Here is a 284,872-nt window from a genome sequence, read left to right on the forward strand (position 1 = left end):
GCTTTATTTTTTTAAATTAAATTAATATTTGTCTTATATGTTAAGGCTAATCATATTTTTCTTATATTAACTATGTCTATCACCTACTTAACTTAATATTTTCGTGTCTATCATCCTTAATTTCATTATATACATAACTCAGAAATTCTCAAAATCAATTTTTTTACCTTTACTACTATCTTCTAGTGTATGCTTATTATTGTATCTCATTTAAATATTATTAAATTTATCATGAAATAACTATAGTAATTAAAATAAATTTAAAAATTAACATGTAATTTTAAATCTATTGTTCAAATAAAAAAACAGGAATGAAAAAATGTTATTGCAAAAAAAGTTAATAAAGAGAACATAAAACTATAATCAATATAACTATTAAAAGATTAAAAAAATTATATTGATTTTATTTTTTTATCCAAACCTTACTATTTTTATTATTTTTTTCATTAACTCTTTTAATTTTTGATTTTTTTTTAAATTCAGAAAATTCTTTCGGATCTTATCATTCTATAAAGTCCTTTCAAATTTTTTTAAATTCTTATAATATAAATCTATAAAAATTCAAACTATTATAAATATTGTAAAAAAAAAGTTATAACATTTCTACATTTTTTTTTTCTGGGGACCTTTACCCCTTTATCTAAAAGAAAATGCCATCTTGAAAGATTTTAACGGATTCTAAGTAAAATTGTTTGGTAACATGTGATCATTTTAACTGAAAAAGAAAAAGATCAGAAAATTCCCATTAGGTCCCATACTACTCCTTCTGGCCCAAGACAAAGCAAAGCCATTTTCACAAAAACAAAATCTACTATTCTTCCTGCGATAGCCTCGCCTCGCCTCGCAATTCCTGCAATTCCCTCACCCGTCTCAGATTCTCTCTCCTCCGCCGCGTGCCGTCCCCTCCGCCGCCGCAAGATCTCTGCAGCGTTTCCGCGGGATTTCTCTAGGGTTTTCTGATCGTTCCTCTCCTTCTCCCACGACGTCGTTTTTCAATTGCGGTCACTCTGTGTAGCGTCCACGAGCCGCCATGGCTCCCGGGCGTCGACGCGGAGCGAACAAGGCGAAGGCCAATGGCCACTTGAGTTTGGGCGATCTTGTGCTCGCTAAGGTCAAGGGCTTCCCCGCTTGGCCTGCTAAGGTCTCACTCTCTTCCTTCTACTTTTCTTCTTCTTTCTCTCCAATATTATTATGATTTTGCGTTTTGTTTTTTTTTGCGATGCATATCTCATATCACTGCTGATTTTTTAATGGTTCAGCATGGCTTTCATGTCCTTTTTTCCCGTTAGTTTGTGAAATTGCTCAGATGAGGGATTTTACATTGTTTAATGTGATATGTTGGTCATCCACCTAGTAATATGGCCAGTATAGTGAATATAAGTAGGGGCAACCCTCGTCAATACCCTAGCTTTTAGGGTTAAGTTATGCCGGAAGTCAAATTCTAAGATGGTACTAGAGTCCGGTTGGGTCTATAGAAATACCTGTTATTATACCTCCTATAGATGTCCAGCCTTGCAAATTTCATGCTCGAGGGATATGACTAAAGTGAGGGACAACCCTCATCATAGGTTAGCTTTTGAGATTGAGTTAGGCTCAAACTCAATTTCTAGGATATGATTTACTTTGCTTTTAGTTTACAGGTTATTTACCCTAGTGTTGTTAGTATTCTTGGTAAATTTGATCTGTTGTTGCTTTTGTATGATGTCTATTTCTGCATTGTTATAAGGTTTTCAACTTATGGTGCTTGGTTGAACTTTCAGTTATTATTAGTACTGAGGATGTTGATTTTGTTGCATCTTTCTATTCAGATAAGCAGGCCTGAAGATTGGGAGAAAGTCCCTGATCCGAAGAAATATTTTGTTCAATTCTTTGGTACAAAAGAAATGTAATCCTCTCTCACCTGATTTCTCTTGTAACTAATTAGCAGCTAAAAAGTATGTGAACGGATAGTTTGTCATGTAATGATTGTAATCTGATGAATGGTGATGAGTTCTATTGGAATGCCTTTAATAAAGGAACTTTTATGTGAATTAGTAAAGAGGAACACCCTTAAGCTGTCAAGTTTGTAGTATAATTTGAAATTTTGAATGTGAAAAAAAATGATAAAAGTGTCATATGTGAAATTCTGGAAGTAATACCCTGTCACGTGCTGTCTCACTAATTATTGTGTGAGCTTCTATTTTGAGCCTTTGGTTTTTGATTAATACTTGACACATCAACTGATAAAAAGTTACATTGAACTTAAAAAGTACAGACTAGATGTGTGTAGTGCATTTTAGTGTGTGAAGAACAGTGATGGTACAGATTATATCATGAGGAATAATTGTGGTTTCATTTCAAGATAAATGAGGCTAGGTGTCTAATTGGTGAATATAAATAGTTATTTCCATTAATTACTCGTAGTGTATAATTGACTTTGCTATCTATGGAGGACTAACTTATCTAAAAGATTAAGTTGTTAGGTGGAGCTCGAAGAAAGGATTTGTATCTCTTATACACCCACCTTGACAAGGTCCCTTTGGCTTAAAGAATGGATAATACATGTGCCCATTTTTTTGTGCTAAAATTCAAATTCAATTGAAAAAATGGGACCGGCAAGGATGTGTCATGTTATTCCTAATTACTTGGTCTAGAAGTTGAGGCTATAATGTGGTGTCAAAGACCAACTATCTCGAAAGGTTAAGCTGTTAGGTGGAGGCATAGGGATGATTTTAATATTTTACATCTGTAACATATAAGTTTCCTAGATTGTGGGTTATAAGAGAAAGAGAGAAAGTTTTAATGTGGCTGAAGATATTATTGTGTGTGTGTGTGTCTAAATTTGCTTTAAATGTGAGGACATTCTGTCATGATCCCTGCAGTTGGGGTTGTAGAGATGATTTGATTACTGGAGAAAGGATTAAATCGTTTATTCCTCAAAATTTTAGTTTTAAGTCGTGTAATAGATAAACCGCCTGTGGTATTTATGATTCAGAATTTAATTGTCTCTTTTCCTTGTATTGAGTTTTAAGGGATGGAGGGGTTGGATCCTGTCTAGGCTCCCCTACTACCTTCCATGGTCCTTGAGTGTATCCAAAAAGAAGAGGACAGAGAAGTCATATATGATATTCCCAATGAATTAGACGATCAGTATATGGAATTGAATCTTTTCAAGTAATGAGAAAATCAAATTCGGGGATTTAGTTGGATGTTATAGTGGAATATACTGCTTGAAATATCAATTCCTCTCCCACAAAAAAGTGGTTTTAGTGTTTTTAGCTATGGTTTTTGAGCTTTTTTGTAGTTGTATAGACCTTCCAACATCTATGTCTGCAAATATTAGCAAACTTGTTGATGATGGACAAGTGATTTGAGTGACTTTTAAGTGTGGGATGGATCTTTTGACAATGTATCCTTCTTATAAAGGTCTTGAACAACTCTTTTAAGCTATTGTATATCTTCTGTTGGTTGTTTTTCTTGTCTTTGGTTGTTCTGTAAGGATATTTTGTCCTTTGCTCAGCTGCCATCCTTGCTATTTTTTAATTTTTTTGAAGTAAAAGATAATAAGATTTTGTACTTTACATTATACTACAATTTTAGTACTTTCTTCCATATAGTCCCCAAATTAAAAAAATTAACACTTGTGTTTTTTGTCCTTCTTATTTATTCTTTTACATTACAATATGTTGAAAGTCCTGCATTTTATTTTCTTACAACTGTACCTATGTTATGTTCTTTTCCTCTGCAGAGCTTTTGTTGCCCCAGCAGATATTCAGGCATTTACCGGTGAGGCTAAAAATAAGTTGTCTGCTCGTCTTCAAGGCAAGACAAAGTACTTTGCCCAAGCTGTGAAGGAAATATCTGCAGCATTTGATGTGATGCAGAAACAGAAGGCTAGTGGTTTGGCAGATGACACCGATGATTCTCATATTGGTTCAGAGGCTCCTTCTAATGATGGGGTAGTAGGTAACCAAAAGGATGCTGCTGATGCTGTGGTATCAAATATAGAAAAAAATAATATTGATATGGATAATGTTTGCTCTAATTTGGAGCACTATACACAGAGAATAGGAGAAAATGACAGCCAAGATGAAAAGCTCTCTGTATCTAACCATCCAAATGAAAGTTCTTCTGTTTCATCACCCATGATAAAAAACAAATTAGCCATTGGTTCAGAGACAAAGAAGAATGCTAACAAATCTAGTTTTAAAGGTGCTAGTAATGTTAATGATTTTGGCCAAGATGATAATGGGCATAGTGATTTAACCAATGGAACTAAGCCAAGAAAGCTTGATAATGGCTCAAGGAAAAAAAGTGAAGCTGCAGGTGGTAGTAATAGAAATGGTGGATCATCTACTGGAAAATTTATGAAGGAGGGAAATTGTACTGGCCGTGGTGATCTTTCTAGGTCTGGAGAGACATTGAAAGCTGGGAAGAAAAGGAAAAATACATTTTCTGTTAAATTAGATTCTCCGGATACTCTTAAATCAAGCGATAATGGTACTACTGGGGAAAAAGATAGCAACCTGATGAAAGTGAAAACAAGTCATGAGGTAAAAAATGAGCTGCAGGAGATCTCATTTGATTCTGAGGATGCTGATGGTAAAAGTTCTAGTATGAGGAAGAAGACCCAACTTCATGCAAAGCATAATGTAGGAGGAGCAAATGAATCTTTACATGCTACCAAGAAGTTGAAGCGTATGGATGCCAAAGATGATTCAACTTTAGGGTATACTTCAAAGGTTCTGAAAAGAGCTTCGCCTGGCTCTACTGTTATTGAAGACAAACCATTTAAAAAATTAGAATCTAAGAAGTCTACACCAAATTTGAAAACAGAAAAAAGCTTGCCATCAAGGAGTCAAACTGGGGGTGCAGGTTCTGATGATTTTGTCCATGAGTTGCTACCTGGAACTAAACATCATAGCCAGGTTCAGCAAATTATGCCTGATTCTGCCGGCATTGCTTCTGATGAAAAGAACGAAAGAAGTTCTCTTAGACCAAAAGGTGATACAAATAATGTTGTGATAAAACAACTAGAGAGGAAACGTAGAGCTGTTTGCCTTTTTGATGACGATGACGACGATGAACCTAAAACTCCTGTTCACGGAGGAGCTGCAAAAAATATGAAATCGTCTTCTGTTTCAGAGTTCAAGAAGAGCAACAATGTACACTCAGAGAAGTCTGATGTTGTTCAGATGGCTCAAAAAAATTCTAGTGAACTTGAGGACACCCATCTGAAAGAGCCATCTTCTCAATTACATGATGACCATTTGTCTATTCAGCAGCCCCTAAAAGAGAAAGATGACGAAGTAATTCCTGTGCATGTTCCTCACAGTCCTGAAAAATTAGATTCGAAGCAGTTTCCCTCCAATGTAGCAAAATTAAGCTCTGTCTCTCCACTAAAATCACCTCTGTTGGTACCTGCAACTAAGTCAAATGCTGAGCGGAATAAAGCTTCGAAACTGTCGCTTAAAATTTCCAGTAATGCTACTCAAAAGAGAGCAGATCACGGGCCTTCAAAGTCTTCACATAACCTTAGCTCTTCTCAGAATCAAGTTGTGACTCATAAAAAGAAGCTTGCATTGTCTGCAGAAATTTTTAAAACTACTCCGGAAACATTGCCTCAGGCAGTTGAAGTTTTTGCTTCAACAGTTGGTTCTAAGGTTCCTGATGCTCTACATGTTGATAGGTACACATGCTTTTGGTTTTTTCGTGTTTATTTTGGATTTATTTACCGATTCTTCTCCCTTTTTATTTTCTTCATTGTATTACAGATTGGAGGTGGGCACAGAAGAGAAAAATAGTATATATACTGGTTCTGGGACTCCTGAATCTGCTAAAACTATGAAGCATCTTATTGCGGCTGCCCTGGCGAAAAGGAAACAAGCTCATTCGCAATGTCTTCCTTCTGGCTTTCCCAATGTTCAGGATGGGACTCCTAGCCCCTCCGCAGTTCAGCCATATCTGCCTGTCTCGAGCAATTTTGTGCAGGCAGATATACAGGGAGTTTATGAGCACACAACATTGGCTTCTCCACCAACTAAAGAGCTTCACTCTTCTTCTCGTAATCAACTTGATGCTGATGACATTGAGGAGAGGAGAGTTGGTTCAGTGCAAAGGGGTCTAGGAGGCTCGCTGAGTGGTGGTACTGAGGCTGCTGTTGCTCGTGAAGCTTTTGAAGGAATGATAGAAACATTGTCAAGGACCAAGGAAAGCATTGGCCGTGCAACTCGTCTTGCCATTGATTGTGCCAAGTATGGCATTGCCAACGAGGTCTGCTCCATCATATTTTTTCTAGTTTTAAAATTATGAATCAGACAATGACTTTCCCCCAAATTATTTTCCTATCTGTATGAGAGGATGGAATTGCTATCGAAAAATTTAACGGCTATTATAGCATACAAAAATGTGTTCAGTATTTAGTTTCATGAGAATACTTTGTGTGATTCGTTCGGAAGTTTTTATGAGTTGAGTTGGAAGTGTGAAGGTTGGTATCCCTGAAATGAACACTGTCAGTTTAATTTGAAGAGAAAGCTCAACCCGTGGATAAGTTCATGACTCATGAGGCTAAGCCTCCAGTCCATTGATAATAAAGGTCTTGGAACATTATTTTGTGTATTATTAATATGTTCAAAATTTTAGTTTAACTACTTCTACCATCAGTTTACTTTAATGCTTAGTGTGTTAATTTCTTGCATATATGATTGTGATAGATAACTTTCGTCGTGTAGAAAATCTTGTAGTTGGAACATCAAGGATCTATGGAAGATAAGGGATGTATCTTTTTTGTTTAATTTATATATGTTAGTGACCATTTATTGGAATGTGAATATATTTTTTTAATGTTATACTTTTGCTACTGATTTTTGGCAGTTCTGTTATTTTGATGATTAATATACCTATAGTAGATTTATTCCCTAGTCCTTTTTGTTCAGGTTGTTGAACTTCTCATCCGAAAGCTGGAAACTGAAACTAGTTTTCATCGCAAAGTAGATTTGTTTTTTCTTGTTGATTCCATCACCCAGTGCTCACATAATCAAAAAGGTTGGTGGAGATATTAGAGAATCCTTTACTATTAGCATCTATTATCGCTGTTTTTGCTTTCCCCTCTCTTCCCTTCCAAAATTTGTTAGTACTTTAGGTAGTCTTCTCTTAGTGGCATTGATAAAATGTAGAGGACATTTTTAGGCATTGCAGGAGCCTCCTACATTCCTACTGTTCAGGCAGCGTTGCCACGTCTTCTTGGTGCTGCTGCTCCCCCTGGAGCAAGTGCCCGTGAAAATCGTCGTCAGTGTCTCAAGGTCAGCTCTCTCTCTCTCTCCCCCCCTCTCTGAGTTAATATTTAATATTTAATGACAACAAAAGAAATTGCATTGAGAGGCAAGCAGCAGAGTAGAACTAGGGGGAGGATAAGACAGCATCCAATAAGGTAGACAACCCATGGAGATAGTAGATCTCCTTTCATTCATGACTCAACAAGATATTTTGGCTGACTATTCACTGGAAACAAGAGGCAATCAGAATTCGACCTTGCTGTCTAGCATGATTGTGTCCAGTAATTCTGTTCTATGAAGCACTTTATCTAAGATACTCTTAATCAAAAGCTTCTGAAAATCCAGCCATGAGGTCCCCTTTCCTCAGATTGTTCGCTATTTGATTATATTGTATGAATGCCAATTACTTGACTTTGGCTAGAATCTTTGTTTAGTGAAATGGGGTTTGTTTAAGTAACTGGATGATGTTGTTTTACTTTTCGTAAGGAAATATATGTTAGGTGGATATCAGATTTGTTTCATTGTTTGGTTTTCTATTTTGGGTGGATTGTAGGTTTTGAGGCTGTGGCTTGAGAGGAAAATTTTTCCTGAATCAGTTCTTCGCCATTACATGGATGATATTGGAGTTTCAAATGATGATATGACAGTTAGCTTTTCTCTCAGACGTCCATCTCGAGCAGAGCGATCTGTGGACGACCCAATTAGAGAAATGGAAGGCATGCTTGTTGATGAGTATGGAAGGTGTGATATTTATTCTGTCAATTTTTTTTACTGCTGCTTGTATTAAATTTTTTTTGTCATATTTGTGCAATTAGCATATTTATCCTTACTTTTATAATTACTGAATCCCGAATGTGCTTGATGGAAGGGTGCAGTCATAACCAAGATAGTTTGTAATAAGAGTTAGAAAATTGAAAAATACACAAAATGCAAAAAAGAAACGCATCAATTATTTTGGTTTAAGTGATGTTAATGCTCTCATATTGTTTGAGGAGAGTTTAGCGAATTTAAATCCTGGTTGAGAAATTTCCAAGTTAATACTTAAGTTTACATAAATTTAAACTGATTTCAAATCATATTTAGTTACAAATTGGTTTTATACTTGCTTTTGTGTGTTGTATAATTTTTTTTGGTGAATCTTGTTTGAAATTTAAATAAAATAGAGTGAAAGATACTTCAAAACTATTGATTAAGTAAAATTGTCGTATAGTATGATGTTATCTTTATAACTAATTTGCCTTTAAATACTGATCATATAAGAACTAAGCAAGCATGGAAGGTTATAAATCCGTGCCAGGCAAAAAGTTATGTATCTTTGAAAACTTAAATTATGTAGTGGTGAACGTTTTTGCATATTCTAGTGTTAACAAGCTTCTGGTAAACACAACTTATTGATTTATGTCAACCTATTATACTCATGTTACGCATGAACAATATCCATGTTAAAATTGTTGTTAACAAATATTTAGACATGAATAGGAGAAAATAATTGATAGAATTCACACATTTTCTGAATTTCATGATGCCACAATACATAAAAAAATTTATATTGGCCTTGCTATTATTCAATGTGAGATGAATCTTGTAAGCTGGATCAGGGATTGGTATCATATAATACGGAAATTCTAAATCTAGTTTTTTTTTTTGCTTAATTGCACGTTTTACCCCCAACTTTTAAAAAACTTGTGAATTTTACCCTCTGTCATTTTACCCCTAACATAATTGCACTTTTTACCCCACAACTTTTTTTATTTTTTTGCCAAATTTTGGCACCCAAATTTTTTTGGTGAATTTTACCCCTAACTTTTTTTACTTTTTTGGCAAATTTTACCGCCAACTTTTAAGCTTATTAGTGGATAAATGGCGGAAGGTAAAATTCGCAAGTTTCTTAAAAAGTTGGCGGTAAAAAATGCAGTTAAACCTTGTTTTTTAAATTGGTGATGGCTTTCATTTGTGGATTTTAGTTTGCTAGATTTGATTAACTAGATAAAGCTTTACTGTTTATTTGTTTTCTGTTTTCTTGGCATTCTATTTGCTTTAAAAAGTAATTTCTATTTCTGATTCATGTTATATTCCTGGATATTGTGTACCAGTAATGCTACATTTCAGCTGCCTGGGTTTTTATCTTCACATGCATTTGAAGAAGATGAAGATGAATATGAAGATGCTATACCAATCAATTCGTGTAAGGAAACATGTGATGCGTCTCCAGCAGATCCCCCACATACCCTTGGAGAATCAGAAACTTCTACTGTTACCCCAAATGACAAGCGCCATTGTATCTTAAAGGATGTGGATGGTGAGCTGGAGATGGAAGATGTTTCAGGTCACCCAAAGGATGAAAGACCCATATTTTTTGACAGTTATGATGAAATTGATTTGCAACATCAGGACTCAGATAGGAATTTAGATCCAACTTCAAACATTTCAGAAGAGATGTCAGCTACTCCAGAGGGTTCTCCTCCTATGCCACTTGATTCACCTCCCCCACCCCCACCTTTGCCTTCATCACCTCCGCCACCTCCTCCTCCATTATCTCCATCTCCCCCCCCACCTCCCCCACCCCCAATGTTGCAACCCCCGTTTCCTCCTTTACCACCTTCAGCCCCTCAGGTGTCATTGGTTCCTCAATCGTCTGGACCAGCTCGGCCACTTCTCTCCCAGTCATTAATGCCACCTCAGTCATCACATCAGTCTTCCCCACAGTTGGGTTATCAGCAGAGTGTACCTCATGACTTTAGTGGCACTACTAATGTAAGACTGTTTTTGATATCACTTGTTTGCCGGGATTTGTTTGAATTGCTGATTTCGACAAATGCAGTCATCTGTGCAGGGTAACCAAATAGTTCCAATGGTTGGGAATTCTTTTCCCGGAGGTCACAATAATGCAGTTGTCAAGAATGAAGTATTTCCACAGCCAACTGCTTATGCTCCAACCGCAGGCTGCAGCTCCCAGGAACCTTCTGGTTTTAACCCTTCAAGGCAATTAGAATACGGACAGAATGACATGTACCTAAATGCTCAAGTTCCTCAACCTAACCATCAATTTCAGCAGGGTAATCCCCCATTTGCTCAGAGGCACGCACATCCTGCCCCACCCCAAAATCCACCAAATCTATACTCATATTCAAATCCTACAGTTCAGCAGCATCTTCCACATTCATTCCATCCTCCCTTCCCTTTACCATCCCTTCCAGATGGCCGAAGACAATTTGTTGCTGATGAGCAATGGAGAGTGTCATCAAGTGAATTTAAAACAAACAATCAACATGGTGTATGGAGAGGGAGAAATCCTTCTTCATGTCCTGGTCCACCCTATGGGCAAGAAGGTATGTGAATCTATTTGGCTCCATTCCAAATGTTTATTATATTAAATTAGAATCTGGCTTCTTTTAGGCTTTTTCTTATGTTTATATCATTCCCGAGGTTTGTTCACAGCTTCTTATAGAGGTTCTAATCCATCTATTTACTTTTTAACTATACATTTTGTAATTTTTTAATTGTTGATACAGGTGAAAGCTTTGTAGTTTAAATATTTTGTATTTTATTTTGTTTCTTAGAACAAACTAAATGTTGTATTTAAACATTGTTTTGGTTATGGTGATGAAGGCCATTTTCGGCCGTCACTTGAAAGGCCGCCAGTAAGCACTGTAGGTTTTCAGCGACCAATTTCAGGCAACCTACCTGTTGCTCCAATAGCAGGTGAGTTTTGCTAATCTTTTCACTGCTAGACGTCAATCTTTGTCATACGTTCATTCATGGATGATATATATGTGTGTGTGTGTGTGTGTGCGCTTTACCCCGTTTGCACTTCTACTTGTTAAGAAACTAAATTTAAAATACATTTTTGCCCCTTTCAGGACATGGTGTACCTCAGATGATGCCCTGTAGGCCAGACATTCCTGCTGTTAATAGTTGGAGACCCACTTGAAGTTGATTTGAGTCTTCTTATTAGTAGTAGGTAAACTTCTTTGTGTTTGGGAGGATTGTTTCCTGCAATAATGGCTGAACCAAAAGTTACAATAGGTGATTGTTCAATGATTTTTGGTTTCTGTGTCTCATTGACAAGAGTGCCGACACCCCAATACTAAATAAAGAAATTGTTAAATAAAAATGTAAACACAGACAATTTACGTTGGGAAAGTAAAAAATGCAATAGTTTCTTTATTTTGTACTTAGGAGTAGAATTATTTATCGTTAAATGAAGTTCTGTGCCTCTGAAGTCTCACCTAAATTTGTGGTGTTAGGAAGTCTTGGCTGTGCATTAAAAAATTGGCCAACTACTGAATAGATATTTTGGGTTTACCATCTTTGGGAAATTCTTCCAAGTGTTTGTGTATTTGAACAGCTTTGATACTTATGTATCTATGGCTCTGGAGGAGAATGAAAACTTTTTATTTAGCTTATTCTCCTTGTTATTTCTTTTATTTTTCCTTCTTTCTAGTAAACTTGTCTAACAAAAAGAGCAAATGACAGCTAAATATAGTACTTGACAACACGGCATGATTGAAATATCAGGGGATAAAGCCCTGTGAACATTTTTTCTTCTTCTAAAAAGTAAATTATGACTTCATATTAGAAAGTTTCCCCTTCATCTGCAAAACTGGTGGATAAGAACATTGGTGATTGAGTTCATGATTGTTGGGAACCTGTTTCATGGAATTTTTCAAACTCCAGGCATGCATATGTTAATTCTTTACATGGTTTAGGGTATTCTACTTGCATGTTTAATCTGGAAAGAAATGTATTTGAGGTTCCTTTCTTTCTTAATATTGATATGTTTTTACTGCTTGCTATCTTTCAGTGGTGTTGCTGGTGGATCAACATGCAAGGTTAAATTGTGTCTCAAAGTTAGATTCGCCTGTGTAGTACATACAACTTACCCATGAAGAAAATTTTGAAAACTTGTGGAGGCTTTTGACAGGAATGTGTATATTGTAATTTTTCCTGACAATGTATCCCAGGAACATTTGCTTCCAAGTTTAGGCCCATGTTTTTGACTTGGTTAGTTTATCTGTTTCCCATCCCTTGTAATTATTACATTATATCTATATAGAAATCCGTTTCAAGGACTCAATTTTAACTAAAATAAATGAATGTTAATTTTTTTCTTTTAGACTTTTTTTGTTCTACATTTTATTTTCCCATGGTTTTTTGTATTTTCTTGATAAATAATAGCATGCTTCATGACTCAAATACCTACAAGTTATTAGCAATGATTATTTCAGCCATAGTATCTAAAGTTTTATTAAAAGTTTGGGAATGGTCTAATTTTCTTTTGCATTGTTGTGCGGCAACTTTTATTAGTGTTTTTACCCCTTTTACCTTGAGGAATAAGGCTGTTTTTATGGTGTTTAGTTTTCAATGCAATTTTGAGTTTCCCTCTGGTATATGTTGAGTTGCACATTTTTTGAAGTTGTGACTCTTAAGTTCAATGATTCTTTAGTATTTGTGTTTCAGGATATCCTATGCTCTTGATCTTTTTTTCCTTCCTCCTTGACATTTTTTTCCCATTTTCTTGAAAGGAAGTATGGATTAGTAGAATGCTGACAAGGGACATTAGTTTTGGACATGATGCTTCATAGGAATTTTGGATTTGGGAGAAACATAATTGAGAAATTCAGTTGCATGGTTGCTGAAACGTACCTGCCTGTGAACATTCCAGGATTGAAGTGGCCAAGCTAGGCTTACTTGATAATAAATGTTCATAAAAAATTCATGCAGCTAGAACTTTACATGAATTAGAATGGATGTGAATGATATACTGAATAAAAAAAGTGCATCATCTGAAACAATTCTGCAATGTTCTCAATTGCGAGCAGTGTTGCTTGAGTTTCAATCCTTTTGCCTGATTGTATAATGAGTAGATGGATTAGAAGGCTTTTGAATATCATGTACTTTTTAAATGCTGCTTCATTTCCTGATGTCAACAAATAAGTGATGTTCATTGCATTTCCCATTGAAGATTTTTTTTTTAAATTGTGTTTGAGGAAAAAAAAAAACACAAGTAGCTTCTGAAAATATATTTGAGGGCAACTTCATAAGCTATTTATGCATTTATTTTGACACAAGAGAATACATGAGCAGTTTTACAATAATTAGAAAGAAATACCATTAGACTCATTTTATTTGTGAATTCATATAATCTCTTCTACAGTTTTTGAGAAGCTCAAGCACTTGAATCTTTGCCTTGATACTATGGAGTTCCTGTGATTTTTAGCATAAACTACAGCTTAAATTTATGGTGTTCAGCTTGCTTGGTTGTTGTTATGATCTCTCTTTTCACGTTCTAACCCTGTTTTTCCCCCTTTTGATTGCAATTTTGGGGCACAATGGATTAGTGTGTAAGAATTTAAAGTTTGGTAATGAATTAACCCCCACCTGTTCTTGACATAAAATTAAGCTGCACTGTTTTTCTTCACCCCTTGCTTTTCAGTTAGATTTATAAAGTCGGTCCCAATGTTAGCATTTCATGGAGTATACCTTATTTCAATGTTGATGGCTTGTGATGTAGTTTTTATTTAATCCACTCTATGGGTCCAAGTGCATATGATGATTTGTTGTATGTTAAGTGATAACCTTTCAATATTATTGAAGAGGAATTCTGAATATCTTGGCGATTTCAGGTTTTGGCAAAGCCAAAGAAGATGATGATCATTTTCTCATGTTTTGAATGTGATAACTGAACACAAGATTACAGTCCAACATACAAAGACTGCTGATTATTGAGGTAATATTGTCGTGGAATTTCAGAACAGACAATGCTTTAGTTATGTTTTCTTCAATTATTATGCTAGGGCATCTATAGTTCTAATGGATATTAATTCTTTATACTAGTTTAACATTTATTGTACATTACAATGTCTAGGTTTGTTCCTTTCTCATGTAATGCATGCATCTCTCCATGCAATTTGACTTCATAGTTTTTCTGAATTCTAACAAAAGAAAGTTTAAATGGTATAGTTTTGTCATTAGGTGCCTAAATCTTCTCTGATTTATGGCTTTAGTTTCCATCTACCTATTTTGCCATATGATTATATATTTATGGATGATTATATTTAAAATGACTTGCCATGAAAGCTAAGGCATAAGTAGGTGTCTTGTCATCTGTAAGGCATAATTTGTTGTCATAGGTATCTAGTCATGTGTTTTACATCCTTGCTCATTGCGATGTTAAAGTGCTGCCTTTCCAACTCAAGGTTGGAGGGGTGGTTCAATATGTTTTGTGAATAGAAGTCTTCAACTTCACTCAGGAATGCTTGAGGATTGGAAAGTAACAATTGTATATGAAATGATTTGATTCTGATAGAGTGGAACCGAGGGATAAGTAGTCCCATGTCCCATACAGATAACACAGATGGCAATCTTAAACGATAAAGATAGTCACTAAATTCCTGAAAACCCGTGTTGTGGGAACTTATTTCTGTAACACATAATTATTGTCTAGATAACTAGTTCGTCTAATCTGAGTGTTACCAAATTGTGTGTTGGACTCAAAATAAGCATCAAAATCTTTTCATTAGCAGAATTGAATTAACGGTGAAATTTTGCTCACCAGCCTTGCTGTGTGGCATCATCACCGATATATATATATATTTATATATAACAAAGTGGAAATGTGGGGATAAGGTGTTAATGCTTCGAACCATAAATTGAAATCCAGTTAATGTGGGGCTCTGAACGCCGAATTTTTTTGTGCATAATTCTTAGAATAGTTTCCAGGGAAGTATTAGTATAAATATTTCTATTTTTACTTAATAAATTAAAAATAGCCATCGGTCGTTATTGAAATTTAACATTAGGTATGTTTAAGTAGTAGCAAGATGTGCACTTTAGGTGATAAAAAAGTTCATGCAACGTTGGAGTCTCAACTTGAGGTGATCATTTAAGAGAAATAACGGATGAAATTAAAGTCCCGTTACTTTGTCGGGGGTTAGATTTTCACAAGTATGAGGAAATTATAGATATCCTTTAAAGTTGCACATTAGACTGTAGATATATCTTTTTAAGATTATACTTTATAATTTAAAATTGGTTGATTAATGTATTAGTATGTTCATTTTTAGTGAGATAATAATTTTCATTGAACAAATGTGTGTATAGGTGGGCTAAGTTTATAATATTATGAGATATCGGTGTAATTTATATCATTAAAATAGTAGATAGTTTAATACTTATTTCATTTCTTATTTTAGGGATGTAGATTCGAAATTAGCATGTGTAAGGCTCACTTTCGGTCATTATTTTGAAAGCCTCTACAGAAAATGCATGTCCAACGGGATGGTCTGAAATTCGTACCACAGAAAAGAGGACCAATGGATGAATAATGGAATAACAACTATCAAGTTTAGACTCAACATTGTTGAGAGGGTTTACTATTTAGGTAGGTTTTATTTGTATCTGCAAAATCTTCAAAGATGAAGCAAACCAAATTTGCGGAACAAATGTGTATATGGGAGCTAGGACTCCTTAACAAGGAGTGGTGGACCTTATGACAAAAAGTGTACGGTAAAATTTATCCACGTTTAAATTTCTGAATAGTTTGTACACACAAGGGTGCGGTAAGGATTTTTTTTTTTTATACATCAGAAAGGAAAATCAACAGCAAAACAGACTATCCAGAGTATTTATTTTAATGGTTTAATTACTCATTTAGTTCTTATAATTTTTAAATTTATCTCTTTTAGTTCCTATAGTTAATAAGTGAATATTTTAGTTAGAAGTTTAATAAGTGAATTTTTTTACACCCTGAAGTTTACATTTTAATTCTCAAAAGGTCCTCGTTAATTTTTTTTTAATTCCTTTAGTTAAAGAATTTTAACGGTACAGAATTAAAATGTAAATTTCAGGATCTGAAAAAATTCACTTATTAACGGTTGAAACTAAAAGAGATAAGTTTGAAAATTATAGAAACTAAATGAATAATTAAATCTTTTTTAATTTTAATTATCACGCAAATGATTATTTTTTTTAAATTGTGTAGTCAATGTAAGTCTAAGAAATATAATGTATCTTATTTTACAAACTTTAGTATTGCTGTCAATAGAATTCTTTGTTTACAAAATATTATATCAGTGTTTACAAAATATTATATGATCAAGGACATGTTGGGATAAGTTTATAAAGAAGCACTTTTAAGAATAGAAAAAAAATGAATGAATTTTTTTCATAAGTTAAAAGTAACTTATGCATTAATTGAAAATCATTTTTTTAGAAGTTACATGAGATAATTTTTACAAATTATTTTATGTATAAATTAATTTTAATTTATATAAAAATTCATATTATTCTTCTTATTTTCTTTTTTTGGAAGTGCTTAGGAAGAAATTAATCCAAATAAGTAAATTTTGAATTTTAACGCTTGTAGAGTAGAAAAATTGAGCAACATACAGACTTGTTATATTTAACAACCTATTGATTGGTGATTCTACAGCTTTTCCAAAGCTTAAGTTAGAAACATCAAATGAACAATGTTTTTTTTAATAGATGTGGCAGCTTTTATTTTAGTCATAAAAATTTCAGTTAACTGATATTATAAACCTATTGCAATGAAATTGTTGCAGCTCATCTTCAGCAACGATTTGGTGATTTATTTATACTTACTTGTCTGTATGGTTATTGCAACCATGTAAAGTTCAGCCACTTGAACATTAAAACAAATCGGGCAGAAAACTTCCAGAAGTTATCTCTGGTTAGGTATTTCTAAGGTAACATTTTTGGCCATGTTACTTGCCAAAAAGATATATCTAAACAATTTTTGGGGTTATAGTCGAGTCCCTGCTTAAGATTAGTAATGTACTACTTTCGTTACTATAAGAAATAAATGATAATATTTTTCCTCACTAAATATAAGAAATATGTGACTACTTTTAAATATATTTAATTGCCAATTTTTTTATACTCTCATTGTAAAGTCTATTAATGAGTAAGCCATACTCATCAGAAGAAAAAGTTATCCTTAAAAAAAATAAGTGAATAATATTACATTTAAATTTTATTCTAAAATTACTTATAAAAATAAATGAAATAAGTAATTTTGGAATAAAATTTGAATGTGATAAAATTTTATCCAATCTCAAATATCGGAAGAAAAAAAACTTATTCATATTAATAAAGTTAATCACATTTAATTGTATCAATCTTAATTATTTTTTTCTAACTTATTTTTTATTGGAATTTGCTGTAAAAAAATAAAAGAGTTATTTGTAACTAAAATCTCAATTAAATGGATATTTTAGAGATAATTATATTAAATAAGATAAATTTAGTTAAAAAATTTCTTATATTTAAAAAAAGAGGAAGTATTAATTAGAATTAACAAACTTAACTATTTTTATTGTTATTGAATCATGTATTTGTTTCTTATATGTTGAGAGATAGTAATATTTTCTGACATTCTTTTACCTCGAAAACACCCTATTGGTGTGGCAGCAAAAGATCCATGAACCTTACAGAAGGGATCAAAATTGGTCTGATAACTAACTACATATACTGATCAAGTTCAGTTGGAATCCTTTTTTCGACCATCAAAGATAAGTTCGAAGTGCTTGCAACTGAAATGGTCTTTAAATCTGGTTTCAAACTCCAACTAGAGGTTTGCTCAATGGATGATTTTGATGTTGTAAACATGACACCATGTTTATTGCCACTGTGCTTAAACCACATAATTCCATTAAGCTGTCAATGCAATTCGGCTACCAGATTTCTGCCTCTGAGCTAGTCCATTTGCTGATCTTGGTGAAAATGAAAAGCCACCATTACAATTATTATCCTGCTTCAAGAGCAATTCTGGAATACGCTGAAGCTTAGCTTCAGATTTATAACTCCTCCGGATAAGTGTACCATTCCATTTATCTGAGTCACTTTTCCTGGCTTCTCTTGCTGCCATAATATCATCCAAAGTTCCGTTAGCCAAACTATGAGATTTTTTGTGACGACTAAGATTTTGAGGGGACATTGGTGATTTCCGGTAGAATAATGAACCATTTTCTGAACATTTTAAAGCCCTTTATTCGTACTCCACCATGTTAAAGAGTTCAGATACAGATTTCTTCATTGTTGGTTTTGTTCTTAGTGACTTCGCAAACAGCTCATGGCTGGGGAGAGAGCTTCTGCTCGGAGGACTTCCTTCTCAGGGATTGGAATGATTCAAGCAGTTCACAGCTTGCATTATCAGCTGGATTGTGGTCTGTGTTATCATGTCAAGGGATAATGTTCATGGTCATCAGTGATTTAAATGTTCAATAAAATGAATCCAGTATGTTGAATTTAATAGAGACAAAGCACAATGAAGCTAATACTCAAATTTATGTGGCTGGATTTTGTTCATATTAAAGAAAATTGTACCGAAGTTTTCATGTGAATCCGGATATAACTTTTTCAATAATGTGTCCCCTTGGCATACAGGATATAACTTTCGAATTAATCAATACTACCTAGCTAACTAAAAATGTTAAGATTAAATTTGGGAGATATAAGATGGATTGGACGGTAAAAAGCCCATTCATCTTTTTTATGTCTGCAACCTACGATTTCCCAAAGAGAAATTTACCAAGTGGTAAAATTATTGCATAGAAAGAGGATGCAGAATTTGTTCATATGTCACAGAAAGTGAAAAGAAAGAAATAAAAAAAAAAATACCTCAACACCATACTTGATTGCGATGCCAGCTAACTTGTCCAATTTGGAAATTGGATGCTGAATGTAGCCTAGCGTTGGAGGGGATGAAGCAGGAGATGACATCATCATATGGATATGATTATAATCATACATAGTGCGTGTTTGGATCTGCATTGTGTTTCCGTAGAGATTCACGTCCAAATAATTTAAAATTTAAGCTATTATGCTCTTTTCACTGACATTTCCATCCAAAATCTCCTAAAATTTGAATCAACAATGCAAATCTTGCGCGAAATTTGCAAACAAAAAGGAATCAGATGTTGATTGAGAACGGAGCAATGATGCATGCAGTCATAATCTTGCAGTTGGGGATCTATCTGATCTAAAAAAATTCTGTGTTCTTTTAGTCAGAAAAAGAAACCAAGATTTCTTTCAAAATTAGTCAAAAGCCTTAACTAAGCTTTATTTTTTTTTATATAAATTTACATCATAACTAAAAATAAATTATTAATTATTAGAACTATAAGTCAGATTGCAATCAAAACATTTAAAACTAGATATTTTTCCAAATGCATATTTGGCATTACTTTGTGAAAAAGAGGTTTTGGTGGATTATGTAGTATGTATAGCTGCTGATATTCATCCTTACCAATAAAAAACAACCTACTCTATTTAAGGCCTTTCAAACTTTAGATCACGTTGCTAAAGCAAAGTTAGAAAAACGGTAGTCAAAATGTACCTACAGCATGTCATTACTCAAATTTATGTTTTTTTTAACAAAAGCAAATGAAATGTATACCACAGAAATGCATGATATAAATGCATTCCAGTTCTGCAGTGCTATGGATCTATTCTACTACACCACGTGAGTTATAGTATTAACGAGGATTATAGTTTAATAACGCCGCAATTAAATAACTACTCATTTGATTTTAAAATTTAGAAATAATTGAGAATTTGTGTTTTGATTTACTTGAACGGACAAAGAACCCAATTAAACGAACCTTCTAAATCCCTTCTTATTATATGATTAACATCTAGTTTTCCTAATCTAGTTTATCCTGATCCCTTGAGTGATAACCCTTTGTTTCTCGTTATGAATCCTGTGGTATACAAAAATAGCAATAAGCTCAAAAAATCTCCAAAGAAACATACAATCTTCCCTATCCTTATATGGTTAATGAATTAGAACAAACGCAGAAGTGACTCCCTAAGGATAAAGATAGGGATACCCGTTGAAAACTCGTTCAAACAACATTCCTAGGCATGAACGCAAAAATAACTCCTTTGTTGCTTTTGAGAAAACGACTGCTATGTTCAACGAAACGATTTTGCAGACACAGCCTAAAACCTTGATTATCCAATTACAAGGCTTAGATTACTTATCCATTTCCAAACTAGATTAAATAAAACATTAAGCGCATATTCAACAACTTAATTCATGTAAAAAGGGATTCAGAAAAGGGAATCAACTACAATAAAATTAAGAAAATGGATATGATAACAGTCAGTTGGAGATTTTGTTGTTTAATTTTCTGAAACCTATGGTGTATAAATTACAATATTAAAATCATACAGCACATACCTTCACAATAGCCATGCTTATTCCTTTATTAATTTTTTTCATTAGCCGTGTTGGTAGAGGACTTTACATATTGTACCCCAAAAAAAAGAGGACTTTACACATACCTTAATTATTGTTTCCATCGTTAATTCGTCTAATATGAAAAGTTTACCAAATTGTGTTGGACTTGGGATAAGCATAAAATTCTTTTTTATTAGCAGCATTGAAACAAATTAGATATTGACCCACTTGTTACGCAGGTTAAAAATGTTATAATTTTTTTTAAAATAAATTATATAAGTAGGATATTTATATATATTTTGATTTAAAAGGAATATATGATTTAAAAGTAAAGTTAAAAAATTGGTAATCAAAATGAACAACGTTTGATTGCTCTAGATCTGTATTTTAACAAAAGCAAATGAATTGTACCACAACACTGGAATGCTTGATAAGAAAATTTTCCAGTGGCACCTATCAGTTCTGCAGTGTTATGGATCTACTACACAACTTGAATACTACACCACCACGTGAAAACACTGTGACTAATCAAGATCTTGATCTTTGTCTTCACTATCCTCTGGATGATCTCCATCTTGATCTTCTTCATCTTCATCACCATCTGAATCTTCTTCACCCTGCATCTCATCATCACTTTTTCCTTTGCCACCAGCTTTTCCTAATAGGGAAGAGCAAGATAAGCAGTTAGTACAGACAGAAAAGGGTTATGAGAGAAGTATGTGCAAAGAACAAAAGTTCATTGAAAAAGGTGCATGCAACTGGAGAATTTAAAATCAGAGGAAAATGACCAAGGGGACTAAGCAATGATCAAAGGAGAAGAAAAGAAAGAAAATAAATGAACTTATGAGAGTTGTAGAGGAAGCAAAGACTTCTACAGGATATATGCAATTGAGATCAGAAGGATCATCAATCTTAACACTAACTAGGGCAACAACTTTAATGACAATTTTCTCTATCAGCATCAAGGAAATGGAATGTGTAGTTTTCTGGATTTGGTACTTGTGATTCAAGATATGAAATATATTAATGCATAACTCAAAATAATCATGTGTAACAAGGAAAAAAAATACCGGAGGAAGATTTTATTATATTGTAGTATTGTACATGAAAATAGTTGATTGCCATTGGCTCATCTCTGATTGTTTATTCAAGAATAGCTCAAATGAACTTCTATTCGTAAAAAAAAAAAAAAAACCAATTGTGGGTTTCATAGATTTTTCAACAAATATAAGTAAATTTAATTGAGGTCAATGTGTAGGACGATGTACCATATTCGCTGAAGAGAACTTCACCCGAACACAGTCCCTTCTCAATTTTAACTAGTTGAAGAGTCATCCTGGGTCCAACCTCTTGCAGTTTGACAGCACTTTTTGTAGAAGCACGATTAACTCTACCAATATCACTGGACAAAGTAACTGTTGCTGCTTCTTCATCAGCTTCACTTTCAGATCCATAGCCAGCTCTTACAAATCACAAGTGAAACAATAAGGAGAAGGGAGGAAAACAGCGTGATTAATAATTTTGTATAGGTAACACAATTTTAGTTCATTTCTGAACTACTTTGTTCTTTATCTGAGAGCTGCTTCTCACGTACAAGTAAAATACAAGAGTTCAGGAAATATTTCAGTAGAGGAAAAAAACTTCGAAAACCATTTGGCAAATTTATGTAGACAACAGTTTCAAAGGTTAATCTTGGGTTCTATACTGAGTAGTTGAGAAAAGAAAAGAATATAAAAAATGCTTCTGGTATTCTTTTTCCCATTAAGCTTTCTGGTCATTGATTATTATTTATGCCTCATAACATACATAAACATTTAGCACCTGGCAAAGAGGAAGTTCTTCAGATCCTAAATTCATAAGCAAATGTACCTTCCTCTCCAGGAAAAACTTATTTTTTAATCTCCCAGTTAAAATATAATATCCGTACACTCACAGGAACAAAGACTTACACAAAAAAAACAAAACGAAAAACTGATAGCGAGTTGAATAGATTTCTGTATGTTACATATCTAAATACTCTAAAATATCATGTCTACCTATTTAAAGATGGATAATATGGGTGCCATGCAAAGGTCAATTGGATCATACCAGCTCTCTTTCAGTTCATCATTCAAAAAGGGAAAAAAAATGAAAACTTGAATGAATAAGCAAGTATCATCTTACTTTGTGACAAAATCACTCACGTCTTGAAGATTCCTTAGATCAGGAACCTGATGGCTCTGCACAAGTTTTCTTATTCTGCGTGAAACGCCTACAGGTTGTAATCTTATGGAATAATGCCGAAAATCAATGAGCTTAGTGTCTTTGTTGTAATTAAGCAACACAATTCTTTGGCAAGTGGAGAGCTTAACCTGAAATAACAAGTTGTGACATTAAGAGATGAAGGACTTGGATTGTCAAGTAAGTCATTGTTGTGTATGTGTCCCTATAAACTCACAGTTTTGACATCAATTGTTGGAAAAATATTCTGAAACATGTTAGTTGTAAGCTGTAGAGGTGGATCTCCACTTACAAATCCAGAAAGCACAATCTGCCAAGAAAACATGGAGACATAAATGTTGGATAAATAACAAAAGCATACAACTTAACAATTAACAGTTACTAAGTAAGCAATTACTTATTTTAGTACCAAAGTTTCAACTGGTTGCAAAAGTTGTATATTCCCCTATATAAATACTACCAGTCTACCATTAGCAGTTAAGCCATACAAGAAATTGACAATAACATGAGAATGGACTTCACAAAGACATAAAACCAATTCATGTTCAGTGCAATAACCATTAGCAGCAAACAAACTAAGAGGTCTTGACTATCTCATCAGTCCTTAACTTAATAAGGATTATAGGTAAAAACATAATGAACAATCCCTTTCTCACATTCCGTTCGCATACTCTAGTTTAGTGATGATAACAGGGTGAATGGCATTTGAAAAGCAAATAGTATCATGAAAAGTTATCAGTTGTGAGATTCCATTTAATTGTCTAAAGTTTAAGATGCTGCAATGCTTCAGTTGCATGTGACTGAGTACAAGGAAATACTTTACCAAAGCAGAATTTTTAAACAGATCCTTAGGGCATCGAGGATGCAATTGAGATCGAGCAATGTCAGCGGCCAATGAGTATTCATGTATCTTAAACGTAAGAGTGGGCCCTTGAGGGGTAGTTGCAACCCTCAAGTAAGATGAAGTAGCAGTTTTTGACAATATGAAGAAATGCGTGACACCCATAGGTCCAGCAACATTCAGAAAGTCCCTCAGATTATTCCGTTTCTTTTCCTGAAAAAAAGAAGACATAAGAGAATACAGTCAATGTTAAGACACATAATCTCACTCGAGATGGATCTAAGGGCATCTTTTGGTACAAGGCCACAAGTATTCTCTATACAGGAGAGAATCCTAATCATGCTAAGCAGGAAAAAATACTATGAGCTACAAACTCAAAGATTCAAACTCAAGACTGATTAAGCTGGAATAACCCTGCGTTAGTTGTTCTACTCGCTCAGAGTGGTGAATCACAGGAATTTTTTTTTCCTGTTGCAGGCACATAACTAAAAAACAAATTAGCACTAAAACAATATATATATATATATATATGATTCACTTTAAAGTTCATTCAAACATGAATAACAAAAATAAAGAAGAAGAGAGGAATATTAAACTAACCCTAAGGCTGAGAGCAGTGTATGGAAGCATCAACTTTCTGAGGTCCATCTGAAGCTGTTTGAGAGGAGCCGGCAACTTGCCTCGCGAAAACACGAAACTTTTGGGGATTTTCTTTCCCGTAATAGGATCAACGCTGGGTTGCTCTTGCGGTTGCTTCGGCTTTTTTATGACAACGGGTCTTCTGAACCCTTGTTTTTTCTTCCTCTGTTTCATTCACAGAAACGATAATTGAAATTAGACAACGCAGAGGAAGTGTTCGTCACTCACTCAACAGAAAAGGAGAGAGAGAGAGAGAGCTTACCATTGTTTGGGTTTGGGGGCGGGGAGACTTTTTTCGCTGCCGCCGAAAGGGTTTAAGCCTCGATGAGCACTGGGCAAGGGCTTAGAAGTTAGAACTACAAGAGGTGGTAATAGAATTGCTTACTTATAAATAAATAAATCTTCAATTTTGTTAGTGATCATTCAAAAAAAAAAAAAATTGGTCAGAGAGATGCGATAATAATACTATTCAATAGTGAAGAGGGTGGGATTTATTATAAAAAAAATAATAGTGATAAAGGTTAAAATAGGCCCACCCAACAATATTTTACTTAGATAGGATTTACCTATTTGAAAAGTTTAAGCCTCAATTTTTTTATGGGATTTAAGGTTTAAATTTAGTCTATTACTTTTAATTTATCTTTAACCTTTCGTGTTAAAGCTTTTAAATAAGGCTGGCATATTTTTAAATAGACTAATTAACTGATAGATCATTAAAAAATATATAAAATAAATTATAAACCATGAAAATTAAAATCACTAGTAGTTAAGATAAGAGACATTGATGAATATAAATAAGCTAAAGTTTACAAGAGTTAAGTTTAATTTATTTAAATCATATAGGTCTATCATCAAATACGTGGATGAACTACAATAAGATTATTTTAGGTCTTATTTAACTCAAATATAATTATCTCTAATAAAACATAATTGTGATCTAGATTAAAAAAATATAAGTCTATTTTTAAGATTTCATTTGACCTTAATGATAACTTAATTAAAAGTTAATTTTACAATAAAACCTCTATTAAGTTCATATAGGCTTAGGTACGTTAATAAGATTAATGTTTAAATAAAAATGATTTTAATATAATTATAATACTAACAATTTTTATTTATATTAACTTAAATAATACAACCTATGAGACCTAAAATATTTTTTGAATGATCTTAAACCTGATCATTTTAACCAAATAAATCTTTACAAAACTCTTGGCCTGATATATTATTTAAAGAAGTTTGGCTTAATGTAGACCTAAGGTAAGTTAGGCTACAAGTTGTTTGGCTTATTTGAAGATGGAGTACCATAATAAATTACAACTTTAAATTTGTTAAAATATTTTTAAAATTGTGGACTGTTAAATATTTTTTAAAGTTGAATGAAAGTATATTATTATGAATTTTTTTATGTATTATTAGTGTACATTTTTTTATACTTTTAATCAATTAGAAATTATTCTAAATATGACTTTTAAATTAATTATTATAAAATTCAATAAAAATTAGCATGCATGTGACAATTTATAATTGAATCACAATATGAAAAATATTCACACTAACTATGCATTCTATTTGAACTTTTTTATTATTTATGGATGTTAATATATTTTTACTTATTTTATGAAGGAATTTTTTTTTTCATGTAATAGCATGACTTTTATGAATGTTCCTTCTTCTATTTCGATTCTCTTTATGGCCATGTAAGCTGTATTGTTTACCCTTGTGGTTTCTAATTGATTTGGTTGCGTGGCTTTTGCCTACTTCCATTTAGCAATTCTTTTTTGTGTATATTAAAGATATTCTTTATTTGATAATTAAAATTTAAACTATTTCTTAAGCCTAAAAATAATCAGAGTAAACATTTCTTAATAATTATTTTATATACACAATCAAGATTTCCACCTATGATAAAATTATAATGTCAAACAACACTGATAAGTAAAAGCTCTTACACGAATATTTTTTTAATTTAGTTTTAAATCGTTGAGTAGAGATAGTAAGGGCTGATGGGTATCAATCCCTATGAATACCTATAAAAATTACTACTATATGTTTTTTGTGCTCAAAATATTGAATAAGCGCTTTTGCAGTACAACATATGCAGCATAAAATTGAATTTTAATATAATAGTAACGTGGCAATTACAATTTTACATTGACATAATATAACTCTCTTTACAGTAGTGAAGTTTGTTATACTTCCTCGCATTTTTTTAGCCCAACAGCAAGGAGTCAATTTGATCCCATAGGCTTCTCCACAGTAATGAATGTAAAGCATGGATATGTAATCTGCTACAAAATTGCATTTGAGGCAACAAACCTACAAAATTACATATTTCAATCAGAAAATCAAGCCATTCAGATCACCTTAAACCAATTATCTTAATTACATAAGAAGAATCATGATCCTATGCTTGAGGTGCTTGGTAAGCCTTGCATGCATTAGTTAACCCGAAAATTAATGTAGCCAAGGAGGATCAACTGAAAATCATATAACTAACCCTCTGATAACGAGTTCCTGACTGTTGAAGCTACTATTTCTAATTTACTAAATAATTTATCTCGTTTAGTTAATAGCCACTATTTTTCTTCCCTCATTTTTCTTTTCTTCTACAAATTCGATCTTATTCTTTTGTATTTTTGTCTCCAGCTCATAAAGTAAACCAGACGGACGGGGAGGTGCTCTGCTGGCATTTTCAGCTTCTCACACTCAATCTCGTGACAATTACAAAACTGTACAGACAATTAAATGATACATGTATAACTACAAGTGATATTCAAAGATATAATGGTTATGTCATCCTGAATCAGGAGGAGAACACTATTTACCATGTTGTATTACAACTCTATCCAAGGTAGCGGAGCAAGACTCCATCATTCCCCAATACAAATCCCTTCTTCTCATCAATGAACCTGCAGCAATTAGACCATTTACCACAAGATTTTACCAATAGAAGTTTTATAACCTTCAAAATAACATTAACTAATTCTCATAACTCCTGTATACTCTGTCATGGACAATTTGTCATCTCATTCTTTTTTAAATAACATAACACATAACAGTTTGCTTCGAGTTAACTGCATCCATGGTAAAATTTAAAAGAATTATCATAAAGACAGATGGAAAATATAAATACAAGACATATTGGCAACATAAGGAGCCTGGCGGGGAGCTCTTCCAAGTAATTTATGCTTTTATAGTATAGACAGATAAATAAGTATAATTATAAAAGTGAGGCTTAGTAATAGTTAGACTGACTTCACTGAGTATAAATTCGCAGCAATGTTGTCGGCAGCTTTGTCACGGATCCATGACTTGCCACCATTAGTAGTTCTCAAGAGAATACCACTTCCTCCTGCTGCCCAAGCCTCATCCTGTATGCATAATTTAGCAATTTATATATATATAAGAATGGTTTCTGCATTGTGCTCTGTTTTCAAAATTAATAAATATTGCAAAAACTGAAGAGGCAATATTCGAATGTTCTTTCTTTTTTTCCTTTTCTTTTTCCTTTTTCTTTTGGAACCTGTGACTAGACTGTTACGTGCAAGAATTGGTTACTTAATAAAGCAACTCTTTGCATGGAGGAACAGTTTACCGTTGAACGATATCCAACATCAAGAATGCCAAAACCCCGGCTTTGAACAGGAACCTCCTCAAATTCTTCAGTTAACTGAAACAATAATATATAATTTTCTTATTTATAAAGAAGGGAAGCAGAAATCTACAGCAAGCAAAGATTGCAACAAAGCTGATTATTTTTTATCAAGAGATTTTAATTCATCACTTTAGAAATTTATCATATTCAGTATAGTAATGACAAAGAAAAATGGTTCAAGCACTTGTGCACTTTCTTAGAAAGGGTTTTCGTTCTTATAATCCTCTTTAACTTCTCCCTACTTCAACAAGATGTAACTCAAACATTTTGGGCTAGTTGAATTGGGAATACAGATTAATATGATAAATTTAGAATATGTTTGGTTCAGCTTATTTTCCGAAATTAATCCATTTCCAGTCATGCACTTAGTGTTATGTGACAACACAAGGAAAGTGAATGCAAGTAAAAATGTAAGATGTTTGATCAAAGACAGAAGTTTCCTCGTTCATATACGAGGTAATGGAGAGTAAGTAAAGCAATCTGTGAATGTATAACATAAAGATGGAAATGTCCCACTGAAGAAGGGTGACAAAATTCAAAGCTAATTTAAGACTTAAGAAAATACTTAAAAGATTATCCAGAATAACGTTGGTAAGGATTGAAATGGGAGACTGTCAGTCTCACATTCATAAACTAGAATGACATTCTCAAAATTGCTTACCCCTTTGCCCTTGCTGAGATAAAGACCACCTCCACGAACAAGAAGCCACAGACCACCATCAGCTCTCCATCCCATGTTCTGGATTCTTCTGGCAACTGCTCTATTATGTGGCTGCCAGAATGGCTGGAAATAAAATAAAATAATGATTACGAAACACTATGCAAGAAGGCATACCAAAAGTATAAGTACCAGGCAAATAGAAGCAAAAGCAAATGCCATCACAAAGCAAAACTCTCACCTGACCAGGCTCCCAGGTTAAGTAGAAGTTTCCCCGACTTGAGACTGCAACATACCTTCCATCTGGAGAGCGATTGACAGTATTGAAAGTTCCAGTGTAGTAGCTTGCACCACTAATACCACTAGAAACTGTTCTGAAGAAGCAACAAAGATAGATAAATGCCTTGACCTTGCCATATAAAAACTGAAAATATCTAGCAATTTACATAATATGAAAGATGCCCAAATGAATGAGTTTTTGAAGCATATAATCAAAGAAGTCAACCTTCTTCATGAATAACATCATTGACACTCGTCCTGTAGCAAAAGTCTTCGAGCAAAGCGATAACATTTCAATATTATTATCGGTTCACTTACTAATTTGAAAAAATAGCACTACTCCATCCATCCATGCATGCTGCATTATTGGAAACTCACCTGTTAAGAGTAGCTGACACAGTTTCCTGGACAGCAGCCCTCCAGTTGTAACCTCTGTTTGCAGTAACATATATTGCACCTTCGTCGGTCACCATCTCCGCACTCTTCTCACCGGTCGCCTTTATGTACACCTGCAATACATTCCATTGATTTCAGTACAAATTTCGCAATTGTAAAAGCAAATTAAGGAATAAACAAAGACATTAACTATGGCTTATGCATAACCAACCATATCCCCTGGAAGTTCAGCACTGAGAGGTATCCTCTCCCAACTGTCTCCGGCATCGGAAGTGTACAACAGAATCGAAGGTTTTCCGACAATCCACCCTTCCTTCCCTTTGAAGCTGATAGAATTGAATCGATAGTTGAAATCTTCGTCTTCAGCAGAAGGAATCGAACGCGGAGCCCAAGTGTTTCCTCCATCTTTCGTCTCCAGAATGGTTTGCCTCGTCCCGAGAAGAAAACCTAAAATGCAAATACCGTTCATTCATTTCATTCAAACAGAGAGAAACGCATCTGAGAGGAGATTGGGAATTTACGATACCGTGGTTGGGGTCGTCGGGGACAAAAGCGATGTCGAGAAGCACGACGCCGGGGTCGATAGGGAGGTACACTCTCTCCCACTCCGAAAGCGCGTCTTCAGAACGCGCCGTTAACTGAGGGAGCGAGACCGAGAGTGCGGCGGTTTCGGCGATGAAGCGTCTTCTGCTGCTTCTGGAGAAATCGTCTTCAGAAGAAGAGGCTTTGACAATGAGGCTTCGGTTTCGAGAGAAGGTTCGCGTGGAAGGTAGAGAAGGCCTGAACAAGGTGGTTGAGTCGGAGAAGGTGAGCCGCAGAGTCGCCATTGGAAGCCGCTTTGTTTCTCTCTCTTTGCCTTATCCTAACGGCTTCGCGGGTGATTTCAGATCACTTCATAATTCACTGAGTGGAATCAGTGGATCATATGCTTCCAAGTGCCAACCTTGTTTTTCTTTATATATATATTTCTTGCAGCCACTACTTAACTGCACTAATGCCACTCACTTTTCTTTTTCTTCTCTTTTCCGTAAATACATTTTTTTTAACCAAACTTTAATTCTTTATTTGGATTAGGTTGGACAACCCAATGATGTTTTTAAAAGTAGTATTTTTAAGATCTGTTTTATAACTACTCTTTCAAATGAGATCCAAAAAGAAAGGCAATCACGATCTCTTGTTTAAGTATTGACATTTACTCGTAACAATATGTGTGGTATGAAATATATACTTACAATATTCATAAAACATTGTATTGGTATTATAAAGATAAATCATAAACGTGTAATCAATTTAAGTAGTATGCAATTAGTGTATTATAAACACAAATTTGTAACTTGTTTAACAACTTAGATCCGTAAAATATAACATTAGCAGTATGCAATTATTATTTTGTTTACTTTAGGATTTTTTATATTAGTGTATAATTAGTACTTTGTTATATGTTTATTATACATGCTAGTTTGATTGGATTTTGGTGGGATTCATAATTTCAAACTCAATACTTAACCCAAATTTAATTGGATTCATTATTAAAATAAATTTAATACAATTCAATCACTCAATCAAACCACAAAAATATAATTCAATTGGACGAGTTCATGAGTTGAATGTAATTCGCTTACACCCCTACTAAAAATGAATATTAAGCGAGGAATGGATACAAGGATCACATGAATTTCATGTGAATCCCATGAGTTGAATACAATTCTTTCATCATGAGTTGAATGCAATTCGCTTACACCCCTACTAAAATAAAATTAGTAAAAGATGAAAGATGAGATTCACATGAATTACAAACTAGATTTAATTTTTTTTATAAGTAAGAATTCAATTTGTGTCATAAATTTTATAACAATTCATGTATACAACTCAATCAATTAAGCTAAATTTTATTGATAAAATGAAATGCAATCAAGATTAGGGTAGATTTATAATTGGTTCAAATCTCTATGTAGATAAATTTTATCAAGTTAAGCTTGACTCCATCCGTTCAAATCTTTCCAAAGATAAATTGCATTGAGTTTAAGATAAATTTTTTAGGTGATAATATTATCAAGAATAATGTTATATAGTTTTTTTTTATAAATAATAGTGTTACATAAAAGGAAGTTTTTGGCACAAAAGTGTAATGGAATTTGATTGACGAATAGGGTAGGATTTAAGTAGTTTTATGAAGGAAAAAAAATTGTTTAAAAGCATGGGCACTGTACTGGTTTTTCAAAAATTAAGGGGTTAGTGTTGGAATAAAAAAAAGTAAAAGGCATTTGTGTAATTTTATGAAATCTCGAAGGTAGTTAGTATATTTATTCTTTATTTTTTTTATTAAGAAGTTGACAATTTCAATGTAAATTTTTTAAAACTTTAATTCTTTAGATAATCTAGATCATCTCTTTCCAAAGTCTATTTTTATTGTAACTTGCATTTCACCTGAGTGATTTCACCAATCAAGAAATGTCTTTATTCAACACATCTTTAACTAAGTAAAACAAAAGTAGTGGGTGGAGGTGGGGAGAAGGATCCCCTTGCCCCACTCTCCTTTTGCAAGAAAGAAATCCAATTGAGCAACCATTCACAAAGAATGATAACTTGACAAACTTAAGTATAACTAGCACTCAATTATAAAATTTGGAGCCAAAATCAAAAGTCAAGAGAACCTTTAGAGGGATTTGTTGATCAATAGTGTCATAAAAGGATTTTTTAATCTCAAATTTTAAAGTCAAGTTACCTCCTAAAGTCTTGTTGTCAAACATGTTAATTGACCTCTAAAGTAGTGTAAATACAACCAACAATTTGCATTCCTTTGATGAAATTTTGTTGTTGCTAAAAAGAATCTTTGGAGCGAAAAGAGATAATCTATTAGCAAGGAACTTGGTGATAATTTTGAATGGAAATTTAGCCAATGCAATTGGCTTAAATCTTTCAATCTTGTTAACACCTTAGGAATGAAATTTCAAGAGTACTTGGATGATGTTGCACTCGATCAAAATGTCAAAGGTAAAGGCGAGAGAGACATACATGCATATGTTTAATCCTCACAATTTTTTTGTTACTTCTTCCAATGTAGGTGAAGGATAAAATAAAGAGAGAATGAACTTTGGAGACAAAGAAGAAGTCTAAAGTATTTGAAGAATCAAAGTTTTAAACAACATTGAAGTCAATAACAGAACCGTCAACTTCCAAAATAACACATGAAGTTGTGAGAGAAAGGGGGCCAAGACCTACACCTACATTGTTGGATCCGTCTTTGAAGTGGTATCACAATAAAAAAAATGAAAAATAAATATTAAAAGGATATAAGAGAAAATAAACTACATTATATAAAATAGTATTGAAAAAATAATGCTATATATATTTTAATCATGTGAGCAAAGTATGATAACAATGCTTTAGAATTAGAATAATAAATGAATAAAGGACATGTCTCCTATAGAAAAGTGGACAATTGATCCAATCTAAGAGAGAAGTCTATCTTTTTCATTCTATTCCCCACATGGTATTCCTTTTGATTTTCATGGGTAATAAACCACTATTCATTCAATAGGATGAAAGAGTGCAAAAAACTTTTCGTGTGGAACTAATCTAGAACCGGTGGGCATAATTCCTTTTTAATTGCACTAATGTCGAAACAAAATGCTCACATTCAGCACCCTAGATAGTGTGTGCATAGGTACATACCAAATGTGTGCAATGTCAAGAAGAGAGGGGGGAAATGGCAATTGAGGAAGAGATAGAGGGAGAAATATGTCTATGTTTGATAAGATAATGATAATAGCTTAAAGAATTGCAAGGATTAAAAACTAGATATTGTTCAAGAAATTTTTGGATATTGCTTAATTAAATCTTAAAACTTATTCAAGCACACACAAACATATATCTCAAGAAAAGTTGTAATGAACACAATATTTTCACTCCCATAAATCATTATAGTATTATTCGAGCATTAAATTTTCCTAACAAGTTAATACATAAAGGGAGCGAGATAAGAGGATATAAAAGATAAACATATATTAAGATAAATTATGCAAATTATTGTAGTATTATTTAAGCTTCAGATTTTTATAACAAGTTATTCATAAGGGGGGATAGATAGGAAGAAATGAAACAAAAGTACATGATAATATAAATTATGTAAATATTTTTTAATCACCAATTAATTAAGGTTGATATTCCTGTTTCTCTTTTTCATTCCAGTTGAGCTCTCCCCTATCTCCCTTAGCCTTCTTTTTAGTCCACTGACTCCATACTTTTTCACTTGGACATTAGTTAGCCCATTCTCTAAGGCTCTCACTAGATTCTCAAAATATGTCTTACTGACATTGGTAAGTTTCATTAACTTCAATCGGAAATCATCAAATGTATTTTTTGGCTCACTAGCATGAAGAAACTCGCTCAATTCCTTGTCTGTGCAATAACAAAGCGTTTCCAAAACAGTTTTAGCCTCGCGTTGTGAGTACCCAAGAAATTCTATTTTAGCTTGTTCGCTTTTAGGAAGATAGAATCTATATGTATAGATCCATTTGAGCACTCTTATACATTCAATCACTTGTTGCCACGCCGCCTCTATGAACTCAAAATCATCTTCTGACCTTTGATATAACATACTCAATCGCTTTGTATGCCCACCATTCATCAGGTGCTTTAAATGATTAAGTGCATCTTTTCTTATCAAATTTGTTCTAGTCCAAGACTCAAAATAATGAGTGCAATCATCCAAATAATCACTCACCATATTTCTCTTCACTTCCTTCTTGTAAATATCCTTGTAAGGAAAATGGATGCAGTTATAACAACAATTGGACCATTTGCGAAGACATAACCAGCAAAACTGGAACCCACACATGCACTCCATATGCACATACCCATCAATTTTCTCAATAGGTTTCTTGCACTTAGGACATGGTTTGGTATTAGCAAGAATCCAAGCAGAATTCTCAGAGGATTCATAATCATTCTTCATGATCCAGTGTTTCGCGATTTCACAATCCACAGGGCTATGAGCTTCTTCCCCACAACTCCAACAAAAGGAGTGATAACAAAGACAAGTAACATCTGAATTGGATCTCACACCATCTGCTTCATAACTCACAGCATACCCACAATCTGGGGCAGGACACCACTTTACCTTCTTGTTGTTTTCCACATAAGATCGAAACAAAAACTGATCATACTTGTTCCGCTGTGACTCACTTGCAAGTTCACGAATCATGTCTCCACCCACAGCTGCATCACAAAAGGGTTTAGGGCACCTAAGTTTCAAGCACTTATTAGGGCCGTCGTTGATGCTTGTATCCACATACTTCTTCCAACAATCAATGCAATATAGATGATCACAACTAGCTGATCTAACCTTATCGCATAAAACAACATCGAGACATATCTCACAAGTGAGGGTTTTTGAGTTGGGAAAACCTACCCGAGGCTTATGCTGCTTTAGTAACCCTACGGCTTTGCGAACTCTTTCTTCATCATCGAACCATACTTCCTGCACTTTGAGCACACTCCACTCGTGGTGGACGAGCAAAAGACAAGAAAACACTATTGATATCAATAAAACACATGAAACCTGTTTAATGTCTGCATCTTGATGTCGCTTGATGTCGGATTCACTCAAAACGGTGTAGTGTTGTTGCTCCTTGGATGTAATCTTATGATCGATAGAATTCATCTCAACTCCCTTGATCCAATCATCCTCATGAGTTGTCTCGTCCTCCTTCTCCATGCTTGGAAGATTCAAAGCATCATAATGATAACATCATCCAAGCATAATGTGGAGTCCATAAAGGGAAGCAATGGATCCAAAGGATCACTGAGGGGGGAGAAATGAAAGATCAGACTCACACTTAGGGTTTCAAAACTAATTGTAATCGGCAGACAATTGGGATTAGGGCAATTTTTTTTAATTTAAATAAGTTAAGTCGGGTCGGGTCAATCAATTTGAATCTTTTTATATTATATATGTTTTATTGGGTTTAAGATAAGTCCCATACATGTCAATATTATTAAGAGTAATGCTATATAGAAGGAAGAATATTTTAAGAAAATGTAAAAAAAAAAATAGTTGACCAATAGGATGGAAGTAGTTTTATGCGGAATAGGAAAACTATATCTTGATAAGCGCAATAATAGAATGTCACGCCAATCGATACAAGTATTATTTTGTACTATAATTCAATAAGTTCTCTTACATACTTTATAGAAACAACTTACAACTTATACATAAATATATTGACCCAATTTTATTTTCTATTATATAAAAACAACTTTTTTATAAGTTGTCACATGATAAACATGTATTTAATATGTTGTTAAATTGACGACCCTTGAAGTTAATTTACCATACTTTATCAAGATTATTTTTACAAAATCAACAAATAATTTTCTAAAATTTGAGAGACTAAAAAGTAGAAGAGCTATCTCTAAGGATTGTGTATTTTCTCTAGGAATTAGTTTCATTATTTTTGACTAGGAGGATACCTTTGAATCCAATCCCAAATGTAAAACAAAAATATTCTTGAAGATTAATTTAAAAGCTTAGTTTAAATGCTCATTTAGTTTTTAGCTCAATATAATTGATTTTGAACTATATATTAAATATGAAATATGTATTTGAATTTAATAAACAACTTGGTTTTGTCATTAAAAATTAAAATTTTTATAACTTAAAATGTTGAACATGTCAACATGATCCCTTGCTAATGAAGCATGCATGGAAATTTTGATGGAGACAAAGCCAGAAAGAAAATATAAGCATATGCAAGACTCTATCTATGAGATTACACAAGAGGTGGGGGGCTATATTGTTGAGAGCGAATTCCTATCAAATATGAAGCCTTTGGATACAAGTTATGCCTTGGAATTAAAGAGAATTTTGAATAAGCTTTGTCTACAAATAAAGAAACTATAAGTAATGTAACTAGAAAACTTATGGAGAGTTCCATCTTGACTCACGATAAACGCCGGTTTCAATTTATATTAGCTCATGAGGCTCAATTTGAGAGATATTATTAAAATAAAATAATGATAACATTTTCCAAATTATAAAGCAAAATTAAAACATTTACTTTTGAAAATATAATGTAAGCGAAAAACTAACTCATGACAAACAATTATGTTGATCACAAGCTAATTAGATAAACTATTATCAGTATATAAGTACTAATGTTCACCAAAAAAAACATAAGTACTAATAAAAAAATAAAAAGGTAATATGAATTAAATTTTTTTCAAAAGCTAAAAATAATTATGCATACATATAAGTTGAAATAAGCTTTTGGATAAGTTAAATAAACTTGAAGCTTTGATACTATTTTTATTTTAATTATAAAACTGTATTTATTTTTATTTCATTTTTTATTTCCAAAAAGATATATACAAATAACAGATGTATTTTCACTATTTCTTATAAATTTATTTAAAATTTAAAAATAAAATAAAAAATAAAACAAAACAAATTGAAAGTTTTCTTATTTCCTCATTTTAAAAAAATTATATATTGAATGCGTCAATGGAGATTACTTTACTTACCAGCTAGGATTAAATTTGAAATTGAAACTATGGTTGAGTTCCCATCCTAGCTAGCTAGGTTTTGAAGTACATAAATGAAAATGTACCAGTTTATTTAAATTTATTTGTTGAAATAAATGATTATTTTAATAAAATAAGTAATTTCTATTTTTTAGTATATTTGTTTAAATTTTTTTGCTTAAAAAAAACAGTTTACTGTTTATTTTGAAAAAAAAATCCCACCTTCTTCTTAAAAAATATTTTTTTAAATTTTTTTTAAAGTATAAACAAACTCACTAAATATATAAATCTAAAATCACTTATGTTACTTTTAATGTAATTAAATATTTATCGTGCAATTTATAAAGATGAAACTTTAATTTTAAATAAAAAACAACATAAAAACAAATAAAGAATATCTTAGCAAAATGAAACTTTAATTCCGATGAAGTAAAACACTTAAAAATTCGAAGTTTTATTTAATTATGAAACCAGTTTCCATGCATATCAATTTAACTGTATTAATTATTAATCTAAATTAACATAGGAAAGAAAGTAAAAATAAATCCAAGAACCTACGAATTCTCCCCGTAATCAATGAACAAAGCCCCATACCTTCCCCTAATTTTAAGAAGTAAAGCAAGGATTAGTAAAATGGAGGCCTTGCAAGTTAGTATAAAATTCAATTCACAGTGAGTTTCCAAAAAAAAAAAAAAAAAGATTCGTAACATTCGTAAAGTTGGCTGCAAAGCAAGTGTCATGTGTTCCTTCATTCATATATATGCCTTCACAAGTCTTTCATCAAGACACCCAAAAGCCTAAAATAATGATCCTATTTCTGCTCAGTCTCATGGTTGCGAGAATAAATATTTTGGAAGGAATTGCTATGGGCTCCAGTAACGTTTCTTATTGACCCCTACAATTTCTCAAAAGTTCAAGATTACCCCTCTTTGTAAAGTATTATGATGTTTCTTTTACAACAGAACAGATGTGATTTTTTTTCACAACTCAAATATATGATGGAATCATGATTTTATTGTACAAAAAATTTATCATTTTGTGTGGTGAAGATTCGATAGTGTCTTTTTAAGAGAAAAACGTACAACAGAACTTTATCATGTTTCTATCTATAGTGTTAAAATGATATAAATTTGGACTTTTTTTGAAAGAAAAAAAGAAAAGATTTTATTTAAAATAGTTTTGTATTTCTTTATCTTTATAAAAACAAAAAAATTATCTCATATCTTTTATTTTAAGAAAAGTCGACAAAGATAATTCACAATTAATCACATGACTAATTACAATAACTAATCACATGATATGATCTTGATCTATAGCAATAGAATATTATTATTATTTTATGGACAACTTTCATATTTATAAAATAATACTCTCCTTTTTTATATTAATTATATTCTTGGTGCTAGTAAATAATATAATAATATTCTACTAAATATTTATTTGATTAAATTAAATTCTCTAATTCAATTATCAAATAAATTATTTTCTTTTACAAAGATTGAAACACTCGTTTGTATGTAATCGTGTATATTTAATACTAAATTGATACTAAATTAATCATAATTAATTTAGTAATCAAGGTAGCCACTAACAACACTCTTTAATGTCTTGATTGTATGAAGTAATATTTTTTACCTTTAAAAAATCGATAAAAGAATAATGTAATATTTTCTTCCATCATCTACAGCTCAAGGTTAACGTTAGACTATAGTATTATTGTCAAACTCTAATAAGCTAACACGTTTAATTAATTAATGACTCAATAAACTATTTTCTTCTTTCATTCAATATTGTCCTAGCCAAGGTCTTAATTATCACATAGTTCAAACTCATTACCAAAAGTTGATGATTCCTTCTTGATTAATCATTACTTTTACTAGTATTTAATCATATCCAAGATTCATTCAACTAGTATCCTAAGGTATTAGGTGCATGAAATTAAAATATAATAAATAACTTGTTAATTATTATGATAATCTCATATCAAAAGAAACTATTATATTTCTTTTTGAGAACTTCCTATTGACATATTAAGATAATAATAATTGTTAAGAATTCTCAATTGAGTCAATGATGACATTCACAAGCACATCATCTATGTATATAATTTAATAAACGAGATGTATTAATCTTTATCTAAAAAATAAAGATCATGACATATATATTGATTTATTAGGATTATAGATATAATATTCACAATATTCCTACGATCAAATAATTTATATTAAAATTATAAGAGAGACTTATTTCTCATTCATAATCTTTATCATGATAATACATCTTTAATTTTAATCCAAAACTTTATCAAATTAACTATTTTATCAAACAGTATAAAAATGATAAAGAAATAAGAATATTTTATTATTAAAATTAAAATTAATTACATGCTATATTACATCTTAGACATACATTATTATTTTCAACCGTTACTACTTTCCTTGGTAATGCGATGATCTTGTTTTGTTTTGGAAATAAAGGTGTCATGTAGAATATTTAATTTAGAGAAGCCGTGATGAAAGTGAAATGCCCATAAAAGTTATATGGAACAGGCACATGTGTTGTTCACAAGTAAATGGAACAACACCAAGAGAAGCACGAGGGATCAGGTTTGAATGATATAATGAGGGGAGTTATTTTTTTCTTCTTTCTGCTCTTCGGTTTCTCAAGGGATGAAATCTCACCTTACAATATTATTACTTGTTGCCTCCTTATAATCCAAGGGGCCACAGTGGCTATTGGAGAGAGCCGGAGAGAAAATGATAATAAATATATTCAAATAAAAAATAGAATATATAATAATATGATGTAAAAATAACAAAGTATATTAGTATTTGTTTAAATTCCTGATATAAGTTGTAGGAGATTTGTGATGCGAGTCATTCATTCAGTGAAAGAAAGCTCATAGTCCCACTACTCTACTTGCAGTGCTACTACAATACAATCATGGCAAATGATGGTACAGTGTCTGAAACAAAGTGTACCCATGACGTATTCCTTAGTTTTAGGAGAGATGATACCCATCACACTTTTACTTGTAAACTCTATGATTCTTTGTGCCGGAAGGGAATTATCACCTTCATGGACAATGAGGAGCTCAAAGTTGGAGATCAAATTGGTCATAAGCTTCTAAAAGCCATTGAAGAATCAAGGATCTCGATTGTTGTTTTGTCTGAAAATTATGCAGCCTCTTCATGGTGCCTTGATGAACTTGTGAAGATCCACGAGTGTATGAAGGCAAAAAACCTGCTCGTTTGGCCCATCTTCTACAAAGTGGATCCCTCAGATGTGAGGCACCAGAATGGAAGTTATGGTGAGGCCATGACTGAGCATGAAACACGGTTTGGGAAAGACTCAGAGAAGGTGCACAAATGGAGGTTAACCTTGACTGACATGACCAACTTGAAAGGAGAACATGTGCAAGAAGGGTAGGCAAATGCTAAATATATATACATGTTATTTTTTCTATTTGCTATTAGAGTTGTGAAATATTTTCTACTTGTTAGTTTTAAGGCCAAGGAAAGGATGATTGTTCTTATTGCCATTTGTGGCGTGCCTTGGGCATTATATACACTTTTCCTTATCATCTTTTTTATGCTTTAAATCTCATGTGAAGTACCTAAATCTTTCACCACTGGACCGAATATGGGTTACTTTTCTTCATCATCTTAACACAAATAAATGTGAAACACGGAATGGAGGCTTAAGGCTTTTATTATATAATTGTGCAATATATGTAAATTATTTATCTCCTTTGTTAAGCTTTCACAACTTTTAACTTCAGTATACTTCTGAATCTCCTGATAATAGTCTGATAACAATATGTACATCTTCTGGTTAGTATAGTTTTTTCTCCTTCCTATGTCTAATGATTAATTGGGTGATTACAGACCCACAAATTTTATTTCTAGATCCTTTTTTTAGATTTTTATTATTTGAACATGGTATACATTTATCTTTATTTCTCCATTAATTTTTACCTTTTTGGTATGTGTACACAAATCTCAGAAGTACTTCAATAAATCAAACGCACGACAAATGTTATCCTAAAACTGTGGTACAAAAACCTTGGCTTATTCCCCAAGTTGCATTAGTTCAGGATAATTAATTTGCCGATTATTTTCGACGAAAGAAATCATGATTAATAAAAAGAGAGTATAATTTGGCAAAATGAATTTGGGGCCTAATTTAAAGACTAGAGCATTGTTTTTCCAGGAGGGACGAATCCAAGTTTATCGATGATCTTGTTAGCAGGATTTTCATTAAGGTGTCTCCTAAAGATTTATCTAGGAATGAGCATATAGTTGGATGGGAGTATCGAGTTGAAGAATTAAAGTCACTTCTAGAACTTGAGTCTCATAATATCACTAATTGTCTGCTAGGGATTCATGGAACCGGTGGAATTGGCAAAACCACACTTGTCAAAGCTTTGTATGACTCCATTTACAAACAATTTCAGGGTTCGTGTTTTCTCTCCAACTTTAGAGAAAATTCAAGTCAAATTCAGGGCATAAAACATCTGCAAGAAGGGCATCTATCAGAGATACTTGAGGGAAGCAAAATCCTGTTGAAAAATATTGAAAAAGGAATAGGAACAATAACAAGTAGACTTCGTCTCAAAAGAGTTGTTATAGTTGTCGATGATGTTGATGACATTGAAGAGTTAAAAAAGTTGGCTGAGGAACTTGATCGGTTTGGTCCTGGGAGCAGGATCATCATAACAACGAGAAATAAATATTTGCTAGATGTTGGTCAGGTCGAAAAAAAATATGAAGTGAAGATGCTAAACGACCAAGAGTCTTTGGAGCTCTTTTGCCAGAGTGCCTTTAGAAAGAGTTGTCCTGAAACAAACTATGAAGACCTGTCCAATCGTGCAATAAGGTGTTGCAAAGGCCTTCCATTGGCCTTAAAAGTACTAGGTTCTCATATGGTTGGAAAAGATTTGGGTGGATGGAAGGATGCATTGGATAGATATGGAAAGAGTCAACATGAAGGTGTTCAAAAAGTTCTAAGAATAAGCTATGATAGCTTGCCCTTCAATGAGAAGAATATTTTTCTTGACATTGCATGCTTCTTCAACGGATGGAAATTGGAATATGTAAAAAGTGTACTGGATGCATGTGACTTCAGCTCAGGTGATGGTATTACAACATTAGTTAATAAATCACTTTTAACTGTTGACAACGAGTGCTTGGGGATGCATGACCTAATACAAGAAATGGGTAGAGAGATTGTTAAGGAGGAAGCAGGTGATGTAGTTGGTGAATGCAGCAGATTATGGCATCATGAAGATGTTTTTCAAGTACTAGTTAATGATACTGTAAGAATGTCATCAACTTTCTTTCTTGATTTTTATCATCCTTAAACATTTTAGTTTGTCTTAAATTATGAATACTTAATTAAATTACTTATAATTGCTTTGAAGGGAAGTAGCAAAATTCAGGGAATAATGCTTGATCCCCCTCTAAGAGAAGAAATTGAATGTACTGATATTGTATTTAAGAAGATGAAGAATCTTAGGATTCTCATTGTTCGCCAAACAATATTTTCATGTGAGCCTTGTTATCTCCCAAATAACTTAAGGGTACTAGAATGGACAGAGTACCCTTCACAGTCTTTCCCGTCAGATTTTTATCCCAGTAAACTTGTGAGGTTCAATTTATCTGGAAGCAATCTACTCGTACTGGAAAATCCATTTCAGGTACAATTGCTTATTGTTTTTCATGTTTTATAAAATTGTTTAGATTGCTTGACCTTATCACATAACTGATCTTAATTTTTTTCACCTCAATTTGTATGCAATGTTGCACTTTTCATATCTCGTTCTTTTTTTTTAGTTTTAATTATCTTAACATTTGAAACAACTGCATATAAAAAAATTATATCGTGCTAATTACCTTCATCTGAAAACAATTTACATAATTTTGATGTACTGCTGTTAATTAATTTCTTTATGCATGTTTTGCAGAGATTTGAGCATTTGACTTACATGGAAATCTCCCATTGTCGTACGGTTGTTGAATTTCCTGATGTCTCTCGGGCCAAGAATTTAAGAGAATTAAGACTTGATAGATGCCAGAAACTGGTTAGCATTCATAAATCAGTTGGACGTCTTGCTAACCTTGTTTTTCTAAGTGCTACACACTGCAATCAACTCCAAAGTTTTGTTCCAACAATCTATTTGCCATCTCTCGAATACCTTTCCTTTGGCTATTGCTCAAGACTCGCACACTTCCCAGAGATTGAGAGAACAATGGATAAGCCATTAAGGATTCAAATGTTATATACAGCTATCCAGGAGCTTCCAGAATCCATTAAGAAACTTACTGGGCTTAACTATCTTCACATTGAAGGTTGTAAGGGACTCCAACATTTACCAAGTAGCTTATTTGTGTTGCCAAATTTTGTCACATTAAGAATTGGAGGTTGTTATCTACTTCGAGAGTCATTTAGAAGGTTCGAAGGAAGCCATTCAGCTTGCCCAAAACTAGAGACATTACACTTCGGTATGGCTGATCTATCAGACGAAGATATTCACGCGATTATTTACAATTTTCCAAACTTGAAACACTTAGATGTATCGTTCAACCATTTTGTGTCTCTCCCAGCACACATTAAACAATCTACTAAGTTGACAAGTCTTGACGTGAGTTATTGTGATAAGCTTCAAGAAATTCCAGAACTTCCATCAACTGTTCAGAAAGTATATGCAAGCGAATGCAACTCCTTAACTCCCGAAACATCAAACATCTTATGGTCTCAGGTTAACTAGCACCACTTTTGCTGATATATATTTACATAACAAATAAATATTCTTTAATTAAAAAAGATAAAATTAATATCTTAGTCATTGAGAAATGCTTTCCAGTGTAGTTCCACAATTTCATTCCCGTTCCTTCCTCTCATTTTATTTCACTCTTAACAAAAGAAAATAACAAAGTATCCATACTATATAGAACATAAACAGTTTACAATAGATAATTATAATTGTGTTTCTTGTTTGTGGGATGTGTCACAGGTGCGTAAAGAGATTAGGGGATTAGAAGTGAGGATGCCGAAAAGGGAGATTCCAGAATGGTTCGACTATGTTAATGAGGGAGGGTATCCAGTTTTCAAGGCTCGTGGGAAGTTCCCTGCAGTTGCTTTAGCGTTTGTATTCGGGGACGTGAAGGCCCTTCCTTATCTCTCGTCGATGGGAGTTCACTTGCACTTGTTCATTGAGGGTGAACACAGACTGTGCGATAGATTCATAGTGGTCAAGAATCAAGCGTTGTTGTGTGACATACGAGTTTTGTTCAGTTTCGAGAAGTGGGAGGATGTAGGTGTTGGAATTGGTAATGATTGGAAGACCATACAGGTTTTCTGTGAAACAGGCTGCAACTCTCTACGTTCATGGGGAGTTTATGTGTACAGGCATGAGACTAACATGGAGGATATCCAATTCTTGAGTCAACATTCTATTTCCTCTTTGGTGAGGAGTCTTCACGAAGAACGTAAGAAATCAGACCAAAGTTTGAAAGGGCGAGAGATGTTTCATTTGCAAATGAGAAATAATGAAGAGATGTTTTATTGCATGCATAAGCAAAGAAGGCGAGAGTTGCTGCTAATCTCAGAAAAAACATCAAGGAGGGCTATGGCTCCAAGAGAGGGGGAAGGTAGTTCAGGGTTGAACATCGATGACAAGGAGGACAAGGAGGCTGATTCAATGTTGGAGTTGTTAGCAGAGATTACAAGTGATGATGGAGAAGAGACTCAAGAAGCTGGTCCTTCAAGCGAACAACGATATGAAGGACTTCTGGATGAAGATTCAAGATCAGCATGCAGGTCTGGAAAAAAGCTCAGAAGATGTTGAGGATGCTTATGATTTAAATCTTAACATTCCTCAACCTGACACTCACACTGCTGACCCCACTTGCTTAGCAATATTGTCAATTTTAAAGAAATTGCTCTGCTTCTGCCTATTCTCACTTTTTGTCAAGTTCCCTCTCTAAGATATGTTATCTGCTTCGCTACCTATTCAGTTACCACATCATCTGTTACTTTAGTGAAAATATAAACCTATAGATGTCATCAATCAACTCTCTTTTCTTGATTTTTTTTCTCATTACATTGTAGTCCATGCTAAACTGAGAATAATGATAGATGCCCCTGAAGTAAAAATAATTCTTTGGATTGATTGAAGATGAAAAATCTTAGAATTCCAATTGTTCGGAAAACAGCCGTTTTATCTCAGCCAAAATATCTTCGAAATCAATTAACACTGCTTGAATGGAACTGTTGCCCTTCACAAGCTTTCCCAGAAAGTTTTTTTATTCTAAAAGAAAATTGTGTCATTTGATTTACGCGGAAGTCCTCTCCCATTGAAAAGGCCATTTCAGGTAGAATTGGTATTTTGTTAATACTTGCATGAATTTAAAAGATGGCACTTCAGGTATACGGTTATTAAATTAATTGGTTTTTGTTTTGTGAAGATTTGAGCATTTGACTTACTTGAATGTCTCCTATTGTTTACTTGACAAGTCTTGATGTGAGCTGTTGTGTGGAGCGTTCAGAAAGTTAATACAAAACTCGGCAATCCTTTAACTTCGAAGATAGTAAGGATGTTATGTTATGGTCTCGTATTTACACTATGTAGTATAGGTGGACAGCATAACGAACTGGAAACTTTATCAAATGACAGAAAGGAAAAAAAATGGCTTATAGACTTACATCGATGATTAGTGTTATTCTGGTGTCCACATTTAGCACAAACTAGGCCTGCCATAACATGTTAACATACACCCATTGGAGAGGGTTTATGTAGCTTCTTGGTGGACAATATTCAGTTTAAAATCTTTCTGTTACAAAAAGTATACTTGCATGTTGGCATTTCAAGCATGCTTGAGAGTAACCTAAAATTTGCTTGAATGAGTGCATATGAAAATATGAAAGATATACTTAATGCTTTTATGTCCTATGCGCCCATTAATATATGAACAAATTAACAGATTGGGAGTTAACATGCACGGCTTCCATTTAAAGAAGCTCTTGAACAAGTTACTATGATTCCTAGATGATGGGACCATCGGAACAAAGGATGGATCCCAGTTTTCATGGTTGGTGGGAAGTTCTCTGCCATTGTGTTTGGGTAAGTGAATGTTGAGGCTGATTCCTTTACGGATGCTTGGCAAGGAATTGGTCTGCACTTGTTCATTGAGGGTGAACATGTACATATATATAGCTGATGGCTCTTTCAATTTTTTTTTTTATTTTGCTGAATCCTTCAATTTGTTTAGGACAATGTATTCTGACACTAAAAAAGGCGAGCCATTACTCTATTGTTTTGAGTTTTATGAAATTCTCTGTTCTTTTAGTTTAGGGCGTATTTTTCTGGCACTAATGTGTCAATTTTATTGTTCTTATTTATTTTTATATTTTGTTTCTAAGTTTTGTGATAGTTTCCCACTTTTCCAATTGAATATATGTGATCCAAAATATCATATATGTATTAAATATTTTACATAAAAACATAGTAATATATAAATTATTGTGATAAAAACTACAATTTAGTTAACTATTTTTTTAATATAAATTTATTTAGATTATAATTTTTCTACTTGCATAATTATTGAGAGGATGCCGAAAATGAAGATTCCAGGATGGTTCGACTATATTAATGAGGGAGGGTTTCCGATTTTCGAGGCTCGAGGGAAGTTCCCTGCGGTTGCTTTAGCGTTTGTGTTCGGGATAGAAGGAAAAAAAAAAGTGAAATTTGGCCAAGGTTGGATATGAAAGGTATTAAAATATTTATTTATAAAAGTATATCAATTTATAAAATAATGTTATATACAAAATTATTAAAATAGTTATTTAAAACAATAATTTTTAGATATAAAAAATTATTAAATAAATTATTTATTAAATAATTTTTTATAAAATTAACAAAAATACGGATTGACAATTTGTATGAATTATACATATTATGAATATGTAAGAATCATTAGGATTGACAATCTTTATGGTCATATTGATTTCAATTTCACATGTTTGAAGTAAATAAAGTTAAAATAAAAACGTATATAGGAGAAGAGACATGAGGAGAAAGTGAAGGAGGAGAAGAGGGGCGATGAGAAAAGGCAAAAATGTTGGATGGGAGCATAGATAGGCCATGTATATCAATTTTTAAATAGAGGACAAAAATGAAAATTTACAAGTAATATTAGGTATAAAAGAAAAGTTAATGATGGGAGTAGGAAGAATATCCAAAATTTGGTTGAAATAAGATTAAGCCTAATTCATGTATTGGGTCAGCCCAATCCAAAATGCTGGATCAATCTAAATCATAAAAAGTTGACAAAATTTAACACCAAGAATTTCTTTTCATGAGATACAACCAACATTTCTCTAATAAAATTGTTAAAATTCTTATTAACAAACATTAAAATATCTTTTATGAAATATTTACTCCTCTATATATATATATATATATATATATATATATATATATATATATATATATATATATATATATATATATATATATATATATATATATAGTTTTAAGTATATATAAGTTGGAGAGTAAAAAGTTACAAAAACAAAAATCAAAAAAATCAAAGACAGATAGATATCATAAATTTATAATAATTCATGCATTTATAACAACTTACGTTTCATATTTAATTAAAAGTTAGATATTCTAATTCATAGATACACATGGAATGTATTTTTTTCAATGTTACCTAAAAAAAATTTAGAATCGTTTCATCTCGGAAGCATGACTAGATGAATTGTGCAAGAAAAAAAATTAATATTAAATTATATTCCAAATTTAGGTTTGTAAATTGAAAAAATTAATTAGCAACTAATTGTAAATCTGTCACCTGTCACAACTGTCGACATAAAAGCTTTAAAAGTAGTCAGGCCCAGACCTGCCAACCACTAGGCGATCCATATATTCACTTAATGTTTGTAGGTAAAAATATGATAAATAAATAAATAAAAACTCACATAAAAAATAAAGGATATGTTAATTGTCATTAAGACTACTTTTCTGTCAAATTAGTAAGTTTCATATACCCCACGTGTCTGTCTATGAATAGGGTCACGGGTTTTTTCATTTTGAAAGTAGTTAACATTATTCATAATATATATTTTAACTTTTTTTATATTTATGTTGAGTTAAATAAAATTTTACGAATATGTATTCATATATAATTTTATATCTACTTTATAAAAACCATCAATTTTGGGTGCCTTTTTATTCTTGTCATTACAAAATGACAATCAAAAGGTAAAGTTTATGTAATGAGAGGAACAAAAAGGAATTCATAAATGAAACATGAACCCAAAGGGATAATTTTTAAGTGTAGGAAAATAAAAGGTAAAATTTGTCGAGTTACAAAAATGAGTATTTTTTTTTTCAATAATAAATGAATGAGTAGTTACGTGACAATGGATTTAATAAAAAAAAATTGTAGAGTTACAAATATAAATATCTGTATTTCACATTTAAATTTTATATTTATAATATATAGAGGAAATATTACATGAAAATGATCATTTTATGTGAGAATGATTAATCTTAACTGTTATAGTAAAATGAAAGATTAAGATTAAAATATTTTATATTCAAATTAAAGTTTCATCTAATTATAAATTTTTCATACAATTTACCAAACAAAAATCTTCATACAATTTACGAAACAAAAGAAATCAAATATCTGAAAGATTTTTTATTTTTTTTTATAAATCTTATGAAAATTTTATGATTAAATAAAATTTTAATTTTAATTTTAACCTTTCATTATTATTCATTTTCATTCTCACAAAAAGATAATCACTCCTATATAATATCTTTTATATATGTGTGTGTAATTTACTAATTTAACATTTGTCAAGATTTTTAATTTTTTCATTTCTCATTTTTTTTTTAAAACAATCATGAAGTTTAAGAGACACAAATTAAATATAAACATCTCTCTCGTAACAAGAATGTGAGTCTTAATTGATCATGTTACACAGATTAGTCCTTTTTATTAAACTCATGTAATGATTCAAATATGAAATATGATACAGGAGATACGATAATATTTATATTATAATTGTAAGAATTAATTTGTCAATATTTTTTATGTATGAAGAATAATATAAAAAAATTAATTGAAAAATAGTGTCAAATATAAAATCAAAATTTTAATTTAACGTTTTATAGCGTGGAATTGAGCTTTTCAATATTCTTGGCTGATGAACTTAATGCGAATAAACAAAGAAAATCTCTTTGCATCGGTGATTATTAGACCTTATAACAATATCTTACCGATGTCAAACCAGTATAACCTTCCCTTCTATAGTCTAGTTTTTCTTCTTCTTCTTCTTTTTCTTTTTTTTGCAAAGCATTCTGAATCTATGTCAACTAATCCAAATTTCAATATTTTGGGGGACAATTATATTTTAAACACTTTGTATATATTTAAGCGAATTTAACTCTCCAGATGTGATAGAAGCCAAGTAGTTAGACGTGTTTAAAAGGATATATGTGCTACCTATAATTATTGCCTACAGCAGCACCTATTTTCCCACCATTGTATTATAATTCAAATAATATTATATTTAACAAATGCACGAGGCTAAAGAAAATAGGACAAATAAACTTTATGCACGATCAACGGTTCAAACTGATGCGGCATATCTCGAGCTTCATAGAGGCGCATCACGATATCACCGCCCTTCAAGTATGTATATATTATATAGTTTACATGGGCACGTTCAAACGTGAGAACCTCTTCGTACTTCCGAATGTCTCATATCATTTGTCCTATGTCAACCCGAACGTGATGGCTACCACCTATTCACCAAACCGTTTCTTTTCTCTTTTCTTGTTATATATATAAGAATTTAGAATGCAATGCATGCATAAGGGAAACCTTAGCTTGTATAACTTTATATTATATGGTCACATTTTTCTGATTCCCTGAGGCTGCAAATTTATTAACCATCGTGAACATGAAGAACCTGAACATCTCTTTGTGCATGCTTCTCGTAGCTCTTGTGCGGTTAGGGGGAAGTGCACCCTCTGGCTTCAACTATGGTGATGCTCTTGATAAGAGTTTGATGTTCTTTGAAGCACAGAGGTCTGGTAAGTTACCACTGCCGCAGCGAGTCAAATGGCGTGGTGATTCTGGTCTCCAAGATGGATTTCAACAAGGAGTGAGTCCCCATGATAATTCTTTGGTGATTCAAAGAATTGTAGTGTTAAGTCATGTTTGGATAAACTTCTTTGTAAATTCGTGTGGAGAAGAAAAAGAAGATAAAATGAATTTACCTTCTCGCACAAGCTAAAATCAACTTATGTGTCTCAAATTTTGGAGAAGTTAGAAGAGAAAACTTCTTCGAAATTAAATGTATAAGTTGATTTTAGCTTAAGAAACTCAATTCACTTTATGTTTTCATTCTCTTTTCTTAGTGGTTATAGAGAAGTTTAACCAAATTGTATCTTAGTTTAACTTCGACCATCCATGAATTTTGTGTGTTTTCATTTTTGTTGTTGTGTGATGTCATGCAGGTAGACCTGGTGGGTGGGTACTATGATGCAGGAGATCATGTGAAATTTGGGTTGCCAATGGCCTACAGTGTCACAATGCTTGCATGGGGGGCCATTGAGTTCAACAAGGAAATCGCTGACTTGAACCAAATGGGACAGGCATTATGGGCAATTAAATGGGGAACTGACTACTTTATCAAAGCTCACACTCAGCCTAATGTTCTTTGGGGACAGGTAAGCAAGTGCAACAGACAGGGATTTTGAGTTCTTTTGGTCTGTTCACCAATTTTCATCTGCCTAAGTTAATGATTGCAGTACCTATACACAAGTTTCCTAATTAAGACCATATTAAGTTTTTCATTATTATTTGACAACATTGCCTTTATTTATCATTATTACTCTACTTCAAATATATATGTATCATTTGGTTTGACAATTTACTTTCATGTGAGGAGATCAATAAACTTCTCAATAAGTATATATAGTAGAAGAAAATAAGAAGATAAAATGAATTAAATTTCTCCGGGAAGTTAAAACTAACTTATATACACCTCAATTTTTATAAAAGTTTTCTCATGTAACTTCTTCAAAAATTGAGGTGTGTATGTTAATTTTAACTTATGAAAGAAGTTTGATTTATTGAAAAGGTTATCCTAACAAAACCAGACTTAACCATACATGGCTCTTCAAAAGTATTATTACTCTGGTTGAACGTTAAGCATGCTTATGGTAATGTAAGATATTTCTTTTCTATGAGAAATTTCAGGTGGGAGATGGAGTTTCTGATCATTACTGCTGGGAGCGTGCTGAAGACATGACAACTTCAAGAGGTGCCTACAAAATTGATGAACAACACCCTGGCTCAGATCTGGCAGGTGAAACTGCAGCTGCATTGGCTGCTGCAGCTATAGCTTTCAGGCCCTACAACTCTTCTTACTCTAATCTCCTGCTAGTTCATGCAAAACAGGTGAGCACTCACACTGACTGTTTAAAAATCCTTCATAGCGCTTGAAAGGAATAATAAATGACATTGAAAGGGAAATTGAGTTTGAGTGAAATATTTAAAAATGAGGACTACAACTCTCAAAACACAACATGGTATTCAATTATCTGATTGATTAATATTAAGTAACTATGTAGTTAACTTGTTATTGGTGTTGTTTTATCTGTTGCAGCTCTTCACATTTGCAGATAGGTTCAGAGGTCTCTATGATGACTCCATATCAAGTGCTCAGCAATTCTATACTTCTTCCGGTTACTCGGTGAGTATACATTGCTCTATTCTGCCTTCACTTTCATTAGTATCCAATCAGGTCTAACTCGGTTGCTCTGCCGGTGTAGGATGAATTGTTGTGGGCTGCCACTTGGCTGCACCAAGCAACCGGTGATGAATACTACATAAAGTATGTAGTGGACAATGCTATGTATATGGGAGGAACTGGCTGGGCAGTAAAAGAGTTTTCTTGGGACAACAAATATGCTGGTGTGCAGATCCTCCTATCAAAGGTAATTATTTATGACAACATTTTTTTCCATGCTTCCTAACCACTTAATTTAAATTCATTTCATGTTCTGAAAGTATAATAGCTATATTTGGAGATATTTTTTGTTCATGACAAAACCATATAGCATCATTTGATCCACGTACCAGTCCCCAGATGAGAAAGGACTTTCTTTGTTGTCATTGTGAATCCATGATTTTGTGTATATGGAAATCAAATGTGCTATTACTTTTATCCTCACCAAAGAATCATACAATGAATGGTTCAATGCAATTTGCAGGTGTTACTAGAAGGAAAGGCTGGTGCTTACGCTGCCACACTAAAGCAATACCAGGCCAAGGCAGAATATTTTACCTGCGCTTGCTTGCAAAAGAATGATGGTTACAATGTCCAAAAAACACCAGGTTAGATGCTGATGTAGAACATTAATTTAACAACCACTTGACCTCATTCTTAAATGGATTTAAAAAAACATAGATGGAAAAACATAATCATTTCATTATATTTCTGCTGACCAGGTGGCTTACTATACGTGCGTGATTGGAACAACATGCAGTATGTTTCTTCTGCTGCATTCCTTTTAGCTGTTTACTCTAATTACCTATCAGCAACAAAATCACAGCTCAACTGTCCAGATGGACAAACTCAGCCTCAGGAGCTCCTCAATTTTGTCAAGTCACAGGTATCTGTTGGAATCTGATTTTTCCCTAGTTGACCATGTGTCGTGGTTGGACAAAACTTAGATACGATTATTTAAGTGTTTTTGGTATTGTTCTCTAATCAAAACTAGAAGTTTACATTGGTATTGTACGTAAACACATAAGGAAATACATGTATGTTTTGTCAGTCATGGTTTAATGTGAGATTTAATTAGTATACTAAATCGCAGGCTGACTATATCCTTGGTAAAAACCCTGCGGATGTGAGCTACTTGGTAGGATATGGAGCAAAATATCCTCTTCATGTTCACCACAGAGGTGCTTCCATTGCTTCAATCTTTGCTCTACACTATGAGGTTGGCTGCACCCAAGGATTTGAGACGTGGTATAACCGTGCTGAGCCAAATCCTAATGTCATCTGCGGTGGCCTCGTGGGTGGTCCAGATAAAAATGATGACTTCTCTGATGAAAGATCCAATTATGAACAAACTGAGCCTACAATTTCAGGTTCTGCTCCTCTTGTAGGCATCTTCGCTAAACTGCAGAGTTTGTATGGTAATCATAATATAGGTGAAGGTGAGGGATAACCACCATCCTAAGCTAATCTGCTCTGTTGTCTTCCACTTCCACTATGAAGCCTCAATCATATATATTTTTCTCCTGTCACACAGGTTACAACCATAATGAATCACCAGTGCCCCAGCAAAAAACACCAAGTGAGTCCTAGATATGATTTTTCACATTTACTCAGCAGCTAATAGTGTTTGTTTTCACATGTTGTTGCATAACTGACATTATTTCTGACTTTCCAAACATGCATATAGTAAAATAAACTAGCACAAGGTCAAAAAAAGAGTTTAGAAAATTTGTGCTCATGCAGCCTTTGCACCAACATCTATTGGATTGACAGGTACAAATCCAGGGAAAGCAACAGTGTCCAAGACATCATCAGAATCAGAAGGTGATATCTAAATCTAGCCATCGTTGCTTTCCAAATTAATTTTGCAAGCACTGGCTGAAGAATGGTAAGGTTGTGTTGCAGGTGCCGCAGTTGAATTCCTTCACTCGATAAGTAGCTCATGGACTGTTGGAGGTGCAACTTATTACCGTCACAGGGTGATAATCAAGAACACTTCTTCAAAGCCAATCTCAGATCTTAAGTTGGTGATTAAGGATCTCTCAGGGTCTTTATGGGGTCTCTCTCCAACAGAAGAAAAGGACACCTATGAACTTCCTCAATGGCACAAGGTCTTGAATCCTGGCTCCGAAAGTATATTTGTATATGTTCAAGGCGGACCCCAGGCTAAAGTCTCGATTAAAAGCTTACATTGATCATTTGTAGTGGCCACATTCACTTTTTCAACTCGTACGTCTAATTTGTTTGACAGCTAAACTTCTGTCACTCCATGATTGTAATTTTGTAATATCAATTTGGCAACCCAGTCCATCCATACCTTTCTTGTCCACACTTAAGTTGTAATATCGATTTCTCAAAGTTCCCTATTTATTTGATCCTACAAACAATCTAACATATGAAAATGCCATTTGTGAAATTAAATGAAAAGGTCGTATAACTTGATTGCCAGGGAAAAGGTTTCCAACGAGGAACCCCGAAAATGTAGTTTTCATTACGAAACGAGAGAATCTGGGAAAGAAATACACGAGTTGAAAGTTATTTAAGAGCTTGTTCGATGGTATTTGTGTTCTGGGAGGCATTGTTACGGTACAATGATTTTTTCCAGCAGACGATGACACTTACAACCACAAGAACTGCAGAGTTCAAACAATCTACCACCATAACTTAATTACACAACACTTCTACGATAATATTGAGTTTTCATGCTTAGCAAATTTGCAGTAGCAAGCTCATGTGCAAGGGTGATTGGAAATGGAAAAAGGGACGGGGGACAAGATCAATTTCTATGTCACAACTCACAAGGTTCTTACCACAGGATAAAGGGCACACGGGAATACAGTTTTATTGCGAGTGTACATCTCAAATAAGCATAGATCAATGTAAAGATTCTCTTACATTCATAATCATATGGCCTGCACTTCTGAGTACATTGCAAAAAGAAATATTTAAAAGTCTGCCGGAAACACTGAAAAATAGCCTACAAAAAGCAAAGTAAATGCTCAAAGTGGATCCTGCACTGTCTTGTTGGGAAGAAGGTAGGAGCCGCAGAATTTGAGGATGGCTACAGTGAAACAAAAATATCTCCATTGCTATGCTAATTCCGGTGACACTAGCTTTTGTGGGGTAGCTACCACTTAATGCTGGTCCTTGGGAATGTTAAGATCTTTAAATATTGGACTGTCAACTCCAACACCCATAGCATTCAGACCATTGTCAACATATAGAACAGTACCAGTGATAGCAGATGCCAAAGGTGATGCTAAGAAGGCAGCTGTGTAGCCCACCTCCTCTGCAAGACAAAATATCAACTCAGTGGTGCAAATAATCACAGATTGAAAATGGAACCTGTACATTACAAGGAATAATTCTGATGAAAATGTTACCTGCTAATACTTCTTTCTGTAGAGGTGCATTGGCTGATGAGTAATCAATCATCATATCAATAAATCCAATAGCTTTTGCAGCTCGACTTCTCAGTGGACCTAGGGTGAAAATACATTGTGTCAACACATTAATCAAAAGAATTAAATTACTAACATGCGAACAGCAGACATTGAAGGAAAATTGTTAACTTCACATAGATGGAATTGTAATCAGTAGGGGAGAGAACTACGAAATAGCACAAAAACTCATAATCTAAATGGAACTACAAGGTGTCACTTCATTCTACTGTAGGGAGGACTTAATTCATGCCAATTGTACACACAGTATTGATATAACATGATAAAATGGCATTCAATCATTTGGTATCATTTTGGGGGCAGTCAAGGATGCAGTTGGCATAGAGCCAGCATTTAATATAACAGACGGTAAGATGATTGGGTGAAAATTCAAACAAACTCCAAATATAGGTGCCTGAATGAACAGCTAATTACTAATACTAAATAAAACGGATGGTCCTAGCATTTGTATAAAAAATTCAAGATATCCAGAGTAATTGATAAAATCTTGCACCTTCATGGCATAAAAGATTAAACTTTTCAGACTATGCCCATTTTGTGCAAAATGTCACCGACAAAGCAAGACAAACATCAGTCCCTACTGCCATGTCTTCCACATTAAGAAACCATAGCAAGACAAGGAAAATAGACATTCATTAATTTGGAAAAGAGAGAGAGGTCGCCAATACCAGCGGATATAGTATTGACTCTAATTTTGCGCTTTCTTCCTGCTTCAAAAGCAAGAACCTGAAAAGGCATGACATATGATGTAATTTAAAAGAGAGAGAAGTAAAAATGAAGCACGTCTAAGTCAGTATGTAATCTGGTGAGTTTTTTTTTGGTGGTGTGGGTAGGAGTTGAAGCTTACTCGTGTATCACTCTCCAGTGCAGCTTTTGCAGAACTCATACCACCACCATATCTGTATCATTATTTAGATCATGAATATTGTCAGTCTAAATTTATGAAACATAGAATTATAAGGACTTTCTATGCATAACCAACATACCCAGGAATGATCCTTTCTGAAGCAATGTATGTCAGAGATATTGAAGATCCACCTAAAAACAAATCATAAAAGTAAAAGATAAAATGATAGGTGGAAGTATGAAGTAATATAATGGAAACCCGGTAATAAGATAAGAGGCATGCCTGGGTTCAAGATTGGAAGAAAATGCTTGAGTAAAGAAACATATGAGTAACTAGATGCAGATATTGCAGCAAGATACCCATTCCGAGATGTCTCCAACAATGGTTTGGTCACCTACATCAGAGTTAAATTCTTATTAAAACCAGATACCAAATGCATAAAGGAACTTCAATGCTTATTATTAATGTATTTATCGTACCTCTGGTCCATTGGCAAGTGAGTGCACAAGGATATCTATACTGCCAAAGTCTTCCTTAACAGATTCAGCAACTTCCTGAAAAGCAAAGCAACCAACAATAAATATAACAAAGCTAACTAAAGCACTCGGGCAGGAGTCCGGCCAGTTTGCAACACAGTTCATATTATTCATTAACACCACTAGGCTTAATACTTCGGCTCCCAGAAAAAAAAGCACACTTTTTTTTTTTGGGGAAGGCAGAAAGTATATAATATTATTAATAAGAAACATTAGTACCAGAAGTACTAAATTAAAATTACAACAGCAGCTATGCTGCCAGCCTCCCAAAAAACATGGATAAACCCATCACAAAGCCCCACCAACAGCTAAAGACCCATGTTAACCAAAGGCCTCCATAAGGTCGGAAGACCAATGGGTAAAAGGAATATTAAAATCTTTATCCCTAGCTTTGTACCAGGACCAAGCTAAGAATAAGGCATCATCCATCACTTTGGAAGATACAAAAGGAATACCCTGAAAAATCAGTAAATTCCTATGCTTCCAAATAGCAAAAGTTAAGGCAATCCACCACCCACCCCATCTAGATTGGTTTCTCCCTACAACAAAACCTTCGCAAAATAACCTGAAGTGACTTCGCAAAAAAAAAGCACACTTAATTACCCAAATGAAAAGACACCAGTGAAGAATCATCTCTCTTACTGGAGAATAGAAAAGTAATGTAGTTTTAGGCTTGGTCAGGCAAAAAGATTGGGAGGGGGGGAATATACCCCCAGCTTGGTCACTAAAGTAAAGGCTACAAAAGTCCACCGAAATCAATCTTCAGCACTTTTAAAAAAAAAAACACCCTTTAGTAGAAAATAACCAAACATAATTTTCAGCACTAAAGTCCAGCTTTTTCCCATAAGTAGTAATAATTCAACATTTTTATCCAAGACAGCCAAAATATCATTTTAAACCATGTAAAATTTAGCATATATACCTGAACCGTCCATTTAGATGATCCGGCATAGCGCTTGTTTGTTTTTATCTATATAATTGTCCAAAAAAAAAAAATCAGCATGAGGATATAAGTTCTGACATGCAAAAAGAAATTAGGCATCTCGTGTTTACATCTTCAGGCACATCATCGGGATTGTCAAAAACTGCATCCAATGGATAAACTTTGGTAATCTCCATCATCGAGCCATCTGGTAATCTGGAAATTATAGTTTCTTATTAGCAAAGCATCACATAGTCAAACAAACAAAATCAGCAGCAGTATTTAATGTCATACATGCGTGATATGTCAAACTTTCCACGCCGTAGGCTGGACTCAAAAATATTCAGGGCCTATAGAAATGGTTCACAGTTAGTAAATGTATCAGCACAAAAGGACTGGAAAAAACATATGCACTGGAGGGGGGAGGTGTTGTTCCAAAAGTCAGCAGACAGAACCTCGTGAATTCGTATATCAACTGATAGATACCCATTTTTTATCCAAAATAAACAAATAACTTACAGGTACCCATGTGCCAACAAGGATCTCAGCTCCTGCTGCAGCAAGAGCTTTTGCAATTGCCCATCCATATCCATTGTCATCAGCAACACCAGCAATAAAAGCCCTTTTACCTACATATATTGCTATTTTCAGTAAAGCAATATTTGTTTTCATACTCTATGACAGAAAAATCCATATCTATGAAAAGATAACCAATCAAATTACAAAATTCAATCAGAAGAGTCACTTAGTTTTGCTGCAATTATCAACAAAAAACAGATAAATCTGAATATTAGCTTGTTATTCATGTATTGAATTATTGAACAATTATATAAACGGGCCTTGGTTGCAAAGGCCAACATTCAATAGTTTTTTACAGCAAAGTGAGCACCATCTTTCCAGTGGCGGAGAGGAAACATGTTTGATTCTTCATGTTGACTTGTATACCAATTCAGGGCTCAGTATACTTTGAAATAATTGTAGTAAATAGGCAATGAGAAGGTTAGTTGTCAGAAATTTAAAATTTCTCCTAAACTGTAGTTAGACATCAATGAGACATGTGCAAATAAAAAGTAATATTAACAAGGAGCATCAGAGAAAATGAACAATACCTTTCAGATCAATTGACAATCCTGAGTCTGCACTTTGTGCACTGAACTCAAACAAGGCCTTTGTGTCACTTTTAACAGATTTTATGGACGATGAAGTGAAGCCCCGCCTGAAAGGTTGCACTGATGCAATATGACATGCACTTGCAAGTTTATTCCACGATCCAATCTTGGACTTGCCGCCAAGAACCACGGCACCAGCATCTGCAATCTTTTGTGATGCAGGAATGCATGATCTTGACATTGCAAATTGCATGCCAGAAAATGATGTTGCTGCCATCTTCAACGTGTGCAGTATGGCAGAAGGGACCCTAAATCTACATAAGGAAACTAGCATCAATACCTTAAAAACACTATAGATTAGACTTTACTGATTTCTTATTTTTCAGTTCCAATACTTAAACGTTAAACGTGACATAGAGAAACAGGAAGTTCCAGTTACCAACGGTTTGATTACAGGTATAGTTTAGACAATTGAGGATGTCCAAGTGATCATTCAATTAAATGCATCATAAAATTCAATTTTTTTCACCAAGCGGTTAGAACTGAAATTAACACATAAGTGGTAATTGAACCACAACAATGAAGCTAGGTCCAGTACACATTGCAGCAAAAAGCACCTCGAATCCGTGAAAAGAACAAAACTTTAGCTCATATTCCACCGATCAAGAAAAACACAGCAACATTCTTATGCGCAGTGAAGAAATCTACATTTCCCACTAAAACCCCACAAACATGTTGGCACGAAAGTCCAGTAATTGAACAAGTAGAGGACATAAAAGGGAGAAGGGGAAGGTGGGGGTTACCTGATAGTGATAAAAGAGCCAATGTGAGGAGTGGAAAAGAAAGCAAAGGGCTTTTTTAGTTGTAGCGGCTGCAGGTTGCTAAGACTTTGGAATTGTCGAAAGCAAAGCACAAACTCACACGTACTATTAATCTGTTAAGATTTCTCGAAATCTTAGTCCAATTCGTATATTAAAGGATGATGGGATGATAAATTATTTTTTTAAAAAAATAAAAATATATAGATTTAATCTTTTAATATATAAAAAATATAATTAATTAATTTTATTATTATACTGTAACAAAAGTAAGCAACAACAACCAAGACAAACGAAAGGATAATTTAAAAACAACAAACATGAATCAAAACGGAAATAGGAGAATAATGAGATAAGAGTAATGTTCAAACTCTTAAGTAATACGAGAACTCCTACCGGATACTGAAGTCGCTGTTCAGGAACAACATGACCCATCTATGTTCCATTGGGTCGTTGACTAAAATTTTATTTCTTGTGATGACATCGCAACAGTTAGTACCTAAAAATTATTAAATTATAATAATATGATAAAATTATATATTAAAATGATTGAATTAAACGTGTTTATATGGTAATTTTTATTAATTTAAATTTATTTTACTGATAAAAATAGATTGTAGGCTATTTCTAATTTTAGTTTTAATTAATTTTAAATCTCTTGTGTTTTTTATTGATTGATCGTTACATTTCTAACTTTCAATCATTACAGTTATTCATATAATATTCTTACTATTCATTTTATATTATGTCTTGAAATATTTTTAATTATGTCTTGTCAAAAAAATATTTTAATAATAACTTAAATAAAGTAAAAATATCATACTAGACATCATATCTTTTTTTTTTTGGAGATGATTCTTATAAAATAGTCCTATCAAAAATAATAATTAATTAATTTTTATTTATAATCTTGAATACATAATTTGTAAGATTATATTGAGTTATGAGAAGAAAAAAAGATAATAGGTGAGAAGAGAAATAAATAAGAAATATAGTGAAAAATAAAATTGCTTGATTAAAATAAAAAAAAATAGGTGAGATATATTTAAATTAAAGTTAATTGGTAGGTAAGAAAAGAAAAAAATGAATATTAGTATTAGTTTAAGATATATTATTCTATTATAAAAAAGTAAAAAACGTTGGAAAAAAAAAAAGGCGCGCATGGTGTATCCTTTCTATGCAGTGCAGTGCATTTATGCACCTCTCCGCTCGGTTTAGTGAAGGGCGAACAGTGTCATTTTTTCTTCACACTTTCTATGCAGTGGAGTGCATTTATGAACTTGAATTTCAAATCTTTCATTTTTTTTATCAACCCTCGTCATCGCGTTATTTTTAAGATTTCTTATATTTTTTATTCTAATAATAAATTTTATTTGTACATCTTAAATCATTTTTTATTTTCATAAGGAATCTATCTTTTAATATTTATTTATAAATTATTTTAAAACAATGAAAAATATTTAATTATATATTTTTTAATTTTAAAAAAATTTATAACAGAAATATAAAATTTATTAATAATTAAAATATTTATTTATTAATATAATTTAAACTTATCATAATACATAAAATTGATTGAAAAAATACAAAAATCGACATTAAGCAACAAAAATTAAATTTCATCAATATTGTGATCAAAACATTTTCAAATATATTTCACCAAGTCTGCATGAAGTTATTGATTAACTCCTCTTGTATGCATATAATGTCTTGTTTGCAAGTATCCTACAAAGTCAGGATGAACACCATGAGATACGTCAATGTTTGAAATTTTTTATCAATATGATCGTAATCAACATCAATGTTACCATTGTATCTATTTCATTCATCTTTAACAATCATGTGATCCAATATAATGTACGTCGAGATTATATTTTTCATGATACCCATGTGTCAATTACACGATGGACCACATATAATTACAAAATGAGGTTTGAGCACACCAAATGCTCTCTCCACATCCTTTCTTGTTGTTTTTTTACATTTTGGAGATATTTTCTCTCCCTGGGGCATTAGGATAGTCTTCACTAATGTGGCTCAATCCGAATAAATGGCATCCACAAGATAGTACCCCATATTGCATGTGGTTTCATTAACTGTAAATAGTACTGAAGGAGCTCGACCTTGTATAACATCATTAAAAATGGGAGATTAATTTAACACATTAATATCATTCTTTGAACTTGCAACTTTGAAATAGGCATGTCAAATCCATAAGTCTCGTGATGCGACAGCCTTAAGTATTATTGTGGGTTTTGGATTATCACCTCTATGAAATTGTCCTTACCATGCAATTGGATAATTTTTCCATTTCCAATACATACAGTATGGTCGAAAAAATTGACCCGTTGGTGTAATGTCCAAAAAAATAAATTAAAACACTACATTACAGTAACAATAAAAAAATGGACAAAACCCATATTTCTCTTATTTTTTTCCCTCCTCACCCACCTCCTCCGCCCCTTCATATCCTTTTTTCGTCTTTTCTCGCTTCTCTTCCCCTCCCCTTTCATCGTCCTCCTTCTCTATTCTTTCTTCCCCCCTCACCCCCACCTCCTCCACCCCTTCTCTTTTTCCCTTCCCCCTCCCTCTTCCTCCTCTGTCCCTTTCTTCCCCCCACCTCTTTTGCCCCTCTCTTCGCTACAACCATTAGAGATGTAGATCTAGCCTCCATGATTGTCGCTGACCTCTACCGATTTGGCCTTTGTCCCTCTTTTGCATTTTTTTATTTGTTTAAAATTATGTTGTTATGTTATTGCATTGGATTGTGGTATGTTGTTAGCATTAATTGTTCTTCTTTGTTTCTTCTTTTTCTTTTTCCTTTACCCAAGAGTAATGGTTAAGACCCAGGAGAGGCACTAAAAAATGATTTTTTTTTTCAAATGTAGATCTCCAATGTTCTTCTATAATAACCAATTCTCCAACATCATGATCTTGAGGGGGTCTCCAATAGTTAGGTCTCTAAAGAATAAATCTTCATCTTAAGATCTCTCTCCAAGATCTGCTATTGGAGATGACCTTATATACTCTTGAATCCTGCCAAATCATTTATGTGTTGTTCCATCCTCTCCCTTATCTTTTGATCAACCAAACCAGTGCTAAGATTAAGATCATCGTGGACTATTTGGTTAAGGAACACAAATCATTATTACTTATGTAATTGGTGTAGACATCATACTTTCATTATGCTAATCAGTGTAATGGTTAAAATATCATTTATTTTAAGGACTTATAAAAAGTTTTGAAGATATCACATGTTAAAATTGTACCACATAATATGATGGTCACTTGACTTTTTTCGCTAAACACATAAATAGTTAACAAATATGAAATGTTACATAATAGTAGCGATCAATTTTAACTTTAAAAAAAATGAAAATCAAAGAATTTATTTATAAGGACAAAAATCAAAACTCATTATTAATTTTATCAAGACTACAAATATATTTAAGTTTATAATAAAATTAATCATATATAAAAATAGTAGAAATGAAATTTAATAAATCTTTTAATTTTAATGAGAGAATATTTTTTAATAAAAAATGACGGTCGTTTTCATAAATATAATAGTCAAAATTTCCCCCCAATGTAAGGGCAATATTGACCAGTTCAAATAATTATAATTAAAAAGGTAACTTTGCTGTTGATTTATTTATTTTACATAAATAAACAATTTTGGAATGAAATGAATTTTAATATATGTTAAAATAGACATATGTTCTATTGTCAAAGATATTTTTATCTATCTTTAAAATTGTGTACCGTAATATCTATTACAACAATATTATTTTAATTTTTTTAATAACACGGCACAATGTTATCTGATGAAAATAATATTGCACGATATTCGTGATTTTTGTATTAGATATATCTTAAAATATGTATTTAAAAAATAAAATATATACAAAAGTCCTGTGTATATTGGGTTGTTTTTGTGTTCATTACCCTTTCACTCTCTTACTCAAATCATATCATATTGATTGAAGGGGAAAAACACAAATATTCATCACCATATGTTATACCTTATATATGATTTTTTATTTTAATATGTTTACATATACATGTCAATGTTTAAAGAAAATTAAAATATTTTAAAGTAAAATCAACCCTGTGTGTCATGTTTTATATATTTTTATATGGTTTAAATTTAGCAAAGGAGACAACAAAGCAAATACTTTTTATGCCCATAAAACAAATCATTCAACAAATGTTGCCACTTATTTTTGTGAAAAATGTTAATTCACGTGTATTAGATTATATATAGGCTTTAATTTTGATTCTTCTATTTTGATTAATATGTAATTTTAGTTATTTTTTTAAATAGAAATATTTAATCATTATATTTTAAAAAATTTACGATTTTAATATCCATATTTCAAAATAAAAGCATTTTATTTTTAAAAATTTACAATTTTCTTCTTTATATTTTTTTTAAGATAGTAATGTTGATACAATCTTTTAATTTTATTTTGAAATAGAAAAATAAAATCACAAATTTTTTAAATAAAAATTGTATTTAAGCTTTATATATATTACTTAGTGAGTTAAGTCTAACTTTCAAATGAGTAATCGAATCTTGGACCTACTTGTGAAATTAAATAAGAGTACAACTAATATGCTAAGTTAATCTCTTAATGTATTTGTAAGACCAAAAATATACTTATCTTTATTTTGTTATGCTATTATTATTTATTCTGAAAATAATACTCTTGTTATTTATATCGATTCATATAATTCAAATAGTGACTCACGTTTAAACAATAATACTTTGACCTGATATCCTTGTCAAGTGATTACCGGTTTGGGTTTTAAATATTATTTCTAAATATTTTGGAAAGCTAAAATTAATCTTTACACATCTTATTTTAATAAACTTGACCATCAAACATATTGAAATAATTGTCACACAATCTTATAAAAACACAAGACATTTTTACAAGTTGAAAAAAATTATATGAACTTTTAAATATTATTTTTGGCACAAAATTTGTTTATTTTAACTTTACTTTGGTATACGCAAAAAATATTTTATGTATTAATTCAATTTTTTAAAATCTAAATGTAAATAATACAGTAAAATTATATGATTTTTTTCTCTCTTCATAAATTATCCATAATCATTAATAAAGACAATTAGCATTTGACACACACACACACACATATATATATATATATATATATATATATATATATATCTTAATCCTAAATTATCCTTTAACATATATAGCGGTTTTCATTTACTATTAATAATGATAATTACCCCATTTAATATACACATTTCTTATTCCTAAATGACCCTCTAATATATCTAATTATTTTTATTTTTTTCCATGAATCTTCAAGTTTCAAGATGTAATTACTATCACTTTCCTTAAAACTACTACTACTTTCTTTAATTATTTTTTCTTTTTCTTTTCTAAAAATAAAGATAGAGGCACAGAGAGTGCCTTTTTTTTCAGCTAGTAATTATAATAACTACATTGATTAAGAGTGTTTTTAGGTATCATTCTTCAATAAATAATGCTTTTATGGATTTTCCTTAACATCTTGTATCTTTCTATCAATCATTTTCAATATATTTTAGTATAACTTGAATTTAAATTTCTGTAAATAGTGTTTTAGGTATCATTCTTCAACATATAAACTATATGTTTTTTCATGCCTCCACTTTCCTCTACTCTTCCTCACATCCACTTGACTATTAGATATATCCCCATATACTTATGCTTTTAACAAACTGTAAAATCCATAAACTAATTTCAATACATGCAAATTATTTATTATAAATCTAAAATATATTTTATATGTTTAAAAATATTTATTCATTACATAATTAATTATAATATAATTTATATATTTAGAAGTATTTGTTTATTATAAAAATTTAGTTGTATAAATAAACATTTATTTTGTCGAATGCATAAAGTAAAATACTAGTAAAAAACAAAAATTGTATCCCAATATAAATTATTTATAATCAATTTAAAATATACTTTATTTGTTGGAAACTATTTATTTATTACAAAGTTTTACTATTAATATAATTATATGTTCAAAAAAATTTATTTATTAATTTTTAAACTATAATATAATTTATATATTTAAAAGGTTTTTGCTTATTATAAATTTTAGTTGTGTAAAATAAATATTTATTATGTGTATACACAAACTAAAATACTAGCTAATTTTAATAGCCATTGATGCAAAACACAATAATAATTTAAATTAAATAAACCAGGTTTTGAATATTGATGGTAAAACTCAACACTACTTTCATTACACTAACATGAATAAAATCTCATAGATGATTAGAAAAAACATAGTTGAAAAGAAGACAAATCCTTATAAAATAAATATCCATTTTTTATAGAAATGATTAGTTATCTTTTTTATTACTATTTTATTAATTATCTAAAATAACAAAAATTTTTCTTTTAAAATTAAATTTATAATATTATAATCTATAATGTATAATATAATAAAAAAGAATTCAACGGCAGCAAAAGGCACAGACAACGGCACAAGGTGAGGTGGAAAAAAAAAATCTAAACCCTTTAGGCCTTACGCAGCAAAAGGCCCAAAACCCTAACCAGAAAGAGGCGCGCGTAGTATATAATCACAGCAGCCGCGAGCTCTCAAACACACTCTGCTGTTTTCCAAAACCCTAATTTCTCGAAAGGTAGGGTTTTGCAGAGCCTCGTCCTCCTCTCACGGTTTCTTCTTTTTATCTTCTCACCTTTCTTCTTCCACTGCTCTAATCTAAGATGGGCAAGTCAAGCAAGAAATCAGCTCTCAAGGTATGTGTTTGTTATAATCCTTTTGTGAATTTCTTTTCTCATTGAATAGTTTTCGTCTCTCAGCTTTGTCTTTGGTACTGTGTCTAACTTTTCTCACATTTTGCCTTTTGTTTTCTTTTTGTTGAAGGTCGACGCTGTTCCAGCTGTGGTTCCGCCATCCAAGTCTGCCAAGAAGGGTATTGGAAATTTCCTCTATTTCGCAGTTATGCCGTCGTGTTTTGTTTTGTTTTGTCTTTTTAGATTATTTAATATTTATATTATGAATGCTTTGTTTTATAGGTTGTAGTAATTGGCATGTTTAGTTTTCAGTTGGGAGGCGCTGACATCGGAAATCTGAGCAAGCCCTTTTTTGTTTGGTTTTCAGTCTGTTTCTGTTGTATACTAAGTTTTTCTTCAATTTTGTCTCGAAGCTCAGTTTGCAATGTAAAATAAGAACTGGTTGTTGTTTTTGTTAATTCTGTTTGCATAATGAATTTCATTCATGCAACCTTAAATCCAAACATGCACCTTTTATTCTCTGTGACTGTCTGATTTTTATTTTTATTTTTTTTTTCTATCGTGTGTTCTAGTTATCTTTTTTTTGTGCGATTAGGGTAAAGCCTTGCTAGTACTGTTAACTGGTTACTCAAATGCGATAAATTGAGATTTTGGACTTTTTTTATAGATTTTTTGTGCTTTTGTTAATGATTGTTTCCTCTTGCTGTTTTGATCTTTATGCAGGAGGCAAGAGACAAGCTCAAGATGAAATTGAGAAGCAATTGAGTGCCAAAAAACAGAAGATAAATGAGGTTGCTCAGAAACAAAAGGAGGCAAAGGTGCAAAAGAAGGAAAGTAGTTCAGATGATTCTTCTTCAGAATCTGAAGATGAGGTATTGCACAAGTATATTCATGGTTAATTGCATATTAAAAAATCATGAATTTCGTGTGATCATTTTGTTTATTGTTACTTGTTGCATCTTACTATGCTTTTCTTTTATGGGCTCAGAAACCTGCACCCAAATCTGCTGTTCTTTCAAAAAAGATACCTGCTAAGAATGGTGCTGCCCCTCCAAAGAAAGGCAAGCTCGCCTCCAGTTCTTCTGAAGATGACTCCTCTGATGAGGATGGTGTGCGTGCAAAGAAGCCACAGAAAATGGTTGCTGAGAAACAAAAGAATGGAGCAACTGTGCAAAAGAAAAAGGTGGAAAGTAGTTCAGATGATTCTTCTTCAGAATCTGAAGCTGAGGTATTGCACAGGTCTAATAATGGTTGAATTTATAAAGCTTGAATTTCATGTCAGCATGTCAATAATTTTGTTGTTAATATGTCTCATCATACTTCTCTTTGTTGGACTCAGAAACCTGCAGTAAAAGCTACTGTACCTTCAAAAAAGACACCTACTAAAAATGGCAATTTAAGTACCCCAGCAAAGAAAGGCAAGGCAGCTAGCAGCTCCAGTTCTTCTGATTCATCTGAAGATGACTCTTCTGATGAGGATGAAGTGGCTACAAAAAAGCAAACAAAAGAAGTGAAAGTGCAAAAGGGTAAGGAGGAAAGTAGTTCAGATGATTCTTCATCCGAATCTGAAGATGAGGTATTCTACATGACTATATTTATGGTTGAATTCATTAAAATGCTAAATTTTATGCCAGTTTTCATTTTCATTCTGTTATTATTGGTGTTCTTCTCATGGTTTACTTTTTTTTGTCTCAGAAACCCGCAGCAAAAGTTGCTGTTCCTCCAAAAAATCAATCTGCCAAAAATGGTACTCTAAGTACTCCAGCTGAGAAAGGCAAGCCAGCTGCCAGTTCAAGCTCATCTGAATCATCTGATGATGACTCTGATGAGGATGAAGTGAGTAAAACACCTTTTGTAACATTGTTGGAAATAGTGAAAATTTCCAGGTCCATTGAGGATGTGTTATTTTTTGCTGTAATACTCACAATGCCTTGTTTTTCAGGCTCCAAAATCCAAGGTGGCCCCTGCAGCAGGCAAGAATGTACCTGCTTCTACAAAGATAACTCAGCCAAGTGAAAGCTCTGAGTCTGATTCTGATAGCAGCTCTGATGAGGACAAAGTAAGATTTTTTATTTTTCACGTAACACCACCATGCCATATATCTTTTCTAATATCAAAGTAAGAAGAAACCACCTACATGTATATCTTTTTTAATTCACTGTATAATGTCATCTTATTGTGTACTTTTTTTATATCAGAATAAGAAAAAACCTGCAACTGCTAAGCTGCCTGCATTGTCAGTTGCTCCAGCTTTGAAAGTGGAAAGCTCAGATGATGAATCAAGTGAAAGCTCTGATGAAGACAATGTAAGTAGTGGGTTATATAGGGTGTAAAGGATAATGATAATTGTTGTTTTTTAAAAGAATTTTGGAATGAGATGTTTTTATTCATATATTTGGATCTATATAGGATGCAAAACCCGCCGTAACTGATGTGTCAAAGCCTTCTGCTCTTGCAAAGAAGAAGGTTGACAGCTCTGATTCTGATGATAGCAGCTCTGATGAAGATAAGGTAAAATTTCTAGCTGTTTTTCCCTAAAAAATTGAGTTTCCTTGGTTAAGTTTATATTTATCTTGGAGCCAAAAGTCAATTGCACTTATCTTGCTAAATTGAGAATGATGCTTCCTATCCTCAATTATATTTACATTTATTTGTAGCATATAATTGTTGTACAGTTATTTTTTTGTTTTTTTCCTGAATCTTACAAGTGCCATCAAACTACAGAAGTTGTATATTGAAATATAAATTGAATCCCACTCATTGAAATTCTTTTTGTTTTGTTCAATTGATGATCAACAGGGGAAGATGGATATTGATGATGATAGTTCTGATGAAAGTGAAGAGCCACAAAAGAAAAAGGTATGAAGTCTTCAGAGATTGGTTGAACAAGTTTGACCTGTTTTGTCATTTAATTTAATTTTTTCATTTGTCATATTTTCAATGCTGTTTCATTCTTATTTATTTTTCTAAGGCTGGTGCCTCAAATCTTTGAAAACCTATTTTTAAATACTTGAGATTGATAGTCATGATTATGATGGACTTGATATTTTCCTACTATGATAACACTGGAAAGCAACTGCTGTTCAACTAAGCTGAGTAAATTTGTAAAGTGAGAAAATGAGGATTTATCCGCTGTTGATTTGCAGTGACTTAGGTTTATAAGATATTTTAATCCAAATTAATGGTGGATGGGTCTTCACTTTCTCACTGTACAATACAAGTCACTTTTTAAGTGTAGCCAGATCCTAAGCTGGAGGAGGTCTTGTATATTGCAAAGTCACTGCTTTTGAGCCAAGTTTTAATTTTTTCCTTTTTCCCTGCAGACTGTGAAAAATCCAAAAGAAAGCAGTGATAGTTCCGAAGAAGACAGTGAGGATGAAAGTGAGGAGGAACCCTCCAAAACTCCTCAGAAAAGAGTAAGCACATCTTTAGCTTGAAAGTTCTTTTTGTTTAATCTTGTATTTCATGTGGTAATATAATTTACTACTTGCAAAACAGGACAGGGATGTGGAGATGGTTGATGCTGCCTCGTCTGGAAAGAAAGCGGTAGATGACTGCTATCCTCTTTTGTTTCCTTTCCTGCTTTTATTACCAGTGGTATGATGTTATATCTTTGATAATTTGCAGCCTAAGACCCCAGTTACACCCAAAGAAGAAACTGGCGCTTCAAAGACACTATTTGTTGGGAACTTGCCATTTAGTGTTGAACGAGCTGACGTGTATGCGTTTTTTTTTTTTAATTTATGCTTGCATATTTCAGTTATTAATGAATAAAAATTATTTTATTTTAAATTGTCCAGGGAAGATTTCTTCAAGGATGCTGGAGAAGTTGTTGATGTTCGATTTGCTACAGATGATACTGGGAAGTTTAAAGGATTTGGACATGTTGAGTTTGCAACAGCAGCGGCTGCTCAAAAGGTTAGTTTTTGCTACCTTATTGGTTGGATGTTTTGTAGTGATGTTCAGGTCATTAATTGTAATTTTTTGCTATATGCCTATGTTACTACATCTTTAGCTCTGTTATGCTTCTTCTGCCCTTGCTTTGTGTATATGTATATCAAATTTATTTGAGCTGATAATCCATTATTTCTAATTGTAGGCCCTTGGATTGAATGGACAACAATTGTTTAATCGTGAACTCCGACTTGATTTAGCTCGGGAAAGGGGTGCATATACCCCCAACAGCAGGTAATTCTTGTATCGAAGTTTTTATATTATCTTCTTCCATGCCTCACCCTATTAATAATTTTTTCTCTTGTTATTAATAATTGTAGCAACTGGAACAACTCATCCCAGAAAAGTGGAAGAGGCCAGTCTCAAACAGTATTTGTAAGGGGTTTCGATACATCCCTTGGAGAAGATGAGGTAATTTTATCTCTATTCCATCTTACTGTTAGATTGAGTTTCTATAAACATCCCTTGTGTGTTTCTGTGCCTTAATTTGTGTTAGCCGTAAATAAGGTTGATCGTGTTCTTTCAGATACGAGGGAGTTTGCAAGAACATTTTGGATCTTGTGGGGACATTACCAGGGTGTCGATTCCTAAAGATTATGAGTCTGGTGCTGTCAAGGGGTAAGTTCTCTGTATTTTTCTTTTGAAAATCCCATCTGCATGCAGCTGTTTGTTACAACATAATGTGCGCTTGAAAGCTCAACTTCTTGCTTCCACACACATGCTTGTGTTATTTGTCATATTCATCCTCCTTAGATTGTTCCTGTTTAAATGGTTTTAAGGAATGCATTTAACATATCAATCTGACTTTTGGTAATATGTACAGGTTTGCTTACGTAGACTTCAGTGACGTTGATAGCATGGGCAAAGCTCTAGAACTCCATGAAACTGAACTTGGAGGTTATACCTTAACAGTGGATGAAGCCAAACCTAGAGATAATCAGGGTTCTGGTGGTAGAGGTGCCGGTGGAAGGAGTGGTGGCGGTCGATTTGGTGGTAGGAGTGGTGGTGGTGGTGGTGGTCGATTTGGTGGAAGAGGTGGTGGCGGTCGATTTGGTGGAAGTGGTGGTGGTGGTCGATTTGGTGGAAGTGGTGGTGGCCGATTTGGTGGAAGAGGTGGCGGTGGAAGGGGTCGTGGAAATAGACCCAACCTTGCTGCGGAAGGCACAGGTATAAGTCGTTTATGTTAAGATAGTAAACAATCTTGTGACGAGAAAGTATAATTCGACTTTTTTTTCCTAACTATTTAATCCTTTTGATTATTCAGGGAAAAAGACCAAATTTGCTGATGACGAGTAGGGTGGCAAGTCTTGCAGATACTTAAAAATTTAATATTTATTTTCTAAACTTTCCTGTAGTGTTGGCTCCCCAGTTTTGTTTTGGTAATCCGTAATTGTTAGTATGAATTCGTAGAAATTCTGTTATATGGTTGATGATACATTGTTTTATCGCATGAATTATTATAATATAATATTTGTGGCTCTCTTCAGAATTGCGGTTCACTAGTACTTTCTTAAATCAAATCCTATTTGTATTTAGCGGATGTAGATAGTTGCCAGAAAAAAATTGAAGGAAAATGAAACTGCCTCACTTAGTTGCTGTTTTTGAGAGAACGCATACTGTAACTTCCTTTTTTATTATTATCTTTGAAAATGGTCGTTACTTTGAAAATGTAACTTTTTATTATTATTCTGGAACGACATATTAAATGAAAATGTTCTGAAAATGATTTCGTTAAATTTTGAGAAATTTTGGATCACATTTTCTATATTTTTTAACACTGACAATATATGGTTTTCCTCGCATAATTTTTACTCAGATTCATTTTGGTCTATTTTGGTATTTCCTTCAAATATTTAATGGTGGTGATAATTTTAAGATATTAATTAATTTTAGGCGCAATTGAAGCATGGCCTCAATCTCATTCCTACTTTGTTGTAAAACTGAAGCCATTGCCGTGAATGTGTTTCTAAAACATGCCACATGTTATGTGCAAGATGTTTTATTATTTATTTTTTAGATTCTTATAGTTTTAGACTACTTAATGTGTCATGCATGGTTCTAAACTTGTCACATTACCGCATCCAGATGCTACTTTTGAGTTGAGTACCCATCGCAGTTGTGATTTTGAAAAATAACTTACACACCTTTGTCCAAAAGGTCACAGTTATATTTTGTCACTTCATTGTGAATGCCAAAAAAAGTGTGAAGTGTGATATAAGAGGGTTTTAGAATTGGATAATGTTATGCCCTCACTATTTTTTTAATGGGTGTATTGATAACTAACATTATAAATATTTTTTAAAAAATTAATGAACTTCTTTGTGTTGTTTGTTTTAAGGATATTATAATAAATTATGATTTAATTTTGAAATAATCATTTATTTTTTTTCTCTCTTCTCTATTAACATTAAATTTTGGTAAAATTGTATTTTTGGTCCTTCAATTTGTCTTCAATTTTAATTTGACGAAATTTGTCCTCTTATTTTATCTAATTACGTAATTGGTCTCCTAGTCATGGTCATGTTTTGATCGTCAATGAGAACACATTTCATCTTTCATGGATTTGATATCTAAAAATTGCGTTATTGGATCATTCCATCTTTCATGGATTCGATATCTAAAAATTGCGTTATTGGATAAAATATGAGGATAAAATTCGTCAATAATTTTAAAGGGGGACCAAAATCAAAATTAGAGATAAAATGAGGAACTAAAAATATAATTTTGTCTTAAATTTTCAAACACTTTTCTTTCTCCTCTCTTAAAGATTAAATTATCAATCATTTCTTCTCTCATAAACAATAATTAAATTATATTATATATTTATTTAAAAATAATAAGAATGTCTGATTAAAATTTATTTAAAAAATAATAATATTTGTTCTATTTAAATGAATGAAAAAATAATTTTTAAATTCTTTTATAGTAAATAATAATAATAATAATAATAAATTACGTTGTTTTTGTATTTTTTCAACCAAATTGTTTCTCTCTGCAAGTCATGATTTAAGAATGTTTTTGTAATGCTAACAAAACATTTATTTTTTATTACTTTGTTTAAAAAAAGGTAAATTCTCTTTATTTTTTCTTACAATCATTATTTCTTTATATTCAATTGTATGATTATTGTTTATTATATAAAAAATAAATTTTCATATTAATTAAATTTATTTTTGCTCAATATGTTCCTGAAGTTATAAAAAATACTATAAATTAAAATATACACTTATTTTTATAATACATTTTTCATAATACATTTATATAATGATGAGAAATGTGAATGTCTATAAATTTAATACTGATATAGATGAGAGAGGAGAAATAAATGATTATTTTAAAATTAAATATTAAATTACTATAATATCCTTAAATTAAATTTACTAATGCAAATGAGTTTATTGAATTTTTTTTCTTCAAATATTTATGCTGTTGGTGGCTAATGTACTCATGAACAAAAAATACGTGCATTAGCATTTCCCTTTAGAATTGTATAAGATAAAATGTGTTACATGACTTACATCTCATTAAACTAATATACACATTCTTCATCAAGCATTTTTTAGTTTAAGTTGGCATGGCCATGGCCATTTAAAAAAAATCTACATCAAGGCAAATTTCCTCCATAATGTATGTTTACATAATCACGCAACCATTACCGCCCGTTCCTCTACTTCCTTATGGGTCACCGTTCCCACCAAAGTGTGAAGTACCCAATTCTTGAATAATTAATCTTTGTTATTGAATAAATTCTAAATAATAAGATAATTACGACTTGATTGTAATCAACTGATTTAATATTTACTAAAATTTATTAGATAACAACGATTAAAATTATTTATTATTGAAATAGAAAAAATTTAAACCTATCTAATATAATTTTTTTGTCTTGGGTCAAAGATTATGTGTCCTCAATTCCAGAGACAAATCTTACCTGTGATACGCGATTACCGATAATCTAAGAAAATTTTACATACGAAAAAATTTAAGAGTTCTCTAGTTAAATAAATTATTCTCTCCCATGTGAATGAAACATGATCTTAGGCTGTTAGTCCACTGATCCTATGGATTGAAAACTAATTAATATAGATGTGCGATGTATTTTTTTTCTTCAGGGAAGTATGATATAATTTTTTTTGAATAAAAAGTATGATATAATTCTAATTATTAAACAAATGAAAGTTATATCTTAGAAAGAATTTATATGTGGCATAACAAGAAAGTATGCTGTCGGAGGTATGGTCCAAATTGGGCCTAAATTGGGCCTGAGATGGACCTGAAACAACAGCATTGTAAGACATGAAACCTACGACACACGAGGGACAAGGCAAGGGGGAACAGTGGAACACCGCACCCGTTGTTGCGATGCTAAGCTTTGCACTGACACAACATCTTTCTCTTCTTCGAAGTTGTATTGTATCTGTTCACGACGCTCTTCTCGCACATTCTTTCGCTCCTCTCTCTTTTACCGTCTCTGTACTTGCTTTCTCTCTGACTTTACCTCGCTCGCTTTTCACATCTAATAAGGTTCGCTTCTTCTCCTTCCCTTCCTAGTTAATGGATTCATATATCTTCCACCTTCGGATTGCACAATTAATTCCGTGACACAGGGAATTTTTCAATCATTTACCGTTTTATTCCACCGAGGTGTTTTTTTTTTTTTAAATTCTTATTTATTTATTGGTAGTATTTTGAGTTGTTGATTCGTTGGCGCTGCAGTGGCGAGCTTCACGTGGATTTCGTGCCTTGTCTCTTGTATTGAAACATTATTTTTTGTTTTGTTTATGTGTTATGATTGCTATATTGTATTCAGATCATTCTTCATAACTGTTGGCAATCCTAGACAGCATTTTTATAAGGTTTCCCTGTCTTTCTCTCTCTCTCTTTGTTCTATGAAAACAGGGGTATGCTGGTTTGGTTTCTATTTCCACCGAAACATAACGTGGATACAAGATAGTTGGCTTTTATTTTTTTATACATGATAACGTTGTTGCTTATGACTTATTTTCATTTTCAAATTGCCAGCGTTTACTTTGCATGGTTGTGCTTCTTATTCTGTTAGCATGTGCATACGAACTGTAATAGTCTCTTTTCTCTTGCAATTTAAAGCATTACCTATTTAATGAGTGGCAGATTACTAAGGTCTTGTTTGGATAAACTTCTCCATAAACACATACAGGAGAAGAAAATAACAAGTTAAAATAAAATGGGCTTCTTCCAAAATCAACTTATGCACTTCATTTTTATAAAAGCTAAAATGCATAGGTTCATTTTAGCTTATGGAGAAGGTTAATTCATTTCACCTTCCTATTTTCTCCTTCTATAAGTGCTTATGGAGAAGTTTATCCAAACAAGGCCTAAGAGTTGGATTTTATCTTGTTGTCTTGTTGACTTAGAATTTGGCAGCTCTAATTTTGAAGAGGGAGTGGGTTGGCCTTAAAAGCACAATATATCATTTCTAGTTATATTAAACTTAACGAATGCAAGCATTGAGAAAAAATGTTTCACTCTCTAACTAGTCGTATGTAGAAAAAGTAGAATATTAAGTGGCTAAAAATTGTAAATTTAGTTTGCCATTTTCCTGGGTTTTATTTTACTTAATGAACATGTATGCTCTCAGCACTCAGCAGTACCTTGACTTGCATGCAAGTCAGGATGTTTTACATGAACATAACTTTTCTATGAACTATTTGTATGAGTCAAAATATTTTTCAATAATGCCATTTCTCAATGTATTAGAGTCTTAATATAATAAACTGAATATTCATTATTTTTAGTTTTAGCGTTGTTAGATAGTGGCCATGGCGCCACCATAGCAGAATGGCTTGGCAGATTTTTTGCCCACTGCCATAGGCAATTTGTGAAGGAAGGCCTGCCATAGCGGTGCCATAAGGCGTAATGGCGTGTTTATATGGTGGAATTTCGTCCTTCTGCCATTTTCCGCCATCAACCATTGATAACACTGATTACTTTTGGTTCCATTCTTTATGTTCAAATGTTCAACATTTTTTTTTTGTCTTAACAGAATTCTATTTAATGCTATGTGTGTGAATTGCTTACCCAGACTTTAATTACAGTCGATCATTAAAACTATTGAACTATGAACCTTGGATTATGATGATGAATTATCTATTGGATGGGAATTCTTCTGCAGCACAGTAAGAGTTGAAGAAAGACAGTAATTTCAATGTACTTGAGGAGAATACAATGCAGAGATCGGACATGGGCTTTGGTGTTGCAGCCATCGAAATACTTCTTTAGGCCAAGATTCTCTGATCAACGATATTTTCAATCTTTGTCCCCTAAGACCACTGTGGAAGAATATGCTTCACATGGAAGGATCATCAGAAAACATCTTTTAGGCTTAGATTTATGTAGGCATACTTCATCTAGAAATAGTTTCACTGTTCCGGACCGAAGGCCTAGTTTATGTCTTAACAGTACTCAGTTACGTGCCTATAGTTCTGAAAGTGATGGAAGAAATGCAAGTGAGGATAAACATGTAAATGTTAATGATGGAGCTAACTTTGATAAAGGACAGAAACAACAAGAGAAGTTTGGGAAAGATGTCAAGTACAGCAATGCACATGCACGACTTGGAGAACAGGAACAAGAGGAATGGCTTAATAATGAGAAGCTTTCTATAGAAAGTAAAAGGAGAGAATCACCATTTTTGACAACAAGGGATAAGTTTAAAAAAGAGTTTATGAGAAGAATTATTCCTTGGGAGAAGATAAACATTTCCTGGGACACATTTCCTTATCACATTCAGTAATTACTTATTGTTCCTTTTCAATTTAATGTCTTCTCTTATCTGAAATTTATTGTGGAACTGTTTGTATGTTTTTTTCTGTAGTGAGAATACCAAAAATCTTCTGGTGGAATGTGCTGCTTCCCATTTGAGACATAATAAGCTTGCTTCATCTTTTGGCAGTCGCCTCACATCTTCAAGTGGGAGAATATTGCTTCAGAGCATTCCTGGTCTGTCATTTATTTCGTAATTTTTGTCCTTGTTATTCTGTTTAATTTTTAATGTTTGTTTTGGATGCCATTTCTCTAACATTTATGCCTCATAAGTTTATTATAGTTTTTGTCTTAAGTCTGAATGTTGATGTTGTCCTTTTATCTTTAGGAACTGAGCTGTATCGTGAGAGATTGGTTAGGGCTCTTGCACAAGATTTACAAGTTCCTCTGTTAGTGCTTGATAACAGCATTCTTGCTCCTTATGTAAGTTCTGCAAAATAATAGACATTATAAGTTATTCAACGGTTTGTCAGTATAATAGCAGTGGTGCTAGAAAGAAAATATTTACATTAGTTGAATTGTCATGCAGGATATTGATGATGATTTATCATCAGATTACGAGTCTGACGAGGATAATGCAGAGTCTGGGGAGGAGGGTTCTTTGGAATCAGAGAATGAGGATGATAATGATGCTACAAATGAAGAAGAGTGGGCTAGCAGTACCGAGACCAAGTCAGATGCAAGTGATAATGAAGATGCAATAGCGGCTGCTGAAGCACACCTTAAGAAGGTTAAAGCAGCTGTTATTCGGAAACTTGTTCCTTACAATGTTGGAGAATTTGAAAAGGTGTCTATGTATAGTTGACTGTTGTTTTATAGTAATAGGGTGTTTTCTTTTATGTCTTGGCTATGATAAAATGAAGTATCTGGTAACTGTGGAAACTTTCAATTAGTGCACAGAACATAACTAAGTCGATGAATATTTAAAAAGTGGTATTCTAATGCTAGTGTTACCGCAAATCTATTTGTTCATTATTTTGAAAATTCACAGTGATTCTAGTTATGTGTTATTCTATCACTAGCAAAGATTATTTATATTTCCTTTTAATGTAAGCAATCTGCTATTTATGCTGATAAGTAATAGGAAATCATTGTAGCATTGTGCACATCAAATGATGAAACAAATTTGTAAAATGACTAGATTGAAAACCAGTAGATAATAATTTTTGAGGATGGGCAAGTTTGTTGGTGCTATTGTTGCATTATACTTAAGTAGGAATGTATGGGTTGAAATTGATTTTTGACAATTTAGTGAGGACAATCTTATCCAATAAATGTCACGATGGATTTTCAGTAGTTATCTTAATTGAAATTCTTGTGTTAGTCATCTCTTAAGAATTATTAATATACAGGATTATAAATAAATTTCTTAGTTTGAACTCATTCAGTTACTTAAGATAGTTTTATATCTCATCCATTCCCAAAACTTTTGACAGATAGTGTCTGGTGAATCTGAGAATTCTGAGTCATCTAAGTCTAATGATGCCAAATCTTCTGATCAATCTGGATGCCAGCTAAGAAAAGGTAACATGTTCATCTAGCTGGAACTGTGATCATACATATGAACCTGCCAAATGACTAATCTTCTAAGTTATTTGCTTTCATTTTCTCATTTGTATTAGTATTCATGTAAATATCTATATTACTGCTTTGTTATGTTTTTCTTAGGTGACCGTGTGAAGTACATTGGGCCATCTGTTAAAGTTAGAGACGAGGATAGGTAATAAACTGATTCCCCCTTTTTCCCCTTCTCCCTAATATAGATGTGCTTACTTTGTGGTTCATCATCTCCTACATAATTGCATTTTTTTATGTGAAACATTCATTTAATTTATTGAATAAAGCATGCCTTGTATGATTTCGAGCTAAGTGGACACGAACTTGCTTATCTGTGTTGCTGTGGCTGCAAACATGACTGATTTTGATAAATCATCGTTGAAGATGCAAACTGGTGGACAATTTGATGATGAGAACAACAAAAGCAGTAGAAAATGAATAGAATTATTGCTTCATTTTTAATTTTTTTTTTCCAAATAAAAGAAGAAATCTTGTTACAGAGTCATGATATTAATGCAACTGAGGGATGAGAAATATCTTTGTCATAGAACCTAAAGAAAATAAATAGCCGAAGAGGCTATGTGATAAACATGTTTACTATTTGCATATCAGAAGATGAAGTTCCTTTGCAACAGAGCAGAGCTAGAGCACCATAGAAAATGCATATGCACAACCTGGTCCGTAAAATAGAAAATGCGCATGCACAACTTGGTCCATAAAATATGTTATGACAATTAAGCAAAGTGACCCCTTGTTAATGCAGGCATTTATACACCAGAGAACTGCATAAATGATGCACTGCCAGATTCATAAGTGATGCTTTCATGGATTCCTGATGACCTCTTGCGATTTTATTTTTGAGGGACTCAAACTGAGAACTGAATCTGATTCTTAATTCCATTGTCCCCCCACCTTCATTCATTAAAGGACGTTAAATACGGCACAAATAATGACAATTATTATGTGCAAGGTTTTGATGTGATTATTGTATTGTTTGTGCTTTTCATGCTTGTGGCTATGTTGTGGCAATATACGAGGTTGTAATAGTAGCACTATTGGTAATTATAGAGGAAGTGGTGATACTGTTGGATAAGGGTAAACTTGACTTAATTAAATCCCAAATCTTGTGATTTGGATTCTTAAATCTGAAGAGTGTAATGGGAAAGTGGAAACAACTTCCCATGAACTTTCATTTATTGATTCTTTCCAATATAAGATTTATAAGAACATGTTATCTTGGAATTTAATGATCCCGTGATTCACTGAAGTCCTTCAGAGAACTGAAAATAGAAGTTCTTCATTTATGCATTTTTTTTCTCTGTTGGACGTCTTTTGTTTTTGTCTGTTTATCTTGTGGCGGAATTATATATGCCAATATTTGGTGAGCATTTCTTTTTTCATGACATTTTTTTCTTTAAATAATGTTTTACTTTTTTACGGTAGTAGGTTCAAGACTATCCACTTAAGTGTGTTTGATGCTAGTTCTCAGCTAGTGGGTGCAAGTCATGTAATTTTTAACTTTTGTATATTAGGCGTTTGCATAATATGTAATTAGGCACTTGTAATTTTTATGAATGTCTTAAGACATAGTGCCCAAGTAATTGTGAATCCCATGTTCTGTCCAAAAATAATATTTTGAAGCCTTTGTGCAGAAACTTGAAATGTTATATAGTTTGGAATAAAGGCACTATAAGAACAATTAGCAAGTTGTCAAATATTTTGAGAAGTGTGGTTCTAAGAGAGTTGCCTCGGCTGTTTCTTGTACAACCATTGTATCATCCCCATTGGACTTTGAACTAGCACTCACCTGACATTGGCATATATAATTTTATCACAGGATCATACTGGGGAAGATACCGATATCTGATGGTACAACTAATGCTTATACTATTATACATGGCAGGTGGGTTGGTAAGTCATCCCTATGTGTAGAAGTCAAACTGTAAAATAAATGCCTCTCACATTTCGGCATTTTCTTGAAACCCATTTAAAAAAAAAATGCAAATATAGATGATAACACATAATATAAAGTGGCTTGCATTTAATTTGAGCTTTCACCTGGGGTGCGACCTGACCTGGAAAAGCATGCATGGTCATCCTACAAGGAATACTACAGTCCTATAATCAGTTTTTACTTTTTAGGACGTAGAATGTAAAGTGTTGTAACTTGTAAATCCTAGTTACAGTGATTTGGTGTACAGATATTAGGTTTGAGTATTGTACAATTACTCCCGATAATTTTCATTGATCATAGTGAATTTCCTCTCTGTTCTGACAATGGACGTAAGCCTAATAGTTTGCTGTAGGTTGAACCATGATAAATTTTGTATCTTTTTCTCTTCTTCCTATTCTCTATGTGTGCCCATGGTTACAGTTAAGGATGTGGCAGACAGTAGCTGACCATGTGAATGCAATGTAAATGTCAATATTGACATTCACTTTAGCTCTCTGCTTTTCATTTTTCGGGTTTGCGAAAGGTTTCTGCCTTTTATTTCTATCTGATGATTACCTAATAATTTTTTTCTTGGGTTGTCTATTTGATTTTCCTTATGTGATCAATGTGAGAACATAATGTGAGTTCCTTAGTGAAATGAAGCATGGAATTGGAGTCATGATGGGTGTATGGATTAGGAATAGTTGAATGTATTTGTATTGGGATTTTATTCTTAATTGGTTAGCAGTGTATTTGTCCTTTCACAACACCATTTTTGAGATTTGCAGGAGAAGGAAGGAGGCTAAGGTATTGTGAGTTGTGCTCTCTACGAGGGTATGCAGTGCATTAGATTTGAGTTAAATGCAAGTTCAGGCAGTGATTTCCTCCGTAAATCTTCTTGGGGATCGGATAGTTTTGCTGGCCTCTTGTGGGTTTATCTGATTATGTTCATGGCCTTTTGAGGAGTTTCTTTTTCAGATATGCAGAGGGACTTTATTTCTATTTTTCCATGTTTCTATTTACTGAGGAGGATTCCTGATTGGCTGATCCTTCTACATTGCCATAGAATTTGGGTTTGGGCCTAACTCAACCCTACAAAACCGGCTTGTAAAGTGAGGGTTGCGCCCCACTTATATACTCTTTTTGGGCTCTATCTTTTATAAACATTTTTGCAACCTGTAATACCAACAAAACTCCTGATGTTTTCAACATTTGTACATCATGTAATAGCATCTGTGGGATAGTTTGATTATTCATTTTTGTATTAGGTAAAAAGGCATAATCAATGGCATGCATTTGACATGTATCTTTGACCATGTAATAACCGGATAAAGTGAACCTGATTTTTTAAATTTACATTCTTTTCATTAATTTCAGAGAGATTGGTATGCTATGCTACATGTTTCTTGATCTTTCTTTTTTATTTTTTCCCCATTTTTTGGTCTTAACATCTTCAATTCTTGAGGATTCCTTATCCTGTTATATTTGTTTCTTTGTATTCTATCTTGATGAATTTTTTGGTTATTAAAACAAAATCAAAAGTTCAGAGAATGAAATGTGTTGCCTTAAAGATGTAGTGTGGCTTTCCTTGTGCATGTTGCAAAATTGCAATATTCATAAATTTTGATATTGTATGTTGTGTGTCTGGACATCTGATATATTTTTTGGGGGGCTAAATTATGTATTTGGTCCCTCAAAATATTAGGATTTGTTGATTTCCCTATTTGGTCTCATTTTAAATAAGTTGTTATTTGGTCTATGAACAGAGAAGTTTTCATTCCCATGTAGTCCTTTTGCTAAGTCTCTGTTTATTTTGTCCATTAAGTGACAATGTGACTTTTAAAAATGAGGGACTAAATGAGAAACTCATGATATTTTGAGGTATTAAATAATTAATTTATCCTATTTTCCACATGTATTTTGTATAATTGTATTGTCCTTTTCTGGTCATTGATTTTTATGTCTGATACTGAGGTGTACTATTGTATGTCTAACATTCATTTTTGCACTATCTCATGATGTGCTTAAAATTATGCCTTGATTTTCCTTTAGTTCTTCAAAATATTTTATATTGATATACGCAACAAATTAGGTGCAAGTGAGGATTATATGTTTCAAAGATATGCTTATAGCTTGCAGGTTGTTCTTTTTTGCAAATTTAACCAAATGTGGATTTATTGCAGGCCTTTAACTAAAGGTCAGAGAGGAGAGGTATATGAGGTTAATGGAGATCGAGTTGCTGTCATCTTGGATATTAATGAAGATAGGGTCAATGAGGGCGAGGTGGAGAACCTTAATGAGGATCATACAAAACCCCCAATTTATTGGATACATGGTAAAGTTTTCTTATTCAAAATATAGAAAATGACAATCATCTAAATCTTAAAGCTAGCTCCCTTGTATTTTCTATGTTTAGTTGATTCTTAAGAGATGCTTTTTATGTTTCCAAATTTTAGCCAAACTATCAATTTTGCTCTGCATTTGGTTCTCCCTTATATCTTCAACTGAATTTCCATTATTCATAAACAATTATCATGGTCAGAATTGGACCTCCTTATTTCCTCATTACTCTTGCATATCTGCTCTATCTGTTTCTCCAATTACTCCTCTCTTGAGTCCATCCTTGTCGATGACATCCATCTGGTCAAACCAATTGTTGGACTCAAGAAATGAATGCACACTGATTTCTGAATGAAAATAGAAATGGTATAGTTTTTAGCTCAGATCTGAGTATGAACACAGGGTTTCCCTCTAACAAGTAATAAGGAGTTTCCTCCTTTGAAGTAGAAAGAATAACAATCTTACACCTTAGCTCATTGTTATAAGTCTGCAACACAACTTTTATATCATTATAACTGTCATATCGTAACCTGTAACAGCCGAATCCAAAATTAATATAAAAATAACTGCCTAATAACTTCCTAATACAGAATTATAACCGCTCAAATCAGTTTTTTTTAATCAACAAATGTTAGTTGTTAGTTTTGTTAGAATGTTATTGGGAGTGATTTGAACCCGTGACTTCCTAATACGGAATTATAACCCCCTTCTCCTTTTAACCACCAAGGCATCCTTATAACTCCCTCCTCAAATCAGATTGACCTATCATCTTGTAAGAAAATATAAGATATTGGCTACAATTGAAAAGGTCCTATTGATAAATCTTTCATTTATCCAAGATCTAGGTATAGGTGGAAAAATGGGATGAGTAGATTTTTCTAGTCAAGCCATAAGGTTACCTTGATCTTTGTCAAATATATATGATTCAGAGTTTGATGATTTTATAAACTAATTATCAGAGGTTGATGTAGTAGTTTATGTTCTAGGACTTAAAGAAAGTTTTTATAATAATACTTGAGAGCTGTAGCAACTTTGATATAAGCATGTGAACTTGAGCCCCCTTTTGGATATGAAAATATTTTAGTTCTGTTGCCGATAAACAACTAAGACTTTTTTATTTGCAAACAGTTAAGGACATTGAGAATGATCTTGATGCTCAATCACATGATTGCTACATAGCAGTGGAGGCTTTATGTGAGGTATAGTGCTCTGGTGTTCAATTTTTTGAAATTTCATAATAAGATAACTACAATCTTGTTTTACTGATTAGTGAACCTGACTGTTGCTTTTGCAGGTTTTGCATCGCAAACAACCTCTTATTGTCTATTTTCCGGACAGTTCACAATGGTTACATAAAGCTGTTCCTAAGTCACACCGAAATGAGTTTTTTCATAAGGTTGAAGAGATGTTTGACCGGTTATCTGGCCCTATAGTGTTCATTTGTGGGCAAAACAAAATTCAGTCAGGATCAAAGGAGAAAGAAGAATTCGTAAGCTTCAATTGTTATTTTTGGTCATGAAGTAATAAGTTCTAAATGTTCGTTCGTGACTGAAATGCATTTACTTCAATTGTGCAACTCTTAACATTTTATTTTGACTTTTATCCTTTATCACATGTGATGTTTGGCAGACAATGATACTTCCGAACTTTGGACGTGTTGCTAAGCTGGTAATGCTTTCTTTCTTTCTACAAATTTCTGCATGCCCTTAAACATTCTATTGTTAACTGTCTGTGAGTTCAAAATTTCAAATTATGCTGCTGTCGAATAACTACTATCCATTCTTTTCTTTTTGGATCCCAATGAACTATAGTATGTTGCTAAAATGTAATGTTTCTGAATTTATTCATGATTGAAATTGGTGTCAGCTTTAACCTCCTCCCAAATGCACATCCTTTCTTTTCTTCCAAATATTGCCTTTAAAGAGTTCAGACAACTTTTACTTTTTATGCATATTTTGTTACCTTTGTTGATAATACATGTAGGATGCTGTTTGGGTCTCTTATAGACTGACTAAAGATAAAGATGGTAAATTTGAGAATTTCATTGGAATGTTATATTTTTTGTTTTTAATATAACATCTGCTTCAATGTCATGAAATTGCTTTCATGTTCATGTGCATTTGACTTTCCTTCTGCTATGATAATTTGTAAGCCATCATTCTTGTTATTCTATTTGTGAAAATATAGATCTTATGGGGACTTTTATAGGGACTATGCAATTTATGTTTTAGTGAACTGTGAACCTTTTAATTTCTATTTTGGAGTGCATTAGATCTGGTTGAAATCTTCCCTTTAGCCATTTTTTCTTTAAGAGATATATACATGATTGATACCTTGCTTATTTGCAACTTATAAGTTATTGAAAACCATTAGGCTTCATGCGCATGCTTTTGTTTCATTATTTATATGATAAGACAGCTATTTCAGTTAGATATACGATGATTTTTCTGTGGCTATATGCTACCATTGTAAATATTACCAGCATTTTTTCTTTTTCAATTTTCTTGTAACTTGTAAGATTTGTTATGGCCAATTCTATGGTGCCTAAGTGCACTTGTAATATGCCCTGGTGTCTGATTTATCATCTGTTGAGTTGAATATGGATGCTGAAACAAGTAGTCAATATATGCTAACAGGGCAGGTTCGTGCACTTGGGGCATTACGGAAATCACCAAATGATTTTTTTTATGGTTTCATCTTTGAATTCTTTTTGATAACTGTTTACAGCCTCTTTCTCTGAAGCATTTAACTGAGGGAATTAAAGGGGACAAGACATCAGAAGATGATGAAATTAACAAGCTCTTCTCCAATGTTTTGAGTATACTTCCACCTAAGGTAATTGTTTTGCAATTTTGATTATGCATCCACCTAAAGTAATCATGATGAATCACTTAAGGTAATTATTTTGTCTACGCTACTACAAAGTACTATGACTACTACTACTACTACAAGGATTCTGACACTTGTCAAACACCACTCTTAAGTTTGAAACATTTAAAATTTTAAACATCTCAGTACACTACACCACTACTGTAGGAACAATAATGAAAGAACATTAAAATGCCAATATTCAAGTCTTACAGAAGATATTTTTATTCATTACTAGTCAGACATATATAAGGAATATTATCATAATAGAAAGGTAAATGGCTTATGCATGTTTTATACATATGTTTCTACACATGATTTTTTATAGTTAATATATTTTTCCTCATCTTTTCTTCATAGGCTTAGTAAATTTGGATGTTCATATTGGTGACCATTTCTGTTATGAATTTCCCCCCTTCTTCTAAGCATGATAGTTACATCTTTCTCAAAGGCATACGTTGGAAACCCTATAATTCTTTATGGAGTCAAAGCAGAAATGCTATATTGGTTTTACTGTTGATTAGCTATATGGATCCTTTTAAGGTTTTCTGTTGAGGATTATAAAGCACCTAACTTTGTATATAATTTGATGAAAATGATTCTAGTTGTTTCACTAGTTTGTCTATTAATTTGCTTTCTGTTCTGCACATCTATTATTATCCTTGTTTATACCATTTTTTCATCTGGATTTCTGTATGACACTTTGCAGGATGAGAATCTGCTGGCAACATTCAAGAAACAACTTGAGGAAGATAAGAAAATTGTGACTTCACGTAGTAATTTGAATGCATTACGGAAGGTAATTCTCTGGTTTCTGAACCATTATTTTACCCTGCTGATGATTTATCGTTGATGATATATACAAATGTTATCAAATTGAGATTCAAATCGTGAATTGCCAAGCTAATTTTTGAATTGTGAATCATAGTTTGTATCAATTGTAAGATTCTGAGACAACACAAGTAACTTCAAATATATTATATATCATAGAAATGATATGAAGTGTTCAATGTAAAAGAAAATAGCCATAAGTCTCATAAAGCAAAATTATTATTTATATATGAGTTTGTGAAGCCTCTATTTTAGAAGAATGGAAACTAAGCAATGAAATAGCCAAGTAGAGTGCATGCATTATGAGTGAGTGACAAATAAAGTAGTGATGCATTTTACACCATCAGTATCAATAATTTATAGCTGGATTTTCATGTTGCAGGTTCTCGAAGAACATCAGCTATCCTGCATGGACCTTTTGCTTGTAAATACTGATAGCATCATTTTGACAAAGCATAGTAAGTTCCACTCATTCTCTTTATTATGTTCTAGTTTTTTCTTTATCAATCGTTTTATTTGTATGATTTCTTCATCCATAATGCATTTCCCTTTTTGGATTGACATAATTTTAGTCATCCATAATGAATTTCCTCTTTTTAGAACACATATCTGAAATTGAGTAATGCCACAAACAGATCTTAAATTGAGAAACTACAAAATGTTTGAATGCTGATTTATTGGTTTAAATTCTAGGAAGCACTTAGACTTGTTTCTGCATTATTTGATTTAAGTGTTAGTAATGCATTTAATTGGTTGGCTGATGATGATTACAAAAAGGGAAAAAGAGAATTATTAGCTTATTTTAAGTTTTCTTATTGTTTTTATCTTGTATGAATTTTATCTCTTTTAATGCTAATATGCTTCTAATGGTTTCTACTGTACAACTTGCGCTTTTTCTTTTATTAATAAAAAATATTATTAGAAAGGAAGGGAGTACAAGGTGGGAGCATAAGTAATCCCCTTAAAGAATGAGGGGTGGGGATAAGGGTGAACAATTTGCATCAGCCGAATAGAGCCTTGCAATTTCATTGCAATGTAAACCTTGGAAGAACATTGTGGCTGTAATCAGGGTAAAAATATAATTTGCACTCTAACATCATGGTCTAACCATGTCGATGTTGAGAATAGTTTTTTGAGTTACATTTTTTATTTTCTTTATTTAAAAGGTTACAATAGAACATGCAAATTAGTAACTTAATATTATGAAGGGGTCTTGCTAATAAGTTCCTTAAGGGAGCTTGTTAAGCATTAAAAAATTGAAAGTATTTAATGAGTATAACATTAATGTATTGGGAACTTAAAAAACTTTATTTTTCATCTAATACTTTCCGTCTCTGAATCCTTAACAAATGTTCCAATGGCATTTGTTAGTCGTTAGATTTGCTATGTCATGGTTTTGTACATCATGTGCTTTTGTTTTCAGAAGCTGAAAAAGTGGTAGGCTGGGCAAAAAATCATTACTTGTCATCATGCTTGCTTCCTTCTATTAAAGGAGAAAGATTGTACCTACCTCGTGAAAGGTATAAATATAAATCCTATTATTCTATAATATATATGTGATTGGGTAGAATTTTAAGGTTCACTTGTTCTTTGTTTGTAGTCTGGAAATTGCAGTCTCAAGATTGAAGGGCCAGGAAACTATGTCACGGAAGCCTTCTCAAAGCCTCAAGGCATGTTTTTTTTTTTTTTTTGTGTTGCTATAAGTGATATTTATTGATAATTAAAATATTATTATGCATGTGATTAGTGTGCGGAGGGTATTTGTGTCCTCTGGACTATATTCTACTACACTGAACTATTGGCTTAATGCACTTAACATACATAAACCTGCACCCACAAAGGGTAAAATTTCTTAACAATTTTAAATTCAGGGCCTTTTTTTTGTCTTAGGTTGATTTTGTTCATATGAATATTGTAACAGAACCTTGCAAAGGATGAGTTTGAGAGCAATTTCATTTCAGCTGTAGTACCTCCTGGTGAAATTGGGGTGAAATTTGATGACATAGGTGCTCTTGAAGATGTGAAAAAGGCACTTAATGAACTCGTTATTCTTCCAATGAGAAGGCCAGAGCTTTTCTCTCGTGGAAATCTGTTGCGGGTAATGATTGTTGTTTCTCGTATGCATTCTCACTGTATCCAAATTTATTTTGTTCTGTTCCTTACATGTGTGTGTAACTAATTTGAAGAAACTTTTTCCAGCCCTGTAAAGGAATTTTACTTTTTGGTCCTCCTGGCACTGGGAAAACCCTTCTGGCCAAGGCACTTGCAACTGAAGCTGGTGCAAATTTTATCAGCATAACTGGTTCGACCCTTACTTCAAAGGTAATCTTTATTCTTGGACATTTTTCTCTTTCAGTTGATAATGCTCTTGCAACTAAAAAAATTTGGTGGTTTGTCTATGCAAATTTTGTTTGCATCTAACTTGCAACATATGCATGATATCCTTGATCCCCCAAACAATGATATCAATCAAATATTCTACACAACTTCCGCCTATATCTCATAAACTCTCAACAATTTGTATTAATCTTACTATATATCTCTCCTCAAAAAGAAAAAAAAAGACCTTAGAGGGTGTTTTGGACTTCCAAATGGATTTATCAAGTATACATTTAATGATTAAGAGAATAGGTTAGAAACTTAAACAAAGAACTTGCAAGAAAACACACCAAGAGAACCTGAAGTGCAAGTACTTCAATCTGGATTGGAGGATAGATAAATAGAATTAAGTAAAAACATATGGCTTTAGAATTCACTAGTTTTTCTAAAATCAAGTTCCTTGAAGTTTTTTTGCCCATTTATTTTTCTTATATAAATTGTTTCAGTCGTTTAAAGGTGTATTATTTTCTTCTTTTGCATGTGATATCTTATATATATTTGTTTTTTTTCCTGATACAGTGGTTCGGAGATGCTGAAAAACTAACCAAAGCTCTTTTCTCATTTGCCAGCAAGCTTGCTCCTGTCATTGTATTTGTCGATGAGGTGAGCGTCTGAATGCATAACTTTTGCCATTCATTTTGCTTTTTAAAACATTCATGGTATACTTGAAAATAATGTATTTTATTTCTGGTACATTGGAATTTGCAATCTTTTCAATAAATATTTCTACTTTTTAGTTTTGTATGTATAAGAAAAATTGCAGTCTAAGAAGTTCAATAACTACTTCAAGTGGACCTTTAATGACTAACCATGTCTCTTCTCTGTGACAACTCTCTGCTCTTGAATTGGTTAGTTGAAATGGAAAGAGAAAGTATGTTGCCCACAAAATCTAGGACTTCTTTTAATGTCACATTTATAAGACCATTCAATGCATAGCAAGAAAATCAAGATGTTTTCTGTACCCTCTTGATTAGGCCATGAATTGAATGCTTCTAGAAGACTAATGAATTCAGATTTCAGTCTCATGATTTTGGTTGTCCTTCTGGTCTTTTCTTCCCCAAAGGCTGAAGAGTAAAAGTATGCTTTAGGATTTTAAAATTCATTATTTCTCCTTGTTGTGTAATACTTTTTTTCTCTAGTTAATTTGTATTTTAGTCAATGGCAAACATCTTTTTCCACTTTCCAGGACTGTGCCCTCAAAAGTAAAAAAAAAACAAATGTCTAAGAAATACGTTTAAAATGTGCCATCAAGTCTACTTTATCAGTTTATCTGAGTCAATCACGGCTTGGAAACTTGGTTTCTGACTAGAATCTGTATTGTAGGTTGACAGTTTGCTTGGTGCTCGAGGTGGTGCTTTTGAGCATGAGGCCACTAGAAGAATGAGGAACGAGTTTATGGCAGCTTGGGATGGATTGAGGTCAAAAGAAAACCAAAGAATCCTTATTCTAGGTGCAACAAACCGGCCATTTGACCTTGATGATGCTGTTATTCGTCGCTTACCAAGAAGGTAAACTTTAAGAGTCCTCTTTGAAAGTTATTGTTATTGGTTGAAGGGTCATATCCATCATCACGTTTTTGAATTATGATTGTCCCATGTTCTGTCTGATTTTTATACAGTTATATATTTTTTAATAGAGTTTACTCCACTAAGTAAAGTGTATTGGTTTTTACTTTGTGTTAGTTGTCAACTGCAAGCTTTCAGTTAACTGTCAGTGAGCTGTCAGTCTGTTAGGGTTCTAACTCTAGTTAGTTAGTAACTGTCAAGGTTAGGTTTCTGTTAGTCACTCTATATATAGAGTTGATGCAGACCGTTGTAACTTGGCTTGACAATTTTTCTGATCAATGAAATCAGTTTTACACTTTCTCTCAAATTCTATTACCTTTTATCCTCTTTTTGTCTTTTGCCTGTGCTTCAGCACTCGTTACTTTTTAGGGTGGATATATGAAGAGTTGATAGGATTGGGTGGAAGTTAACAATATGTTTTGTCACTGTTATCCTTGACTACTATGCTATTGTTGAATCATATTGTCAAGAATCAACTATCCCAAAGGCCAAAAGCTTAAGCTATAACGGGAGGCTCACAAATAGATTCATATACTTATAATGTCACTAGTTTAATAAACTATTAAAAATTTATACCGCAATAAATACCTTGATAGTGTAGATGGTAGAACTTTACTTAAATTCCAAGTTGACATTTACAATAGGGAAGTATTTGATAAATACTGGCTATTTTTTTGCTAACTAAGCTTTGCGTTGGCTTTATATTTCTCTAGGATATATGTTGATTTACCGGATGCTGAAAACCGAATGAAGATTTTAAGAATCTTTCTTGCACAAGAAAATTTGAATTTTGATTTTCAGTTTGACAAACTTGCAAACTTCACTGATGGATACTCTGGCAGTGATTTGAAGGTAAATATTGTCAAGTGCAACTGAATAGAAACCGTTATATGTTAGGCACCACTATGCTGTATCACATTAGGAATTTGAGGGATCAAAGGGAAAATAAGGTAGATGGCTGAGAATGGCACCTTATTTCCTGTTTTATCCCTCACATTCCTCTTACATTATAATTACCATGCTTTTTTAAGCTGCAATATATAACATTCCATGTGTAAACATCTCAAGTCATGTATCTAATGGTGCTTCATGTTTACATTTGCAGAACCTCTGTATTGCTGCGGCATATAGACCTGTTCAAGAACTCTTAGAGGAAGAAAAGAAGGTATCGGGATCATAAATTTGATCTTTCTTAATTGATGAATGTGCAATGAACATGTGTAACTCAGTTTATGTAGCAATTTCTGTGATTTATGCACTATCCTTTTTAAATTTTCACAAGAACAAAAATGCACATTTGGTGCACAACGGTGATATTTGGCAACTTACATCCCCATTAATGGAAAATATTTTAATAAAGGAAAATGAAGAAATATCTAATATAAACAAAATGTTCCTGTATTGCAACTGTGTTTCATCAGATCTGGATGCTGTAAAAACTCCAGGAAAATATTTTATTGAATAACTATTCCAACAATTTATGTATGAAGCTGTTGATAATGCATGCCGTAACTTTAGCTGTAACTCACTGAGGAAACATCTTATGCCTATGAGGAGAAGTTTGGTATCGGGGTAAAAATGGGTGTGGAAACTTCATGGATCAGTAAAGTTGGTTAATTCTTTTTGTGCTTTAGCATAAGGTAATGGCTCTAATTTTGGCTTAGTCTAACACTTAAAATTCAGACCCAAATAATTACTATTGAAGCCACTATACTAAAAAAGTTTACATTTCTTACTACTTTTGATATGAAAATGGGAAAAATGTACTTGTAGCTGCTGAAGTATTGAATGTTCTTGTGTGTAAAATTCAACTTATCTATTAATATAAAATGAATACCTTAATCAATATGGTTATATGCATGTTGAGGAAAGTAACCACTGAGAAAGAAAAAAATGTGTTATGATACATAAGCTTTAATTATTTGGTGAAAAGCAACAATAACTTACAAATAAACGGTTGTGGGCATTGGCTGTAGAGTAACTGACAAGTTTAGTTTTCTATGGATGATAGAGGTAACTTTAGATTATTATTCCTTGAGATGCCCACCTTCCCGAGTACAAAATAGTATTTTCCATCCTAATGGGTTATTTTCTCTGTTTATCTTATCTATTGGTTGCAAATTTGCAATGCAATGCTTCTAATATCAAATGTTGGTTTGTTTTGTTCCTGAATCCTATTTTAAACAAATTAAAGCTTTGCTTACTTTTATATGTACTTTTAAAATTAAAAGAAAATTTATTTTTTTCAAATGGTTTCGAAATGTGGATTCTCTTCTTTCCATGTGGCATCATTGTGAGTAGTTGAATTTGTAGGTGCATTGTTTTAACCAATTCTATATCAGTACTTTAATTTGATTTGTTTGCCTTCTCACATGGTATCTCCACTGGTTTGCACAGAGAGCCAGTAATGATACAACTTCGGTACTAAGGCCTCTTAATTTGGATGATTTTATTCAGGCAAAATCCAAGGTACATAATATTTTATTTGTTCATTTTGTATTGTTATGTTTCTATGTGAAGTGCAAGTACTTTTAATGTGTATTAGTAGACTAGTTTTAAATGAATCTCTCGTTTTTTATGCATTTGTTGCGTCTATTTTATCCAAGCTTCTTAGTTTCCTGATTAATAAAATTTACTGTGTGCTCGTTTGAAACTTTTTTAAGCTTATATTTTTGTCTGCAGTCTTTCTCTTTGAAGCACCATTAATTTTTAAAATGTGTAGGTGGGTCCATCAGTTGCGTATGATGCAACAAGCATGAATGAGTTGAGGAAGTGGAACGAAATGTACGGAGAAGGAGGTAGTAGAACAAAAGCGCCATTTGGATTTGGGACCTGATTTTGATGGTTTCATCACTAACTTATCACCAATGCTTCTTAGCAAAACAATTTACCGGACGTGGCAAAGAGCTCTAGATAGATATCACCTTATACTTTTCATCGGCTTCTGCTTTTGCCAAATCATTCGGTGTCCTCATTTGGTATAATTTTCGGTACAAGCATTCTTCCCAAATTTATTCATACGAATTGGTTCTGTTTAGGAGGAGCCTGTGTTTCAAGCTCCATTTTGAGCTGATATAAGAGTAATTCAGTTTAATGTGTTGTAATGAAATGTAGGTAGCCTCTAATTTTGTCTAGGGAATCTTATATGTTTTAACAATATGGGTAATTTCCCCAATTATATTATTTTTTTCAGCAGTGTTTAATAATTAAATATCATCTCATGTATTGTTTTAACAAAAATGATCTGCTATGCGCCTGTGTAATTGGTTAAAGTGCCTCACTCAATTATTGCATTCATGCTAATGGGATTCTAAGAATATCAGATTTTTGTTTAAAAAATTTCATTGAAATCGTTAAGTTCACTTTACCCAGTGGGATCATTCTATATTCCAGATACAATGAAATAAAATGAATTACGATTGTATTTGATAAAGATACAAGTATCTTAAACATATATTTTTTGTTGTCAAAATAGAAGAGAAAACGCATCAAATTCGTGACATTTGTTATATCTAGTGCTCCCCAATAAGTCGAACCTGGATGATAATCTGATTATTTGGTAAATGACCATTGGTGCTTTTAACAGAGTTGAATTAAATTGTCTGAATTAATTGACGCAAGAAACTCCCATTTGGATATTCTAAAGTAATCAGTGGTACCTGTGTCCAAGTGTGTTGCCTTCACCAAACATTGAGATTTGAGACGAGGGCGGGTACAACTTAAAATTTTAATATTCTAATTTCAAAATTTTACAACACCACAAGTATCCTATTCAACAAACTGAACTAAACTCCATAAAATAAATCCATTTGATAAAATAACTGTTAAACAATGACAACAATTTATAGAGAGCGTACTAAGGCAATTCCTCTTGCATCTACTTTAAAATTAAATTAACATGAATATGCCTTTTGGAAACATTTTGTATCTGCTGAATTGTCAAAATACTAAAGAAAGTATTTTTTAAAATGTAAACTGAAAACACGAATAAAGGGGAAAGTTATGTATACCGATAAATATAATTGACAAATTGATGATTTTAAACTAATAGCTTGAATTTTTCACCTCGTATCCATACTAAAACAGCTATATATAGTTTACTTAAAAAAATACATTTCGGCCATTGAAGCCGGCAAAATCAGCCACCTGCCAAAATAATATCCAAGAATCAAAACGACATACGCCAGCCTATGCTATTTTTTCCCCACTCAACCAAATTGGAAATAAAAATAAGCAAACCAAATAAAGGGGAAAGTTATGTACACACGATAAATATACATAAAAGAAAATGACCATTCAAATCTGAATTTACAAAACGGTGTTTATGTGTAGTGCTTTAAGTAATGAAGTAGCCATCTGTTTAACCAACACTTGTCCATCTCTCCGTTCCCCTATCAAGTTTTGAAGTTTTTCAGGTAGATCATTCTCCACAATCAACTTCTTGGGCTGAGGGTGATGCTCATAAACGGCCTGCAAGAACAATTTTAAAGAGTTACGCAGTAAGGGCTAGCACATCGTTCAAACACAAGCATATTGCATTCATAGCATACATATTTTATACCGAGCCACGTGAACATGACATCGAGACAATCATGTTCCATTCTATCTATAGAAATAAGAGGATTTGGATGAAACTGTCTACTCAGCCCACGCATTTAGTATTTATACCAAGCACATTATTAATACTAGAGATAATGCGCTTTGAAATTATCCACGTGTATAATGAATCATGACTAATAAATTCTAACACTATCCACATGTCCACATGTTGGAGAAGGATCAACTATTCTATCTACAAATCTTCCATCAGGATCAAATAATAAAAGTGTTTGCCCTTGTTACCCGACATTTACAAATGAAACATTTGCACCTTTGAATTTTATATGATAAAAGTATCTAGAATTCAAAGACAGGAGACATTTTCTCACATTAGAATAAATGTGAAGAGAAACCAATTTGTCAAATGAAGCTCCAGTAGACTTACTGTTTCATTGTATGTATCACTATATTACTATCTGAAGTTTTAGATGATTTAAAACTTTTTCAAGTATGTAAAATCCTGTACGCCATACTTGTGTGATCGTCATATTTAGAAAAATGTTCAAGTTCCACAGGTAAAATCCTGTACGCCAGTTTGTTCATCTTAATTTTCATTTCTAGTTTTGACATCTCTTGACTAGGCAACACGTAGCCTGGTTAACCAATATATGCATCCGTACCTTTATTAGCCTGAGTAAATTAAGACGAGCTATAGCATCCTGATGATCTAGCCTTGCAATGAGAAGTGGTGTTAATCCATTAACAGCCAATGTGGTATTGATCCTTGCAGATTTTCTGCATAGTTATATGATGACACCAATTAAAAAAATTCCAGGAGAAACGAAACTCAGAATAATAGCATTTGGATATATAAGTACAAAATGATATTCTAATTACTGCAGCAGCACCAAACATCACATAACAAAAAAGTCCGGGTACTTCTGGCAAGAGAGCATTATAATGTATCTGGTTTTCTAATATTTTCTTTCCCTAGGAAGATACCTTCCTCACTTATAATCTCTTTCTTTAAAAGAATATTTTATAAAAAGGAGGAAGTTGACTAGGAAGAACCAAAAACTCAAGCCAAAATTAACCCCTCCTCAACATCACTTAGACAGTCGAACTCTACAACAATAACAATAAAAGTCTTATTCCACTAAATGACGCCAGCTACATGGATTGCACAGTGTCATTGGACTAGACTAAAGACAATTCTCGAGGATATTATTAGACAATTGAACTCCACACAATGTATACTAAAATAAATCGGCATTATTCCTTTTGCATCCAAGGGCAGTATCCAAAATTCTTATTGATAAATTTCAACTTTTCCTTATTAGTGCAGTAATGGCAGCAATAATAAATAACGAAGTTGCAGTCAATAAAGCAGGGGTCATCAGAACATCAAATTATCCAATGTAAAGGTTTTCATTGGTGGAAATGACCCAGAGGCTTTTGCTCTTGCATCTCTCTATAATTACAGTAATTCATATTCACTTTAAGATGACCGGTAACCAAGTTACTTAGGACTCTCTTGCCTCTCAGCCTATCCACTATCCATTCAACCAACCTGATAGAATGTCTAGGGCACACACCTTGAACCAATTGTGCTTTTATCTTATAATTCCCATATAACTATTTGGCCTAGAAGGGTGGGGCAATGAATGGAAAAATAAGAAGCTGAGCAGCATTCCCAATGCCCTATTATATCTTATTTTTCCCATATAATTACATGCTACTAAGTATAGAATTAATGTAGCTCCTAATGCATCAGGCCCTGCATATAACCCAGAGGCTACTTTGGCAGAATCCCTAATTCTTTCTCTGACATCCATCTAATATAGGTGAAATCTTGTTCATCCTACACCTATTCCACTTCACAAGAGGAAAAGGGACTTTGGTGCAGTAACACTTTGTTTATGTCCTATCCATGCAAGACTAATTTATCAAATAGTTAAAGCATTCAAGGAAACAGAATCAAATACTTAAAAAATGGGACAAATGAAGAGAAAGGAATTAGAATACTATACGTGATGATTTTCAAGAATGGCTCCAATATGTGTACAAAATGTTGCTCTGGACAGCCCTGGAAGAACTTCACAAGCTTCTGAACTGCATCCTTTTTCAGCAGTGCTTGTTCAACCTTCCTATTATCATTGTCGTGGGCTAAACAAACAGCAATAGAGTCTAGTGCTGTCACAGACCAAAGCTCATCCTCAAGAAGATTCAAATAGACATCCAAACCGCCATGAGCCCTTAATTGCTCCCTTGAATTGCGAGATGCATGAGCCATGTCACATAGCAGAGGCAATGCATATTGTTTCAAGGGAGAATTTGATGTGATGAATTGCATCAAATGGGGAATGATTCCATTTTCAGCTGCTTGTTCTTGTCTCCTCTTATTTATCTTGCATAAATTGAATAGTGCGTTCAAGACCTATAGAAAGAGAAATGAAAGATGAGGCTCAACCAAAGCCCGGTTTAGAAGGCTGACGAAGCAAGACAAAGAAAGGACAACAAAAATTACAGATAATTACACAAATCTAGAAAATCAAAAGCAATAGTGAAATGGAATTGAAAAAGTTTGTCCAAAAGCCCACAATATATTTAATAATAAGGTAACTACATAACATGCTAGACTCGGTACTTTCTACACCAACTTTTTTGTTTTGTTCATGCTTCATAGTAAAAGAACATAGCAGTTACTACAAGACCCGTGCAAAATTTATTTGATTTTAATGCAAACAAAAGTTGAGAAAGCTTGGTGCAAAATGTTAGGAGAAATATAAGTATGCTTTATATAACTCAATTTGGATAACAGAAAGGTCAGCAAGACGCACCTCGTGATGTATCTCTGATACAAGAGATCCTTCTTTCAGTTCAAGATTTGGTATCAAGTATTTTATTGCTTCAGCACGCTGAAGATTTTCTAAGCAATTTGGATCGGTTGACAGATGATTAATACACTTCAGTATCTAGAATATATGACAATACATAAATGGTCAGAAACTAAAGTAGTAGGATATAAGCTAAACTATCAAAAGATGTTGTGTCACACCTTCAACAAAATAGGAGGCTCCACCCTATTAAACATCTGGAAAAGACGACTGAGCAAGCTTTGGCTACACATATAAGATTTCACAGTGGTGTCTGCCTGTGCAAACTCAAGAAGAAGATCTGCCACTTTCTCCAGATACTCTCTGGCAACTTCTGCATTCAGCGATGAAACCATGTGGGAAAGTAGTCCAGACGAAGTAGCACTACCTGGTCTAGCATTTAGAACACCTGAACCAGACAGTACACCTGAAGCTGTCTGTGATGCAATCCCAGATGTGGAAGCAGCTCCTTCACTGGAACCCAAAGCCCCTAATTTCTTGGGAGTGACTTTATGAGAAACTCTAGCACTAGAGTCAAAATTTCCATTTTCCCTTCCACGTTGAGAAACATCTGCACAACCACAAATACTGTGCCATTCATAAAGAAACACAAATGACAACCAAACCAAACGAAGATAAAAAAAGTTAAAGTTATAAAAATAACAGAACAAAACAGGGATTTTATAATCAGCTAAAGCTTTGAAGTCATGTTGACTATAGAATATTGTAGGAATAATATAGGGCAGAACTAGAACTCAACATGCATTAAGAAACTAAGAATGAAAAAACTTTTTAAATAGCAACAATATATAACCTGAACCCTCACAGTTGACAATAATTTACCAGTGAGAATATATTCAAGTTACCAGATTCTAATATATAATTAGTCCAATTAATAAAATTATGAAAACTAAAAGCAACAAAGCATTCAAGCTTGTTGAACACTTTCAATAGAAGTTTGGAATCCAACGCATCTTAGCTAATAAGACAACAAGAAATAACATATTCTTGTAAATGTAACAGTTATGAGAATGAGTATGCCCAGCAAGGTTGAAGGACCTTCTGATGACAGGTTTTAAGAGATTTGAAAAGAAACAATTTCTACAACAAAAAAAAACAATTATGAAAAGTTTAAATTAAATTTTAATAATTGTTTATAGTATTTGTAAATTTCTGTTATTTGTGTGTTAAAATATATTGGTAAAAAAAAAAGATCCTTATTACCTGCAAATTCTGCCATCAAAAAGTCTAGTTCACCATTTGTTTTCTTTTCAGTGGCATGTAACAAAGGGAGTACACTTTCATGTCTTTCTAATCCTGAAAACTGACGCACATACTCAAGCTGTCCAGAAAAGCGGCCAGATGGGGGCTCTTTATCCAACAAGCTAAGAAGAGGCCTAACTTGCTCTTGGTGCGTAGCTCCTGTTACTGATAACCCATTTGATGATGGTTCTGTAGATTTTGGAAGCCTATCAGTTGATGTCCGGTTAGTAGAAATACATGGCTGTCTGGATTCAACATCTGCTCGAGAAGGATCAGTTTTCCAACGATCCATATTCCCTCGCTCTTTCAATGCACTTGCCGAAGATTCTCTGGATGTTTGGGTCGAACTCTTTTCATCAGCTGTCGCATTGCTTGATTGGGGTCTATCAACATCCACAGGGTAGTTAGCATCTGATCTTCGAGGATTGGATGATGAAGGTTCTAAGTGATGATCAGGTACTGCATGTCTCACTTTAGGGGGTTCTTGCTGATCTACTGAAGATAACACTGTCTCATTCTGATTGATAGAAGGATGATTGGGATCCAAGATACCAGATCGTGGGCGTTGAGCTGAACCATCAACTGAAAATCCATCCCCAGCAGAGCTAGAAGCTAGTCGAGTTGACTCGTTTAAGCTATAAAGAGTATTTATAAGCCTGAGAAGTATTCCATTCTTAGCAGCTATTCGGCAAAAATCATTTCTAGGAGTTGACTGCTGAAGCTTAAATACCTGCCACATGCCATCAATAGCCAGATGAACCATCTCCCTGTGATAGAGGTTTTGTAGTCAGCTTTTGTTGAACAAATTTTGAGAATAAAAAGTAGAAGCATATGTACATACAGGGTAGAAGAAGCAAATAGAAAAACAATTTTTTTGCTCATATCAAAAGGAACCACAACACATGCGGTATAAGAATTTATTCCAGGCCTCACTCCCAAATAACTCAAGGGCAGAGGGTGTATGTGTCATATAAGAAGTATTATGGCCATGTATTCCTAGCGAATGTGGGGTATCTTAACAGTAAGTAATCCATCATAGAGATGCAAATATTATTTAAAAGATCTATGAAAGACCCAAGACATCAAATCAGAATCTGCAGCTTAGTGAATTTGAAGAAAGATGAACCCAAAAGGCTTATGCTGTTAGGTGCAAGCCAGGAAATGGATTTTTACATGTAAGAAAAACCCTCACACAAAGGTCCTCAGGCCCGAAGCACGGTGAAAGCACATGTTCATAATGTTCTGAAATTTTTAGGTAGAATGGGGCCAGAGAAGCTCAAATATTGGCATTGCATTGCAAACTATAATACAGTGTAAAGTGTTACTACTTCTGTATTAAGCACAATTCACAAACAACTAACCTGTACTTGGCATAATCAGCCTCAAGAAATCCCACTAAAACAGGTATTCCGCGGCAAGCTATAAACATTTGTAATGTTAAAGAACTGCATCAAGTAATAACAATCAATTCTATGCTTTATTTTCAAAATATGGAATCCAGGTAAAAGTAACAACAAATAAAATACATTCCAGACCTTGACTGACAAAGCTGCTGTAAAAAATAAGCCGCTTCCATACGAATCTCTCGAGGACGATCAGGTACTGCAAAGCTTGTGACTGCAGGAATCTGCCATTAAATTTTGCATTATATATAGCCAAACAAAGATGTTTGAGGATGCTCAACAATTCAATTAAGGTGCTCATGTTTCAGTGTTTTGTTACTCATTTGTTACTAAATTCTAAATGGCATAAAAACTTGGGTCATCCAAACTCTAATGTTTTGCCTCATATAATTGAAAGATATTTCTTCTCACTCCTTTAGTTGTTCTGTGTGCAAATTTGTGAAAAACAATCTCTCTTCTCATGTTCATTGTGCTGACAAATGTTTCAATATTATTCATAGTGATATTTGGGGGGTCTCTTACACACACACACACACACACATATATTAAATAATCCTTTAATCTAACAGTGCAATAGCAAAATTATAATTTCTTATCCACTAAACTATGATTTTAGCATATTTGTGAAATTCTTCATTATTTTAAAAAGGTAATAACACAGTGGAACCAGCATTGCATTGTACAACAATTTGTTTATCTAGAAAGGGTTGGCTTGGGGTGTATTAGAGTAAGTCTAATAGGGTGTTGAACCCACATCCTACATTGCTTTGGGTAATCAATTGGTCATGCCCCGTGGCTTGGCCTCCTCTCAACAAACACAAACCCTGGCGCTTCATGGCACTGGGCTATGTTAGTTAGTAAGAGGAGTGCTAGGAACACACTCTCTTTGATAGGTTAAAATTTATTGAAAACTACAAAATCAGGAGAGAATCATTAAATATGAAGTGAGAATCACAAAATTGTCATTTTCAACAAATTTCAACCAATAAGAAAAGAGAGTGTGTTTCTAGCATTTCTCCAGATAGTAATAGTACTCAGTGGGACCAACAATTAACTGAATGAGCCTCCCCAACATCAATTAGACAAATTTTAATATAGAATTCAACCCAATTAATCAGGGAAAGAGAAAGGGAGATTAGAGGAGCATGAAAGATACATAGTACTTACCAATCCAACAAGACATGCATTTTCTAGAAAATCAGTGTTGTCCTTAACTATTTGATTTATAAGTTGAAGCACGGAACATATGACCTGGAATAACAATTATATTTATATTAAAATGTCTTCTTCCAAGTTACTAAATGATCAGTATCCCTATCAATAATGGAAAATCAAATGAAGTACCAAGAAGAACAACATACATGTGTTTTGGGAACTTCTAGCAAATCTGTTAGAGGAAGTAAGCCATGCTGGGTAACAAAAACAATCTTCTGCTCTGGACGCTGGTGAAATATACCAATAAGTTTCTGACATGCAGAAACAATCACGTCTTCTGATTCCTCTGGTTTTAATGAACTGACTAGTTTGCTGAACTCAACAGCCTATAACATGTGGTAAATACATCACAAATGCAAAACATACAAAGCATTGGTAAACCAATTTCAAAAACTTTCAGGAGGGAGGAGTTATAAGGTTGGCTTGGTGGTTTAAGAGAGAAAGGGGGAGGGAGAGGTCGTGGGTTCGAATCCCTCCCACTAACAAAAACTAACAACTGATATTTGCAGATAAAAAAAATCAGCAGGGAAGCAACTTTCACGTGCAGAGGAAGGTTGTTAAACATCTGAGGCTAAAATGAAGGATAACAGATATAAGGTCAACATAAAATTAAACAAAAGTTGCACATCAAAGAAACAGGTGGCTCTTAGAAGTTAGAACATTTTTTGATGTACTTGAACATTAAAAGAACTTTTTTTACACCAAAGATATGATCAATGTAACTATGTTTCACAAAATGACCCTGTAGAAAACCAAACTCATGGTTTATGCACAGCAGAAATTCATATGAAATGAAGAGGGCAAACAAAGAGCATATCCAAGAAATTACTTCAATACCAAAGCTGTAATATACAAGGTTTACAAACATGAGCCAATTTTGAAGAATGAATGTTTTCTACCTTACATTCTACAAAGTTATGCTAATGTCAAACAACAATCTACGACAACACACAATAACATTCCAAACCTAAAATGTAAACCAAGAGAAAAATATGAGATGTCAAAAAATGAATAGAACAAACCACATTATGCAAGGGAGGAATAAGTTATACAGAGTAAAGAAGAAAAACCCTTGGTACCTGCAAAGGAAAAAGGTTCTCTCCAGGAAGTTTTTCGTCGAAGACCTGATAAAAGAGATAATAAAGAGTAAAAAAAATAACAACACAGGATTTTAATAGAAAAGGCTTAAATATCCAAACTGATTGACCTACCAAACCATCTATATCAATCACCTCATCTTTTAGAACGCCTATCATCACTCGGTGCAAAAGATTCCCACCATTGTTTGCCTGTCCAATTTCAGTTTCCTTCTCCCATTGCTTTCGAGCAATTGTAGCTCTCAACTCTTTAGCCAGGTCATTTTTCCCACCATCAATTGCCGATGCATAACCTTTAGTCATATGTGAAGTGGATGTAGATGTGGACGCTTCTGCTACAACCTCTCCAGGTTGTTTATCCAATGGATGAAATAAATCATCCAAGTAGGCATCTCCTGGCGGGTCACTAAATCTACTCAGCTCATTCCCTTCCACAGTGGTTGGCATCTTCATTGCCTTCAGATGGCAATTAGACAATTGTATGAGATTTCATCTTTAAAATAAAAAGAAAAAACATATTCTCTTGATAAATTATAGCATCAACTATTAAAAGTAAGACAAGGAAGCCTTAAGGAATCTTAGCTGACTTGATCTCTTCTCATGTACTGAGAACTCTTATAAATACTGTTCAAAACCACTTAATGATTTTCTAATTTATGTGACACCCTCCTCAGATAATTCCAAACCCGAATTTTCAAATGTAACAGAAGTACAAAGCAGAAATGGAAGTTTGTCCAACCCTATTATATATAAAGATTAGAAATTATTTTTCTATGGTGAAAAAATTAAAAGGGGAAGAAAGTAAAATAAAAAGAAAGTGCATGACAGAAACTCATCTAAGGGGAAGGCCAACAGAGACCTAGTAGTAGAAATGGATTAAAAGGAAGATAGTCTAATTAGAATGGGAAGATAAAAGCTAAAAAACACTTCAGGAGAAACAATTAAGATGGAGCAAACTCTAAATGGATTTATTGAAAATTTGGTTTTCAGAAGTGCCCAATGTGTCGCTTGATTTGCATAACCAACCTCAGTTAATGGAGCAAGAATTGGCTTTTTAAATAAAAAGTATATGTATGTATATATAATAAAAAGAAAAGGCAATATAATACATGAACTCTACAATAAATAAATAAAAAATCAATAGCAACTAAGTAATTGCTCCAAAAATGTTTCAAACAACCAATAATAATATGATATACCTTAAGGAAATCATTATCTTGACCTCTTGGCCCAAAAGCAAATGATTTGTTGCCATTGTTTACAGAATTGTCTTTTCCTCCAAACTTGTTAGCCATTCCTCTTGATTGTGGAGATCCAACTTCTCCATTCTTCACAACTTCATGAAGATCTTTAGCGTTAGAAATTTCATGATTGCCAGTAGACTCGGAATTAACCACTTCTCTGTTAGAACCAGCTTGTAGAAATGACTTCTCACGAATGGCTAAGGTAAGAACCTGATCCGGTGGAACATCATCTGCAGCATTGTCTTCATGAGCTTTGCTGCCATCAGCAGCCACACTTGTATGCTCTTTTGCAGACTCCTACAAAATACAAACTAAAGTTAGGACCATGATAAAAATATAATCTAATTGCTCCCACTATGTAGATTCATCATTCACGGTTACCAGTTTCGATTCATAAAATTATTAACTTAAAGTAGAAAAGATAGAATAGTATATTCTGACAGCTTCCCATCAACACTAACCTCTTTCTCCACAGAAGAGTTTTCATAAGCACTCTTATGATAACCACCAGAAACTTCTGCATCTGCAGAATCATCTTCAATATTTCTGCAAGAAGAGTTTTCATAAGCATTCTTTGTTCAAATAAAAAGCTAACAATTATAGAGCTAAAAGTAAATGACACTTCAACAAAATTCAGACAACAACAAAAAAATCAACCAATAAAAAATCAAGGAAGGAGTATTGCCCATAAAAACACCAGATGAATAAGGAGGTAAATTCTAATTGCCATTATCCAAGCCAACAATAAAAAGAGACACGGAAAAGCATAGGTTCCTTTCCTCATTAGTTATTATGACTTCTATAAACACACGCACACAACAACAACAACAACAACAATAATAATAATTATTGCTTAAAAGGATGATACACAGATCTCCTCGTCAGTGTCCTGCAAGTTGAAGAAGGAAATAAAATCTTACGCAATCTACCTTAGTGTTCCACTATGACGAAGAGAAGACTGCAGGGCACGTCTAAAGTTTTGAATCCAGGGGTGAGACAACAGAGTTTTAGCATCAGGTCTTTGTCTAGCATCCTGACATGTGCAACAAAATGGCACATAAAACAAGTTTTAGTTGCGAGTTTGATTTGATACAAATACAAGTTTGGATCAATACAAGTATCCATCTTGCCTGTCCTACAATGGTAGAGATGTAAAACTACATGGAGACAAGAACGATAGCATCACTTCAATCTTGAGAACAAATATACAAACAAAAAATGTAGTACTACCTCTGTTCCTTTTTAATTGTTGGATTTTTGGAGAATTTTTGTTTCTATTTATCTGCCATTTGCAAAGTTCAATATCACATTAATTACTCCTTTATCAATTATCCCCTTATTTGTCTCCTAATCTTTAATTAATTTATACATGCATTCATTGTGGAGTGGAAAGAAAAAGGGGCAAAATAGAAAACCCAACAACTATTTTATTATAGTCAAATGGCCAGCAATTAGAAGAACAGTCATCTAAGAGCAGGTTTTTGTATTTAGGATGGGATAGTAGGTGCTGGACATTTGTAATATGTTATTGTGAGTCTAGGTCGGTTCCTTGTAACAACCAGAGGAACCAGCTGACTACATAATCCTTATTATGTATCTTTAGTACCACTGGTACTCTTCATATATATAAAAAATATCTATTTTTGCTGAGCAAAAAAAAAATTATTATAATCAAGAAAATTTATTGTATTTCTTGGTTTTACAAAAAAACCTTAAAAGACAAATAAAAGGGAACGGAGGGAGTAACATTTATCAAGCTAAAAATAGATATTTTAAAAAGATGATCTCCATTTACACTATAAAACACATTTCCTATGCTACTGTCTAACCATGTATGATTCATGTAATCAACCCATTTAATGTTTTTGTAATTTGTCATGCCTAACAAATCATGTTTCCAGTAGGATATATCCATATTGTATTGGCAGTTCTGCCCTTAATGGCTTAACCATTTTATAATCAATGAATAGCCCAATACAAACTACATGCTACAAAATACTAAAGGACAACATATCATCTCTCAACTTTGTTTGTCCTATATGGAGACCAATACAGTAAAAGAATCGTAAAACAGACAGCAATAATTCACTTGTGTTAGGAGGTGGGTAGGGACAGAAACAGGGAGCAAGAAAGAAGGAACGAATGCACAAAGAAAAGTGAGACATAACCACAATAGCATCCAAGTTAAAACAACATCTGCATAAGAAACATATTTCAACCAATAGTTAAGATCTGGTTTACCTTCTTAAAGCATTGAAGCAAAAAATCAGTAATATCAGGTGAAAGGCTATCTGGAATTGGTGGATGCTCATCCTGAGAGAAAACTCAAGGGTTATAAATCAAATCATACTTGTGTAGTTGAGTATATCAAGAACACGAGAACATAAAATGCACCAATTATGAACTAATTTGTCATACAATCACATGCAAATGCCATCATCTAGCAAAATGCTATAAGAAACTGTTAAATCTGTATTATTCTGTGAATGATTTACAGCATGTGTACCGTATATATTCAAGTAAGATGCTATCCAAAAGATAAACTAATCTTATCATGATCTGACAATTTTGGATCAAGTAGATGGAGGAGACCTTTGTTTGATAGTGAAATTGATATGGTTGTCTCATTCCTAAAAGATGTTGAAGGGATTAGAATTCAGCCACATACTACAGATCGGTGGGTGTGGATGGCAGACAATAGCGGCCAATACTCGGCCAGAAGTGCTTATGACGTGTTGTAGGGGGAGATATAAGATGATATCCAGGATGGAACTTTTGAGGAATTGTGGAAACTCAAAGTTCCAAATAAAATCTTAGCATTTGCATGGAGGCTACTCAGAGACAGACTACCAACACGAGCAAATCTGAGAAGGCGACAAATTGAATTAGAAGATACTACTTGCCGTTTATGCAGAGGAGTGGAGGAGACTGCAGGCCACTTATTCTTCAATTGTAGCGAAGTTCTTCCTGTTAGGTGGGAATCGTTGTCTTGGGTAAGCATTGTGGGTGTTTTCCCGCTTAATCCAAAACAACATTTCCTCCAACACGTACTTGGAATGTCGGACGGCTTACAGGCTAACAGGTGGAAGTGGTGGTGGATGGCATTGACATGGACTATTTGGAGACACAGAAATAACATCATCTTCTCACATGACACTTTCAATGCTAACAAAGTGTTGGATGATGCAATTTTTATATTGTGGACATGGCTCAGGAATTTGGAGACGGATTTTGTTACTCATTACCATAATGGTCTAGCAATATTAGCACAGGGTTTAGTCATTGGTTGTGGATAGGATTTAGACTAATTCTACTTATTAGTCTCATCTTTGTAGCCACCTTTTGGCCCCTCCTAGACTACATTAAGCTTGCCATGGAACTAATCTTTTGGCATCTACCCTGTAATTCATTTTCTTGGTACCTCTGGTACTCAATTAATATATTATATTTTTGCTGACCAAAAAAAAAAAAATCCTATCAAAGGCTAATAAAGTAATAATAAGGAAACTAAATAACTTATTACAACCAACAGAAACTCAGGTCCAAGGAAACTTCATATATTGAAAAAACAATAAATGATAGTACATAAGCAAACCTGGACAATACGGAAAAGAGCTGGCATAGGCTGCAAATCATAATAAGGAGGTACACATGTCAGAAGTTCAATAACCGTACAGCCAACACTCCAAATGTCAGAAGCTGCACAAACCCCAGCCATTTCGATAACCTGAAAAGTTAAACCAAAATTATCAGTGAGCACCCTTATCAAGCCCAATACATCATATTAGAAGTCATTTGATTCTCAACCAACTTTATTAGGTTCACTAAAGTGTCAGCGAAGTGCTCATCTCAACAAATAAACTACTTTTCTTGTTAAAATAAAATGCATTATAAGAATGATGGAAGGGACAGTAGATCAGGGAGAAGAGATCCTCCTAAAAATACACAAAGTAAATAGCAAACGAAAGTGGCTCAATAATACAATAAAGTAATCCAAACTCCTTATATCATTCTGGTGTTAGAACACAATTTGAACACGGAACCTATTAAAAGTTCTAAGCAAATGATTTAGCAGAAGAACATCACACAGTTAATACCTCTGGGGCCATCCAGTAAGGTGTTCCAACAACTGAATGAGTGTTAACATCAGCCTCTGTTAATTTTGTAGCAACACCAAAATCAGCAAGTTTGACAAGACCCTGAAAGCAGAAGTTAATGTAATTAGTATTTAGAAAGAAAAAAAAGAGCAAATTTTCTAGATTTAAACCAAAAAAAGACAAAGCAATATAACCAAGTAGAGCATTAAAAAAATATGACAAGATCAAGAGTGATGTTAAAGGAAACCCATGGTGATACTGCAATACAAATATAAAGTAGACCTTGGGAAATTGTTCTAAAAGAATAAATTTTATTAGAGATGGAAGTTTAAAAGGTTGTATTTGCTTCATTTAAAGTGAAGGATTCACTTTAGAGGAAACAAAAGAGAAGTTATAGCTATTGAATGAAAAATAAACAATTCAGATTGTGATTAATGCATGCACATGTATAACAAACTATGGAGTTGATTCAATCTCAATCACTAATTATTCAATCAATGGCTATAATTCCTGACTTTAGAGAAGCTAAATCTCTAAAAGGTAATGGGATATGAAAGAATCCTCAACAAAGACAAAACAAAGGGAGAGAACAACAGAGACAAAACAATGTGTTAGATCATGAAGCAGAAAAACAATGATGATGCAAAATATAATAACAATAAAAAACAATACTTAGGTGATCAGCACGGCTAAGCAGTTATTTTAGATTACTAATTACTAATAACAATACATCCAGATACAATTAATTAAGTCCAAAATAAAAGGAAAGATTATATAATAAGAAAATTCATCAGCACACAGATTGCTTGAATAGCATAGCGATGAAATCATTGTGCATATACACAACAAGGATAACAGCCAAAACACAGCCCTAGTATATAATAAAAAAAAATAGAAGGCTTGCCTCTTTAGTTGTCAATATGTTTGCACCCTTAATATCCCGATGGATAACACCCTGTTCGTGTAGATAAACCAAACCTTCCAACACCTATCTCATAATATAATACATTTGGTATAAAATCCAAAAAAAATCAAATCCTGGAAAAACCTCCATGAATAGTCTTACACCCACAAACCTGGGCAATATATAGTGCAACCAATGATTCTGGAAAAGGTCCAAATTTATTTGGCTTGATATTATTTGCAAGTGAGCCATTCTCCACATACCTATGATATAGCAAAAACACATGAAACCAAATCCATTAACTCCTCCAAATACCCTTCAAATGATGCTATGATTAAATTTCCTTATGTTGTGAAAGGGTAGAGCCCACTTACTCAAGAACTATGTGCAGGTGACTTTTTGTCTTTGAAGATCCAAGATACTTTACAATGTTTTTGTGGTTCAAATTCTGCAAAATAATAATCATTTCAGAAAGATGGCATCATATAATATCACTAAACCCATTCCACATGTGCTCAGCACCCCAAGATTAAGCAAATAAATTATTCATTGTTACAGCATCAGCAAACATAGAAATTTAGCATAGTAGTCAATCATGCTGTGCCACCTCCACCTGCACATAAGGTCATGTTGAAGTCCTCTAAGCCATCATGGCCACTACAATCTTTTTTTTGCTCAGCAAAAATAAGTATATATATAAAGTACCAGAGGTACTAAAGATACATAGTGGTTATGTAGATCTGGTCCCTCTTCAGACTGATTCAAGTCTGCCTTATGGCCACTACAATCTATACAGGTGCATAAATTCAACTTTGCCACTGCTTTTTTTTTTTTTTGATCAGCAAAAATAGATATGTATATATTTATATGAATATGTGAAGTACCAGAGGTACTCAGTACAAAAGAAGAGAAGCCATAAAAATGGTTCCGTGTACAGACAAACAAGTCTGAAAAGGAACCATATTATGACTCAAGATGAAATATACATCTGCTGGAAATCCTAATTATGCTACCCGCTGCTACTGTAAGAAACTTTGTCTAAGGTTACTTGACCAATGGTTAAAGTGGATTGAAAAGTCTTTCTCCACACTTTTTTTTTTTATCAGCAAAAGTATTATATATATATATATATATGGAAGTACCAGAGGTACTAAAACTTTGCCACTGTTATCTATGGTTTCCCATTTTCCCACCCATTTTTTGGGAGAACATTGCGATTCCCCAAGCAAGGTTTTAGCACAGTTTTTGCCTTTATTCATTTTCAAGAACATGCCTGGAGCATGAATAAGAGATGAAATCAAACATATTATCAATTAATAGCCATTTTTCCCAGCTCAGGCAAGGAGACCATGTTCCTTTTGGTCCATTTCAAGTCTTATTAGTTTACGCATATTGGGAAGATGGATGGATGGCTAATGGGATCCCTTTAAAGGCAAAGTATCCTAGACTATACCTGAACTTGAAACAACAAAAGCAATACATTCTGCAGAATCCTAGACTATACCTGAACTTGAAACAACAAAAGCAATACATTCTGCAGATGGGAGACAGTTCAGAAGGGAAACGGGAATGGCGTCTGCAGTGGAGGAGGCTACTGTTTGAGACTGAAATAAATATGGGGGCTGCTTTTCTGGAGGAAATGCAAGCTATTAACATAAATCTGCAGCAATCGGATAAATGGGTATGGACAAATGATACCACTGGAAAATACACAGTTAGAAGTGCATATCAATTACTGGACAGGAACTCAAAAGATGATAACACAGATGTGATTTTTCATGCCATATGGAAGCTAAAGATACCAAACAAGGTAGCGTTTTTTGTCTGGAGATTAATGAGGGACAGGCTGCCCACTAAATTGAACTTGACTAGAAGAAATATCGACATCAATGACACACTCTGCCCATTCTGTACAGAAAAGGATGAGGATGCAGGGCATTTGTTTTTCAGCTGTCACAGAATTAGGCAGATCTAGTGGGAATCCTTGTCCTAGATCCACATGGTGGGACCTTTTTCGCAACACCCAAGGCAGAATTTCATGCAGCACTCGTTCTGCAGTACCCATCTTGGTATCAAGTCACAGAGTTGGGGAATTTGGTGGGTGGCACTAACTTGGAGTGTATGGAACCATAGAAACAGAATCATCTTTTCAAACGAAGGCCTCAACACCAGTAAGATACTGGATGATGCCATTTTCTTTTGCTGGAGCTGGTTGAGGAACCTGGAAAAAGGATTCGACACTCCTTTTCATCAATGGTCAAGCCATATTAGAGAAGGGTTTGGTAACTAGTGGAAAATAGTTCTACAGATAGGAATCACTAATATATACTTAGAGTTTTGGTTCTTTAATCCATCAAGATTAGTTTTTGTATTAGGGAACCAAACCTCCACATGGGAGACTTCATTGGTGATAGTAAAAATCACAGTACGACTTGTACTGACTTTTATCTAATATATAATATTATTTTTGCGGATAAAAAAAAATGTAGTTAATATCATTGCCTAAAGCTTACATGCACAATATATACTTGAAAGAAACGGAGAAGATAATACCATGACAGCTATTGATTTTAAAAAAATTCAATTGATAATGTAATACAAAAAAATGCAAATCCAACATTGAGGAATAGAAGTACCTTCAACAAGTCAATCTCTTGCTGAAAACATTGAAGCATCCATCAAATGACGGTATAATCACAGGCAAAGAAGCACCCAAATTAGTAAATGGAGATAATGAAATATTAATAATTAAAGCAACAATATAAAGACATCAAGAGCTAGACAAAAAATGGCTTTAACTTTGTAGTTATTTTATCAGTTGCAAACATATGTTGGTAATTCAAGCATGCCAGAAAAAGTTACACATAAAAAAATGGTCTAAGAGAAGGTCAGTCATATAAGTGGAATGACTCATGAACCCAATGATGAGTGTGCCAAAATTTTTTGTTGTCTAGCTTTAGTGATTTTGGCAGAATTAAAGAGGATTTTTTTTATAGCAACATACAATGTATGCTACTATCCGGTGTATCAGGTTAGAGCATAATATAAGTATGACTAAACATTTTATTAATAGCTGCAGGTTTAGGTGGGCAGCTCAGATCATAGACGTCCAAGGTATTAGCTTATCTATGCAATGAAAAGTAATACAAAAATTGATACTGAACATCCCTACCCTCCAAATTGTACAGGAATTTGTGATATGATTAGGCAAATGGCTTCTATTTTTAAAGCATTTCCTTAACAAAGATGCAGAGGGACTGGGCAGCTTTGCTCTATTAATGCTTTTTCTCTATAATTAAATATCTCATGTATTTCCTAGTACTTTTTTCAGCTTAATGAATTTCTTCTTTTAACCAAGATATAATAACAATAAACAATAATAATGTTAAAAATAAAGCTAATATGGAATTTATATTGACAATGGCCTAGAAACTGAAGAAAGAAAATGAGTACTACAGTCCATAAAAAGACCGACTGGCCAATATTCCTTGGAACTCTGCAATTATGACATAGGCAGAACTCCAAATACATCTCAATCAAAACACTAAAAGAATAGAGTACAAGAAAGACTATTTGCAGCCCCCATTGAGCAACCACTAAGCAATAAAATCCTTCCAAATGCTAAAGCTAAGATGGTGGGTGGTTAGAATTTTTTTTTTTTTATCAGCAAAGATATATTTATATATATATAAACTGAGTACTAGAGGTACTAAAGTACAAATATTTGATTGCCCGTGCTATTGGTTCCAAATCAGACTAAATTAAGTCTAGATAGGAACCACAGCCAGGCCACACCATGGTAGTAAAAGCTACTGCTAATCTATGTTTCTGTCCTCTACTAATACACAAACCCTGCTCTAAGATTACTAGACCATTGATTAAAATGAATTGAAAAATCCTTCTCCAAATTTCCCAGCCATGTCCACAGTAGGAAAGCTGCATCATCCATCAGTTTGTTGCTGTTGACGGAGTCATTGGAGAATATTATCTTGTTCCTTTTACCTACCTTGGCATTCCTATTGGAGCAAATCCAAGAAGAGCTCAGACATGGGACCCTATCATTAGCAAGTGTGAGAGAAAATTAGCGAAATGGAAACAAAGACACCTTTCTTTCGGGGGGAGAGTGACTCTTATACGGCCGGTCTTAACATCCATTCCTATTTTTTTTTTCTTTTTTTCAGGGTTTCTAAAAAGGTGGTGGACAAGTTGGTGAGATTACAGAGGAGATTTTTGTGGGATGGTGCTGATGAGCAAAACAAGATAGCATGGATCAAATGGGACACAGTGTGCCTCCCAAAGGAGAATGGGGGACTGGGAATCAAAGATATAACCACTTTCAACCTAGCATTACTTGGCAAATGGAAGTGGAACCTATTTCAGCATCAAGGGGAATTGTGGGCCAGGGTGTTGGAGTCCAAATACGGTGGTTGGAGGAGTTTGAGTGAAGCACCTCGAGACGGCATTGAATCAATATGGTGGAGGGACTTAAAGCTGGTTTTTCAACATCCACAACATGGTGATGCAATGCAAAATGCAGCTTCGTGGAGGGTGGGATGTGGTGACAACATTAAGTTTTGGGAGGACAATTGGTTGGGTGACGAGGGCACGCTATTAGCTAAATACCCTAGGTTATACATCATATCTTGTCAGCAAAACCAACTTATTCAGCAGATGGGGTTTCCTAAAGACACCGGATGGAAATGGGATTTTAAGTGGAGGAGAGCACTATTTGATAGCGAGATAGACATGGCTGTCTCATTCCTAGAAGATGTAGAAAGAAAGCCAATTCAGCCTCAGCTAACAGATCAGTGGGTGTGGTTGGCAGATCCAAGCGGCCAATACCCGGTTAAAAGTGCCTATAATATGTTGCAGGGAGAGACAACAAAGGACATTCAGGATATAAGTTTTGAGGAATTGTGGAAATTAAAGGTTCCAACTAAAATTTCTGTGTTTGCTTGGAGATTGCTCAATGATAGACTTCCGACAAAAGCAAATCTGCAAAGGAGACAAATAGTGGTAAACGACAACAGCTGCCCTTTCTTTGGAAGTATGTACGAGAACGCAGGCCATTTGTTTTTTCATTGCAGCAAAATCATCCCTGTTTGGTGGGAATCATGGTCTTGGGTGAATATTGTAGTGGTTTTCCCGCATAACCCAAAACAATATTTCCTCCAACATACTCTTGGTGTGACTGATGGAATACGGGTCAACAGGTGGAAATGGTGGTGGCTAGCCTTGACATGGACCATATGGCAACAAAGGAACAAGGTTATCTTTTCCAACGACACCTTCACTGCTAGCAAACTGCTGGATGATGCAGTCTTCCTGCTATGGACATGGCTTAGGAATTTGGAGAAGGATTTTGCCACTCATTACATCAGTGGTCTAGTAACCTTAGTGCAGGATTCACTTTGTAGATTGGGATAATATAATAGATTTAAATTAGACATTAGTCTTATTTATGTATCCAGATATTGGTTCCCATCAAGACTTCATAAAGTCTGATTTGGAACCACATATTTGATATCTCATAGTGTAATTCTTAGTACCTCTAGTACTTTATCAATATACATACTTATTTTTGCTGATAAAAAAAAAAATAGTCCAAGTCACAGCCAGCCACCAACATCCCAAGTAAAACCTTACTCTTACTCAATAAAGTAATCCTAAATTCCACGGAAAATCCTAACTAAAAAAATTTGAGTCCTTCAGTAACTTGCTCAGTCAGACAGTTAAAACACATTAATAAAATTCAACTCCAAGAACTAATAAGTTGAGCGCAAAACATCCTAGTAATCACATCTTAATTCCTACAGCCACATATTTTTCTTCAAAATAAGAGCAAGTTGAAGAGAAAGTAACACTGGAAACCCTGGATTATCACTCTCATTTTCAACTAGACCAAAATCAACTTCATCCTAAAGGGGCCATCAGGACATCAGCTTTGAAGATGGGTCCTCCAAAAATGGAGGCATACTTGCATCAGGTAGAGGACCACACTGGGTATGTGTCGGTACATACTGGATAAGTATCAAATTAATTAAAAAATTGGGTCAAGCTTGGGTACTGCTCAAGTACAGCTAAGTGCAGCTTCGACTAAACATTATTTTGCAGCATCCTAGGGCTTCTTTTGCCTTGGGTCATCACTTGTCTCCTTCTTCGTACATCTCGTTCGGTTATTCATCTGTGCCTTCCTCAGTTTACTTCCCTATATCCTCTTTGAAAGGAAAACAATTATGGCTGCCAACGATGGTAGTGAAACTTGCATCTTCTCCTCTCCATCTGCAGCTGCAACAGCATTTGCATCAGGAACTTCTTGTTGTCTACTCTGGTGGTCTGTTTCTGATCTGCACCTGGCCACTTGTGTTTGCTCCTCAGCATCCTTGTGTCACAGACTACCAGACCACCAACAGGCAGGTATTATCCTCTTCCAGAGCAGACCAGCAACGTTCTCTATGAATGCTATTAGGTTTGTATATACACACATGCCTTTTTCTATTAGATTTGCCATTGCCCATTGCCAATGCTTAATGTGTAAAAATTTTACAGACACACACTCTGTGCCATATGTGTACTTAAGATCTGTTTTAAAATATTGTATTCCACACCCATATCCAATCCAGTACCTAAGTCTCTAAGCTTTCCTTTTTATAGAATAGCATAAAAGTTAAAACTTAAAAAAGAAAATGTTACACATTATATACCATGATAATGTTGAGATCCTCCTGAGCAATATTCTCCAAAGAAACTTGTTTAATGGCAACAAAATCTCCATTCTCCAGGTCCAAACCTTTGTAAACTCGACCATAAGCTCCTTTTCCAATCTCATCTCCCAGCATCTGCTCCAAATCTCAAATGCAAACAAAGCAATCAGCCATTCAAAAATCCAGCTATTTAGTGATCCAGTCCCATATACAATTTGAAGAATAGAAACAAGACAGAAATGCCAAATATTTGCAAACGAAATTCAACAATAAAAAAAAATTAAAATCATTCAGTCCAATCTCTAGATGAAAAAACATTCAGCAACTAAAACCAACATACTAAGCATTCCTTTAACCTCATTTTCGCAACCCACCACTATTTTCATTTCAATGCATCACACACGATTCAACATTACCCCTGCACCCTAACACCACTCCAGCCCAACCCAGTGCAACTACCAACTACCAAACCATCACCTTGCAAAATTACTAATGTTACTAATATTCACACAGTAATCTCAATCTCAGGTTTCAACAACTACACTAAGGTCACTTCATAGTATCATTACTCATCTTATGACACTAACAATAAAGCAAAACAATCACCCAAGTTCCTTTAACTTCATTGATTCACAACAACAACAACACGAACCTAAAGCTAAAAAGCTTCCACTAATTGATCTTCAGTGCTCTATTCGAGAGTCTACAGAGCGATAACAAGGAGTTGACAGAACAACGATAGCTACATTCACAGCAGCATTACGAGAAAACATTGAGATCAAAGGGGGAAATGGCGTACATATTTATTGTCGAGGGTCTTCGATTTAGTGAAAGCAGACGACGTCGTCTGGCGCGACATCTCTGCGGAGCGGTGGTCGGAGAAAGCAAACCCTAGAAAGAGAACATGGAATCGCCGGAGAAGGGGACGCTCCGATTGGGCTAATTAATTAATTAGTTAATAATGAGAAAATATAAATTTACAAATAAATAAATGTAAAAAGAAAAAGATAAAATGTATGTACTTTAAGCAAAGAGAAAAGAGGAAAAGAGTTGGGTGAAGGTGGATGCTTTGTTGTGAACAATGGTCAAAATGCTCTCACTCATGCCTGCCTCCTACGTTTCTCAACTTTTCTTTCTTTTTCCTTTGCTTTTCAAAAATAATACTACGCATTAAGAAAAATAAAGTTTTCCCCTTTTTTATACAATTATATTTATTATATTATAAGTGACATTGTCCTTAAAAAGTGTTATATATAATTTTATAACCAACATTACATTAACTTGAGTAACACTGGACTTGACTTGAATCTCATAAGATACCAAGTGTGTATGTAGTCAAATCTTCGCATAAAACGTTTAGAAAAAACGTTGAAGCTAAACTTTCTTGCTTTCTAAAGTGACCTGAATCAACCAAACACCAAACCCCAAACCAACTGGACTACAAATTTTAAAATTGTGAATGAAAAAATCATAATTGAAAGCAAAGATTCTAATGAAATGATTAATCAAAAAAATTTCACAAAAATTATTTATCAACAAATTTAGTAGATAATTTAGGCTCATGACATGATAGCAAAATAAAATATAATTTTAATAATAAAAATTAAGATTAATTGTATTTCTTGTTCCCCGATTATTGCCATTTCATGAATTTGGTTCCTGTATTATTTTTTTTTTTGAATTTGTCTTTCACTATTTTAATTGTACAATTTTTGTATGTTCATTAACATTCAATCCTTAACAAAATGTTAATAAGACAATCTATTATATTTCCAAGTTAGCACATTCATCCTATCATGATACTCCACTACATTATCACATCAACATCTTTTCAGTATTAGTTGTCAAGTTATTATTGGATAAAAATTGCACAATTAAAATAATGAGATAAAAATTCAAAAAAAAATAAAAATAAAGATAGACTGAAGCAATAATAAGGAATACAAATGTAATATGTGAGAAATAGAGAAAAACAAAGATTGTTTGTTTGAAGAGAAATGTTAAAAAAAGAAAAAAGGAATACATTTCATGGTAACCTATCTTATGCCACATTCGATCCTCCCACATCATTATACATCGCCTTCCAGCCTCTGCCCTCAACTTGCTTGAACTTTAGATGATGATAAACTTCACATTATATGTTTAGATTCTTGATCCCTCTCTTGTATTGTATAGAAACTAAATGGTTTCTTTCTCAAATTGACACCATTATTAGATGCCTCCATCAGAAGTCAAAAGTGGTGATTCAACAAAATCGGTTGGCGCTTTTAAGTCGATTCCCTTTGCCTTTTTGTCGTTTCGTTGCTTTGACTTGTTTAAAACTTGGTCAGACTGGGATACAATTTTGGACACAGTAAAACCCTGCAATTTCAAAAGTATGTGATCTATAGGGTATTAAAGCATTGCGAAGAACAACATCAACTCCTTCATAAGTCCAAACTCCTCACACTGCACAGTAAAGGAGAAGGACAACACAATGGGAAGGGCATGCCTTAACAAGACAGCGGTAAGTAACAAACGAACAGGGATAAAAACGTAAATAATGAATGTAAAAATAAAATTGTAAAAAATATATTTATTTCAAAAGATTTTAATTTTTAAAATAATAAAAGAAGTTAAAAATGATATTGAGAGACGATGTATTAAAATAGTAAGTTCCTTACAATAAAATATATATTTTTAATTTAATATATACATCAGTTAAAAAAAAACCCTAAAGTAGACAAGAGAGAGAGAAAGAGAGGGAAAATTTTAGAAAGAAATAATATGAAAACAGATTGTTGACGTTTAAGAGAAATAATATGAAAACACTTATTTATCCATTTGAAGCTTTGAAAAATGTGAAAGGACTGGAAAGAATAAATCAAACATACACTTGAAAGTAAGTAAATAAAAAATAATTACTTTTGTTTGACTAATATTATATTTAAAAGCAATATGTTTAGTTACTTTATGGCTCAATTATAAATACACATTGTGTTTAAAATCAATGGTGGTTTAATTTGATTTTGGTTTGGTCATTGGGTTATGATCGAAGTTAAAGATATTGGATTAAGCATTTTTTGTTTTTTTTTTTCGAAAACTAATTTTTAAATATTTCAAAATTTAATTTCCGAAATTTATTTTTAACACATCCAGAATTTTAACACTTTTATAAACTATAAATAAACTAATTTCGGAATGCAAAGAATTTCAACATGTTATCAGTGCATACCTCCAACACAAGCTTATTTCCAATTTTCCATCCGTTGCTTCCAGAAAATAACGATAAAACATATACAAAAAATATTTTTCATCTCTCTAAGGCAAATTCTAGACTACCCTCATTTCCACTAGGCTTTTAAGACAGCTTGATAGCTTTGAGCATGCAACTATGTACACCTTGCTTTGTTTGCTTGCTGGTTTCTCCCTCTCCACTTGACCTCTTCTCTGGCTTTGTTGGGATACTTGCTTTGCATCCTCAGTGTTTATTTAGTCAAGAACTCTTCCTTCTCCATTTTCACTCCAAAGACCATGTTGGACTTGAAGGGGTTAAGTTGTCCAAAAAGATTTTGTCACTTCCATATATCCCGCCTAGTTTTTATGCCAGAAACCAGACCAATTGTGTACAATTCCTTGTTTCCAAATAAAGATTCATGTAATAAACAATTGAGTTCTGCATAATATAAAGACTTTTTTTTTTTTCTATTAAGACAATAAATTCATTAATCAAATGAAGTTTGAGGTTCTCACTCAGTCTCTTCCTGAGATGCTTCAATTCAAAGAAGAACAAAATCCTATGGCAATCTCAACAAGAACAATCCCATTCATGATGGATGCAATCTGGAAAATCTCACATGTTCTTGCCATTATTTTATAAAATAAGGAATTATACACATAATGTTTGATAAGCAGGTTCTGCCTCCAGCGGGAATAGCAGCAGTATCCCTGTCAATGGGAATAGTACCATTTTCCCCTAGTTCTTCCACTCTATACAGAACAACTTCTTTCCTAATACTGCATCTGCATGAGCTGTGACCATAACACAACCATTCTTAATCTCACACCAGCCGTGGGTGTCTCTCAGGGTTATATATATGTATATCAACAAACGGAGAATGTCCAATTGTAAAGCTTGACCTTCCAACCATGACACAAGAGTTTACCCTCAAAATCACAAGCTAAGCAACCCCAACTGTGATTGATTTTCAATGAAATTTTGTTTATATGGATTTCTTCTATTAAAAGAATGGAGTAACTTTGATCTATTAAAAATCAACGATGGAAAATGGCAAAGCATATGTTATAGCATGAGCACTAAACATTAAGTAGAAAGAAATTTCATAACAATGATATACTTTCTCCAGAAGGAGGTCCTTTTATTTCTAGAGCACTACATACAAAGAAAGCTATAAATGGTCACTGCAATGTGCAACGTGCAATGCGAATGAAATCAAAATAAAAAGATCTTGCACGAATGACAGTCTCTTCTTTTAATTTGCTACTTGTTGCGAACAACTGGCATACACTTCACCAGCAGACCAATTGTCCAAGACAAAGCTCCAATGGCAACACAAACACCCCATTGCTCCCAAGTCAATCTCTCAGTATTGGCAAACTTCTTGAGAAACTCAACCATCACTAGCTGAAGCACTACAGTTAAGCCCACAATTACCATAAACAACTTATTTTTACCAAGCCCCTCAAAGATGTTCTTCTTCTCCAGCTTCCTTGCGTTGAACTCATTGAAGACTTGGCAGAGGACAAAAGCATTGAAAATCATAGTGTTCTTCACCTTCTCATTGACACCAAAGATTGATCTTCCCTGGAATTGTAAAACCAGCAAGACAAACACTTGATACACTGCCTGTAAAATGAGGTTCCTCCACGTAACTCTAGTTATAAGTGGTTCAACTCTTCCCACAGGTGGCATTTTCATGAGATCACTAGTGGGTTGCTCAGTGGCCAAGGCCAGAGCTCCAAGAGTATCCATTATCAGGTTTACCCACAGAAGCTGGACAGCTGAAAGAGGCACTTTACCAGAAGAAACTGCAGCTACAAAGTTGATGGCAAGTGCAGCAACATTAACTGTGAGCTGAAACTGAATGAACTTCTGAATGTTTGTGTACACACATCTCCCCCACCATAGTACAGTGACCACAGAAGAGAAATCGTCGTCAAGGATAACAATGTCTGAGCTCTCCTTTGCCACTTCGGTGCCTTGTATTTCCATGGAAAGTCCAATGTCAGCTTCCTTCAGAGCAGGTGCATCATTTGTGTCATCACCTGTGACTGCCACCACATGACCCTTCTGCTTCAAACATTGAACCATCAGAAGCTTGTCAAATGGAGATGATCTAGCGATGACTCTGATTTTGTCAATCTTTTCCATTCTTTCCTCGTGTGAGAAATTTCTGAATTGAAAGCCTTCAACCACTGCTGCTTCATCTTCATAATCCAATTCATCATCAAGAATGCCACATTCAAAGGCTATGGCCCTTGCTGTGTGCACATTATCTCCTGTTATCATCTTGATCTTCACTCCAGCATTCGTGCATGATTCAACTGCTGCTCCAACTCCTGGCCTACAAGGGTCTTTCAACCCAAGTATCCCCAATAATGTGAGTTCTGTCTCTTCAAGCTTTTCGCATAATAAGTTCTTTTGGGCAAAGGCAATGCATCTCAAACTTTTGGTTGCCATGCACTCGACAATGTTCTCAATTTGAGCCCTCTCTTCATCATCGATGATTATGATTTTCCCTGTATGGTCATAGTAAGTTGAGCACATGCGCAATATCATCTCAGCAGCACCCTTCCAGTGGACACTGCGGCAGCCAGAGTCATAGTAACAGCAAGCGGCAGCCCTTCAGGGATCGCCACCACCACAATCCTCACTGCGGCCACAACAATCCCAACAACCGCATTCACAACATCATCAGACTCAGTCCTTCTCCGAACGAATTCCCGGTTCCCAAACTCATCCCTCGTGCAACCCGAGAAGTAACGTGCCATAGACACCCCAAAGACAAGTGCAGCCACCGACAACCCAACCTTGCAAATAGCAGAAGTCAACTTATTGAGACGCACTTGCAAAGGTGTCTCCTCATCAATCTCTTTGGTCATGGAACCCATCATTGCACCCCATGCAGTGTTCATTCCCACAGAAGTAACAAGCATGCGTGCAAAACCATCAGTGACCTTTGTGCCAGTCTGCCAGATAATAAAAAAGGGTTCTTTTCACCATTCACATGCACGTGCTCACTCTCCCCCTTCATGCTAGATTCATTCGCCTTCAACGAATGCCCCTCCAAAAAAACCCCATCTGCTGAAACCTGATCGCCGATCTTCAAGCACACGATGTCGCCCACGACCACGTCAAAGGTTGACATACTTTGACGTCGATCACCTCGTACTACTTCCACTCCTATGTGGTTACTTTTGGCAGAAAGCTTCCGGAACTGTTTATTGGTTAAAGTTGCTGACGGAAGAGACAACAATGACGAGAATAACCGCAAGTACGATGCTGCCTCCATCGTACCATCCCTCCTTCCAACCGTGTTGCTTGATCCCAAAGAAAAGAGAAAGAAAGCAAAGCGCAAACCAAGAGAATGATGATAGTGGTGTCGTTAAAAGATTCAAGGACAAAAGAAAGAAAACGTTTGGAAGGAGGCTTCGTGAACAAGTTGACACCAAAGACACGTTTTCGGTGATCAATGTCATCCTTGTTGTCGCTGATTCCACGTTTCAAATCTGTCACGAGAAGTTGGGCGAGTTCTTTGACGCCTTCCAACTTGGGTGAGAGACTCGGTGGTGCTCTTGTCCTTCAACATCATGCCGCTGAGAACGTAACAACGTTGAAGTAGTGCTAATTGGGGTGTTTATAGTGTGAAGAGGTTTCTGAAGACCCTTCACGAAGGACGTAATTATCAAAGCCATTCGCCACCTTTTATTGCATGTCATGGGGTTCGTATCGTATGGTCTCACTATGATTAGATACGGTCAAGAAGACTAATAAAGTAAACAAATGTTAAAAGAATTTTAGGAATTGAGAAAGACTACTTGAAGAGAATAATACAGAAAAAACGGTGGTGATGTGACAGAAAATAATAAAAGAGAGAATATAAAAAGTACTATGAGAAGAACGTGTGAATTGAAATGAGGGAGAAATTTCACTCATGCTTCTTGGAGGTTTTTAATTACCTTGTCCCCTGGAATAAGACTTTGATGTTGTTCCTTCAAGTTTCCATTGATTACCAAAGAATAATCAATTTCAATTATTTGGTAAATATTCCTGCATAATTTTTATGGTAGTTTATTAGTTATGCTAGCTTTTCATTATTTTTGCTTTTCAAGATAATGTGATACCTCTGGTTTTTCCTCATCCATTCTACGAAGGTATTGGTAGGGAAAGGATTCATGCAAGTTAGAGCAAATTAAAGATAATTTGGTATAAACACCACATCAAATTATTGTTTTTTTTTAATTTGTAAAGTATCTTTCATATAGAAGGAATCAAATTAAAGAGCCAACGGAATCTTGGTTATTCACATTACTTATCGGTGAGAATGAGTTTATTTACAGTAGTATACGAGTTTGACAGATTTTATGTAAAATTACTTTAATATGTTTGTAAGTTGGTTTATTTCAATAAGCTTTTATGATAATTTATGAAAATAATTTTACTTTATTTTCTTTTTATTGTACATATTTAATTTTGTCAAAACAAATAAATTTTAGAAAAAGGAAAAATGAAAAAATTAAGAAAGATGAAAATACATAAATATGACCATTTCTTCACAACACTCAATTCACGCTAAGTGCCCACAAGTCACACTATTATAAAGGGTACGTCATTCTAAATATATATGATACAGTATATGTTATGAAAGGAACAAATGAAAGAGGGTTGCTTTTTACCAATGTTGTGAGTGGAAAAACGTGTTCTGTATTGTCAAACAATATAGACAGCTTACCCAAGCTAGTCTGACTCATGTTTGACGCCCAAGAGACATCTCAATATATACAGAAAGCAAAGTTTCAAGAAAAAATCAAATAAAATACATAAGCACTGCAGTAGGTCTTTAAATCACTATTGCTCGGTATCTGTAGTAACTTAATAAATGAATACCATTATCATATATGAAAACCTAATAAATTATATTGCAATGCAAATGCTTCTAAAATTTTGTACATATTAAGGTACATGTAAACTCACAAGGTACAATGATCTTTGAGAACTTGCCTAGCAAGATCAAGAGCACCACTTTTTTTGTAGATTAAATGCAAATTGTAAGCTGCCTCTCTGCGAAGGTCACAGTAACCAGGTTTGTGAGTTTCGATGCTATCGGGATTTTCATTGGGAAGTTTTGGAATTGGATAGTCTTTCTCACAAATAGCAATAACTTTCTCATAATAAAAAGCCGCCAGAGTTACAAGTCCAACATGATGGAATGCCCGAGCTATGTTGTACAAGGATTCCTGCAAAAAGACTTTTCAGTCTCACCGTATGAAAAAGTAAGAAATAATCAACCTACTTGTGTTCAATATCTGACAACCTACACCAGTTACTTCAATTCATTTAAAGTGGCTCAATAATTTTTCAAAGAATCCATAATTGGACATTCTAAGCAAATCAGAGTCGAGATGAGATACTGATGACATATGATTGGTCGAATTATAAAAAGCCACTCCTTTATAGTACTAACTACACTATCCTTTAAAAATTTTGGAATTTTTACCCTAAAAATTCCTTTAAACAGCTTTCGGAATTTAAGTTCTGGAAGTGATTAACAAAACATTCCAAAATTAAATTTCCAGAAAACATTCAGAAACACTTCCAGAAATTTAATTCTAAAATGTTTTGTAGATTATTGCCAGAATTCTAATTCTAGAAAGAAATCAACTCACCCATGTTATTTACAAGGGGGATAACATTGGAATAAAAATTTTAAGAAATAAAAGGTGGTATCATTATTGCAAATAGCAATCACCAAGATGGAGTGATCTCGAAAATCAACATATTGCTACCCATATTTAACTGGGCTCGCCCGTGGCTTAATTAAGCTAAATCACACAGATTGGTCGTATATTCTGCTTAAACCCACTATATATGTAAGCGACACTTTCACATTTCTTTTGTCTTAGAAAAATAAACACAAGAAAATTAAGGATTAACTAGTATTTTTGCATGTGCATTGCATAGGATAAAAGTTTATTTTATATAATTAAAGTTCATAATAAATAAGTATTTTTGGTGTATAACTATATTATAGTTAAGATTCATAGTAAATAAATATTTTTTAATATATAAATTGTAATTTGGATTCACAACGAACAATTTAAATTGTGATATAAAGTAATTTTCAACTATTGACAATTTTCTTTTAAGAAATTACTGATATTCAATTTAAAGATAGAGATAAAAGAGAACGGTAGATTGAAAGAGAGAGGTTGTTAAGAAAATCAAGTACAAAGATATGGATAAAAGAAAAATAATTTAAGATGGTTGAGAGTTTTTTTTTTTCTAGTTAGAGAGATAGTGTGTGAAATCCAGAGGAGAAAAAAGAAAGCATATTGAGAATGTCTAATAGAGAGAATAAGTGCTTCACTCTCCAAATTGTGTATTTTAATGTATAATTTAGGAGTAGACAGGCCCATGCTGATCCAAGGGATAGACACTAGACCACCGGTGTCCAGGCTGAGGGTAGGGGCCGCATTTTTTTAATGTCAGATTCAGTGATGTTAGTTTACTTTGTAATCTGTAGTTGTACAAGGCCAAACGATAATTGATTCAATGGTGTAAGTTTGCTTTGTAATTTGTACACAGCAGTGATAATTACCCGAGCATAATTTTCCATTGGATAAGAATTTGTACAATATGTACACGAACTTAGCCAGTCCAATGTATAAAAAAAGGTGATATCTTTTTCTTATTATCATATTTATTATTAATTTTCTTAAATGGGCACAAAAATATTCTTGAAATGCGGAGCAGACAAACCTGGCTGTTCTCGCAGATTCTCATATTATTGTAGAGGAATGCTAAACCTTGTACAACACATTGATGCTTATTTTGAAGTCTGAAACCCAATGCTAAGTTGATCAAGGCTGTTCCTGAGAAACATTGATAAAATACACAAATCAATTACTGCTTGTTCTTGGCTAGCAAAAACACAAATAAAGCATGAAATGAAAAACATACCAACACAAAGATTAACCAAAGGATTCTCTGGCAATAGTTTATAAGCTTCAAGGTATTTCCTTGCTGCGTCTTGATGATGGCTACATATGGTAAACTGATGTCCAGAAATGAGGATAGGAGGCACACAATCCACAAACTTTCCTTGCATACCACGTACAAATTTGTAATGTCTTGTATCTCGGTTTTCCAATCTATTAACCAGGATAAAACAAGTAAATGAAATTTACATAGCCAGGTCCTTTTTTCTCTTTAGGTCATAAATCTATGTCCAACTCCAACTATTACAGCAAATTAGATAGCCTAACCTATGTTTTGCCAAGAACCCATGGTTCCTTGCATCCACAAATTACCTTGAGATAACCTTGTAGTAGCAATTCCAAGCAGCAACACCGTGTGGATGTTGCTGAACAATGTATTTTACACAATCAAACCCATGTTTAGGATCCGTGGTGTTGTATGCCATTTCTGTGGAGAACATATATTTGTTTTATCAGCAAGATATACATTTTCCCAACCTAAAACAAATTAACTTTCTTTCTCTTTAAAAAGAACATTCATGTTATGAGTTGTATAAACCTAAAGAAGGGAAAGAAACAAACAAATAAACAGTAAACAAGCAGTAAAATTCTATAATTTTTATTTTGATTTCTTGGAATGAGAAAAGTTGGAACCAAAGAATCAATCTAGAAGTACAAGCCTGTCAGGGTTCAGGACTTACGAGCTCCAAGAGATCGAAGCTCCTCTTTCTTTTCAGTAGACAGAGATGTATGGGCCAATCTTAGAGAGAGATTAATAATCTCCAGTGCTTCCCAATACCTTTGCAAGGATGCTAATGCCTTGCACAACTGTACAATAATATTAAGGGGTCAGACATTACAGAGGAAAAGGAGTGCAGAAAAAAAAATTTGAAGCACTAACATCTATTATTAGCTGGTGATGTTCTTCATCTTTGAGAAGATTACACAAGGGAGGTTCTCTGTTTTCTTTCTAAAAATATTACATCCAATAAACACAAGGGAGTTAGCACATTATCATCAAGACATCTGTTCTAGAAGTGAGTACACAACAGCAAACCAATTACCTGAGGCTCATCATCTGAATCATCACTTAGCCAGTCAATTCCAGAGGCCAGTGCCTCAGCTTTTCTTTTCTCCTTTTCCATTGCCTTCTTCTGGAGCAACTTTTTTGCCCTGGAAGCTTTCAACCTAATTTCAGAAAACAACAAGAGAAATTCTTTTCACTTTATATACAAATGTAGCAAGGGCCAACAACATGCAAAAAATAAACAATAAGAGAAACTATTCACCCAAAAAAATTGGTTGTAATATCTGCAAAGGATTTGTAGAGAATAATGACTGTATATCTATGATGTAGAGATAACTTCATCATGAAGAGTGGGGATTATGGTCAATATCGGTAAGGATGAGAGGGAAAGAGAGAGAGATAGAGCAAGAGAGAGAGAGAGAGGGTGGTGAGAGAGAGAAACAGAACATGGGTGAGAAAGGAACCAACAACTTCGATGGAAAATGGTACAGCAAGCAAGGAAGCACCGTGGAATGGGGCACCAAGGCGAAGGGACGTGGGAAAGAGTAACTGGATGGACGCAACAGATGTGCACTCCTTTTACTTCACAAGATTCCCGGAGGAAATGGGGGAGAAGGATGTGGATGAAGTTTAAGAAATGGGGAGACGTGAGGGAGGTTTTCATCGCAAAGCACAGAAATAGAGATGGCCAGAGGTTTGGCTTTGTACGTTTCAAAGGAGTGAAGTGAAGCTGCTCGAACAACAGCTGGATAGTATGGTTATTGGCGGCCTGAAACTCCATGCTAACCTACCAAAGCACGAAAGGGGGAGGACGAATGATGGGAAACCTAACTTAGAGGTGCAGCGTAATGTTGGGACGAACAAGGCCAGTACTGGAGGCGATGACAAGGATCATAGGAGGAAGGAGATGGCATACAAGGCAAGGGAAGCAAGGTCGTGGAACCAATACCCACAACAGCAGACAAAAACAACAATGTACGTGAGCTTAGTGGCGTTAGCTAATAGAAGGGTGGGGAGGAGGGTCGTGCAAGGCCATGCGCATCATATGGCAACAAGATCCCAATCATCATTGCAGCTAAACATCCCCATGGAAAAGGCGAAGTGGCTCAACGACGCGTGGGTAGGGAGACTGAAAAAACTGTCAATGTTTGACAGACTAGAAGATGAGATCATGTGGGAAGGAAGAGAGGAATTTAAACCAAAGTACCTTGGGGATGATATGGTCCTATTGTTGGGCCTTAATGATTCCAGAGTAGAAGGGTTGTGTAGCGAGGACGTAGAAAATGGATGGTCCTTGTTCCATTCATTGGAGAAGTGGAACCAGGGTTTGCGTACTGGATATAGGTTGGCATGGATCATGTGCTGGGGAATCCCCATTGCACGCATGGGATGTCAATAATATTTCAAAGATTGCGACGGCGGTAGGGGAAGAGGTGGAGGTGGATGACGATGTGGAGGAATTATTAAGGCTTGATAGGGCAAGAGTGCTCATAAAAACTCCACGAAAATCATCCATTCAGCACATGGTGGTTGTATCGATTAACGGGGAAGTCTTCACGATTCACTTGGTTGAGGAGACATGCTACAACCCATGTAGGCACAAATGCCTAACAGGGTGTTCACTTGGGTCCTCCAACGATGTAAGCTTTGTCGAGAGCGACATGGCATTGCTTGCGTGGTCTGAATGTGCCTCGTCGGAGGCAGAGATCCGTCTAGAAAACCGACAACTTGACGATGATGGGGGAAACCAGACACGAAGGGACAGTGAGCAGCAGAAGACCGATGGACAAAGAAACAAGTGTTGACCAAAGGATAATAACCTCTAGATCCTGCCGACAACCACTCACTCAACTACTAATGGTAAAAAAACCGCAGCCGGGACAGCTATGTCTCGAAGTCAAACATCGTCACCACAAACCACCTATGATTTGAGTAAGTGTAAGTATTATGGGTGTAACATGCCACTTCCAGAAAGATTCAGTGATTTCAAAGCTGATAGAAATGGAAGAAAGAGACAAGGAAGAGGCAAAAAGGCTGGGAATTAAGGAGGGGGAATCATGAAGATATTATCATATAATATTAGAGGATTGGGGAGGGGGTCAAGTGGGCAGCAATAAGAAAATTAATAAGAAAAGAAAGAATTGACATGTTGTGCCTACAAGAAACTAAAAAGGAACAAGTGGATAAGGTTTTGTGCCAAACATTGTGGGGAGATTCTGAAATTAGCTGGGAAGTGCAACCAGCAATTAATAAAGCAGAAGGACTCTTATGTATATGGAGGGAACAAGCTTTCAGACTAGAAAAGAAGTGCAGTGGTTGTGGCTTTATCTACCTAGAAGGGACATGGATCGCAGATGGTGTTAGAGTTCGTATTGGCTGAATGGTCCAAGGAGTCACCATAAATGCCCACCAACAAGACAAGTGGGTGTGGCTGAATGATCCAAGTGGGATATATACTGTCCGTAGTGCATACAACCTGCTGGACAATGGCTCAAGAGATGAGAATCTAGATGGGACATTTAAAGACATATGGAAGTTAAAAATTCTGAGCAAAGCTGCCTTTTTTGCGTGGAGACTGATAAGGGACAGATTGCCCACTAAGTCCAACTTGTGCAGGAGCAGGAGAAATGTTGAAATAAATGACAAAATGTGTCCATTCTGCAGGGATAAGGAAAATGAGGCAGCTCATTTATTTTTCAGCTGTCCTAAAATTCAACCAATTTGGCGGGAATCATTGTCTTGGATTAACATGGTCGGGCCTTTTCCGAATAACCCAAGACAGCACTTTCTTCAGCAATCATTTTGTAGCAGCTTTCCTGGTATTAGAATTCAGCGTTGGCTCACCTGGTGGATTTCCCTAACTTGGTGTGTATGGCACCATAGGAATAGGATGACTTCTCAAATGACAACCTAAACATTAACAAATTGATGGAGGATGCTATTTTTTTCTGCTGGACTTGGTTGAGAAAGCTACAAAAAGGTTTCGATATACCTTTTCACCATTGGTCCAGTAATATCAGGGAGGGATTTGTAATCAGGGGAAATTAGAATTAGGTGTTGGGTGGATTTACGAAATCTCCATAGTCAGATTTCTGGTTCCTTAATGCCTGCTAGGTAGGGTGTATTAGGGACCATACTTCTACTTGGGAGAGTATTGACATGTATATATATCAGTACCACTGGTACCGTTTTATCATATTAATATATACTATTATTTTTTGCTGATCAAAAAAATGTATGATGTAGAGATAACATGTATGATATGTGTACCATACAAATATTGGAAAGGTGAAGGGTTTGGGCATATATAGCCTAACTCAACTCCACAAAACTGACTTGTAAGGTGAGAATTGTCCAAGCTTTTATAAGGATTAAATCGGATATATCAATGTGAGACCAAACATGCCCTCTCAAACTCAGCACAATGAAGGTGTTCCAAAGAGGCCGCAATTAAAGAGACGAAATTGGGGGGAAGGGAGTATACAGATGATTGCTTATCTATCAATCAACAATCAAATATAATCCTAATCAACAGCAATCTATCAACTATTAAAGTGGGACGGGGTCACCACAACTAAGGCAGCTTTCCAACACAGCTTAACATCAAACTCTTTGAAAATAAAGATATTTTGTACCAAAAAAATAACATTAACTAGAGCATTTGATGAAAAATTAGAGAAAAGTGGGGGAAGGGAGTATACATATGAATGGTTATCTATCAATCAACCCTCAATTAGAATCCTAATCCACAACAATCTATCAACTAGAATCAATGCCTCAATCACCTTTAACAGTCAACACTAACTCACAATGGTCTTTACAATTTTCCATACTCAAGTACTCAACAGAATTAGATGATGTTAATGCACCTAATTGTACATGTCATGGTAGAGTTAGAAATATGATTACAATAATGTTAGAAACAACACTCACAGGTCAGATGGTGCAGCTACTGGTCTAAATCCTCGAAATACATTATCCTTTTCCGGACCATCCAGGACCCTAACCCTTTCAACCAGATCTCTTTTGGAGAGTCGCTTTTTTGATTTACCCTACAGCAAGAACCAATGATGACATGTATTGACTTTCTTTTATGGCAAAACAATAAAAAATTATAAAAGCAGGAAAAAAACACTTGGCAGAGGACAATAAATCCCACAGTATTTACACACAAATTGAAAAAAAAGTTAAAAGAGCTCAAAAATGAAAATAAGATGACAAATCTCACATATTTTTAGAGACAAACCATTTTAGAGCTTGCAGCCAAAAGCTTAAGCTCTCAGAATGAGTATCCATAATATGTCACTAGAAACTCTATGTTACACTCATTCTTCTAATGATATTAGAGGCCCAGAACAAGGTTTAAAGAAGCCCGTGTTTTTTTACCATGTTTATAACTCAAATCTTTCATGTGAAAGGATTGGTCCTCAAAACATATCAACAGAAATTCTGTTTAATAAACCTCAAGCAAAGCACTAAGACTGACCATCAGCACTATGCTATCACAAGAAATGTAAGGAGAAAGTGATGACCTTGACAATATGGTCATCAATGGAGGATCCAGAAAATTTCTTTTGTGGGGACAAGAAATCTTTTTTTTTTTATCTGTAGAAAGTGAAGACAGGTACCAGGAAATTTACAACAACTCACGCATCTTGTTCAATCAACTGAACTAGACCCCTTTGGTGGGAGCAAGAAATCTTTTATGAGTTTCTTAATCTTTTTCTATGTTAGGGACGATGTTTCTTTTTGGAAATATGATGTTTGGCGTTAGGGAAATGATAAAAGATAGAGAGGTAAAGTGATAAAATTATTATCAATTTATTCTCTCTTTTATCTCTTATAATTTTATCATTGATTTAAAAAAAATTGTCTTATAGGGACAACATCAAATAAAATTATTAAATATATTTAAACAAAAAACATTTATCTTGTGGGGGCAATTGCCCACATACTCAAGTGTGTGCATCCACCCTTGATGGTCATTCTTATCCAACCAAACACACTGTAAAACAGAATAAACCACACACTACTTGAATGTGTTAAAATTATGGGGTTTAGATATAGATAGATGGAGGAAAAGGAGAGAAATACTGTAAAAATTGATATGGATAATGGATGTGATTTATGTGTTGTCTTACAATGTGGATGGTATGATCATAAAACATGGCATCGCGGAATTTTGTAAAAATGCCACCAAATAGCGGTGGCGTTGTGGGTTGCTTATGGCGGCGCTATGGCAGCTGCCATAGCCATAGCGGTCATGGCGGAATCGCATGAATGGCGGAATAGCGGATTTTTTATTTTAAAAAACGTTTGCGACAGGGGTTGGACTGACCCAAGCCAACCATACCCGAGTTTCTCCTCTTCAGCGGCGCGACCAGCATCAGTCTCCAGCGCGACGAACGGCGGCGCGGGCACCGGCGACGCACACGACAACCGCAGACGACGTTCTCGAGCGCGACGGCAGCAGAAAAGCAGACGACGCATGCGAGAGACCGACGACCAACACATGACGCATGCGACCGCCGCATGACGCACGTTGACGGCGACGGCAGTGCTCTGGTGCGCGACGGCAAACTGACCTCTTAAACAAAGAAGGAAGAAAGTCTAGGCATTTGAGAATTGTCTATTTTCTTTTTTCCTAGGCTGAGGGCTTTTTCTTTTTTCTGTTTGACACCCGTTTTTGATGAGGGTAGCTTTTTTTTTTCCTTTTTCTATTTGACACCCTTTTTTATTTTTGACACCCGTTTTTTGTTTTTTTTTTCTGTTATTTGAATGCAATCCATTGTTTTTTTTTAATTTTTTATTTATATGTATACGTATATTTTTATTATTTTTTTGTCCGCCATTTTCCGCTACGTCATCCGCCATACTTTTATGGCGGATTTTTGACTTTCCGCCATGAACCGCCATCCGCCATTAACAACATTGTCATAAAACCTATAATACTTACACTTACTCAAATCATAATCCTAAACTAAATAAGGAAAGAAATCATGAGGTAAGGAAATATGGTAATCAATCATAATAAAGATAACAAAGAAATAAGCAAACTAATCCTAAAGGATAATCTGAGATATGATCAAGATAATATTGGAATTTTCATATATTTTAACAGAATGCAATCAAAGCATAGCCTCCTTATCTCCTTATACCTTCCCAAAGGAAAGAAGGCACCAGATATCCAAAATGAAAACAACTTAACTCCAACCCACTTCCTAATCCTATAGCAAGTGCTAACAAGATGTTAATTCCCTATGAAGCATGGACACCTCTCCTCTGTGTGTGTGTGTGTAATGACCAAGTGTCCTGTATTTTAAACATCAATTGTATCTGTATCCGTGTCATATCCATTGTCCAATGTTTGTGTCCAAGTCCATGGTTCACAGTTGATTCTTCCACCTAAATACAAGCTCCTTCCTTTGTATGACCTTAACTACAAAATCCCAACTAACCCACTATAACATTCTCAAGAAAAAAAAAATTCAAAACCAAGCCCTAAATGCAAGATTAAACATACTTTTTGCAGGTTTGGGTTGGGAGGTTGCCAGACTGATGTAAAAAATGTTATGAAGTCCCCAATTACATCTTTTGAACTGAAAAATCAATTTTGAAGATCTAATTGGAATAATGTGGTTTATCTTCATCAACATGCTAACATTCTAAAAGCAAGCAGCATGCATGGTGTCCATGAGCATCCACCTATCTGTATTTGACTCTGTGAGAGGGAGCTAAATTTTAGCTTCTCAAATATTACCTTCTGTCGAAGAGTTGCAACATACAATGATTCACGAACCAAAGGGAAAATTGTATCCACAAAATCATCAAGCGTCCCTCTATTCCAATAAATGTTGCAGAGCTTCAATTTTATTCTTATATCAGCCCACCATCTATTTGACTTTTCAGAAGGTGCTTCACCAAAATCTGCATGAATTTCACATTAAAATCTCCATTGAAGTATTTCAATCACAAAGAAGGAAAGTACCAGAATCCTTTGGAGGAGACAGCAAGGAAATTGCTTCATCTTCTTTTGCCTCTTCAAGCAGAAGCGAAGCTAGAGTTATGCGTGCATCAACATCATCCTGTAGTGTTTCAAGAGCTGAAACAAAATCTTGTTTAGTAACGAAGGAATATGAATATTAAAAATGCAAGTAGTAAACAAAGCAACAACCTATCATAGCAAAACAATCATCAGAAAGCAACAAGAAGGAGTATTGCTTCATTGTCACTGGATTTACAAGCACCAGTGTAAAAATACAAGCCTAAGATATGCTCGTATAACTGAAATCAATTTTGAAGTCCCAACCCTAAGTCAGAACAGGATTTGATACATAAGTACTAGCATTTTGAATTTTGACACAATTCCTTTTTTTCTCCCCTAAGCAAAAGAATATAAAATCGAAAGAGGGGTTTTGAAACTTAAGTAATAATTGCTTCACTGTCACTGGATCTACAAGCACTAGTGTAAAAATACATGCCTAACATATGCTCGCATAACTGAAATCAATTCTGAAGTCCCAACTCTAAGTCAGAACAGGATTTGATACATATGTACTAGCATTTTGAATTTTGACACAATTCCTATTTTTCTCCCCTAAGCAAAAGAATATAAATTCGAAATAGGGGTTTTGAAACTTCAAGTAATAATTCATGAATCATTTATTTGAATTTTTAAATAGAAAAGGCGGAAAAGCAAAAGTAGAATAAAGGAAGGAGATAAGATATCCTCAACGCAAAAAAAAGAAGGAAGAAGAAGACAGACACTGAAAATGCAAAAAATCAAGAATGAAGCCTGCTCAATTTCTTTGCAAACCTGAAACAGAAACTCGTTGTAACATCCATGAGCAAATCAGTAGAGAGAAGCCACAACAAAATTCTATTCAAAAGCAAATCTAGGGTGAGAGACACCCTTAAAGATTTTTTTTGCACAGCAAAAATCTGATAGTATTAATAGGGGTCAGTACTAGATGTACTGAAAAAACATATTATACAAGGCAGAAACTGCCATCCCCAATTACAAAAAATTAACCACAATAGGTGGTTACCCAAACAACAAAAACCCCTAAGACATTTCCTCCTTTAAGCAAGACGACCTCCTTAAAGATGCAATCATCATTTCTATTGGAAAACACCCAAGTCCCACATCAGCCAGAGATAAAGCCAATATAGAGTATATAAATGGGAGACAATCCTCACCCTAGAGCTAGCTTTTGGGGTTGAGTTAGGCCCAAGCCCAGATTCTAAGAATGTCAAACCAATGCACCAATCTCACCAGATAATTACATAAATTAATGCCACAAAATTTTAGTCACTTGTTTCTTCCTAAACCATTAGAAGTTTAAAACCAACGATTAAATATTGCTCCATGGTAAAGAAGCACACCCAATAATCAAATCAAAAACTACAAAAAAGTTTATTCCAAAGAAAGGTAACTGCCTTTCAATGAAGAAGCTAATGGACAAGTTTCCATATCAGATTATCATAAAAAAATTTAAATCTATCTATTGATCTATACATAAAAATGCATACTACAAGATCTTCTGGTATCTTATGATGGACAAAAACTTTACAAACTTAAATAAGCAAGATATCATTCAAGACAAGTGTATCACTCAAGACTCGAGCAAAGCAAACCAAAAGGAATGATGGATAAAATATTTCACGTATTGAAAAATAAGGGGGGGACTGGGGAAGTGGTTTTCACAAAGTATCATTTACCTAAATACCATTCTTATTAAAAGTAAAACCTTGCCTTTGGAATAAAAGAGAATTGCTTGTGACCTTTCTTTCAGGGACATATAACACCTAGCAATTTTCAGATATAGAAGACCCTGCAAGAAAGAAGTTCAATATCAGATTATCCTGATAACATAGTGAAGATAATGAAAGGCATACACTGAAAATATATTTCTAAACTGGATAAATAGTATCACGCAACAAAAAAGAGCCAAAGTAAAACAAAATACAATTGCAAACAGTAAACAATTACATTTGATAATTGATTCAGATAAGCAATACATTTCCTCTAACATTTCCTTCAAGCCTCAGACAGAAAAAGCATGATATTCACGAATTCCAAAGAAGAAAATAGTGAGAAGCAAAACAAATTTATTAAAATAGATCTCAATAGTTGTGTAACATAACATTGACCATCAACTCTTTTTATATGACTTAGGGCTATGATGACTAAATAATCCTTGTACATTTCCCGGAAAAAAAAAGCCTATAAAACATTAGTGGTTGTTTCTGTTGTATTTGTGTCAGATACATATCCATGTTGGATACTGCATGAAAACTTTAAATACTTTTAATTGCCCTTTTATAATTTTTATACTTTTATTTTTAAGACTTTTATACCAATAGTGATTAGACAGCACAATAATCAGATAATTTTTTGTGTTTATAAGAACTTGTGTTCATTTTTAAAACATGAATTCTCTTTTGTAGTTAAACTTTTTTATTTTAAGTTAACTTTAGATTAAGTTTATATTACAGCTGTGTTGTCCAATATTTTTAAAATTTGTTGTATTCCATGTCCATGTTGTATCATACCCATATCTTGTATCTGAGCCTACTAGATGGGGGCAACAATGATACAGCTCATCAGATTAAAAGACAAGAAAAAAGTCAACTAGTCTTGCAAATTAAACAGATAATTGCTATAAATGGGAAGGAGTTACCATACATTTTCTTTTTCAATATTTCCTTCCAACATCAAATAATAATTCAATGCAGGATTATAATGTTCAAGACCCATTAATGAGTCTGCAACCTTAGTAACCAAGTCAATATGCTTGCTTGCATTCTCTGGTTTCAAATCATTAAAGAGAGCCTGGTAATCAAATGAAAACGTTAGGTAATACATACAAATGAACATAAAGTCAAAAGAAAGATTCATACACTGCCATTGCAGGTCTTAGATACATCTGCATGCACTTCAACATTGTCTTAAATTAAGATAATAAGAAGCACAAAAAATGTTACCAAAAAATAATGGCATACCATGCTTCAGAAAAGAGGTGGGGGAAGAGAGTTGTAAAGGAGTACAAAGACTAAGAGCAAGAACTTTTTTTTTAAAGAAAAGAAGGTATTTTATAAGAAAGAAAAAAAATGATATAAAAGAGGACCACAAGTCTAAGTTTTTTTATTAAGAAAAAAAGAGAGAGAGAGAGACAAACAAAAATCTCCTTAACATTGGAAATCAGCAAAAAGCTACTTAAAAATCTAATTCAAAACCCAAACTTCAAAAGGGATATATTACATGGATGGAGATATTACAATGGATAGGTAACTATGTTTGTTACCCATAAATTGATTAGGACACAAGAAAGAATATACAAAATCAAAGATAACTAAGGAAGTCACAAGTCAATACTCATTCATAGATATCACTGAATATCAATCAATAATCATATCTGAGGTTCAAGCAAAATTAAAAGTGGCCGTGGTTAAGGCAAACACAGTTAATTCAATTATAAGTGGCCATGGACAAGGATTTTACTCTTCATTTTAACCAATGGTCCTCCAATCTTAAGGAAGGATTCAGGAATTAGGTGGGGGTAGGTGGGGGTGGATTTTTGTAACACAATACTGTGTCTCTAGCTCTTTCTCAGTCATAATTCTGGAAAAGCTGGACTCACATCTATCCCCATGTATTTTCAGTACCACTGGTACTATCCTAATTATATAATATATATTTTTGCTGAGCAAAAAAAAAAATTCAATTATAAGTAAGCATGCAACACACCTGAGCCCTCTCCATGTTTCCAAGATGAGCATGGCAAATTCCGGCCTTAATTTTCAAATTCAAAGGTAATTCTTTCCTCGCATTTACTGTTTGAGCATGTTCAATATGCTGCAGAGCTCTATCATGTGCCTTAGTTTCCATCAATACGGTACCCAGCAGATCAACTACACTTACATTTGCTCCATCAGGTTGACTCTTAATATAGTCTTCAAGAATTTGAATGGAGTATTCAACTTGACCACATTTTTTGTAGAACTAACAGAAAGAAGTATAAATTCAATTCAACATTGAAAGTCAACCACAAAATATTTAATTAAAGCAAAATAAAATATTATCATTTTCTCAACCCTTCTACTTTTGCATGTAAATCATTTTGGAAAAATAAAATAATTTGAATTCTACCCTCCGCAAACATCATATTTTATATGCTCCCTTTTACCATGTCAAAGATGTTTGCCCCCTTGGATAAGAGTGACAATATATAGATACAGGCCATATGACATACAAGCAGATGCAGATAAATGCATTATAAAGAATCACAAGGCAAACCATCATCTTCATAAGAAAATAATCATTAACAAAAAAATAATAGCAAAGGATTGAATTCATGTTCATGTGTCTCAAAGCAAAAGACCGACCTTAGCTGCTGCTTTCAGTGCATCAATATTCTCACAACAGAGTTTATGCACTTGCTCATATGTCACAGCAGCTTTTTGATAATGTCCAAGTTCAGCATAAAGCCTTGCAAGATGAAATCTAAGAGTAACATCTTTGGGATCTGCTTTTATTGCTTTTAAAAGACAATAACCGGCTTGATCAACATAACCTTGTTCTCTGCATTTGAAAAAGGTTCTCAACTCGGTAACTCAGTAACTATACTATTTCTTACAGCATTGTTTAAAATTAATACATGTATAGACTTAGTAATATTAGAAACTAGTAACAAACTCCAAGGACAATGAGGAAAAAAGAAGTGCAGAGGTATTTTGGAATAGAATATAAAACTAATTGTGAACCATATTCTCCATTAATACACTTCTTCATACTTGATGCAATTTGATCCTCTTTCACAATTAGAGTAGGAGTGTAAATTCAAGCAGCTAAATTATTCCAGAAGAATAACTTCACAAAAATAACAGTGGCAACAAAACTGAGAAATCATCTCACATGGACCAGGTAAAAATCGTTTTCCAAAGAGGTGACTCTTTTGGATCCAAATGAGCAGCAATCAAGTATAAGGCCATAGCTCTTTTATAATCCTGGAGTGAAGTATAGACAAGTCCAAGGGTGTGATACGACTCATGCAAATTTGGTGCCAGCCTAATAACTTCACACAACACAGCTTTAGCCTGCAAAAAGCCAACAGAGCAAAGCAATGCATAACTAATCTGAAAAGCCTAAAACAGTAGTAAAATCTATAATATAAGCTTAAACAGATGCAAAAAACATTCAGAATCAGAAAAATTAAACACCCTGCTCTTATGCCATCTAGCATAGTTGGGACAATTAGAAATGGGTAATATTAGAAAGTGTTTCAATAAACAGGAATGCAACTTCCACCTAATGAGTTTCAGCTGGTGGCAACAATATCTCTTTGGAAAGAAAGACACAGTAGTAGCCAGATCACAAATGAGTGAGGGTGAATACTTCATCAATTTGATGAAGTTGGATTTCTTAACTATTATCAGAAAATAGGAAGATTCTGAGCAAAAAAACAGGGTTGATTAGAAAAAAGGATCAAAAAAGGTATGTCAAACAAACACATGCATTTAATACCCCAGGTTGCATCAGATGATCATATCCTCAAGACACATAGAGCCTAGACAAAGAGAAATATTATCATTATCTCCTAAGGTACTTAATACCAGAAAACAATCCTCAAAAAAGAAATAAATATAGTAAAATGACATATTCATCCACCATTTTTTCCTCAACGTAGAGGACTGTGACAGTAACTACTAGCAAACTCCAGTGCTAGAAGCTGAGGATTGTCACATGACAGAATAATGTACCCGGTCATAATCGCCACATGCATAGTGAAACGTGGCATCACCCTGCATCTGTGTTAGCTTAGGGTCAACTCTATTCTTTGATCCTTTTCGCCTGCCTCTTTTTTTAGGCTGCATCAGGCAAATACAGAATATTTAAAAGATAGTTACATAACTTGCAACTGAATGCTTAAATTTTTAACACTTTCGTCTACATCCATTCTACATAGTGGGTATTATATGCATAAGAAAATAAAAGAGCAAAAGCAAGCAAAGAAAGAGGTGTAGAATTAAACTAGTGAAAACCTATCATTTAAAAGTAAAAACAAAAAATCATGAAAAAAAAAGGAATTAGGGGGAAAAATCAGAATGCAACAAAGCTACCCTGCATATAAAAAATGGAAACTCCTTAGAAACAGCTATGAGCAAAAAATGTAATAGGCATGAATAAAAAATCTTAAATTTTCTTCCAAAACCATAACGCTGAACGTATTCCTCTGATGTCCATTCCATTGTTGGAGACCAAAACTTGTAATCTACTCTTTTTTAGAAGAATTAAAGGAAGGTTATCAACTTCTTTCAGGGTAGTCTTTGCTTATGAACTGACAAACTGCTAACAAAATATATTAGAAGACTAAGTAAATTATGGAGAATAGGAAAAATAAAGGAAGGCTCACAACTTCTTCATAATAGTATTTGCTTATATGTAGAAAAAAAAATGAAATAAAATATACTTCCCAATCTGAAATGATGACGAACTACCAATTCATCTTTCAAATCTAACTTATCAATAGAGACAACCAGACATACTGCTAATATAATATAATATATTATGGAGACTAAGACTGATCATATGCATACCATACCTTTCTCGATCTCTTGCGCATACCATAATAATCCATTGCTTCCATTATCTCAGCTATCTTTGCCCCAGAAATATCACCTTCCCTGGCCATCTTAGAAGGTGGTTCTTCACTGCATTTAGAAACACACAATAACGCAAGAATCAAAAAAACATATAAAAGTACGTGATCGCAGTGAGTTATTTCGTCCTCAAGTGATACATTTAAAACTGTTCAACACTTGTAGCATCTGAACTCGTAATCATCATTAATCCTGAGTAGCTCATTGAAATTTTTATGTCACATTTCCTGTGGGATCAGGGTTTTTCTGTTTTGGATATATTTTAACCTCCTATACTTCTGCTCTATTTTCTTGTCTCTACAACATTTTCCTTTTTTATCAAAATGAAATTTACCACCAAGTCCAACAACCTTATTTATCACAATTTTTATTCAAGATGTGCGTAATTGCAGCACTCTTAGTTGCTCATGCACAGTACTGAATCAATAAATTAACAACACATAGTTGCACCCACTTCAAGAGCACAATTATAACTAAGTAAACAGTGACAAACAGCAGAGCACATACGAAATTCAAAAGTCCAACTATAAATGCAGTTAATACAACAAATGGAGCAATTAGATAGAAATAAATAATGCATTGGAATTAACTAGGGCTGAAGAAACTAATCAACCTATGGCATTGTTCAGGTGCTTTTCGCTTTTTATCAGCAAGGGCTTCCCGTTCAAGACGCACGAACCGCTGGTAGGGTTGAATGCCAGAATCATCATTATCATCAACAAAGTCCAAAGGATTCATCCCGGTTTTGAACCTGAAAGTATATTCCTCTTCATCTTCTTCCATGTCATTGTCATCCTCCTCCTGTGCTGCATTTTCGTCCTCTTCTTCTTCTCCCACGCCATCCAACGCATAGTTCACTTCGTCAATGTCGCTTCCCTCATTCGCCATCGGATTCAGTCGCTGGCTTATCTATCTAAGAAGAAAACCAAAGGTTTCAGCGTTATTTATGGCTTGCCTGAATTTGACTATGGCTATTTACACCTCCCCTTTTTTCTTTTATTTGTCTATATAAATAAAAGCATCGGTGTGCAATAGAATTTTGAAAGAGAAAAAGTGTGCCGAAGCTAATTCAGGGATAAGAAAAAAGAGAGCGTTTACCTCAATACACCCGCTCCCCGGGGCCGGACTGACCTTATACTGAGGGGGGTTTCAAAATTTATTTTATTAAAGGAATATGTTTCTTTATTAAAAAAACTGAATATTATATTTTATTAAATTTTAATTATTATAGAATTAGTTTTTATCTCTTAACTTTTTTCTAAATTACAAAATCAACAGTGATCTTAATTTCTTTAAGAAATTTGATCTCCCCTTAACTTTTTTAATAATAATATCAATAAAAACTTTGTCTTTTTCTTTCCATTTTAGTTACTTTATAATCAGCTTTTTTGGAGGAGGGAGAACTTTGTTAATATGAAATTGTCAAATTCTATTTTCTTATAATTGAAAGAACTTTTATTTTTTAAATTTTATATAAATAAGTATTATTATATTAGATTGATCGAAGATTATTATTTTAGCAATAATACTATATTTCCTAATAAGTTGGAAGATGATTTCTTTTATTGAATATTTGTCAGCATATATTGAAAAAAATTATTGAAAAATGATAATAAAGTCAATTATTAATTATTTTTGTAACAACATATAAGAAAGACATTTGATGTTTTGATAAATTATTAATGTAATTAACATATTAAAACATCAAATTGTAAATATTTTGTGGTTGGTTCCCTGTCATCCTTTAGGTCCGCCCCGTCGCTGCCCCGACCAAGAGACTCATTTATAAATCATTAGTAATATTCCTATGACTGGTTTTTGTACTCAACGTTCACCCAGATAAGTACTTAATTAGTAAGATATTAATGCATTTGTACAAGTTATTCATGCTTTTAGGCATGCTCAAAATACATTTATTCATAAAATTAAATATTTTCTTTAGGACAAACATAAATAGTTAATTGAGTTCTCCAAAAACGTAGAAAATTTTGAGAGAACGTATTACAGCATTTAACATATATTTTGTTATAGTACATCATATATTTTTTATATTATTTAAAACATTTGTAAAACTGTATAAGAACTTTATTATGCATAAAAGTATATAAAAATATTTTTTTTTACAGTTGCAAATAATTAAATTTTATTAAACTTAAATAGTTTTAAAATTTTAAATTCTGAAATGATAAAATAATTTAATTATTTCACAATTATATTTGTAAATAAAAAACTATTAATTCTTTAATATTATACTTTATAAACAATATTTGGAAAAACTTAAATATAAAATTAATTAAATTAGATGCAAACTATTAAAATTATAATCTCTAATGCACACCATTTGAAAAATTATAATTATGAAGTATATTTGAGAAGAATAAAAAGTTATAACTAAATTAATACTTAATATACAAGTAATAATAGTAAATACTCTCAATCACTTTAAAAAATATGCTTAATTATAATTTTAATCTCTTTATAATTTCAAATTCATAATTTTAGTTTTCTATTTTAAATTAAGATATTTAATTTTTCTATTTTTCAGAATAAGTAATTTTGATCTTTTAAGTTTATCATTAGTTGATCATTCAAAGTCAAACATTAGCTTTATGGATATATTAGTATCCAAACAAATAAATTAAATAAAAATAAAAATAATAAAAAAGATATTCGTAGTAATAAATGTTTCTCCTAAAGTCTATCTCATTTAATAATAATTTTCCAGATTTATACATAATGAATTTTATGATGTCTTTCTGTCCTAGCTTGAGCATTTTATGAAGGAAACGAAAAACGCCTTAACCACAAAACTTCTTTGTGTACAACATATATCATACATCTAACTTCACAAACATCGATGATAAAATATTTTCACGAAACAAGATCTCTGGTTTTATTTGACTTCTTTTCTTTGTGGAAGCTTTCATATGCCACTATTTTTTATTCGTTTTAAAAATGAAGCTAAAACCCACGATTGATATGTATTATAGACCGTTTGTGAGAAATGAAATGCTGAAATCGGCAAAATTCAAAGCTGCATAAACAACAAAAAAAAAATGCTTTCGAAAATGGTGAGTTTAAAATTTCAAAATATCTTCATAATCTATCAGAGCAGTTGCTACTGTATTGTGGAACAATTTGTGATCTATACATAAACCAAAAACTAACATGTTTGTATCAAAAGAATATTCAGGCACTAAATTAGAAATTTGTTCAACTCATTCGGATCTAATAATTACTTCAAGTGCCCTTCCCTTCTGTATGATTATACCAAACGAAAGATCCATATCATTGCTTACACCCCAGGAAGGATATACTGCAATACTCCATTTAACTCAATTTCATCGACGCAAATTTTTCTGCAAGATCCATAGCTTCGTTTACATGTGATGCCTCTGTACCCTGAAACACAAATCAGTACGATCACATAACACGCACAATGCATACATACACAATTGGGTCGATGTCATAAAAAATTCAAAATGACCAAAATCTATTTGGGCAAAAGCATTTCAAACTAGATAAAAGAAAATGGCATGTCTACATAACGCCATAAACCAAGTAGCTCCGTAATAATAGCTCAGTTTTAAAACGGCGTGCTTAGACTGTCACTTGAATTTTCAGATCAATTCAAGATTAAAGTTCCATTATTTCTTTTTTCCCTTCCCTCTTTTCTGAATAAGTAGTTTAGAGCAGAGTAACCAGGCTTAGAAAAATTATAACTGATTTGGACCAAATAAGAATAATATCAAAACAATTCAAATTTACGTAAGTACATGAACAAAGCCATGTCTAGTTTTCAAAGTCGATTATGAGAAAGCATACGACTCAGTCTCTTGGGCTTTTCTATCATATATGATGAAGAAACTAGGTTTTTGTCCCAAGTGGATATGCTGGATAGAGGGATGTCTTAAATCAGCCTCTATTTCTGTTTTGGTTAATGGCAGCCCCACACATGAATTTACTCCACATAGAGGCCTCAGACAAGGTGACCCATTGGCGCCCCTTCTCTTCAACATCTTGGCGGAAGACTTAACTGGTTTAATGAGAGAAGCACTGGATAAGAGCCTATACAGTAGCTTTCTTGTGGGAAAAAATAGAATACCAGTTAACATTTTACAATATGCAGACAATACCATTTTTTTTTTGTGAAGCCACAATGCAGAACGTGACGACAATAAAGTCAATGTTGAGAAGCTTTGAACTTGCATCTGGTTTAAAGATAAATTTCGCAAAGAGCAGTTTTGGGGCAATAGGCAAATCTGATCAATGGCAGAAAGCGGCGGCTAAATACCTTAATTGTAGATTATTGTCCTTACCATTCCTGTATCTGGGTATCCCCATTGGGGACAACCCAAGACGTAGTGTGTTTTGGGATTCCATAATCAGAAAATGTGAGAGGAAACTAGTCACATGGAAACACAGACACATATCCTTTGGGGGGAGAGTGACGCTCATCAATGCAGTCCTAACAACAATTCCTATTTATTTTTTCTCCTTTTTCAGGGTACCTTCAAAAATAATAGCCAAACTGAAAGCTATTCAACGAAGATTTCTATGGGGAGGAGAACATGATCAGAGGAAGATTGCTTGGGTCGACTGGAAGACAGTTTGTCTACCAAAGGACAAAGGTGGATTAGGCATCAAAGATCTCAGGACCTTTAACACAGCACTGTTGGGGAAATGGCGATGGGATATTTTTCACAAGCAGGAAGAACTGTGGGCCAAAATAATTTACTCGAAGTATGGTGGATGGAGGACATTGGAGGAGGGGAGAAGTGGCTGCCAAGATTCCCTATGGTGGAAGGACCTGGTCAATCTACAGCAGCAGCAACAGAATAACGTAATTAAAATAAATACATTTTGGAAGGTGGGTCAGGGTGATAAGTTTAGGTTTTGGGAGGACCGATGGATTGCTGATGAATTGCCATTAATGGAGAAATACCCAAGGCTGTATCAGATATCATGCCAACAAAAACAAACCATAATGCAGATGGGGAGCAACAAGAATACTGGATGGGAATGGAGAAGATCTCTTTTTGATTGTGAAGTAGCAATGCCAGATGCTTTTATTGGGGATATATCACAACAGCAAATTCACTCACATACAGTAGATACCTGGATGTGGAAACCTGACCCACGTGGGTATTATTCAACAAAAAGTGGGTATGACATGATATGGGGCGGATTAATGGAGGCAAACCAGAATTCTGATTTTGTGGACCTATGGAGTCTCAAAATTCCAGCCAAAGCTGCAGTGTTCGCATGGAGGTTAATTAGGGATAGATTACCAACTAAGCTAAACCTCAGAAGGAGACAGGTGATGGTAAATGATATGCTATGCCCGTTCTGCAGAAATAAAGAGGAGGAGGCTGCCCACCTATTTTTCAGCTGTAGTAAAATCCTTCCCCTATGGTGGGAGTCACTGTCCTGGGTTAACATCGCAACAACAATGCCACAAAACCCTCGGGATCACTACATGCAACATGGAATTAGGGCTGCTGAGGGAAAGAAGTACACAAGATGGAAATGCTGGTGGATTGCTTTAACATGGACTATTTGGCAGCATAGGAATAAAATAATTTTCCAAAATGCAACTTTTGATGAAAACAAAATGCTGGATGATGCAGTTCTTTTAATTTGGACGTGGATCAAAACCATGGAAAAGGACTTTGCAATACATTTTAATCAATGGTCATCAAATATCAAGGATGGGTTTCGCTCTTAGCAGGGAATGATGTGGGTGGCTTATGTAACATATTAGTTCTGTTCCAAGCTTGGTGGTTGTAAAAACTGGAACCAGCTAGGTTCATAAACATTTGTAACTATAGTACCACTGGTACTAATTTTAGATATATATAATTCTATTTTTGCTGAGCAAAAAAAAAAAAAAAGGTTTCAATTTAACATTTCTGAACCTACTTTGTAAACTAACAAATTTCAATAGCTCGTAGGATTGTTGACAACAAGTTTAAGATAGAACTAATAACAATTTTATGACCACTGTTCACAATTAAATGGCAAAAGAATGAAAGGTTTCTCAGGAGCCTAGTTAAAGAATTCATTTAAAAAAAAAAAGTAAAATTACTCCACCTTCCCCTCTTTTTTTCAAGCTCCACTAGATGTGACCCACGAGCAAAATCCTCAAACCACTAACTCTCACGCTTTAAGTGGCATTAAATATTGGACAAAAGATATATGAAATATACAGAATTAAAAAGTCCCATACTATTTGTTAGGAACCAAGAATTGAAATGAGGAAGAAAATAAAAGATTTTATTGACTAGTAAGAAAAGAACAGAAAATAGGAGAGAAAACTCTCCTCCAAGGGCTTCCCCTTCACAAAGGATTTCTCCTTTCCCAGAGAGCTAATGCTCAATCTACACATGATAAGATCTCTCTCTCTCCTATCCTTATATCCTAACACTGTTCTTTTAATATTTATAAAAATTAAAGCTACTTCTGTGCAGAAATTAAAGCAATTAGTCAATACTAACCTGACCCGTAGCAAGACCACCTTTTCCTTTACCACATCTCCCTTTTAGAGGCCCCAAAGCATTACTCAGCCAATCTGCCACATCCAGCTTACCTTGACCTCCTTTCTCTGGCACCCCAGCACAAACTACAGCCTTGTTAGTAGATTCATCCGTGCTAAAAACCATCACAGATAAGCCCTGTTTATCAGCCAGCATCGGTAAAAGTTAGTGTTTGAAGTTAACAGAAAATGTAAATGCCAAGGACTTAAAATCTCACAAAGCATATTCATCAATATGATGACAGCTACTAAATTGGAGCTCCCGAAGCATAAATTGCATTATATATTCAACACAGAATGAGGCCATTAAATATAATATGGGAGGCTGGAGGCCCAGAAAAATTCGTAGTAAATTAAGAATCAGCAATTACTTTCTGGTCCATGACTTTTGTAACAGCCTCACGAACTGCAGCTACATCCAGACCAACATCAACGTGAGATATGCAAAAAGTTTTCCCATTTGAAGCAGCAAGTTCCGCCTTCTCTGCTGTAATCGTTAAAGCTTTACGCTTGTTTTCCTCAGCAACCAGCTTTTGTGCTTTTCTTACTTGATCCTACAAGTAGTATGATATTATTACAACATAGGACTAAACGCACGAGCAAATTGAAGGACATAAAAAAAAACACAATAGTGGAACGGGGGATAAAGCAAAAAAGCCTGCAAATCTATTCCACATATATAGAGTACCAGAAGTCGGGCTATCTTGGTCTTGATGTCAGCTTTCTTGGCAGCAGGAATAGATAAAGTTTCAATATTGCTTTTCAATGATGAAACTTTCTGTTAAAGGAAACAAAAAATCAACTGATTACAATTTTGGAAGAGAAAGATATGCTGCATATCTATAATCTATCTGCTGGGACAAATCAGTGTTGATAAGAAAGAAAGAGAAAAGGAGAGCAAGAGAGAATCCTGTGAGAAAGGGCATGCACTAACTTCAGTTGTTAGGCTCCTAGCTATTGTATTTATACATTCAGATAATACGAAGTACAAGTGTAAGTGCTGAACACGGAGGACCAGCCCAAATATACAAATACATATTCTAGGTGCATAAAAGGAGACAAAAGAAAAAATAAAGAAAACTTATTAGAATACATGAAAACCCAGTCTAGTATCCGTTCTAGCAGCACAAGTTTCCATCGTCCACATGACAAGAGGAACTTTCAATGAATAACAAATGTATTTAGCGACTGTTCCATTAATTTAGTAATTCAATTAAGATTTCATGCTCATGATCACAAGTATTCCCATACTTCCCAATATATTGAATAGGCTCCATTAGGCCTTCATATTAGGTTCAAAACAGGGAATTTTAAGCTCAACAATTAGTTTGATACCTATCCTTAATAAGAAATTCCTAGGCCCAACATGGCAGCTGGTTCAGCCAGCTGTATATTAGTTTTGTTTTATCCATCTTCAGTCCTTAGTTGTTAACAGAGCCAGACATTTCAACCTGTTGGACCGACCAACTAACTAGAATAGAATGGAAAAAAGCATATAAGCCTAATGCTATAAAAGTTTAGATGAATACAAACACAAAGACCAACCTCTTCTAGCAAACTTCCTTCTAACTTAGCCGCATCGTCTACTTGCTGATCAAATTCATCTGCCACTTTCATTGCATCATAAGCACGATCAGTTGTAACAGCTGTTATTCTGCGTATTCCTTTTGCAATTCCCTCCTCAGATAAAAGTGCAAAAGCTTTTGCCTCTCGTGTGTTTGAAATATGGGTACCTAGATCATCAACTAAAAATGAAGAACCTCGAATAGAAATACAGAAAGAAAGCTTCAAAGGAAACATTAGCTATGATATTCACCTCCACATAACTCTGACGAAAAAGATAACCATTTTTCATTCTTTGGGTCAGCAAGGAGATCCTCAACTTTTTGTCCAATTGACACAACTCTAACAGGATCAGGATAGACCTACATCAAAGCATTGAATATTGGGGAACACGATCCAGGATGAGACAAGAAAGAATCTTGAAATTACATTACTTACTTCCCCAAAAACAGCTCGCAAACCATTGATACCCTTGGCTTCAGCAAGAGTTGCCTCTTTTGCACTTACATCGAACTCAGCTTTAATTTGCTCATTAACAATTGATTCAATTCTCCTTAAATTGTCAGCATCAACAGGCTTGCCTATTCATTGCAGCATAATGAACAATTATTCTTTACACTCACATTATTCTAACAGCAAATTGAACAAATCTTACCATGAGAAAAGTCAAACCTCAATTTTTCAGGAAGAACAATAGATCCTTTCTGGTCAACACGATCACCAAGTACTTCCTGCATTCATCATAGGAAATTTCAACAAACACACAGATCAGTAAGGGAAATGATAGAGTGAGGCTTCTATTCATTCAGTAGCCTTTTCAACATACCCTAAGGGCAAAATTTAACATGTGCGTGCAGGTATGGTTAGGGGCTATAAGGGCGCGTCTTCCATAATCAACCTATAAAAGTAATGAAATATAGAAAATAAATGAGGAGTACAAAGCACAAAAAGGTACTGAAAGAGAACCAAAAAACATGGAGGTATTTGAAGTAAAACAGGGAAGAGTGAACAAATAATCAAGGAGAATTTGGACTCGTGAAGAAATCAATCAAAGTAAAAAAAATTTACCTTGCATACTACTTTGTCACCAACAGAGACACCAGTCCCATTACCAATGTGAAGAACAAAGCCTCCATAAACTTGAACATTACGCACTTGAAATGACGCATGTAAGCCCTCAAGCGATCCAGTATCAAAAATCTACATGTGTAAAAAAAAATGCATCACATACATAACACTTAAACAAATTCAATGGGTAGAATATTTTATTTAGGGTCCCAGTTTTCATGTAATAGTTGTTACATTAAACTTATTGACATAATCTTTCCGTTTGAAAGACATTTGTAAAGAATCTTTACACCAAGTATTCTAAACAATATCATACATAATACATTACTAATTTTCCTTCAGGATTAAAGTTTTGACTTTTGAATACTAGTTTTTTCACCTCATACAAGTGAGGTAATAGATATAAATAGCAAGCAAGTATCCTTTTGGATGATGAGCATTCATACAATTACTACTAATATAAGAAAGCACAATGCTATGCATTCTCTTGGCCACTCTTAAAATAGATGAGGAAATTAAAATACCTGACAACCACACCTATACCATTCAAAGAATTTTACACGCATTCAATGTGTTTCTTGTTTTACTGGATTTTATGTAAGATATAGACTATACATCTGTTAGTAAAAACTGTTGTTGAACATTATGAGCAGGAAAGAGCATTGAAAGCATGCTGAATTGCTACTACAAATATTTAAACAAAATATTGCAGAAGAAACTGATACTTAAAAAATTAAAGAAAAATATTGCGGCAACTTGATAGTATTTAGTGGCCAAAAGTGAATTTCTACTTAAATAAATGAATACTAATTGTTACCTTTTTTTGAAGCAAACAAAACTATAAAATAACATATACAAGTTTTGTACAAGGCTTGGTACCTGACCACCTTGCTCAGCATAGAAGCTTGTAGATTCCAGAACTACCCCAATATCATCACTGGTATTAACAGTATCAACAAACTCAGAACCAGTATATATTGCTTTTACCACACTCTCATGGTCCTATGATAAGAAATGGTGAAGAACAGAAATCAATGGAAGGCATAGAAGCTGATTCCGATATAATATCTAGTGCATAAACAGAGTGAAAAAGTCTAATACAACTGCTCAACCAATAACCAAAAATTAGTGTCTCTTTCATTATGTCTACTTCCATTGTAAGTTTAAAAGATGCAAACCATCAAAATATCAAGAGCAAAGAAGGAGTAGGAGGGAAGAGAAACAATAGTAGAAACTCCTCAATTCAGTATCAGTAGTAGGAGTATAAATAAAGTTATTCATAAATTATCAAATCTCAGCTCACTAAATGCTTATTTAGGTTCGTTTGTTTATCTAAACAAACTAGTTCTAGCCAAAAAGTTAGGCTTGACTATTTAATTGAGTCAATCCCTAACTTTATATGATTGTCATTAATATTTTGCAAGTAGTTCACGCATATATATATATATATATATATATATATATATATATATATATAATTTACCTAATTTCAATTTTCAAGCATCATCTCTTAAATGGGTAATCATAAATTTTATTCAAAAAATTCATCATCAAAGATTTCATCTCCAGTCTCAAGTCATCTTTATCAATACAAAATTATATTTTGTTACCATTTTACTTACTTTTCAGCATGAAGATATTTATTAAATACTTAAATTAATAAACAGAATTTTATTCAAAGAGAAATTCGATTAAGAAAAAAAAAGATTTAACGAGTTAGACCCAACCTTCTTAATAATTAACCATGTCAAGCTCAAGCTTTAAATTTGGCTCAAAATGAGACAAACTTGAGCAACCTTTTGATAGGATGTCCCTAATCCTCAAATGAAATTTCATCTTTATATTAAAAAAACTGATCTTATCCCCTTGGTGTCCTTCACAATTAAACTGTCTTCATGAAAAAATACCAAAAAAAATTACCTTGAACCAAGCATATTTGAAGCTATCATCTGTTGGGACAATGCCCCTTTTGTGCAATGCTGAGGTAGCATCAGCCTCCATGACAATGGCACCACCAGCTTGCTGACAACAACAAAAGAAAATTGAGAAAGAAGCAGAGAAAAAGAAAGGATGTCTTAAAAATAATAAGAAACTTAGGCACGGAAAAGAGACATTCAAGCAAATAAGATACCTTTGTTTGAGCACTTCTGGATCTCTCTCTTGCAGCTTCCATAGCACTATCGAAACCTTTGAAATCAACAACTAACCCCTTTTCTTCAGCCATCAGCTGATAAGTAGAAAATAGTAAGAAATAAAAAACACAAGGCATAATATAGACTAAAAGATCCATACTGCAATGTATTGAAGCAATCCACCTACCTGAGTGAGATCTAATGGAAACCCTTATGTATCCCACAAGACAAATGCTTCCTATGACCAAGAGACAACTGCATGAGAAATAGCCCATAGGCCTATTGAAAAAAAACTTGGGAATAATATATTGAATTATATTATTATTACATGAGGGAATCAACAGTTCAACACTCGTGATCATGCAGTACTATGAATCTGATTTAACTGCAACTTTGTGAGCAACTGACTATTATGAGAAAATATTTAATTAATGGTTCTGGATAAAACATCAGAAGTTTAAACTCAGTATTTTAATTCCATGAAATGATGAGAATCTCATTTAAATGACTTCCAGAGACAGTTAAAACAAATATCACAATCAGAAGTAGCAGAGCCAAGCAAAATTTCAGAAACTTGTTTGTTTGTTTAAATATTAAATATTGTCTGCATATACTTGCAAGAACCTAAGTCCTAAGGGGGGGAAAAGTAGCTGGGAATAGTAAAAACAGTAATAAAAACAAGTAAATATGACTTTTAAGTAACTCTGAAAATAACAGATTCTACTTGCCTCCCCACTCAGTATCTTTCCCTGAACATGTCGAACAGCTGTCTCAAATTTCTCAATCCCCTGGAGATGTAAAAACAATCAGGTAATCTTTTACTCTTTATACACATGATAAGAAAAAGAAAAATGACAAAAACCATCCACAGAGCACTGAATCAAGTTCACAAGAAACAAAACTATATTGAGGGATGGCTGTAATTATGTCATTAAGATCGATAGGTGATAACCCATAAAGCTGCATGCGAGTAAATGACTATCATCACCTTAATTAAGGTTCTTCCAAAACTTTCCTCCTCCTCTTCAATTACATTCCGTATGTGTGTTTCCTGTTGTTTTAGCTCAGGGAAAACATCACCCATCACATTCACCACAATACTTACAAGCCTGGATTCAGTAAAAATGAGGACAGAAAAACACATTACAAACAGAATATATGTTCGCACATTCATATATACCTGGAATCACCTGTGAAATGACTCGTCAACTTTTAAAAAAAGTACACCAAATTTGAAAAAACCAGTTGAAAGAATTCATTGAAGTAATGAAGTTGTAGAAAATGAAACAAAACTACGGTAGAGAACAGAAAACAAATAGAGAATATATAAGTTAAGTCTGAACTAAATTGATTACAAAAATGAATTAATTACGCCTAAAGAGTTTACACATATATAGTTAATTGAACCTTCCCTAAGAATCTAACAGAATCTGACAACTGTATAACAGAAAAAACCAACAGTTGGTTGTTATGACAGCCTGTCAGGATGCCATTGAGTGTTAAATAAGCAGTATAGTTGAACTAAAAGCTAACCTAACTTGATAGTATGTTACCAGGATGCAGAATCTGGCAACAACACTTTAGATCAGGATTCAAGCAACAGATTAAAGTTGCAAACCATTATACATACCCATTGAAAAAACCCTCTTTAGCTTTTAGCACTTCACGTCCATACCGAACAGCTCGACGGAGTATACGTCTCAGAACATACTCACGACCCTCATTACCTTCAAAAAGAGAAAATACAACCCAATCAAAAAGTGGAATTCCTTATTTTTAAAGGAGAGGAAGTTACATGATGTCCACACAGACAAAATGTTTTACAGCTTGTATTACAGATAAATAAAAATCTAAAAGTCAAAAAGCCTAAATAAATGTGTCAAGGGAACTTATTTTCTTAATGCAGCCCCCAACAGAGTACAACCAAGTCTATGAAGAACAGGTCATCCTCAAGATGAGAGGGAGAAGACAACAAACTTGAAGACACTTGGAGTTGCAATTTGTGACTCATTAAGGGGGGAAATGTCAATAAAGATACTGGGTCTACAATATCATACCAGGACGAGACCCATCAGCAATGGCAAATGAAAGAGTTCTGATGTGATCTGCAACAACCCTGTATGCCATGTCAACATTATCTACATCATCTGGTCCAACTTTCCCAGAATATGGTCTGGCACCAGTTGCCTGCAAACAGGTTATAGGAGAGCAAAATTATATATCAAGCAGTTTGTAGTCACAAACATTAAATCAAAGTGCTAAGAGAAAACAATAAGACTCTAACAAGTGGAATCATTCAAATGGAAATTAAAAAAGCACATGCAAAATCTTATATGTAAGCTCATACTATATTAACAAGATTTCAGAAAAGCACATGGAAATGCATGCCATGACACCAGGAAATCTTATATGTAAACTATAAGTATTTAACAATAACAAGTAGAATTCACAATTTGCAAATGTAGATTATCTTATTCTTAAAGGTCAAAAAAGATATTTATTGAAATAGATACTTGATATTTAAGGAGTTGTCCAACAGTATTAAGATAAAGAGGCAGCTTGAAGGAATAAAAAAGTTGGTTTATCTCAATGTCAATGGATGTTTCCCAAGGGGTTGCAACGCATCATTTGTAGCCCTCATTCCTAAGGTGCCAGAGCCACAAATTCTGAACAAGTACAGACCTATCTCACTCATAGGATGCATTTACAAGATAGTGGCAAAGCTACTGGCCAACCGCCTGAAGAAGGTGATGCCTTTAATCATTGACGAAAGGCAATCTGCCTTCATTGAAGGAAGGCACCTACTACACAGTACGGTCATTGCAAATGAGGTGGTTGATGAAGCAAGGAAAGGCCAGAAACCATGCATTGTATTCAAAGTTGACTACGAGAAGGCTTACAACTCAGTGTCATGGGATTTCCTGTTATATATGCTGAGAAGAATGGGTTTCGGGTCCCAATGGATTAGGTGGATCGAGGGTTGCTTAAAATCCGCCTCTATCTCAGTATTGGTGAATGGTAGTCCCTCGCATGAGTTCATCTCGCAAAGAGGCTTAAGGCAAGGGGACCCATTAGCACCCCTATTATTCAATATTGTGGCTGAAGCTTTAAATGGGCTACTAAAGGCGGCTGTGGGGAGAAACCTGTACAGGGGATTCAAAGTGGGTTCAAATAATGTGGACATCAGTATCCTTCAGTATGCAGATGATACAATATTCTTTGGGGAGGCTACCATGACGAACATAAAAGCAATCAAAGCAATATTGAGGGCTTTTGAACTTGCCTCGGGACTCAAAATTAATTTCGCAAAAAGCAGTTTTGGTGCATTTGGCATGTCTGAGCAGTGGAAACTTGAAGCAGCAAATTATCTCAACTGTAGCTTGTTGTCCTTTCCTTTTACCTACCTTGGCATTCCTATTGGTGCAAATCCAAGAAAGAGTCACATGCGGGATCCTCTACTTAACAAGTGTGAGAGAAAATTAGCGAGATGGAAGCAAAGACACATCTCTTTTGAGGGGAGAGTGACTCTCATAAAATCTGTCTCAACATCCATTCCTATATATTTCTTTTCATTTTTCAGGGTTGCCAAAATGGTGATGGACAAGCTGGTTCGCCTACAGAGACAATTCCTATGGGGAGGAGCTGAGGATCATAACAAGATATCTTGGGTAAAATGGGACACAGTGTGCCGTCCAAAAGAAAAATGGGGGTTGGGAATCAAGGATATCAACACTTTCAATATTGCATTGCTTGCAAAATGAAAGTGGAATTTATTTCAGCAGCAAGGCGCACTATGGGCTAGAGTATTGGAGTCCAAGTATGGAGGATGGAGGAGTTTGCACGAGGCACCTAGAGACAACAAAGAATCCACTTGGTGGAGAGATTTAAAGTTGGTCCTTCATCATCCGGATCATGGGGAGGCAATAGCAAGGAGCATAGTGTGGAGGGTGGGATGTGGAAACAGCATTAAGTTTTGGGAGGATGAATGGATTGGGGGAGGAGGAGCATTAGCAACTAAGTATCCCAGGCTGTATCTCATTTCTAATCAGCAAAATCACACCATTCAGCAGATGGGGTTTTGCAAGGATTTAGGCTGGGAATGGGAGTTCTCTTGGAGGAGACCGTTGTTCGATACTGAGGTAGGCATGGCAACCTCATTTCTAAATGATGTGGACAGTAAGCAAATTCATCCACAAAGAAGCGATGCGTGGGTTTGGGAGGCAGATTCTAGTGGTCATTATTCTGCAAGAAGCACTTACAACATGATGAGGGAGGTTCTACATGAAGGGACAGAGGATACGACTCTCGAAGAATTGTGGAAGGTAAAGGCACCAAGTAAAGTATTAGTGTTCGCCTGGAGGTTACTTAGGGATCGTCTACCCACAAGAGCAAACCTCCACAGACGCCAAGTGGAAGTAAATGATAGGAGGTGCCTGTTTTGTAACAGATCGGAGGAAGACGCAGGCCACTTGTTCTTTCACTGCAACAAAATCACCCCTTTATGGTGGGAATCGATGTCTTGGGTAAAAATTGTGGGCCCTTTCCCGCAAATCCCAAAGCATCATTTCCTCCAATTCATCCATGGGTTGCCTAAGGGTGTGAGGGTCAATAGGTGGAAGAGTTGGTGGTTAGCTTTGACATGGTCCATATGGCAGTAGCGGAATAATATACTCTTTTCCAATGACACATTCAACGCCAACAAAATCATGGACGATGCGGCCTTTCTACTTTGGACATGGCTTCGCAACCTAGAGAAGGATTTTGGGACCAGCTTTAATCATTGGTCGAGCAATCTCAGATTAGGTTTTATTTGTTAGTGGAGGGTTACACATTACAGTAATTACACAATATGTAATCCTGATTTCCAAGCTCTGGTTCCTATCTAGACTACTTCAAGTCTGATCTGGAACCTTGAGTTTGGCACCATTAATTGTAAAATTTTGTACCTCTGGTACTCATCTAATACAAAGTATATATTTTTGCTGAGCAAAAAAAAAATACATAGTGCTGACACAAGGTGCGCAAACAGAAAACAAGAAATAAACACAGAATTTAATGTGGTTCGACTTACAGTGAATTATATGTTTACATTCATACACAAAGGCATCAAAACAGTAACAAAAATCACTATGACCAACGAGTATCAACCCCACACTCAACCCTAATCCAAGTCAACATTTAATTCCCTGTTAATTGATATACACTTGCAAAAATTATATATTTAAACATTTCACTAGAACTTCTTTATGCAAATGTATAAGTGCAGGTACAGATAGGTTAGGCAATCCTCTCTCCTCTCCATACCATGCATATATACATTCCGCTATAAAAGAGACAAAAAGTGTATCTTTGCTGATCAAAAAAAAAAAGAGACAAAAAGTGTGATAAGTGACACTGTTACCAGAATTACAAATTCAAATTCAAATATAGCAAAATTCAGGACTAAATATTATTGTTGTTCCATAAACACAAGGGAAATATAATAAACTCTAATGCCTTCATCAGCATACCCACTGAATAACGTCAAAGATTGGCAAGAAGACATCCGTATCATAATTGCTCATTTTGTCCTGAAGTATAGAGGTCAAACGTTCAAAACCCAAGCCCATATCAACATGCTTTGCAGGAAGAGGTTTAAGAGAGCCATCAGCCTCCCTATTGAACTGTTACCGGGCAAACAAATTAGTCACATAAATACAGATTTCATGGTGATAGAACAGGATTGCATGCTAAGATGGATTCCAGTACCAACTAATCATTATAATACCTGAATAAAGACAAGGTTCCATATCTCTACGCAGGTAGGATCATCGTTATTAACCAATGATGCAGCATCACGGTTGCCAATTCTGTCAAAATGTATTTCAGTGCAAGGTCCGCAAGGGCCAGTATCACCCATCTCCCAGAAATTGTCCTATCCAAAGATACAAATCTAGTAAGATATGAAGACTCAGGTCAGAACAATTTACAATATAATAACAAAAAGATTTTGCATGCCTTATCATACTTGTAAATAAAAAAAATAAAAAAACATTTGCATTTTTAAGTTTTTTGTTAAAGGAGAGGTGAAATGACCCCAGCACTCAAATGAGCAGCTAAACAACCTTTTAATTGAGACCATAATTTCAATTATTACTCGCTGAAAGCTACCAGTAATCACATTGTTACCCATCAAGTATGAAAAGTAACTTATCATCACATAATCAGAATTCAGAATAGAGCAACAAGCTGTCTGAAATAACATTCATCCATGTATTTTTGGTCTATCAGTATAAAATGCAACTGTTTCAACTTTCCAGTACAAATTTGATAGAACATCAACGATAAGTTGGTAGAAATTTTATTGATTCACACAGAAATACCGCAAGGGTCTTGCTGTCCTAGTTCTTACAGAGAAACTCTGTCCAAATCACAAATACTACATAATAACTGCCACCGTCAAATGCTACTCCTATAACTGTAAAAAGGCATAACTGCTCAGTTACACACACCTCAATGAGAGGTTTCTGATTATGATCCAATAAAAGAAGCCTAACACAGATACCGTCAAAATTAAGACTCAGAAAGTATCCATAGCTCAAAGTTATAAGTCACAACAATCTTGCTGAACATAGAAATTATGAAGTATCTTATCAAAATAATGCATGCTGTTTACTACAATATTAAATATATTTTGCATAGCTTGTCAAAATATTCCATTTAACATTTGAATAGAAGACATGGTGAAAGCATACTTTACAGCCAAAAGGAAGTACACGTCCCGGAGGTAAAAACTTGAGCCATATATCCCTAGCCTCAAGATCAGGGGCAAGACCAGACTTATCATCACCACCAAAATATGTGGCATAAATGCAATCTGATGGTAATTTGTAAACCTGCAGCAGGATAAAGAAGTGAATGATGTAAACTTACAAGAGTAATAATCATGCATTACATAAATTGAGGAATCAAATGACCATCAACTTCTCAATTTAGTAATGTTCCACAATACCATACAGACAAGTTAAACGTTATAATTTTATTTTTTTAAATTGGATGTCATGAGATCATTAATTTACCCATAATTAGCAAGTAGTATAGGCCATTCAATGGGATAGCCAATGTCAAGATTGCAATTGACAATGGAACACTAACAAACTCCCACATAATATTTAAGCAACAAAACATCATTCTTTCTCAAACAAAACTCAATGCATCAGCGGTAGGCATGGTGCAATTGATGGAGTGGAAGTACTGGTGACAGTGACGGTGAAATTGCTAATTGAAAAAGCGTAATTGAACACCAGAAGACCAACTTGTCACCATATGCAACGCACAATTTAAGACCACAGAAAACCAGCAACAGAAAAACCAACCTATATGGCACAGGAGGGGTAGCTCCAGTTAATTATTAGCTACCCGCTAATGCTTACAGCTTACATACCATTCTCAAGCATAAAGCATTTTGCACAGTCATTTAACAAAGCAATACCATTGTTTACAACAAAGGGGGCTCATATACCAAAAATACATACTTTGGTTAGAAGATCCCACGCCCAGCTGATGGCTTCTACTTTAAAGTAATCCCCAAATGACCAATTGCCCAACATCTCAAAGAAGGTGTGATGGTAAGTATCCTTCCCCACATCATCAAGATCATTGTGTTTACTACCAGCTCGAATGCACTTCTGTGTGTTGAAAGCACGAGAGAGCTTGCTCAAGCCAGTGTTAGGATCCGCAGTTCCCAAAAATATTGGCTTGAACTGGTTCATACCTGTCACATCACAAATAAACCTTAACAGTGAGTGCCATATACTTTCTCCCAAAAAAAACAAATAACGAAACTTTATAATCATTATTACCAACAAAACATCCATACCATTAAAAAATTAGAGTTATAATATATGAATCACCTCGTTTTAACACTTATCATTTCTCTCTTCTTATTACATCATATCAAATGGATAGGAGGTGTCCATGAATCATTTCTGAACAAATTAACACAAAACGTAAAGTTCGGGGCATTTGGAATCACTTAGAATTTCAAGTTAAAACCCTTACCACTACGATGACAGATTCCAATTTCAAAAATAGCATGGTATACAGAGACTTGTGAAGCAGAATTTGGAAGAAAAAAAACGCGCATTGAATCACTCATCGTGAAACGTACCAGCGTTGACGAAGAGAAGAGTGGGGTCATTGAAGGGGACGACAGGGCTAGACTTCCAGTTGACGTGATTTTTGTCCTGGAAGAAGCTGAAGAAAGTGTCCCTCACGCGCTTCGCCGGCCACTCCACATCGTGAGTCTCAGCTCCGGGCATGGCTGCGGCGGAGGACGACGGCGGAGAATGAAAAGATCTGACGGCACGAAAGGGAGCAACGAGTGAGAGCAGTGGCGGCGGCGAGAGAGGCTATTGCAAATTTGCGTATCCTGATTTTTTGGTTGGTCAACTCCTTTGAATTACAAACAGATTTTTGCTGGCCTGCCCGACTTTTTGGAGATGCTATTGTGCAAATTTGCGTATTCTCCGACCAGAAAAGATTTGGAGTTTAATTGTGATAGTAAGAAATTTACATTGTAAATCAATCCTATTAATCGTGGTTTTAAATTACTCATCCCGTTTTATGATCATTGTTGTGTAAGAAAATTTTTCTTAATTTAATTATTATTTTAATTTTTTAATATAATTTTAATTAATTTTTTTCACTTGCATCTTTATATATTAATGATGAATTACAAAATTTAAAATTGAATTAATGATAATATGATATTAATTTTGTAAAGCGTAACATTCTTCTTCATCTGTTTATTACTTATTCTAAGTTCATGTAAAATAAATTAGGATGACTATTATTTTATGATATACCAAATAGATAATAGCATACAAAATGTTAAGTTTGGCGGTGATTGATTTTTCTTTATGGTAATTGATCAATTTGGGTGTTGTTAGGTGCACCCAGCACCCATAATAAAAAGATGAAAATACCTCGTGAGGATTTTGAAATGATTATTGTGCACCCAACCGACGTTGTTTGATCCGTGTGTGTTGTAATGTGATCCGCGGATATTATAATTGATCCGCAAGTTTGTTATGGAGGAAGTTGATTCGCAAGTATGTCACGGATCAACTTGATCCGCAAGTTGCTCGCGGATTAAGTTGATCCGCAAGGTACCCGCGGATGAACTTGATCTGTCAGACACTCGCGGATCAAGTTGATCCGCATAGGTTTTAGTTGGTCCGCAGTTGATATAGATGATCCGCGAGTTGATTTTTAAGACTTAAGGATCAAGTTGATCCGTAAGCTTTAAACGATTGTAACTTTTCATAGAAATGTCCGTTTGGACCCCATAATATGTCAAAATGCTCGAAATTGAAGGAAGAATCTCCTGGCAAATCCCTAAAACTCATTTTCCCAAAAAAACACCTCTAAGTAGCTCAAAAATAGGATTTAAGATTAAAAAAATAGATTTGGTCAACTTGATCTGCAAGCTTCTTTAAAATGCTGGGTGGTGGTGTTGTTGTGTTGCTCTGCTCTACTTCTTCCTCGCGCATTCTCCTCGACTGGCATTTGGCAGCGTGGTGGTGGTGCTTTTACGTTTGTCAATTATGTTTAAATTACTTGATCTAAAATTTATACCAATTCATCGACATATTATGAATGAAAGTAAGTAAATTATAAATGTTAAACTAGTATTACAAATGTCCTTTAAAATTAAGTTTCAATAAAGTTAAAATGTTTTAAAAAATTCAGTCTCCTGCGGATCAAGTTGATCCGTGGAAAACTCACGGATCAACTTGATCCGTGTTTGGTCCGCCTGTGTTACACGGATCAAGTTGATCTGCAGGAGTCTTTTCACGGATCAACTTGATCCGCACAACGAAACATTGGAGGAACATTTATGGCATTTTTAAGTGATGTTGGGTGCACCTAGCACACCCGATCAATTTTAGTCCCCTGAGTTCCAACTATATCAATTGGATATATATTTGAGGAACATTTTGTAGGATTTTAATCTCCCAAATGTAGGGTAAATAGTCATTTTTGTTTCTCAATGTGTAATTAGTTGATAAATGCATCATTGAAAAATAAAAATACAAAATTTAATCCCTGAAAGTGTAAAAAGTGCGACAAGTATGTCTTGCCGTTAACTTTTTTTCCGTTACCGTTAATAAAATAGCCTACGTGGCATCCAGGGACAAATTTGTTACTGAAATGATTGCCAACGTGGATTGCCAACATAAGGGCATATTTGTTATAATATTTTTTTGACTTTTTGTCTTCCTACTTTGTTGACAAATGCGTATTTGAAAGATGAAAATGTAAAATTTAGTCCCTAAAAGTATAAAAAATACAACAAATATATCTGGACGTTAATAATAGATTGTGACTTATTATTATTATTATTATGTGTTTATAATTTATTGCTTTTGTTCGTTTAGTTCTTATTCAATATATTTTTTAAATTTCCTTTTAATATATATATTTTTATTATTTTGATTTTCTTGTCAAACCTTAATCTTTGCTATTTAAAAAAACTTTATCTTATATCTCATATTTATATTGAAAATAATATGTTGAGAATTTTGAATAGAAAAAACACAACCGGCCACAAGATCAAAGTTATTTATTTTAAAAAGAGAATTTAAAAGGCTATTTAAGAAAACAAATCTCACAAAATTTAAGCTAGATAAAGCTAAATCAACTATTTAAAAAAAATCACACAAAATTTAAACTGAATAAAGCTAAAGTGAAATTATAAGTCTTTTTCCTTAATGAATAATATATATACAAATATATATATAAAAGACTTTCATTTTTTTAAATGGTAACTCAATTTTTTTATATCATAATTACCATTTTAAAGAATGAAAGCCTTTTATTTCTTGAATTTTTTTGTTTCTTCAATTAATTATTAATCTTTATTACGTATTCTGTCATAGTATGTCAAATGGAACGCAAGGTCGCTACAACACCTAAATTAACGAGAAATACAACTCTATGTCCCAAAGGTAAAAAATAAACCTTTGTATTAGTTTTTGTTTTGTTTTGTTTTAAAGTTAACCTATGTATTAGTTTGAGCATTATTGTATTTTTTATATAAATTTTTTTGGGTTCTTTATTTGTTAGTAACTATTTTTATTTTATCCATATTATATATAATAAGTGTTGTCTCGAATGGAAGCACATAAGGTTTATCCAAGAGATTCTTTCATATTTGAGGTATATATATATATATATATATTATTGATTAAGATAAAAGACTTATAATTTCACTTTAGCTTTATCTAGTTTAAATTTTGTGAGATTTGTTTTTTTTAAATAATTGATTAAATTCTCTTTTTAAAATAAATAAATAAATAAATTTGATCCCGTGGTTGTGTTTTTTCTATTCAAAATTATCGACATATTATTTTCAATCTAAATATGAGATATAAGATATTTTTTTTTTAACAGCAAAGATTAAGGTTTGACAAGAAAATCAAAATAATAAAAATATATATATTAAAAGGAAATTTAAAAAATATATTACATAAGTTTTAAACGAATAGGAGCAGTAAATTATAAACACATAATAATAATAATAATAATAATAATAATAATTAATCACAATCTATTATTAACGTTCCGGATATATTTGTCGCATTTTTCATACTTTTAGGGACTAAATTTTGTATTTTCATCTGTTAACGTATTTGTCAGCGGTGTGGGAAGACAAAAAGTCAAAAAAATATTATGACAAATATGCACATGTGCTTGCAATCTGACAATCATTTCAGACAAATTTGTCCCTGGATGCCTATTTTATCAACGGTAACGGAAAGAAGTTAACGACAACATATATTTATCCTATCGCACTTTTTTCACTTTCAGGAATTAAATTCTATATTTTCATCTTTCAGGAACGCATTTGTTAACGAATTACACATTAAGGGACAAAAATGACTATTTATCCCAAATATATATATATATATATATATATATATATATATATATATATAAATTTAAATTTTCATTAATGATGGTGATTAAAAACTCATTAATGGTCTTGTAGAAGTAAAACTAATTCATAAATTTAAATAAATAAGATTGTAAAATAATTTATATAGTTAAATTCCTAAATATAATGTTACAAAACTTTAAAAAAAACAAGAGAATATATTTTAATATTTTTTAAGACATATTAATTTTAAGAATTTTATTTTATATTCCATTATTTAAAGACATCAGTAAGATTGATAAATTAATTACAACAGCTTCTAAATTAAAATAAATTATAAAATTATGAAAAATTTAATTAACCATTATTTTAAATGTCTTACTTTTAATTTTGATATAAAACTAACTTTTACATTTTGAGCATTATCAGAACAATTAAACGCCACCTAACAGAATAACAAGCAACATGAGTAGAAAACCCTACATTTACATTACTTGTAGTGTTGCAGAAAATTGAAACTAATATGAAAATTTTTAAAAAATTAATTCCATAAATTAATTTATATCAATTATACTTACACATCAATTTAAAAATTATAAATAATAATTCGACTGATCATGTAAGAATTCATTTACAATGTTACAAATAAGAATTCATTACTTACTAAACTTACGGAATGATTGATCAATCCTGTAAAAACTGACCATTGCTTATTCCTGTAAGAATTGGAGAAATGTAAACGAGACAATTCACTAATATCAGTGGACAGGTTAAAGCTTCTCGTATTTTCACACAACTGATTTGCGAAAAAAATTTAAAGAAATATTGGACATGAACGAGTTATTATGTTTTCAAAGTAATACTTTGCCGTATTATCTAAAAACTCTAAAAGGGACAATCCTTTGCATTCCCAAAATACTGGTAGCCTTAACAGGATCATGTACACGTACAGCTAACAATTCCACATTATCTAAAAACTCTATAATGTCGTTTCCCATGAAAAAACGAAAACGAAACGTAACGTCATCTTTCTGCAGTCATCAATGTAGGTGAAACGAAAGCTCTTATGACAGATACAAAGCTTCTAAATAATCATCAATGTAGGCCAAGCTCGGCCAATGATCTGTACGAATACGAACTAAAGTTGAAAGATCACCAACTTCCATTTGGAAAAGGAGATGGAACCGTGGTGGAAGAAATATTAGAACAAGAAAACAACCCAGGTTTCTTTTTCTACTATTGCTAATAGCCCCCTTCTCATACTCTTCATCATTGTAAGTAAGACGGAGTGGACCCGTATCATGATTAGCAACAGAAGTAGCATCAGGAGAAGCATCTTCCCAAATGACATTTTGAATGATTCCCCCTTCCCATATGGCATCAATAAGTGGCTCCCCACTCACACCTACGACAAAGCGTGCCAAATGGCGCTCAGTTGCCTGGATCAAAGAGGTTGCAGGGACATCAAGAAGCTTTACTGATTGAGTTCCACTGATGGCAGCAATCCCTTTGCCTCCTTTCAACTGAAAGGTCTCCCGACCAGTGCTGGAGGATGAGCCACATGCCTCCCATAAAGTATTGAACAAGTCAAAGTTGTATCGAGGTATTTCATCTTCTGGGATGTCTGCTGGGACAATAGCCTTGAGAAACATGTCTTCTATGCCTACTGTGATTCCTTGAAGTTGACCTTGGATGATTTGACCATTTTCTGCATTTGTTTCAATGTGAACATCAACTATACCTGGTGTGGGTTCCCTGGGCTCCAAATCAATCTCAACCGTAGCTCTATATTTTTCCTCTTCCCTGGAATCATTTCCAACACCAACAGGAACAATACTTAGGGAGGCATTTTGAGATGCTGGATCTTTATTGTAAGGTTCACCAAGAAGAAATGGTATACGATAGGATGGAATTGACCCATATGGTGCAGATGACGAGAATTTTAACACAGTAGCATATATAGCAGGAAGTGCATCTACCTCTTCCAAAGATGTGGCAGTTTTATCTATTCCCAACATGCGATTGAAAGTATTGGATTCAAACCTCAAACAGCATGATATTCTGACTATGAGACCTGGCATATGTCTGAAGTCAGGAATGCAGGAAAAGTACTTCCTTAATGTGTTCAAAATTTCTGCAACTTTAGAATCCATGACACGAAGTGGCTCTTGTGGCTGATTTATTCTTGCAAATTCAGGAATGATCTGTGTATTGGAACTATCAGAAAATTCCTTTTCCTCAACAGGAGATTTGAGGTCTCTGATGATCTCCAGATAAGTAGGTTTGGTGTTACTTACAACTAAATTTGATAATGACAGAGACCAAAACTGTTTGACTAGCAACGGGACCAGACGCTCAAGGTGAATGCAGGATGATATGTTTTTAAATGTCTTGAATTTCTGAGAAGGTCGAGGTGACTGAACATTGAAAAATGAGGTTGGATGTGAAGAGGAAGAAATTCCAAGGATCATGTCCCCCAGATTCAGGATGTCTCTAAGCTTCTTTCCTGGAATGCAGACCAACATACGCAAATAGATCCTGCAAAATACTATATATCAGCACAAACAGGCAATCATTTTTGCAGGCCCTCTAAACCTTCTACAGCTATCTTTAACCAAGAAATAATTCATAAGCCAGAGGTGAAGGAGAAAACTAGAACATTATGTCAAGAGCAACAATTCATAATATAATACCTTGAATTATCACGGACCTCCAAATCAGGAAAATAGAGACATGTAAAAGTAAATAGACGAGATAGCCTAAGGAACAATCTAGAGCTATGGTGATGCATCAACATAGTTCGGCAAATTCCAAGAGCTCGACTTCCCTGGGACCATGATTTCATCCCCGTATCTGGGCCATGTTTCTCCACAAGGAAAATCATGAAGTTTGTGAGCAGCTCTAACAATGCACGAGGAGGTATTGCCTGATTTTCAGCAATTCTATCAAATATTGGGAAGCAATAAACCAACTTATAATCCATCCTCACATTTGGAAGCAAGTGCTTATCAAATTTCTGAAGTAAGCACTCACCCAACCAAGAATGCTTTTGACATGAGAGTAAACGGTCAACAAAAGCAACAACAACGGGAACCAGTCTCCTACTCTCCAACATCATGTCCACAAGCAACCCCTAAAAAACAAAACAAAGAAACTTGAGTACATCATGCCTGACACACAACACTGGTGAAAAAACAAGAGCTCTCAGCAGCAATGAACCTTGGAATCTGAACTCTTAAGTTACTAGCATACTATGGTACAACCTTCCAATAATTAGAATGCAACTTCTAAAATAGAAACACTCTTAAGCACCTGTAAAGTGCAAAATATTGCGGAGTCCAACATATTCCTTGTGGTGGAAGGATCGTTATTGGAATGAGACGACGAAGCAATCAAAAACTTATGGAAGGTGCGGAATGCAACGGCAGTCTCTGTGCTCCCGGGAGGCAACCATTTGAAAGAAGACACGCAAACAAGGCCATCCTCAAACAGCTTCACCGGATCAATTAACTCATCTGAACCACCTTTCAGCCTCAATACACGAGCACAAACCGAGAAAAAGGCAAGAAGGTCAAGCTTCAAGGCTTTCAAAGCCAGAGGATCAAACAAAGCAGGATAGAAAGTGGAGCACAATTCAAGGGTGGGCTTTGTCTTCTCGAAAATCATTCTATTGAAACCCAACAACCAGTGCAGCGCCAACAAGCGAAACACCAAATAATGCTGAGATTCTCTCGAAATCAACAAGAGCCTGCGAGAAACCTCTCCCTCTTGACCATCAAACGCATCCAAGAAACGCAGATACATGCTCAAAACGACATGGCACAGAATAGGGTCAAAGGAATGAATCATTCCAAACAACTGCACCTTCAGCATGGAAGGTTGCAATTCCAACGCCACAGCAACGGGAATTATCATACACACAAACTCCATCATTCCGCAAGGAGTCATCACTTGCGGCCACTCCAGCAAAAACGCTAACGCCCTCCTCAACTCCTTCACATTCAATCCCAAACCTATATCCGAACCCGAACCCGAATCCGTCACGCAATTCGGCGCGTTGAACGGAACCATCGGAACCGATGTGTTGAGAATCGAGACGTTGAGTTTCCGAGCGACGATGTTATGAATCACCGAAGTGAAGAGCAAGAGGTAACACTGCGAAGCGTGAGTTCGCTCGTTCTGGCACAGATTCCACAAGTGTCCAACCACATCCGAAAGCAATCCCGGTTTCCACCGCTCCAATTCCCTAAGGCATTCGCACGCGACGCCGCGCGTGTGCCGGTCCGAACCGAAATTCGGCCGGTTTATGACCGTCAGCAGCAACTCGACCAGCATATTCTCCGTTTGAGCCTCGACGACGACGTTTTCAGATGCGCAGATGAGAATCGAGGAGGTGGAGACCATGAATTGGTCCTTGAAGGCGGAAGCCGCGGCGTCGATGGGCGCATGGACGACGGTTTTAAACGCGTCGACGAGACGGTGGAGGTGGTGGTGGGAGGTGAAGAAGGAGAGGGAGAATTCGTCGAGGAAGACCAGGAGTTGGAGCTTGAGGGAGAGAGGGAAGTCCTTCCGGTGAAGAGAGGAGAGAAGTAGATCGAAGAGAGGATCCAGAGAGTTCCATTTGCGGTGCACGCCATTCTGGAAGTTCTCGATTAGGGTTTCCCACTCCTGAGTTGTAAGAGGCTTCAACGGTGGTGGCGCCGCCGCTTTCTCCGCCATGCCGTTCACGCTTCGGCGAAGTTGCTCTTCACTTACTTCAAGATACTAACACACGCACGCACGCATACAACATGTGTTTCGCTCACCTGGACCGGTCGGGTTTTGGTTCGAACCATATTTAGTTTGGCCCGGCCCATTTCTTCTTTCTTCAGTTTTATTTTTTTCTTAATTCCGAAATTCACGCAACTCTCTTTTTTCCTTTGCTATTCTCTTTCTCAGTTCTCAGTTGAATCGTCTCGAGTCGTTGCTTGACAATCGCAATCGATAAGATAAGCTAAAAAGCCTCTTTTCAGGTGCATTCTGCTGCTTAGATTTGCGCGCCTATGTAGATTTAGTGCAATTTCATCATGTAATGTTATATTCTAACAGGTGTGTTTGGATAATTGGATGCAGTATTTTGTAGAGAGTTGTGTTTTTTTTTTCTGCGCACAAAACTATGTGAATTTTGACTTCAGTTGGTCTGTGCTGTTCTATTATTGTACAAATTAAATTGGTCATGTTTTCTGCATTCTAGGAAGCATTGTTCCAGAAATTTCTCATCAGTTCAATCAGAAGTTATTTGTTTAAGATGTTTTCCTTTAAGCTGAAATCTGCATTTTAAATATATCCTTGTCTTCAATAGTAAATTTGGTGCATGAAAATTTCACAAACAAGTGAACATAAATATTACGTATAGATTTTTATCCTTTGCTGTTGTGGGAAAATAAAAAAGAATATGATGTCCACTATTTGAAGTTCTATGCTTTAGAAACAAACAATTGCTACTCTACAGACAAACAATTAATATGTTTCAAGGAACAGTGAGTCTTAGAAATTCTTCTTTTTGCTCAATTTGGAGATCACCTGTTAGTTGGGGTGGTGTTGCGTTATGCTAGTTGTTGTTTGGTAATAATAAACAGTAGTCATTTTACTAATGTCTAGGTCCAAGAGAATATGTATTGTTGGATTTGAATGCATTTACTTAAATTAAGATTTAAGGGAATAATGTTCACTGGCCTCAATTTTATGCACGCTGACCAGAAAGTTGGTTGTTTTGGAAAGCTTGGGAGCACAAACATGGAAGAATATAATAAGAGCAGAGTGAAGAAGGCAAGGTTGAACTCATTGCTGACAACCTTGCTAGATGATCCTATACTTTCTGATTTCCCCAAGAACCCAACTTTTGCAGATGTTGACACTCTGATCAACCTTGAAATGGGTAGCGCCATGCGCATTTCTGTCCTGAAATTGGATGGAACTACATTTGGTAATACTTACATTACTATTCACTATTGCAAATTGAAAATTTAAAGCTCTGATCTGATTCATTACTTATTTTTGGTGGTGTAAGATGTGACAGTGATGAATTCAGCGACAGTCAAGGATTGAAACTTGCCATCAAGAAGAAGGTAAATGACATGGAACAATCCAGCATGGGTCACCGGCATATTTCCTGGTGAGTTGCAGTTTTCTTTTTCTCTTTCCATTGCCATTTCTTTTCTCAAAATGAGAAAGAAGTTAGTGCACTACTTTGCTGTGCTCCAGAAGCTACTGCTCATTGCAATAGCACTCAAGTCAATGGTATAATATTTGATTTTATAGCAATAGTTCATCTCTGGAAATCCTGATTTTGTGCAACTCTGTATTACAAAAACTTATGTAATTGCAGGAAGCACATATGTGAAAATTATTGTTTGTCATGCCATAACAACAAGCTCCTAGACGATAATGATGCACTTCAACATTTTGGTGTGAGAAATAATTCTCAGGTTAGCCTTTTGTGTTCTGCATTCAAATGGATTTTGTATCTTTTCTCAGCTAACTCACTTTCTCTACATTATTCTCTTTTTCCAATATTGGAATTTTAAGCATCACATATCCTTAAAATAATCGTTCTTCCTATGGCATTGTTTTATTATACTCGTTCTCATATTTATGTTCAAACAAATCGTAAAAAGCTTTGATTGATAACCTTTTTTTCCTGAAAAATGTTATGTTTTGCTTGCATCTTAATTTGTTACATTATCTTAGCAAATAGGGCATGTCATTTCAAATAGAATTATATTGCTTAGTATAATGAAATCTAGAATTTGAGTTCAAGAAATCAGTCCTTTCTCTGATCTTGTGTTTTGATATTTCATTGTTGAGTTTTATTTACAAATTCTTTAGTTTTTCTTGCTTTGTCCACTTATTGAATGGCATCTTTAACAGTGTAATTTACTGGTATTTTATTCCTGTGCAGGTTCAATTTGTCTCCTATGTCATGACAAAAGAATCTCGGAGGCACTCGAAGAGGAGAAAGCACCATTTTTTTCATGGCCTTAATAGGCGCTCCTGATCAAACAAATCACCATGCTGAAAGACTGAAATCCTTGTTGATACAGTCTGTTCTCATTACTTGGATTAACAAAGTAAGGATACCAGGCAACATAACTTCAACATTTACTGTTGTTTCAACTTGCAATCTCAGCCGCTAGTAGCCTTTCCTAGCAGACAATCGGACAAGCCAGTGTCACATTAGTTTCTGTTTGAATCTTCACTGTATAGAACATGGAAAACTATATTCCGTGGAGTGCATTGGTCTCACATTTCATTGTCTAAAATCCGTGTTGTCCTGCAGCTATCTTTTGGAAGCCGCTAGAGGATGTAGGATTGTTTGGCCCATCCTTGAGCTAATGCTTATTTCTCGTCTTAGTTAAAATGACTTTATATACTTGTACCTAACGTCTCGTCTTAGTTAAAATGACTTTATATACTTGTACCTAACGTCTATCTAAAAATATTTCTCAATTTTGTTGCAAACAGTAATTCGAAAATATGTAAAAAAAAAACATTTCTCACTCCCAAAAAAGTAAAAAACACTAGAGCATTACTTATGCTGTTGTTGATGTTGGAAGAGTTGGTCATTTTTATCTCTACACTCAAATAACACAAAAATACCCCATTAGTGGTATCAAAACTAAAAAAAATAAACCGTATCAACCAGAGCAGCGTGAAGAAGGCAAGGTTGAACTCGTTGCTGACAATATTTGCTAGATGATCCTATACTTTCTGATGTCCCCATGAGCCCAACTTTGACAGATGTTGACAATCTCATCTAACTGACTTTATATTATTCTCTTTTTCCAATATTGGAATTTTAAGTATCACACATCCTTCAATGAATTTTAAGTATCACTCATCTCTGCTAAACTCATTCTCATATTTATGTTGAAACGAGTGTCAGTAAAAGCTTTGACAACCTTTTTTAATTTGTGAAAAAATGATTTGCTTGCATCTTAATATTTTACCTTATGTTAGCAAATAGGGAATTGTCATTTCAAATAGAAATATAGAATCATATTGCTTTGCGATTATTATGCTTACCTATTCTTATATTTAAATCTAGAATTTGAGTTAAAGAAATTCCTATATTTATGCAACTGTGTCTGGGTCTAGACTATAGTCAGTTCATTTTTTGTTACTTTGTAGTGGCATTTTCTTTGTTGAGTGTTCAATACAAAATTAATCTTACATGGTCGCAAAGTATCAATATAAATAAATAAATAAAAGAAAGTAGGTACAAGATGATTAATATATATGACGACGTACCCCAAGTGAGACGCTAGTAAATTATGATTATAATTAATTCTAAAATATATTCTAGTGTGATTTGCTAATATACTTCTTTTATGAAACAAGTGAGTATACTTAATAAATGCTTATGAGATTTACTGATATACATCTATTTATTTTTTACACGTATGCTACTATAAATACTGTGATTGATACTAAAATACCTTTGGATGTTGGTTAAGAAGACGTATAATTATAGCAAATAATAACTTACGTAATTAAAGTTAACATATACATAAAGACAATTAAGATTATTCTAAAAGTTAGGCATTGATGACAAAAATAAATAAATAAAATTACAAATAAGACCCAAAACCATGCAGATTAGTTGATCCATTCGGGTGTTTTGCTTCTTTATTATTTCTTTCTTCTCTTGTTACATTAAGAACTAATATAGTTATTTAAATATGTAAAAGTAAAACAAGAAATAACTATAAGAAATATGCTTAAAGAATATCATTAATGTCTATGCATAAAAATAAAAATTTTGCAATATAATATAATTGGAAATAAATAAGTCAACCTAATATCAATAGAGAAAAAATTATGAATTACTCAACAAAATTGCTATGTAAGCATATTATCTTTGTATTAATTTCAGTCCTTTTTAAAATCACCAAAAATTATAATTTATAATTTGAAAATACTAACAATTTAAAACCACAACAAATCATACTTTTAAAAAATTAAGAATCACATCATCAGTTATCATAAAAATCCTAACAACAAAAATAAAAAATAAAACTTTTCAAATCAGGAAAAAAATTATTGAAGATTAAAAACAAAAATTAGACATATATCAAAAATCACACTATTTTAACCTTAAATTAATAACACAAGCAATATATTCTAATTTAAATTAATTAATAATTTTAATATATGGTATGATAATTCAAATCAATTGAATAGTTAAAGTAATGATAAAAATAAATTAAAAGTTTGGTTTTATACTTTTTCATCTATATTCTTTTTCATTTATAAACCGCATGGAGAGGATATAATGAACTTTATTGATCTCTCATTTCAAAGACGGAACAAATTGATTTGAGAATTGAAAAAGGATATGGGGCACTGCCCTCAATGATACTTCTGCTCTCAAGAATGTTATTAGTATACAAATGCGGTCAGAGGAATAAGAGTAATGTACTAAACAGTATTAAGAACTTAAAAGATAATATAATTCTGCTCTAATGTCAGGGCTTCAAACTAAAGAAACCTAATCTCTGGCAAAGGAGAGAAGAGATAATTGTTATGACAATTACAAAAAGAATTATCTTCGCTCGTGCGATCTCCCAGATTCCAATGGATGTTTGGAAGATTCTAGATAAGTTCTACCTTTAGCATCTGTATGTTTCTCTTCCCTGGAATCATAAGATGCCTTTTGCCGCCGCAGCATATCCTCTGCATAGCGGCGCCACAATGCTTCTCTTTCTTTTCTTGGAACTTTGTTATATCTTGGATCAGATTTTAAAAGACGTTTAGCAGTAGACCAAGAATTAAGCACTGTTTTTCCATCGTTGGTTTCTTGAGATGCAGCATCAGAAGTCAATACTTCAGCCAAGAGAACTCTAAACTCATGTGCACAACGCTGGTCAAATCACAATGGTCACAAGTGTTAAGAGTGGGACATACAAGTGCCACTGTGTCGTAATTATCACTGAAAAGCACACATGTATATATATGTATATATATATGTCCATATATGTAAACCATAAAACACAGACAATAAATATAGCAAAAGAGGATGACATAGAAAACCACTAGCATTATATATTGCACTTACTTCCTGAAGCATCTTGACATGTTCCCGAAAGAGCTTTTCCGTGTCCGATGGATCAAGATCAGGATTAGTTGCACGTCTTTGAGGATCCTTTTCTAATTTAGGCTTAGATTCCGTCCATGATGCCTAAGAACAGGAGCACACAAATGTCATTAACTTATAATTAATGAAAGAAAATAGGATAAACCAATTTATCACCATTAACAGCAACTTCCTACTAACATAAAGCAAATTACAAGCAAGGAATCTTAATGCAATTCAACCTTCCAAGTGTTAGAAACATTCATTCGCATTTAATCTAATTCTTATCTATTTTTTCAATTTATCCCTCCTAATCTACTGAATTCGGTTTAGTCCTATTCATGATGGTACTGTATAGCATCTAATCAGAAACCGGTAGAACAGCTGAAAAGATATCAATACTCAACAAAAATGAAATTAATCCAACGGGGCTACAAACATTCTAATCCTTTGAGATTATTTTTTTTGTGTATGTGGGGACTTAAGTTGATTATTAAAGATGAAAATAATAAATGTAACCATACCAAAAAACAATAATCTATACCAGAGGGTCTTTGATTGTCTCCACAAGTAAAGCTTGAAAAGAAGTAACTGCCTCCTTTCTCCGAATTTTTAGTCGCACCCTTTCCATTTCCTGTTCTTCTCTTTCCTTTCTTTTGCGCAGCTCCCGTTCTCTTTCCCTGAGCTTGTCCTGTAAACAAGTTTCAACTTCAAGTATTGCTTCATAACCAATACAGATACATCACAAAAAAGTGAATGAAAATGAGTTGTTGGGAGAACATCTATACACAAATAAATCAATAGGAAAACTGAAACAATACCCATATTCCCATAATAAAAGTCACTACAACAAACTTACAGCATCCTCTACACACTAGGAACATAGAGCAGCAGTATGTTAAGGAACCAATAACAATAATAATAGAAAAAAAATTAGATGACAGTTATTCTCAATTCTATTTAGCAGCTTATGTTGATTAAAAAAGGCATTCAGCACACATTAACCAGTTAATACCTGCTCCTCCCTTTTAGCTTTGGTCTCTCTTTCTGCTGCATGTTCAGCAGCTTTCAGTTCAGATATATACTCATTGAACAAAACTTCCCTATCCTCATGCCTCACAGATTTATATCTTGGGTCATCCCTTAAGCTTTCTTTAACCTGCATCAACAGAACAGAAGACTATAAATTAGAAGGCACATGTCAAAGAAAAGGTAAGACATGCCACATTCAAAAGTTACACACACACATGTACATGTATACTCCCACTTGTTTCTAAAAGGAGTTAAATAATGAACTATATCCTTGATTAACAAATCCAAAGTTGAAGCTTGCTGTGAGAAAATGAGAGCTAAATTTTCTGAATGTGCTTCAGTGTTTTTTCCATCTAGCAGAATGGACTTAGCACTTTAAGACAAAATGTGTTTCAAAATCCTGCATCTAAAGAACAAGAATGAATGTCACAACTAATTCAAAGTGCACCCATACCCTGGCCCAACGGGAGTTAAAAGACATATCTCCTCGCTCTTTAAGCATTGACTTAAAACTGGCAGCAGCAGCTGCACGCATTGCTTGAGCCTTTTCTTCAGCAGCTTTCTTCAAAGGAAGCACTCTGAAACACAAATAGGAACCCCATCAACCAGCATTCTGTAAAAGTCCCATTTGATAATAAAAAAAACCATCTACCATGCAAATTCAAAGAGTTCAGAGGGCATAAGGACACACCCACAGAGAATCCGAGAGTCTGTCATTAGCCTACTACCTGCTGACTCATGTTGCTTTCAAGGATTATCAATAGAAATCATTTCTCTGTCTAGGAAAAAGTTCAATATTAATGCAAATGAGGAACCAAACCAAAGCAGTACATATACACACAAAGGAAAGGACTAAGCCTAGTCGGATGCACCAAATTTCGAATAACAAAATCAAAAGGATTGGCCGGAAAGATGTCATTGATTTCAAACAAATTGTTGCATACAACAATTGTGCTGATGCTGGTGTAGAAAAAAAATAGACACCGGCATGCAACAAACATGACTTAATTCCTTCATCTTTATGCCTATTTGTTATGAAGAAGATGAGCTACATTAATATAATTCCCCTCTCTAGGGCATTCTTGGAAGAGAAGGTAGAATGTAAAGAAGGTTAACAAAGGAAATATTGCATCTGCACTCCCAGTTAACTGGTAGATTCTGTAGAGCCAAGAGGGTGGCGGGAAAAAATTGCATCTCATTGAATATATATATATATATATATATTAAGCTGTACCAACTACCAAGCAAGTATATGATTGGTTATTTGCATCCCAAATTCTAAACCAATATATTTCCGTCCGTGCCAAATTAAGCTTAACAACCTTAACACTTTTCTCCTTTTAACACTATCGACCTGAAGAATAGCAACCATCAAAACCCATTCTAAGCAGTAGCAGGATCCTGTGAGTTTCGCAGCAGATCAATAGATAGTATCCTAGCTCCTAGATACGTACTAAATACAAATCAAGACATTGACATCATAACATGTATAGGTTCATCGAATTCCTTTGACAAAATATTGAAATTTCAACTGATAACAGAATCTTGGATTTCAAGTAATTAGTGTTACATAAAGCACAACTTTGAATATTGTCATCAATCATCACACTTTTGAGGTTGTTAACCAACCCTACCCCATAGTCAGACTAGTGCCTTCCAGCATTATCTTTCATATTTCTAAGTCAGCAGATTTGCATTTGCCAACATTATTGCAAATCCACAACATGATATTTATACTGTATTGGCTAATTTGTGGATAATTCAATCTCATGTTTGCCACTGAAGGATGTATTGCAACCATAATTCAATTCAGAAACATGCCTATTAAGAGAAATTAACCAAATATCGGCCTTCTCTATTTTGTATGCCCTACATACATGATGAATGATCAGAAAAACCAAATGAACTATTAAATTTCCATGTTAAGATGCTTAAGAATGACACAGATACAAAATACAGACTTCCAGTCATAAAACCTCCACAAAAGCATCATATGATGTGTATAATTGTTTGATGTGACAGGCCAACTCAGCTTCCAGGCTAGGAGGTCTAAAAGCATGATCAGTGTGAAAATTAACAAATCAAATAAGTAAATATGATGGACAGGATGCTGCTTATGTGAAAACATCACATGCAAAAAAGTTGACAGAAAGCTAAAAGGAATATCCTATCAAAATGCAAAGTGGCACCTTTCATTCAATAGGTGCTCTTGTTCCTTGCGGTCCAATGCCTCAAACCGTGGATCGTTTCCCCATTTCTTCCGGAAAGTTTGAAAATCAGTATTGTAATTAATATCCTGAAAAAAAGGTAGATAGATTTTACAACAGAAAAATAATAAGTATGAATGAGCATCGAAATGAGGTGATATTAACCTCTGAGGCTTCATCCAGTAACCGCTTAAATCCTTCAATTGCAGCCTTCTGTGCAGCACGTTTTTCTTTGCGTTCTTCTTCTGCACGAGTTTTAACATAATGCTCAAACAAGGATCTCCTAGCAGAATAACTTGGGATGGCCTGTAATAACACAGATTAAAATTAAAAAAAAAATTGTAGATGACAACATAAACAAGACAAAATGTGCTGATTAAAAAAAAAAAAAAACAAGACAAAATGTGAAAAGAAAAAATATCAAGATAGAAGAAAATACAATGTTGGGTGTAAAACATCTAAAAGGAATAGACCATTTTAAACCTAGGTACATTCTCTCAAAAAAAATTCCTAGCTATGCATATCCATCAGAGAAATTCCCCCAAAGAAACCATGGACAGAAAACCACAAGGAAGCTATTGAAGATAATCCTATTCCAAAAACTCTGCAAAAGGGGAAAAAAATTCCACAAGAGTCCAATGAGGCACGCCAAGTTTTACCTTCCCACCCAACCCACCCCAAAAAACAGTGTTAGAAGTAGCAAGTTCTTAAAAAATTGAAAGTAGCAAATGCTTACAAAATTGAAAGTAGATATAAATATAATATTAATGTGGCTCCTATGCTGAAACGTTTATATACATGGAGAATTTAGAACTTGCTGTTAAATCCATTACTCAATCAGGTGATGTACAAAAAATTAGACTTAATTCCACACAATTTTTTTTGTTTTCACATTTTCACTTTTTGACAAAAAATTAGACTACTTACTCATGAAAGGTATAGAATTTGTATAGAAACTGTGTCTTGGATGACCACACAAAGTCTTTATTTATAATGAGCGAATAGGATCAGTAATGGTTCATAGGATCACTCTAATAATAAGAGTAATAAGGAATAAAGCCCTAATTGCTATCTAATGATAAATAAGAGAATATTATGTAATCTAACACTCCCCCTCAAGCTGGAGCATATATGCAATATGAACCAAGCTTGTTACAAATATGGTAAACCTACTAGCAAGGAAAGGCGGTTCTAGCCATGTGGTCGTGCTGAATAAATGACAGCTCAGCGGCAGTCAATGAAGGCCTGTGGTTACGACGGGTACTGTTTACCTGTGAAAAGAGCATGCAATGTAAGCGTGAGATGCACGCGAATGGGGCCACGTGTGCGGCAGACAGCAACGCGGTTGTGGCGTCTAGGTCATCAAAGACAGGCAATGATGGTCTCTAGTAGGCACCGACGAAAGGGCGTCGGGAAGGCTTCCAAACAAGGCAGAGACGCAGTGTGGTACTGTTCACTGCGATGAGGGACTGCGCAAGCAAAAAGAAGTGCGTGAGAACACGCCGGTGGTTCTTCAAGACATGATCAATGGTGCAGCCTAGATCAGCGGAAGAAAGATCCGCGGGTTATTGGCCGGAAAGGTCACAGAGCTCGGCCACAGCCACTGCTAGTGGCCAGAAAAGCTTAAACTAGTTATTGAAAAGAAATGGCGAGTAGAGGACCCACTGGGGACAGTGGGTCCCTGGTGAGACACGATTTTTGTGATACCTCACCCACGAATAAGAATAATCTGCTCTGATACCATATTGAATTTGTATGGATACTGTGTGTCTTGGATGACCACACAAAGCCTTTATTTATAATAAGCAAATAGGATCAATATTGATTACATAGGATCAATCTGATAATGAGAGTAATAAGGAATAAATCCCTAATTGCTATCTAATGATAAATAAGAGAATATTATGTAATCTAACAAAAGGCATAACTACCAAATGGACACCATTACAGACATCATACAGCATGACAGAATTAAAACAAAGTTGACAGAAATCCCAGCAGCATTGAGCAAGACTACAACTGCACAACTCATGCAAAGCCTATTATTATAAGAGTTCCAATTGAAGGAAAGGCCACTGTTTCCCAATCAAAATAGATAAATAAAAAACATTTCATTTCATAAAACCTTAAAGCGTGGATCAAATACTATCTTTGGCAATTCTTTCTCCCACTTTGAGAATGGTGCCACTCCTCGCTCCTTAAGCATCTCCTACAAAATTCACAGGCACAAATATACACAACATTAGATATAAACTAAGGCACATTTGAGAGTGCATCACGGTTCATGGTGTATTGCTTACCCAGAACAGGTTTAAATAAGACATGAACACAATTTTATTCAGTAAATCTTACAAGATATAAATTTTAGCAGATTTTATAGTTATGTAAAAATGCAGTAAGAAGGGATTCAATGTCATATTATCAAGAACTTCATTTTGCAAGTGATATTTTACATGGCAGTTGTTACACTGGTAAAACAAACGAGAGGAAAGATTGATTTTATTCAAGACAAAACAAGGGTTCAAGCCAGGACCCGAAGTAGGAGAACACCAAACAAGATGAATACAAGTATGTGAAATGGTGCAATAGATAATTTAATTATGCAGCAATTTAACAATCTTCCATAAACTAATTTGATGATTAAAAATTAAAAAACAATATAATCACAAAAAAAACAGCAAATAACATCCAAAAAAAAGTACCACCAAATAATAAAAACATAGGGTGGAAGAAAAGCAAAAGGGGTAGGGGGAGGTACATTTCATATGATAATTTTAATGTAGTTAACAATCTATTATGAAATCAGTGCAGGAGGATCAGGATTCCTCATTACAGAAACAAAGACAACACGGGAAAGAACTACATCAGCTCAAAGAAAGAAACTAATATACCTTAAATTGAATGATGCACTCCTCCTTTGAAGGCCCGTTATCTTCATCTTCAGAATCTGAGGATGTATCAGAGACATCGGCATCACCATTAGTATCTTTTTGTTTATCTTTGTTATTATCTACTTGCACGCCCTTAGCTGTAGAATCAACTGTTTTTGAACCATTTGATTCAGGTCCTATTTGTACTGATGGCGCATGAATAGAAGAGGGAGTAATAGGTGTTCCTGAGTCCTGCAATTTCTTCTTGATCAAATCCAACGCTGATGATGAGTTCTGTAGAGTAGAGGGTTTAAGAGCTGCAGCATCACGACCACCAGTATTAATAGCAGGAGCATTCAGAGTAACCATTCCAGACCCTCTATCAGACAATACATTAGTATTTGGAACTGACATTAAATGATCTTTTGTAACATCACCATCCTGCTTCTTTTTCAATTCAGCCACCTCATTTGGGATTTGCCAGCAGCTAGTCTAACATAGAACAAAAGAATAAAAAAAGTGAATAACAGATAAATAGTATATAACTATATAACTATATATATATATATATATATTAACTGTACATGTACATTAAATACAATTTAGCAAAATTTACATTTTAAGATCAGGTGAATATATTTCCTATTAGGAAACCAAAAGAATGGCTAATGTGTTGATAACATGACTTATTAGCCCATATTTCAGTTTATGTTCCAAAATTGGAAATGTCAACAATAAAAGTGGTTTCCTTGCTTTTACCAAAACTTTAAAACAAACCAACAAAAAACTACTGCATGGTAAGAGACAGCATGCCAATAAAAAATCCCAGAAAGGTTCTCACATAGAAAAGTGTGTATGTTGTAAATCAGAAATAACTCTTATGCTATTCCAGAATATACATATATGCATCAGTGAGGCAGATGCATCTGTAATAAATTATTTTGTTAGTTCTATTAATTGTCCAAACAAATGGGATACAGTTTGTCTCCCAAAGGGAAAGGGTGGTCTGGAAATAAAAGATATCAGGACATTCAATAAAGCATTGCTGGGAAAGTGGAGGTGGGATATGATGCAGCAACACACAGAACTCTGGGCTAAAATACTGAATTCCAAGTATGGAGGGTGGAGAGCACTAGCTGAAGGAAAAAGAGTCAACAATGAATCAACATGGTGGCAGGACCTAATGGCGGTGTTACACGAACAGCGGATGAATACTGTGCTCCAAACTGAAACAGAATGGAAGGTGGGGTGTGGGGACAAGATCAGATTTTGGGAGGATCCATGGACCGGAGGAAGGGAAGCACTAATGACAAAATATCCTAGGTTGTACCAAAATTCCTGTCAACAACAACAAGTCATTCAGCAAATGGGGAGCCAAACCGGAACAGCTTGGGAATGGAATCTTGAGTGGAGAAGACCCTTATTTGACAATGAAGTAGACGCAGCAGTCAGTTTCATGGAAGAAATATCACAGATACCAATCCATCAACAAATAACAGATTGCTGGATATGGAAACCAGAACCCAGTGGCCATTACTCTACAAGGAGTGCTTATCACCTGTTGCAAGGAGGAACAGCAGAGGAGTCTTTGGATGAGGCATTAGTGGACCTATGGAAGCTACAAATCCCAGCAAAAGCATCAATCTTTGCATGGCGACTCATCAGAGACAGACTACCAACCAAAGATAATCTGAGAAGGAGACAAATACAGATGAATGACACAATGTGTCCTTTCTGCAGAAGTAAGGAGGAGAAAGCTTCTCACTTGTTTTTTGATTGCCCAAAAACAAAACCCTTATGGTGGGAATCCCTATCTTGGACTAAAACCATGGGAGTTTTTTCAACAAATCCAAGGCAACACTTCATGCAGCAACCAATTGGCATAAATGGAGGGAGACAGTATTCTAGATGGAAGTGCTGGTGGATGGCCCTTACCTGGACTATTTGGCAGCACAGAAATCGGACTGTTTTCCTAAAAGAGCCATTCAATGGAAGCAAGCTGCTGGAGGATGCAGTGTTCCTAGTATGGTCATGGCTTAGAGAGTTGGAGAAAGATTTTGTAGAGCCCTATAATTACTGGTCTAGTAATCTACCAGCAGCTTTTTGTATCTAGCACAACAATGAAGGGTTTTACACTGTAATAATAAATTAGGTCTGCAGCTTGGATCCTAACACAATTGGATCCAGCAGCCTACCTAGAATTAACATTGTATCTTTAGTACCCCTGGTACTTTCATCTATTTATAACATATCATATTTTTGCTGATCAAAAAAAAAAAAAGACAGACCTCTGAGATATAAAAAAGCCTTCAACTATACTATATTACTATCAGAACTCCTCAAATTTCCATTGTAACTGCTAGGACAAAGAATGGTTTGGACATGTCTAACACACCCTCACACACAAAAGATCTTTGGGCAAGAATCATGAATTATGTGCAGGTCCATTTGTGGAAAAAATTGACTTCAATATGTAAAATGGGGGTTGACAAGGATCATATTCCTAAACTCTCCTTTCCTATGAAGCTTAAGCTATTCGATGGATGCCCATGAATGATTTCCTCTCCTAAAAATGTTATCCAGCATGCAAACCCTCCATTTTATCATAGTGAAGCCAAGAAAATCTATCCTACAGCAAATCAAGTGCAGTGGTAAAAAGCAATCTGCAGAGTTTTGGCAGACTGCTTCAACCAAATCAAATTAAATAGCTTGTATTTTCCTTTTCTTTCCCTTTCTTTATGATCAAAAATTGAATAGAAGACCTTACTTTAAATGGATTTATTAAAATTTTGGTTTTCAAAATATTTCAATGAATTTTTGCACACTGCTTCAATCCATGCAGACATGTAGCCAAATCAATCTGCTAGAAAAAATGCTTACTTCTTGTTGTTCCTGTTTCTTTTCCTTTCTTTCACAAATTATCCTTCTACTAGAGAAGTTCATATCCAATTTTTTAAGTTCCTCGATCTCGCCTATGTACATCCCACATAATCTCATATGGAAAAGAAACATTATTCCTGTTTTCCTCATCTTTTCAATAATATTACACCAGCTAATAGCAGTTAATAATAATGATAATATAAAGCTGTAGAGTAAAACAAGGGAAAGAACGAAGAATTTGTCACAGCAATGTAAATAACAATTTAGAAAAAGCATAATTACAAACAGGGAACAGGCAACATCATGTTAGAATGTAACTAGGTAGGTCATCCCAGAAAGACAAGAACTCAAGGAGACTGGCAGAGTGGCAGGAGAATAAGACAAATAACTGAAATAATATAGTTGATTGACTCATGAATATAGGAACCATACCTTGGTTAGATTGTTGTAGTAATATTTTTTTCCATCACTAGTGGAGACCAACCGCCAATCAGTACCAGGCAAATCAATCCTATTAAAATTAAAATGACAAAAAGTGAGAAGGTAAGATTGTAAGTCTTTGGTTATAAATAACACACTTTTAAGACCCAATAACATTGTGTTACCAAGAGAAGAAATTATAAATGTAAGTGAAAATACATAAAGGTCACCTAACCCATGAGCAAAGAATCTCATAATACCCAGCACTGTAGCAAGACACTATATGTAGTTAAAATTCTAGCAATCCAACAGTATTGATACCAAAAACTCCTTCAAACCTTATAGATTTGTTAATAGGAACATCGGACCCTTCCACACCAATCAATCCATATCTCTATTCGTAAGGCATTAAACTTTCTTAAGAATGTTGGTTGCAGTGAATTCAATTCTTCAAGAAATATAATTGTAAAGCCACATTTACCCTATGTTTGGGGGGAGAGAAAAAAATTGAAATTTGAAAACTTATCTTCTTTGATTGAAGATAAAAGTTAAAAATTTTCAATTTTTCTCTCCATGTTTTGTCTCCAATTCAAAATGTTGAAATTCAAATTTTCTCTCCTCTTTCATTTTCTTTCCTTTCATCCAAACAACCAAAGTTCACACTAAGAGTTAAAGTTTAGCACCCACATATTAACAAAAGATAGTACGTAAAAATTGTTATCATTCAACCCTCACTCCCTTCATTCATTTTAAGCATCTGGAGATGGGGCCAGGGGGATAATACCGGCTTACCACCATCCCCTTTCCTTACTACACAAGTAATAGAACTAAATTCTAAATATGAAATTGAAAGACACTTTTTCAATGTCAACAGGAAAAATAGAGAAACAACAACCCAGTATATATTAGAAGTTAGTGCAAGATGAAAAACAACATAACTTGTACAAAAAGATAGTTATTGCCACCAGAATATAAGTAATGACATACATTGAAACTGGAGTGGGCTGAGCAGAAACTTGGTGAGACTGCAATCCAAAAATATCAATAAAATGAATGAAAAAAAAAATAAAAATATATATATATATATGTATATAGGAATCACAAACATTACGACATATGAAAGTAGGCAGCTTTGGATAGTAGGAAAGACATTTAAAATGATTTTCTACAGTTACGTGTAACAGTTTCAGTCTACAAATATCTATTATTCGAGGTTTTTACCATTGGTTAGGTATCCAATATCCTACCTACAATAATTAAATATTATATATTGATAATATAAAGTATACTGAAGAATTTTGGTGATAATTGAAATTATAATTAATTTAATAAAAAAATTATTTAGTGATGCAAGACACAATAAGGTATAAGATCTGCCAAGAATACAGGTTCTATGTATCAGTACCTCCCCTTTAAAGCCAGAAGGTTTATGATATGTTGATTCTCCTGTCACAGCATTATAATAGTATATAATTCCTGCTTCAGTCTTGTGGGCTGTCCAGGCATCCAATTGATCATTATTAGCAGCATCCTCATTCAAAGTGTCAACGGAATTTAATTTCTTCTTATCATCTACAACCACAAGAACAAATGTTAGGAATGAGATTTCTATTGCATGTCAATGAGAAAAAATAATTCAGAGGAGCAGTAACATTGTATTGTGCATACCAGCAGACCCTGAAATAACTTCAGTTTGCAAAGCAGTTGTTCCCCTCAGCTGATAACTGGAAGCGGAAGGTGTAGGAGTGCCACCGGCAGCACCCACAGGGGTAACACCAGGAGGTTGAGAATCAGGTATTGGAACAGCAGGGAGAGCAACACCACGTGCTGGAAATGGAAAGGGACCAGGAAAAGGAGCAGGGTATTGAAGATATGGTGGCCTAAGTACACCACTCATCTGTGGGGGCTGTAACCAAAGTCCCTGAGGGGGAGCAGCCAAGGCAGGTATGGATGGAGCAGCAGGATTGGAGGATATTATCGCAGATGATGCTAATCCAGGAGGACCAGGATTCCCTTGAGTAGGCATTACTGGATGCACAGGAAAAGACAGGGCAGTTGGCATCCATGAAGTAGCTGGGCAATAATTAGGGTCAGAGGGTGGAGGCATTAGGGATGTAGAAGTATGAGCAGGGACAGAATGTGGGATGCTTGACGCAGATGACAATTTACTAACATCCTGTGCAATAGAATCCGACATGTTCGGCAATAAGAAAGTAAAAGTAGGAGGAAATAATCATTGTTGAGATTTTTCCATGTTAAAACTATTGCTGCACCAATTACACAATGCCAATGCTCATCACTAGAACACTACATGATATCCATTTTTCATTTTAGACAGTCAGAGTGTACCTATATCACACATCTGAATACAACATTTTTTTGTTATACACTATTGCATGAAAACCTAATATAAGTAACACGTATAGAACCCGTTATGTTATCAACATTATACATACATCACGAAGTAGTATGTAACCAACCAAACCTTTTCATTATCAACATTATACATACATCACGAAGTAGTATGTTACAAATGAAGCAAGGAATTGAAAGGTTTTGGTGTTCACTCATAACTAATCGTTGATTGGTAGCAGGAGGAAAATCTCAATTTCAATTGTTTCATAGTAGAGGGGTGACCATATTTTATAGGGTGGAGAATAAAGGAGTTGCACTCCTGACTCCACCACTTTAGGATTTAGGGTTTAGTAATCTTCATATATTGTTGTCAAACTGATCAAGTGTCAAGTAATCCTCATACCAAATTTTCCAGCTACTTAAAAACAATCATATCCTAGAATATTGAAAATTTTCCTAAAATATGGAATCACTCAAAACTTATTCCCTTCTCTCTAATCAATCTCACCAATTGCACTCTCTTCAATTTAATGTAAGAGTACGGAGCTTACAGTGCTAGATTGTGCATGCTGCTGGTTGCTAGAAAAAATGGCACCACTTTGGGGAATATTATATGAAAATGAAGGAGCGGCATGTGAAGAGACACCTGGAGGTTGAACAACCATGGGATTCACTGCAGAATTGGATATAATCGCCTGCATTAAAAAATAACATATATAACATACATAGTAGAGTGTAAGAACACACGTCTGAGATTGAAATACAACATCGCATCACCACAAACCTAACACGTCTGAGATTGAAATGCACTTTAATTTCTGGTCAACCAATCTAAAGGATGTTTTTTCCTAGAGGGGATGGGTTTGTATTATTTTGTGGGCTGCCTTCGGTCTCTCCTAATGGGGTGCAGACTGTAATTGTCTTGCTTTTATCTTTGTATCTTCAGTACACCTAGTACTGAATTTCATATATAATATATTGATTTTTGCTGTGCAAAAAAAAAAAAAAACTCGGTACTGTACTTACGGGATGCGTCGATAACAGCTGGGAACTCCCAGAAGCGTTAACATTCTGAAGCATGCCATGAGCGAATGGCGACGCCGGTGCCGGAGCTACAAACGCAGTTGCGTTAAATAATATTGCATGAGCTGTTGCTCGAATTGATTCAGCAGAAATAACATTCCGTGAATTAAAACCATAAAGAAAACGTAAAAGTGCAGTAGGTTTACCAGTAGAAGGAGTTGCAGGAGCAGAATTAGGGGTGGAAGAAGCCATGGGAAGAGGCGTTTCTCCGGACACAGGTGGCTGCGCCTCCTGCGGCAACCACGCCGGTGAAGCCATTGTAAGCGATCTGCGTTCAGAACAACCGGCGAGGTATTAGACAGAGGAAACACGGCAACGAACGAGAATTTTCGCAAAGGCAAATCGTAATTTGTAAGGCAACAGACATAGGGATCAGAAATTCGATGTAAAGCAAATAAAGAATGAATTGAACAAAGCAGAGAGAGAGGATGATAACGAACCAGAGTGAGAGTGTGGAAAAGGAAGAGGAGTGAGTGTTTTGAGTTGGAACTTGGTTGAAAGGAAGAAGAGGCAATAGGTCGGTTATGCTATGTATGTTTGGAGTTAGGTTAGGGCTGCCTTAGCTTGCTCGGACCGACCACTCGAGTGCAGCACCGCGGGCTTGGCTTAGTCGGTCCTCATCTACGTATTAAGCTTAATGGCACTTTATCATTTTTTTTTTCGCACGAATTTTGTCTTTAATTTTTTTTATCATATTTTCCCCACTTTTTCAAAAAAAAAAAAATATTGCAAATTTTAATCTTCCATCATTTGATCGTTAATTATGTTAGTTGATTGTTGATGTGGCACTTATTCTCGTGACAATACATGTGATATTAACATAAATAAATGATATGACACTAACTTATAATATCTAATTAGGGGCTAAAATGTTTGATATTGTGAAAATTTTGACAAAATGTGTAATTATAAAGGTATAGGTCAGAATATATTTTACAAGTATGGAGGCAGAATGTGAAAAAAAAAATAGTGAAAATGATATCAAAAATTAACGTTAAGTTTGATTTTTATAAATCTAACATACATATTTTTATATTTATATTGGTGTTAAATTATCACAAAATAAGTCTTTAACAAATTTGTTAAGACCTTTTTTTTTGTTTGACAATGTCCCATCTTTCTTTTGGAGGACTTCAATGGGAATAGATTAGGATTACTTTTTTATAAAAAAAATAAAATTGCATGGTTTCTTTTTTATGTATATCTATATGTCTGGTTTAGTCCCCCAGGTCTCTTCTTGTTTTTACGCTTTTTGTTAATATAATCTAAACTCTATTCTTTTTGTGAGTTTTTTATAAAAAAAAAAAAAAGTTTGTAGGTTCAATTAAATTTTTATGTAAGTTGAGTTAAACCTTTAAAAGAAGTCATTATCATGTCACATTCATATTATGTATTTTAACTAAAGTAAGATTGAGGCCTGCCTGACAAAGTTAAACCCAACATACTCTCAATCTATTTTGTAAATGAGGATGATTCTTTTTATCAACAATCAAAGAAGTAAATGATTAATTCTGATTTTGTATCAAATTATCATTTTAGTCCTAAAAATTAAAATAAACTCAAATAAGCTTATAAATATTTTTAAAAATTCAATTAAATCTTTAAAATTAATATTTTTTTTTGTTTGTTTCCTAAATTTATATATTATTATACCTAGATTGTTTGACAAAATATTTTTAAGTTATCGGCTCACTGGAGTATTTTAATTTTTTTTTTGGTCTGCATAAATTGTATTCTTTAGCGTATAACAAAAGATTAATCCTTTTTGAGGTAGAGGGATTACCGAAATTCTGTTTTTTACTTAGAATCAAACTTTTGTGAATGCTTAAATGGATCTTGATATTACCATTATTGGTTAGCGTGATGAACATATAAGAACTGTTATGATTTTATCAGGCGATTCTAACCCTCAAACACCAAAAGGCAAAATATTTAATAAAATAAGAAATTTTCGTCATTCTTCACCATGTATTGTAAATATTTGGTATGACAAGGTTTATCTAAAAAAGAGAAAATCTCAGGCCAGTAAAATAAGAAACCTGTTATTCTATTTTATTATAGCCGGGTATAAAGAAAATGCTTGCATATAGACAAGTAATACAGATTTAAGCTGAAATAAAATTTGTGGCTCTCTCAAAATGAAGCCAAAAATATGCGCCGCCGGTAGATGCTTTTCTCCATCAGAAGCACTCACGAATATACAAACACTATAATAGTGAATGAAAGAAAAATGATCTAATGATATCTACAGCCCAACCTGCCAGAAAAAGAAATAAACAAAATGGAATTAGCATCTCTCAAGGGCAAACCAACACAACGAGAAATATGAACATAACATGTAAGCAATCTGACATTTACACTCGAAGTGTTCAACATTGCAACACGAACTGACATTATTTCCAAGCAACCATCTACAATACTACCCCAATTGTCCCTGGTAAATGAAAAATATCTGACAGTATTTACAACAAAGTACAAGCTTTTTACAGCAAATTGTTTTATTTCGCCAAAAAAAAAAAACCATAGACGTAGCCAATTGAAAAACCATATATAACAAAATGTTCTTCCTCTAGAGGAAAATTTTGACTTTAATAAGTACTCCAAGGTGCTATGCGTTAGAATGCATGACAGATATAATATAGTTGGAAACTTGGACATAAGACAAGAAATAAAAAGCTATCATTAATATATAGGATAAAAAATGGCATCTTTGGTAATAATTAAAGACGAAGTTGGTAAGCAATGAAAAGCTATTTAAGAATTACTTAAGCTGAAAAAGGATCAATTCCAAGCAGCAGAACACCACCTTACGGATTGAAGAGACTGGATCCCCCAACATTGAGAGCAATTAGTAGTGATATGCTAGTAATCACAGCAAGCCAAAGTAAAGCTGACCCTGCAATTGGAAGTTTTAATTGTCATCATGAAACACAAAATGCTTTTTAAATCTTATAAACCTTCAGATAATACATAACAAATATTATAGAATATTCAATTAAAGATCACAATATAATGATACCTCCAGAGCCTTCGGAATTATCAGAACTAGAGGGAATTGGTTCAACATTGGGAACTTGAGAATTTGACACTCTAGATCCAACATTTGAGCCATTATCCAAAACTTTGCTAAACCCTGTTTCAGATGCTACTATCCCCTGAAATTCTTCGCTAACAATTAATGCTGCCAAAACATCCATAAACGACTCCTTATCTGTTTCGTACACAGAATCTCTTTCATCCTTCCCATTAGTACCATTTGCTTCTGAATCAGACAACTCGTCATCAGAAATGTCAGTATAAATGGCATCCACCTCAGTTTTATCATCTTCCTCATCCTCCACGTATGCTTTATATGTTAGCCGAAGTAATATCTCCCCAGAAGAGCGCTTTCCTAAGAATCCCCAACCTCCTTGTAAAACCACAATTCTGTCTGTTGGAACAGTGTCTTTAAGAGATCCTAAATCAACCTGAAAACATTTTCAATTAAGCATAAACATATGGCAAAATACAAATTTTACTCAGAAATCCCATGTATTTCTTCTTTTTTTTTATGTAACTTTCAACACAGACCCAATATGACAGATGAAAATTTTGTACAATCGTAAATAACAAAACTGAAAAAAAATATTAAAAAAAGACTGCCTTTAAAACACTAAATTAAATTGTACAGCACAGATCCAACTGTGATGCAAGGGATTGGGAAGATAAAATTTATTTTTGCAATAACTTCCCTATAATATATAAATACACACAAACACATGCACGCACAAACCATTAAAAAAAATATAAGAATACTATATTTTTCTGTGTCGTGACTTGTGAATAGGGGTCACCAGAAGGGAACCATACAACAATAGTTCTCATTGCTGCCTGACAACAGCCAATAGAGAAAAAAAGTGACCACAAAGCCCACGACAGTGAAGAGGGAATGGCAGACAAATGTTAATGTCTTTCCTTCAATTCAATTACCCACGTCCGTCCATTAGGCTTCTTAATAAGTAGGTTTCAGTTCTTTCTGTTACAAAGCATAGCATAAGATTATATGAAAATCATTCCAAATACACATCCATTTTTCATACACCAAACTATTCAGTGTACCTACCATTGGAGAAGTCAGTCCAAGTGGCATAAAATATAGGGAATCTACCACGTACTAACATTCATTCAATAATATTAAATAGTTTATGATCTATACCTAAAAAAATAATCACTAAAATTAAATGATGTTGTGCATAATACATACCTCTCCTGTACCAATAGTCAAATCTGCAAATCCTAGAGCATCCTTTACTTGGATGAATAACTTCTGCTTTCTAGGGTTGGAAACAAGCATGTGAAAATCCTGTAGAGCAAGAACACATTAGTATGATAAAAAAAAAAGATTATAGAAATGGCATAATAAAGATGAATTGGGAAATAAAAAAATGACACCTGATTCCAAATTGGCATTCCAGGGGGTCCAATTACAGTAGTTTGACTGTTCTTTTTGCTGCGTATAACTTGATTTCCAAGGCTAAGAATAACATAAGGATCCGTCTTGCCTGGAAAAACAGTAGAATAAAAATTAAGTATGGTAGGTAATAGAGCATATATATTGCATACCATTCACAACTAAATTTTCTGTTGAAATTAAAACTGGTAAGAAAACACAGATAGGGCAAAATGAACTACAAATAGCGAAATTCTACAATAAGGTCAATTAACTATAATCATTATCAGTATACAATATGTTTGAAAACAAATTAGTTTTATAAATAAGACAGAGGGAGTGAACAAAGAAGAGAAGAAATATAGAGAGAACACAATATTTCACTAAATATTCACAAATCAGAATGGCTCAATATATGAGCTAAAGCCTATACACTTATATAGACTAGTAATACAATTACCATAAAATATTATATATGAATAAAATGAAAATCCAAAACTCTGCAATATTGCAGTTATGTTAAAAACTTCATCATTGTAAATGGAAAATAATACCATGTTCATCAATTATGTTTCCTTGTTAGCCAAGGTAATAAAACCTAAATTTTGTTTAGTTTGATTTAGAAATGCATATATTTAATAGAATACCAACTTAACATCCCACTTCATTGAATTCAACAATTATTTTTTTACTTAGTATTTTCTAGGACAAATACAAACTACTTTAACATTAGTTTTTTGCAGGAAACTATATCAGAAAGCTTAGTTTGACTTTCTCTTTTTCCCTTTCTTTCACCTCATCTATAGAGAATATTTGTCATATTTAATCTTTCATCCAACTTAAAGTCCGGATTAAAACATCCAAGGGTTATGTGGACAACATAGGAAAGTAGCATGTTTATTGGCACTGGTATATCATAATATAACAAAGAAAAATGCTTTACATGGGACAAAACAAAAAATATGTCCACTGAACAAACATAAATTAGAGAATAGATGGCTAAATAAAAATCTATTAAAGATCAAAGAACACACCAATCAAGTTAGAATAATATAATAATAATTAAAAAACCACTTAAAAGAAAATACAACACAATAGAGCTTTACCATAAAAAATATAAGAAAGCTTTCGAGCATCCACCAGAGTAACAGATAGTTCACCAACAGAATCCTTGTTTCCTTCTTGCATTTCTCCAGATTTAACACCACCAGCAACTGGACCAACAGCTTTTCCCTTTTGGAAATCTAAAACTATTTTCTTTGGGCGTACAAATAGTTTAGGTAAATCTTCAGTTAGAAGTTTAGTCAAAAACCTACAAGAGAAAAGCAAGAAATTACCTTACAATTAGTGACAGGAAAACACCAAAAAACACAATTTTCACAATCTAAGGACAACAAATCCATGAAGATGAAGAGAGCTTGGAATGGATTAAATTCAGAAGACATAGAATGTTTTAAAGAATTATTATCATTGACATAAATATTTAAGAGAACAACTATTACTGAAGAGGAAAAAAAAAAGAAAACACAACATCAAAAGATGTAATTATTTACTATTAAATAAAATAAATATTTAATCTGGAGTAGTTAAAGCTTCCAAAGTGCTATACCTTTCACAATTAGTAACATCATCAGAACGTGTCTAATACTCTATAAACAGTATCACTTTCAAAATGCATTCAAGCTAGTGCACACACATACAGCTTCACAAGCATCAAATGCCAAGAACTAATAACATTAAGAAGATAGATGGAACTTACATCGAGAGAACTGGAATTGCTGACCATGCCCAACGTTGCACAAGAGAAAAAATAACATAGATGTCAGCAATAATATGTCGACATTTAAAATTATGTATATATTTGACATGCAAAGAGACTCTATGTTACTTTTGACCTACCAAAAATAATGAATAGAACTTTATCTATTATTAAAATTAAAATGACAGATAGAAAAGAAGACACGATATTAGATATTAAATCATTCACCTATTAGCTTAGGATTTCAGGAGAAATCAGTATCTTTACTTGAATTGCTTACCAAATCATTCAGATCCAAGTAAATAAAAAAAGTATAATTTTTTATATCTACAAAAGTATAACATACCCATTAAATTGAACAGACGGAATGGAGACAGCTCAAACTTGATCTTTGGGAGGGAAACAAAAGCCCATGAAGCAGCTCCCACCCAAGGTTCCGTTGGTATTAATCTTAATTTTACCCAAAGTTCACCATCAATGTCAAAATCTCGAACACCAACAGGAACAACAATGGGAATGATGCCAAATTTCAGAGAAAGCATTAACAGCATGCGAGCACCACCTGTATACCTAAGGCCTATCTGGTACCTACATAAACAGAGGGAAATTAATTGATTATATAAATAATGTGACAACAAAACTAAATCAAGTTCACAGCTTCGGAACTCAGGAAGAAAAATCAAGAAGTAAAATAAATAATAAAATGCTCCAAAGACCAAACTGCTCCATACTACACAAGATATGACCAGAAACATTACCCAAACAGCAATTCAAATTCAATTGAAGCAAAATAAGCAATTTAAATATTTGAAAGCCAGCAAAACATTTAAGTGAGCTATTGCTTCCCAAATACCAAGGTTCAACATTTCATTACTATTGATTTACCCTAAGCATAATAACCAACATATATGTATAGCACACAACATTGTGAACAGTTACTATTTTTCACTTGCTTTAGGTCACCGATCAACAAATTCTAACTTATGCTTAAGAGATATTAATGAACCTAGATCCTCTCCTACATCTATAGAAGGCAAAAATCCTGACCATCTATCATGTTCTCTTTCTTCCTCAAACGCTGTACAATAACTGATCAACTACTGAGGTGCCATAGGATGTTGGCTGGGGAGGATCCGAGCCACATATTATTGGCTTTCTGCTCCCCAAGACCAAATGATAAGTGATAAGATTGAAAACTTAGCTACTCCCTTCCAAATGAACAGTATGTGCATGTTTGGGATACGGATAGAACTCTTCCAAAAGTACGTTAAGAGTGAAAGATACAGAAGAATTCCTTTTCCAAAAGTACGTTGAGATACTTCAACACCGGAATTTGAGCAGTAATCCACCCAAGCATACCACCTTATGAAGACAGCATAGCATAGGTCTTGTTTGAGTAAACTTCACCACAAGTACTTATATGAAGAAAAACAAATAAGAAAGTTTCCATATGTTAAAACCAACTTATATGCTTAACTTTTATAAAATCTCTTTCATCTAACTTTTCCTAAAAGTTGAGGTGTATAAGTTGATTTTTAATTAAGAAAAAAAGCCTAATTCATTTTACCTTGGTATTCTCTTGTCTAAAATTGCTTATGGAGAAATTTATCCAATCAATAAAGCAAGGCAAGCAAATACATGCACACACGAGAATCCAATCAAACTTATGGAGAAGTTTATTTAAACAATAGGAGCATAAGAGTAATTAAACTTACTGCAAATCATTAACTCTGCGAGAAGTCCTGCGCTCAACGTTCCTAACAGACAAAGGTTCATCCCCCAAAGAGAACTGCTTAATCTCAACCCTCTGCACGTAATCAGGCTTCTTGAGGTTATCAATGACAGGCTGAAGCAGCCCTATGATCCAGTTCTCAATTCCGCCTCTATAGACCTTCCACAGCTTCCCCAGCACCATGTTCACCCACTCCACCGACTCCTTCCTCTGTAAATCCTTCTCAAGAAACAGCGAGAAGCTCGTCGGCACCTGCGGCCACACGCCGCCACGCAACCTATCTTCACTGTTATTTTTGTTCCGCCGCCGCGAAGTCCACAATTTGTCGAACACGACGCCGACGAAGAAGAAGAAGACGAACAGGAAGACGACGTTGCGGTTAATTGGAGGGGAGGGAATCGGGTGTATCACCCCTAGCTGGGTCCTCAGCTTATCCACAATAGGATCCTCGCTGAAAGCGGTGAAGTTTGAACCTAATTGAACCGGCGGTGTTGCTTGTAATTCGGAATCAATAACACCGTTATCGTTGGTGGTGGTGGTGGTGGTGGTGGTGTGGGGTTCGAGTTGGTTGGAAATTCGTTTGAGGACGAAGGTTGTGGCGGTCCTGCGGGCGGAATTGGCGAAATCGGCGTTCCAATTTGGGTTGTCGGAGGGAACGGCGCAGAGTAGGACAGTGCATTTTCTGCGGAATTTGAGGGAGGCGGAATTGGCGAACAAGTTACAGGGGCAGAGGGGTGGAGAGGTGGGAGAAGCGTGTTGGAGAATCATCGATAAGGGGCATGGTCGGTTAAAAACATGAAATGGAAGTTGAAGTAAGGGAGGTATAGTAGTATAAATGCAACCTTGAAAGCTTGGGATGCTGAAGGGCCATGTCTGAACAAAACAAAACAATTCAGAATGGTTTAGTTTCTTTTATGATTGTGGGAATTCCAACCTAGTTTTATGGCCTCAAAATCGGGACAACGTGGATTATCAATAACTCAGGTGGGACGGAACTCGAATCAATGGCTTCAGTCCACAGTCCACAGTCCACTATTGCTATTTTTTTATTTTTTTTTACAGTTCAACTGAAATTGATCCTTGAAATTGTTTATAAAATTAATTTATGTATCTTCTTCCTATTCAATAAAACTTCGTACCCATTGCCCGGAGGCTCTTCGTTATGCGAAGATATGGGGAGGGATTCTTCCTATTCAATAATTAAATTTAAATCTTTATCTTTTATAATCATATTTCACTTTTGATTTTTAAAATGAATTTCATTTTTTTTCTTTTTTCTTTTTCTTCAAAATAAATAATTTATGAAATGGATAGTATTTTTTTACTATAATACTAACAACACATTTTTTTAACATGATTAAAAACTATAAAATTATTAGAAACTTTCATTAAATAAAACGTAAAATTCACTAAATTTTGTAATGTTTAATAAAAAAATATGCTCCACAATGTGGATTCCTAACATTTTTAGAACATTATATTATTATCATCAAACTGTATATGATAACATTAAAAGGTAAAGTATGTTTTTTGTTTTTCTAAAATTTTCCAACATCTAGTAAAACAAATTCCAATAGCTTTCTAATTTTTTTATCCCACCAAGTACAAAATGTTTTTATCTAACTACCTTACTTTGTTAACTTAGTAGTTAATCCTAACATAGTTAATAAAGTTATACGTCAACATTGTATATTGAGTGACATGATATTTATGTGGTTATCATGTGACACATTTTTTATTTTTTTCTAAAACTTTTAAATTTTTATTTTATTTTCTTTGAAACTTAAGGTTTAATTTTAGTTGGCTACTCCCTAACAAAATTATTTTTACTTAATCTCCATAAAACTCAAGTTTGAATTTAATCTCCATTAATTTCAAAGTTATATTTTAGTCCTCGTGAAATTAAAAGTTTGATTTTAGTACTTAATTCAAAGTTTAATTCACATACATTTTCACCTTATTAAAAACACTATACAGTATCATTCAAAAAATTATTTGAGATTAGAGGCATTAAAACCTTTTAGCCACGCATTGTGACATCCTTCAATAGCTAAAAAAGTCCCAATAATTAGCATTCTAATTTAGCGACATGCACAAAACTTTATTTTGTCATGTATACTACAGAAGAAACATAATTTAAACTTAAAGACTTGGTATAAATTATTATATGTTCAAAAAAAACTCAAGTTACGTCTTGATTAAAAATGAAGTCAAGATAAGAAATAATTCACATCCTTTGAATTAATCCTTTAAGTTGAGTTTTTAATATGATATAATGTCAAAATATAAGGGCAATCCTCACACTTATTAAAAAGTGTTAGAAACATGAATTAGAGGTATTTATGTCACTCTTTTATTGTTATATAAGATTACATAATTTTTTTTTCATCTTTGTTGTTAATCCCTAATAATATTTTGAACTAAACTTTTTAACACTAGATAGATCATTGATTAAGTGAAGACAACGGTTCAGTTTTTTTTTTTTTTAAGGGAGGTGAAACCGGTTCAAAATTCATTGGTTTAATTGTGATCCAATAGTGGTTAAACATGTGTAATTAAATAATATTAACTTTTTTATATAATATATTAAGCAATTTCAAAAAAAAAAATTACTTAACATTTACATCTTTACAACATATTATTATTAAGGGTGGGCACGAGGAGCATTGAAACATATTTATCTTCGTTTCAATCCGACCAAACATTGTTAGGGTCATTAGACCATTGTTAAATACTACCCTTAATAATCTCTTTTCACCAAGTAGTATTTCATTAGACCCGAAATATCTCTTTTCATCTAGTTAACACTTAACATAATATTATCTATAATTAATTATACAAAACAGAAAATACTTTTAAATCCAAAATTTTTACCGAGGTTTTGGCTTTACACACATGGGTCGGTTGGGAGAATTAGAGCAAACGCGTTTCGGTTGGAGAAGTTTTTTCTTTTGTGATCGGTCTTTTCTTAGTCTGACTTTTCTTTTTCTTCCAAATAAATTATAAGTATGGAAAACGTGATTAGTTTCGAGATTTATTATGTCATTGACTGTATAGAAAATTTTGCGTAGAATTGAGGTTTGAATCGTTTGGGGTGGTTGGAAATTTTATATTTTTTATTTTTAAATATAATTTTTAAAATAAAATAAGTTTAATAAAAATGAATTTAAAATGATTCTTAAACTATTTTTACAATATTTACATCATTGCAAGTATCTCTACCATTACGGCCACCACCATTATTATTGACACTATCGTTACCATCAGCACTACTAATATCTTTATCATCACCATTATTATTGTCATTGTCACATCATTGTGGCTATTAGTTATCACTATCATCATCATTACAATCATTGTCACCACCACCATCTATATTACTATTACCACCATCATTATCACAACATGGCTATAACTATCACCACTCTATCATTGTCGTTACTAACACCACCATCATTACCATTGTTGTCATAAAGTAGTTTTAAACTAATTTCATTATAATATAAAGCTTTTAAAATAAGTTTACTTTGAAATTAATCATATTTTAAAAGTTGGTTTTAATTTTTTTAAAACTAAAACTAAAAACTGATTGTTATTTTTTAAAATTTCAAAAGTCAAACCTAAAAATCACCTCAAATAGGGTTTCAATCATCAATTTGGTCCTCTTTTTTTAAAAAAAAAATCAATTTATTCTTCAAATTATTTTAAATGGTTAAATTTGATTGTCGAGTTTTTAAAACTTTGATAACCAAATTGATTATTTTTAAAAACTTGCAAACCAAATTAAACCTTTTAAAAATTTAAAAATTTATTTTTAACAACTTGAGTAACAAGTTAAACATTTTTAAAATTTTAGAATCAAATTGAAGCACGTAAAATAATAAGAACAAAATTGATGATTAAATCTGATTCAAAACTAACACTTGCGCGAAAATAGAATTATTACAAATTACACGCTTTATATTTGTAACCAAACTGATACATCTACATTCCCAGGATTTTTTTTTTGGTCACATAAGAAGTCACTCCGAGTGAAAGAACATATCTTGTTCCACATCAATCATTTTCTATTTTTTTAGATCGTTTATATGTGTTAATCGAACATTTGACTCAACATTAGATTTCAAAATATGAGTAAAATCAATGAAATTAAAATACATGTTTCTTTCAACCAAGTCAATGAATTAATCGAACTTGTTTCACATTCATGTCAACCATATTTTTAACGAATAGAGTTTCAAGTAATTTTTAGACTGAATCACATAGTTTAAATTACAAGCCATGTAAATTTTCAAGGATCCAAATGTGGTAGGACCAGGTCACTGGGATACACAATGTATCATGTACATATGTACGAGCAACAACCCGTGAAAGGATTTGATTAGGACGTTGCACGTCTGCAGATGCATTTTATTTGTACCTAAGAATTAAAGATACACTCGAGCACACAGCCATTTCAGTCTTGAGCACTTGAAAAGTTAAGTCCACATAATTCATTAAAGACATTGGAAACGGCAAAAGAGTATCAGCAACTGAGGCTATCCGAAGCCAGAGATCCAAAATTACAAAAGGCAAAACGATAAATACGGAATGAATATGCAATAAAATTCTATCATATGATGAATCAAAATTCAAAATCAGTCTACCCGTTGATCAACTCCTGCATATGTGGGAAACGAGATGCAATAAAATTCTACTACCATGAGATGAATCAAAATCCAAAATCAGTCTACTGGTTGATCAACTTCTGCATATGCAGTTTCAAGGTGCGCTTGCTCTGCTTCTTGTACCTCCTTCTCAGTTTTCCTGCCCTTCTTTGATTTGTAGTATACACTCATAAAGGTCCCAACAGCTCCATACTTCCTCCTAGTATGCTCATATAAACCAGCATCAAACATCCTCCAGAAGTTTTTCTCGGACAGCTCTGACACAGCATACTGTGGCTGAAAACCATGATTTTCAATCAACCAGTTCTCCATTTTACGCACTGCTTCTGCCCCATCAAATACCTCACCCCTAAGAACAGGACCTGGTGCATAATAAACTCCAACATCTGTGTACATTTGAGCAGTTTGGGTGTCTCCTTGCCTGCGGTGTAGTTCGAATCCTGGCTCGGGGTAAATCATAGTTTTGACAGGCAGCTTGAACAATTTGTGTGGGCAGAGCCAAATGGGGTATACCTAATGTATTGACAATCAACAATGTAAGAAACAACATATACGACTGCACCAACTGAATTATATAAGAAAATAGAATTCCAGTTTTAATTGAAATAATATATAAATTAGTACTACTCAGACAAATTAGTAACATTATATTGGTAGAATGCTCATCACTTAAATTTTCTCAAAAGATAAAACTTCTTCATGAGTTGGAGAAACAAACAAGCACATGAATTATTTCAGATATTTTTTTAACATAATAGAGATTTGAAAAAGAAAAGAAAAAACACATAGGAGTTACTTTAGAACATAATAGACAATGAAAATGACCTTTGTTTGCAAAATAATCATGAGAGTTCAGCCCCAACTTTGGCTTCATATCATTAAACGTAGAATGTTAAACAACTTTACCTTAAAAGTAGAACATTATTAAGGTTGGGTAAGAAGAAAATGTACCTCCATCTCACGGTGAACCCATTCTAAAGCATCTCCCACCTTGTACAAAGGAACAAGCATGTCCTGGATGACATGCATTTCATGGTAATAGTTTCTTATAGCATCACCTTGAGTTGCCTTGAGGAGAGAAACCTTGGGTGGCATCAACCAGCCAAACAGATACCTAAACCAAAATTGATCAGCAAATGGGAGGATAAGCTTTCCCTCCCAGTACAAGCATCTCGTGTGCCTGTGATAATATTCTCTGGTAGGAATGTATTCTACAAACTCTCCTTTCTTCAGTGCCGTCTGTGCATGCTGATAGAACCAGGGTTTAAACCACCATCCTACACTGTTGATCTTATTCCCCTTCTTCTTGGCCTCTTCCTTTGAAGCATATCTTCCTGTCATCATCACACCTTCTGTTGGTGTATAAATCATTCCTTCAACAAAGTCTGGAACCTTCTCCTCATTATCCTGGTCTCCATCTCTGGGAGCAAAAGAATCACAATATGCCTGAGCAAGATCTTGCAGGGTGCCAACAACAGGTTTATAGGTTAGCTTCATGTACTCCTTAACGGGTATAAGCCTGATCTCAGCAGCAACAAGAAGGCCGAGTGTTCCCTGAGACCACGGAATGGCATAGTATAGATCAGAGTACTCATTGTCCTTGGTGGCTCTCACAAGAGTGCCATCAGCCAAAATAATTTCATAGGCCACAACAGTATCAGCGAACAAACCATATTTGTGGGAGCTTCCTTCTATACCATAGCCGTTAATGAGACCACCGACAGTTAGATCATCAAGCTCTGCAACTACAGCAAGGGAAAGATTCATGGGTACAGTCACCCTGCTGATCTGACCCATGTTGACTAGGGGCTCAACTCTTGCAATCATCCGTTCTTTGTCGATCTCAAGTACATTCCGGAAAGCAGACAAATCAACTTCAAAATGACGGGCTCTCTTATAGTCAACGTTCCGCATCCCAACAGCAATCCAGGGCTTACGAGCGGTACAGACAAGACCATCTTTTGATGGATTCCTCTGTTTGAGACGTTTGATAACCTTCTTCACATTCTCATCATGTTCCTTCTGACGCGTCTTATAGGACTTCCACTCAGATCTTACATCCCCAAGGTATGTAAGGAAATAAATGGTGAAGGAGATGGGAAGGACCACAAAAATAACAAGGATCCATCGAAACTGAACGAAATAGTCCACCCAAACCTTCTTCCTCTTAGGGCGCAAGGGAGCCTCAAGATCTGACATCGCTCAGATTATACACTCCTGCTATAGCATGAAAGATTTAAAATCAACAGTTATCTACAAACGCGCACACACACACAACAAAAAAATAATAAAAACTACAATTCTAGTAGAACAAAGACAAAGACAATAACAATTGATTCAGTAGCACAAATTAATATCAAGTCAGAAAACAGGGAAACAAACACAAAATTAAGACAAAGTCCTCAGCACTAAGAACTAGGATCCTTGCTCTATAAAGTTATCAATAAATAATTATGATAATGCAAACGCCACAACCAAGGTTTTAAAACACGGTCAGCAACCGTAATTTTGGGTGCAACGTCATGGTTTTTTAAGTGTCTGCTACCACAATTGTGGCCGCATCAACCACATTAGTCAGCAAAGAAAAGCAGCAACAAATTGATGATGCAAAAACTGCTTCCACAGAAGTCCTAATCAAAACAGAGGTTGCTGCATGTGCATGAAACGGCCAATAATCGAAAAATCCACCAAAATCCAGCAGTGGTTAACAAAGATCTGAGATCATACGCTACGGAAACGCGAGTAGAGCATGAAAATGGAACTCACATTGACTAAAAAAACAAAGGTACGGCTCGTCGGTTTGGTTTTCGAGAAAAAGACAGAGTGAAAAACGAAAACTGAAAACAGATTTTAACCAAATCGGGTGAAGCAATCAGCGAGTACGAACATAAAGAAAAACAGTAAACATGCTATAGAAAAGCGTTGAGAGAGAAACAAAAATGCAGAACAAGGAGACACATGATAAAGTATGAAAGATCGAGAGCGTAAATCCACAATTTCTGATCTGAATAGTATATATTAAAACAGAGAGAGAGAGAGAGTACCTGAGCTGAGAGAGTGAGAGTGAGAGTGAGAGTGAAATGCGAGGACTCTGCTGGGGTTTTAAGCCTCTCTTCTCTACACTTCAGAACACAACACCGTGTTAGCCAAATTACAACTAAATCCTTTCAGCTTACGATTGTGACCACAAGTATGTTTACTAAGAGATATTTAAGACATTACTTTAAAGAATTAAAATGAAAAAGTATTTTGAATGAATACACAAAAATATATTATTTATAATTTTTTTTATGTTTTTTAATTATTATATTAAATATTTTTTATTTTAATTTTTTAATTAATATTGTTTTAGGAGATTGATTAACAAGACTCTTATTATTATAATAATAATAATAATAATAAATTAAAATTTATTTTTTAGTATTTAATGTAAGTATGTATTTAGAATTTAAATTTAAAATTAGTATTGGTTGAGTTGTAAAGTTTAATGATTTTCATTCATGTTTAATGTTTAATGAAATACATGATTTTAAAATTATAATTATCACATAGTGTTTCACTTTTTTTTTACTTTAAAAAGGTTGGATCAAATACTTTTAGAAAAAAAAAGTTCTTCAAAATTTAACGAACTTAATGGTTATTGTTATTGTTATAAAAGAAAAAATTAATGGAAATAAATTTTACAAATATCATTAAAATAATAATAGTTAACATCGTCTTTAACTTCATAAAAAATAAAAAAATCCAAATGAGAAGCGATTATTTGAAAATATGCTCTCGTCTTTTTTTAATGAAATGAGAATTAGTTGCTTTATTTATAAGTGAGCCTTATTTAATTATTGTGAAAAAATAAATATAAATTATTAGATGAGATGTTAATTTTATGAACGTTATTTAGTAGTATTTGAGAATAAATTGAAAAAACGCTTAATTTTATCTTATAGTAGTACTACATTATTTTTAAAATAACCAACCTTTTGGGGAAGGGAAATGGCAAAAAAAAACATATTTAAGTATACTTTTCTGCGATAACTTATATTTCAGAAAATAAAAGATTTTTGTTATTTATATTGAGAAGAAAAGAAGTATTATAAGAAGAAGAAAAATAAAGTTAGAGGAGAGGTGGGAATAGGTCAGGTAAGTTTTGAAAGGCCTGAGCCTAGTTTACGATAAATTTTTTAGGTATGAGTCTGGCATATAGTCTATCAAAAGTTTTTATTTTGATTTGGCCTTGCTTTTTTAAAAGTCTGACCTGACCTGATATTAATATTTTATGGAGTAAGAACATAATAGGAAGGTTAAAGAAAAAGGAAAGTCAATCAAAATAATGAGGAATATATAAGGCCACATGACTCAAACCTAAATTGTAATTAAAGTCTTTCATTATAGAAATAGAAGTTATGGGTGTAATCAAAGTTTGATAGTTTTTAAAAAAAATTAATTATATCCAAAAAATAATATTATATATATAGGTCAGTCTATCAGGATTATAAGATTTTTTAATAAGCTTAAGCTTGATTTATTTAATTTAATAGACTTTTAAAAAAGTATGAACCTAACATTTTAATTAAATAGGTCAGTTCAAGTCATGTTTTATGTAGGCCAGATTGTAGGCTCTGTAGGCCGGTCTGGCCTATTCCCACCCCAGTTGAGAGAGTAATACAAATAATGAAATATTATATTTTTAAATTTTCTTGCATTAATGTCCATTAAATCTATAACATTAGATAAAGGATATGTTTTTTTTGTTAATCACTTTTTTTACTATTTTTTAAGATAATTAAGCCCTTAATTATTAAAAAATTACACAAATTCAATAAATTTACCCTGTTATTCTTAACTTATTATTTGGTGTCCACTCTTTTTAAAATTATGTTACAAATTTATTTTTTTTGTATTATTCTCCCAAGTAGAGCAATGTAAACATTTTTTCATTTAACTCCCCAAATATTTTTGTCACTTCACCGTTTTTTCTTTCTAATTATGCTATACTTTTATCTCTCATTCATGTTGTCATCATTTTTTATTCTCAACATCCAACTATTCTCATCCATGATGGGTCACTCTTATATGGTGCAAAAGCGACCGATGATTTCAGAATTTGCACCCTTTTTTTTCCTTTATTCTACTTGACATTTACATTCATTTCTCTTCCATATATGCATGATGTTGCATATGTTTTTCTTTGTTTATTTGTCGTCTTTTACTTTCAGGAAATTTTGTTCTATTTGGGATTAGTCAAATTAACTAATAAATTGTGAGCTTTTTAAGAAGAGATTCATGAAAGATTATCTATGTTTACTTCGTCAATTCCTTTAAATTATGTTCAGGTTAAATGCATATAATCCACATATCTTGGTCGGAGAATGAAATCTCTATATGAGTGTGTTTTTGGAGATAACTCTTTAATTTTGATTTTTTTTCTATAATTGAATCGAATGATTGTTTTTTATTTCTCTTTTTGGGTACCATGTGATTTAGTTTATTTTTTGTTTTTTTTTCTTCACTCATTGAAGCATGTGAATGGTTGAATATAGGTTTTTTATATTGGTTTCTTTAAGAATTTGGGAAGGAAATTTGAGCCTATACTCGAGAAAAGGAAAAAAGGTTTCATTGTTCATTGATGAGCATTGGCGAAAATTGAACTCTAGGCTATATTTTATGTTCCATGTTCTTATATTCTTTTCAATCTCTCCTTTTATTCTTGGTTCTCCTGTTATCTTTGTTCGATTTCAGATTATTTTTTTCTTTGCTCAATTTTGTTATCAGTTTTTGGGTATTACAATTTGTTGCTTATAAGTTTGCATACAAGATATTTTTTTTTTGTGTTTCAAAAAAGATATGAAAATATTCATGCTCTATGGTCCTTGGAAGGTTTTTTTTTCTGAATACATGAAAAAATAATATTTTTTCCTTTTATATGTGAAGATGAGAAAATATTCTTGAAATTTTATAAAGTGTTTTAGAAAATTCAATAAAATTGTTTATGCTAACTTATGTACCTCTCCTTATTCTTCATGTTTTTTTTTAAAGACATTTGAATAGATAATATTTTGGAATGCACATATTTTAAAATTGGAAGGATTCTTGATTTTTTAATTTTTTTTATTAAACTCCTTCCTATATTTGCTTTCAACTTACTCGGTTTTGTTTCTTCAGATTTTTCAATAACTATTCTTAATTATTTTTCTCCCCTTTATTTTCTTTATTTATTTGGTGATTTTTTTGTTTCCATTTGAAAAAATAAATAAAAATAGTAACAAAGATAACTAATTTTAAAAACCTACAAATTAGTTAACTAAAACTGCCAAATTTAAAATTTTTAAACGTACCAATTTATTAATTAAAACTGCTTATTTTTAAAATTTTAAAAATTTGTCAAATGAAAGCTGCTATCTTTTTGTTGTTAATTATTTAACAAACTAAAATTTTAATTAAAACTATACATTTTTAAATTAAAAAAATCCACTTATCTGTTAATTAAGATTTAAAGGCTTGATTTTTATGAACATTTTATTTTAATCATTTGTGGCTGTGTAATCACACACTTTGTTTTTTTTACATATACTTTCTTTAAACTAATAACAATATTCGAAGATATTTTTTTAAGATTTTTTAAAAAAATTTGTTTTATTTTTGTGTCTTTATGAAAAATAAATGATGAGAATATATAATTTTTTAATATTTTAGGATTGTACAAAAATGTGTGGTGCTGTGTTGGTAAAATATTCTTTAATCTAAAGAGAAAATTAGAAAATATAAGGTAAGTTAAAAAACTCTTATATATTTATAGACTTTTTTAACTGTCTTTTCTTCTTCTGTTTTATTTTTATTTAATTATTTTATTATTTATTATTAAGTGTTTTTGTAGGTAAAGAAGAAAAAATCTAATATTTTTTTCCTTATCTCATTCACATGTTATAAGTTTTTTTAATTACTTTTTTGTTATCTTCGAGTTTTTAGAAAATAAAAGTCATGAGAGTATATAATTTTCTAATATTTGAGGAGGTAAAAAGATGTATAGTGTTGTGTTGACAAAGAGAAAAATGAGAAAAAATGGAATAGATAAAATAAAAAATATCTTATATTTGTAGTGTTGTGTTTACTTTACTGTTTCTTCTTACTTATTTTTATTGGCAAAGAAGAAAAAATCTAATAATTTTTCTCTTATCTCATTCATATTATAAGTTTTTAATTGTTTTTTATTATCTTTGTTTCTTTTGGGAATGAAAGTCATGAGAATATATAATTTTCTAATATTTAAGGATGGTGAAAACATGTATGATGTTGTGTTGGCAAAGTTTTTAATATGAAGAGAGAATAGAGAATAAATGGGATAGACAAATTAACAAAACTTCTTATATTTTATAGATTTTTTATTTGTCTTCTCATGTGTTAAATTTATTTACATTTCCAATTAATTTTTAAAATTAATCTTGTTTTTTATTAAGTTCCTTTTGTGTTTTATTGTTTTGATTTTCTTTCTCTCATTTTTGTGTGTATGAGAGGGATTTAAAATTTGCATGCCATGAGTCTATAGAAAAGGAAAAAGAAGAAAGGAACATAATTGTGAAAGACATGATGATATATCTTTCTTTCCTTTTGTCTTTGATCATGTCATGATTATAATATTTAGTTGTACAAATTTGTATTGAAATTGATCTTTGGATTTGTATTTGGATAATTTTTTTTAGTGAGTTTTATATTTGGATCATGAACATCAAATTATGAAGAAATGAGTTAATCTATAGTTGATAATGTTAGGAAACAATTTTATTGAATTTTTGCAAGGTGTTTAAAATGACTTTTCCTCTTAGGGTGTGTTTGATTCGCTGAAAAACAAGGGACTAAATAACAAAAAAATATTTATTTAACGTTTGATTTAAAAAAATTACTGAGGGACAGTACAAATTAAAGAATGATGGATTGAAAAAAATACTTAAAAACTTGTAACTCATTAAATCCCGTATAACTTTTTGTCAACTGTCTAACAAACTTAAAAATATAATACTATTCTTATTTTATGACTTTTCATTATCTCACATTTTTTTTCCCATATGTGCCTCCTTATTTAAACCTTCATCTCCAAATGTCTTACCTTGGTCGCTAATGAGGGTCGTATAGACGGTTGTTATTTCCTTTTTGCTCATTACTTACTTTTTTTCATTGTTAATTTATTCAAATGTCTCCATTGTCATCTTCCTCCTTCTCACCATGTTTTCTTCTTTTGGCCAACTCCGGCGAGGACGCGTCGTGCCGCCATCGCCATGGTCGACACCCTGTGGCGGCCTCATGCCGTCAGGCCTTGCGCTCAGTGGCATCAGGGGTTGTGCTTCCTCCGTGGAGGTGTCTCTTATTTGTTGTGTCACTGAGGTGCTGCTAATACATTTAAGATTTTATAGTAAAATTTATATTACTTTGTCCACTACATAATCACATCAAACAAGATATAACACAATTACTTATATTGTGCGTTGACCACGGAACAACCTACAGTACAAAAAATAAAAATTATCCTGTGACTCAACTACCTGTCTAGTGTTTGTTCTATCTGTCCTATCGTTTTAGAAAATCAAACACATCTTTAAGGAGAGTTTATATAATGAATTTATGTAAGTCATTAAAACATGAATATCCCGTTACAAAAAAAAATATCTTTAAGCTAAGGTGTTCCTATAATGACTTTAACATAATACCTTAATTTTTTTTTCTTCTTCTAAAGAAGTAAATAAAAAAATATTTATCAAACGTTTGCAAAAAACAAACACCGTTGTATATTTCTATTATTTGTTAATTTTGGGTATAAATGTTTAACCAATGATAACAAACTTTAAAACACTCTTAAAGGAAACATGGCTTGAATATTTTTTTTTTTGTTTTGCAATTACAATTGCAAAAATGTTTGGTTAATCATTACTTTCTACACACTTTTTTATATTTATTAATTTTTTTTTCTCTTCACCACATATCTTATTTTGAAATATATAAAAAAAATCTTTAGAATTGAAGTGTATACATCCTAAAACACAAAGATAATTAAAGATCAAAAGAAAAAAAAAATTTAACAAATGACATAATAATGTTATCATTTGAGTATTTCATAAATGCATTTATTAAATAGAATAATATCCAATTATGTGCCACAAATGGGTTATTTAATTTTGTATAAATAAACATGTATCCACAAATATAATATATTAATATCATGTTATCATAACAAACAAATATATACAAATAAAATTATATATATATTACAAAACATATTAAACTAAAATTAATATGCACATCAATTTACATATAATAAGAAATATTATTTCGATATATAAATTTATGCATCATAAAATATGATTTAACACAATAGAAATAACACCCAAACTTAATAATGCTTTTATTTTGAGTATATATAATAAAAGAAGCAAATCCATGAGATCTAAGATGGATAAAAAAAGATTAGAATCCCAACGTAAGGATGGCCCAAGTAAACAGATTCCATTGGCACACTGGTTTTGAATCACGTGGAAACTGCCCCCACTACCATGTGAGTTGCAGACAGTCTGACCATAATTTGTTTATTTAATACTAATAAAACTTTCTTGTCGAAAACAAATGAAATGCTAATAACACCCGTCTTAAAAATAAATGTTTTTCTTTCTTTCGTATAAGCTTCAAATTAGAATTTGGATATTGTTTATTTATTTAATACTAATAAAACTTTCTTGTTGAAAACAAATGAAATGCTAATAACACCCGTCTTAAAAATAAATGTTTTTTCTTTTGTATAAGCTTCAAATTAGAATTTGGATATTGTTTACCCGTTGGTTAAGAAATTAAAAGAAAAAATATTTATTATGTAAATTATAAAAAAATAAAAATATTATAAATATTATAATTTTTCGTCTTAAGCATTAACTAGTTTGTCTTAGAAATTTATCTAGATTATTTTCATCATTATACTAATAAACAAAATTTATGCATGACTAGTATAAGATTTCAACTGATTAGAAATTATTGTAGTTATTTTTTATAAAATTTAATAAATTTATTATATTTAAATATTTATATTAAATGATATTATAATTTTTTTACCTTTACACTATTACTAAATGCTATTTATTTTTTAGTGTTTTTTATATTTTTTTTATTAATCTTTCTGATATTTAATAGAATATGTAAGTTTTCTTAACGAGTATTGTTATGAAATTGGTTATACAAAAGAAAACCACTAAAAATCACGATGAGTTATATTAATGATACTTTTAATGAAATACCTGTTTTCAATTTCATGAAACAAGAATTAGTACTCCTATTTCTTAATAAAAACAATTAATGAAAAATATGTGTGTTTTATATATTGAAAACATAAAAATATTTAACATTTTTTCGTATAATAAACAGGGAATTAATAGGATGTAAAATAATTTATAGTTACTTTCAATTAATAATAAAAATATTGTTTCAAAATTTTAATGTAGTATTAGATATTTATTATTTGAATGTTTTTAATTTTTAAAGAATAATCTTTGAAATGTTACCCCATCCTCTTTTGACTTTTTGGGTTTTGGGCCACTGGCCAATAACACTAGGGCGATATTATCAATGATATGTGGTTGTAATCTCCGCTTTGTTATTATTCATGCAAATATCTTACGAACATGGCTATCCAGGCAGTGCCCATTTGTTGCTAAATGATAGGAGACAATAAATTATGCCTATCCATTAAAAGCAACGACCTGCACACAAAGATTTTTTGTTTCACATTTTTCTATGCCACATGTTTAAGAGTATTTTCGTTTCCATCATCATTTATAATCACCAATGCAAACAAACCAACCTTATGCATTATATTTTTCTATAAATATGGCGATACTATAAGTGAATAAAAAAAAAAGAGAAAGGTAAAAACCCAAGCAAAAAAGATTAAAGATATGATACTCATATAACAACAAATCGTACAAAAATTTATATATTATCATATTTTGTGTCTATCTCTCTTTTTAATCCTATATCATTTATTATAATTATAATTTTTTCTTTTTATTTGTTTTTCTCTCTTAATTGAATATTTTGTCATATAAATTGTTATATAAGTATTATTTCTCAAAAGAGATTAAGTAGAACGTGAGAATTGTTAGTATTAATCTCATAATGGGAAGTTAAAAAGGAAGAAAGAAAATGAAGATGGAACATAAAATAAGAAAAGCAAAAATCAATTATAGTGAGTAGTGATACCGAGAAAAGAATTGAAAGATACTAAAAAAAAGTAAGGTTAAGCTCTCGTGTTACTATACTCGTTTACTTATTTATTTTATTATTTTATCTTAATTGTAAAAAATAATTTTATCTCTTATAATAAAAAAACAAATAATCTCATTAATTATCTATTCTTCAATTATTTTTTTCCTGTTATTTTCTAGTTTTCTTTAAAATCTGTACCATTATTATCATTATTATTCTCATCTCTTATAAAATTGTCATTATATTGTGATGATACCAATGATAATATTAGTGATGGTGATAAACAATAATTAAAAATTGCTCCAAATATGTGAAATGAAATAATAAAAGGTTTGGCTCAAATTTCTCAATTTAATAAGAATAATTTTTTAAAAATAGCTAATGAAATGTTACACTGTTGATTAATTAAAATGTTTTAATTATATAAAAACAACAATTCCATTATACATACTAATTTATAATTAAATAATACTGTACTAAAAAGTCTGTTCTGATTAAATTTATTTAATGCAACAAACAAAAAGAAATGACCTTTTATCTGGCATAATTATTAGGTCACATCAACTCAAGTGGGAAGGTGTGGAATCCATTTCCACTCAGTGATTTTTGCAGTGTGAATGAAATCAAATCAAATATAGACATAGAGGCTGGATCCCTAATTAAGGACTGAGATAATAACGTTCCGTAAAGTAGGCAATTGGTCACGGGTTATTCACATTAACGCCAGTCATAAATTTGAATAAGCTTGGTAGAAAACGTTTTAAATATTTTTAATTCACCTAATTTATTTTGATAAATTTTACTGTAAGTTGTATGTTTTTTTAAAAAAATCCTGTTGCAAATGTGTGTAATTTAATTTTATTTATTTATCTATCGTTTTCAAAGTTGAAAATATATTAATTATCTATTGTTAATTGTATTTCTATTTCCCATCGAACTTTTAATTAATTTAGATAGTTATTATAAAAGTAAAAATTTTAAAAAATCAATAGAGGATAATTTTACTAAAATATCTTTATCTTCTTTCTTAATTTCAATAAACGGTATTATAAGTTGACTTAATAATTATTTTCATTCTTTATCTTATTCTTTTTTTCTCAATTTAATCCTTCATCTTCTAAAAAATTTATTTTAGTCATTTATCTTATTTTAAAGATTTAAAATAATTTTTAACTATATAAATATGTTCAAAATGAATTGTATCTAAATATAATTCAAAGGACAAAATTAAATAAATTTAAATAATTGAAGAATCATTTTGAATGAGATAAAACATATTTTGAATCTTTTAGATAAAATAAAGAATCAAAGTGAGCTTTTTTAAAAGATCATTTTGAGCAAAATAAATCAAATAAAAACCAAAATAATTATTTTGCCTGAAATTTTTCAAGACAACAATATTTATTAGAAAATAAAATTAAAATAAATTTTTGAATATCTCATGAAAAAATGAGAACTTCAATCAATTTAGAATATTTTATTTTCCCAAAATTAATATTACAGTCATTTTAGAACAAAGAAACCAATACTTTATTCAAATCTTGTCTCCACAAACAAACACACGTATCATATTGAGTGACCTTTATCTGAAAGAAATAAAAAGTTAACTTTCCTCATGTTTAGTTGCTACGATCTCAACCTAGGATTAAAAGTAGTCGAGTTGGTCCTTTTGAGAATTTCCATCTTAACATGTGTTGTTCGTTAATAATAAGACAGCACATAGATAATACACGAAATTAGTGTCCAAGAATATAGTTAAGCCAAAATCCTATATAGTAATGGTCATTACGCATTACAGCAGAATCTCCAAGGTAGCAACACTGCAGGAGCAAACTATCGACAAAAAGCATCTTTTCTAGGTAGATTTGAAATCGACAGAATCATCTACACATTAAGGAAATTGACTTCAGAAGCTCCGCAAACTTACAGCAGTAGGCTTCAAAGATAATCCTAATCAAAGGGAAAAAGGAAGCTTGAAACTATAGGTAATAATTATAGTTGCCAATCTATTGGATCAATCCCCATTTGCTCCAGAAGTTGGTTAGTGCGAGAGAAGTGCCTGCTCAGATAAATTTAAATAAACACGAAAAGTAAGAACAAAAAATTGCTTATATGGATGAAGGGAAAATTGTTCAGGTGGTGTTTTCAAATATCAATTGGATATCAAGATCCGAGTTTCAGTTCACTTCATGAGTCTACAACAAAGCTAATCAAGATACGGCACAAATGTGGAACAAAACATGCGCCAGCTGTATTACATCAACCACTATGTGAATGACTAATGAGAAACTTCATAGATCATGCTAATATTTCTTTCATTGGCTAGTGACTACTAAATACAATGAAAAAATAAATACATACAGTTTAAATCCGGCATTGATTTTCAAATGCTAATAGAGAGCTTGGTTGAGTGTGAGAAGTTCAATTCTAGATTAAAATGCAAATGAAAGAAAATGACAATGTATTCTAGACTTTTATTGTATTCAAATATATGTTCACTTTTCGGCTTCCCACTTTCCACTTACTCAACCAAGTACACCCTAAATGTTCCAACATTTACAGCCTTCCAATTTTTTAACGTTGCAGACTCCAAAAGGAAGTATTTTGAAACAAAAAACTAATAAATGTCACACAAGCTATAAAATGCAATGTATCATACAAACAAACTACTCTAACATGCTCACAGAAAGCACTCTGTTGAATATATTTCTTCAATTCAGCATTTCTTCACTAGCAGTTAGCCAATTCTCATGTCCTTATTCTTTACATAAACTTAAAGGTCATGAATGCATGGTTGGCATATTATAAATGCAGAACAGTTAGACGTTTGAACATGCACTGCTATATTGACACAGATTAAATTTTAATGCAAACCGCCTTTACCTGCAGCCAAAGAAGCCTCTATTTGCAGACAAACCAGAAGGATGTGCAGCAGTAAGAACATGATGCTTTCTTGCATCAATTAACCTGTGTATATGACACTTGAACAAGTTCATCAACAATTTTCACAGAATTTATCTTTCAGGCAAGGAAAGAAAAGAATCCAATTTAGTTTTTAGAAAACAATTTCCAAAAAGCAGCCTGCAGTTAATAGATGTATACTTGCAGTAACTTGTTCGTCATCCATATCTCAAAAACAAAAAATTACTTGATATTTTATTTTTTCAAGCTGGCTTTGGAAAATTATCAAGGAAACTATTGCAAGCCCTGGTCACTATTTCATGTTTGATTTCAAATGCTTGCTATATTGTCACACAATGGAAGTACCTAGATTTTTCCCGAGCAGAGTTTCCCCACAACAGAAACACAACTCCTTCCTTCTTCTGTGAGATGGTCTTGATAACAACATCAGTAAATTGTTCCCAGCCTTTTTTGGCATGAGAATTTGCTTGATGCTTCCTGACTGAACTCAAAAGTATAATACCAATAAAAAAGAAAACCACTAGAATACAAGCATAAAACACCAAACATGGTGAAGGACAGATTCATACTAGATAAGCAAGCAGGTAGTGAAATATAAACAAAATGATACCTGTAAGTCATCAATATACTTCATTATAATTTCACAAAAATAAAGAGTCTAACCTGTGAGAACAGCATTCAGCAAGAGAACACCCTGAAATGAAGTTAAAATTGTGATTAGATAATATTATTTCAAAAATCCCACTCACTGAATGAAGTCACCCATTATGTTAAAACTAAAAATATTTATACTGATGAAGTCACAGAATTCACCCATCTTTCTATTGAATACATTTAATTGGCACCCTTATAAAGGTGAGAAAAATTTTAGTTACTGACAAATAGATTTTATGTTCAAATCATACTAAACATTTGAAGAAAACGATTAAGAGGCCTTGACCATAAAATATATTGGCCTAATTACGACAAACTTTTTCATATGCTTTTATAGGAGAAGAAATAGAGATACAATGAATCAAACTTCTCCTGTAAGTTAAAATCAAGTTATGCACTTCAGCTTTTGGAAAAGTTTGATGAGAGAGATTCTATAAAAGCTAAGGCACATAAATTGATTCTAAAAAAGCTAAGGTGCATAAATTAATAATTTGCCATTACAGAGAGTACTGTGTAGACAGACAGTAGCAAGAAATACAGTGTGTACATGTATCCTGTTTGTTTTAATTGCAGAGTGTATACTTGTAAACAAGTGGACAAATTAGAAATAGATCAATTCATTGGATTCAGTCAATGGTTCTCACATCAAATTGAGTATGAAAACTGCTAGTCCCAATTGTGATTATTGCTTGAGGATCCACATTCCCCTTATTGCAATCTTTGTAAAAAGACAAATCCCTACACATAAGTCAGGCACATGTCGGATATTGTACCTGCACAGCCCATTTTTGAAGATTTCCATGAGTTGGAATGGAGCAGCCAAGGTCTTGGTGAAGTTCCTTAAATATATTTACCAAACTGGAAGGGACTTTGATTCCCTCGGGAACCGAGAATGAAAGCCCCATTGCTTGACCAGGACCATGATAAGGGTCCTAAACATAAAACAAGGAACACAAATCACTAAAAGAGAGTGAAATCAGGGTCAATAAACTTCTCCGTAAATAATTATATAAAAAAAGATAAAATGAATTGAGCTTCTTTTATTAGCTAAACTTGATTATGTGCTTCAGCTTTGAGGGAACAGGTTTTAAATTGTGGTCACACTTCTGTCACATATCTTGATATTACAAGAACTTGAACAAAAATGCAGTCACAATTGTGGTTGCGTTGCACTCTCATACACCCAAAAAACTTGATGTTGCAGTCTAAATCACGATTACGGGCCAATTTTTTTACCATTTTTTAAAACCTTACAAGGGAGCTTCTATTAAAGTTAGGTACCAGTTAAGGAAATAAAAAAGAAATGTTTTGATTGAAAATCACATGAAAGCGCATTTAAAAATCATATGAGAGCACCTTTTGCTGCATCCCAATAAAAACTTTACCTTTTACTTTCTTAACTAGTGTCCTTAACTTGTGACACTGGTTAACATTTACCTTAAAGTTAAGTTATAAGTTGATTTTAACTTATGAAAAACAGTTCAATTTATTTTACATTTCTCACTTATTTTCTTCTCTGATAAATGTTTATAGCGAAATTTGTTCAAAAAGGCCCCATGTTACCAGGGAGCTTCTATTAAAAGTTTTGACTGAAAATCAAAAGAGAACGCATTTAAAAATCATATGGGAGAGCGTTTTGACGCATCCCAATAAAACCCCCTTTTACTAGCATTTACCTTAAAGTTAAGTTATGAGTTGATTTTAACTTACGAATAATAGTTCAATTTTTTTACTTTTCTCACTCACAGTCTTCTCAGATAAATGCTTGTAGAGAAGTTATTCCAAACACACCCTAAAAGTAGAATGACACAAAAATCCAGCAAATCCACGAACCTGGCCAAGGATAACAGCTTTCACTGTATGAAAAGGCGTGGAGTTAAGAGCGTTGAAAATCAAGTGCGTCGGAGGGAAAATGACGCCGTCTCCGCCCGAAATCTCACTTTCAACGAATTTGGAGAGAGTGAGGGCATAGGGTTTTTGGAGTTCACCAGGTAGAGCTTCCAACCACGTTTCTTCCACCAGCAGCTCTTCCAGCTTCACGCCACCTAAACCTGATTCTGCGTTTTGAACTATCAGAAACGACGTTAGAATTTCCGAAACGACAGAGGGAGGGTTTACCTTTGCTTTTGGAGACCCTCTCGACGCAGAGTTTGAGATTCCTCTTGGACTTGGCGAGGAGCTTGTTGTATTCCATGCGCAACTTCTGATCGACGGAGAGCGTGGAAGCATTGGCGTCGTCGGATTTGCATGATGCGGGGAGAGTGGGCTTCAAGCGCTTCGAAGCGGGTTGGAAAAAGTCCGTTAGGGTTCTCGATGGCGCAGAAGCCATTTTTTTCCCTTTGCAATGGCGGGAACGGAAACACAAGGATGAATGTATTGTGTTCTTTTCCCCCCTTTTCAGCTGAAGTGATATTTATACGGCGAAGCACGTGATAAAAAAATCATTCAAGTTCAAGCTAATTTAATTTGCGAGGAGTGGAAAAAATAAAATTGTTACATAATTTCATAAAATTATAATGTGATATTTTAAATCTTGTATCCTTTTGAGTTAAGGTCTTTAAAATAATTTATATGCATTTTAAGTTTTTATAAACTAAGTTTTTAATCTTTTCAAAAAATAATTAATTGAGAGTCATATAATTTTTTTGAAAAAAATGTAAATTATATTAAATCCAAAATAATACAACAATAAATCGGACATACCCCACAATCAAAGAAAAAACCTATAATTAATTGAGAGTGATATAATTGATTTGATACGTAAGAGACAAAGAATATAAGAAAAAGTTATGGGTTTGAACCCTTTTCATTAACAAATTAAACAATTAATATTGGTTTTTTTAAAAAAAATTATTTGTTTGTTTATTAAAAACAGAGAATATTTGTGTATTTTAACCATTGGTTATAAATTAAAATCATATAATTTTTATTGAATAGATGAACTAAAATCCGATAAAATATTTAACAAAATAATAGCCAAAAACGTCTATATTTTTAGAAACAAAAACCACATTTAAATCATTTTAAGACTAATTTAGTTGTTAGTGATTTTTATCAGAAAATATTTAGGTGACACATGTTCATTTTTTAAAAACTAAGTATGCATGAGAAACGTAAAAAAAAAAAAAACTAAATGTTTTACATTTGCCTGAAGTTGTAATATTCGGTCAAATGGGTATCAACAAAGTACTCATTCATTGGAATAAAAAAAAATGATACAATAATTCCTAAAATTATAAATAATCAACCCTTTATTATTAGTTGGTGTAATCTAACACGATTAAAAATATTAAATTAACATCTAGACACACATCACATAAATGAAAATAACCAAAACGTGAAATATTAATAACTTTCATGTCTTTATTCTTCATTTTGTCTATTCATTAGTTTCATATTAGTCTTAGAATTTACTCATCGAGAAAATGTCATTATCACCATAATAACTCCTAAAATCCAGTTGAGACCCTCCACTTAATCTTGTATGTTTCACACAACTTGATTTTAGGGATTATTCCACAAATATTAGTTGGTGAAAATACCTAATAGGTGGCAAAGGAATTTTAGGAAGGTAAAAATTTCCACAAATATTTAGTCATTTTCATCTTGTATATGCCAACCATGTGTGTACTTGAGTGACTCACTTTAGCAATAACATGCCAATTCAACATTTTTTAATGGTGTTATCTACACCAACTAATGTGATGATTTACAACCTCAAAGAGCATACAATCATTTTTATTTTTTAATTTCAAGGACAAAATTGACTGACTAAGTATTACAAATTTTAAAATTTGAAGCGCTAAATTAGTAATTCACTAATTTTAATGATCTTCATGATAGCATTGCTTGCAAAAAAGAACTCTTGCAACTAAATTCTGAGTGGATTCACAAATAGGTTCTTGAAAGTGTGGCACTATCAATTTAGTTTGTGAAAAGTGTAATTCATCATTTATTGCATCCATCGACCATTTTCTTACAATCGCTTTATTTTAAACATATAAAAAATATTGAAAAATTAAAGCCGTCAACAGTTTTTTTACAGCAATGTTCATCCAACCAGACTACTTAGTTTTAGCTCATTATTTACGATTAATCTCAGGTTGAGGCTTTGTGAGTTTAGTCGATGTTTGGTCCGACGGTGTAAGTGCCAGTTAACTTGGACACTTCAATTTGACAAAAGCTTAAAAATGGCCAACAGAATCAGAATGATTCTATGCAGTTACTTTGTTTAGAGGACCTCTCAATCAAACTATTTTATACTATAACCATGGAGAATCAAATATAAAAAATTGGATGCAACTGCATCCTAATGCAGTTCCTTCATAAAGTACCCGAAAAAAGTCCACTACCAAAATTAAAGTAATCCAAGGGTTCAGGAATTGGAACAGTCGGCAGGAGATTTTAGCGAAATACTCTAGCTCATGTGAATAACAAATGTTTTTATGAAGACAATAATTAAAAGAGTACATTAAAAAACAAACTTAATAGCATTCGCAAAGCAACAAGATATAAGAAACTCCTCCTAATTCATCCTCTGAGCAGCTTCCTTGGCAAGAAGCTTCTCCTTTGCTCTGGTTTTCGCTTGAGATTTGGATCCCATGATTCCACCACCCCATTTCTTTCTGTACTCGTCATATTTGTCATTGAAATTAGCCTGAAAGGAAACCAACCAAAACACAATACGATCAGTTTTTTACAACAGCATTAACAGCATAAAAGAAACATAATAATTTAATCAACGCCACCTTGATAGCCTCCAAAACTCTGCTGAACTCCAATTTATCTTCATTCTTAACAGTTGTCAAGCACAAAACAGATGCAGTTTTCTTATGGACAACCTGTTGAAAAGCATATGGATTTAAATCAGTCATTCAATCCAGTCATAGAGTATGAAAATTGCAATATTCAAAGAAACTTTACCGTTCCCAAGCGGGCCTTTCCCTTCACAATGCAGTACGGAATTTCCATCTTCCTGCACAATGCAGGAAGCCAGACAACCAATTCAATTGGGTCCACATCGTGAGCAATCACAACAAGCTGTGCTTTGTTCTGCTAGGAAAAAATAAAATCAATATCACTTAAAACAATGGGTTAAAACTACAATCACAAAAGGGTAATAAAACATCAGACAACCTGCTCAATGAGGTAGGTAACATGGTTGAGACCATACTTCACAACAATGGGCTTCTTAGCTTCAACGGTTTTGCCTTCAGCCTCTGCCTGAGCCCTTTTCAAGAGCCTCTCCTTCTTTTCTGCTTTGTCCTCTGGCCTGTATTTCAGAAGTAACTTGAACAGACTTGTTGCTGCAGATTAGATTAATAAGAAACATCAAAATTAGGAACAGAAAACATTGAATATTATCATTATCATACAACAAAAATGCAGCTAGCTTGCAATCGAATGAGTCAAAGGAATATTCTCCTACAAGAACATCACAATCATTAGCCTTCATATAATATATGTGACTACCTCAACATTTATTTCAAGAGCATTGACAAAAAATAGCAAGATAGCCTAATTTACCCTTACAAATCACCAAAATAATATCCTATAGCAGATAAATCATCATATTCGGATGTGCCTAGGTAAATAACAAATGTATAATGATTACACCTCACAGAACAACACGCATAAATATACTAGATCCAAACATTATGCAAGTTATTCTGACCTAGGTTTTTGTCAAGAGTTTTGGTGAACTGGTTCAAAGCTGGAGGAACCTTCAACCTCTGCTTCAGAATCCTCTTCTTCCTCTGAATTTGAACATTCTTTGGCCACTTCACGAACCGAGTCAAGTCTCTCTTCGGAGGCAACGCCCCTCCGATTCCGAACTGCTTTGGACGCTTCTCGAACAACGGATTCGAAACCTTCTCCTGAGATTTCAAAACAGAAAAAGTCACTTTCAAAATAAAAATTAAAAAACAGATAGCAAACAACCGAATCATGAATCGAAATGAACTCCAAGTAGTTACGTACAGGCTTCTTCTTAGCGGCAAGAGCCGGAGCCTTTCCACCTCGTTTGGGAGCCTACGAAATCAAACACAGTAACAATTGCACATTACGCAAACGAAAAAAATGTTTCACATCAAAATCGACGCAAGAGCTAAAACCTATCTAAGATATAAGAGAAGCGAAGAAAATGTAGGCAAGCATGTGCAGAGATGATCTGAAGTCGTGAATAGAACTCACCATTGCTGCAGTTGCTGTTGTGTGGCGAAGCAAGGCGAGCGAATCTGACTCTCGGAAAAACCCTAGCTAGGGTTGTGTATTATATATGAATATTGGGCCTGGCAACAACGCCTTCGGCCCGGTTCTTAACATTCTTTTTCTTTTTAATTAATATGTGTTGAATTGAAAGAGAAAAAAGAATGCTTCATATTCATTCTGATTTAGTCATTAATAATTAATAAAGTGTCTAAATTAACTTATCTAAACATGCGAAAAATTCTACTATAGAGATTTAAAATTTACCATTAGTAGACTAAAAAAATTAAAATACGCTAATAGACCCAAAAAATTAAAAGGCGCTAGTTTTAAAAAAGGATACATTACATTCTATTTAGCATGAGATTTATTTAAATGAAAATGAAAACTAAACTAAAACTTTTTTAAAATATTACACACTATTCCATTTGTATCAACCGGATAAAAAAATAATAGATACTAAAAAAGTATTTTATTAAACCAAGGTTAACAGGTTAGTTAACATTAAAGATGTTAAATACTTTTTTCGTGTAAAAATCTTACTTCAACAAAATAAAACTATTACCGTAATACAACTCACATTCCAAATATTTAACATAATTGATTATCCGTTAAATAGATACACATGATTTTTTTTTAAATATCCATGAATATGATGGTTGCTTACAGAAAAAATATCCTAAAAATATTTTTATTCTCAGTCACTCACCGTTTATCATCTCGGAAAACATCACCGGTGACGCATTGCAACTACAATACTTGGAAAGGGGAAAGGGTAAGAACAAGTTTTATTCTCAGTCACTCATTGTTTATTATCTCCAATCCGGTTCACTTTTTTTTTTATAAAAAAAAACACCAGTTCACTCAATGCAAATTAATCTCAACCACTCAATCTAATAACATCAAATCTAAGAATTCGTGACAATTGCATTAAATATTCAATAACAAAATTTGCCTATAATAATCCTATTTTGCTCAAAGAGAATTACTTTGAGTAAAAAATACTTATAGTCTATACAACAAATATTTGTTAACAAAAGACACGTTGGGTAGGGTATGACATATATTATCCTATCCTACGCTTTATGTGGATTAGATGTTAATATCTCCCTGTAAAGACCAAATAATGAACATCCCATGTCCCATTCCTACTTGTAACATCAAAAACTTCATTACACCTCTCAAAATCATAAATAATATAGTGGCTTTTGAAATGAGAGGTTCAACCGTGGGAACTCAATTGTTCGACCTAAAAATAGATTATTGAACCAATTCCTAGCCTCCATAATATAGACTCACAAATTATCCCAAATAACAACAATTGTCGCCAAACATTTGAAACATTCTCAGCTTTTAATTTTTTTGGTATTGGGTGGTCCCCATATTTGTACTTTGATAATAGGATTTTCTCCCACAATCTACTTTGGGTCAAGCAAAACTCATAGACAACCTTCAACATGAAAGCATTAGTAACATATCTAGTGATTCTTATGCTTATTCCAGCCATTTTTTGGAAGGCTAATATGATTCCACGCCACTGTATAGCTTTCTTATCTGTCGAGTCCCCGAAAAGAAAGCTCCTAAATTTTTGTCTAAAACCATCACAAACTAACCTATAAGATGAAGTTTGATTGCAAGGAACATGAAGGTATCACTATAAACTCAACTTTGCTAAAGATAAGCCTTCCAACAAGTGATTATTTTTCACCTTCCAAGAATTAAGTTTGGTTGAGACTTTATCCATAATATCCTTAAAAAAAGCCCTCCCACACTTTATGATACACCATCAATTCTACCAAATCCAAAGGCTTCATTGATTTGACCAATAATATTCCAAATAATATTCCTTGATATTTAGATCTTAATTTTGTCACTGTTGATAGATAGTCCTGAACTAGAACATGCAAGTTGAAATTATTTCTACCTGTTGACAAGTTGAAATTAATTTGCTAAGTAAAAAGTATTATATCGTTTGCATAAGCTCACTTTAGAAAGTTTGATAGGCATCCTTTAACATTGGGGGTGTGGCAACCGTGGACTAGTTTTAAGTGGTCTACTACTACTAGTGAACGATTTTGTTTTACCTACACAATAATAGGTCAAGTACCGGTTACCTTTTATGTTTAAATTAATTCTTTAAAGAATTTAAATTAATCTTGTTAATTAGTACTAATACTTTCGTTTTCTTTTTTGTAACCTAATTTTCCTTTTAACCCTTCAGTCTTTTCCCGAGTTCAGTTCTTCCCTAGGTGGCGTTCCTCTCTCCGTTGCCTTTTTTATTTTATTTATTTCCCTACCACTTCTTCATCACTGGCAACAACTCCTCCACTCCTCCTTCATCTCCTTCTTCCATGCTATTCATGTACTCAGAATAAAAAGAAATTATTAAAAAAAAAACCACCAAACAAAACAACACTAAGAGCCTTCCAATCCACATCCCTGTAAAATGAAAAAGCCCACAGGCAAAGAATCCTTACGCATTCACATGTAATTAACTAGTGCAAAAAACCATTTTAATCCAAGAAAATCACAATCAGAAAAGAAAAAAGTAATCATTGTCGCAAGTGGTGTGCCGTTCCCACAAGCACCACTGCCCCCACCATAGTGTTCATCCCTGCAACAGAAGAGCAAAATAAACAAAGCAAGGAAAAAAAAAAGAACGAAGAAAGCAAAAAAAATTGTGAAAGAGGAATTAAAATACCAACAAATCGTCACACTCTAGCGTGTGTGTGTTGTGTTTTGGATTGTCTATTGGTGTTTGTGCTTGTGTTGTTGCAGAAGAAAGGGGAAAGGGGAAATAGGCGATGGTGGCGGCGACGGTGCGAAAGAGGAAACATGAAAGGGCCACCATTAGAAATCGCCACGACGGAGGACTGTCGGTGCAGCGGTAGGAGTTACCGACGAGGGGAGAGCGCGTGAGGAGGAGCGTCAGTGTAGATGTGGGTGGAGTGGATCCCAGATCTGGAAAATAAATCATGTTAAGGGCGGAGTCGTATCTCGCGACGGCGGAATCGACGAAGAGAAGATGAAGTCGTCGTCGGAAGAGAAGACACAACTGAAGTTACTAATCCAGAGAGAATGAAAGAGAAAGAGAATTATTTTAAAGAAAATTTAATGATTAATAAAAATATATGATAACCGGTTAACATACATGCTGTTACCAGTAAAACAAAATGATTCACTGGTGGACCACTTAAAACTGGTCCACGGTAGCCACACTCTAACATTGGTCCACCATAACCTCAATTAGTTTAGAAAGACACTCCAAGTATAGAACAAATAAGTATAGAGAAAGTGGGTTTTCTTGGTAGCTGCCCCTTGAAGGCTTGAAACTTTGTAGAGCTTCCCTTTTTACAAAAAACATCCGTGAAAGGCATTGATATACAATGCCAAACTAGATTGATAAACTCCTACAATACACCATTCATCTCTAATGCACCCTTTATTAAAAAAACATTTCAACTTATCATAAGCCTTTTTCCAAGTCCATCCTTTATGCTTCATAGTGTATCACTTCTTACGCTACTATATTGCAAAGGCACCTTTTATGGAAATGTCCACTTTAGGGATAAGCATGATAAGGGTTGAATTCACTGCATCCACCTATGGATTATAAAACTGCACTTGATGAAGTTGCATATAAATGGGCCAACAACCAACCATTAGCTAATATAAGACTAATTAAAAACTATCATTTTGTGGTGCCTTTGAGAATAGCTCTTATGTCTTTATCTTGGATAGGTTGTAAAAATACTTGTTTTTAGCTATCTTGTAAAAATGAAAAAAAAATCTCAAATAGAAAGTGGACACCTCGCCATCATCCTCCAATAAGTTCCTGAATTAGTCTTGTGATCATCTGCTCAAGATTTAATTGATCATTGATCCAGACTCCATTGTTTCTTTCTTTCTCCTAATAATCGTAGTGTAGGGGAAATATATAGAATCTTTGTCTCCAAAAACGTCACCATTTACAAGTAGACCTTCAATACCAATGTAGATCCCCCCTAAACCAATACTTTTTCTAGCTCTCCCCTCAACTGTCCTTGTAAATGTACCTGAGACATCATGCAATGTCATCACGTCTATGCAAATATATCTCTATTCCACACAGACAGATTATCCTTGAAGCTCTTAAGGGAAAGAATTTGACGCATCTACTTATAGTGTTCTCACGCCGGGTTAACCAAGTAGCCTCGAAACGACAAGCCCTTCTATGATTGTCTTTGCTTTAGGGATGCTCCAACGGGTTGACATTGGCTAACTAAAATTTCAACCTTCAATATTATTCACAAGGACTCTATCTAGTCTTTCAAACAAATTGTTTTTCTACCACGTGAAGAGGAATTCTCAGAAGCATGCTCAATCTCCCATCAATACATGACTTCCCAGGGGTCCCTGGTAGAAGCAACTAATGATCGAAGTTCCGTCCATAGAGGGATGTCTGACATGAACTTGAGATTTTGCATACTGCCGTAATCACCCAAGGTTCTTTGCCCGTGTACTTAACTTTCAAATGCATCAACTGAGTAAAATGGTTCAAGCAATGCACTTTCTACTTTCAAAATTTCCAAATGCACCACATGGCCCCTATCCCACCCTGGGGCTGAATAATGGATGGTTCATCAAAACCAATCCTTCCCACAAAACACTTCACTTTTATGGATTTTCTGTGAGAACCATAAGAGAGCAATCAAACTCTCTACTAAGGATCCTTCACCAGTGTGGTGAATCCCTTACAACTAGTGCCTCTACAATAATATTCATTGGGAAATGTTAGAGTGGGATTGTCCGGTTGGACAAAGTTTCTCCTTGCACGAAACTGGCATGAACTTGCAAATCCATTTGAACATTGGAGGTATTTTCAACTACCATACCTTTCTCCTGTGTTTTTACCATACGAACTTCTTGATTCTAGGTGCTACTGCAACCAATAATCTGTGTGGGACAATCTCATCAATAGCATCTTCCTCATTACAAATTATTCACTGAATTAGAGCTCAATTGAACCTCACAAAAAAGGTCACAATTTGCTACTGCATCTTAATATTAATTTTATCAAAATAGAACTTTTTTTTGTCAAGTAGAAGATAACTGCAACATGTATTTGCACTAGCAGGAGATTGATAAAAAAAACAGTATTTAACCAGCAAATGAATATATCATGTAAACCAAAACTAAACACGCTGGACTAGTACTGCAAAACAGTTTGCCAAATCAGATAGCTATTCATACTGGCAACCTGCTGCCCTAAGCCACTAATAACGAAGCAAAGAAATCTATCAGTGAACTTGTGAGGGATTACATAAAAAAAATCCCCACTCAAGAATGGGTCATGACTGGCCTCTCTTGCCCTATATTATCACCAAAAAGAAAAGACCAAGTTTTCATAACATGAAAGCTAAAAAAAACCTGATCAAGGAATTATATCTATATACCAAATGTCATCATGTATTAATATGATAAATTAAGAGAAACAGCTACCCAACAACAGACTAAGCATCAGCTATGAGGGAACATATTAGAAACAACACAGCCATTCAGTATTGTCCAAAGTACAATGACGTTTCTTCCAATCCCTGTTCTCCTCTTTACAGCTTCCACGGAAAGCCTGTTGCATGGCAAAGGAGCAACCATTCAACAGAATGCATTGAAGATAAACAAGAGACTAATAAATATTTCTTGTTAAAAGAGATTAGGAAGCTATTGCTTGACCTTGACAAAAGCACATGCATATGCAATAGAAGAATACAATGAAACAAAGAGAAAGGTAACTCTTCCTGATCAAGTATAAAAACGAAATACTGGAGGGGCAGACAATGTTGGATTCAAAATCCCCCCTTCCTTCTGTTTTAGCTTTTCCAATAAACATAGGCCTTAGCCAGTCTTTTGCAGATGTCTAAGGTCCAATTTTAATTTACCACCTGCCACTTTCTAAATTATTCTATTTAACAAAACATATGAAAGTATCTTGTGTGCCATCTATCCTATTTAAAGGGCAAAGGAGGTAAATTTAATCAGATATTTCCATTTATTATATTTTGTTTCATTTCTCTACTTGTATTTCCTACACATTGATGTCTCCAGCACCTTTTCTTACTGTCTCATTTTCTCTCACAACTCCTTAAATTTGGGTACAGTGGTATTCATGTCCATGTTTTTGAATCAAGTTTATTTAAAACCCAACACCACCAACAATAGCCTTGTCCCACTAGGTGGTAAGTAGTCTACATGGATCACATGACGCCATTAGTTGGACTTGTTTATCATTCGCCATGAGATCCCTCTTAATAATTTCCTCTAATGTTCTTCTCGATTTATCTATCCCTTATCACATGGATAAAATTTACTTTCCTTACCAGTGCCTTCGTTGCCTTCTTTGCACATGTCCAAACTACATTAACCAATTTTTGGTTGATTTTCCTCTACAAGTGTCACACTTATATCTCTTTGTACACAATCATTCTTTATGGCGACACATTCTTCTTAACATACTCAATTGATCATTTCCCATACTTCCACACAGTTTGTAAACTGTGAGGAATTTTTGTTAAACTTAGAGAAATTGGGATAAAAACGGTGTGTTCTCCACTGGAGAATTCTCATTTAAATAATATGATACAATCTGATTTCTAGCCTTGAAGTTTGCTAAAAATCTACAAATGATAACCTACGGCTGGACTAACTAATTAAGGATATAATTACACAGTTACAGCTAAACAACCATGCAAGATATGCTGGTTTAAAAGGCCAACAAATCTGCACAAACAAAGCCAAATAATCTGCCTATCAATTCTATTGACACCCCCCCTCAAATTGATGCTGGTGAATCTACAAGCATCAATTTGCTGACTAAAAAATTACGCCATTGACGTGCCAAAGATTTGGTAAAGACATCTGCTAGTTGAACAGATGTTGAGACATGAGGCAAAGTGATAATTTTGTGGTCATAGGCTTCCCTAATTGAATGACAATCGATCTCTATGTGCTTTGTTCTTTCATGGTATACAAGATTTGCTACAATCTGTATGACACTTGTATTATCAACATACAATGGAGTTGGTGCTGCTTGTAAATAACCAAGTTTTGAAAAAAGACCCCGTAACCAAATATTCTCAGAGCATGCTACAGACATGGACCTATATTTTGCTTCAATAAAGGATTTAGAGACTGATTCCTGTTTCTTACATTTCCAGGAGACAGGGGCATCTCCTAAAAACATACACCAACCAATAGTAGACTTCTTTGTGTTGGGAGATCCAGTCCAATTAGCATCATTGTAAGCTTGAAGTTGTATTGTTGCATCTGTAGGAAAGAAGAGACCACGACTAGAAGTGGCCAACAAATATTTAATGATTCGTTGTATTGCTATAAGATGCAAGTGTCTAGGATTTTGCATGAATTTGTTGACTGTGTGGACAACAAAAGAGATATCAGGTCTTGTAATGGTTAGGTAGATGAGACTTCCAACTAACTTTTTGTATAATGTTGGGTCTCTTGTAAGAGTTCACCTTCATCCCGTCTTAACTTCCATAGGAGTGTCGACCGTAGTTGCAGTGGTGAGACCACCTAGCTTAATTAGATCCTGAGTATATTTGTGTCGAGTGACAAAGATGCATTTTTGTTGGAATTGTACTTCAAATCCCAAGAAATAAGTGAGCTGTCCAAGATCTTTCATGTGGAAAGTTGTATGCAGCAATTGTTTGATTGTAGTGATAGCCTCTTGATCTGAGCCAGTGACAATAATGTCATCCACATAAACAAGGAGGAATTTGGGTGACCAAGACGCTTATGCCATAATTGGAAATTAATAGTTTAGGAATTACAAGAAATAAAAGGCAGAAAAAAACATGGTGACAACAATAAATAAAGAGGAAAAAGACATCCAACTTAAGACCCCTTCGCGATCATCTTCCCTTAGTGTTGATCCTGCACAAGACAACCAGATTTGGAGAATTCAACTCTGCAATCATTATCAACTAATTGACCAACTGAAGGGTTACTGGTGAGATCAAGGGAAACATATACATTGGTAAGAGATGAAAAAATATCACCAATTGTTGTGATAGGTAAATTGTTTCCATCTGCAGTGTGTATTTGTAAATTACCGGAGTAATTTGTAACATTGGTAAGGGCAACAACATTGTTGGTCATATAATTGGATGCGCCAGAGTCAAACTACCAAGGATAGTTGGGTAAAGAAGCTTTACCGGAAAGACCCAAAGCAGAAAATGCTGAAACGATCATTTGTTGAACCATTTCAGGGGTTAAAGTTGGCACAAAAGCAGGCGGATTCTGATCCCCTGAAACAGGAGTAGTAGAAAAGCCAATAGTGACAGTGAAGGCTGTTGCATTTCTCCGTGGTGGTCTGATTTGACATTCTTTTATGATGTGACCTTTTTTGCAGTAATTGCAGAACTTGTTAGGATAGTGGGAAGCAAAACTTCCATGGCTTTTGCAGCAGAAACATTAGACAGTACTCATGTCTCATCCTTGAGGTTTGTCTTGTATTGCATACACCACAAGAAGGGAGGCATATTTCTGCTGTTCCATTTTTGTTTGAGTGAGGAAACATTGTTCTTCACGAAACAATTCATTTAGGCATTCATCCAAGGAAGGGACAGTAGCTCTGTTCATTAGGTTGGTTTGAATGCCCTCAAAATCAGATCTCAATTTCATAAGAAATTGATCTCGTTTTGTGGTGTCATGAATGCTTTGGACTTCAGTTTGTCCTTCAGTTGACAAATCTTTATAGACAATGTCAATATATTCAGCCCAAAGATTCATGAAATGACAATAGAAATCAGAAATTAAGAGACTATCCTGTTGAAAAATGGCAATTTCATGTTCAAGCTGGAACCTGCGAGCAGTGTTGTTTTGGTTATAAATATTCTTCATATAGTCCCACATCTTTGCAGCCGTGGTGAAGGGTTTGAGATTGAGGACGATATTAGGCTCAACAAAGCCTATGATCCACGTAATTTGTGCATCTTTGACCTCCCATTTGGCATGTGCCTCCTTGTGCGTAGTTTTGTTAGGAGTAGAATTAGTTCCGTTAACATGAACCCAAAGCTACTTGCCTTTGACAAAACTGGAATGCCCAGGTGGAGTAATTCTTTCCATTAAGACGAACAAAAAGGACATCATATTTTTCAGTAGACATGATGCTGAGAAAAATCGCAAGAGGAGATAAAACAAGAAACTGGAGAAATCAAGAGCAGAACCAGGATCAACTTGAATAGTAACCGCACTGCAAACAGTATCGTGATGTGAACAGTACTGTGCCGTGAACAGTACTGTGGCATGAACAATACCATGCAAGAGACTAGAACTGGGAACTCGAAGACTAGGAGCGTAGCAAAGAAAAAAACTAGGTTGGGATCAAAACCTAGACTGATAGCATGTTAAACTCAGATAAATTGGGATAAAAACTGTGTGTTCTCGTTTGGAGAATTCTCATTTAAATAATATGATACAATCTGATTTCTAGCCTTGAAGTTTACTAAAAAACTATAAATGGTAACCTACAGCTGGGCTAACTAATTAAGGATATAATTACACAGTTACAACCATACAATCATGCAAGATATGCTGGTTTAACAGGCCAACAAATTTGCACAAATAATGCCAAATAATATGCCTATCAATTCTATTGACAATTTTATTAATTTCCCTATCGTTTTGTAATATTAATCCCATATACTTATTTAAAACACACTAAAGATTTAAAAAAAAAATCCCCACCAATAGAAGTAATGACAACCTTTTCTAGACCTATCACTTATTACATATATTGTGTAACAAGAAAGCACTTCAACCAACATAATTAATCTCAAGTAATTTTAACCATACCTCTAACTAGTCGATGGGAGATACACCCTTATAAGATCTTTCGCAACAACCTTTTTTCTACAGGTAGGGCATTTACCCTGAGCACTTATAGCAGCTTTGATGCAATCCTTGCAAAAAATATGACCACATCTTGTCGACATTTCATGTACCATAGGGCCCATACATATTGGACAGTTGAAGACAAGCTCCTTTGGAGGTTCAGGTGGCTTTTTAAAACTTTGCTCCTACAAAAGAAAAATCCAAGTCAGAAATTAGAATTCCAGTAAACCTTTACACTCATCTATTATGTTCTTTATTGAGGGGAATAATTAAATTTATACAAGTTAATAAGATAAAGGAAATCAAGTTAAGTTTGAAATAATAAACTGCTCTACCAACACAAGATCTGTAAAAGCAAGCAGCGATATCCAAATGCCAAGTATGCAACAATTCCATCAAATGCAAGTAAAATGTTTTCATTTAAAAAACAACTAAAATCTTTTATCTCTATGATTCTTCAAAATTTGCAAGCCATTCCAGCTTTTATTCAGCAGTAACCTATTCCCACAATGATTGGCACTCTTCCCCACCCAGTATTGACTAAATCCTTGGGTACCAAACAACTATAAGCAAAGACTATTAGTCTCCACCAACTACATATAGCTGTTTAATAAGCAACAGAAATCTGAACGACCAATTCTAAGCAACTATTGACTAAAACTGAATGCTTCTTGAAGCCAAAAAATATAAAATAAAACAAAACAAATAAAAAACACAATACATAAATGCCTAAAGATCATAGCCAGAAGCAAATGATAAAGAGGTAACACCAAATTATGTTTCCAAGTTGGGTATTCAATAATTACATATTTGACAGTTAATTTTATTTTTCTTTCAGATGAACAGAAGATGAAATACAGAACGTAGAACAGTATGTCATCTTGGAAAGGTTTTTTTACCATGGAACTGCTACCGCCTTCCAAATTTATATACTTATCACAATTAATAATCAGATTTGGCAATTCTCTTCGGCGTTTGTTGCGCCTAGTCTGATCTTCTGCAACAATCATGAATGGCAGATAAGTTAACCACCATTAATCACAGAGAATAAAGACCATTTTGCAAAAAGACAACTTTAGGTAACATGCGAGGAGCACAAAAAGTCCCTACCTACAGAATGTTTGGGGAGGTAAACTCACATAGAACAGACCATAAAAGCAGAATGAACAAGATATTCAGCACAATATCATATATATGATCACAATTTCTTATTAAAATTGAATCCAAAGTTTGAATTTACTATTATTTGCTTTAGCAACTTCTAAACCCTGCTTTTATAAGTTAATCACTGGGATACAGTAGCATTAGTACCAGACCCTGTAACACAATCAGCATAGAAAAGCATTGGGAAAGTTAGAAGAGGAACTACTGAAATACATTATGTGGATATTTGCACTGAAGGGAAGACATGGGACTAATTCATTGTCACTGGTAGTAACACATTCTCACTTGTACACAAGTCTAGGGTTACCAGTCTTTGGCTATAAACAAACTTCCATCATATCTTCTGCCACTTGAGTTCTATTGTAGCCTTTGACTACCTTAGTTGAGTCAAGTCTACTTACTGGTCATGACTTATGAGGTTATCTTATCTGACAACTGTTGTCTTCTAAAAACACAATGTTCAACATTAGCACAACCTGATGAGAAAAAGGCATGTGAAAGGGGAGGATAACATTACCTAGATCAACATCAACTATAGTCCTCCTACGAACTCTTCTTGAATTGTTTTTAGCCTAAGATGGAACACAAATGAAAAAATGAGATTGATTTCCAACAATGAAATATAATAAGTGAAAAGATAATAGAAACCAAACAAGTACAGGGGAAGATAAACCTCAGCAAAAGCCCTTGGGGTACATTCAACAACATCATCATCAATGGCTTCCACGTCAATCATCGGAGGTTGAGTAGCCTGCTGCTGCTGTTCAACTTGAACTTCTCGAGGCACCGACTGAGTCGAAGGTCCCTCCTGCTCACGATTCTCACCAGCTGGTACACGGTTAAGGTCAAGGTCCAACGCTGTCTTTCTCCTCCGATAACTTCTGACGGCAGGTCCCTTGCCTGCCCGAGAGCTCATATTGGCACACTATTCCAGTATCCAAGATGCAGTCTGAAAAAATCCAATATCATACAAACGTTGCGCTTAGGAGAATGTCTAGGCATAAAATAATAGGTGAAGTGGCAAACTTTTAAGGTTAGAAGACAATCACAAAACAGAAAAATTCAAAAACTTAAACAACCTAAACACACACACAACGCCAGCACTACAATCTGTGCAAGCATACAGCGATTCCCTGCAACTGAATAGAAAATTAAAGAATCACTACCATCTTCCATCACTATTTCTCAAGTCACGTGACTAACTTTCTACGTACCTACAACAAACAGCACAGTGCTAGATTACATAAAAAAACTAAAGCGTGTTTACTCTGGTGCACGATAAAGCTTCTTGAAGTAACCCGATTCCAATCATATCACACATAATCATCAATTTATCAGCGGAATATATATAAAAATAAATAAATTGATCGAACTAAAAAGAAAAAAGAAAAACCGAAACAGAACAGAACAACACCGATTGAAGCAGAGGAGAAACCTTCTGGAAAACTAGGGTGTAGAGGAATTGAAAAGAAAACACAGAAAAGAATAGCGATACAGAGAAACGGAACAGTAGTGAGCGATCTGAGAAAGAAATTGAAACCCTAAGAGACTTACCGGTTGCGAAAAGACGCGAAGAGGGGGGGGGAAAGGGAGGTAGGGTTTGAGGAGAATTTGAAGGGAAGGGGAAAGCTATGACTTAAAAGGGAAAAGAAGGGAGGAGGACATTGACACTGTTGTGAACGGAAACACGAACCACCCGCCCACGCGCTTCCATTCAACCAAACGCCTGCCAAACGTCACTTCACACGTTTTCAATTTTATTGTGTCTATTTTTTAAGAATATCAGATGGGGAATTAATGTTTTCATGCTTATTATAAGATTAATTTTTTTTACTCTCCAACATTAAAAATTTTTAGGAGAAGAATAATTTTCATATTCTCATATTTTCATTCATACATAAAAAGGTGAGTAAGTTAATAGATAGAGTAGGAATAATATATATATATATATAATAAATAAAATATCATTCAACTATATTCTCCAAAAGATGAGAATGTGATAGGACAAACACGGATTAGTAACTACTCATTATCCAATCCTGCCGTATAAATATGCATGTGATCGTCATGTACTCGCATGAGGTCCATTAACTAGAAGCGTCTTTGTTTTTAATATTCATAGATATTTACTCAAAAATAATAAATAATTTAAAATTATTCTAGAATACAATTTAATTGTAATTTTTGCTCCTTCTCACAGTTTCTTTAAAAAATTAAAAATGTTTAAAGGAGAAAATTAAAATGAAAATTCTATACAATTATAGTATACAAGATTATTCATTTTAGAAATTATATTTAAAATACTTCAATCTCACAAGTCCAAATAAAATAATTCAATCTCATATATTCAAAGAAAAGTTAATAGGATATAATACTTCAATCTTACAGGTTTAAAAAAATAAAAGTACTTAAACAAAGATATTTAAAATAATTTTATTATAGCGGACATTTAACGATACAGACACCTTGACATTCATCCTTGCTCTTATTTATTAGTGATAACCAATATATCTTCTTAAATTATTTAAAGGTATTTATTTAAATATTTTTCTTTCATATGTTATAAATACTGATATTTTTGTCTTCCCTAATTGCCAGTAGATAGCTTAAAACAATTTTCTCCTTAAAATTTATACATTATCAACCAATTAAAGTTTTTTTTCTCTAATTATAAGAAGAGAAATGATAGCCATACATTTTTTAAATTATAAGAAACATAGTACTTATTTCAATTGAATTAATTATTACTGATAAAATTTAAAATATTTGATTGAAGTTGAATTCTTTTACAATACTAAAATCATTTTTTATTAAGATGTAAATATTGAAAAATAATTAAACTACATATTCGTAAATATTAAGATTACTTAACGATCATTATTTATAGGATTGTATTACTTAGAAATATAAACTTGTCAAATAAATTATGGAATAAAGTCATGTTTTCCTAATGAGCAAATTAAAAATCACATGAATATTATATTATAAAATTTAATTAGATGAAATTATTAGAAACAATTTAACTACATACATGTGGTATTAAATATTGCTCATAATTAAATACATCCATTTTCTCCTAAACACCTTCTTGTTTACTTGAAAAATGGTTAATTTAAGGGAGAAAGAACACATGTAAATACGTCATTAACACGATGTTCTAACCAACTAAATTAATAAATCAATTATGTTATAAAATAATTAATATTATTATATATAACACTAAATTTTTTAATGTATATTTAATGCACATGTAAACTTACATAATAAATCTTATGACAATTAATTTTTATCAATAATTAATTTATTTACATATATGAATTGTAAATAAAAATCATATGTTTGATAAAAATTTACATATGTAAAAAAAATACATTATTAACATAAATCTACTAATGTATTTTTTGACCTTATTATAGTTAATTTTGATTTAATAATGTATTTTTTTACACATATAAACATCTAAATACATCATTTAGTTAAATACCAAATTTGTTAATTTTCAATGTAATAAACATTTAAATACATCATTAAATTAAATACCAAATTTTTTAATTATTAATTATTATAATAAACATCTAAATACATCATTCAATTGAATATCATATTTATTTAATTTTAATCATTATAATAAACATCCAAATACATCATTCAATTAAATACCAATTTTTTTAACTATTAATTACTGTAATAAATATCTAAATATAACATTCAGTTAAATATCGAATTTGTTTGATTATAAAATCTTGTAAATAAATTAAATGTATAAAAAAATCTAAATAAATTATAATTTCTAAAAAAGTTCAAAACATACGGATTAACAATCCGTATGAATCATGCAGATTTTCAATTCATATGTTTTGAAAAAAAAAACGCACCTCTTATTTTTTCGACAATGAAAAATCATCGAACTTCATCGTATATCCGTAAACAATGCACATACACCATCGACAATAACAAACGCTCACAAAAAAGGACACTAATGAAAACAAGTTACACTAAGGGAGTGCAATTTTACGAAAAAAAAAAAAAACACTGCATAAATGAAAAAAATAATCTATTATTTATAGCCAAAAATACCTATAAAAACATTTTTGATATTATGGAAAACTGCTGATTGTACCAGTAAAAATGCTAGGTACCCCAAGCAACAAGTAGTATGTGACTAAGGCCCAAATAAAGGGTCCAAATTACCCTTATGAGTTAGCCTGAAATCATCCTATACTCAATTTAATTTAATTATTTTATTACTATTTATTCAAAGATCACACTTTCTATTAATCTTTACATTTTTCGTTAGGATGGAAATAGTTTAAATCAAATAAGTTTAAATTTGGCTTTTTACTTGCATGTGTTTTTAGACATTTTTGAAAGTCTGACTTAGTCTATTAAACTTTTTAAAAATCTGTTTCATATTAAAAAAATTGGTAGACCTAAACTACCTCTAAATAAGCTAATTAGCTAATAGGCCAATAAATCCTTAGTAAATCAAATTATTAAACTATGAAAAATAAATAAACTAATACTCAAGTCTAATTTTTCCAAAGTTAGAAGACTAAAAAGGGTCTAATATAATATTTACGATTTTTTTAAGATTAGTTTACAATAAAGTGTCTCAAATAGGACAAATTTATCATTTAATAAACTTACACAAGTGTTCTCAACCCCGAATGGGTTAATTCATGTTCTGCATGCTGATTGCTCTCTGGCGTCTTTACCTCCAACAAGTTATGTCACTGTATTCTTGTAATACTAGTTCGCCCAAAGCATCTATGACCGAGTAACAAGTCAAATGACGATCAAAACTCGAACAAGCAACAAACACTAATTAGCAAATTGCAACAGGAAAAATTGTCAGCCTTCAAGATCATCATCGTCTTGTAATACTATCATTCGCGCTCTAGTAATTACTCCATTCAAGCAACACAAGAAATTAGCTGACGACAACTAATAGTTCAAACTATTGTGACGTTCTCAAACAAAAACTTGTCTTTGTGAATAGAAAAAACATAAATACCATAGGTTGTACAAAAGGTCCATGATCAGATTGCAGGAAGTTGACCCCCCAAACTTACGGATTGAATTCAAAGCAATTGAAATTCTTCTACAAAAGGCCCACACAGCATGGTAGTCAACACATCAGAATGCACTCTTGCTGCTAATTTTAGTAACGGTGTCTACTTCGGTCCCGATCTCTCCCATAATCTCTATCTCGATCAACATAATCCCAATCTCGATCTCTTCCCCTCTCCCTATTCCAACTGCTAGGCCTCTCTTTTTCGCTTCGCTCTCTGTTCCTGCTCTCCCCATCATTGCGCTCCCTTCCTCTGTCTCTACTTTCTCTAGCATCCCTATCTATCCCTGTCATAGGTATTATTACAGAAAAGCTTGGTTACTGCAGATCAAACCAATTCATAATTCATAATTTCATACAAACACGTTAAATGATGATATCAATAAGTATACACTCACTAACTTGCATATCTAGGCATCCTAATTAACCATGATAGCTAAAAAAACTAGGCAAACCATATATACCTGTTTAATATACTCCAACACAAATAACCAGTTCAATATAATTTTACCTTGAAACTTTAGTTGGGCAATCAACCACTACATAAATGCACTAAGGGACTATTTAGATCAACTTTTTCATAAGCACTGATAGGAGAAAAAATAGGAAGAAAAATAAAATAAGTTTCTCCCACAATAAACTAAAATGAACTTATGCACAAGTTCAAGTATTCTTTTGAAGAAGTTAATATAAGAGAGTTTCTACAAATTAGCTTATACATAAACTACTTTTAGCTTGTGGGAAAAGCTTATTTTATTTTGTTCCTTCTTTTCTTCTCTACAAGTGCTAATGGAGAAGTTTATCCAAACAATACCCAAGACAAACAATAACCAGGTTGATCTAGTATGCAGGTTTAGAAACTAAAAAATCAACTAGTTGCATAAAGCCTAGATCAAGAATGCTAAAAAGAAAAAATGAAAAAGAAATAAGAAAACAGAAAAAAGAAATGATATGCAATCATCATGATTCTAGAATAACATGCAACTCTATCCCAAAATGTACTAGTGTTATGGAACATGTGGGGAAAGTGCGGAGGTGATCATGTAGTATAAACAATTCTAGATATGCAGCCATACCTAGTTCCTCAACCTCCCAACCAGCACGCCCTGAACCAGGAAGCCCACGTGCAGCTTCAGCTTGCTGTGTTTTGGCACGGAATTTTTTCTTTAGATTTCCAAATTCATCATACAACTCCCCATCATCCTGCCAGTAAAAAGGATATTATAAGACAAAGGTAATATATATATATATATATAGCATGTACGATCTGATTTTAATCAATCTTACTTCAGCTTCCCTCCTACGACGTCTAGTTTCTTCTATTTCCTCTTCATCAAGCTCTTTGTAACCTCCACCTCGTCCTCCTCTGTTTAATTAGAAATTAGAAAGTAAGAACAAACCTTAGCAGAGTAACCTCGGTAGCATTTCATCGGTAAAGGAAAAAAATGTGAATAGTAAAACAGACACTAAATTGAAATTTTGACTTCAACATATGAAAAATGAAGGAGACAATTATGATTGAAGAAATCCAACATTTTCAAAATTGAAACCAAAATGAAAAATAATGGTTAATCCATGTGTAAACCAAGTACCAACTGGGTTAACAAAATATGTGGACTTAATTTTAATTTTATAACTAAATGGAAGTTTGTTTGACTTGACAAGACCTCATAAGTTGAAATCTCCCAGTCTCCCAAAATGAAATACTTCATGGTATTTCCCATAAAACATAATGGAATGCATTTTACAAAAAGACTTCAGGAAACAGATCACAAGCACACCCACACACTTCCCAGCATGCATAGAGAATAGTCATCATGAAGAGGCTTTCATCAGGGGTGGCTGGGTGCCACTATGTACTTCACTAACACTAGAATGTATAAAAAAGAATAGAATCCAATCCAATACCTTACACCACCCTCATTATGCCCAGGCTTATTTGTGTTGCAGATATTGCATTTAGTCCGCTTTGCCCAATTGATATTCCCACACCTAAGCAAAAAAAAAAAAACATGAGAAAGTCAATTCATACATTAAATTTTTATTTTAAAAATCCTGCATAAACAACAAAAGTGTACACATGATGTGCAAATTGAATGTCAAGTATAAGTGTATAACTACCTCAGGCCAAGTGTTAATTATAACATGACTCAACAAGAAATGAAAAAACTTAGTCAACAGTAAAACAATTAGTGATGATGGAATAGAAAATAATTATAAAGAAATCAGACTCAGGAAAGAAAACAACACACGGGCAATATAACATAATCATACATTGGACAAGGCCAATCATTGGGACCAAAGAGTCCTCCACCAGCTGGCCGGCCAATACCCCCTGATTCTTGTGCAGCACGTCCCTTGCCACGGCCACCAGCCCCTGAAATTCCAGAAGCACCAGCAGGACGAGCAGTTCCACAGCGATTACAAGCACCACGAAAAGCAAAGTTCACATTGGAGCAACTGCTATGAGAGAAAAAAAAATGTTATTCTCTCTACACTAAATCATCTAAAATGACTGAAGTGAGTAGAAGAGCAAGAAAGAGCTGCTCACCAATTTCATATCACAGACCTTGTATTCAGACACAACCAATCACCATCTTGTTGCCATGCTTTGCCTGAAGTATCATTTTGACCTCTACCTCTTCCACTACCACCATTAACATCCTTGGTAGTTTCCTCTAGTCCACCAACATTATCAGTAACTCCCGGTTCAACTGCTGCATTATATGCTTGGTCATCCTTGTTTTTTGACTCTGCTATAAAAACTCCAATTGTATTGCCATGAAAATCTTTGTTGTTAAACCATTCAACAGCAGCTACAGCAGCATGCGGATCCTCATATGTTACAGTAGCATCTCCTTTTGGTTCATTAGTTTCTTTGTCTCGATATAACCATATTTTTGGTCTCCCTGTACGTTTATCTTTCTGCAAAATGTGAATTGCAAAGGAAATAGGACTAACAGTTTAGAAAAAAAATGCAACATAGAGGAGAAAAAAAAGACAAGAAACAATATTAAATGGAGAGAGAAATGTAAAAAATGACAAGTCAATCATTAATTGAAAATTTGAACCTATTGTTTGTTTTAGTGTTCATATAAACAACCCCAAATAAACCTCATTTTGCAAGGATAAAAAACCACAATTAATTCAAATATCACCACTTTAACGTAGAAATATGAGATTCCAATTTGACCAAGGTAAAAATTGCGTCCATACTTATGTTCCTTATAAGATTTCTGATCTTTCCTAGAGTAGAAAAGAAATTTTGACAATAAGATAACATAATTTGAATGGTTGCCATGCATGATGCAGACTCCATACCTTTATTAATCCGATGGTACCGAAATATTCAGCCAGCATGTTATCGTCAGTCCCATAGGGCAAGTTGCATACATAGACAGACCCATTTGAAGGAGCATGATTTCCAGGATGGCTTGCCATGGGGCCTTAATCTCATGAAACAGAAGCAATCAGAACCACCAGAGCTCTGAAGGAGCAAGACAATTAATTGACAGGTGTACACAAATGCACGCGCACACACACACAAGTGAAGACAGAAATCAGACAAGTAATTAATTAACCTCTAGGGAAAAAAAAACTATAACAACCCTAACATAGATTCTTCTACAAGGTTCGACAACAAATACAAACATTCGGATTCGACACAAATTACTTATTAAGGGGCAAAATGTGACATTGATGAAATTAGTTTTCCCAAAAAAAAAAGTGCGTAGTTATTTAAAGAGGGGAAACCGCAGGAGAAAAGGCACAATAAGTTTACTGCATAGAACAGCGCCTTAGCAAGGAAAAAACATGTTCGAGAAAGTATCATCGGTTGAAAAATCGTACAGTGCACAAACTCATAACATCTTAGGCCAGTGTATCAATTGAAAAACAAAGGAACGGTGAAATATGCTCCCCGTTATAAAAAACCAAAAGCCACGTTTCGCGATTGTGGCAGTTTGAACGACACCGTTTGAGCAAGTAACTGCTCGATAGTAAAACAGTCGGAGAGAAAGGGGTGTAGGGAAGAAGAAAAAAAATCAATTGGGAGGTTTTGGTTGAATAAACGAAATTAAGGGTAAATAAAACAGAGAAACTAATAGAGATTAGAGATAAAAGGATAAAGAAATGAAACGAGAGTGTGTACCCAAAATCGGAGGAGGTTGATATCTGAAAAAAACTGCAGTTGTTGTGTTGTTGGTTAGATCTGTGATTTATCGCTTCTCCTTTCACTCCCTCTACACTCTCTGCACTGTTTCTCTTCCTCTTCTCCAATGTCAATCCTTATACCTTTTTTTTTTTCCTCTCACCATTTTTTTTTTCCACAACAATACGGGTCGGATAGCAGCTCTTGATTTTGAATGACGAAAACTATGTAAAATTGAATTTTGATTAATCATATGTAAACTTAAGGTAAAGTAATACTTATTTAATTTATATAAGATAAAGTAATATTTATTTAATTTATTATGTTGAAAAATTAATGAATATATTTTTTAACCATAGGCGACAAGAACTTAAAACCTTATACAAATTACTCAAAGTCTCCAATACTATCCCAATCTTAGCACGTAAAATTAAAATATAATAATAATATAAGTATTTAGTTTTGCGCTTTGTTGTATATTAAGATACATAAAAAATGATTTTTAATTAATTTTGACCTTTCTACTAAAGTTGTTAAAATATTTGTCATCACTCTCCACCGCTTTTTAGATCCAATTAATTTGTCAGGTCATCAAGTAAAGTTTTGATTTGTTGAGGTTATTAACCCTTTATCCAAAAGCCGTCTCATAGGATTTAAAGATATTGCAAATATGAGAAGCTTCTTCAACAGTTACTCTTGCAAAAAATAATTCTATCATCTACAAAAAGAAAATGTGAAATCTTTGGAATGAAATTGGGAACTTTAATGCCATGAATCACTCCTTGTTCAACTGATTTGAAGAGCATAGATGATGATACTTCAGCATGTAGAATAAATAAGGAAATTTATTTATTTTTGTTTCAATCCTCTGTGGGGCCTAGACTGAGTGCAAGGACTTCCATTCTCTAAACCAGAAAAAAAAAATACAGTGGAAACATACTTCATGATCAAAGAAACCCATCTTTTTATCATTGTTCTTAAAACAATTTCAAGAAAATACCACTCTACGGTCTCTACCATATGCTTTTGACATATCTAGATGATGATCAAAGAAACCCATCTTTTTATCATTGTTCTTAAAACAATTTCAAGAAAATACCACTCTACGGTCTCTACCATATGCCTTTGACATATCTAGATGGAGACACATGTAGCCCCTTCTCCTCCTGTCCTTCACTTTCATATGATGAAAACACTCAAAAAAACATGAGGGCATATTTCTAATTAGTTAGTAGTTAGTAATATAAAACTTTTCCGTGAAAACTAAATTCAAAATTAAAATTGAAGTGAAAATTTAATTATGTACTGTAAATTTGAGTATTTATGTTTGTTGGGGTGAAATATGCTCAATTATTGTGTTGACTAACACACAGTTGGGGGGTTGTTTTGTTCAATGAAATAAGGGATTGATTTAAGGAAGGAATTTTGTTCCCTGATCAAGTCCTCTTAATCCACTTTAAAGAGTTTTTCAAAAATTATGAATTTGAGATTTTTATATTAAATTACTCTTATGTGAAATTGCAATAAAAAAAAGTGATAAACGACTAAACTTAAAGTGTGTAAACCATAAAATGATTATAATTTTTTTTACAAACCTTTTGCATTAGATGATTTCTGATAGAGGTGAGCATATCCTAACACAACATGGTAACTCAGTTCAATTTTAAGACTGTTTTGAACGGTTCAAATATTGAAATTACACTAAATGCATCTTTAATGGACCCGTTTTTTTGCCGTCAAAATTTTGATGCATTCATATAATGATAATCTCCTAATAAAAATCAAATAAATCATATCTTAACTCATACGTCTAACTTAAAAAATATGAATCATATGATATTCATTTAATGGTTTACAATAATGTAATTGTGTGAATGCAACAAATCTAATTTTATTATTAATATAAGTTTACTTTGTATTTCAGATTATTCTGATCGTGTTTAGTATCTCTTTAAAAATATAGGTTTTTTTAAGAGAAAAAAATATAAGTTGTTTTAATAATTATTTATTATTAATAATAAAAATATACCTTAATGACATCATTTATCATCATGAAACAGATAATTATATGTCAGATAAATACTATAAAATTTATGATTTTACTTGTTTTTATTTATCAAAATAAAATATCCCAATAATTTAAATTTTATAGAAAGGGGAATTGGATCTTCCCTTCTGCAGCTGCCTGCTGAAAAAAAAACCCTGGTAGAGATAGTAGCCTTCCAACCCCAATAAGTAAAGGCAAAAAACAAAACAAAACATGGACGAATGGCGCGCCACCATCAAAATGAATCACAGACCCCAAAGAACTTAGAAACCCTAACCGAGTCCTCCATCAGTCATATTCCCGACGTTGGTTCAGAATGATTGATGGTAGCGATCATGCAACAGCAGCAGCAGCAACAACAGCAACAGCAGAACCCCTCTGCACTGGTGCCATTTCAGCTCAAGAATCCCCAATCCTCCACCACAACCACCGCCGCCGCCACTCCCCTTAGGTCACCCTCCGCCCAGTCGCAGCTCTCCTCGCCGCTATCCGTCGTCCCGCCCCTCCGGCAATCCCCACTCTCCTCGCATCCGGTGCCGGTTACGTCTGTGGAGCCCGCTCTGACGGCGGTGCCGACGTGCCCGCTGGTCAGAGTCCGGCTCTCGGACATTGCCCCCTATGAAGGGGCACCGGCGGGGCCCTATCTCAGAGCAATGGAGGCACTGTGTGGGTCTCTGTTGCGGCACAATGCTGCGTTGATCGAATTGGGGAACGAAGACACTGCTCTGATGCGATGCGGCTTGGAAGGTGCGAGGTTGTTTTTCAGAAGTAGGGCCCACCTTGGTTCTGGCAAGGGTAGCCGTGGGGTTTACATGTACAGAGCAGGAAGGTATAAACCATTCAACCTCACACACTTAGTAGAAGAATATAAAAAGATTGAATGAGTTGAGCTTGTTGCATAAGCTAAAATCAACTTATGCACTTTAGCGTTTGAATACGTTAGATTAGATGAGGAAGTTTCTGTAAAAGTTAGTTGCTCTTGGAGAAGTTGATTTTAGCACACTAGAGAAACTCAATTCATTTTATCAGTGCAGTTAATTCATTTTACAAGCTTAATTCACTTTACCTTGTTATTTTTCTTATCTTACGAGTGTTTATGGAGAAGTTTATCCATACAAGGTCCTAGTAGTTATTATTATTGATAAGTTTGGAGAGCCTAGCGTTTTGATGGAAAATTACTGTTTTGAGATGGATGATGTTTGGCTTACCTTGATCTGTTACTGTTTTTTATTGGCTTCAGGGCTTTGGAGGATTGGGATTCTTCTCCCCCCTGCATGGCTGATATTTTTAAGTGCATGGGAAAGGCGTCTCGATCTGCCTTGAGTGCCATTGCGAGGCATTTGCGTCTTAGAAGCGAGTAAGGAATGAGTATTGTGAAGGAGAGCCTTTCTTTTTAGTTTAACTGTCTTGTTACTGTGTGTTGTCTGATTGTTCTTTTCTTTCTAGTTTTATGATCATGTGTGCTCATGAGAAAACAGTTGCTTTGTGCAGTGTTTTTAACCATTTGCTTGATGATGCTCCATTGCCTGCTAATGAGGTGTCTTCATCAGTTCTTGTTGTGACCTACTCACATGCTTCTTTGCAAAATGGAAGAGGTGCCATTGGAGGTGGTAAGCCTCCCATGAATGGTGAAGTTGAGAAGGGATTGTTGACATTGATATCTTCAGACACTCCTGGTCTTCAGGTGTCATTTTAATTGTTTTATGTGGATTGAAAAAGTAGAGTTCAAGTGTGTCTTAGTTCACTGAAGAAAAAACAATTAGCTTTAGCTCCCATAGAATTCACAATGTCTTGTGCTATTGTCCAATAATTATTTTCTAGCCTGTTGAGTAGTTCTGTTTAGTGTCTGTTAAAGCTTGGTGACTTTTGAGTTGATTTATCTTTCAACTTTTATGAATAATATATTTTCTTCTCTAGGTATGTGACCCCAGTGGTCGCTGGTATCTGGCAGACAGTGGGTCTGTGCCTGGAGATCTTTTACTCATAACAGGCAAGGCACTTACCCATGCTACTGCTGGCCTATGTCCTGCTGCATCATATAGAGCTTCTCCTGATTATTTTCTGAGTCCTAATGGTGGAGGAAGGTACCAAATAATTTTTTTAACAAAAGTCTTGTATTTGTGATGACTGATAAGATTTCCAAGGAACTTATTTAGGTACTTTCTTGAGCTTTGTGACTGTAGGACTTCTCTTGCATATAGACTCATGCCACAGGGCAATGCTATATTAGATTGTTCCCCAATTGCAGCAGCTGGCCATGTTATTCCCCAAAGTTATGTTCGAATATCTGTAAGCCAATTTATGGATGACCTTGCTGCCGAAGAACTGATAGGCAGCAGATGTGATAATGCTGATGTAAGTTATTTCTCCTAATATTTATTTTTTAATATGCATTATGGAAGTCTTCTACACTGATCATGACCAGACAAACAAAAGAAGATCCTAACCATGAGAAATGGAAGTGCTAAGAGGCACCTTTCAAAATACCGCATTCTTCTTCACCCAACCCAAATTCATCAGAGATCTGTAAAATTACAAACTGCTTAAATCTCAGCATTCATATTCTCGCCAACTGTAACTTTCCTGCTGCAAAAGCCACAGGAGTTCCTCTCCAAATAGATTCAATCATTCAATAGGATTCTTTCTAATGTAAAATATCCTGAATCCTAATGGAAAGTAGAATACAATTCACAGAAAATTAATCATCAACAATGTTTACACTTCATTTTCTTTTGTAATATTGTTTCTTACCTCCTATTGTGGTATTGCCCCTGAAAAGACACGGATATTATTACAATGAAACTAATAAACTTTTTTTGCATTTAAACTTTCATTTGCTGCACACTAGGTGAAATATTGAGGATTAGTGATGAGCCTCTTGCCCTGTTGATAATGACCATGTTTGATAGCTTTTTGCTAGCATTCTGCTGTGAAACTAAAGCTGAATTTAAGCTCTTGTGGCGTGATGCTATGTACAGACTAATCCTTAGAGCTTAGCTTGTTAATCTGTCCAGTGTCCTATACCAAGTTACTGACTGAATTGATCTTTTAAACTAATTTGATTATGACTCTCTTGTTTCACTTATTTATAATTAAAAGTTTATGCCTGTAGTATTTTTGTCTGTAAGCTTGTTGGCATTGGAGGGTCTGGTTAACCATTGAGGCCAGCTATTCAGAAGATCATAATGGTCTTTTTCTTGTTTCCCTGTCATTAATAACAGCTCTTGTAATAGTAATGGCTCTTCTTGTAATACTTCTACGATTTCCCTTTAAGAAAATATTCTTTGTTGTATGTGGAAACTTATACTCTTTTATTCACAGGCTGCTGCTCAAAACAATGTGAATAAGGAGCCATCATTAAGAAGTGTTCTATCAGATCCTTTATCGTAAGTTTAGTTTAACTTCAACTCTCCAACTGATTTAGCATTTTGTTTGAGAAGTATGTTATTGATACTATGTGATTTGTCATTAACAGTCTCACATAATTCTTTTCAAGTTTCTTCAAAAATTAAAAAAATAAAAGAAGTTGCCATAACACAAGACTGACAGGAGTTGATTAAAAGTAAAAGACTAATAAATTCACGCTTTGGGAAATACATAAAATATTATGCTAATTTTGGCAGTGGATTGTTCATAGTGAAATTACAGATATACATGATAGCAACACTATGCTATTAGAGCATTGTATGCCCAAAGCCTTGAGATTGAGAATACTTTTTTCTTTTGTTCTTTTATTTTGAAATCTTACATTCTGAAAATGCTTGATATAGTGCACATTTCCTTTTATTTATTGTGATCCATAATTCCATATGCCATGTTTTTTTCCCCCTTTTATAAAACATATGCAATAGATTTAAGTACATGGAAATAAACTATTATCTTTGCTCTGTTCATGTTCTTACTTTATCCCTTAGAAAAATTGTGCTATGCCTTGAGGTTGTCTAATTCATTGCTCTGTTCTTTTTCTGCTGCTATTGGTCTGTGCAAGTGTTGCTGAATGTATAACTCTGTGAAGAGAGCTGCTGTTATATTATGTATGTCTTCAGATTCTACTGATTGTACCAAATGATTGTCTATGACATTCATATGGAGACAGAGTTGTAATTGCCAGACAAATGATGATATTGATCTTAATGAGTAAAATTTCACAATGTAATATGGAGAAGAGAAAGGATTCTTTAATAGCATAATTTTTCCATGTTGCATGATGAAGCTATAGATTGTCTTAAGTAAAACTTGAGTTGGAAGTTGGAACATTGTCGTGGGTTTTCGGCACATCAGCAATTTTCTTTTAATGTCTAATGCAACATTGGTGATTTTTTGTTGGTACTTTTGTTCGCATTTAGAGATTTTCTTTTTAACTTGCATATTGGCTCATTTTGTGTCCTTTTCATTTATTATGATCAGAAAAGAAAAATATGCCCTTAAGGATGTACTAAGATTTAATTTAATTCTGATATCTATTTTCATTTCCTCTTTCAATTTTGTTTACCAGTGGCACATTCCTTGAAGATGCCATGCTTGTCTCATGTGGACATTCTTTTGGTGGTCTCATGCTGAGGAGAGTCATTGAAACGGTAAGTAGGATTCTTTATGTTACATCTCTGCATTAAGAAATGAAAGCCCATTGCTGAATAAAGTGATATTTTTGCATTTGAAGGCGGACATAGTAGAACTTACTAGCATAGTAGTCAATAGCAGAAAGACTGCTATTTTGAGCCCAAAAACTAGGCATGTGCACCGTGTCGGTTGCTCTTTTCCCTTTATTTTCCTTGGCTGCCTTTGACTTCAGCCACTCATCAATTAAGCATCTTTATAAAGTTGTTTTTCTTAGTATGCAATCTTTGTAATGCGAGGAAGGTTGTGACAAACCTTGTCACTCCATATCTAACAAACTCCGATTTGTTGGTGAACCTCCTCATAGTATTCAATGCAAATGAGTGATTATAAATGTAGCCCACAAGATTAATCCCCTTTTGGATAGTCCTCTTGACCCTTGCCATTTTTCCATTGTCTTCTAACGTTACATTGATACAGTCCAGAACATGTGCAGTCTTTTGGCTTGCAACATCTCACCTAAGACCAAAATTTACAAATTGAAATGAGTATAAAACATTAACAAGTAATAATCAAAATTATCTAGTAATAAATAATCAAGAATCAAAATTTTTACCGGCCAACATGTAATTACTTTCACTATCTGTGACCACTTGCACAACCTTTTTTCTCCAACCTCAACAAACTTATCCAACAACTCAAATAATTTTTCTCCAGTCCTCATGTAAGGAGTTGCATTAACACTCTTAACAAACATGGATCCAGTTGGACAATTTACTAAGAAATTGATCATGGTTTTATTCTATCCATCCATCCATCCAATACAAACAAACGAGCAGTAGTAAATCCATGGGGCCTTTGATATTTTTTTGCTTTCTTGTTAGCAGCTAGATCACTTGATGCCACAGCCCCTTTTCCTCTTAGAATATTGAAAATTTCTTCTGCCTCTCCGACCTCCTCATTATTTGCTTGAAGCTCAATCAATGCTTCTTCCAAAAAGCTTATTTGAGCAATTCTCTCACATTAGGAGGAGTCTTGGCACAACTCTCAACATCTCCTCTATCCCATTTGATGTTTCTGCGCTTGGGTAATCCTACCAGTGGCAGTTTTGCCACAAAAATGGCAAGTAACAGCATTCCTGTTGTTGATGTCTCGTAAGCTGTTTCAATTCCAAGCCATATCCAAATTATTACCGGTAGGCTTGACCAATGCACAAGAGGAGACTGCTTGAGAGGCCGAGTTTATTCCATGTGTTTGGGATTGGGTGTATGTGTTGCTAAAATATTTGGTCTTCTAAATATTATCATTTAATTTCTATATCCAAATATTAACAACTTTAAGCTAGCTAATGCCTTGAATTTCACAATTAAATCCAGTATCAAATTGTACCATATCCTTATTTGCTGTGTATTTAAACTTATTCTCTTGGTATTTGTGTTGTCTCATTTTTATTACCTTCCACTTTATTTATGGTATTAAACTTTTAGATGGGGAGAGACAAGAATCATACTTACAGTTACTGTTTCTGTTACAGTCAAGATGTACTCTCTGCAATGCAGAAATTGAAACTGGTTCTTTGATCCCTAATCATGGTATCTTCCATTTCCTTCATAGCTTAACACTCTTTCATCCATCTACACAATATACACAAATACACAGCCTTATTATATCTTTCTGATGCATTTGGTTTGTTGTTTTTTTATTTATTTATTTTTCTGACATCAATTAATTTGATTTCCTTTTCAGCTCTTAGAGCTGCAGCAGCCGCTGTCAAGCATGAGGACGATCGGAGGTTATTTCGTAATGCCGCTCTCCGAAAGCGGCGGAAAGAAATGGGTGACCAAATGGATTCAATGAGAAGAGTGAATAGGGTATATAACTTAAGTAGCCTGTGATTTTTTTGGCTTTTTCTATAAAATATTAGCAAATGTTCAAAGAGAAAATAGTGGCAGGAAACATTTTTTATCTCTTCACATTAAAAATGTGAAGCTATACATTAAATGTGCAATTGGCAAATATATATAGTGGCTATTTTTAATCAAAGATTACTTAAACAGTGATAAGGAGATAGCATGACAGCTTAGGCTGACCACGTAGAGTATGATTTACCAAGAATGTTCCAGAAATGTTTTATTCAGCTTCTTTTTTAAGTGGCTATTTTTAGTAAAAGATTTCTTCAATAATGATAAGGAAATAGGATGAATCTAAGGTTGACTGTGAATAGTATGATTTACCTAGACTGTTACAGAAATGTACTTGGTAAAAGTGTTATCCAGTTTTTGCTAGTTCCACTTCATAAAAACAAAACTCATCGTTTTGTTTTTATTCAGAAATTCCAGATTTGAGATACAATTGTTACTATACTTTTATTTACTAAGTTTCTCTAAATTTTGATTTGAAATTTAACACTAGCAATTAGATAGTGCAATCTTTGTGCAGATATTTCTTGTTTGCATATCCTATACTCCTATTGGTGGCAAAAATTTGGAATTGGATACCCTGCAGTCAGAGAGAGAATGCAAGAAGAGTCTCTACTGTTTTTTTTTTCTTCCTTATATTAAATATTTAATAAAATATGAGCTCAAAAATATTTGGGCCCTTGGATTATGAATTCAGGACCTTGCAGTCATATACCCAACTGCAGGAAATCCTGGTCCCAAAAGTTTCCACAATATGCCTGGAAGTTGTCTGCAGCATCAATATAAAAATCAAGATATACTAATACAACAATGTTTGACTATATATTTGATAAATGATAATATGGTTGTTCCTATATCTTACAACTGGAAAAAATTTGGGCATTTAAATTTACTCATATTTTATTAAAAATAAGTTCCTCAATATGTGTAGAACAGGAAAAGTTTGGGATTTATGGGCAATGATTAAAATGAATTTATTTTATATTCAATCACAATGATTATGATGTGCCATTCACCTGTGTTTATGGAAGGAGAGTAAAAAAAAACAGGTGGGTATAACAGTAGAAAAGGCATGTAGGTATATGAGGGAACAAGAAGAGGAAAAGGAACAAGAATGGAAATAAGATGAGAAAAAAGAGAGTCAATGAGTGGAGAATCAGTTGGAGGAGAGAGAGAAATGACTAACGGATTGGATAACTGGAAAAAGGAATTGAAGAGTCATGAGTGGAATGATGGGGGAATAATCATGTAAGGTTTTGGGTGAGAAGCAGTGGCCTTTGGCATGGAGGAGTGGCTATGTATCTGGTGTCAATTCCTGTTTTTTGTGTTCCTTTTTGTTTCTGCTTTCCTGGGTTTTGTTGTTGTGCCTTTTCTTCTTATCATCTGTGTAAGAGAATATATCTGTGTTTTAAAATATAATTTTATAAACTGACTTACATAAACCCATCAAACATATTGATGAAGAGATTGACCAGTTGACATGAGTAGCAAATCAGTAGTGTTGTGTACAGGTCATAATTAACTAATTAGGACATGTTTTCTGATTAAACAAAATGTTCAAGACTGTAAGGACTTAGATGTCTGGAGAGAAATTTATTTATATTAGCACTTAAATGTTTCAGGAAAATGGAGATTTTAATGCTACCGATGGACTTCAGCGGGGCGTACAATATCCATTTTCGGTAAATGAGAAAGTTGTTATTAAGGTAAACATTTTTGGTTTTACGTTTTCAATTTTTTGGCAATTAATATATCCAATGGTCAGCGGAATCAAGAACAACCAATTTCTACAGGGCAACAGGAGAACACCAGAAAAATTTGTTGGGAAAGAAGCTGTGATTACATCTCAGTGTCTCAATGGCTGGTGAGTTATCAAGGATGGATTTGTTAAATTTGCATTAAGACTCTATATTTTGAGTTATAAGTTACCCGTAATGTAGAAATATTAATATAAAAATTCTGTTTCCATGCACATTAGTCAGCTTCTTTTATGCCTTGGTGCATTTTCCCATTTGAATGTGGTAAGGCCATATAGAGGTTTTCTGTGTGCTTGGTTTCACTGATTTTGTGCTGTCTTCATCTCCAACCAAAATTACCATTCCTAGTCCCTTTGTTTATGAATAATATACTTACATAGGTCCATTTGGGGTGTTTTAGTTGTAAGTTTCAAAATTTTTAAAAACAAGTTTATAGTTTTTAAAATTTGGTTTTTTGTCTAATTTTTAGTTTCAAATAAACTTATTTTAAAAGTTTCCTATCATATTAAAATTAGTTTAAGGGTGTGTTTGTGTGGTGGTGGTTATAATGACAGTTATGACAGCGGTTTTGCCGGTAGTGGTGGTTGGCGATGGCGGCTGCTGTTCCAATGGTGGTAGTGATGGTGATGGTATCAGTGTCAGTATTGGTGGTAGTAATGTCAGTAGTAGTGGTGGAGCCGGTGGCGGTGGTGTTGATGGCCATGTTGGTCGTGGTGCCAATGTGGGTGGGGGTGGCGGCAAGGGAAGGACCATTGTTAAATGTGAGGAGAGTGTTTTTTTTAAGACTAAAACCAAATTCATAAATAATTTTTTCTTGGTTTTGAAAGAATATGTTTTGAAATTGAGTTAAAAACCATTTTAGCTCCAAATGCGTTTTTTTTTTTAAACCAAAAACTCGCAACAACCTCAAAAGGTCCCTTAGGGTATCCTCTTTGAGTGATTTATAGCATGTTCTTGTATGCTCATGAAAGCAAACACTGTCACAATCAAGTGAATCAACTCTATTTTCCAACTTTTCCGAAAGTTTTTCCAAAATTGAGTCAACTTGCTATCCCGTCTAGTTTTAATAGCACTGTACTATTATGCATAAATTTAAGACTATTATGTTATTGGGTTTTTGTGGGTGGCATTTGGTAGTTTATATGTTTTTTTTATTTTTATATTTGCATGCACTCTGATGTATCTTATCATACTTTTTTACATTCTTTGCAACCCTTTGAGATGGAAAAGAGTGAAAAAGTAAAATTCTCATTTAATTGTGAACTTTTGTGCAGGTATTTGCTCAAGATTATTGAAACCGGAGAGAATGTCCGCCTGCAGTACCGTTCTCTTAGGAAGATCTTAAACTCACCAGCGGACCAGTGTCCCTCACAGCCAATTCAAAATAGCAGCTCTTAAAATTGATTTATTATAGGTTTTCTTTCTTTCCTTTTACCTCCACCAGAAAAAAAGGAAACTTTTGTAGTCTTGATCTTTGATTGTAAAGAATTACATTGACTGGTCCGGCTCCTTACAGCATGCGATAGAAGTTTATAATGTATCAACGAGGTTGTTTGTGTAGATGCTAATATTAGGTCGGCTTATAATTATTGTAAAGAAGAAAGCAGGCAAAGATAAATTAGATAGCATGTAAATTGTAGCTTGCATTTACTAAAATAGATCTTATGTTTTTTTTTTGCCATAATTCAGTTTTTGTAGAATATGTTGTTTGTCTTCTGTGCATTTATATTTGTGAACTTGAATATTTAAATACCAACTTGAAGAGAAAGTAGATAAGTAAACATCTACATTCTTACCTTAGTTGATGCTCACAAAATAATTTATGGCCAAATTACGAAGTTATCGATTTGCTCGGGCATATATCTTTTTAAGGTGGAGTCGACATGATGCTATAAAAATGGTGGAAAATACATAGTTTCTCACATTTCACGCTATTTAAACCTGGACATAGATTGGGATTGGAATCTATTATTTTGAGAGTAATCTAATCTGATTGTTTTGCCCTGAAAACTTCCTTTTGGCATCGAAAGAAATTTCTACTTTGATAAAAGCTACACTGAAAAATCGTATTCTCTATCCAAGCAGTTATAGCATCAGCTGGCTATAATCATACTTGCTGGCAAAGGATTCAAATTTCTCTCATGTTTCAAGTAATTCCCACGAGGAATGTGCATGCACTTAGGACAACACCTTTAATATTAGTGTCTCCTCTAATTTGAAGAGAAAGTTTGTTAGAAATTTAATATGAATGCTTTTTCTTATATTAACTCATTTTACATCAATATGAACAAAGGAAAAAAAGAAGGGCAGAACCAAAAATATAGTTGCCTAGGCCTGATGCCAAGTTGCCAACAGAAACGTCAGAAAAGCTTCTGTAGATGTTAAGATCCAAGTGTAATAAATTCCAAACTAACGAAATTCACTAAAAGTGGTGGACCTGCTGCCTATGGACTTTTCCTTCACTGTTATCTGGAAACCAGTGACTAACTTTAGGATTTCAAATCAGTAACACATTCTATTTGTAGATCCACTCGTTGGAACGAGCACCCGACTCATCCATATCTATAAAAATGCTTACTGCCTGCAGCAAATAACAACAAATTAGAATGTACATGGACCATTGTTTTTTTCTTGTCAGCCACAGCTTATGTCTGGGATTACTGTCGGTATAAAACATCAAAATCTCCGTTCAAAATTACACTTCTTGCAGAATTTTTCATTCTAGTCCGGGTCTTAATTTACATATATGCTGCATTGCATTAAGCAGTCATTGTTTTGTTGTTTTTCTTATTTGTGTTCTTCTGTCTTCTATCTTCTCTAAGAAGGATATATATATATATATCCACCTTTGGATATGCACTTCTTTCTACGTTAATGATATTATCCAAGAAAGAAACAGGCTTCAACATAAATTTGAATAGTACATCGAAAATTGAGTTGAAGCACATATCAGGTAACCAAATTTCAAAGTTTAAAAACAGCACCTAGATAATTATATAAAAGACAGAAGAGCATATACCTTCCCTATCCGAGGTCGTTCCTTCGACTTTTCTAGGCTGTTCCGAATATGAGACACAGCTCCCCAACATTTTAAGTTGTTTGCAATATCATCAAGCCTCAAAATATACTCTTCTTCGGTCAATGGGAAGGATCTCTAATAGCAAAAAAATATTGGAGATACTGAAATACAATTACATGGATAATTTCAATGTATACAAGCAATTCTATAGTGGTACAAAATGCTTTTAATAACCATGTACTTTAAAGTACAACCAATGCATGGTTTAGGTACACAAACTCTTCATACCAATGCAATCTATGAAAACAGTAACCTTTGCATTTTGCTTTTTCTTTTGTTCTCCCTTTCTAAACTGACAGAAAGCATAAGCTGTTTTCATTTTGATAAATGCAACATTGCCAGCTTGACATAATTCCCTCAGAATTTGTAAGCGTGGCTGTTGGATAAGTGAAATTGCAGGAGACCATTCGTTTATGCAACAGAGTCAATAACAATATCAACTCATTATGCAAAAACTCTAAGAGAAAAAAATTGTGTCCAGTATTTTCCTTTATTTTCTTAATGTCCAACAAATTGTACATTTCATTTGAAAGGAATCTAATCAAATCATTTATCATTTATATTATACAAAGCAATACAAGATGTAGCACAGAATTTTTAATACCTGCTCCATGTACTTCCACATGACATTCATCGCAAGGAGATTTCTTCCCATGAACTCCTAGCACAGATTATGTTTAACAGTATGAGATTAAACAACGCCTTACTTGAACAATTTATCCAATTTCAAATAATCAAGCACACACCATGGAGCTGATATAATGCTCCAAGGACTTCATAAGTAAAATGTGAAAATAGGGAACAAGCATCAGACTGATGAAGTTTCAAGTTATATTCAAGGAAACAGATAATGCAACAACATTCAAGAACAAGGATGCTAGAAACTTTTTGAAAAATATTGGTCTATAAATGGCAGCTAAGCATTTCCAACTCTTTCAATATAATTTCCTAGATCCCACCCTAAGGGAGGTGGCTTAATTTTTTAATAGCATACTGCAGGATATAATTATTAATTACAACGTTGATCTCTTTACTATCAGAATTTTTTCAACCACAAGCATGTCAATGTGCACTGTTGACTTGATCACCATTTGCATGTCTATGAACAACAGCATGTATGTTTCAGTATTTCAAAGTATAAGCCTGATCAACAAATGCAATCTGGATAGACTTGACAAGAAGATATATCAGCTGAAGAATGGAAATTCTATGACAGAAGAAACAGAAATGTACAATTTTCTATGCCAGAAGAAACCTCATTTCTCAATAATTATACTTTGGAACAAACTAGCCAGATATTATATGGGCTGAATTAGTCATGTAGAATTCAGGGCAAGTAAATCTCGCATATAACCCACTTGTTTAAAAACTAACCTTCTTTATCAACTGAACATCATAAGACCTCCCATATTTGTTCCTGATAAGGGTAGCAAGGTCAAATCCACTAAACGTGGAATCATCTTTTCCAACTATTTTCTCGAGACTCTCTCTAAGCATTTCACTATTCACCTGATGCATATTTCAAAGAACCCAGACTCAGAGGTAAGCACAGCAATGGAAAGTTTATACTTAATAAATAATAATCCAATTGGAAAATCACTTTGACATAAATATAAATTGATCAAGCAATAGGAAACTGAGAATTGAACATACTCCTCCCATTTCACCATTCTGAGGTTTTTTCTTATCAGTGTTATCTGAATCTGAAGGATCCGTACTGTTGCTCACTGAACTGGAAAAAACGGGCCTACATTTTCTGGCACTATGACCATATTTTTGAGTATGGTATCCAACATTAAGGAAGTCTGATCCTCTGGAAAATGGAGCCCTATTAATACTTCCTTTGTCAGGATGATCCTGAATTCTCACAGGCCAACTACACTGGTGGGTAGACATGATGTTCATCGTATCCTTCACTCACTGTCATTCAAAATATGCACGGAAAGTGGAAAACACTGTTAGCAGCCAAAAAACAAAAATAGACATATTGTTCTCAAATCTCAGCCCAACACGGACTTGTTTTTTCTTCTTTTTTGTTGATAAAAGACAAAATGGGCATTTGAAAAGTAGGCCACAAGAATCATCAAGCAATAACATAATTTGATAAGACCAATTAACAATTATGGAAACAAAAAGGCCACGGATAATAAATAGATTGAGACAATTATTACTCTGATGCCTGATCATTTACAATTTTCAAATAGATAAGCTTAGAAGCATGAATTTAGTTAACTAACCTTCCTAACTCCATGCAAGGAGTACATCAAAGAGATCATCATATGCTTTTCCCAAATTCTACTTTAAGACCAAGACTATGTTTTAAAAAAAAATAGCGGAAAAACTAGCTACCAGCTTAAAAAGCTGGTTATTAAATTACAAAGGAAGATAATAGAACTATAGTGCAAACTAAAGTAACTACATAACAGAATGCCACAAAATAGATATTTATACTCTTTATGATCAAAATCATGCAGAAATATTATTTCGCTAATAAGCTGTTCTGTGTAAACATAAAACAAAACCATACATACATGCGGTAAATTATCAGTAACTGTATTAATGAACATGTTCAGTACATGTAGAGAGCAAACCTGACAGTGTTCCTGGAAGACAGAAACAGAAACGGATTGGGAGAAATGACCCCTTCGGTTGATGTTTTTTTAGTTTTTTATATTTTTGGGGTTGAAGAAGGGTCCAATATTAGCAAAGCTAGCTTAATATAATGACGTGAGAGTATGAAAGAGATAAACTAAGAAGAAGTGGGACTGTGGATATTAAAGGGTGTTGTGCAATTAAGAGAATAAGAACCTCACGTTTTTTCTTGTAAATAAGGCCAACCACAGGTTGCCATGTGCAAACAGTACGCAACTCTTACACCGCACGGGAAAACGCATGTTATACGTTACTAACAGGCCACGTCTCCTCACTTCACCCTACGTACGTGACAACATCACATGCCACGGCACGCATTTACATACGTGAGGAATGCTAGTTTGCCAATACTCTCTTTTAAACCCTTTGTGATGGAGTCAAATTTATTAAAAATATCAATTTTATTTAAATCAGGAGATCAAATTATTAATTCATCATGAAACCGAGAAAATATTATGATTTTTAACAGACTTCATCCCTTCACAAGAAAAAGGTAAAAAATAAAATAAAATATGAGAGACAGGGTTACTAGCTAGCATCCCTCTTACATACATTGGTGAGGCCTCCCACTTCCAACCTAAAGCATATCTCGCCCTCTCATTAACATCTTTCTTTCTTTTTATTTATGGTTGAACATATAATTTATTCACTTTAAGATTTTTAATGTAGTTTCTATATATAACAGAATATTAAATAGGTTTTATAGGTATTTTTGAGTTATTGTAATATTAGCTTCAAGTATCCATCAACATAAACTTAAGATTGATTGTCCTCTTGTTATTTGTTCTTTATATTTTTTCTAGATTGCTTTTAGCTTTAGGTTCAAAATAGTGTTAGGCGTATCCTTATTTTAGTTCAATTAGTTATCTACTTGTATGTATTCCGTTCTTTTGTTAATTTGCTTCCCCATTTTAGATAAATTTTGTTTTCGTCTGAGAAACCTCTTGCAACTTTGAATGTTAAACAACTTATTTTTTTGTGAAAAAGCGTACCATTGTCATTAATTGGGGTAATGTATATTAATGTGGTGAAATCATAAGTGTACACTAAGAAATAATTAGGTTTTCGCAATGATTATCCATAAATTTATTGTTATGATCTCTATGATGGGATTGATTAAAAAATAACCTAAGATAGTTTTCATTTCCTTTCATGACACAAAAGTATATTTAACAGAATTGATTATTACTTGTATGTCAGTAGTGTTCAATTAGACATATTATGATGTATGTTACTTCGTTTAGTTCTTGAAGAAATAAACATAATTTTGTGATTTAAAAATTAAGAGTATATTTATTTCACGAATTAAAAGTGCTTCAAAAAATGTTGACATGGAAATGTAACATGTGTGTTTATTACAAGTTTTAAAAAAATATGTTTGGATATAACTGATTCCGGATAATCTAGATTACACATGTTTCCTCGTATTATTGTTCTCGTGAAAATGAAATTATTTTCTAAAATAATTTCTCACTTTCTTCTTATTCTATCTCATTTATTTATTTATTTAATATTTTTATTTTAAAATATATATTTTTAAAACATTTAAAGAAATGATAAGTATTTATCAAACATCTCTGGGGAAAATAACATTCCAGTAATAACACTAAAAAATATTATTTTTGAAGATATAATTAAATTCGTAAAACAACACCCCTAAATTCTTTCTATATATATATATCTTTAATGTTTAGGTCTACCTTTTAGTTTTTCTCAAAACATCTAAGGTTATGCAAATTATTGATTAAACAACCCACATAATAAACATGATAAGAAAATAATCAAATAAGAGAATCCATCTTACAGCGAATAAGAGAGAGAATCAATCTTGACATACAACAAATAACAAATCACAAATGATAATAAAACTAGTTGAAAATCTATTTTATTAAATCATAAGTATTTTCTAGAATTATATATTGAAATAGCTAAAAAAATATGAAATCACATAAAGGATAAAAATAATAAAATTTTACTTATTTATTAAATAGAGGTAACGTTATTATTTAAAAAAATGTTACAAATACTTATTTATTAAACAATAAAAAATATTTTTTAACTAATAAACAAACTAAAAGGTAACTGAAATTTACGGTGAAACACGTTCTAAAACGTCAAGGGCTATTCTGATTGCAGAAAATCACAATTAATTAAAAAATAGAATCTGAGTAATTTAAAAAAAATATAAATTAATTTGTTGAAATTTTTACTGGTGAGTTAAATTAAAAGTGCCCCTAGACACTAGTAACTAGTAAGAAAAAGAAAGAGGAGAGAGTAGAGAGTGTAGGGGGAAGACGTGTGGGAGCGTGAGAAGAGAAATGAACAAGACTGAAAAGTGGATTGAGGGAGACGAGAGTGGCGCGGAGATGCTGAGTAGAGTGAGCAGCGTGCGACCTTTCCTGTTTCCTCCGCCGCTCCACAGGGTTCCTCTTCGCGTCGGAAACGTCCTCGAGCTTGTGGGGCCCTCTCCCTCCGCCAAAACGCACATTCTCATCCACGCCGCCATCACTTCCGTTCTCCCCAAACGCCACGGAGGCCTCGACCACTTGGTCCTCTTTCTCGACCTTGATTCCCGCTTCGATGTCACGCGCTTCTCCCAATTGCTCATTCACCGCATTACCCTACACGGAACGGATTCTTATGATAAAACCCTCTATGATCTCTGCATGGCCCGTTTTTTGTATGTCCGTTGTTACGACAGCTTTGAATTTCTTCACACTCTCAGGGTAAATGTTTTTTTTTCTTTTCATTTTTGCATATATTTGTGCTATACTGCATTAGTATTTTTGCATTACACTTCTGGTACTTCCTTGTATTATAGAGTCGCAGGTTTAGTGCATGTTTGGTTTTTGGGTGAAAAAGTAATTTTGTGGCAAATGTAATTTTGCCAAAGACTTCTGCCAAAGGATCAGCACCCTTGCTTTAACTTTCATTTTGCTATTGGGCATGTTTCGGTAATTTTCTTTAGACACTAGAAAATAAGAAGAAAAAATGATACAATATGTTTCATGTTTTTGCCAAGGGACCGTTGGATTTGCATTGGAACGCGCGTACAGCATTTCTAACTTCAATCCAAACATGCAATTAGTTACTCGTTTAGTTCTTATATTTGATACAATTTGTTCTAGTTCCTACACTTACAAACTACACGTTCTAGTCCTTATACTTTTTAATCTATTGTAGTCTCTGTTGTCCAAAATTGTAAAAAGTGTATGTGTAGGGACTAAACCGTAAAACTGTGCAGTTGTAGGGATCAAATGAGTAATTAAACCATTCTAATATAACTAGTATCTCTTTGCACACTGCTAGACACTGGATTATACTCGGATTTTTGTGTCTTCCTCAAGTAAAATGAGTGCTGTAATGAATCATAAGTGGCCGAGAATATTGACACTACTAAGACACCTTGATCCTTAAACTAATGATTTCTTGATGCCAATACGTATTGTGACATAATCCTTCAGTATAAATGTATAATTCCTCAAAGTAATTTCTCACCAAGAAACATTGTAGTGCTTCTCTAATATAATAGTGCATGTGGTGGAGTATCAATGTTTATTTTTACTCCTGTTAATGTATCTTATTCTTTTTGTTCTGCAACAGACATTGCATTGTCGCTTAGAGAAGGAGAAAGAAGTTCATGGAGTTGGTGTTCACTTGCTCATGATTGACAGGTTGGTTTCTTCTTGCTTTTTCTTGAAGGATCAACTTTATAATTTGAAATGATTTTTGTAAAATAAATCTGCTCTTGTTTTTTGGTTGCATTTCTCGTTTACTAAAGTTTAGGCCTGTTTTTTCTATAATTTAAAAAGCTTTAGTTATGATCTTTATATTGTCATTAGTTGGGTTGGGTCATCTTACTGTGAGCCATAAAGGCCTTTTCTATTCCATGGTTTCCATTGATATATTCATTGGAATGCCATCTAAATAACTATTCACTTTAAAAAGTCGGGGATATTGTGTATAATTGTGGTTAATGATGCAGCTATTTCATAGCTTCCATACAACCATTTAGATAAAATACTAAAAATAAACACTAGGTTCATCCAACTCTTACTTTCAATGTTTCTGCATTAATTATGTGAAGACTTGATCTGATGTAATAAGTAAACTTTGACTGATTGAACCATATTGACAGCATCGGAGCTTTTCATTGGATGGATCGTGCATCGATGTTCTTGTCTCAAAGAGAAAACAGAAAGTGAGTTATACATGTTAGTATTTCCTAATGGATGGCTGGTGTCTTTTTGGCCTCATTTGTATTCAGAATTCTCGGAAGATCAATTTGTATTCAGAATCCTCAATCTCATATGATCAGTTTGTCCCTTTTTAGCTTTCTTAAAAAAGAGTGAAACTTATAGACACAAGGCATGGAGAATATTGAAAGGAGGTTCTATTAATAGTAGTACCTATGTGTATTATTGGTTCAGATATATATTGATTTTAATTCGTGGATGCATATGTGATGCAGAAAAAAACTTTTCCTTCAGACTGTGTCAGAAGCTGTAGTTCAGAATATTAAAAAACTTCTTCAGGTGCACCCTATGCTTATTATAGCTACAAAGTCAGTGATTTTTGGGAATAGATATTCTACAGCTTCAAATGAGGTCAAAGGGTGAGTTCTATAATGGTTTTGGAAATGAAAAATCGTTCCTTTCAATTTGCAAATAATAGAGAAGCTTCAAGAACTCTTGAATCTGACCTGAAATCTTGTATGAACATAAATATATCTTTTGATTTCGTACAGGGTTATTTTGATAACTCCTTGCAATATGTCAAAAGCATGAAAAACTATTTAGGAAAGTTGTGGGTTAAGAAGAGTTGACCCATTTCAAGGTTGATTAATAGGAGAATCAATTTAATTGATTGATTGCTGTTAGCTAGGAGGCTGATCAAGGGGTAATTGATTCGCAATAACACTATCATATACTCTTTCCTCTAATATAACTGTAGGTATGAGCTTTGAGGTCTTATAAATGTCCTCCCTTTTGTGTATCCTTTTCTCTATAAATATATTTCTCTCTTTAACAAAGTAACACCTCTGTGTGGCATGCCTTTATTTTCTCTCTCTAATATTTTCTATAAATATAATTTAGTCAAACCCAATTGGCCTTTGTAGTTCAATTGTGATTTCTCAGGTCCTTTGCATCGGCAATGTCTAAATACTTTTGTATCATTGTTCTGCTTATCATTGATCAGCCACTAATAAAATATAAGGCTTTATTTTCTGTTCTAGTCTCAAGTGTACTTCTTGATTTTATACATGATACCCTATAACAGGAATATGGAGGAAAGATGTTCAAAAAATGTGACAAGAAACCATCAAAATTACCTGTATCGTGAATACATGCCTTCTGTCTGGCAGGTAAAAGTTTCATTACTCATACATCATATACATACATGTCATATATATGTGTCAGTGTGTCCCAAGACCAACTCTCATAAGATCTTATGTTTTATAGGTGAAGGCCCAAAAATGGTATGATATCCGAAATATTAATAAAAAATAAGGGTTAAAATATCTTTTTAGTCCTTGCAATTTAGCGTGACCAACTCATAAGATCTTATGTTTTTGTAGGTGAAGGCCTAAAAATGGTATGATATCTGAAATATTAATAAAAAATAAGGGTTAAATATCTTTTTAGTCCTTGCAATTTAGCGTTTATTTTTGCTTTTCATCCGTATAAATTGTTTTTAGTCCTTGCAAATTATGTTTGTTTTGTTTTTCGTCCTTATAATACTTTAAATAGTGCTTTTGTCCCTGTTTATAGCGCTTTAAGGATGAAAAACAAAATAAACATAATTTATAAGGAATAAAAACAAAAAAATAATTTTGCAAGGACAAAAAGCAAAAAAACACTAAAATGCAAGGACTAAAAATGTATTTAAACCTTAATAATAATGATGGAAAGTGGAAGCACACTAGGCAATAATGGGAGTAGTGGGAGAGAAGAGGAGAAAGTGAGAGTATTTATCTGAGATATTGTTTAACCAGTTATATAAATACCCTTACGCCTTTTATCTGGCAAATATGCTATGTAATATGAAGATATTTATAAACATTATATGGGCAAAGGTTTATGATAGATAAACAACCCACAAATAACAGTTATCTTTATTTGTATTATAGATAAGATTTTAGACATATTCTAATGGACTTAGATGTTCAACAATATCACTGGTTTCTGCATATGATTTTAATTTATTTATGTGTGGCTGTATGACAATCATTAAATGTGGAAGCTTTTATATTCAGTTATAAAATTTCAGGAAATTCTTCAAATAATATTTTTAAGTACTTCATATTTAATTATTTGGAGATCTAAAAGCAGTTGTTTACTGGAAGAATCTTTTCTAAATAATGAGCATGAATTAAAATGTGGATATGTTCTAAATAACAAAATTATGATCTGGCTGCTGTTATGGCTTCTAATGCTTTTTATTTTCCTGGGTAGAAGAAAGTAATTCATAATGCTGTTTTTCATTGTAATTTCTAATATAGTTGCCCTTTTTTTAATTCAGTATTAAGATTTCTAATTTGATACTGCTCCTTCAACTGTCACAGTCCTTTGTTACACACAGAATACTTGTACGTTCTTCAGGTTTGGACTCCATTGCACTGGTTACAATTGCCAATTGCTTTTGTCATCAGCCATGATTTCAGTATATTCTTGACTTTCAGATGAGCATCCTGTTACAACCAATAATCAAAACTCCTCATTCTATTTGTTGGAATGGTTATTGCCAAGATTGAGTTTTCCGGATAAGATTGTAGTGAAAGATGTAAGAACATGATGTGTGGATCATGGTTATGGACAATTTTAAGGTTATTAAACTTGGATTTTTTTGTTGGGCTTAATTTGGATTTGTTGAACTTGTAGGCTGGTGTCTTTGTCGATTCATGAAGCACTTGTTGCAAAGGGATCTCTGTATGTGATCCATTATCCTTCTTTCAGTTGTGGGTAACTAAATTATTGTGTCTTGTCTCTTCTGAGCATTCTAAATATATGCTTGCTTGTCAGTATCATTATTACTTTAGCAGTCCTTACTTATATGCTTTCAATTTTTTTATTGCTTGGTTGTTAGTTGATGTAATACAACTTCTCTTAGAGAACTTGAGTGAAAAGAATATGCATGTGACTTCCTGACCGGATTTAATATTATGAGATAGATAGGATCCAAATCAAGTTATTGTCAAGATCCATTTTTGTCTGAGGTTAAGTTATTCTTATATGCCATAAGAGAAACAAAGGGGGAACTTTATTCCACTTTGCTCTTTCTGAAAGATTGACCATTTTTTCAATCCCTCCACATCTTTTTCCGGCCATGATTTTGCTTTCATTCTTTATTTTATTTTTTTGATCAGCAAAGATAAATTATATTTATATATATTGTGAGTACCAGAGGTACAAAACAGTACATGTAATTAGATTGACTTGCCAGCAACATGGTTCCAAGCTCAGACTGAGATCAGTCTCGCAAGGAACCATAGCTAGGTATTACAAAGACCTACTGCTCCCACTGTCTATGATTTCTACCCCCCTGAAAAGACAAATCCTGATGCTATGTTAGACGACCAATAGCTGTAGGTGAAGGCAAAGTCCTTCTCGAAGCTCTTCAGCCATGTCCACAGTGTAAAAATAGCATCCTCCATTAACTTGTTACCATCAAAAGTTTCATTTGAGAAGATGATTTTATTCCGGTGCTGCCACACTGTCCATGTGAGGGCCAACCACCAACTTCTCCATCTGTTAACACGAATTCTGTTAGGCAAACAGAACGCGTGCTGGGAAAAGTGCTGCCACGGTTTCTGCGGAAAAGCTCCATGAATGTTGACCCATGTCATAGATTCCCACCATAATGGAAGTATTCTATCACATATAAAAAATACATGTGCTTCATTCTCCTCAGAATTCCCACAGAATGGGCATAATGTGTCATTAATTGCCACCCTTCTCCTCCTCAAGTTTGTCTTTGTTTGTAGTCTCTCCTTTAATAACCTCCATGCAAAAATAGTAATTTTAGTTGGGACTCGTATCTTCCATAACTCCTCAAACACCCACACATTCTTTATATCTGTAACTTGTCTATGTGATAGAATTGGACCAGAAACAGAGGAAGAGAATGTGTATTATTATTATTATTATTATTATGGTGCCTCCAACACCCTAGACAAAATACAGATGAGTTTCGAGGTCTCACCACCCTCCACTTCCTAATTCCCCATTCCCTCTAATTCTCCTCTAATAGACTATTTATAGTTTCTTAACTAACTAACAGTTAGTTATCCTAGCTATCCTAACTAACTGACAGCTAACATACACCTTTCCCCATCTATCAATACCCCCCACTCCCCCTTCAAGATGGACTTTATCCTCAAGGTCAAGTTGAGGAAAACATCCTGCATTTCATAAGCAAGGGTCTCCTTCATCCTCTTCTTCCATAATCATCAATCTGAATTGTTTATTCTTACACACATGAGCAGGATTATACTTTTCTTCATAGGTGAAACATTCTCCTTTCCTCATCTTCTCATTTACTTTCGCAGGTGACAAATTATGGAATGTTCTTCTACCTTGCCATCCACTAGATCCTGTTTTATCAGCATTAGTAGGATCAACTACCTTACTATTTGCTGGTTGCCAATCCCTTACAAATCTCTGACCTGAATAACTGGGTTTCTGAAAATTACCCCTTACTATTACTCACGGGTAACTTTCCTAAGACTTGATTCCTATCTTCCACCCTACGAGCCTTGACCATAGATTCCATCAAGTTTTTTGGTTCATGGAGCCTTACCTCAGTGCTGATCTCTTCTTTCAGCCCCTTGAGAAACACCTCCACCAGAAACGGTTCTTCCAACCCCTTCACCATTCCGATGTGCTTCTTGAATTGGCCTTTGAATTCTTGCACTGTTTCTTCCTGTTCCAGCACCAGCAATGCTTGAAAAGGATTCCCTAGGTTAGACGCTTGAAACCTTTGGGAGATTGCGATCTTGAACCCTTCCCAAGAATGGTTTGGGTTCCAAGATTCCCACCATTGGAACCACCCTAGAGCTTCTCTGTCCGTGGCAACCATCAGTGCTTCAAGCTTATCCTCTTCTCTTACAGCTTGCAATTGAAAATACCTTTCTATCTTCGTTAACCAGCCCATCGGATCTTCTCCCTCGAATATTGGCATTTCAAGAGTTCTCCACCGATTGCTGCCCTGCACAGTGTTCCCCTTATTCCCTCCTATCGAATTGTCCGCGTGAACGTTCGATTCGGGAGGTTTTTTCTCCCATGCTGCCACTACTCGCTGTATTATCCCTTCTATCAAACTAAGTCGCGCCTCCACTGCTTCGCGATTCTCTTCTATTGCCTTCTCCATGACTTCCATGTGTGTCTCCATTCTTGTATTCGCCTTCATCACCATTAACTGTTCCCCTGCTCCTAGATCGAAGCTCTGATACGAGTTGATAGAACTGGACCAGAAACAGAGGAAGAGAATGCTTATTATTATTATTATGGTCCTCCAACACCCATGACAAAATACAAATGAGTTTTGAGGTCTCACCACCCTCCACTTCCTAATCCCCCATTCCCTCTAATTCCCCTCTAATAGACTATTTATAATTTCTTAACTAATAGTTAGTTATCCTAGCTATCCTAACTAACTGACAACTAACATACACCTTTCCCCATCTATCACTATGTCTGCACTGTAAAATTCTAATGCTTCATAGTTCATATCATGAGTAGTTCATTCGCAAATATTACATTCTTTGTTTAGGGAAATATCTTTTTATTATTATTTTGTGCATCCTTAAATAAAATTTTCTCTTCTTTTTATGTGATCATTGCATTGTTGCTAATCTTTTACATACCTATTATTCTCTCTTTTATTTGTTATGTTTTTTTAGGACGTAAAGGTAAGGAAAAAAGGTTGGATTGGAAGGATGAAGTGCATCCTATGTTTGGTAGCACATTTGCAAAAGAAAGGAAAGAATTGTGGTGATAGAATTGTCGCAAGCCCCACCATTTTCTTACGCCCTTTTGGAAGGAAATGATTATATATTTACATAGATTCCATTCATTTATATGTATTTTCATTATATCAATCAAAGCCTAACAAATTTAGAATGCAAGGACAGCCAGGTGAATTATCATTCCCAACATACTGAAAGGTAGTGGGCCATGGTAGAGTGCAAACTGCATAGCTAGAAATTCAGGTCGCCGTCTGTTTTACTGTCTAGTTTAATTGATTGCTATGATTTGATGTACTCTGGTTTCATTGTTATGTTCTCCAGTGTAACACTGCATGTTATAACATCTCTTTCTGCTCTTGTTCATTATTTCTTATTCCTATTATTTAGAAGGAAAAGAAAAACCAAGCTTAATATGCATCTCAAGCCGGTTGTCATATCACTAGTTACAGATGGATTAAAACATCTGAAGCTATCAAAACTTTACTACCCGTAGCACTTAATACACAATAGCATTTTTCTCTTGTTCACAGAATATCATACTATAATGTTTATGTATGCAAAGTGTTGCCATGAAGAAGAAATCTTTACTACTATTTGATTCCATATATCACGTTAAAATTCTAAAGCAAATATAAAGTACAAAGTAAAAATACAATTACATCTTTTTACAATTCCAGAAATACACCATAATATCATGGATAGTCGTAGACAGGTACAGAAGGTCAAGGTATTCAACAAAATCTTGGTGAGGATGAAGCACGAGCAGGATTAAGCAAGACATTATGGGTAAACAACTGTGGCATCTGAACGTTCGTTTGCTTGCGTAATTTAGCCAGTTCTATTACACCCCATTGCATTTTCTCTATGTTTAGTCTCATATCTCTCCTCTCTTGGGAGAAGCTTTCTCTGCTGGCTTCATTGTACAAAACTATTTGGGAATGCTTCATCCTTGGACTCTCAGTTACACGGTCACTTGTTGAATTTTTTGGCTGTTGAGAAATAAGAGCTTGCATTGCAACCCTTGGAGGTATTCTGGGGTTTTTGGCCAGATCTTTACAAGCTTCAAAGCTGAGTTTGCTGTAATTAAGACATCTACACAGTCTCGATCTTTCCTCAAATGTGATAGTTGGATGAGACTGCAAAAATCATTATTGGTTCAGGAAATGGGAATATTTTATATAATACTATAGTATAGTAGTAGTCAAATACGGTGGTGTGAAAGAAAGAAAATTTTATATAACATTATAGTAACAGGCAAATGCTACTAAGATCAGTTGGGAGCAAGACTTCAGAAATCATAATATTTAAGATCAATGGCAATTACGAATAACAGATTTTTATTTACAGTGATTTCAACGGTCTAAAATACTTGTTTGAGATTGGAACTTTATTAGAAGTGCGCACTGATGGTGTAAAAATTTCCACACTAGTTTACATGCCTTTACTTTATTCTGTCTTTATTTTCCTATTGTACCAAAAAGAAGCATAAACTACAACAGAAGACCACAAAACAAAGGTGAAAGACAAAATACGGATTAAGAAAAATTAGCATCCAATTTAATATATTGACGGCTGAAGCTCCTACTCATAATGGAAGAGAGATACTCTTAGAAAGATGGAGGGAAAATAATTAGTATCTTAGGAAAATGTTTAAAATTTTAATTTTAATTAGATAAATTTTGTACCTATCCAGGCACCTTCCTTGTCCTTTTTTTTTTTTTTTGGTTGATTGCATTTGTCACATAATACAGTAATATGTATATGTATATAAAATAAAAACAACACGTATACATATATAAAATAAAAAGGAAGAAAAGAAAGGAGGGAGAAACAAACTGAGCATAAAATAAACAGTGTTCTTTATTGTTTTTTTTACAAATTTTTAGTGTCAGAAAACAAAATCAAAACAAAGTAACATTTTTGTAATTATTCATAAAAAAAAACTAAACTAAAAACAAAAAATTGCTCTCTCAAGCAAAACAAGTCCTGTAATCTATTTGCTCTTTTCCATTTCCTTTTCTTTAGGAAGATGATTCATATGAAAAGCAATGGAAGAAGGGTATGTGTTATTCACCTCAAGATAGATGTCAATGGCCTTGTAGACCCCATCATAGCAATCCCTTGCAGAGTCTGGCAAGCATTCTGCTACTCCAAGAAATTTAGAGATCTTGAGGTTCTGGTCAGGAGATATCTCTCTCAAATACTTGTCAATTAATCTACCAACCCTTTTCACTTTCTGTAAAGACAGTCCATCAGAACCATTGATATCAACAAATAATCTAACCAATCTTATCACCAAATTAACATCATAATAAACTCCCATGTCATGCCCAGAGACTAGAAGATCATCCAGTGTAGCTTGCTCAAGCATTCCACCAATCAATTTCTCCAATTCAGTTCTGCAGTCTCTACTCAACCCAAACTTAGATACAATCCTTAGTACCCAAAAAAGGCCTCTGCAAGAAAATGTCTCTTTACCAACAGATATGACCCCATAAGCAGCTGTTTCTGCAAGAGCAGCATACTCATTGCTGTTTCTGCAATTAACCATTTTGGTTTGAGTAGCTATTTTCAGATAATGCAACAGAAATCTTGTGAGGATTAAATCCTTGTTATCAGCTTTGTATGCTCCAATAGTCTGGAAGAGTTTCTCAATGATCGTTGGTGGTAAAGTTGCCAAATCATCAAACCACCATGCCTTGCGCGGCAAACATGACTTGATTTTTTCTGGGGTAGTTTTCTTGGATGAGAAAGAGAATCTCTTGGCAAAGTTGCTTTCTGGTGAAGATGACCATGATGATGCCGAAGGCGAGGAAGTGAGGAGGTTTGAATCTGAATTCTGGACAAACTTTGCTAAGGCACTAATGATCTTCTCCAAGAGACCATAGCCATCTGCATATGTATAAAACAGCTGGCAACTCTTGAGACTTGCAAGTATGTCATTCCATTTCCAGTAATAGATTCTCTCAAGAAAAGTTTCTGTTTGTTGCAAGAGATTGTTGCTGAATGCCTCCTCAGTCATTCCAAGATAAACAGCACAACAGTGGAGGAGAGACACATTAGCCACAGTGATTTGGATTTTTCCATTGTTGTAACAGAACATTGAAACTAGCTCAAACCCTTTTGGTCCTCCAGGGAAATCATTGATTCTAATCCCCAACTCCTTCACATGACATCTTCTCTTTTGGTGATTCAAGATCTTCTTCAACCCTCCACAGTATTTTGATATAACCTTCTGCAAAATAAATACACTAGTGTCACCTCACCTTACACAACTCATGTTTATATTTTTTTCTTTGAAATATATGTCAAACTAGAAAGAGTCAGTGAAGAACACTAATGAATACCTCTTTCAAAAGGAATATCTGCTGACCATCAATGTTGATTTTCAAGTCACAAGGCTTCGGCATAGCTACTTCTGCATTGAAGGAAAACAGAAAAAAAAAATTGTGCTTTTGGATATGCACCCCTTATGACAAAAAGAGAAAATGCTTTTTCACATGAAGATATATCCTATTATCATCTCCTACAGTAGCCTGGTTTTATGTTATTATTCTAACCAAAATAGGTGCTTTATTTATTTATGTGGCATAGAAGGGTGCATCATTCCCAACTCACCCAATTAAATTATGAACAAGTTTCAGCTACAACTTTCTAACTACATTATTATTCATACCTCTGTTGTTAACTTGAATCAATGGTTTCTCATCTCTCTCTTTTTTATTCTTTATAGTTTATATGATGATTTGTTTATTATTGAATACGGTTTTTTCTGCCGTGAGTCTACAGTGGTAGTGATCATGTTTTAGTTTTGGCTATTTTATGACAGATCCCATGTATATGTCCCATCTGTGACAAGTTTTTTGGTGTTATTGTAAACGTGGAGGCACAGGAGCTAATACCCCTATGTATATTTGCCTAAATTGTCCTATTGATCCATGTAACCAACAAGTTGTTGTACCATATGAAATAATTGAAGAAAATCACAAAAAGGTTTTGTTATATATGTGTTGGTCGAACGAATAGCAAGACCTTATGTAAGGATTTTGTCAGATGCAGCAAATATATGTGTCTGTAAGTAAAGAAGTTGGAACCCAAAATATATATTATAAGTGACGCTTGGTTTGAGTATTTATTTATTTATTTATTTTTAAATTTTTAAAGATTTAAAAAACATATATCGAGAGGAAACCATTTAAGGTATCATTGCATTTCCACTTTTTTAGAGAAGATCCAAAAATGTTGATTTGTTATTTTTAATTTTAGATCTATTTTTAAAAATATTTTCTAAAAAAAATACTAGCAACATATAAAAGGAGTGTATTAGAGAATATGCTACTAACACTTTTCTATTTTTAAATTTTAAACAAATATATGTTGACCCTTATTTTCTTCTTTTTTTTAATAAAAAATCACATTTGCCTCCTGGATTTTTGCCTGATACACTTTCGTAACACGTGAAGAAGGGACCTTACGAGGATCCTGGAAAAAGATTATCGTGGTCATTGATAAAGGTGTATGTTACTGCGTTGATTGAGATTTTTTTGCAGTGTATGCAGGCGGAAACGGAATTTGAATTTAGGACCTTAAACCACTATCATTCAGTCAATTTTAGTGGTTTTTAATTGAGACTTTTTTCCTTAATGACTTTAAGAAGTTTATCTAATAATTAATGTAGGTAAATCTAATGACTGCATTAAGAATCCTGATAATTTTAATAAAAAAGAATCTAATAACATTTTAAATTATGAAAAAAAATACGGAAATAAATTGTGTAAATTAATTATTTCAGTAGTTTTTTTGTATGCAACAATGGTATCTTCCATTTAAAAAATAAATAAATAAAATGGTATCTTCTACAGTCAAAGACTAATAATTTTGCGGCATATCAAAGTGAGTTTTATTTTCTCTTATGACAAGGATCAAATCCTGAATTATTTAAGAGACCAATTACCTTCTTTTTATGGAAAGATACCAATTACCTATTAATTGAACCAAACTTTATTTGCAAAATTCATTATTAATTTAATAAAGAATAATGAAATTAATTTTTTTTAATCTCAAATCTGGAAATATGGTTTTTAACTAACATAATAAATTGGAAGTGATTTTCTGAAACTAGTAGAATTTAAAAAATAATATATAAAATGTTTGATAAGAACATTTCATTTCATTTATTAAGAAAAAAAATAAAAACAGTTTCAATTCTCAAAGATTAAAATTTAATATATAAAATTAGTTACATATTGAAATTTCAAAAAATCATTTTTAATGTAATTTTTTTCCTTTTGTTCTGAATAATTGAATTAGAACCGTCGGTGCCCCCTGTCAAAGAAAAAATATGTATATGATGTCTACATGTAATTTTGAGGACTAATATTTGTCTCCTAAATTTGCTACAATTTGTTAATTAAGTTAAGAAGAGTCAATCACGGGTCTCTCCGCCGACCAATGCAATGCATCTTTCAATATTTAAATGCTTGGCATGGCCAATTTACCTATAATATAAGTTATGTGTCAACTTGCCCACACACACAACATCTTATACTGATTTCTTTTTTATGGCTTCACGTGTACGTATTATTCTCTTTGTTGTTTTATTAGTAATAATTATAATTATTATGGCTTAATTTTTTTTTCTAGTAAATTATTAATTACGTTTATTTATTTATTTATTTTTATATTATTGCATCAACTAAACCGAAACGCTTTTTAGAGTGGTGACATTAAAAAAAACCACTTTTATAGTTTTTGGTAAAAATAAATTATGTAAAGTTAGATTTTTGGATTAGTGTAACAAAATTAAGTCAAATGACTGCCCAAAAGAGTTTTTTGGATTGGTGTCGTTTTCTCTCTGATATCAAAATTTAAAATAAATTATTTTTTATTTTAAATATCTCATTAATATTTTTTAATTATTTATTTGCTTTTTCATATCACATCATAAATTATATCATATTTATATTTTTTTTTTCTTTTTTTTACTATCTTCTAGGTTTTACATAACACATTGTCTATCAAACATCTTTCAATTTGAAATAGCAAGAGAAGCAAAAATAAACTATTTAATGTATTACATGAATATTAATATCATAATTAGACTTAAATGTAATTTTAGTCCCTATTTGACTCAATCCATAATTTTGATATTTCTATTTTAAAATTAAGATATTTGGTTCTTCTATTTTAAAAAATTAACAATTTCGATTCCCCTATTTCAAAATATAAACATTTGGTTTCCTGTATTTTAAAAAATTTATAATTTTGATTACTGTATTTTAAAAAATTTATAATTTTGATTTAATTTTTAATTTTGACTATGTTTTATTTCTTACTTTGTATTTAATTAAATCCTTTGTTCATAGTACCTTAGGTAAATATGTTAGGTTTAAAGCTTAATTGGGCCAAAAGAAAATAAATAAGATGTAAAAAAAATACAAAATTTTCAAAATAAAATGACTAAATGTCTTTATTTTAAAATGTGAAAACTAATATCGTGAATTTTATAAAATAAGAGGATCAAATGTTTCAATTTTAAAATTAAAGAATCAAAATTACGAAACAAACAAAACAACGGGACCGAAATTACATTAAAACCTAATAATCAATATTTCATTGTATTAAATATAAAAAAATAAGATGTCAATCAAGCTGTTTTGTTTTTTTATCTGGTGATGGATCCTCTTGTGCGCCGATTTGTTGGATTTGGGTCTTATTTCTTGGGCTTTGGAGAATTGCTATTGGGTTTTGTTATATTAAACCCAATCAGTACTCGACCCAAAAACCCGGTAAAAAAACGAGAAAGTTCCGCTTGGCTATTTGCAATTTCGCATGTAACAAACTAACAGTAACACAAATTGGTGAAGTAACCACTCTCGTTCTCGCGGCTTCTTGCACCAATTGCTATGCTATGAGCAACACCCTTATCTCCCTTTTCAAGAAACACCAAACATTGGATTCAATCCATCATCGTCACTTGCGGTCTCTATTCAATCTGTGCCATTCTCTCAAAATCAAAATACCTGTCTCTTGCTTCTCTTCGGCACCATCCACACTCTTCAACAAAATGATCGCAACCTGCTCCCATCCCCACATATCCCTTCTATGCTAAGCAAAAATGCGACAAAAGGGCGTGCTACCAGACAAACACACCTTCCCTTTGCTTCTCAAGACGTTCTCCAAGTCCATTGGTCATGACATGACCCTTTTATGATTTATGCATCGCAAGTTCCAAGAAGGACTTCGTGCCTTCTGGGACATGATATTGGACAATGTTGCGCCCAATGATTTCACACTCTTAAGTGTTCTTAGTGTCTGTGCTCGCATGGGGGCTTTGGATCAAGGACGGTTAATTGGTTCATCAATACATTGAGTGTAACAAGATAAATATGAATGTAGCGTTAGGGACTGCATTGGTGGATATGTACGCAAAATGTGGGTGTGTTGATGAAGCTTTAAGGGTATTTGAAAACTTGCAAGTTAAGAACGTGTACACTTGGACAGCAATAATTAATGGTTTGGCTGTGCATGGGGATGCATTAGGAGCATTGAATATCTTCTCTTGCATGTTAAAAAGTGGTATTCAACCCAATGAAGTTACCTTTGTCGGAGTTCTTGCTGCATGTTCTCATGGAGGTTTTGTAGAGGAAGGGAAAAGGTTATTTGAATCGATGAAATATGTATATCATTTCAAGCCAGAGATGGACCATTATGGTTGCATGGTTGATATTTGGTCGAGCGGGGTATTTGGAAGATGCCAAACAAATTATTGATAATATGCATGGTCTACAAAGCTTTTGAAATGGGTGAACATATAGGGAATTTATTGGTAAATCAGCCACCAAACCATAGTGGTAATTATGCACTTATGGCTAACTTGTATAAAATGTTTCAAAACTGGGAAGTGTCTGCCCAGGTCAGGAAGCTCATAAAAGGATTACGAGTGGAAAAGACTCCAAGATATAGTTTGACAGAGGTGGATGATTTTAATTCATGAGTTTAAGAGTGTGTTTGGGTGGGGAGTTATAAAGGGAAAGAAAAGGTATCTAAACATGTTTTCCCAACATTTGGGAGATATTTAAAAAGAGGGGAATGGTATGGGGACTTTTAATCAACTCTCCTCTTAATCATTTTGACTTTCTCCAAATTGTACCCATTGAGCCTTGTTTAAACAAGCAAAATTACAACTTTGTGATTTAGTGCAAAGACTCAATAGAAACCCATTTTTCTCTCATCACTCTCCACTGCGACCCTCTCTTGATCTCTTTAAGGGTTTATGAATTTGCAAAAATATGTCATCACTATAGATGCTTGTCAAAATTTTGCAAAAATCTTGTTCAGGTATGTGATGCAATCCTATCCCGCAAGGGCATTGAATAGAAGATTCCAAGTAGATTGGGCCAGAGATGCAAGAGAAGATCCTAGGGTTCTCATGAGCCTTAGGATAAATTTCGGGTCCATGGGCTAAGTATGAACTCACTTATCTTTATACATATTAGATTAATGTTTCATTATTTTTGGACTCCATAATATAGGTATGGTACTCTAAAAATGTATGATTTTTTAGCCCTTGTATTTTAGGGCACCTAGACTAGTTTTGTATTAGAGATAGTTTTGTAATTTCACATGCATTAAGTGAATATTTGATGTGTGTGTTGAGAAATAAATTTAATTTGATTGGGAGAAGTCCAATCCAATTAAATTTTAGAGGGGGAGGTGAGCATTTGCTTGCTATACCCCATTGTCACATCATATAATCACACTTTGTGTATGTTCTTCATGTTTTACATGTCTTATGACACCTAAGCACGCTTAGTGGAGAATCCTGGACTTGATCTTGGATTACTGAAATTTTGGCTCCACAAATTCAATTTCAAATTCAAGTGAAATTTGAATAAAAATTTAAATTTTTCTCCAATTTTGTGTGACACTTAGGCTATAAATAGAGATCATGTGTGTGTATTTTTTTAACTTTGATCATTTGAGAATTAAACTTCAAAGTTCAGACCTCTTTTGAGGCACAAAATTCTGTGCTCCTTCTCTCCCTCTCCCTCCATTTATCTTCTCTTACCTTCAAGTTCTTATCCATGGCTTCCTATGATGGTGAACTTCTTCTAGACTCATCTTCTCCTTGAAGTGGCGTCTCCAATCATCCTCCTCCTTCTCCATTCTACTGCTATCAAACTTTAAGAAGCAAAAGACTCCATTGATGAAGAAGATCCAAGGCCTACAAACTCTAATGGAGTCCATTGGAGCGGAGTCTAATGGAGTCCATTAGAGCGAAGTTCATTGTAGGCCTTGGATCTTCTTCATCAGTGGAGTCCTTTGTTTCTTAAATTTTGATAGCAGCGGAACGGAGAAGGAGAAAGATAATTGGAGATGTCACTTCAAGGAGAAGATGAGTCTAGAAGAAGCTCACCGCCACAGGAAACCATGGATAAGAGCTTGAAGGTAAGAGAAGATGAATGAAGGGAGAAGGAAAGAAGGAGCACGAAATTTTGTACCTCAAAAGAGGTCTGAACTTTGAAGTTTAATTTTCAAATGATCAAAGTTAAAAAAATACACACACATGACCTTTATTTATAGCCTAAGTGTCACACAAAATTGAAGGGAAATTTAAAAATTTTACTTGAATTTGAAATTGAATTTTGGAGCCAAATTTTGGAGCCAAAATTTCACTAATTATGATTAGTGAATTTTAGCTATGGTTCAGCCCACTAATCCAAGATCAAGTCCAAGATTCTCCACTAAATGTGCTTAGGTGTCATGAAGCATGAATGACATGTACAAAGTGTGACTATATGATGTGACAATGAGGTGTAGTAAACAAATGTTCACCTCCCCCTCTAAAATTTAATTGGATTGGACTTCTCCCAATTCAATTAAATTTATTTCTCAACACACACATTAAATATTCACTTAATGCATGTGAAATTAGAAAACTACCCCTAATACAAAAACTAGTCTAGGTGCCCTAAAATACACGGGCTGAAAAATCTTACATTTCTAAGGTATCCTACCTACATTATGGAACCTTAAATATAAGGCCCAAAAATAATGAAACCTTGATCTAATATGTATAAAGATAAGTGAGTCCATACTTAGCCCATGGACCTGAAATCTACTCTAAGGTTCATGAGAATCTTATAGCCTTCTCTTACATCTCTGGCCCAATCTATTTAGAGTCTTCTATCCAATGCCCTTACGAGATAGAATTGCATCATTATGTCTCATTTCTATCTTATTGAATTTATGTGTTGGTTATTATTGAATCTACATTCCAATCGATAGCTACTAATGGGATAAGGTTTTTATTGAATTGTTGTTGAATCTGATCTACAAGTTATTACAAATTATCACCATGCTTTGAATCATTCAGGTCTTCTGTTCGTGTTTCAGCTTTGAATTGAAGAGAGAAATTGACATAGAGGGTGAGAGACACAAATGCAAAAGAAGGAGTAGCTTGTGAAGTCGCGGATTCAGATGAAGGTAGGAAATTCAATATGATTCTTGTTCCTTTTTTTCCTTTTTCTTTTGGTTGTGTTGTCAGTTTTGGAGGAAACTACTGTGTTTGCTTAGAATTGTGCAAAGTATGCTTGGTAGAGTTAAAAATTGGAGGAGTTTTGGGGGGAGAGAGGGCCACGAGATTCATTGTAAGATTGGTTTAGCACTTACTTTTGATAAGATCGGTAGCTACAATGATGTTAATTATAATCAATGGTGTTAGAGATGCAACTCGAAGCAAATGGAGCATTGCTACAATTTTTTGTAACAATCAAGCACTTATATCTCTGTGCTGTGGAAATATTGCAAAGCAGAAACTATTGTGCAACTTATTATTGAGTTAATATACAATTTGGTACTTGTAAGTGGCATATTGTATTGTTTTTGTTTGTCCTTCATTTCCCTTCCATTTCTCACCTTTCCTCACTCCTTGATTCCTTCCGTTTCTTTCCTTTGTAACTCCCTAACACACCTTGTTTGATCATTCTCATGTCGAATCATCTGGTGTTTATTCGATCTTGGAGATGGAGAACTTAATATTGCATCTTAAACTGGCCGGTCAAGTTCAAGAGAGTGAGGATTTTAATCTAGCATCCAAAATTATTTTATGGTTCGATACCAATCGATCACCAATTTGGCATATTACTTCCAATGATACCATAAAAATGCCAAAAGGAACAGTAACTTTAGTTGAGCAAGACACACATTCGACAAGGGTGCTTCTTTACAGCGTTTAATATTTTTAAATGAAGTTGTAAGACTATGACTGATTTGTGATTTCTCGATATTTAGAATGTTTTATTCAAATCCAGTTACCAAGACAAAATAATGGATATAGGAAAATATTCATAGAAAATAGATGTAAGGTTTGTCAACAAAAAAACAGAGAAATTTTAATGATTGTAGTGAGAACAACCAAAGAAATCCGATTTAATAGCCAAAACCAGACTTGGAAAAATACTCTGGTATGTACAGATTGGTTGATATTGTAAATATTAATCATCATAATATAGGATAAAAACTCAATGGTGAAGTTGACTAACTTTGGTTTATTAAAAAAAAACTTTTAGTTGAAGAAACCAAAGATCATTTATCGCCTCATACTCACCATTCACCATATACTAATAACAAACTCTAGAAGTGAGTGGCATGTTACTTTTTGTTGTCTTAAGTCCCATGGTACCATTTGTCACTACCGAAGGTGATGTGGCTTGATCCCATCCCCGGTTCCCCTAAATATTTACAAAGAAAAAAAAATCAAATTTCATAAACTTATAATTTAACATAATGAAAAAAATATTCAATGAAATGACATTGTCATTATCAAAATTGAGTTATGGCTTTATAAGAATATAAGAAAAGTTAACGTAAATATAATATACAGTTTAATTCAATTTTCAAAATAATTATAAAAACCTGAACTAAACAACAATTTAAAAATACAGTTTTTTCATATTTTTGATTTATTCGATTTTTAGTTTTTATAATTAGTTTGATGGTTTAAAACAATTTAATTCGATTTAGGCACCCCTGTGCAATATCTCCCGGTAAAGGAAAAAAAAAGCTTAAATATCACTATTTTGACAACTATTTTCGCCCGTTTTAAAATAGAGACTTTCCTTGGGGCTAGAACAAAGGAGATATGTGACCGAACACCAATAAAAGAAAATAATAAAATCTTCGACAGTAGAAATAAATAGCAACTAGTGGAATGATGAATTCTTAATTATTGTACATGAAATATGTAATCATTCAATTTACATATACCGGTGGCAATCATTGTCTTTAACTTTGATTATTTGCATTTAATTTATAGTATTAACCGCAATAGTGTATAGAATATTTAATAGTTCGGCTTTCCTAACCAATTACCCTGAGACTATTTCTAGTGTAAGTTGCTATTAAAATAACAATCGTAAAAGCAACCTTAATATAACGTAATTCTTGTACGTCGAGGATAGAGGGGTAATTCCTCTTCTTGTATCTCGGGTCTTCTCTCTTCGTGAAACAATCGGTAGTTCGAAAAAAAGTTCCTCCAAAAAAGACATTTCGACATTTAAGGAAGACTTCAGTTGAGAATGATAAATAAAAATATTAAATGAGAATAAATAGTATTTTATTTTAATTTTTTTTAACTATATATATATATATATATCAATGAATCATGAATTTATAGGCCTTTGTATTTTGTTAGCCCATTAGTTAATATACCGTTAATTATCATCAAGGAATTAAGGCGGCCTCTAATAGTTTTTATTATTAAGATAATTTTAGTAATATATTGGATGAGTAATGAAAATTACTCCAGCATTTAGTTGAACACCCAAATACTTTATGGATCATTTTTGTTGATAAGGTGATAAATTATTCTCTAGTCAGTTAGATCAAATATTTGAGTGATTTAAAAGAATTATCTTTGTTTGATAAAGTGTCGGATACTTTATATTTAATTTTTAAGCCGAATACTTGAGTATTTTAGAAAAATTACTTTTGTTGTCAATGGGATGAGTATTCATATATTTAACTAGACGGAATACTTGAGATTATCTTTTTAAAAACAGACGAGTATTTGACCTATTATCTTTTTAACAAATTGACGAGTATTCGACCTAACCTAACCTAATAGAATATCATGAGTATTGTAGAGGATCCACTTGTATTGACAGACCAGTGCTTTTCTATTCAGATAGGTTAAATACTTGAATTTAAATATTTCAATATTTTAAAGATGTAAAGGGACATTTTTAGATATTCAGTTTGATTGAATATTTGAATTGTATAATTCTTCAAATGATTATTATAAAAAATAATAAGCTTATCATATATAATAAATTTATGAAAATAAAAGTTTAAAAATAATTTACCATATTTAATACTAGATATACGATTTACTTGGTACAAAAATAGTAAAAACTTGTACGAGGGTGGGTTAACGGCGGGGACAAAATAGTCACGTTACAAATCTCCATCTTCATCTCCATCTGAAGCGTGTGCATAAACATAACAATGACATGCGATCTAAACTGTAACATAACAGAGCTTGAGCCTTGAACCTTGAACCTTGAATCTTGAGCCACGAGCCACCCTCAGACTCAGTCACCAACACCGACCAACGCAACAATGGCATCGGCGTTCGTCAAGCTCGACGATTCCCCTATGTTCCAGAGACAGGTGCGCTGCTTTCATTCTCTTCAATACCATTCATGGGTCACACTTTTTGCAATCTAATTAGCATCAATTCCAGCTCTGCTTCATATTTGGTTTACTTACACCGCGTCTTTGTCCTACAACATTTTTATGCTTTGCGCTTAGTTTCTCAGGATACTTTGTTTTCCCTTTCCCTTCCTTCGCAAATCTTCAGATTGCTGCTAACACAAGCTTCGATAGAGAGAGTTTCAACTTGTTTTGTGAAATACTGTTTCATAGCGAGCCAACCACAACGATTCGTTAGTTCAGGATAGTGTTGATTGGAAGTTGTGAAATGAGGCTTTAGTTTAGGACTTCTTTGGAATTTTTCGTTGATTTGGATTGAGCAAAGGAATAGGGATTTATACGAGATTTTTCTGAAAGGTAGATATCTTCCGTTGCCACTTTTTGTTCGGTAGATTTGTCTACCTGGTGCTTTATGATGCTCAGCTAATCACCTTTTCTGTGTGTGTGTGTGTGTATGAAGATGTATTCTTCCTGTTTTGTTTGATGATGTTCCTTTTGTCTCCAGAAACCAGATTCCTTATTTTTTTACTTTTGTACTCCTTTACCTCTTCAATTTCTGTAATTTGTGCTGTTTATCCCTAAAATAAGTATTTGCCTACATTTTCATTTATTTATATTGGTCAAGATTACTGGATTAGTAAATTATTAGTTCTTTTACTATTTTTATCAAGATGATTCCTTGCTGTAATTTATTTATTTTTTGTGGGACAGTTATATTCTCTTGAAGAAACAACTGATGAGTTAACGGATCGGTGCCAAAAACTATATAAAGGGTGCAAGAAGTTTATGTAAGTGCTAGATGGCATTCATGTATAGAGTATTAGATTTATTTTTACATGTACTAAGTTAATTCTTGATTTTGAAGCTATATTTTTATTTAGGAATGTTTTTCTTGAATACAGCAGAAAGAAGTATAGGGCTGGTTTTTCTCCTCTGTTCATGGTTGTTTCAAGGGGATTTCTATTGTTGATCAAATATGCTAAGAAATTAGACAGCTCTGTTGCATTTGTGAACCATGTTAACTCACCATTATCTTCTCATTATTCTTTTTAGGAGAATTTCGTATCTCACTCCTAGCTGTACTTTCTCTAGTTTGTTTCTAACAGTATTCTTCCATAACTTTTCAATCTGTTTTTTGGCACATTGAAGTTGGTCTATTAATTAAATGCAAATGTGTTTTGAACTCAAAATTGATGTTACCAAACTTGGCCATGAACTACGTGGAATATCTAAATATTAATGTTCATCAAGTTAATTAAATGACTAGAGCCAGGGTCTTTTGTAATAATAATTTTTCATCTATTTGTAATTGTAGATAGTTATTGATTAATGATTGTGGTGGCTAAAAGATGTGGCTTTAAACGTACAAGCACCATATTTTGCTTGTAAATTTTACCAATCAAATTTGCCCCACAAACTATTTGGTGGAACCTCAGCAGGTGAAGTTATTAATTCTTTATTCTGCAACTCCTCAGGACAGCTTTGGGGGAAGCATATAATGGAGAAATTTCCTTTGCTGATTCATTAGAAGTATTTGGTGGTGGCCAAGATGACCCTGTCAGTGTATCAATTGGAGGTTGTTGAAATTTATTTTCATATGTTGTTTTACTTTCTCTTCTATTCAAATAAACAAACCCAAAAGGTGCTTCTGAAGCACAAAATTTGACATGGACACCAGGACACCACTATATGTGTGTGTTAAATGAAATTAAATGTAAACGACATAACAAAAAATTAAAATGATGATCAAGATTTGTATATTCTTGTATATTCATCTTTCTATGATAATGAGCCTCACAGAAACATATTGAGAAACTTTATTTTTTAATATTTTATGTTACATTTTAAGCCAAGATTTCTGAATGTTTGAAAAAAAATAATAGCAGTGTCTTGTAAGTGTCCATCCATATGGAGGTGCAAGTGTTCAAGCTAATAAAAAATTATTTTTAAACAGACACTTATTGAGGAGTATTCAACATGTGTCGTACAAGTGTTTGAGAGGTCTCAGTGTCAGTTACATGCCTGGCACCCTAACACCTCAAGCAAGAGGAGTGTCTCTGCTTCATTTATGAAACAACTATATTTTGTGCATTGTTAAATGTCAGTAGCTTATAGTCTTGATTTATTTTTCTTTAACTTATAAGAGGTTTTTGCTTCACAAATGACAGACCTTTACCCTGATTTTAATTTTTTAATAAATAGATTTATATCTAGTTTTGGACCACTCTTTTCTTTTTACCATATAACTTTCTCTGGAACAGCCTTGTCACCACTCAAGCTCCACATAAACTGCTTTGGTACCTGATGATAATATAATAAGTGGATACCTTCTATCATGAAGACACCACTGATCATTACTAAATGTAAGGTGTATTTTTCTTTCTACCTGTTTCTTTTTGTAGGGCCCGTGATATCTAAGTTTATCACCACACTGCGTGAGCTAGCTTCTTTTAAAGAGCTTCTTCGTTCACAGGTGAGTCCTTTAACCAGAATGCTGCACTTTTTTTCTTGGGAGTTTTAATAGTGACTATGAGACTTGTTACTTTAGGTGTTTGATCTTGAAGGCAATGGTTTTTTGGTCTGCATATTCAACTACCTCAAATTTGCTAAAACAATCATTAAAAAAACTCTTGATTTATGTCACTTTAAACTGAATCGTAATAAATTTGACAAGATATAAGTTGGTTTAATGTATTGAGTGGAGTGCCTATATACTGATGGTGTTCAAAAGTCCCGTAATGATTGTGCAGATCATACACTTATCATTCATATAGTAGTAAAATGATAATTATGTGACTTTTTCTCTTTTCTCCTTTTTACTTTGTTGTGTCTGTGAATTGTGTCATGTCAAAAGCAGGGCTAACTTGAAGAAACAAAAAAGTTTAAGAAATTAAGTAGCCCATTCCTCTAGAATCCAGAAAAATCAAATAGAACTTCGACAACAGTTTCCTTATTTTGAAAAAGTGAAGCAATGTGTAAATGATGACTAAATCTATGGAAATTCCCAGATAACCTTTTCACCTAAAGAAGGATAGTTTTAGAGGTTCTAACTTTGTCTGTAATAAAATCGAAGTATAGTTGAAAATTCTTTCCTTGTTTAAGCTTTTCCTTTCATGAATGTTTGCTGGTTGCATCAGAGCTGTTAGGTTGTATAGTAAAGGAATAAAGAGAAACAAAAATTAAAGAGCAACACTTGTGTATCTGTGGTGGGCAATCTCCAAAGCCATCTTAGTGTTTTGTTGACATAGATTTTTTTATTTTGAGTAATTACATGACAGATTTCTTGTATAGGTAGAGCATGTGTTGATTGACCGGCTGACAGAGTTTATGAACCTTGATTTGCAAGGTGCAAAGGTATTTTTTTTTTTCTCTAGGGTTGATGTTTCTTTTGTAAAAGTTGTGCTATATATATAAATTAATTAATACATTACATTTACTTCATGCTTGTTTGTATCAGGATTCTCGTCGTCGTTTTGACAAAGCTGTGCATTCGTATGATCAGGTATTGAGAAAATAAAAAAATCTATTTTCAAAGTTGATGATGATTTTTTTCTTAAGAAAATTATTGTATATGCAAAGATTACCAGTAATTTTGGTAAATCAAATTGGTTTTCATAAGTTAATGCTTCAATTTTCCTTGTGATGTTTAGATATTCTTATTACAGTTCATTGCTGCTGTTGTACATTGTCTAAATGATAATTCCTTTCCTTTTGTGAGGCCTAAATATTCTTTTTGTGATGTCTCTTTTGAGTATTCATCCTATGTATTGTGCCTTTTTCTTTTCCTTGAAGTCGTTTAGTTATTTATCAACTTTTAGGATTCCTCATAAGAGAGTTTCTTGGATGATTTTTATTTTTTTTATTTTTTATATATAACTTGGATGATTTTAGTCTTGAAGTCGTTTAGTTATTTATCAACTTTTAGGATTCCTCATAAGAGAGTTTCTTGGATGATTTTTATTTTTTTTATTTTTTATATATAACTTGGATGATTTTAGTCCTTTGATGCTTAAACTTGTCTTGTTTGTATTGGTTCATAAGAATTTTGGCTTTCTAAGGTAACTGACCATGACCTATGTGGATTTATTATTTTGCAAGTATCTCTTAAGCCCTTTGTTTAATTTGTCCATTGACTGAACAGTTGTTTATGGTAAATTATACTTGGATGAAGGCCCTAGGTAATTCCCGCAGGGCTACTCCTTAGTATTTGTGGTGATAAAAGTTATTTTAGAATCAAATTTCTATTTTACAGTCTAAGTGCTCACATAGCCATTTAGGTAAGGCTTGCGTAATTTGACAGTGGCTTCAGTGCTAATTTAAGTCATCTAAAGAAGCCTTGCCTATAAGGACATTCTCATTTTGCACTTGAATGCCTCTTTAGAAAGTGGTAATTTGCTTACATCCTCGATTTCAGCATCATAGTTTTTCATTTATCTTATGTTTATTGCATATCTGGATTATATTTAAACCAATTTCCAAAATACTGAATTTCTCAGAGTTACTATTAATTATGATCTCTGACATATTCATTGTCTCTTTAATCCAGTCACGGGAGAAGTTTGTCTCTTTGAAGAAGAATACACCGGAAGATGTTGTTGCTGAATTAGAAGAGGTTTGCTGTATCAATTTGTTTATAATTAGTAGCTTCTAAAAAATTCTAGTCGTATCTGAGGTTTCCCTTAACTTTCT

At 33.6% G+C, this 284,872-nt stretch overlaps 25 protein-coding genes and 2 pseudogenes across 69 annotated transcripts in view; 9 read left to right on the plus strand and 18 right to left on the minus strand.

The window, feature by feature from the left end:
* The first annotated feature begins 745 nt into the window (after window positions 1-745).
* LOC100800279 (ENHANCER OF AG-4 protein 2) lies at window positions 746-15,791 on the plus strand. 5 transcript variants are annotated; one of them, XM_041007330.1, is made up of 14 exons: window positions 746-1,141; window positions 1,809-1,885; window positions 3,728-5,668; window positions 5,754-6,252; window positions 6,915-7,023; window positions 7,168-7,280; window positions 7,807-7,994; window positions 9,347-10,007; window positions 10,075-10,582; window positions 10,863-10,955; window positions 11,114-11,214; window positions 12,058-12,257; window positions 13,880-13,983; window positions 15,449-15,791. In XM_041007330.1, exons 1-11 carry the CDS (start codon window positions 1,031-1,033, stop codon window positions 11,182-11,184), a joined length of 4,371 nt encoding a protein of 1,456 aa, XP_040863264.1. In that variant the 5' UTR covers window positions 746-1,030; the 3' UTR covers window positions 11,185-11,214; window positions 12,058-12,257; window positions 13,880-13,983; window positions 15,449-15,791. The 5 variants fall into 5 exon arrangements, with proteins under 5 accessions (XP_040863264.1, XP_040863265.1, XP_040863266.1 ...); XM_041007331.1 differs by having other exon boundaries at window positions 15,506-15,791; XM_041007332.1 differs by having other exon boundaries at window positions 15,515-15,791.
* Window positions 15,792-20,803: 5,012 nt separating this feature from the next.
* LOC100800809 (peter Pan-like protein) lies at window positions 20,804-24,616 on the minus strand. Its single transcript, XM_003540587.4, has 7 exons — window positions 24,420-24,616; window positions 24,119-24,322; window positions 23,501-23,731; window positions 22,895-22,987; window positions 22,621-22,808; window positions 21,726-21,919; window positions 20,804-21,115 (listed from the first exon to the last, which is right to left on the minus strand). The coding sequence occupies exons 1-7, from the start codon at window positions 24,420-24,422 to the stop codon at window positions 20,982-20,984; spliced, it is 1,047 nt and encodes a 348-aa protein (XP_003540635.1). The 5' UTR covers window positions 24,423-24,616; the 3' UTR covers window positions 20,804-20,981.
* A 1,640-nt stretch (window positions 24,617-26,256) lies between these two features.
* On the minus strand, window positions 26,257-30,142 carry LOC100805606 (photosystem II stability/assembly factor HCF136, chloroplastic). 2 transcript variants are annotated; one of them, XM_003540593.5, is made up of 9 exons: window positions 29,675-30,142; window positions 29,360-29,595; window positions 29,131-29,261; window positions 28,715-28,847; window positions 28,477-28,599; window positions 27,756-27,830; window positions 27,416-27,531; window positions 26,986-27,069; window positions 26,257-26,476 (listed from the first exon to the last, which is right to left on the minus strand). In XM_003540593.5, exons 1-8 carry the CDS (start codon window positions 29,973-29,975, stop codon window positions 27,003-27,005), a joined length of 1,182 nt encoding a protein of 393 aa, XP_003540641.1. In that variant the 5' UTR covers window positions 29,976-30,142; the 3' UTR covers window positions 26,257-26,476; window positions 26,986-27,002. The 2 variants fall into 2 exon arrangements, with proteins under 2 accessions (XP_003540641.1, XP_014619915.1); XM_014764429.3 differs by having other exon boundaries at window positions 26,257-26,889; window positions 29,675-30,091.
* Window positions 30,143-33,196: 3,054 nt separating this feature from the next.
* Window positions 33,197-34,967, minus strand: LOC100801350 (probable E3 ubiquitin-protein ligase ARI8). The gene has a single exon (XM_003540588.5). The coding sequence runs from the start codon at window positions 34,865-34,867 to the stop codon at window positions 33,299-33,301; it is 1,569 nt and encodes a 522-aa protein (XP_003540636.1). The 5' UTR covers window positions 34,868-34,967; the 3' UTR covers window positions 33,197-33,298.
* A 4,531-nt stretch (window positions 34,968-39,498) lies between these two features.
* LOC100801890 (TMV resistance protein N) lies at window positions 39,499-44,832 on the plus strand. Of its 2 annotated transcripts, none has more exons than XM_006592946.4 (5): window positions 39,499-40,097; window positions 40,885-41,989; window positions 42,095-42,370; window positions 42,638-43,432; window positions 43,688-44,832. In XM_006592946.4, the coding sequence occupies exons 1-5, from the start codon at window positions 39,616-39,618 to the stop codon at window positions 44,519-44,521; spliced, it is 3,492 nt and encodes a 1,163-aa protein (XP_006593009.1). In that variant the 5' UTR covers window positions 39,499-39,615; the 3' UTR covers window positions 44,522-44,832. The 2 variants fall into 2 exon arrangements, with proteins under 2 accessions (XP_006593009.1, XP_014619916.1); XM_014764430.3 differs by having other exon boundaries at window positions 39,544-40,097; window positions 41,052-41,989.
* A 4,609-nt stretch (window positions 44,833-49,441) lies between these two features.
* On the plus strand, window positions 49,442-53,803 carry LOC100802420 (endoglucanase 5). Of its 2 annotated transcripts, none has more exons than XM_041007335.1 (11): window positions 49,442-49,857; window positions 50,213-50,425; window positions 50,958-51,158; window positions 51,367-51,453; window positions 51,533-51,697; window positions 51,974-52,097; window positions 52,212-52,375; window positions 52,583-52,928; window positions 53,024-53,068; window positions 53,233-53,313; window positions 53,395-53,803. In XM_041007335.1, exons 1-11 carry the CDS (start codon window positions 49,654-49,656, stop codon window positions 53,682-53,684), a joined length of 1,920 nt encoding a protein of 639 aa, XP_040863269.1. In that variant the 5' UTR covers window positions 49,442-49,653; the 3' UTR covers window positions 53,685-53,803. The 2 variants fall into 2 exon arrangements, with proteins under 2 accessions (XP_040863269.1, XP_014619917.1); XM_014764431.3 differs by having other exon boundaries at window positions 53,263-53,313.
* Window positions 53,804-54,295: 492 nt separating this feature from the next.
* Window positions 54,296-59,621, minus strand: LOC100777266 (enoyl-[acyl-carrier-protein] reductase [NADH], chloroplastic-like). Of its 2 annotated transcripts, NM_001255145.2 has the most exon segments (14): window positions 54,324-54,778; window positions 54,873-54,971; window positions 55,619-55,676; window positions 55,798-55,849; window positions 55,937-55,988; window positions 56,080-56,191; window positions 56,277-56,351; window positions 57,256-57,303; window positions 57,387-57,471; window positions 57,550-57,605; window positions 57,775-57,884; window positions 58,365-58,678; window positions 59,168-59,298; window positions 59,579-59,621. In NM_001255145.2, coding segments are annotated over 14 exon segments (1,386 nt in total). In that variant the 5' UTR covers window positions 59,618-59,621; the 3' UTR covers window positions 54,324-54,623.
* Window positions 59,622-65,724: 6,103 nt separating this feature from the next.
* On the plus strand, window positions 65,725-71,419 carry LOC100779929 (nucleolin 1). The gene is made up of 19 exons (XM_003540624.5): window positions 65,725-65,979; window positions 66,107-66,155; window positions 66,700-66,848; window positions 66,965-67,204; window positions 67,316-67,552; window positions 67,672-67,812; window positions 67,919-68,035; window positions 68,175-68,282; window positions 68,386-68,487; window positions 68,776-68,835; window positions 69,300-69,392; window positions 69,475-69,522; window positions 69,604-69,695; window positions 69,777-69,894; window positions 70,076-70,164; window positions 70,251-70,341; window positions 70,457-70,548; window positions 70,754-71,097; window positions 71,195-71,419. The coding sequence occupies exons 1-19, from the start codon at window positions 65,947-65,949 to the stop codon at window positions 71,224-71,226; spliced, it is 2,235 nt and encodes a 744-aa protein (XP_003540672.1). The 5' UTR covers window positions 65,725-65,946; the 3' UTR covers window positions 71,227-71,419.
* A 2,807-nt stretch (window positions 71,420-74,226) lies between these two features.
* LOC100802939 (uncharacterized) lies at window positions 74,227-93,396 on the plus strand. 10 transcript variants are annotated; one of them, XM_014764437.2, is made up of 26 exons: window positions 74,230-74,454; window positions 76,082-76,698; window positions 76,784-76,908; window positions 77,060-77,154; window positions 77,261-77,518; window positions 78,168-78,255; window positions 78,400-78,451; window positions 80,126-80,199; window positions 81,010-81,055; window positions 82,405-82,556; window positions 83,690-83,760; window positions 83,856-84,050; window positions 84,191-84,229; window positions 85,304-85,396; window positions 86,139-86,228; window positions 86,643-86,718; window positions 87,684-87,780; window positions 87,861-87,930; window positions 88,182-88,358; window positions 88,460-88,582; window positions 89,159-89,242; window positions 89,963-90,147; window positions 90,918-91,056; window positions 91,310-91,369; window positions 92,602-92,673; window positions 92,927-93,396. In XM_014764437.2, the coding sequence occupies exons 2-26, from the start codon at window positions 76,115-76,117 to the stop codon at window positions 93,038-93,040; spliced, it is 3,159 nt and encodes a 1,052-aa protein (XP_014619923.1). In that variant the 5' UTR covers window positions 74,230-74,454; window positions 76,082-76,114; the 3' UTR covers window positions 93,041-93,396. The 10 variants fall into 10 exon arrangements, with proteins under 10 accessions (XP_014619928.1, XP_014619923.1, XP_014619920.1 ...); XM_014764434.2 differs by having other exon boundaries at window positions 74,231-74,454; window positions 85,289-85,396; XM_014764440.2 differs by having other exon boundaries at window positions 74,231-74,454; window positions 77,261-77,461; window positions 85,289-85,396.
* An 883-nt stretch (window positions 93,397-94,279) lies between these two features.
* LOC100803471 (MAP3K epsilon protein kinase 1) lies at window positions 94,280-116,707 on the minus strand. Of its 2 annotated transcripts, none has more exons than XM_006591987.3 (25): window positions 116,569-116,707; window positions 116,346-116,485; window positions 115,547-115,681; window positions 111,479-111,499; window positions 109,217-109,290; window positions 109,015-109,105; window positions 108,843-108,926; window positions 107,939-108,040; window positions 107,437-107,568; window positions 106,083-106,154; window positions 104,771-104,874; window positions 104,303-104,387; window positions 103,797-104,138; window positions 102,733-103,053; window positions 102,580-102,624; window positions 101,647-101,826; window positions 101,453-101,536; window positions 100,418-100,509; window positions 100,244-100,327; window positions 98,844-99,649; window positions 97,802-98,190; window positions 97,584-97,718; window positions 96,774-97,180; window positions 95,424-95,538; window positions 94,280-94,674 (listed from the first exon to the last, which is right to left on the minus strand). In XM_006591987.3, exons 2-25 carry the CDS (start codon window positions 116,403-116,405, stop codon window positions 94,513-94,515), a joined length of 4,122 nt encoding a protein of 1,373 aa, XP_006592050.1. In that variant the 5' UTR covers window positions 116,406-116,485; window positions 116,569-116,707; the 3' UTR covers window positions 94,280-94,512. The 2 variants fall into 2 exon arrangements, with proteins under 2 accessions (XP_006592050.1, XP_003540639.1); XM_003540591.4 differs by having other exon boundaries at window positions 102,712-103,053.
* Window positions 116,708-119,800: 3,093 nt separating this feature from the next.
* On the minus strand, window positions 119,801-122,907 carry LOC100804009 (putative calcium-transporting ATPase 13, plasma membrane-type; annotated as a pseudogene).
* Window positions 122,908-123,450: 543 nt separating this feature from the next.
* LOC100804533 (general transcription factor 3C polypeptide 3) lies at window positions 123,451-141,574 on the minus strand. 4 transcript variants are annotated; one of them, XM_006591989.4, is made up of 19 exons: window positions 141,531-141,574; window positions 141,046-141,345; window positions 140,375-140,483; window positions 139,533-139,640; window positions 138,688-138,869; window positions 138,159-138,354; window positions 137,521-137,775; window positions 136,459-136,605; window positions 135,526-135,604; window positions 133,759-133,872; window positions 133,531-133,697; window positions 130,704-130,822; window positions 126,808-126,931; window positions 126,645-126,713; window positions 126,445-126,571; window positions 126,077-126,191; window positions 125,727-125,917; window positions 125,526-125,638; window positions 123,451-124,003 (listed from the first exon to the last, which is right to left on the minus strand). In XM_006591989.4, exons 2-19 carry the CDS (start codon window positions 141,318-141,320, stop codon window positions 123,737-123,739), a joined length of 2,757 nt encoding a protein of 918 aa, XP_006592052.1. In that variant the 5' UTR covers window positions 141,321-141,345; window positions 141,531-141,574; the 3' UTR covers window positions 123,451-123,736. The 4 variants fall into 4 exon arrangements, with proteins under 4 accessions (XP_006592052.1, XP_006592051.1, XP_014619930.1 ...); XM_006591988.4 differs by having other exon boundaries at window positions 141,046-141,542; XM_014764444.3 differs by lacking the exon at window positions 141,531-141,574 and having other exon boundaries at window positions 123,451-124,014; window positions 141,046-141,522.
* A 1,934-nt stretch (window positions 141,575-143,508) lies between these two features.
* Window positions 143,509-160,107, minus strand: LOC100805071 (alanine--tRNA ligase-like). Its single transcript, XM_014764447.3, is given in 23 exon segments — window positions 143,509-143,834; window positions 146,930-147,106; window positions 147,339-147,521; window positions 147,656-147,745; window positions 148,513-148,700; window positions 148,784-148,892; window positions 148,969-149,111; window positions 149,186-149,261; window positions 149,357-149,428; window positions 149,599-149,730; window positions 150,478-150,600; window positions 151,519-151,620; window positions 151,730-151,825; window positions 151,918-151,968; window positions 152,459-152,518; window positions 152,719-152,839; window positions 153,361-153,457; window positions 153,788-153,917; window positions 157,241-157,393; window positions 157,498-157,644; window positions 158,465-158,605; window positions 159,245-159,483; window positions 159,880-160,107. Coding segments are annotated over 23 exon segments (2,853 nt in total). The 5' UTR covers window positions 160,031-160,107; the 3' UTR covers window positions 143,509-143,762.
* A 4,415-nt stretch (window positions 160,108-164,522) lies between these two features.
* Window positions 164,523-168,536, minus strand: LOC100801171 (AP-5 complex subunit beta-1). Its single transcript, XM_003540655.5, has 3 exons — window positions 166,963-168,536; window positions 166,344-166,783; window positions 164,523-166,188 (listed from the first exon to the last, which is right to left on the minus strand). Exons 1-3 carry the CDS (start codon window positions 168,367-168,369, stop codon window positions 164,715-164,717), a joined length of 3,321 nt encoding a protein of 1,106 aa, XP_003540703.1. The 5' UTR covers window positions 168,370-168,536; the 3' UTR covers window positions 164,523-164,714.
* A 38-nt stretch (window positions 168,537-168,574) lies between these two features.
* Window positions 168,575-170,826, plus strand: LOC100803298 (U11/U12 small nuclear ribonucleoprotein 25 kDa protein-like; annotated as a pseudogene). 2 transcript variants are annotated; one of them, NR_146380.1, is made up of 5 exons: window positions 168,575-168,662; window positions 169,390-169,615; window positions 169,700-169,804; window positions 170,018-170,117; window positions 170,591-170,826. The product of NR_146380.1 is annotated as a U11/U12 small nuclear ribonucleoprotein 25 kDa protein-like, transcript variant 2 (transcript). The 2 variants fall into 2 exon arrangements; NR_146379.1 differs by having other exon boundaries at window positions 168,598-168,738; window positions 169,411-169,615.
* A 2,180-nt stretch (window positions 170,827-173,006) lies between these two features.
* LOC100806139 (pre-mRNA-processing protein 40C) lies at window positions 173,007-187,241 on the minus strand. 4 transcript variants are annotated; one of them, XM_026124548.2, is made up of 17 exons: window positions 187,052-187,241; window positions 186,758-186,879; window positions 186,555-186,640; window positions 186,080-186,223; window positions 184,842-185,349; window positions 184,579-184,745; window positions 184,161-184,198; window positions 183,186-183,264; window positions 179,895-180,365; window positions 179,129-179,212; window positions 177,169-177,309; window positions 176,986-177,092; window positions 175,251-175,374; window positions 174,780-174,923; window positions 174,309-174,455; window positions 173,747-173,869; window positions 173,007-173,620 (listed from the first exon to the last, which is right to left on the minus strand). In XM_026124548.2, the coding sequence occupies exons 2-17, from the start codon at window positions 186,867-186,869 to the stop codon at window positions 173,618-173,620; spliced, it is 2,478 nt and encodes an 825-aa protein (XP_025980333.1). In that variant the 5' UTR covers window positions 186,870-186,879; window positions 187,052-187,241; the 3' UTR covers window positions 173,007-173,617. The 4 variants fall into 4 exon arrangements, with proteins under 4 accessions (XP_025980333.1, XP_003540642.1, XP_006592053.1 ...); XM_003540594.5 differs by having other exon boundaries at window positions 173,007-173,551; window positions 187,052-187,239; XM_006591990.4 differs by lacking the exon at window positions 187,052-187,241 and having other exon boundaries at window positions 173,007-173,551; window positions 186,080-186,201; window positions 186,758-186,791.
* A 1,401-nt stretch (window positions 187,242-188,642) lies between these two features.
* Window positions 188,643-195,617, minus strand: LOC100806668 (tricalbin-3). Of its 3 annotated transcripts, XR_003263595.2 has the most exons (10): window positions 194,515-195,617; window positions 193,146-193,387; window positions 192,800-192,818; window positions 192,147-192,352; window positions 191,043-191,152; window positions 190,855-190,953; window positions 189,631-190,078; window positions 189,418-189,507; window positions 188,964-189,045; window positions 188,643-188,868 (listed from the first exon to the last, which is right to left on the minus strand). XR_003263595.2 is itself a non-coding variant. In XM_003540595.5 (9 exons), the coding sequence occupies exons 1-8, from the start codon at window positions 195,297-195,299 to the stop codon at window positions 189,419-189,421; spliced, it is 1,998 nt and encodes a 665-aa protein (XP_003540643.1). In that variant the 5' UTR covers window positions 195,300-195,617; the 3' UTR covers window positions 188,643-188,868; window position 189,418. The 3 variants fall into 3 exon arrangements, 2 of the variants coding, with proteins under 2 accessions (XP_003540643.1, XP_014619935.1); XM_003540595.5 differs by lacking the exon at window positions 188,964-189,045; XM_014764449.3 differs by lacking the exon at window positions 188,964-189,045 and having other exon boundaries at window positions 189,377-189,507.
* A 3,384-nt stretch (window positions 195,618-199,001) lies between these two features.
* Window positions 199,002-202,384, minus strand: LOC100814521 (delta(24)-sterol reductase). Of its 4 annotated transcripts, none has more exons than XM_006591992.4 (3): window positions 202,243-202,384; window positions 200,150-201,415; window positions 199,002-199,711 (listed from the first exon to the last, which is right to left on the minus strand). In XM_006591992.4, exons 2-3 carry the CDS (start codon window positions 201,395-201,397, stop codon window positions 199,256-199,258), a joined length of 1,704 nt encoding a protein of 567 aa, XP_006592055.1. In that variant the 5' UTR covers window positions 201,398-201,415; window positions 202,243-202,384; the 3' UTR covers window positions 199,002-199,255. The 4 variants fall into 4 exon arrangements, with proteins under 4 accessions (XP_006592055.1, XP_003540724.1, XP_040863275.1 ...); XM_003540676.5 differs by having other exon boundaries at window positions 200,150-201,418; window positions 202,243-202,352; XM_041007341.1 differs by lacking the exon at window positions 202,243-202,384 and adding an exon at window positions 201,965-202,208 and having other exon boundaries at window positions 200,150-201,418.
* A 9,801-nt stretch (window positions 202,385-212,185) lies between these two features.
* Window positions 212,186-216,411, minus strand: LOC100818241 (uracil-DNA glycosylase, mitochondrial). Of its 3 annotated transcripts, none has more exons than XM_006591993.4 (7): window positions 216,128-216,411; window positions 215,843-216,060; window positions 214,783-214,941; window positions 214,019-214,049; window positions 213,701-213,836; window positions 213,317-213,400; window positions 212,186-212,492 (listed from the first exon to the last, which is right to left on the minus strand). In XM_006591993.4, the coding sequence occupies exons 1-7, from the start codon at window positions 216,336-216,338 to the stop codon at window positions 212,426-212,428; spliced, it is 906 nt and encodes a 301-aa protein (XP_006592056.1). In that variant the 5' UTR covers window positions 216,339-216,411; the 3' UTR covers window positions 212,186-212,425. The 3 variants fall into 3 exon arrangements, with proteins under 3 accessions (XP_006592056.1, XP_014619936.1, XP_003540731.1); XM_014764450.3 differs by having other exon boundaries at window positions 215,843-216,078; XM_003540683.5 differs by having other exon boundaries at window positions 215,843-216,066; window positions 216,128-216,410.
* Window positions 216,412-218,411: 2,000 nt separating this feature from the next.
* LOC100775472 (60S ribosomal protein L7a-2) lies at window positions 218,412-223,331 on the minus strand. Of its 2 annotated transcripts, XM_003540687.5 has the most exons (8): window positions 222,918-223,331; window positions 220,202-222,830; window positions 219,989-220,039; window positions 219,684-219,885; window positions 219,146-219,315; window positions 218,933-219,061; window positions 218,758-218,850; window positions 218,412-218,666 (listed from the first exon to the last, which is right to left on the minus strand). In XM_003540687.5, the coding sequence occupies exons 2-8, from the start codon at window positions 220,202-220,204 to the stop codon at window positions 218,535-218,537; spliced, it is 780 nt and encodes a 259-aa protein (XP_003540735.1). In that variant the 5' UTR covers window positions 220,205-222,830; window positions 222,918-223,331; the 3' UTR covers window positions 218,412-218,534. The 2 variants fall into 2 exon arrangements, with proteins under 2 accessions (XP_003540735.1, XP_040863276.1); XM_041007342.1 differs by lacking the exon at window positions 222,918-223,331 and having other exon boundaries at window positions 219,684-220,039; window positions 220,202-220,296.
* A 2,295-nt stretch (window positions 223,332-225,626) lies between these two features.
* Window positions 225,627-232,901, minus strand: LOC100306616 (uncharacterized). Of its 2 annotated transcripts, none has more exons than XM_041007049.1 (6): window positions 232,348-232,477; window positions 231,942-232,217; window positions 231,786-231,840; window positions 231,004-231,101; window positions 230,066-230,289; window positions 225,627-225,824 (listed from the first exon to the last, which is right to left on the minus strand). In XM_041007049.1, the coding sequence occupies exons 2-5, from the start codon at window positions 232,182-232,184 to the stop codon at window positions 230,068-230,070; spliced, it is 618 nt and encodes a 205-aa protein (XP_040862983.1). In that variant the 5' UTR covers window positions 232,185-232,217; window positions 232,348-232,477; the 3' UTR covers window positions 225,627-225,824; window positions 230,066-230,067. The 2 variants fall into 2 exon arrangements, with proteins under 2 accessions (XP_040862983.1, NP_001237594.1); NM_001250665.2 differs by lacking the exon at window positions 232,348-232,477 and adding an exon at window positions 232,823-232,901 and having other exon boundaries at window positions 225,805-225,824.
* A 3,200-nt stretch (window positions 232,902-236,101) lies between these two features.
* On the minus strand, window positions 236,102-240,716 carry LOC100780819 (RNA recognition motif and zinc finger domain-containing protein). Of its 2 annotated transcripts, none has more exons than XM_014764319.3 (8): window positions 240,490-240,716; window positions 239,661-239,785; window positions 238,909-239,264; window positions 238,614-238,799; window positions 238,248-238,331; window positions 237,627-237,705; window positions 237,416-237,542; window positions 236,102-236,626 (listed from the first exon to the last, which is right to left on the minus strand). In XM_014764319.3, exons 2-8 carry the CDS (start codon window positions 239,778-239,780, stop codon window positions 236,430-236,432), a joined length of 1,149 nt encoding a protein of 382 aa, XP_014619805.1. In that variant the 5' UTR covers window positions 239,781-239,785; window positions 240,490-240,716; the 3' UTR covers window positions 236,102-236,429. The 2 variants fall into 2 exon arrangements, with proteins under 2 accessions (XP_014619805.1, NP_001241952.2); NM_001255023.2 differs by having other exon boundaries at window positions 236,117-236,626; window positions 239,661-239,826; window positions 240,490-240,682.
* A 1,938-nt stretch (window positions 240,717-242,654) lies between these two features.
* LOC100807199 (uncharacterized) lies at window positions 242,655-252,469 on the plus strand. Its single transcript, XM_006591994.4, has 12 exons — window positions 242,655-243,365; window positions 243,777-243,893; window positions 244,028-244,220; window positions 244,454-244,620; window positions 244,720-244,891; window positions 245,858-245,922; window positions 247,032-247,113; window positions 248,628-248,685; window positions 248,840-248,964; window positions 250,635-250,718; window positions 250,806-250,876; window positions 252,044-252,469. Exons 1-12 carry the CDS (start codon window positions 242,860-242,862, stop codon window positions 252,165-252,167), a joined length of 1,764 nt encoding a protein of 587 aa, XP_006592057.1. The 5' UTR covers window positions 242,655-242,859; the 3' UTR covers window positions 252,168-252,469.
* Window positions 252,470-252,947: 478 nt separating this feature from the next.
* LOC100306367 (uncharacterized) lies at window positions 252,948-256,601 on the minus strand. Its single transcript, NM_001250778.2, has 6 exons — window positions 256,440-256,601; window positions 255,502-255,768; window positions 255,223-255,357; window positions 254,453-254,509; window positions 253,789-253,923; window positions 252,948-253,350 (listed from the first exon to the last, which is right to left on the minus strand). The coding sequence occupies exons 2-6, from the start codon at window positions 255,751-255,753 to the stop codon at window positions 253,285-253,287; spliced, it is 645 nt and encodes a 214-aa protein (NP_001237707.2). The 5' UTR covers window positions 255,754-255,768; window positions 256,440-256,601; the 3' UTR covers window positions 252,948-253,284.
* Window positions 256,602-258,741: 2,140 nt separating this feature from the next.
* LOC100807727 (DNA repair protein XRCC2 homolog) lies at window positions 258,742-266,810 on the plus strand. Of its 6 annotated transcripts, none has more exons than XR_001383714.3 (9): window positions 258,742-259,226; window positions 260,104-260,174; window positions 260,639-260,701; window positions 260,972-261,115; window positions 261,781-261,865; window positions 263,066-263,089; window positions 263,183-263,283; window positions 263,382-263,458; window positions 266,402-266,810. XR_001383714.3 is itself a non-coding variant. In XM_006591996.4 (9 exons), the coding sequence occupies exons 1-8, from the start codon at window positions 258,819-258,821 to the stop codon at window positions 263,403-263,405; spliced, it is 933 nt and encodes a 310-aa protein (XP_006592059.1). In that variant the 5' UTR covers window positions 258,743-258,818; the 3' UTR covers window positions 263,406-263,429; window positions 266,402-266,810. The 6 variants fall into 6 exon arrangements, 1 of the variants encoding a protein (XP_006592059.1); XR_417034.4 differs by having other exon boundaries at window positions 258,743-259,226; window positions 263,066-263,102; window positions 263,382-263,462; XR_417033.4 differs by having other exon boundaries at window positions 258,743-259,226; window positions 263,066-263,102.
* A 297-nt stretch (window positions 266,811-267,107) lies between these two features.
* LOC100808259 (BTB/POZ domain-containing protein At1g50280) lies at window positions 267,108-270,195 on the minus strand. Its single transcript, XM_014764451.3, has 3 exons — window positions 269,815-270,195; window positions 268,542-269,702; window positions 267,108-267,603 (listed from the first exon to the last, which is right to left on the minus strand). The coding sequence occupies exons 1-3, from the start codon at window positions 269,875-269,877 to the stop codon at window positions 267,199-267,201; spliced, it is 1,629 nt and encodes a 542-aa protein (XP_014619937.1). The 5' UTR covers window positions 269,878-270,195; the 3' UTR covers window positions 267,108-267,198.
* A 9,726-nt stretch (window positions 270,196-279,921) lies between these two features.
* Window positions 279,922-284,872, plus strand: part of LOC100796740 (ADP-ribosylation factor GTPase-activating protein AGD4) — a 13,100-nt gene continuing 8,149 nt past the window's right edge. The window contains exons 1-8 of one of the 4 annotated variants that reach the window (XM_006591997.4): window positions 279,938-280,141; window positions 280,332-280,540; window positions 280,895-280,971; window positions 281,659-281,759; window positions 282,586-282,656; window positions 283,475-283,537; window positions 283,641-283,685; window positions 284,730-284,795. In XM_006591997.4, the coding sequence (XP_006592060.1) occupies window positions 280,970-280,971; window positions 281,659-281,759; window positions 282,586-282,656; window positions 283,475-283,537; window positions 283,641-283,685; window positions 284,730-284,795 (348 nt within the window). In that variant the 5' untranslated portion in view covers window positions 279,938-280,141; window positions 280,332-280,540; window positions 280,895-280,969. Of the gene's footprint in view, window positions 280,142-280,331; window positions 280,541-280,894; window positions 280,972-281,658; window positions 281,760-282,585; window positions 282,657-283,474; window positions 283,538-283,640; window positions 283,686-284,729; window positions 284,796-284,872 lie in introns of all 4 variants that reach the window. The other 3 variants (XM_014764452.3, XM_041007343.1, XM_003540717.5) reach the window with 3 other exon arrangements.

Source organism: Glycine max, chromosome 12, assembly GCF_000004515.6.
Source record: "Glycine max cultivar Williams 82 chromosome 12, Glycine_max_v4.0, whole genome shotgun sequence".
Classification (NCBI taxonomy): Eukaryota; Viridiplantae; Streptophyta; class Magnoliopsida; order Fabales; family Fabaceae; genus Glycine; species Glycine max.

Coding starts and splice junctions, on each gene's coding strand:
- LOC100800279 (XM_041007330.1), top strand. CDS start 1,031: ATGGCTCCCGGGCGTCGACGCGGAGCGAACAAGGCGAAGGCCAATGGC. Junction 6,253..6,914: donor AGTATGGCATTGCCAACGAG/GTCTGCTCCATC, acceptor CTTTTTGTTCAG/GTTGTTGAACTTCTCATCCG. Junction 10,008..10,074: donor ACTTTAGTGGCACTACTAAT/GTAAGACTGTTT, acceptor CGACAAATGCAG/TCATCTGTGCAGGGTAACCA.
- LOC100800809 (XM_003540587.4), bottom strand. Junction 22,809..22,894: donor CAACAATTGATGTCAAAACT/GTGAGTTTATAG, acceptor TTGTTATTTCAG/GTTAAGCTCTCCACTTGCCA. Junction 21,116..21,725: donor AGTTCTCTTCAGCGAATATG/GTACATCGTCCT, acceptor CTTCCCTATTAG/GAAAAGCTGGTGGCAAAGGA.
- LOC100805606 (XM_003540593.5), bottom strand. CDS start 29,975: ATGGCGACTCTGCGGCTCACCTTCTCCGACTCAACCACCTTGTTCAGG. Junction 29,262..29,359: donor CTGAACTTCCAGGGGATATG/GTTGGTTATGCA, acceptor AATGTATTGCAG/GTGTACATAAAGGCGACCGG. Junction 28,848..29,130: donor GTGTCAGCTACTCTTAACAG/GTGAGTTTCCAA, acceptor TTGCTTCTTCAG/AACAGTTTCTAGTGGTATTA.
- LOC100801350 (XM_003540588.5), bottom strand. CDS start 34,867: ATGGAGAAGGAGGACGAGACAACTCATGAGGATGATTGGATCAAGGGA.
- LOC100801890 (XM_006592946.4), top strand. CDS start 39,616: ATGGCAAATGATGGTACAGTGTCTGAAACAAAGTGTACCCATGACGTA. Junction 41,990..42,094: donor AAGTACTAGTTAATGATACT/GTAAGAATGTCA, acceptor ATTGCTTTGAAG/GGAAGTAGCAAAATTCAGGG. Junction 43,433..43,687: donor CAAACATCTTATGGTCTCAG/GTTAACTAGCAC, acceptor GATGTGTCACAG/GTGCGTAAAGAGATTAGGGG.
- LOC100802420 (XM_041007335.1), top strand. CDS start 49,654: ATGAAGAACCTGAACATCTCTTTGTGCATGCTTCTCGTAGCTCTTGTG. Junction 52,376..52,582: donor TCAATTTTGTCAAGTCACAG/GTATCTGTTGGA, acceptor ACTAAATCGCAG/GCTGACTATATCCTTGGTAA. Junction 53,314..53,394: donor GACATCATCAGAATCAGAAG/GTGATATCTAAA, acceptor GTTGTGTTGCAG/GTGCCGCAGTTGAATTCCTT.
- LOC100777266 (XM_026124533.2), bottom strand. CDS start 58,641: ATGGCAGCAACATCATTTTCTGGCATGCAATTTGCAATGTCAAGATCA. Junction 57,885..58,364: donor ATTGTCAATTGATCTGAAAG/GTATTGTTCATT, acceptor CAATATATGTAG/GTAAAAGGGCTTTTATTGCT. Junction 55,989..56,079: donor TCTTCCAATCTTGAACCCAG/GCATGCCTCTTA, acceptor ATTTGTTTTTAG/GTGGATCTTCAATATCTCTG.
- LOC100779929 (XM_003540624.5), top strand. CDS start 65,947: ATGGGCAAGTCAAGCAAGAAATCAGCTCTCAAG. Junction 69,523..69,603: donor CCTCGTCTGGAAAGAAAGCG/GTAGATGACTGC, acceptor GATAATTTGCAG/CCTAAGACCCCAGTTACACC. Junction 71,098..71,194: donor CCTTGCTGCGGAAGGCACAG/GTATAAGTCGTT, acceptor TTGATTATTCAG/GGAAAAAGACCAAATTTGCT.
- LOC100802939 (XM_014764434.2), top strand. CDS start 76,115: ATGTACTTGAGGAGAATACAATGCAGAGATCGGACATGGGCTTTGGTG. Junction 76,909..77,059: donor ATTGCTTCAGAGCATTCCTG/GTCTGTCATTTA, acceptor TTTTATCTTTAG/GAACTGAGCTGTATCGTGAG. Junction 77,519..78,167: donor ATGTTGGAGAATTTGAAAAG/GTGTCTATGTAT, acceptor AACTTTTGACAG/ATAGTGTCTGGTGAATCTGA.
- LOC100803471 (XM_003540591.4), bottom strand. CDS start 116,405: ATGTCGCGCCAGACGACGTCGTCTGCTTTCACTAAATCGAAGACCCTC. Junction 107,569..107,938: donor CTTACTGGATGGCCCCAGAG/GTATTAACTGTG, acceptor TTAACTTTTCAG/GTTATCGAAATGGCTGGGGT. Junction 101,827..102,579: donor AGAACCTTTTTCCTTTGCAG/GTACCAAGGGTT, acceptor CACATGTTATAG/GCTGTTGAGTTCAGCAAACT.
- LOC100804533 (XM_006591989.4), bottom strand. CDS start 141,320: ATGGCGAATGAGGGAAGCGACATTGACGAAGTGAACTATGCGTTGGAT. Junction 139,641..140,374: donor TGCGCAAGAGATCGAGAAAG/GTATGGTATGCA, acceptor TGCCTGATGCAG/CCTAAAAAAAGAGGCAGGCG. Junction 133,698..133,758: donor GTCTCCTCCAAAGGATTCTG/GTACTTTCCTTC, acceptor AAATTCATGCAG/ATTTTGGTGAAGCACCTTCT.
- LOC100801171 (XM_003540655.5), bottom strand. CDS start 168,369: ATGGCGGAGAAAGCGGCGGCGCCACCACCGTTGAAGCCTCTTACAACT. Junction 166,784..166,962: donor CAATATTTTGCACTTTACAG/GTGCTTAAGAGT, acceptor TTTGTTTTTTAG/GGGTTGCTTGTGGACATGAT. Junction 166,189..166,343: donor GAGGTCCGTGATAATTCAAG/GTATTATATTAT, acceptor AGTATTTTGCAG/GATCTATTTGCGTATGTTGG.
- LOC100806139 (XM_003540594.5), bottom strand. CDS start 186,869: ATGGCTTCACCGGCGTGGTTGCCGCAGGAGGCGCAGCCACCTGTGTCC. Junction 177,310..179,128: donor TATTTGATCCACGCTTTAAG/GTTTTATGAAAT, acceptor GTGTTATTACAG/GCCATCCCAAGTTATTCTGC. Junction 173,552..173,746: donor ATGTCAAGATGCTTCAGGAA/GTAAGTGCAATA, acceptor TGATTTGACCAG/CGTTGTGCACATGAGTTTAG.
- LOC100806668 (XM_003540595.5), bottom strand. CDS start 195,299: ATGATTCTCCAACACGCTTCTCCCACCTCTCCACCCCTCTGCCCCTGT. Junction 190,954..191,042: donor GAATGCCAATTTGGAATCAG/GTGTCATTTTTT, acceptor CTTGCTCTACAG/GATTTTCACATGCTTGTTTC. Junction 189,508..189,630: donor TAATTCCGAAGGCTCTGGAG/GTATCATTATAT, acceptor TTCCAATTGCAG/GGTCAGCTTTACTTTGGCTT.
- LOC100814521 (XM_006591992.4), bottom strand. CDS start 201,397: ATGTCAGATCTTGAGGCTCCCTTGCGCCCTAAGAGGAAGAAGGTTTGG. Junction 199,712..200,149: donor GGGTTCACCGTGAGATGGAG/GTACATTTTCTT, acceptor TCAATACATTAG/GTATACCCCATTTGGCTCTG.
- LOC100818241 (XM_014764450.3), bottom strand. CDS start 216,338: ATGGCTTCTGCGCCATCGAGAACCCTAACGGACTTTTTCCAACCCGCT. Junction 214,942..215,842: donor AAGCTGTTATCCTTGGCCAG/GTTCGTGGATTT, acceptor TTTTATGTTTAG/GACCCTTATCATGGTCCTGG. Junction 213,401..213,700: donor TCTGCTCGGGAAAAATCTAG/GTACTTCCATTG, acceptor TCATATACACAG/GTTAATTGATGCAAGAAAGC.
- LOC100775472 (XM_041007342.1), bottom strand. CDS start 219,957: ATGATTCGGTTGTTTGCTATCTGTTTTTTAATTTTTATTTTGAAAGTG. Junction 218,851..218,932: donor GAAAGGCCCGCTTGGGAACG/GTAAAGTTTCTT, acceptor GCTTTTCAACAG/GTTGTCCATAAGAAAACTGC. Junction 218,667..218,757: donor GAGTTTTGGAGGCTATCAAG/GTGGCGTTGATT, acceptor GTTTCCTTTCAG/GCTAATTTCAATGACAAATA.
- LOC100306616 (XM_041007049.1), bottom strand. CDS start 232,184: ATGAGCTCTCGGGCAGGCAAGGGACCTGCCGTCAGAAGTTATCGGAGG. Junction 231,841..231,941: donor CCCCAAGGGCTTTTGCTGAG/GTTTATCTTCCC, acceptor GTTCCATCTTAG/GCTAAAAACAATTCAAGAAG. Junction 231,102..231,785: donor TATAGTTGATGTTGATCTAG/GTAATGTTATCC, acceptor TGATTGTTGCAG/AAGATCAGACTAGGCGCAAC.
- LOC100780819 (XM_014764319.3), bottom strand. CDS start 239,780: ATGGCAAGCCATCCTGGAAATCATGCTCCTTCAAATGGGTCTGTCTAT. Junction 239,265..239,660: donor GTACCATCGGATTAATAAAG/GTATGGAGTCTG, acceptor CACATTTTGCAG/AAAGATAAACGTACAGGGAG. Junction 237,706..238,247: donor CATAATGAGGGTGGTGTAAG/GTATTGGATTGG, acceptor CTAATTAAACAG/AGGAGGACGAGGTGGAGGTT.
- LOC100807199 (XM_006591994.4), top strand. CDS start 242,860: ATGGTAGCGATCATGCAACAGCAGCAGCAGCAACAACAGCAACAGCAG. Junction 245,923..247,031: donor GTTCTATCAGATCCTTTATC/GTAAGTTTAGTT, acceptor TTTGTTTACCAG/TGGCACATTCCTTGAAGATG. Junction 248,965..250,634: donor CAATGAGAAGAGTGAATAGG/GTATATAACTTA, acceptor TAAATGTTTCAG/GAAAATGGAGATTTTAATGC.
- LOC100306367 (NM_001250778.2), bottom strand. CDS start 255,753: ATGAACATCATGTCTACCCACCAGTGTAGTTGGCCTGTGAGAATTCAG. Junction 254,510..255,222: donor ATGTTCAGTTGATAAAGAAG/GTTAGTTTTTAA, acceptor AATCTGTGCTAG/GAGTTCATGGGAAGAAATCT. Junction 253,924..254,452: donor TGTGGAAGTACATGGAGCAG/GTATTAAAAATT, acceptor TTTTGCTATTAG/AGATCCTTCCCATTGACCGA.
- LOC100807727 (XM_006591996.4), top strand. CDS start 258,819: ATGAACAAGACTGAAAAGTGGATTGAGGGAGACGAGAGTGGCGCGGAG. Junction 260,702..260,971: donor TCTCAAAGAGAAAACAGAAA/GTGAGTTATACA, acceptor TATGTGATGCAG/AAAAAAACTTTTCCTTCAGA. Junction 261,116..261,780: donor GCTTCAAATGAGGTCAAAGG/GTGAGTTCTATA, acceptor ACCCTATAACAG/GAATATGGAGGAAAGATGTT.
- LOC100808259 (XM_014764451.3), bottom strand. CDS start 269,877: ATGCCGAAGCCTTGTGACTTGAAAATCAACATTGATGGTCAGCAGATA. Junction 269,703..269,814: donor AGATATTCCTTTTGAAAGAG/GTATTCATTAGT, acceptor TTTATTTTGCAG/AAGGTTATATCAAAATACTG. Junction 267,604..268,541: donor CCATTGACATCTATCTTGAG/GTGAATAACACA, acceptor TGATTTTTGCAG/TCTCATCCAACTATCACATT.